Source organism: Ursus americanus, chromosome 31 (genome assembly GCF_024610735.1).
Source record: "Ursus americanus isolate L20-20 chromosome 31, mUrsAme1.1.p, whole genome shotgun sequence".
NCBI classification, from domain to species: domain Eukaryota; kingdom Metazoa; phylum Chordata; class Mammalia; order Carnivora; family Ursidae; genus Ursus; species Ursus americanus.
The window spans coordinates 35,792,483-36,042,230 of NC_142157.1; the positions used below are offsets into that span (position 1 = coordinate 35,792,483).

Sequence of the window (249,748 nt, forward strand, 5' to 3'; positions counted from 1 at the left end):
AGGGCGGTCCTGCTCAGCCCCGGCTGCTGGACCACAGCCAGCGCATCTCTCCCGAACGCACAAGGGGCTGGTGAGGCCCACCTCCACAGAGGGCTCGTGGACACGCACACAGATCCCCAAACCCCTTCTTCCCGGCTCCCCTGAGTGACTGGCAATTACTTTGATCATAAAATTAAAAGTGGGTCTTTCCATTTACACCCAGGACGGCATAGGGGAGATGGGTAAAGACCAGAGGCAGAGCCTCGTGCAGGGATGGGAGACGGTGAGCGGTCGGTCACCTGGATTTCAGAGGGCTGGTCCCGGAAGGTGCTGAGAGGTGCAGAGCCTCACGGAGCAGGAGGAAGGCTCAGGGCCATCGCACTCACGAGGGCCGACCTCCCACACAGCCCGTAGCAGGATGGACAGTGATTTTCAGTCTTCAGTCTAAAGGGTTAGGTCTAAACCATGAAACACGGGATGTATTTCACTCCCGACCTTCCTGTAGCATGAACGCTGACTGTTTATACTGAACACGCCTCCCTAACACAGAGAGGGAAGGAAGAGCTATCGCTGAGAGGACACGGCCCATCTAGAAATCACGGGAGCTGACCCCGAGTTACACCCACGTGGCCCCGAGGGGACCCAGCTGAGGAGTGGCAGCAGCCCGACCGGGGCCAGCCCTCCTGAGACGCCGGAGGCCCCTCCTCGGAGAGCAGGTGCCCAAGGAAACACACAAAACAGGGAGGGAGATGGCATCCCCATGGCATCCCCGCTGGACCGCGTGCCCCACCCACGGAGTGCAGGCGCTTCTGCATGCTCCTCTCCTCGCCAGCACATCATAAGCCGGCATTGAGCCGCCCAAGAGGTTTCCCTGGGGCAAGAACACCAAACACTGCCTTTTATCTCATCTTTAGTCTCTTAAACTACAGTCTTCTTTAAATGGAAACGCAACACTGAGCTTATTGGTGTTAGAAGGAAAAGGACACGCTACCCTCTGTGAGCCAGGGATTGTTTCTGGGGCTTAAACCCTGTTATCTCATCCACAAAGTAAAAACTCTCCTGTCCTCACTCACCATGGTCGTGGGCTTGCACACCAGGTTAGGAATGCTGGAGGCGGGGAGGGAAGAAGACGGGGGAGGAAAGGAAAGTTCTGGAAAGTCCTTGCACATCCCCTGTTAACAGGAGCGCTCCGTCACCTCCGATGGGCCCCCGGGGGGCGGTGGTATAACAAACGTGTTCTGAAGCACCTGGACTGACACTGAGCAAATGTGGGGCTGGTAAAGCCGATGGCCTTGAAGCACTCTGGGTTTTCAGATGCTTTCACCGTTTACGTTCCCGTCCAACCCAGCTGACCCGATGTTTAAGTTTTCCAGAATTAACCCGCCGCAGGAGGGAAGTGCTCTGTGGGACAGCGGGAGGAGCCACGGGGCTGCCCCTGAACAGCTCTGCACCAGGGTTGGGGGCACCCCAGGCTGGAAGACCCAGGGTCTCTCGCTGACACTCAGACCATGGTCCCCACATCACACCCTGGGCCTCACAAACATCACAACGGCGTCCCTCTTTCCCGCTGCAGGCTCCTGCCTCCTCCCGCCTGCCGGGAAGGAGGGCTCAGGATGCTGCGTAAGCCAGCGCCTGGGAAGGGGGCTGTCATCGGTGCCCCTGTGCTGTGGCAGTGACTCCGTGCTCCCCCGTCCCGCAGTCCTGGCAGAAGGCAAGGAAGGAAGGAAGCGGAGCTGGCGGAGTGGCGGCCCCACTGGAATCTGTTTATTCAATGTAACATTAGCACGGTCACGCCCAAGGAAACCCTCGCAGAGCTGCCCTTGGGGGACACAACCTCCTGAAAGCTAACCTGGTCTCCTTACGGCCCCCCACGCGTACCTCGCCCTACAGTGAATTCCGCGTATTTCCAAGCTGACCCCAGCAGGAACACCTCGAGGGCAGGAAGTAAGTAGATGATTGGCAGCATCTTAAGCACATCCCCGTCTCACTGGTGGCGCAGAACCAGCGGCTGGCCACACGGCTGCAGATGCACACCAGAGCCTGAGGGTCTCGGCTCCGGCCATTCTCCTAATTCCCCTCCTCCCACATCACACTCACTCCCGGCCCCTTTCAGGGCAGGGAGGAGGCGCATCCTACAGACTCACAGGTTCCTTCTCGACGGCAGAAGTAGGAGGGACAGACACACATGCATGCCGTGGGGTGGCCCCCAGAGACCCACAGGAGAGCCACCGGCTGAGTCTCTCCCCACACTAACCCAGCCTCGTCTGCAACCCCCGGGTTTGGGGAAGCTCAGTCCCCCCGCAGGAGAAGCATGTCACCTGACCCTAGTGTGGCCTCCGGGACAGTGGCCACTCAGGGCCCACCAGGGTTACATGTGAGCCTCTGTCTAGAACACCAGCCTGAATCATGTTTGGAAGGGGAAAGAATGACAGTATGAAAACAGCTCAGGCATTCCTTTTAGCGCTAGCCAAACCCAAGTCCTCCCTCCCATTTTGTCCCGTTCAGGCCTCGGAGCAGTGGACCCGCCCTCATGCCTCCCCACGGCTGCTGCCCAACCGGCTGATCCTTCACTGTCCAACAGCCGGGCGATCTGGGGCATCTCCATGGGAGGCTGCGGAAACCCTACTACTGGGGTCATGGCACTCAGTGGACGCAGCACTAGAAAACAGGGAGTCAGAACTCACCGCACCCTCGGGCAGTCGCACATGGGATAAACCCATAGTTCAGATATTTGTTTCTTGGACGCTGGGTGGTATATTTACCTATAGATTTACTCTTGGAAATTTTGTAATCAGAGGTTGCATTGTGAAAATTTCTGTTCAAAGGGTTTGAATGGGCTCAGATTTGCTCAGTACCAGTTAAATAAATAAAAGGACCTTCCCAAAGATTGCCTAAAGTTGGGGGTGGAGGTGCAAGAGGCCATCCAGGGAGACACGTTCACTCTTGCCCTGGAACTCTTCTCGACTATGTTTGCACACAGGGATCCGGTCCCAGTCTCCTCTGGGACCGAGTGAGGTGTGCTTGCTTGCAATGCATCACCAGGACAGTGTACTCCCGGAATTATTTTATGCATCTGAATTTAGCAATTTTTACTGCTTTGAGACTTTCAGTTATAATCAGAAAGCTCTTTTACTCACCAAACTTGCGAAGAGATTATCCCATGTTTTCCTCTAGTGCATTTACACCTTTTTCTTTTCATCAACCAAAGTCCACAATTTACGCTCTTGGTGTCGTACGTTCTCTGGGTTGGGACAGACGTACAAGGACGTGGACCCAGATTCCAGCGTCACAGAGTAGCTTCACAGCCGCGAGAACCTCTGTGCTCCGTCGCTCCACTGCCGCCCCTGCCCCTGGAAACCGCTCCTCTTTTCCCGTCTCCGTAGTCCCACCTTTCCCAGAATGCCGTGCAGCTGCCAGCCTGCAGCGTGGGGCCTTGTCTTGTTGGCCTCCTTCACTGAGTATGCATCCAAGCTCCCTCCATGTCTCTTTGTAGTTTGATGGCTCCGTGCTTTTTACCACTGAATAATATTCCATCATCTGGATGGACCACGGTTTGTTTATCCATCATCTGCGGGAGGACAGGCTTCCAAGTTTGGGTGATCATGAATAAAGCTGCAGCTCGTCATGCTTCTGCAGCTATTCTTTTGATCCACCTGTTACTTACCCTGGTGCATGGTGCACGGTGAAGACGCAGTTTTGTTTTTCAGAGGGCTCTTCAGTTCCTGGACAGCACTAATGGGATGGTGTCTCTAGTGTCTCCAACCCACAGGTCTGAGATGTCACCACCTCCATCCTGCACTAAATTCCTGTCTTCAGGTCAGTTTCTGGGCTCTCTGCTTTGTTCCCCTGCTGGGACTTCCTGCGTCAGAACCCTGGCAATTTGCTGTTGAGCCCTTCTAATGTGCTTGGCGTCTGCTGGGGTTTGTGTCCTACTATCAGTCTTCTCTCCAAGAACCTCCTGGGTTACCCACTAAAATCAGCTTGTGTACTTCAAAAATAAATAACAGAACAAAACTATACTTCTCAGCCAGGTTTTCTTGTCATAAACAAAGCCCTCATGCTGTTCCTACTGGAATCATGGTAACCTCATCAATCACTGTAGAGAAGGTTCCGGACATCAAATCTTCCCATCCGAGAAGGTGCGACATCCGTGTGTTCGAGTTCTGTTGGTGTCTTTCGGGGGGAGTAAATGTTTTATTCATTTCTCGTCTTGATCGTTTCCTGTTAAACTCATTCCCAGAACCTTGTTTGCTGCAGTAAACGGAGCTGTTTGTCCTTTAGAGTTTCTGGCTAGCTGCTGTGCGTACCTATGAAGGCTACTGATCTCTGGTTAGTAACTTGTACCCTATCGCCTTACCGACTCTCTTACCATCTCTAGCACTATTCCGATTGGATTCTCCGGAGATTTCCGCACATGCACCGTAGCGGGTTCTGCAGCAACACTGTTCCTTCTCCGTTCCAATTACTCTAGCTCCAACTCCCTTCTCTTGTTGTGTTGCCTGATGGCTTCAGCGAATGTCAAGCAATGGAGTTACCGTGGGCATTCTGGCCGTGTTCCCTCTACTGCTTCCCCAGCAAGCGTGCCGCTGGGGGAGGGTGCGTGTGTGCACCTGTCTGCAATGTGTGTGTACCTATCTCTACGTGTGTGCACACCTGTCTTACGTGTGTATTCCTCTCTATACATGTGTGTGCCCCTGTGTGTATACCCCTCTCTGTATATGTGTGTGTGCGTGTGTATAACACCACGTGGGAAAAATACATGTATTTCATTTACTGAGTTTCTGTCAAAAGTAGTTGTCGGATTTTGTCAGGTGCCTTCTTAGTGCCTGTAATTATAACCATATTTTTGTATTGTATTTTATTTGAATCGAATCCATTTTTGCATTTCCAGAATCAACCCCCCTTGTCGTGATTACTGTGTTGCTCTTCCCCCCAGTGCTTGGTGGTTAGTACTTGATTGAGAATTTCTGATGTCTTTAACTGAGGCTACCTGTTTTCCTTCTGCGCGGTCTCAGTCAGGCGGATAGATCAGTAACAGGCATTTCACGGTAAGAACAACTTGAGGCTCTCCTGGTCTTGGTCGGGACACTATAAATAGCCTTGAAATCAGCGGCTACTTCAAGGTTGGTAGTATTCTCCCACAGAACTAACTGGGCCTGGGGCTTTGCGGGACGAGGTCTCCGATCACATTTTCTATTCATTCTATAGAAGTCAGCAGGGCTGTTTCCTGCGACCGCTGCTCACGGGAAAGGAGGCACCCCGTGACCAGAGTCCCGCGATGGGTCTCATGTCACGGGGGCCCCTGCTGAACTGCTCCTGCAGCCCCGCCGGGGGAGCAGCTCAGCACCTGCCCCCAAGCACACGGCCTCTGTGGCACCTGCGTGTTCCAGCGCGTTCTATCAAATCAGCCTGAGGCTAGATGCGCAACACCCCCTCTTTGCCTGACCTCTTTCCTCATCCTCCCTGTCTCCCGCGAGAACTCCGTGAATCCAGGAACCCCTGGCTCCAGGAGCCCGCGCACGCAGTTCCCTCCCCCCCCCCATCCTAGTGACGCTCTGTGCACAGACTTCTATGGTCTTTCTCACACGATACCTTATTTTGTAGCCATTTCCGTCATCTCCCCAAACTCACGATAAATTCTCTGAAGAACAGGGTGCGCCACATGGCACGGCGCGGGCACACGGGAGGTGAGACTGACAAAGAGCGAACAAGCAAACAGCACATCTCCTGGGCCATGTCGCTGCGCTGAATACGGCAGAGCCCGGAGTCCAGAGGAGCTGAGGATTAACTAAGGGGGAGGGACAGCAGTCTCCGTGTCTGCAGCTCCGGAGAGGAGCATCAGACCGGCCCTCGGGAGAAGCGGGGACGACCTCACATACTCTCGGCTGCTAAGTTATCCTGCACATGCACAGACAACTGAATAGTGAAAAACTGTAAGAAAACAATCCTAAATGTTACTTCCCATTACTCTAAATACCTGCTTTAATTAAGCTGGAATCTGCAAAGCACAGAGCAGGGTACGAGCACCTCTTTACTCGTGCTGTTCAGGCCGCAGGTCACTAACTTCCCCTGGGCTGGACTCTGAGTGTTTACTGCACCAGGGGCTCCGGAACAGCCGGGGGGGAGCTTGGGGCAGGAATCCCGAGTTCCAGTCCCCGCCTCCACGCCCAGACTCCGGGTGTGAGCCAGCTGCAGTCATCACCCTCCTCACAGGACAAAGAATAAACGGAGATTGTGGTCTTCTAGGGTATCCCTAAACACAGGTGCCCCACCCACACTTTAAAGATATAAGTCTGGGGTTCCTTCTGAAGGTTTCTTTGGCTCTGTTTGTCTTCCATTCTTGCTCAGAATGTTGTTTTTGTTGATGAGATTTCCTGGACTGTGGTCAGAATGAGCATGAATCATCGGGCCTCCACTGTGTGAAGGCCCCATCAGCTCCCGGCCTCAGCGAGGATCCGCGGTGGGAAAGGGGAACTCGGAGGCCAAGAGAGGGTGGAAGGGGCGCGTCCAGGCAGCTGCAAACACAGCCCCACTCAATGGCTAGGAACCCGGCCACAGAGGAAGAGTCAGAAAACCACCCATTCATTTGTCTGACCTCAAAACTCTCTGCTCTTACATATATAAAGAGCATTAAAAATCACAATGACTCGGGGCACTCAATCTTTTCTGCAGGTCACATATGACGGCCACAAGCGAACAGAAGCCTGGCTTCATAGTTCTCCCCTCAGATCCCAGAAAACTGCTGTCCCTGGGGCTCCAGGGGTCTGGGAAACAGCTGCCGGGGCCCTGACGGGAGAGGAGGGAGGAGCCATGAGGGGTGGGACGGAGCATTACCACCTGCTACTTGGCTCCCATCTGTGCTGCCGCTCTTTAGGGAAAACGGAAAGCCTCATGGCGCTGAATCAGAAAGCACACGTTATTTTCACTGCCGTCTGTGACGTGCACTGTCGCGCACCAGTCTTAAGTTTCAGGATGCAGAATCCGCAGCCTAGATGTTGCTCCCGAAATGCAGTGGTGGAACCGAGGCCAGGGCCAGGGGGCTCCCACTTCTGTGCCGGGTCTGGGGAGCGGCAGCCCTACCAGATACCCCCAGCCCCCATCCGTGAGATGCGCTGCTGCCAAGGGACGCACCCTGGCCGGGGGCTCTGCTGCACGTGAGTGAGGGTGGTCCTGCCGCCTGGCCAGCTCGCCTCCGGGGCCCTCCGGCCTCGAGGCCCAGAATGCCAAGCTGTGACACAGGCGCCTACACGTCCTGAAGGCCCTGGGCCGTGACTTCCCCTGAGCTGGGGATGTGCTCCTGCTTCGCGGCAAAGGGGTAAAGGGTCCAGCGCTGGGGGACAGAGAGACGGGCCTGCTCAAAGGACCCAGACATCGGCTTAGATCCTGCCCGTGGTCCTGGTGGCCCTGAGAGACCACTGGCTCCGCGTGGGGAGGTGAAGCCGGCCCACTACCCATAGGTCCCAAGTTTACACAGGTGTCTTGTCTCAAGTCCCAAGTGGCGCCTCCGGGGTAAACGTGGATGGGTACAGGATTGGCCTGGGGCCTATTTTCACAGGAGTCCCTGCCTGGCTCAGGCCTCCACCCCCGGCCTGCACACAACATTCTCCCATCGACCAATCTTTCTATGGAGATGCAACTCTCATGGCACGGGATAAGTGGGAGATGGCGGCAGGATTTCTAGGGTTCATCCGGCGGTCACAGCACGGCCAGGCTCAGGGGGGCTCCCCCCTTTCAGAACCGCAGCCTGACCTCAGCAGCCCGCCAGGTCTGTCCCCCCAGCTGGGCGCCAGCGCTGGTCCCGCTGGCATATTTGGTGGTCGGCTGCACCTCTTGCCACGCTCAGCGGTGAACGTCGAGGCTCCCCGTGTGGGACGGCTCCACCGCGGGCTGGGGTCTCTGGCTCGGGAGAGGGGGAGAGCAGACTGGCTCCCACACAGGTGGTCTGATGCCTTCTCTGTCCCCCAGGCTTGGACGTGAGGCAGGCGCAGGTCATCGTCCTGTCCTCGGGGACCAAGTGCATCAGCGGCGAGCACATCAATGACCAGGGGCTGGTGGTCAACGACTGCCACGCGGAGATCGTAGCCCGGAGAGCGCTGGTCCACTTCCTGTACGCCCAGCTGGAGCTGCACCTGAGGTAAGCGGCGGACCCCCGTCCCCAACAGCCATGCTGCCCGCAGCACGACCTGACCCAGACGGTGCGCCCCTGGGGCACTGGCCACTGCCGCACACGTGCCCACACGTAGGAACACGCCTCCTCACAGCGGCGGGGCTGCTGTCTGGTGTCCTGTGTCCTCACTTGGGCGAGGGGCGAGGGGGGCTCCTGGGGGCTCTCTCACAAGGACGCTGATCCCTCACGGGGCCCCACCTCCTAACGCCGTCATGCCGGGGGCAGGACCCCCACATCTGAATTCGGGGCTCAAACACGCGGCCTCTGGCGAGGAGGTGCTGCTTCCCTGGGCCGGCGCACACAAATTCAGGCACGGGCGGCCGTGCAGGCTGTCCTGGGGAGGCTCAGGATGCCGTCCCGCCAGGGAAACCACAGAAACACGGAGGTCGGGCTCGCAGTGCCGGGTCACACACACCTACGCTCCCTCAGTGCTTCTCCAGCTACTATCAGGCCCCAAGACCAGGTGGGGAGGGAGCGGCGGGGCCCAGAGGGGCGGGCCTTCCAGCTCGCGCTTACACCACCCCCGTCCTGGGGTTAAACGAGGAGAAATTCTCCCCAGCACCAGCCTCCACTTGCTCGTCCCAGAACCAGCCTTATGTTTTTGAAAGAAGGACGGGCAGGGTCACCCTACCTCACTAGCTCACTGTGCGAGGGGTGAGCGTGAGCAGTGCTCCCTGCAGCCGGGGAGGAGGGGGGGTGCCCACAACATGGACACCGCTGCTTGATTCTGACAACGTGTGTCCCTTCCAAGGGGATGCACAACAAGCAGGAAAGTACAGGAATGTTAAGAGCCCCCCTTCACCCTGTCAGGCCCTCGTTCGGAGAACTCCCCAGATTTCATTGGCCTGCAGACATCTGCCACTTTCTTCCCTTCCCAGGGCCTCGTGCTGGGGCGCTGGGGCACCGGGGCCCAGTTGCCAGCAGACAGGCCCCAGGCCAGCAGCTACGAGCACTCCTGAGACCCAGGCCCCGCCCAAGTGTCCCTGCGCCCCACTGTCCCGAACAGGTTCCACTTTCCAGAGCTTGTCCCCCAGGATTGGGACCCAAGTGCAGTGATGGTCCGCTTCTTGCCTCCCCACTGCCAGTGTGTTTTAAGGGGGTCACAAGGAAGGGCCCCGCAGTCGGGACGGCCGTCGTCTGCGCTGGCATCTGTCTGCACAGCACACTGAATGTGCAGAACCGCAGGTGCTTGCAGGCAGCTGATGCTCCAGACAGCAGTGCCTGAGCTCCGCGGCCACAGCACCCTGACCGCCGCGAGGCTCTATGCCGGAAACGTCTCTGCATCCGGACCCCTGCTTCCCTTCCTCCTCCGCGGGACAGGCTCCTGCATCCACGGACAGCGGGTCTCGGGCTTCAGGGGGCACCTCCCGTGCATCACGGGCTCACACAGCGGGCCCAGCGGGGGAGAGGAGGGGGGCCCGGAGGCACACGGACAGACTCCCGCCTAAGTCACGCCTCAGCACCCTCAGCTAACCTCCCGTGAGCCCCGCGGCCAGCAGCAGCACAGTACATGGCCTCGCTCAGCTCCAGGCCTCCCGAGGGTGCTGTGGATGGGGTGTGGGTCTCCCCAAATGCGGGGAAGGGTTTCCTCTCTAAACACCCAACTCACAGCACCAGGCTGACATTCACCGGGGGCCATATGGAGCCCGGGGGCAGAGGCAGGGAGCAGACAGGCTGGTGGTTTCCTGGGGACAAGGTCTGCCCTGCTGCCTTCGCGACCTCAAGCCCGGCTGACAGAATCCACCAGCAACGGGGAAGAACAGGGGAAACAGCAAGAGCAGCAGAAAGCCTGTGCTCGGCGGACACGGCCTCCCTCGGGTTGGGGCTTCCAAGGGCAGAGGCCTGTGCCCATCACGGGCTGGGGGAGCGCGGGCACCACCCTGGGTCAGGGTGCATGCAGGAGGAAGCGGGTCCCTCCAGGGGCTGGAGGCCACGCACTCCCCACTTCTCAAGTGGCTCCTGACTCCTCCGCACACAGAGCCCCAGGACGAGGCTTTATCATGGAGAGATGGGTTAGCATCACCGAGGGAGCTGGCTCTGAAACAGGGGAGCCCGAGATGCAATGTTCCGGGGCATCGGGGGTCGGCCGGGTCTCCTTGCCCCGTGTCACTGCCACCTATGCCAGACGCGGTCCCTCAGAGATAAAGCACCATGCAGGGGGGGCAATAAGGGGGAAATGGGGAAATAAGACACAAAACCAGGCAAAGGTGTCAGCCCAGCGGGCGCTTTTCTGTTAGTTCATAAGAGGTGACCAGGACCCTCTCTCTGACCCTAGCAAGCGGCGGGAGGACTCGGAACACTCGATATTCGAGCGGTCCAAGGATGGCGGCTACCGGCTGAGGGACAACGTGCTGTTCCATCTCTACGTGAGCACGTCCCCCTGCGGAGACGCCAGGCTCCACTCGCCCTACGAGATCACCGCGGACCGTAAGGCACAACCCCACTCTCCTCCGCCAGGCCCCATGCCAGGCCATCTGTGCTGACTGCACTCGCGCGCATGGCCTGGCTGCCTCTGCTGTGGTCAGGAGGGTTCTCCCCCGAAGCCCTAGTGTGACTGCCCAGATCACGGAGAGTAGGGTCACTCCCCTTCATTTCAATGGGTTAGCAGCCCATGCCCCCGTCTGCAGAAGAGAGGGCAGGAGAACGGGATGGGAGTTACCTGGAGTGCGAGCAAGTCCAGGCGGCTTTGCTCACCTTTGTTGCAACTTTGCAGAGAGTAACACTGAGCTTGGTTATTTACGTATAATGGGGCAGGTGTTGCCCCAGGGCGACCAACTTCCATGGGGGGCACTAGGCAGGACCTGCCCTCTCGGGGGTTTGATCAGAGCAGGTGTAAGACAGCACCCACCCAACATATGGGTGTAATGACATCAGCATCTCCAGGAAGAAGAGTTCAGCTGCTCCAGAGTGCCCTGATATGATGTGTGCATACAACACACACCGTGCATGCATACATACCACACGGGCACACGCACGCACAAACGCACGCACACGTGCACTCACGCATGCACATACCTATGCACGCACGTGCACACAGGTGCACACGCACGCACAAACGCACGCACACGTGCACTCACGCACAAACGCACACCCGTGCGCACACGTGCACACGCACACGTGCGCAGACCAGTCCCAGAAGCAGCACCAGGCAAACTGAGCTGGCAGTGGAACAGCATGTATACGATGAGGGATGTGGTCCCAGTGAAGATGCTGACTCATCCCAGGAAACCTACAGCAGACAAGACACACGTAGGGAAGGCCTATTTTTGGCCTCTGATTCCCGCCCCCATGGAAGGCCGCATTTGTGTTCTAATTACCAGTAGAAGGAAAGAGAAGCACTTTCTGAACGCCTGCTGCTCCAGGCTCTGATGAGATAAAGAAGGCGCAGGGAAAACAGCCCTTTTAAAAATCCTACATGTATTTAACTTAACCTATTTCTCTAACACGGGTTGCAGCCTGGCCCAGAAAACCCACTCTCCTTCCTGCCAACTTTGCTCCAAGAGCACAGCTCTCCCCTCTGGAATAACGTTTTCCTTACTGTCTTCCCCGTGCTGCTGGGTGGGTTATAAGCAGCAGGCATTTCTTCCTCACGCTCTGGGGGCAACACGTCCAAGATCTGGGTGCTGGCAGGTCTAGTGTCTGGTCACAGCCGCATCCTGGTTCTTGGACGGCATCTTCTCCTGTGTCCGCACCGGGGAAAGGGGCAAGGGGGCTCCCCGGGTCTCTTCCACAAGGGCACAAGTCCCATCGTGGGGGCCCCACCTCCTGACACTGTCCCCTTCGGGACTGGGGCTTGAACACCAGAGTGTGTGAGGGGCACAAACGCTCAGTACGCAGCCACACCCTACGGAACGTCAGTGGCAGAATCAAATCGAGAGCCAAGGGAAGGGCACCCATTAACTACCAGGGGCCTTTCAGGGAGCTGCCCCAGGACAGAGGAAGGGCTGGGGCGGCCTGGCAGGTGACAGCAGGTGTGCCTGCCCTCAAGGGTCACGCAGGGCATTCCTTCCCTGCCACGTAGTCTCAGAAAGGGAAGGAAGGAGAAACAACATGGGAACGGATTCATTTTTCTTGGCGTGTTCACCAAGCTGAACCTACAAGAGACCGACTTCCCATATGAAATTGTGAAATGTGGTCCATTACACAGCTGCTTCGAACTGCCTTTCCATTTCCTCTCGGAAGAGTTGGCATCATGAAGACCTGGCCCAGGAGGCCTCAGGCTGGGAGGAAAGGTCTGGTGGAACACGTGGCGCCGGCGCTAATATACCTCATTTACCGGCTTCCTCCTGAGGACAGGATGGCTGAGTGAGGACGGCCTGAGCCCCGCCGAGTCTCCAGAGGGGCAGTTCTGGCTCATTGGGCCTGTGCCTCTGTGCAGCCGGCACCCACAGCGGCCTCGCTGGCCCCCGATTCCAACTTGCAAAGCCAGTGGTTTAGAGAAACACACAAACACGTCCTCGGATGCACCCTGGGGCTCACTTCCCAACACAGATGTCTTTTATCTCATGGTGCTTTTAAGAAGAGGCAGGTGCCACTCGGGGAACCAGAATAAAGCGTTTTCCTCACACTTTTACTGCACCTACGCCAGGCTAAGTGGGACCCTGCTCCTGAGTTATCTGGCCTGGTATCCCTGGCACTTCCTCTTGGGGACCCCCCAGGAGGGGCTCCCAGCGCATCGGTACTCGGACTCACCACCAGGAGCCACACATCACCTCCCCTCATTCACCCAGTAAGGGTGCGGACACCCACTGCCCTCTGCACGGAGGGCCTCCCAGAGAACTGCAGCATTCTTCACAGGCCCAGGAGGGCTCGGACACTCAGGAATGACTCCCGCTTCAGAGAGAAGGCGCTGCCACCAAGGGGGCTCTGTGTGTCACGCCCACCATGGTGCCCGTCTTTGCTTTGGAAGGATGGCACACGGGCGACTGGGACCTCTGCCCTCACAGGAAGCGCAGGCCTGTTGGCCCACCTGCTCCCAGAGGTCAGTGCATCTGCGTCCTCCCTGCCACAAGCCCAGCTCCACGCTTCTAAGTGGAGCCCCAGGAACACAGCCCCAAAGGTCCACAGATGCAGGTCCACCCCTGGGGCCAGCAGGGGCCCCAGAGGGGTATCCACAACCTCCCCGAGTCCTGCACAGCACCCAGCACGGCCCCTGCCCGGTGCCCATCACGTCAGCATCTCTGTTCTCAGCCTCCTCCAATGTGCACGGCCCGCGTGCGCCGCGGCCCTGCTCTCCACACACACACAGACCCCCGTGCGAAGACACAGACTACGCACACCTGTGACAGACTGCGTGCAGCACAGTAAGGAGAGCCCGTGCAGGGGCCCAGCCCATCCCGACAGCCCACGTCACACACTGCGAGCCCTTGCAGAGAACCGCGTCCAACCTGACATTTCTAAGAGCGAACGCCTGCCCTCCCACCAGCCGCAGAGAGACGGTGGCTGTCCACCGGGGACCACTGGCCCCAGCTGTCCCGGCGTGAAGCGTTCTCCCTACGGCCCAGTCCATGTCTGACGAGCACAGAGCACGGTGCTGTGAGAGGGCCTCACCTCCCTTGGATGCCTGAGGCTCAAGAGATTCTAAATTCCCCGGTTGTATTTGTTTCCTCGAAAATATTCATCTAGCTACATCGTAATTCTTCCTCCCTGCAGTCTTTAACAATGAAATCAAAACCAACTGGCCTGAGATGTTTTGGGGGGGGGGGTTGCTGCCTGCCAGCAGGTGAGCGCTCCATGGGGCTGTCTCCAAACCTGCCTTATCTATCAGGATCGGCCGGGAAGTTTCCGCAAGCGCAGCTTCCTCCTGCCTACTCTGCCCGAGATGCTGATGTATTTGGGGTACACTGGGGTACTCTTAAAACTTCCCCAGTGATTCTGAGAACCTGACATGTTTCCAGCTACCGGACTCAAAACCCCCCAGTCTCCTGCCCAGATGGGGTGTGTATCTCCTGGCTGGATAGCAGGAGTCTGCGTGCAGAAGTGTCCGGTCAGGTGTCTGCAGGCGCCAGGCAGGCATGGGCGGCAGGTGTACAAGGCTTTCGCCGCTGGGGACGAGCCTGCACTATGAAGATCCTTGGTCTTGCCGACCAGGAGTGACTCCATTCGTTCCGGGAGGCCGGACCCACGAGGACAATGCCATGTCCTGAGTGGCTCTGGGCAGCCTGAGCTGGCCCCAGACCCCTCTGAGGGGAACCTCCATGGAAGAGAGCCCTGACAAGATCCAGGGCTCGTCACTGGCTGAGCAACCACCGTCCTCCTTCTGACTCAGCAACATCCTTAGAGCAAATGCCACTTTCATGGCGTGGCTTTTAAATAACCTGCGATATTCAGTTCTTACTGCCATTTTCCAAGATTTAAGAGTGTAGTTAAAATTCTCCCCTCTACCTTCCCCCACGTGCCATGAGAAAGAGCATGATGATGTCGTATCTCACAAGCACATGCTAAATGCCTCGTATGTTCTAAGCCAACTCCATTCATTATGCATTAGGGAAGTTCAAGAGATTAGATCGAAATCACAAAGCCAGGACGTCTGAAGCACACGTCCCAAAAGCCCCATCTTCAGATGCTGGCAAGAGATAAGAATGTCTGCACTGGGGAGCAGGCATCCAGATGGCCTCCAAGCTCCCCACCACCACCACCGCATCCCACAAGACGCACGCAACGAATGCTGTAGATGTTATTACGGGAAACGGTGGAGCGCGTCACAGGCATACCTTCTGGGAGAACCACACCTTCTGAAGACGGTTTGGAAACTAAAAGTTTATCTGGTGCTTTGACATACTGTCTTCCGTCCCGAGACCCTCCCCTCCCATGGCCAGCTCTCTTTCCCCCACAGCTTCGCAGCAGCCGGCATCGCTCTGCAGACGAGCTGTGCTCCCTCAGTGGACGCCAGCAATTGCCATTTATCTCCACCTCCTTTTAATTCTGTCCTAGAAATAAAATATTCACCGGAACAGCCCTGCAAAGCAGACGGCCACCCTTCTGGATCTTCACATGCGTCGTCAAGGTCTCAGACTGACATACACTACGATGATGAGTCTGAGGACATGGAACCCCAGCAGCAGACTAGAATATTCTCGTGGATTTGGGAGTATTTATATGCACGTGGCAGATTTCAACGTCTCAGACCCATACAGCATGTGTAGCCTCAGTCCCCTGTGGCCTCTGGCTGGACGTAAGTGCCCACTGCAGCTGCCTCCACCTGTCGCGATTCGGCGAGGAAGAGCTGAGGACACGGGCTCTAGCAGATCACCGGCACTCGGCACCCTGCCCCCACCAGGACCAATCAAGCTCATCAGGGGGCATGCTAAGGAAGGCAGCCTGAGATGTAGCACCTCCAAAAATAAACAAGTTTCAGGAGCGCCTCGTGCACCTGGCTCTTCTGGCAAACTTTGAGTTTGAAAAGTTCTGAAAACTTTGAGTTAACTCCTACAGACCAGTTGTTCACTCAAGCCAGGACTCCCTGTTGTCACAGCATTAACCGACAGTAGAGTCTACTTCGTGGAAAGTTGCTTGTGCCGAAGCAGTGGGTAGGAATTTAGAAAAGCCTGACGAGGTAACAGGCAACTTTCAGGTCTGAAAAATGACACGATAGTTGAAGCACCAGGAGGACGATGAGGATGCCATAATTAATAGAAAGAGAGGGCAGAAAGTACCACATTCCCTGAGAAAATATCCCCCACATAGAACGCAAGTCCCTGACACTGTGGTAAACTGTGGAAACTGAGGTGCATTGGTCCTCCACTCTCCCAGTGCTGAGATTGATGAGACCAGAAAGACCCCACTTGGACAGTGTAAAAAGTCGGGTCCAAGCAAAGGTTTGTTCAAGGGTTTTTGAGTCATATGAACTATATTATGTTCATTTTATCATATTCACCATCATCATTATCATCATCACCATCATCACTACCATCATCATCATCATCACCATCACCATCATCACTACCATCACCGTCATCATCCTCATCACCATCACCATCAGCAGCACCTTCATCACCACCATCACCACCAGCATCACCATCATCACCAACATCATCATCACTACCATTATCATCATCACCATCACCATCATCACCATCACCATCATCACCACCAGCATCATCATCACCACCAGTATCATCATCCCCATCTTCATCATTATTGTCACCATTGTCCTCATGACCATCATCATCACCACCATCGTCATTGCCATCACCTGATTCCTGGTGCCATTTAAAGCTACAGAGATTTGCACTCTCACTGTCACCATGGGGCATCTCTGGCTGTGCATACCCAGGCTCAGTCTGTCATCGTGGTTCTTCCTTCTATGGATGACTCACAGATCAGTCAAAATTGGATCTCATCAAGCACCTGGTTGGTGAGGATCAAAAAGCAACCTGAAAACTTTTATTTTTTTTTATTTTATCATGTTATGTTAGTCACCATACAGTACATCATTAGTTTTTGATGTAGTGTTCCATGATTCACTGTTTGCGTATAACACCCAGTGCTCATTACAATACGTGCCCTCCTTAATACCCATCACCAGGCTAACACATCCCCTCACCCACCTCCCCTCTGACACCCTCAGTTTGTTTCCCTGGAGTCCATAGTCTCTCATGGTTCTTCTCCCCCTCTGATTTCCACCCCCTTCAGTTTTCCCTTCATTCTCCTAATGTCCTCCATGCTCTTCCTTATGTCGTCCCACGTATAAGTGAAACCATATGATAATTGCTTTCTCTTTTTGGCTTATTTCACTTAGCATAATCCCCTCCAGTTCCATCCATGTTGATGCAAATGGTAGGTATTCATCCTTTCTGATGGCTGAGTAATATTCCATTGTATATATGGACCACATCTTCTTAATCCATTCATCTGTTGAAGGGCATCTTGGCTCCTTCCACAGTTTGACTATTGTGGACATTGCTGCTATGAACATTGGGGTGCAGGTGCCCCTTCTCTTCGCTACATCTGTATCTTTGGGGTAAATACCCAGTAGTGCAATTGCTGGGTCATAGGGTAGCTCTATTTGTAACTTTTTGAGGAACATCCATACTGTTTTCTAGAGTGGCTGTACCAACCTGCTTTCCTACCAACAGTGTAAGAGGGTTCCCCCTTCTCCACATCCTCTCCAACATTTGTTGTTTCCTGCCTTGTTAATTTTTGCCATTCTAACTGGTGTAAGGTCGTATCTCAATGTGGTTTTGATTTGAATTTCCCTGATGGCTAATGACTTTGAACATTTTTTCATGCGTCTGTTAACCATTCATATGTCTTCTTTGGAGAAGTGTCTGTTCATGGCTTCTGCCCATTTTTTGACTTGATTACTTGTTTTTTGGGTGTTGAGTTTGAGAAGTTCTTTACAGATCTTGGATACCATCCCTTTATCTTTAGTGTCATTTGCAAATATCTTCTCCCATTCTGTGGGTCGCCCCTCTGTTTTGTTGACTGTCTCCTTTGCTGTGCAGAAGCTTTTTGGATAAAAAGCAACCTGAAACCTTTTAAAAGTTTACTTTCTGCAAGGAGAAGAGCAATCTTTCTCCCTACAACATGGACTTTAGGTACTATGGAAATGTAGCAAAAGAACTTCAGTTCCTAGAACCAAAAAAATATACTGTCAATTATTTTGAGATCTGTAAAAGAAGGTGCACATACAAATCCACATGCTATTTATTATCTGATGCCTTCAGTAAGGGTAAATAAGGCAGAAATCCCATTTTCACAACTTCAAAACTTAAATAGAAACTTTTTTAAAAAAGTATCTCTAGTATCTATCCAGGTCAGCATATGTATGTAAATGTTGGAATCACTATATTAAATATCATTTGTATGCAAAGCAGTTAACCATTTCCATATTCCAATATAATTCAGACTTAACGTGCAGAACTTTTTTAAAGAAAGAGAGGATAAAAACAATCTTCCCCTTGTTCATGCTGGTTCTCCAAATAAATGTGGGGTGTGGGGTGTGGGGTGCACAGTGTGCGTGTGTGTGCGGGTGGGTGTGCACACACGTGCTGAGTGGGCTCTGGGAAGGAAAACAGGAGCATAAGGGATGAAGGCACGAGGGGCCCCCAGGGACCAGTTCATAGGCTCCATCTCGTCATTCGTCCTATAGACCCTGGGTGAGAGGGGACGCCCTGCTGACTGTGCGTGTCCCACCTCATCCGTCCCCACAGCCCAAGAGACAAGCACCGTTATTAGCCCTAGTTTAGGAGGCGACAACCGCGTCACAGTGGTCATGAGGAACCTTTCCGAGGTTATGGAGCTAGAACACAATAGAGCCAGGATGAAAATCTCGACTGGGGTCTACAGACCACAGCCCTCAGGCCAGATCCCACTCACGGCCTTTCCAGATGGTCTGGGAACGATCTTTAGATGGCTGAGAGAGTCACAAAGAATACCTCACAACACGTGGAAGGATGGGACTCACATCTCAGCGTCCATGAATACCATGTTTGGAGCGCTGCCACACCCGCTCGCTGGGCTCTCTGTGCTGCCACGCTTGGGAGCTGAGTGGCTGTGACAGAGGCCACATGACCACAGAGCCTCAGACGCTGCCTGGCCCTTTAGGAAAGGCCGGGGGCCGGTCTAGAGGGGGCGCTCTGGAGCACAGCCTTGCACCAGCCCCTGCCCTCCACTGGGGCCAACCCAACATTGTCCATGGCGCCGGGGGGGCCCCTGGAGATGTTTCTGGGCACCTGCCCCACCTCCCGCATGGCTCCACGTGGGGACTCGCATGTCTCTGCACAAACAGGCTCATGGCCACCTCTTATCTCCTAGTGAACAGCAGCAAGCACATCGTCAGGAAGCTCCGCGGGCACTTGCGCACAAAGATCGAGTCTGGGGAAGGGACCGTCCCTGTCCGGGGCCCCAGTGCAGTACAGACGTGGGACGGCGTCCTGCTGGGTGAGCAGCTCGTCACCATGTCCTGCACGGACAAGATCGCCAGGTAACAGCCCCCTCTTCACCTCCACCCAGGTGACTGCGGGCCGGCGGGGCTGAGTGAGGGCGACACGGGGAAGGCATCCTGGGGGAGGAGGAGCCTCGTCCTAGGTCGGGGGCCACACTCTCAGCTTCACGTGCTCAAGTGAGCACAGGCCCGGCTGCTCCCAGCCGCTGCCGCCAGCAAGCTCTCGTACGGAAGAGCTGGCTTGGGTCACCTCGGGATGTCTGGCACCACCAGCCTGGCCCGCTGGTCCACTGGGAGGCAGACGGTGCTTTCCAGGCCCACTGTGGCTAAGCACCGCCCTGGGGGCCACCCCGCTCCCTTGGGCAGCTCTCCAGCAACCCTCACCTCTCAGAATGTGGGGTGCTCCTGTCATAGCTCTTCCTGTTCCCTAAAGACGGACCTTCCAGGAAACGTGTCCACCTGTGACGCCAGCCGGATGGAAGTCCTCCCCATGCCATATGAGATTCTCTTCTTAGAAGGAACTTCAAAAGCCCTCCCCTTGGTGGGAGCCCCTCCCCTCCCAGCAGGAGGACGAGGGGTTGCAAAAGGGCATGCAGGTGTCCCCAGAGGCACCTTCTCTTCAGGGCACGGCCCCCTGGCTTGTGACCCCACCACCACCCTCTCCTGTGCTCCCCAGATGTGCCAGCCCCACTGGGGAGCGCTCCTGCCACTTAGGTACGGAAACCATCCAGGGGCCCTAAGACTTTGCCCCAACACCGTCGTACACGTCTCCGTGTGGGGGACGATAATAAGCTGGTCATGGAAAGCCCTGTTGAGTGTGAATCAGAACTTCTTCTGGACCCTGAGATACACATATTAACCTGTCATCTATAAACTAAAAACAGTGTGTTCTCCAGGCAAGCCTCCACCCCACCCCTCTGCCTGGAAGGTCTTGGGGTTGGAACACGCAGGAGATGAGGAGACAGGAGGGCAAGGTTAAGGGTGGGGGGATGCTGAGGCTCAAGCCGAGCTGGAGTATGTGCAGGGGATGGACTTGGAGGCCAGGCAAGGGGGGGTCCCCATGGGGCCAGGTAGGGCGTGGTTCCCCGGCACGTGGACTCCCACGAGGCAGGACTGTCTGCGCACTTACTGGCACCTAACGCAAACGGCACCTAACGCGGGGCTTGGCGCACACTCACTGCTCCACAGGCATTTGCTGCCTGGCCGCCCTCACGAGTGAGATGCAGCGTTTCTCCCTGGGAGGCTGAGCTCGGGGCTGTCAGGGGCAGGTGAGGGTGACGCCACTGTGAGTGGGCTCGGGGCCCCAGGCCACAGCAGGCCCCACACGGGGTCCCTGCCTCCTCAGACTTGTCGGGCTCAGGGGCAACACCGAGTTCTCCCGGGACTCAGCAACGGCTGCAGGAGAAATGGGGCCATTTACTCCCCAGCTGCAATGCTCCGGGCCAGCAGAGGCAACAGGACGGCCTAATGACAATAAATCAAAGCACCGATTTCTGCATCAAAGGGAAAGGCCCAGCCTCGTCAAGCAGCTCATCTTTCAGAAGAAAATGTATTCCTCCTTTTTAATATTCTCATCTATTCATGAAGCAGGAAAAAAGGGGCAATTTTCCCCTAACGGAAATTCTCTTGATGCCCGAAGATCACATTGGGTTTCTAAATTAACTCTCTCAGTCCCTAGAAAAATGAAGTGAATTAATGTGGCAGCCCTGAGACAGCAAATCAACCACGGATACAGACCCCACACGACGCTTATAGGGGGCACGTGTGCTCCAACGGCAGGCTCTGCCCTTTCTCGTAAAATCTCCTGGAAGAACAAAAGCACACCTTGCCTCTCTCCAAGGGTTTCAAACAGCATCCTGCGTTGAGAAGGACTCTAGACAGCCTTCAAGGAAGACGGTGCATGTTTGGGGAGCGCCGTGGCTCTGGGCGGCCGGAAGGACAGCTCTCTCCCCTGAACTGACCCAGGAGGTGAAGGCCCCCAGCCCCACGGGCAGTCTCTCTCCATGCGCTGAGCTCCGGCCCCCACGTCTGGCGGCAAGGCCACCAAGGGGCACTCAGGGCCCCCCTCACCCACTCCCGTCCCGCTCCGGTCTCCGGGTCTCCATCTCTGCCTCCCCCACGCCCCCACGCCCTCATGGACTCTGCCGGTGACCGTGAGCACAGGGCCGAGGATGGCCGTGACAATGAAGACATGACAGCACCAGCCCAGCTGCAGTCCCGCCAGGGCGGCGGTGAGCATCCCACCACACGCGGTGGTGCGGGAGCGCCTGGGTGGCCACGGTGAGCGGACCCTGAGCTTGAGCCGCGGGTGTCAGCGTGGAGGCGTGGGTTCCCCAGCTCGCAGCCACAGCAGCCGTGTGTCCGGGTCTGCGGGTCCGCGTTAGCCTCTGCTAACGACGCGAGACCACCGGCCTCTGCAACGCCTCGTTGTTTGCACAGAGGCTTCGCGAGGGGACGGTCTGACAAGTGTGTGTTCGTCTGTTTTCTGTCGGGTACAGACCCAAACATCAAACCCAGGGCTTAAATAATGTTCAAAAGAAGGGCTCTTCCTACAGAAGCGCAGAGAAAACGTTGTAACCTGGGACCCGGTGCTGACGTCCTGGCACGCGAGGCTGCAGGTCTGAGCACAGGGCCGGGGGTGGTGGGGCCCTGGGCTCTCCAGTCCGCGCACGGCTGCTGCGGCCGACTCAGCCCGCGAGAGCCCACTGTCGTCAGGCAATTTTGAAAGCAGACTGTGCAACACAGCTGTTATTCAGAGTCAAATAACATAAACTTTACAACTAAATAAGTTATATTAAAAATACTCTATGGTGACTTGTGTAACACAATAAAAAAAAGTTTAGAAAAGGCAAAAAATACTCAAAACCCACCACTTCCTAACTATTTTACTATCATTTCTCCTCGTTTTACCCCTTGTGTCCGTATGCGGGAGGGACAAAGTGCTGAGCGACTGCAGTCCGCCCCCGGTCTGTGCTCAGGGCCTCACGCCAGCCACAGGAAACTGGCCACAGCATGGTATTTACACCACCGAAATCGGCAGACGCTACAAATCGGTGCCTTTTTTTTGAGAGCCGGCTGTTACCAGCACACATCAGAGTCATTCGTGTCAAGCCACAGAGACTAGAAATAACATGTGTGTCAGGTCACTCGGGACAAAGTGAGCACACAAGGGCAGGAGCCCAAACAGCCGTGTGTGTGGAGGCAGGAGGCGCACAGACAAGGCTCCGCCCACGCGGGAGGCCGCTCCCCACACTGCCCCTCGGGGCGGTGTCCCACCCCTCCTGTCCCCACCGCGACAGGGAGACACAGGGATGCAGCCTCTGCCCTCGGCTGCCAAAGCTAAGGGGTGTCTGTGCCGCCCGTGAACCATAGGGAGGTGTCTGGAGCCAATCCCACTACGGACTCTCTTCCCAAGGGACCACCCGAGGGTCTCACCGCAGATGCTGCTGGGACCCAGACGCCACGTCCATGTGGTAACTTAAACTTTCTCTGTGAAGTTTTATTTGAACACCTGACCTCACCACCTAGCACATGTGACTTTCATGTATTTAGATGAAAACAGATGAATAAACTTGTATCTTGAATTAAGATAGCGAAAGTGCATCCACAAGACAAATTTGTACGTGTCTCTGCAAATCCCACTCGATATCCGTGAACAACGAAGGGGAGTGGGTTGTATCGAAAGAGCTGAACAACCCACACAGCTCCATTATTTCCCTCCCTGAGATCAAAAGCAACACACAGGTGTCACTTCCTGGATCAACGACCCCTACCCAATATAAATTAGAGCATCACAGACGCGGTGAGCGCGAGTCCATGAATAACTACCGGTATCGCTTTACAACGTCAGTGGTGAGACGGTGCTAAGACAGGTTTACAGCAAAACACGTTACAGAAAGCTTGAAATTTTTACAGTGGTTTAAAATGAACCATAAGACACTGTGAACAAACTTCCTGAATTCCGGCCATTGGATAACTCCTCACATTTCCTGCCTATCCTTCCAGTTACTCTTCTCGGCCCTCCAGCCTCGGCCCGCAGCAGCAGCGGGCCCGTCCGTGGGGAGCCGGGAGCGGGGCGACAGACTGTGTCCCTGACTGCCCCAGTTCTCCATGGGAGACAAGAGCCTCACCACAGACAAGGTCAATCCCTTCAAAGCCAGTGGCACAAGTCTCTTCTACGAGACCTTTATGTTTCTCTGGGAATCATGTAACGAACGCAGTGCTCTCATCACAAGAGAGAGGCTCAGCCCTCATGCACAGGTGGGAGAGTCTCGTGTACTTCCCTCTATCCGCAGGCAACTTTCCTCCCCCATGAGGAGGATCCGGGGCTCCCACCCAGCCTGGCCCCCATCCACCTGAAACACCATCTTGGCGGCCCCCTCCGGGACCCGAGGCTCTGTGACAGGTGGACGTGCTCAGTGCCATCCTGCCCTCCATCACCTTGAGATTGCCCACCTGCCTCTGTGCACAAATCGTGGGCACTCCCTGGGCCCTCCCCGAGACTCAAACACTGCTGGGCTTGGCAGACGCCCACGGATGTGACACTCACATAGCCACTCTGAGACATGAAGGGGCATTTAGTGGGTACCAGGAGCAACGGACCTAAGTCCAGCCATGTGAGAGGACAATGGACTCAGGAGCACAAGAGGCTCTCCACCACCACCGGTCGATGGCCCTGCTTTGCAGAGGAGAGAATGGGAGCGGGAGGCTGGCCTGCAGGTGGCCTGTGCCCGGTGGAAGGACGGTGAGGCCCCACAGTCAGGAGGGTAAAGCTTTCGTGGCCTGGGGCAGTACAGGGTGGCACTAGGCACACTTGGAGAGAAACCCCACAGTCTGGGTGGCTGGCTAGGCGCCAGACCCAGGACACGGAGACCACAGACAGAGGCCCCAGCTATAGATGCAGACCTGGTTTCTCTAAGTTACGTCGAGACAACTGTCCAAGGTGAACAGGGCAGCTGCCAGCATGGTGATGTCATTGTCATTAAACTCCTGTCAAAGGCGTGGGACCTGTGGCTTGAGAAGCCTGTGCGCCAGGGAGGCGTGCCACCCGAGTTAGAACAACTAAGGAAGTGTGTGTTCTTGGAGGCTTCGTTCAGAACACGCGTGGCTCCCCCGACCGCCTGACTGAGGTCGCGCTCAGCTCCGTTTGGAAGGAATGCATGGGCGTCCTGTGCGTGGGCGTCAGAGGCACCCAAAGCTGGAAAGCCAAACACTGCAGACCAGAGCAGCCTGGGTCACAGGAGAGCTCTTCACTGCCCTGTGGGTGGGAAAAGACACCCCAGAGCCTCGGAGTGGGGACACGCAGGCCAAAACTTCCCCCCTAAAAACAACTTTGACATTAAACAAAGCACGAAACAAAATCTGGTTTCTTTCGTTAGGAACAGAGCCTCAATTACCAGGACAACTCTTGGGTCGTCAGAGTCTTTAGAAAGTGAAATCATTTCTCTGTAGCTTCTGTAGAAATGGCACAAATGCTGTCTTAAAGATAAAAGCCAGTCCCGATCCCCCAGCTGGGAGGAGTCAATCCCATGCGGGTGAGCTGGCCTCGCACCGAAAACCAAACCAAAACGCCAAGTTCCCCATGGTGGGCGACCCGCGATGCCCGATGCGGTGGGTCTGCTGCCTCCAGACGTAGGGGGCAACCGAGCAAGAATCAAGAGACCAACCAGTCCCGCCCCTACCGTCAAAGAAGAGCTCAGAGAGTGCAACTGTGCGTATGGACACTCCCCCGTTACAAAGGCAAACGCAATGAAAGAGATACGAGGAAAAGGTGAAAAGCAGAAAAGAAACAACTAGCGATACCCCAGCAGTGACAGGAAACAGCGGCCAGCGTCTGCTCCTCCCACACTCGGGCCTCACCGCTGCTGCGACGCACTTGCAACCCCTTCTTCACGCGGTGCGCGGTGCCCTCAGCGCCGGTGGAGCTCAGGTCTTGGAGCAAGCCACCAGCACGGTCCCCTGGTGCTGGGCATCCGGGATGTTCCCACCTAACAGCCACGGTGAATGATGTCCTCACAACAAAGCTTTGTACCCAGATGTACTCCCCTGCATGGCTCACAGAGCCCACCCACGGTAGAGGGAAAATGGTAGATTGTCCTAAATGAGACAGGGTGGGGTCTCCTGATGGGCCACGGCACGTGCACCAGGCTGAACAGTGGCCCCTGGAATGGTATGTCCGTGTCCTGCAAAAATGCCCTTACGTGTGGGTGCTCAGCTAAGCACAAAGGATGATTCCAGTTGGCCCCGAATGCAGCCACATGTATGCTTGTAAGACAGAAGCACAGGGGAACCAGGGACAAGGAGGTGACGTGTCTACACGCCAAGGAACATCAGGGACAGCCAGCTGCCACCCAAAGACCATAAAAAGGCCTGGTCCAGCTTTCCCGGAGCCTCCGGACAAAGCACAGCCCTGCCCTCATCTTGACTTCAGACTCCAGCCTCCGGGACCATGAGTAAATTCATGGCTATTGTTTGCAGCTCCCGGTGGCATGTGCCGTCGCGGCCCTGGGAGACCAGCACAACCAGGTAAGAGGTGTACTCGCTTAGCCCAACTCGCGTGGTCTTCGGAAAATTACAGAACCAGATAAAGTCATAGTGAAATCAATTGCCACAACGCAACCAGCAATCTCCCCATGGAAGACTGAGCGTCACGACAGAGAGGGAGCTGTGTCACGGGGTCCGTGACAGTCGCCCTTCAGCACCACAGACTGAGGTGGTAACAGCACACCAAAGAGCGCTCTGGTCTCTCTCCGAAAGATGAAACTGAGCAGACGCGGCAGCTCCGTGAGAGAAGAAAGTCATGCACACTTTCCCGAACGTGTGGTCCGCTTTCCCCACTGTGGGACACCCATCCACGCGCTCTCCCACGGGCGAACGCCAGTCTCCTGGAAGGAGGGGAAACCAAAGCAGTGCTCTCTGCCTTTGCCTCTAAGAATCAAATCTGAGTGGCACATAAAACTCTAAATCTCCTGGAACTAATGTTCCTTTAGATATGGTTTCTAATTTTAAGTACCTGAGCTCGATTATTGATCACAATGTGTCTTTAAATGAACAGATTAAAACTTTCTCCATAAAAATGAACTGTAAAAAATTATAGCTGTTCTCTGGGGAGTAAGACACTGTCTGACTTCTAAACTTGGATTTCAGACGGTGAAGAGTGACTTTCTCCTTCTGACTGCAGCTGTGGGCTGCGCCTCTCCCCTCCCCGCCACCAGCCCCCGATCTCCTGGTGGTCGTCCTGGGTTTGACTGTTACCAGCTCTCCGGAAATCAAGTGAAAGTGTTGCTCATTTTTCCATTCTCGATATGCAGGTCCTTCTAAAACAGGTCCTTCCTAAACACCCCAGCCCAGGATGCTCACAGCACGGTTTAATAATCCTGCTATGCTTCCTGCACCAAAGACTCCGTGGCAATCTCCCTGCAGCCAGTCTTACAGAATCTCTAGTGACAAATTCCGTAACACGTGTCCAGTACAAAAGGAGTCTCAACAAAGATACTCGGCATCCAGCGCCTCCTTGCTTGTACCTAAAGCAACACAGACCTGAATGGCACCCCGCCATCCAGCCCCGGACCCCACAAACAGCTGGGAAGCTCAGTTTCGGCAAAACCTTCTGGAGATCTGGTTGGCCCCACAGGAGACGATACCTTGGTCCAAGGAAAGCAAGGGGTCGGTGAATGGCCACGTGAAGCAAGACCACAGACATCTCATGAATGGTACAGTGTCAGCAGGACGTGGTGGGGGTCCTGAAGACAGGGCTGAGGGGAACGAGACAGTGTCTGGGGACTTGAAAAGAAACAGCCTCGAGCACAGGTCTGTGCAGAAAGAGCCCATGGCGCACACACAGTGGCCGAAGCTCTACCTTACGGTTTCCATCTTCACACAAGGAACAAAAGGCGTTCCCCAGAGTAACATGTGATGTTTGCCCCCAGGCACCAGGAGGCCAGATGCAGCCCCTCTCAGGAGAGCCACGGGGCCCAGAGCTCCGAGAGTCAGTCAGAGACCAGAGCTGGCGATGGGGGGACCTCCCCAGGCTGCTCGTCCAGCACTGGAAACCCCACGCATCCTAGAAACGGCGGCCCCCACCTGCAGGACGCGACTCGTCAGCACCGAGAATGGAGAGACACGATCGAAATAACCGAGTCACAGTGTTGCTACTGGCCCGGTGAGAATGCTTACACCGTAACAGTCTGTCGGGCAGATGCAGCCAGAAATGTCGGGTCAAGAGAGGACACTTTCCGGGTAGGTTTCAGAGAACAGAGATGAGACTGTGTTAAGTGGAGATAATTTCTTTCAGCTGAAAATAACCAGAAGCAGCACAACATCGCCCTGACCCCAACCCGACCGCCAGGGCCACTGTGCCGCCAACTTCTGTAGTCACCACCGACATCCAGGGGACTCTGATCGCTGTGACCTACACAGACTTCCTGAGGAGTTACCAGGAGCCAAAGGTCACCTGAGAGACGGCGGTAGACTCCACGACAGTTGTCCACTATAACAACCGTCCCAAGATGTAGTGGCCTGAAACAAACCACGTGTTCTGCGAGCGGGACTTGATCAGGCGTCTCATGTAAGCTCCACGCGGCATCCGCTCCTGGGGCCAGGGGCCACTTTCTGGACGGCATGCTCACACGGCTGGCCAGCTGGTGTCGACGGTCAGCTAGGAGCTCAGCCAAGCTGTGGGCCGAGACCGGGTTCCCCTTCATGGACTGCCTGGCTGGGATCCAAAAGGAGGTGGTAGGGTCAGCGAGGGCAGCGGGGCAGCACAGGTGGTTTCCACGGCAATGGTGAGCACCTTCACTCGACTGGCTCATGGCCTTGAGGGGAGCGAGCAGAGGGGACCAGCAGGGGAGCAGTCAGGAAAGAGAGCAGTGCAGACGGAAAAAGGCAACCATGCCCCAGCCGCCAGGCAGGCTGCGGGTGGTCAAATCCAAACTCTTCCGCAAACGGACCGTAATTTATTTAACCAACCCCTACGAGAGACTGTTAGATTATTCCAGGCCTTTTGTTTTGTTTCGTTTGCTTTGCAATAGCAAACAATTCTCTAATGACTCTGTCGGTACATACATCCTGCCATTTTACGGAGAGTATATCCAGGGGACGATTCCCTAGCAGAGACATTACTGAGTGACAGGGTTAATGGTCTGGTCCTTCTTTTTTGTTTGGAAAGACCCCATCAGCAGACTGGACAGGGGATGGGCCATTTGTGCAGGAATGTCTCTGACTTGGCATGATTACCCATCTTGGGCAAAAGGTAGAAGATTTGAGATTGGGGATAGGGGAGGCTATACAAGCGGGTTGGTATCAACCCCCAGACTGGTAGGAGATTAAATCCTCTCCTGCAGAGTTTGAAAGGACTACAGCAGCAGAGATCACTATTATGACCATACACTCAGCATGGAGACCCACCGTTCTACATTTAGCAGCATGAAAGTCACCGGGAAGGCTCGCTGAAATTCCCCCTGCCAGCCCTAAGTTTCTGACTCAGTAGGTCCGAGGTGGGGCCTGGAGTGTGCATTTCTATCAAGTCCCAGGTGATGCGGATACAGCCAGTCCAGGCACCACACTTTGAGGACCACCGCTGTAGACTGCTGTCCAGGGTAGCAGCAAAGTGGTCAAAGGGAACACAGCTAACTGGTGTCAGGATTGGGATTTGACCCGAGTTTTTGACTCCAGTATCTGTGCCGACTGCCTTGCTGCATAATGTTCTCACCCTGGCTCCCATCAGCATCAGTTGTGGCATTGGGAAGGCAGACGCCTGGGCTGCACCCCAGACCCAGACCATCAGAGTCTAGGGGGACCCGGCACCAAAAGATTCTTAGAGCCCCCACATGAGCTCAATGTGCACCACAGCTGGAAACCACTCCTGGGCTGCAGCGTTAGGTCTCTATCATGCCTACCCTGACTTCAGGTCTTACACTCAAGTCTTTAATCCATTTTGTGTTTATTTTTGTGTATGGTGTGTGACAGTCCAGTTTCATTCTTCTGCATGTGTCTGTCCAGTTTTCCCAACACACCATTTATTGAAGAGACTGACCTTGCCCCATTGTGTCTTCTTAGATCCTTTGTGGTAAATTAATTGACCATATAAGCATGGGTTTACTTCTGGGCTCTCTATTCTGTTCCGCTGATGTAGGTGTCTGTTTTTATGACAAATACCTATTTTGATGGTACCTGACGACTGTACCATAGACTTCACTGTAATTCAGAAGAGCTCCCTCACCTGCGGGGCCACATCAAGGTGGCACAAACAACAGGCAAGAACCCTAACTGTCCAAAATACATGAGGGAAATTGCTGTCCCCTGTCTTAGGTGCCAGGGGCACACTGGCAGTGCCCGTCTGAGGCAGGGCTCATCCCTGTGACTGTTTCCACTGATCCTCAGAGGCCAAGATGCAAACTGAGCGAGGAGACTGCATCCCTTGGCTAAAGAAAGGCAGCTTTTTTCCAAGATCTCTCCTCCACTTATCTTTGGTGTTTCCATGATTGACAAACAGAAATATACTTATTGAGGGATTATCTATATTGAAAACCAGACACGGGATTTTTTCTTCTCTGTCAATATTGCAGAAATATCAGCTGTTTGAACAAAAGGAGAGGTATTTTCATTCAATCCCAAATGCTGAAAATTCCCCAGTTTATATTCAGGGAGACATTTGGTTTTATTGATCATGTTAGCTGAATAAGTTTAAACTCCTATAGCCAGACAAGGAGAACGTTGATTTTCTCTTTATTATAAAGGTTATTAAGAGGAAGCCAGATATAGAAGTTATTTGTTTTTAGACAATCCCACAGAATCAGAACCACTCAAATATGTTCCAGAAGTTTTGTTCAAAGCCAACACCTAAATGGCCTAAAGGACAGCTCTGTCTCTTCTGAGAATACTAATTTTATGGTTCAAGATTTGGCGTATTTCAGGCGAGGGCTTTGTTATCGATGGGGGAAATGTCCATTCCCTGATTTTAATTCACACTTCACTAACGGTCAGAGACAAGACACACGTGGGCTGCCCGCACCGCAGAACCCCTGGCCGTTGACGGTAACTTAGCATCGTCCCTGCAGACTGACCGCGTTGGAGGCTTTCTCTACAAGAGCACCTGTGCTCGCCCGCACATGCAAACACAAGAACACCTACGTGTGGGTCAGGAATAACATGTACACTTAAAAACAAATGCCAAACACTTTCATAGTCAAAGAGACGTACTGCTGAACTGGCTCCTCCTCTTTTTTTGGCATACTTTCCCAGTTTCTTCAAATCCAAAAAGGAGGTAGCCAAAATACTAGATGAAGTGACTTTGTTGGATTTTTCCTCACTTTTTTGGTACTGCCTGGAAATACCGGCCTCAGATTTAAGGGAAGGAACGCAATCCCTCAATCACCACTCAAAAACATCCATGTTCCTTCCACAGAAAGCTCACAGAGCAAAAAACCCTCTCCAGGATTTTGTTGAAATTTCGTACTTGGTCAGTGAAAAGTGAGGGACAGGCAGCCTTCCAAGCACCCCAGTCGGCCAGTCAGCTGGAGCGAAAGTCCGGGCGGAGACGTATCGCCAAGTGACGAAGTCCGCTCCTTCAAACCCTTTTGATATTTACTTTGATAAAATCATATATATAAATATATATAAATCTCCAAAGGACAGCAGTTTCGGTCCTTTCTGAAAGAAATGAGGTGACTTACAGAAATGACCACAATTATTTTTTAAGGGAAGTTATGCAAATCTGATAGACTAAAGTAAATGTTTCATAAAACCAATGACTGTTTAAATTGTAGGACTAAATTGTTTGTATATAAATATTACCTTTTATATTCCATTTGAGTTTTATGTAGATGAACACATTACTTTAATGACCTGCGTTTGCGGAGAGTAGGAGACGCGCTCTCTTGGTTCTCGCCCGCCAGATGGCTGCCTTTTCTTGCATGAGATTAAAACATGTCTCTCATTCACCGCAATGCTTCTGAGGCAAATTAATATCGCCAGCTAAATTGCTTGTGTTTTCGGAATAAAATTTAAAGAGAACTTTTTAAAGCAATTGGTGTCACAGGTTCCCAGAGCAGATTGTTCTCCAGGTAGGGCATGATGGTTTTAAACACTCGGTAATTAATGGAAAGGATTCTGTGTTAATTGACTGCTTCAGGAAAGGGAAATATAATGACTCCTTATTAATCATGAGAAGAAATGTACGGCACGGAGGCACCACAATAATTGTTCTAACGGCGGAGAAATGTTAATTAATGAAAAGAACAATGATGTAAGAAATTAGCTGCATAATGTTTGCTGCTGATGGAGGCTGGGTTTTAAACACGTTATTTACAGTGGAAACCACGAAATGTTGCCTCTAACAGATGCATGTAACCTTGTACCACCCAAGTTTAGGGGAAAAAAATCTTAAAATGCTGCTGTCATCTTTGCTTGCAGAAGCAAAAACACTTGCCCAGGGCTACATTTATTTCAGAGAAGGACGGCCTTGTCCTTCATGTCTGATCTAGGCTTCTAAAATCAAAATCTTCCTCAGAGCAAAACAGGGTCGTTTGTTAATGTCATTTAATGACACAACAGGTCATTCTGACTGCTGAGGACAAAAGGAGAAGAAAGTACTTTTCCCTAAACTGAAATAAACAAACTCCATTTCTGATATTTCCCAACTAACATAAAGAAAAATTCAGATTCGCTTTGGGGACAGAGTGTCTTTTTTTTTTTTTTTTTAATTTCAAGTCCCTGAGAGAATATACAGCTTCCACTCCATCCAACGACTCATTTTCCAGAAAAGGAAGCCTCATTCATTAAAATGCAGAGCCCGTCAGCCGCGTGCACGGCAGTCAGGTGCTCAGAGCCGTGAGCCGCCCAAGCTGGTGGCCACTCCACCCGGTCAGACGCGGCCCAGAAAGCCCTTCCCTTCGGCCTGCTTGACGGGGCGACACGGGCACACGGAGGGGAGGAAGCACGGGGCTGCGCACAGCCGGCCCCCGGCGGGTGGGGAGGGAGGCTGCCAGGAACCTGAACGCTGCGCCCGCCCGGCCAGCCGAGCGCCGCACTCACGCCCTGTCCTTGCAGGTGGAACGTGCTGGGACTGCAGGGCGCGCTGCTCTGCCACTTCATCGAGCCCGTGTACCTGCACAGCATCATCGTGGGCAGCCTGCACCACACCGGCCACCTCTCCCGCGTCATGAGCCACCGGACCGAGGACGTCGGACAGCTGCCCACCTCATATCGGCACAACCGGCCCCTCCTCAGCGGTAAGAAAACGCCGTCCTCATATACACACGTGACTAATGCCCTCCCATCAGCTGGCCCCATGCCTCCTAAGATTTTACCCATTTTGGCCACTGGCTTAAATATTTCAGATTTAGCGAGCAAAATGACAATAATACAAAACTTTAAAAGAAAGGAGGAAGGTTACCGTGCATTCCGAATGTAGGAACGGGCAGCACTTTGAGGTGGATGCAGAACAGGACGCAGCACACGACCACGTCCCAGCATCACAGTGACTGAGGGGACCATCACGCACAGGTCCAAGAGGACCACCTACCTGTCCCGCTCTGCTCCGCGGGAGGCGTCTCTGATGGGAGGGCCAGGTGGGTCGGAAGCAGTCACACGGAGGGTGGACAGTGCAGGCCCCCAGGCCGCCCGAGTGGTTGCAGTGGTTGCAGGACTCGGGGTCCCTGTGCCCTCCTTGCACAAGGCATCCGGGAAGCACATGTCAGAGGCAACAAGGTAATCCAGCAGGCACTGAGCCTGCCTCTACTCCTAGCTTCCCACGCTGCCTGCGTCCATAGCACCAGACCTTCAGAGCCTCAGTGCCCCTCTGCAAAACGGGGACGGCCAATCCCTAGGCCGCACGGCACACAGCCAACAGTAATGATCAAGAGTCATACGGCCAGGAAGCGCTCTGGAATCCATCACAGACTGTACACCGCGAAGGACCGAGTCCTAGATGGCGGCATTTTGGAGGGGAATGCCTATGGTGACCACTGGTCTCCCGGTCACAGACCCTTTCCTGGTTCCTGACATGAGCCTCACCAGAGGCCTGGAGGAAACAGCGTGAGCAGAGGGGGACTCCGTTGCTTGGGCAGGACGGTGCCCTGAAGGAACTGCCCGAAGCCGCCCCACAACCCCAGGCAGGTGTCTTGAGGAAGCAGGAAAGCTGTTCCCGCTTCAGGGGAAGGAGCAGGGCTGGCTGGCTTCAGTCTTGGGCCATATGACCTGAGAGAGAAATAGGAAAACAAAGGAGGTGTTCAGTGTTGTGGCTCAGACTTGGGCCTAAGATTTATTCGCAGGATTCTCAAATTGTTCTAAAATACAAAATCAGGGTGTTAGTAGTGCCCCATGGGGGTGGGAGTGAGAACACCTGAGCAAGTGTTGAAGAAGACACCTCCACGTGCGTTCCGACTCTGAGACTCACCGACTCTCTGCTCTGAGCAGAACCTACGAGCTCGGACACGGCGGAGGACCCTCCCCCGCTGGGCTGGCCAACCACCCCAGTCCCCGCTTTGTTACACCGCAGGCCTTCCTTCATATGTGAGGTCCTGCTCCCCAAATCCTAGACCCCGTGCTGAGAGCCACCCCTCTGCTGCTGCAGAAGGACACGTGGCACTCAGGTAGTGGGCCCGAAATCAAGCTGTGCCAGCCCGTGCCACCTGTCCTCACATCCCTGGGACCACGTTAGAGTCCCGGGGCTTCATGTGTGCAGTGAGGGGACTTAGAGTCAAAGTCAGCGCACCTCAGCGAGGCCCTTTGAGACAGGGTCGCAGAGTCTGTCCAGAAATGCCAAACAGCGCCATCTTTTAGGATCTCACTTGCGCCTCTGTCCCCAGGGCTGCTCCATCGTGGAAGGGGTCAGTCACTTGCCACCATCCCAGGGGCTGGGACAACAAGATCAGCAAGGCAGGATTTCGTCACCACCATCCTTGCTCAAAAGGCTGCCTTTGGATGCAGCCCGAAACCTGCCCAGCATTGCAGGGCCCCGGACCCGAACCACAACCAACTCTGGGCGATGGCGGGCCTGCCGGTGGTCGTGCTGGGGGGGCGAGCACCCAAGGGGCCCGCGGTGGGCAGTGCACATGGCGCAGTGAGGACACAGCACCCGAGTCTCTTGCTGAGAGCGACCACTCAGCCACTGGTCCTTCTCAGTGTCACAAAGATGGCGTCACACCCCCCGACGACGTCCGTGTTACAGATGCGGGAAGAGACTCCCCAACACTCACTTGCTGTGGTGCTCCATCGCTCGACGCGGGGCAAGGACCTGAACTCAGCTCGGCGACACAGCTAAGCTCTCTCAACACACGCACTGCACCCCATGGCCTGAAGCACCATTGAACAGATGTCCATGTTTTTAATCCCATAAAAGTTAATAATGCATACAAGACTAGCTGAAGAGGTGACGGTATCTAACTCGTGATGGACGGTGTAGGAGAGGCAAACCGACCCAGCGGGGCCAGCTCCCTGAGTGTCACAGGAGAGGCGCAAACACTCACCTCAAATTCAGTCTATAAACTTACACTTATTTTTTAAATAGTTGGTAATTTCAGGAATTCTGATAAAATATCACTTTGGCTCAGTTTTAAGCTCTTTCTTTCATTTTTCCTTTTTTTCCTCAAAATGGGAAAGAATACTTTTTTTAAGATTTTATTTACTTATTTGACACAGAGAGAGAGTGTGTGCACAGGCCAGGGGGCGGGGGGAGGGAGAGGGAGAAGCAGGCTTCCCGCTGAGCAGGGAGCCTGACCCGGGACTTGATCCCAGGACTCTGGGATCCTGACCTGAGCTGAAGGCAGACGCTTCACCACCTGAGCCGCCCAGGCGCCCCAAGAATACTTACTTCTTACGGCTGAAGAGCCAACACAGCTCTGGAGCGGACCCCGAAGTCCTAGAGCTACTCGTTTGGCTGTAAATCGAGTGCTCCCGACTCGGGCGTCCCACAAACGTCAGTGAGGTTCTCCAGTCTCTACATTAAACTGAAGAGAATTCGCATCTGTTATCACCTTTCCCATAAGGGGGCTGGTTTCCATCCAGCCTTTGGGTACACGTTACTGCCTGGCCATCCATTCTTGCAAAGCTTTTTTAAAATTTTACGTTCAAATGGGAATACATAAACACAGATTAAAAATGGGAATTTTGAGTTATAAGTGTAAAAGCAGTGAATTTTAAAAAAAAAAACTTAATTAGAGAAACTCAGAACACCTGAAATCATCGAGTGGCAAAGCACCTGAGACTGTCACATGAACCCCCAGCCCCCTGACACTCACCCCTACTTACAACCAGGACAATCTGACCAGACACTTCAGTCCACACGGAAAACACAGCTTTTGTTACTGCAGAGATGCAAATAAGCCTAAACCTTGGCGTCTCACCTGCAAGCTCTGAGCCACGATAACCACTCTGCTTTTGATGGATATTTAAAAACCAATCATGCAAATTTCGAAAGGAAATCATCAGGATTTTCTGCCACAAAGGACAGACGGAGAGATCCTGTCTAAGGATAGCAATGAAAAGCACACTCAAACAAGCACATGAAATCTGCTTGAAGATTCCCGCAAGGTCGGTTTGCAAAACTGCCGAGAAGATGAAGCCCACGCACTCGCAGGAGTCGTCCCATGGCTCAGCTGGGGCTCAATCAGCTCTGGGTTAATAAGAAGCAGCCAAGCTGAAACAGACAGCCTATCGACACGGTTGTAGGGTGCATGTTAATGTCCTCCAAAGATACCTTGAGCCCTTCTGCACAGACCAGCCTGCAGCTCCGGGCAGAACCTGACGACGCACACCCACCCCGCGGCTGCCGTGTGCCCAAACCCTTTGGCGCGTCACATCACTGGATGAGAGCAGCTCCCGTAAAGGAACTTGCCTTCGGCCTTTCTCGACATATCCGATAAGACGAGAAAATGGTGATGATGATAATGAATAAAAATCTACACTCTGAATATTCGTCTTTTTAGAAAAACATTAAGTGAAGTAGGAACTAACTTTGAGGCTGTTCTGCTTGGCGGACGGTCTGGTTTGTCTGCCCTTCCAATCTCAAGGTAAGTTTTTATTTTTCTTCATCAGGAAAAAGAGAAATCTGGGTGGGATACACGAGTTCTTTGTTCCTACTCACGGCGTATTTAATGGATCTGGTGTTTAACGTTGAACATTCTTAGTCCACACTGAAGATGAAACTTCACAGCCCATGGCAAGGTCCTGGCAACGAACACAAAATCTCAGAGATGGGCCCAGGGAATCAGATGTTAGAGCCATGAGTCGTCTCGGACCCTGGTTTATGTTCGCGAGATGAGAATCTCAGGATTGTGATAAGCAGAGCATCAGCTGACTTCCTCCCCAGCCCGCATCTTGCTGCAGGAGTAAAAATGGGTCCCTGGTGGGTCAGAGCCCCCTCAGACTCCATGTTCTCAAGCAGCTGAGTTCACTGAGCTGTCCGCCAACAGCAGTCCGGAAATCCCGCCCAGCACCACCTACTGGCTGCGCTCTAGACCCCTCTCCTCAGGGAGGGGTAGTGGCTGGGATGGAGGAGGTCGGCTGCCATGCATATCCACGTTTTTGTGAGTTCCAACCCCCAAGGTATTGTCACACTAAGCTGTAGAGTTCGATATGGAGAGCCAACCCTCTTTAATTCAGGAGAAATTTCTGAAGTTAATGTTCATTAACAGCATCTTGCAAAACAACCCAGTGGGGTAGTAGCAAACATTGTTTTTATGCAGGTGGTAACTAATATGCAATATTATTTTTATATTAAAATAAGCACTGGGGTGCCTGGGAGGCTCAGTTGGTGAAGTGTCTGCCTTCGACTCAGGTCACAATATCAGGGTTCTGGGATCGAACCCCACATTGGACTCCCTGCCCATCGGGGAGCCTGCTTCTCCCTCTCTTTCTGCCCCCACCCCCTGCTCATGTTCTCTCTCACTATCTCTCCTTCTCTCAAATAAATAAAGTCTTTTAAAAAAAATAAAAATAAAATAAGCACAGGTTTATTATGGAATAACCTATACATTTTTCATAAATCTTTAGGATAAAACACATGAGCTTAAAAATATATCTGAGCAGCTCCTTTGCCTTGGAGTTGTTTGAAGTAGAAATTTATCTCTTGTGCCCTTGAAGGAATTTATGGTAGAAAAAAATTGTTATAAATCTTGCTGGAATAATCTAAAGGCAATCCTAATATCTTTTCATGAAAATCAAAATGTTAGATTCAACAAAGAAATATTTAATAAGACATTTCCATAGATCAGCACTGATTTCCCTATGCAAATTAAATGGCACACAGCTTATGATAAATTTAAAATTATAGAAAAACCTTGTTTTAGTTTTCTGAGAAGTTCTTTCAAAAACACTTGTTGTATATTAGTTAAGTTACACTTAATTTCTACCATGATTTTAACAACAGTACCTGAACACCAACCTTAATTGTATGACTCTTGAAATCTTTACCATTTAGGGAAAATACTTCCATTGTCAACAATTCCATTTACCCAAACACCAAGACATTGGTCAATATAATCCATACGCTCATTTAATCATTCAGCAAATGTGTATTGATTGGTGACGATGTGCCAGGGACAGTTACGCACTGGGAATAGAGCAGTAAACAAAACAGTTGAAACCCCATAGCCCAGGGAGACGACATTGCAGTGGGGAAGGCAGACAGACAGACAAAATGAAAACACTCTGTAGAAAAATAAAGCGCAGAAGGGACTACAGTGACCTTCAACCCTCAGTCAGAGGGTCAGACCCCACCGTGGTGGCATCAGAGCAAGGTCCTACAGGAAGAGGGAATGATGTGGGGGCGGGGAGCAGGGGAGGAGCAGAGGGGCCAGGACTGGGGGGAGAGTGTCCCGGGGTTCGGGACAGAGGCAGGCTGCAGCCACTGCTCATGGATTAAGTTAGGACCAAGACTGAACCCTGCGTAAGCAGGCTCTTGAGGGTTCACGGAGCAGCCTGAAACTATCTCCGTTCCCAAATTCACACTAAGATGACCCTACTAAGAGCGGGATCAAAATAATGCTACAAAAAATATGGAAATACAGCACTGGCACACGGCAAGAACCCAGCGGGCGCAGGAGGGGACAAGACCGTTTTAACAAACCCAGCAGGCACACAGTGGAGAAAACCCGTGACGTCGGACATCACCGCCCCGGACAGACTTTAGTATAACCACGCTCGCCAGGAAAAAAGAGATTTTAAAAAACAAGAGGGAAAATGCAGGGGGAGAGACAGAAGACAAAAAAAAGAAAAAGAAAAAGAGCCAAATAGAAATTGCAGAGGAAAATGAAACAATTTGTGCAGCAGAGGATAGGGTTAGCAGCAAATCAAACACGGCTGAGGACGGGGCACGTGGGGGGGCTCCGTCGGTGGAGCGTCTGCCTTTGGCTCAGGTCACGATCTCAGGGTCCTGGGATCGAGCCCCACATGGGGCTCCCTGCTTGGTGGGGAGCCTGCCTCTCCCTCTGCCTCCCCCCCACCCCCAGCTTGTGTGCTCTCTGTCAAAGAAATAAATAAAATTTTAAAAAATTAAAAAAAAATTAAAAAATAAACACAGCTGAGGAGAGAATTAGTAAATTGGAACACCTCCTGAAGAAAACATCCAGAATGCAGCACATAAACAGGAAGAAGGTGTACTAGTTGGGGTTCTCCAGAGAACAGCAGCAATTGGGTATATTCAACTTGCTCACAGAAAGGAGATGTAGCCAAAGCAACGGGCTCCCACGTGTGCAGGGGCTGGCAAGTCTGGTGTCGGCAGGCAGGCCAGCAGGTGGGAAACAGCAGCAGGCGGAAAGGCCAGCCGGAGACGATGCTGCAGCCATGTCCAAGGACAGTCTGGAGGCGGAACTCCCTCCTCTCGAGGGAGCTGTGGTCTTCACTTCTGAGAACGTCAACTGATTGTGTGAGGCCCCTGCACATGGAGGGCCGTCTCTTTCCTCCACGTGCACTGATTGAAACGTCAGTCACACCCAAAAGCACCCTCACAGGGACATCTGGCTCATGTTTGATGAAGCCGCCGGGCACCACAGACCAACCAGGCTAATACATGAAAGGAACCATCCCAGAGGGAAAACACAAGGGGGTCAGAGACGAAGTAGGACAGTCTGATACACCCAAGATATAACCCGCTCCCAATGTGGGGAGAAGAAACAGAGCAGGAGCGGTGCGTAAAGACGTAACAGAGTTACTAGTTACTAGCTCTAAGAAGCACAGCGTGGCCCAAGAAGAAGCTTCTTAAACCCTCCTCCAGGTGGAAAACGGCTACCAGACAAAGCAAAACAAAAAGAGGAAAGAAAATCGTTAAAGCATCATGACATAAAGCAGCAGCTCCAGAGGGGAAGAATCAGACTCGCCGCTGATTCCCGGAAGATAAGAAACAACCAAGCAGTATCTCTAAGATGCCGACAGAAAACTCATCTTGACCTCAAATCCTAGACCCGATAAAAATACCCTTTAAAAATGAGGGCAAGGGGCGCCAGGGGGGGCTCAGTCGGTGGTGCATCTGACTCTCGATCTCGGCTCAGGTCGTGATCTCAGGGCATGGCATCGGGCCCTGTGTCGGGCTAGAGCCTGCTTGGGGTTTTCTCTCCCCCTGCCTCTGCCCCTCCCCCACCTGTGTGCATGCACACGTACTCTCTCTCTAAAATAATAAAAAGATAAATCTTTTTAAAAAATAAATAAAAAGCAAAAAGCTAAAATGAGGGCAAGACAACAGTCCAGAGAGACAGACACAGAGCTAATGCAGCTTCAGCAGACTCGCACCAAAGGAGATATTAATTGTGCTATTTGGGCATAAGGAAAATAACCCCAAATGGATAAAGCACAATAAAGTGTGATGGAAATAATCCACATTTTCTCCAGTATAAAACTTCACTTATTACTACAGTTTGGATACTACAGCAGTGAAAAATGCATCATATGAAGAAAACATGACCATATTCTGCCAAAGTTCTCTTGTCCCATGTCTTTCGAAGTAATGACCATCCTTACAGGGACCAGGAACTATGTCACTATCAGGTTATAAAATGAAATACCTTTTTTCCTGCCACAGAGGAAAATTCACACCTTTCATAGCTGTCCCATGAGTCCATGCATTTTAAACTGTGAGGACCACACACCACAGTCATTTATGGTCACAGGTAAGACCACGTTCCTATTGACTCCGGGAAGGAAGTCCCCGGAAATCAGTGGGGAAAACCCTCATCACAAGAGGAGGCTCCAGCCTCCCAGGCAGGCGCCACCAGAGCCTTCCCTCACGTGGCACGCACACACGCCCTCGACGCCGGCTTTCAGCCACAGCAGCCACCACCTCACCAACCGGTCAGACGAAGTGAGGGGGGAGCTGCATCAGCCCAGTTTTTCCTACACTGCGCGTCCCCGACTGGTAGGAACCCACAGAACCCACACAAGCATCTCACAGCAGAGCTAAGCCCGTCCTCACTCACCACCTCGACTCTACTGCAGTCCACACACTTGCCCTGAAACGTGCTCTATTAAGACAAGACAGTAGCTATAAAATTACTGTCAATTATAATGGAGTCCGTGCTAATGAAAATGAATAAAAGGACATTAATGCAGCCTTGTTAACTACTCCAAATCTGTAAGTTCACATTAAAATAGTCCTGGCTCTGCTTCTGTCAGAGGTGTGTGTGGTGTGTGTGTGCACGCATGTGTGTGAGGGACGGCACAAGGGGTGTCTGGCAGAGTAGAGCACACAACAGCAGCCTCGTCCATACCCACCTGCCGCTTTACGACTTGGTGTTGAATCGTCCATTTCACAACATTGAACGCAGTGCTGCCTTGAGATACGGACTTGCCTCACTTCCTATAAAAATCGTATTTCTGAATGTCCCGTGTACACTTAACTTGGAGAAAGTGAATTAAATTTTAAATATATTAGACCCACTAGCTAAAGAAACACTACAATGTCTCTCTCATATACTGCTTTTTAAAAAGAGGTGTGTAAGGGTTTTCTCAAAATAAGGCATCTCTTCATAGCTAAATAAGCCGTGATGAAACTCACTTTCACAGATGAATAGTGGATTCACTCCCATTGCTCCTAGTCACAGTAGTTGTACCAGTCGCGGTGGCGGCCGGACTCATGGTGACGGGAGCTGTACGAAGATGTGACAGTCTGGCACAGAAGCACTGCTGGTGGAAGAGGTCCTAATAGCTGTGGCGGCCGTGGCCGTGGCGGCCGTGGTGGCAGTGGCAGCAGTGGTGAAGGCGGTGGCAGCAGTGGTGAAGGCGGCGGCAGCGGTAGTCAGTAGGTGCGTGAACTGATCAAAGGCCGCGCTGGCAGTAAGTGCTGTGATGTTTAGCGAGACCTAGTTCAGGTTCACCATATTCACACAGTCGTGTGAATCACTCAGTCACTAAATCAAACGTCGGCCTTCATGAATTTGTCATCGTGACAGAGTAAATGTGTCAAAAGCCGCTGGAGGGAGACTTGCTTGGTCTCCCACATGTCTGTTCTGAGATACAACACGTGTCTAGAATGTTCCACAAAGGATGAACGACCGTGTGTGATGTGGTACACAGACAGAGGACTTGCACAGATGGTTCTGTGCAGTACCAGCGATGGTTCTCATGGGGAAGGTGTTTGGGGAGATGAGGCTGAATCAGGCTTCCTTCCAAGATGGCTGGGATAATCACTAAGGAAGAACGGCCGTGGACCTGGTCCTCACTTGGACGTGCCACCTTTCAGGGACACCTTTTCTCTCAACCTGTCCTGGGCTTTCTCAGCAAGTTTCCAAACCGAGACCCTCCCTGACAGAGGTCAACCACATCATCCCCCAAATGAAACCTCACTGGCCTTCCCTCCCCAGCCTCGGCCAAAAAGAGACATCCGCGTACGTGGCTGAGGCCACTGGGAACCCGTCTCCCGCAAACCGTGGTGCCAGAGGGTCAGAGCATGGGATTCAGAGACCAGCACCAAAATTTAAAATTAATGCTGGTGTAGGCTGACTAATGGCTGCCCCAAGACACGAAATCTTGATCTATAAAATCTGCAAATTACCACATTTGGAAAAAAGGTCACTATCGATGTGATTAAGGATGTTGAGATGAAGAGGGTGCCCTGAACTATGTCTGTGGGTCCCACATGCCACCACATGCGTCCGTGGAAGAGAGAGGCTGAGAGAGGGAAAGACAGACTGACACAGAGTGGGGGAGAAGCCATGTGAAAATGGGCAGAGGTGGAAGTGACGCATTTCCAACACCCAGGGCCACCAAAAGCAGGAGGACCAAGGAGGGCGCACAGCCCTGCCGACATCTGCTGGCCCCCAGAACGAGGAGGGGGTCCGTTCTATGATTTTCTGTCAGCCAGTGAATTTGTCAGCACAGGACTGCAGCATCCCCGGGAGACTAACACTGGGCTGCCGTGTTACAGTACAACACGAGGACAGGTGGGAACCACACTGAGAAAGGCAACGCTGTGCCTCCGCCAGCCCACAGCGGAGGCCAACGGCCCCAGGAGCCACACTGGCCGGTGGTACTTTGACGCGTTCCGTTTTTGGATGTCAAGGGGCAGGTATGCAGACTCTTTGGCTCAGGTGCACTGGGTGAAAAATAGGAAGAGTCCAAGGTCCGTGCACACAAAGAGACCCTGTGACCTTGAACAAAGGTCACTGGTACATAGGGCTGAGCTTTCCGAGTGTTTGTTTTTTAAGAGGACCTTCTTCTCTTCCTGGAGCATAGCGGACACGGGCTCATGCTTTCAGCGTTCAGAACGTAAAGCTCTTGCCTACGTCGTGACTAGGACGGGGGCCGACTTTGTGTTTGCCTCTTCCTCTGGATGGAGATTTCTGACGCGCCCCAGGAGGCGTCCCCTGCTATGGACTTGGAGACAGAAGGTAACGCTGCATTTTCTGAGTGCCTGGATCTGCAGAATGTGCCAATGTGTTAGCATCTCAAGGATGACGGTGAAAGCAGGTGGTAGCAGGTGATGCCTAGGACTGTTACAGTACATTATGCACTTGAACCTGAACTTGAGACTTGGTTTTTATCTTCAGTCATTCGACATCTGCTTCCAGAGGGCCGATCCCGGGAGTCTCTTACTTTGACAATGTGCAGCCAATGGGAGGACAAATGAATGCAGGCCAGCATCTCCTTGCTGGGAGCGGGAGGCACGTCTCCCCACAATGCAGGACGTCTGGCAGCCGCACTCGGAAGCACGTCGGCCTCAGCCCAGAGGGGGTTGGCCGCACCAGCTCCTCATCCGGCCGCCAGTCCCTGCTTGGCTCCTGCAAAGCTGATTTCGAATTATGAAACCAGGACATGATGAATGAGATCCCTCAGATACGTGCGCGACGCTCCTTAGAAACAAGTGTTTCCCTTGGGCCAAAATGAGTGAGTAAAAGACAGACAGACCTGGAAGGAACCTAATGAAGTGTCCTCACACGCCCACTGAAGGCCCACCTGTGAGTGTGGTGCGGAACAGAGAGAGAGCACGAGCGCCATCCCGAACCGCGGGGAAACAGAACACAAGCAGCTGGAGCAGCACCTCCTGGCCATGGCCTCCCATCCGCCCACCTCACCCTCCTGGCCTGCTCACCCCTCCCTCCAAGGACAGACATCGTGACCAGCCCGTGACTGTGTGAATCACAGATGAGCTCCTCTTCTGCCTGCACTCCGTCTGGCCTGCAGGTTTGGACCGATGGGGACGGTCTATGAGATAACCATCTCTCCTTGCTCGCGGACCAATTTGCCCGGTCGAGTCAGCGTCCCTGGGTGTGCATACGACGGTCACTCGTTACGGTGCCGCCTGCGTGTACTACGGGCACAAAGATGTCACAGACACGAGCGTGAGGCCTCTCTAGGGTAGATTCAGGGACAGGAGCCGAGAGACAGAGCGAGGAGGGAGGGAAAGGGAAAACTGTCGTTCCTGCAGGTTGCTTTGGGAACATTTCTCCCAAGCAAAAGAACCCTTAAACCTGGAGCCCCAAGGACAAACGAGAATCCCGCAGACATATACACTCAACTGCACATACGTGACACACAGAAGGGACTCTGACCCCGATGTGTGGGCTGCTTCGTCCACTCCCATGACAGCGGGAGGTCAGCAAGCATCCCGCTTAGTGAACCTGGGAAAGGTCCGTGCCATCTCAGCGGGGCACTGTGATCCCCACGACGTGGGGGACCTGCACAAGCCAGACTTGGCCTTCACCCCTTCCCCTGACAAAGGCAGGCCTCCCACCAGACGCTGTCACTACCAAGAGCACAGGAAGGAACAGAACCGGCGGGTGAAACAGCAAACTGGGAGCAAACGCAGGACTGGGGCTGCTTCTGATTCCTGAGTCAACGCGGGTCTCGTCCCACGTTTTCCACTGGCCACAGAGGCTCGGTGACGTGGAAGATCGTTGCTGGACCTGAAATCTCATTTCACAGCGCACATGGCCGTTGAGAGGGCCATTACAGTCGGAACCTGACGGTTTTCGTGCTGTGATTTACGGAGTCGTGATTTCTAGCATAAACCACTTCCCTTCCCCACACACGTCTCTGCTCCAGCGCACACACCAACCAACTGGGACCCGAGCTAGAGAAGGTGGGTCAGGGGCTGGGGAGGCAGCAGCTGCCCGTCCACAGTTGCATGGCTGTGTGGCTGTCCGCCAGCCAGTGCCTTTCCTCTCTGCCTACGTCCGTGTGCGGAGCTGGAGGACCCGCGTGTGGACGCCCTGCTAGGGCCACGGCCGAGCCTCTCGAAGCAGGTGTCTGTGTGACGAGAGCCGGCAACAAAGCAGGGCACTTTCCACAGCAGGGACGACAGGCAGGGAGCCAGGGAGGTGTGACGTCGACACCCATGCATCCTCGGAGACTCTTCCCCATGTCCAGAGCTGTGGAGCACCGGATTGTATAGTCTCCCTCCCCTGTCCTGAGGAGGGAGGGAGCAGCGGAGGGAGGGGCAGGAGGGGGAGGGCGGGAGGGAGGAGGGCGGGAGGGCCTGGCTGCATGCGGCTCTGGAGCAGGCCTGCCTCTCTTTGTGGCTGGTCACTCCTGACCTTGGCCACTGCCTCCCTCCGCCCAGCAGGGCCACCTTGCGGCCAACGTGCCAGACTGTCCCCCTGTCCAGCTCTCCGCGTGGGCAGCTGCCGCAGGGAATGGCTTCAAGGAACGGGCACGAGCTGACCTGCTGGAATTAGCCTGGAACTCCCGGCACTGCCCATCGTGACCAGGAGAAGGTCGCCGGGTGATCCTTGTCGGGAGTCAGGCTGATGCAGCAGCAGGTGGCAGACCCAAGCCCCTGGATGGTGGGGACGCTGGGCGCTGTGGGAGGACCGGGATTTGTAGCTTTGCCAGTGGGAGTTGACGGGACAGCTGCCCTCAGGAGGGCCTGGGGTGCTGGGCTGCCCCTGGACACAGGGGTCACACCCTCACATCTGCTGCAGACCCGAGCTGCGTCCTTTGTGACACCACAGCGTCTCAACTCCGCGGTGACCCCCGCAGCCAGCGGTGGCATGAGCACAATGCACTAAAGCCCCACCCCACCCCACCCAGACACAGGGGCCGCTGGTGAGGACCCTCGGCACCCTCCCGCCAGGGCGCATGGGGGAGTCCCCGTGGGGAGGAGGAGCAGGCAGTGTGCGCCTGGAGGAGGGGCGCTCCAGTCGTGCTGGCTCCGGGAAGGGGTGGTGAGGAGGGGCAGTGGTGCTGGGAGAGATCCGGGGCTGGGAACTGAATATCCCACAACACCCAGGTGAACTGCAAGAGCTGGGGTCCCTCCTCTGCCCAGCTGGTGTGCTGGGCTGCACTCCATGCTGCTGTGCGCAGAGCTGCACCAGGAAGTCTGGGGCTCGACAGCATGTAGGGGCCTTTCCTCCCCCCCAACACGCCTCACATTCCTTCCCTGAGGTCACCTTGGGGTGGCGGGCGGAGCAGCGGCTGCAGGACGGCACAGTGGAAAGCCAGTGAGGGCCCCCCAGCAGACCCTGGGATCACGGGCCCTGACCCTGCCGCAGAGCAGGGACGCCGAGTGCCCACTTCTCTCATCTGCGCTAGGAACCTGGGACCACCGGGGCTGTGTCGTCAACGGAAACTAATGCACGAGCTGACAAGCAGGGACTGTGGCTGACAGGCTGCACTGAGTATTTTAGAGGCCTCGTGCACGGGACCAGCCTCGCGGCAGTGCCCGGTGTCCAGTGCAGTCCCAGGGACCACACTTAGAAAGACCGCCATCAACTTAAAGCTCCGTTGTCGTCCTGAAATCCTCAGTAACTACTGAACACGGGGCCTCATGTTTTAATTTCAGAACGGGCCTCAAAAATTCAGTAGCCGCTGCTGTTTCCGGATCACATCGCCTGATTCATTCGTCTAGGCTCTTAGCTCTCTCTTGTTTGCATTAGCTTTTTAAATCCCGTTAACCAAAATTATAAGCCTCAGGGCCTGTCTGGTACCATGAGCAACTTCCAAGTTAAAATTCACAAGTTCCACGTGAAAACGGGCAGTAGGTCATGAGCACCTCCCAGCAGTGCAAACCCAGGCTTGATCTCCCCCTAGCCAGTCTTCTCCCCCTGGGGAATCCTGACGCCTGGCTGTTGCGGTTTCTCTCTTGACAGGAGTGAGCCACGCCGAGGCGCGCCAGCCGGGGAAGTCTCCACACTTCAGCGTGAACTGGGTGATGGGCAACGCGGACGTGGAGATTATTGACGGCACCACTGGGAAGAGGAGCTGCGGGGGCTCATCGCGGCTCTGCAAGCACGTGTTCTCGGCCCGGTGGGCGAGGCTTTACGGAAAGGTACGGCTCTGCTCTGGGGGAGGCCGGCCCAGCTGCGCTCAGCTCCCCATGGACACAGGAAGGGGCCCCCAGAAAGCCAACACTGGTCTGAGCAAGGGTGACACACGGCACAAAAACACGTCCACTCTGTTTCCTTCTCCCCGGCCCCTGCAGACTTGTGACGCAGCCACTCCACCCAGGCCCCTGGCCAGCAGCCGAGGACTCTGAGCCGTGGCCCTAGAAGGCTCGCAAACTACCTGCACATAGGGCATCGTAAGGAAAGTTCAGAGAACGCTCCTGTGGTTGGTATTACTCCCAGCTGAGATACAAGGAAAGGGAGTGCCTTCCCCCGAATGACACAAGGAGCAAGGGCCAGGCAGAAGGTCTGAGCTCTTCTCCTGATCCCAAAGGCTGCGCATTTCTACTACAGTTCTGAGCTTCCTCCCCGATAAACAGGGATGGTAACTCCGTTTCCAGATTTTAACTTGAGATATAGATTTCCACATGTTTCCAAAGCATAACAGACTGCGGCAGAACCAAACAAACAAAAACACAGGCATCAGGAAAACATAAACACCTAAAAGCCCCTATGTGCTCGCTGCTCCCGTTGTCTTTATCCGGCAACAACTCCAAACAGGAATGGGAGTGTTGGGGCACATGTGTCAACCAGTAGAACAGGACAGACACACAGACCCTTAAGATAAACAGTTCCTTCAACTCAGAGACCTGGACGTTGTGCGTGTCACCCTTTAAGTGCCACAACTTCTGAGGCTGCCACGGGCGCCGACGGGACCTGGGTCTGTCCTGTGCCCCTGGCCTCAGCTGCCTCCCTGCCCACTCAGGGCACCGTCCACGCTTCCCTCGTCTGCACACTGTCAGAGAACACACTGACTCTGTCTTCCTAGACAAAAGGGCCCGCTGCACCTGCTCAGGATGGGGCGGTCAGCACGTGGGCAGACTGGTCCCCAGACTCCCTGCAGAGCCCAGTGGGGGTTCGGGCCTCCCGCCCCTGCTCACCGCACCCCAGGCCTCTCCACGGTGCGATCTCTGCCTACACTGGCCACAGGGCCTTGCCTGGTACTGGCCCAGAAACCCGATGGAGGAGACGGCCAGTTCCACTGGGTTCCTGACTGGTGGGCAGGAGAGCTCTAACTCGCCCATCTCCCACCTGCACGATGCTGCTTGAGTGCCCACGAACGTCCCCGCCACCCCCTAACCCCACCCCAACATCAGCCCCGGACCCTCCCCCAAAAGGGAAAACACACACAGTGTATCTGTTTAATAGCAGGCAGTCGTACGTGTTCTGTTTGCTGCGCACTCTCACGTCTCGCCAAGCAGCCCTGGTACGTCCACGGCGTCTCAGAGCTGCCACGTAGGGCGTGCTGACCGGTGCAGTCACCCCTTCACTGGGTAGGACTGACACATAACCGACACTGGACAGACTCAGGGCAGAGGACGTGACGTTCTGACGCATGCACACTGTGAAGTGTGACCACCACCAAGCTAGTCGCGCACCCATCAGCGCAGTCGCTGTGCGTGGTGAGAACGCTTAATCAAAGAAGCTCCTTCTGGGCAAATTTCACGCATGTTACTCTCTGCCACATCGCTTTTCCGTTTCACGGCAAGAGCAAAGGGAAGGCGGCCAGGAGCCGATGTTTCTCGCGGATGCCCCGGCATTTCTGTCCGTCCGGCTTACTTGTCTTGTTCCTGCCCCACAGCTGAGCACGCGGATCCCGAGCCACGGAGACACGCCGTCCATGTACTGTGAGGCCAAGCGGGGGGCGTGCACCTACCAGTCTGTCAAACAGCAGCTGTTCAAGGCGTTCCAGAAGGCCGGGCTGGGCACCTGGGTGAGGAAGCCACCTGAGCAAGACCAGTTTCTACTGACTCTCTGAGCCACCGGACTCCCGCGCTCCCGGAGCAGAGCAAGCACCCGGACAGGGCAGGGCGTGCGTGCGTGTGCGTGGGGCGGCAGGCAGTGCTCCTGGCTCCCCACGCTCATTTCCCTCTCGTGTTCCAGAAGCTCGCGCGTGGTCAGTGTTCCGTGGGCAAGTGGACTCAAGGTAGGAGCTGCTTCTCGGGCGGCTGCTCCCACGTTGTCAGAACCCAGACGCCCCCAGTCCTGAAGGCACAGGTGCGGCCGAACGTCTCCTCCCGGTGTGTGCGAGGGACAGTCTCCGTTCAGGCTGAAGGGTCTTAGGTGCAGCCCTGCCACGCGGTGCCTCGGCACCGTTCCCACGCCCCCGACCCCCCGGCCACACGCCTCCAGCACTGCGTCTGGTTCTCACTAGCACAAGCTGGCACGGTACTTCAGGATAAGCCACAATGAAGAGAAAAGCCATGGGCTCCTCCCCAAAGAAGCCACAGGACGCTCTACCACCCTCATCACTCACTCCAGTTTTTACCCCACCTCCGTCGAAGCGGATTTGAGATGCACAAACTGAAGAGCCCCTAAACTAGGACCAGAGAAATGAAGGCCTTCTTGCAGCAAGCCGGTGAGCTGAGACGTAGGACACGCGGGACCCGGGCCCAGGACTGAGTGCCACAGACCGCAGCACCCATCCCAGGCCCAGCACAGGCTCCGCGGCAGGTGCCGACGGCCGCTGACCACGTGTGCGGCAGCCGTGTGCGGGTTAGTGACTACCCACAGCCTCCTCACCAGGTAACAAGGAAACCAAGTCCCAGACCACGCTCTTTAAGTTGCGTCAGAGAAGAAGCACAAAGAACACTCACAACAACCTTTCCTTGGGGCTGGAGGAGCTACCAGCTCTCCATCACTTTAGGTTCCCGATCACCATCTTGCATGATGGAAACAAACCACTTACAGCAGCTACTGAGATGCAAGAGGCAGGGTTCTGTCCCCTTGAGGACAGGCGTCAGACACCCAGACCATTTGGGATGTGGCCCCTGGCACCCTTTCTCAGAGCAGGGTGGGGCCGCGTGGCTGTGCAGGCAGGAGGCAGGCATCCTCTCACACTCCTTCAGTCCATCCAGGTACCCTGAACTGTCCATTTCGACGACCAAGAACTCATCTCTAACATCCATCATCCTACTGACAGGCCTCTAATTTCTCCCGCAAAAGACCCACATCTGAAACGCACTATGCCACACAGCCAAGCCTCGGAGTAGCCCGCTCCGGCTTCTGGTGAGACGTGCAGCCGGCCCGCCACAGGGGCACACCCTGACGAGAACACAGGCCTGCCACTCACCCCAAGACGCGGGAGCGTAACGCCGTGCCGCACATCTCCAAGTCGAGACTGCGGATATGATAAGGGGGCAGAAAGGAGACAACACGAGGTTTAGATATCTGTTGTGGGACAAGAAGTAGAGGTGTTACTATGGAAACCAACTCTTCCCAGGACTTCATATAGGGTCAGATTTCTCACTCATGTTCTCTTAGGAAAGAAAATGGGCACAGAGCACATAATTTCTTCAAGATAAACTTTTAAAAGACATGAAAATGTTTTTGCAAACAAATGATGCACACTAATCTTTCCTAACACTTGAAGAAATACGATGAAATGTTAATTCGGGATGAACGCTGTAACCAAACAGCGGTTTACGTTAGTTTCTGGTAGTCTGACACGTCACCAGGACGAAACTTGGACAGAACTGATGACTTGGACTCTGACTCGCCCTTCTCGGACAGTATGGACGCGCGGCCGTTCCCGCTAGAACCTCGAGCTGCTCCCGCTCTGAGCCCTCGCTTCTATCCCTGCGCTCCAAATGATGCCCCTTCCAGAGCGAGGAGACGGCATTAGCAGCGGCCGCCCTGGGACCGAGTCGGATGGGCCACCCACACACCGCACCACGGGCCACCGGACGGCGGGACCCCAGGGACTTGGACACACCCACTACCCGATATCGGACATGCCCACGACACCTTGACTGCAGATACTTGGTCACCATTCATCTCGTCTGAGGCACTGGCCCTCCAGAAACACCTACACTCCACCAAAACATCTACTTCTGGAGAAAACCACACCGATCAGCACCAGGGTAGGGCCTCGTTGTTAGGTCGGCCGGGACATCCCGGAAGGAGAGATGAAGGCTCGGTGCAGGAGCTTCGTCGCGAGGCGTTTCCAAGGCAGCAGGAAGCACGTTTGAGAGGCTGAGCTTGGCCAGGAGCTGCCTGACCAGGAGCAGGGATGGAGAGGCACAAGGGGCCGCGTCACCAACCAGCCGGAGGCCAGCCCACAGGGCTCTGATGTGGCACCTGCTGTGGCTGGAGGGACAGGTGGCGCCAGCCCAGAGACGAGGTTGCCGGGACGCCTGAGGATCTCACTCTGTGCTTCAAAGCCCAAAAGAACACCAAACACTGCTGGAGGCCAGGCCAAGCCTGCATTTGCAGGGGGGTCAGAGTCCTGAGAGGAGCCCACAGACACCTCACCCCTGTTCCAAAGGAGAGCAAAGCTCGGGCATGGGACCTTGGGGCCACCTCCTGACGCCCCGAGGCCACAAAGGCAAGACCCACAGAGCAGCAGCAGGGGCCTGCCGGCATCTAGGCTGTCCTAACCACCGCACTGCCCATCTGAACGTGCGGCACACCTGGTGGCTCAGAGTCCTTTGTTTTCCCACGTCATGTGCCGTGTCTGCACGTCTACCCAGCCCTGCTTCTCAAGTCCAGACAGGTCGACTGCATCGGTATCTGCCTCGAAGCACACACCGCTTTCCCAGCCAGGGGATCAGCCGCGGAAGGCTTTCCGCCTGGCTCTGGCCACAAGGTCCGCGTCCGCGAGCCTTTCCACGGCGCACAGCCCGAAGGGGGAGGTCACGGGTCATGGAACTCCGCCTGCCCATTCCTAGCACGCGGTTTCACTGCAAGGGGCTGGATCGAGGGTTTCTTTGGTTTCGGTTTCTGCCAAGGAAAGGATGTGCAGGTCTCTAACTATTGTTCTGCTTATACCTGTGGGTCTCTCAAGTCTGTATATACCTACACGTCACTACTGATTCCGTGAGTCTTGCTGTTCTTCAGAAACGTCCAGTTGAGTTTTTCCCTCATAATTTCTCATATAATTTCCTTTTCACAGGAAGCTGTTCTTATCAATAAAGTTAATGGTTGTTTTGCGGGGTTTTTTGGTATAGTGTTTACCAGGTCTGGAGAGCCATAAACAGTAAATACACGGTATATCGATGCCAGAATAGTTAGGGTATTTTGATGAAATGCTATTTTTAGATTATAAATTTCAAGATGTGTCTATAGTACCTTGTTTTAAAAATTTAAAAAGACATTTGAAACTTAGACATTTTTAATTTAGGGAAACTTCTACAACCATTTTTTAAGAAGCCATTCTAATGAAATCATCTAATTGGCCCAAAACACAATAAATATTCCTTCCTAATAAAGACCAAAGGGAAGTCAGGACTACCGCCTCTGTTGACAGAAGTATCAGCTAACACTCAGCAAACCAGCGTCCCTTTGCTGGCTCGTCCACCACCTTCCCTGTGGGGTTTGCAGAGCTGTAACCCAACCAGGGTCAGGAAGGTCCACTGTCCGACACACTTGGAAAGCCTGTCCCAGCTTCAAGGTCTTGAGGAGCTCATGGACAGAGTGAAAGACTTAAAGCTCTATGTTTCAGGAATGGCAGTACCACCATCCGACGGCACTTAGCAGGGACAGACCTGCCTGTCTGGGGTCCCGCCGGGGTTCTATGGCCTCCCAGGCACAGGACCTCCTGTGTCTAGCGAGGCCCCAGCAGGGGGCATGCGCGCCGCTGTCCGTGGTTCTGCCCAAAGCGCTGTGCTGGCAACGCGGGGACCTTGCTGGCTCCTGTCAAACGTCTCCCACAAATTCTGAATCAGAGAAAGGATTGGGGGGGGATGAAGAAGGAGAGACAGATGCAAAACCTGCAGGTTACTGGGGAGGTGGCCTGGAGCAGAGGAGCACCTCTCAGTTCTGGGGAACCAGAAGATACGCGACCCATCACCACCATTGCTCACCCCCTCCCAATAGGGCTGCCTCTGGGTTTCTCCCTCATCTTCCTCTCTCTCCCCTTCCTCTTCCCTGTTTGAGTGCCTGTTCCTCCCTACCCTACACTTGTGATTCCCCGGTGCAGCTGAGAATCGGTCTCAGGCCTGTGTAACCCTGAGCTCTGCCGCACTGCCCTCCTGCATTCTTGTGACTTCTGGTCCAGGGGAACTTACTGGAGTCCTTTGTTGGACTCCTGGAACATGTCCATTAGTCTGAGCTCCCACAAAAGGGACACTGATGGCCAGGTCCCCAGAAAGTTAGAACAACCAACAGCACTCCCGCAGGGGGCTGCAGACAGTGTCAGCCCCCAGAGAAAGAAATACCTTATTTCCCAGCTCATCGTTACAAAATCAGACTTGCAGAGATGATAAAGGTACAAGGATCAGGATTCCACGGCCTCGCTTCATGCCGGCGCTGGGTTTCTACCACTCTGCAGTATACGCATCAATGAAAACAAACAAAAACACACTTTTCCAGCAGTGCCCAGTTAGTTTTCAGCTAATTTTCAGCATTTTTTTAAGCAAATGAACTTAATATATAGTAATTCTTAAGCAAAGGTATGTACATAAAAAGCATGAATGAATGGCAATATTGGATGTACATTTGTAATATTTGTAAAAAAAAATCCAAAACCTTTAAGTATTAATTTACATGTTAATTTGCCTCTAAGTTCTGTAAATCGCACTTCAGTGATATCTGATAAGTGAATGTTTCTGTTAAGTGAATAAAAACATGGAGTAAAATTGTGCTTCCCTGACTTGTTGGTTGTCTTTCACCAAGCAGAGCCCGGCAGCGGGGCGGGGGGGGGGGATCTCCGAATGCCGCGTGTGGGTGTAGGGAGCGTTCCCGTCCGCTGCAAAGAAATGGCAGGTCCACTGTGAAACCTTCCTCCTCCTCCGACTCCGTGTGTCAGCGGCCTCAGCGGGGTGAACAGCTACCCTTGCGGCTCTCACATCAACCAACAACCTGACTGTCGAGGGTGGGGACAACCGTCAGCCCCTGCCTCTGGGGCACTAGCGAACTCCATGCACTCGGAGGGTCACGGTGCTTTGAAAGGTTAATGCACTGCAGATATTGGAGATGTTCTGGGTCACCTGCCCACACTTGCCCTAGCATGTATGTAGGCATGGCTGACACTTTCCTCCTGGGCTTCTAAGCTGGATGGGTACGGACCTAAACATCATTCAGGCTGTTTATGCCTCGGCCCTACAGGCCTGCGTGGGCTCAACATTGCAGGGTCCGTGTGAGCATTCCGACCCCTTCCGGAGGCTGCCCATTCCACCTGCCCCTCCAGGCATGGAGCAGAACTACCAGGAGGCTGGACAGAGGGCCCGCAGGCTACGGTCTGAGTGACCACAGATGACACTGCTTGTTTGAAAGTGTTCCTCTCATCCACCAGGGCCTGAAATTCTACCATACCTGCCCTTGGGCTGGGGGGCTGCGGCGGGAGGTGCTTCTTATATCCTGTTCAGTCTGCCCTCACTTCCCACGAACCACAGGGAGGCTCCAATCCAGGGAGGGCACAGCAGACCTCAGGTCCGAGATCTCCCAGGGCTGTCCCGACACATTCCTCACCCTTGGGTCAGGGCTGGGGAGTCTACATTAAGTTACCCCCAACAGAGACGAGAGTTGGGGCCACAGTCACCAGGAAGGAGGTCACCACTGGTGCCTCCCAGTGGGCTGCACACCCCGCCACAGAGCAGGCCTGAACATAAGGAAGGTTCAAGACAAGTCACGAACGCATCACTGAGTAAGGTGTCCCACATGTTCTGAGTTTGCGAGTCTGGGTGTCTGGTGGCAGACACAGCTGAGGCACAGGGCAGGGCGCCATCATCCAAGAAAGAGTGGACCTCGAAGCCAGTGGCCACTGCATGCGGGTGTCCCCACCTGACAGAAGACGTGCTTCTGGAACCAAGCAGGGCAGGGGTGGGCCCACTCCCACAGTCCCGTTAGACTCTCAGAGATTTGTGCTTCTCAACCTGCAGCTCAGGGGGACGCCCACGGGGGGACGCGGGTCTCACAGCGGCTGTGGCTGCCAGGTCTGCCCACGGGCCAGCAGGAAACGGAGCGATTGCACTGGTGAGGGAAAGGACCCTGACCATCACGAGGGCTGTGGCGGGCACAGGACAGATTATCTGTGGCTCTGGGGGTCCACTGGGCCTCTCTTGGTGAAAGCATGACTTGTGCGACCATAATGGACACACACAGCAACCGTAGCTTCATAAGAGCACGGGGAGTAGGGGCTCAGACCCCACAGGGATGAGCTCCAGATCACTCCCCCAGGCGAGTCCTCCTGGTATCCGCAGTGGGTCCCCATTTGTGGGCACCAACAGCGCAGGCAGAGCTGGCCAAGGCGGAGGGAGGCTGGAGTGATGGGGGCAGAGAGAAGCCGTGAGAACCCGCCATCGCTGCCAGCAGGAGCCGCAGGGCACAGTCCCCTTAGGACCCTAGAAGCTGTGCCCAGCGCGATCCATGAGAAGCCGTGCCTATGCAGGGGGAATTTATGTGAGGGCCGGCGGCTGGGCCTGGCGGTGGGACTGTCTGGGGCGCCTTCCGGAGGGCGCCTCCCAGTGGGCTGCACACCCCGCCACAGACGAAAGAGGTGGCGGGAATTCGTGACACCAAGGAGCCCCCAGCTGTGGGATACGGGAAAACTCTGAAGGGGCCACACTTCCCAAATGGGTGTGTGGAAGCAGGAGCCAAAGAATAAAGCCCATCATTGTCAACGAGACCACACTTCGGCTCCCGGACAGGCCAACCTCCCACCACCTTTGTGTGACTGGAATCTGCTGTTTGCATCTCCTTCTCCTCACGAAGATCCAAACAGTCCCTTGTTTCTGGCTTGAGTCTCTATTTCAAGGAGAGCAGCCTGGCTCCTCGTCCATGAATTTCCTACAGCTCTTGCCCCACCAGCCACGAAGCCGCTTCACAGAAATGCCAAAGACTGGAGTCTGGGAATTCCTGCTCCTCATGAAGGACCGTGCTTGCATTTCAAAGAGAAAAGTCCTAGGCACACCAAGAGCTCACTAGAAGAACAAGGCTGCGTTGTGGGGGGCAGGCCTCTTGTAAGCTCCTCGCCGCCATGCCACCCACGAAGGGAGGAGAACTCCCAGGTGAGACCCGGGTCTGTGCCCTGTCCTGCTCTGGGTCCCGTGCAGATCCCCGCCAGCCCCGGACGTGGGACGGAGCTGGCTTTCTCCCAGGGAGTGGGGGCTGTTGTCACACAGACCCACCCTCACTGCAGCCCCGGGCAGGTGACCTTAATGCCTGCGAGCCCCAACCCTTCATTTGCTAGTAACAGACTGACCAAGCCTAAATGGAGGGGCTGCTGGGAGGACTGAAGGGGGAGGAAAGGGGAAGTTAGTATCAGAGTCAGTATCACAGGCAGGCTAGCGTGGCTCCCTTTTGTCATTCGACCTGGAGTCGCCCTCTTCCCAACACCACTGGGGTTCCGCTGGGCACTGAGAGAGGCAGTCAAGGAGCCACTGCAGGGACCCCCGACTTCCCAAGTTCTATAATAAATAGTATGTCTTGAGCCTTGCTATGGACAAGTCACCATGCTCGGTCCTGAGAGATAATAAAAAATATGTGGATCTCTGGTCCCAAGGAGGTGACAGATTCGTTGGTGAAACAGAACATCATAAAGTTCCAAGTTACAGTAACGCCAAAGCCGAAGATTCCGTCAGCACAGAACTCATCCTGAGCAGCAGTCCCGCACCTGCTGAGTAAGCCCACACCAGCGGCTGTGCCTCTCCTGCCCGGCAGGCGGTACGGCGGAGGCCCTTTTCCACTTTCTGAGGAATGCAAAACTACCCCCTTCGCTGCCATCAGAGAATTTTTAGTGAGCTCTGGAGTAGAGAGCTGTGCCAGGAGGACGATAAAATAGAGGCTTCCTACCGGCCTGGACCCCATAATGTTCAACAGTCAAGGCTGCAGGCCTCAGTAGGAAATACAGCATTTCTCATGACTCACAGCAGTTAAATCCAAAGCGAGTGCTGTAGGAATCCCCAGTGAACGCCTTCTGGGTGCTTCCAGAGATGCAGGAAACAAGAAGTCCCGGCGCATGCAAGGAACTCAAGACCTGTGTTACAGCAAATGCAGTCTCTCCCTTCGAGAAATCCAGTCCCATCAGGAAAACAAAGCAGCTGCTCTGCTCTCCCTTTCTCCCAGTTCTGGATCTATAGTTCATCATCCTTAACTTCTAGCCCCCAAACTCAAAACCTCAGGGTTCAGTGCAAGCACCACGCGTAACAGTCGTACAGCCGTCCTGTGTCCCTTCCAGACCCTGATCACCCAGAAGGAAACGCTGTGCCGTCAGCCGTCGCCCCGCCGCCAGCCCCTGTCGGCTCCTGGACGACCTCGCATGTCTACTCATGACTACCGCAGACCCCCACCCCATGTAGATGTAGTCACACACTGCGTGGCCCTCTGTGCCTGCCCACGCTCACTTAGCATAGCGTTGTCAAGGTTCACCCACGTCGTAGGACGTAACAGGATTTCATTTCTTGGTTCTCAGTACGGCTCCACTGGATGGACGGGACACATTTTGTTATCCATCCACTAGTTGATGGATACTCAGGTTGTCTCCACTTTGTTACAATTATGAATTATGCAGCCATAAACATTCGTGTACAGGTGTTTCTCCGGGAAGAGTTTTTAAATTCTCTTGGGTATATACTTAGCAGTGGAATTGCTAGGTCAGCCAACAATCCCATATTTAACATTTTGAAGAACTGTAAACCGTTTTCCAGAGTGGCTGCATCTCTTTACACTCCCACCAGCAAAGCGTGAGCAACCCAATTTCCTCTACACCCTCACCAGGACGGCAGTCCTTTCAACAAGACAACAGCTGTCTGTCTTTGCTATGACGGCCACCTAGTGCGTGTCAGGTGTGATCCCACTGCGGGTCGAGCTGCATTTCCCTAATCACTAATGATGGTGAGCTTTTCATATGCTCATTGGTCATGAGTATGTCTCCTTTTGAAAACTATCAGATCCATTGCCCACTTTGAATTTGGGTAATTTGCCTTTTTATTGTTGAGTTACGCGATTTCTTTATATATTGTGGATACTAGTCCCGTCTCAGATAAATTACGAAAATATTTTAAAGGTTTTCCCCTCCCACTGTGTACACTATTGTTTCACTTTCTTGATGTCCTTTGAAGCACAAAAGTGTTTAACTGTGATGAAATCTAATTTATCTATTTTTCCCCCTTGTTACTTATGCTTTCACGTCTGAGAGAGATTCCTGTCTAACCCAAAGCCAACAAGATTCAAACCCGGTTTCCTTCTAAGAGTTGTACAGTTTAAGCTCTCACATTTAGGTAATTGATCTGCTTTGGGTTAATTTTTACACATGGAGTGAGGTAGGGGTCAGCTTCGCTCCTTGGCATGTGGGAATCCAGGTGGCCTATCACTTGCTGAAGAGTGCTCATCCTCCACTGAATGGTCTTGGCGCCCTTGTCAAAAACCAGCTGACTGTAAACAAGAGGAACCGCTTAGGAGCTCTTGTGGTTCTGTGGGTTCTTCAGGACTTTCTATACACAAGATCACATCTTATACACAGAGACCATCTTATTTCTTCCTTTCCACGATTTATCTCTTCCACTTACTTTTCTTGCTTAATTTCTTGGCTAGAACTTTCAGTAAGATGTTGGAAAGAGTGGTGAGAACAGGCATTTTGTCTTGTTTTAAATCTTAGGGAGAAAGATTTCAGTCTTTCACCACAGAGTGTGAGGTTAGCTGCAGGTTGTTCACAGATGCCCCTTACTGGGTTGGGATATTGCCTTCCACTCTTAGTTTGCTGAGTGTCTTTATCATGAAAGAGTGTCGGATTTTGCCCAGTGTTTTCCCTCCATCTACTGAGAGTGCCATTTGAGTTACTATCTAGTGTCCTTTCATTTCAGCCTGAAGGACTGACATGTTTCTTGCAAGGCAGGTGAGAAATCTGGTGGTGACAAATCCTCAGTCTTTGTTTATCTGGGGCTATCTAATGTTCTCCTTCATTTCTGAAGGATAGTTGGCCTTTCTGTCTGGCTTCTTGGCTGACCCCTTCTTCCAGCACTTTGAGCATGTCACCCTGATGCCTTCTGACCTCGACAGTTTCCAATCAGTTATCAGCTATTAATGTTATTGAGGATCCCTTGGATGGAATGAGACATTTCTCTCTTGCTATGCTCAAGATTCTTTGTCTTTGTTTTTTGACAGTTTAACTAAGATGTGTCTAGGTACAGATCTCTTTATGTTTATCCTACTTAAGAGTCCATTGAGACTAACCTTTTTCATGATATTTGGCAAGTTTGGTCATACTTTTTCAAATATTCCTTCTGCTCTCCAGTGGGACTCCCATTATAGGTATATTGGTCACCTGATGGTCACGGATGCTCTCTTTATTTCACTTCATTCTATTCTTCAGTTGGGATCATCTCAATTGACCTATCTTCAAATTCACTGATTATTTGTTCTGCCAACTCAAATCTGTTGTTAAGTCCTTTGTATAGTCTGGATAGTGCCTTCTTCCTCCTAAAGATGTCCACAACCTAATCCCAGGAACCTGCCTTACCCTAAAGAGCAAAGAGACTTTGCATGTGTGATTAAATTAAGGATCTCGAGATAGAGAGAATATCCTGGATTATCTGAATTGGCCCCAGTGCAGTCACAAGGGTTCTTACAAAAGAATCAGAGGATCAGAGTGGCTAACAGAAGATGTCAGGATAGACTCAAGGGACACAGGTGATGTGAAGAACAGACCACCAGCCCAAGAACGCAGGCAGACTGCAACACTGCAAAAATCAAGGGGAAGGGCTTTCCCCTGAGGTCTCCAGAAAGAACACAGCCCTACAAGGACCTCAATTTTAGATTTCTGACTTCAGGACTGCAAGTAAATAAGTTTGTGTTGTTTGAAGCCACTATGTTTACATGCATTTGGTGCAACAATAGGAAACTAGTAAAAGCCCTCTTTCAAAGTGAAGCTTTATTTCAGTGATTGTAGTTTTTAACTCCACAATTTCTATTGGGGTCCTTTTATAATATCTATCTTTTTACTTATATTCTCTGTTTGGTGAGACATTTACATTACTGTATTTTACATCTTTAGGCAGGGCTTCCCACAGTCTGATGTACTTAAAATAGCTCATTTAAAGTCCCTGTCTGGTAAATCAGCATCTGGGCTTCCTCGGGGACACAATCTATTCTCTCCCTGTGAATGGGCCATACTTCTCTGTTTCTTTGCATGCCTCATAACATTTTGCAGAAAACTAGACATTTTTAGGAATATAATGGGACTTTATGGTCAACTAATCTTTGACAAAGCAGGAAAAAACATCCAGTGGAAAAAAGACAGTCTCCTCAATAAAAGGCGCTGGGAAAATTGGACAGCTACATGCAAAAGAGTGAAACTTGACCACTCTCTCACACCATACACAAAGATAAACTCCAAATGGATGAAAGACCTCGATGTGAGACAGGAATCTATCAAAATCATAGAGGAGAACATAGGCTGCAACCTCTTTGACATCGGCCACAGCAACTTCTTTCACGACACATCTCCAAAGGCAAGGGAAACAAAAGAAAACATGAACTTTTGGGACTTTGTCAAGATAAAAAGTTTCTGCATAGCCAAGGAAACAGTCAAAAAAAACAAAGAGGCAGCCCATGGAATGGGAGAATATATTTGCAAATGACACTACAGATAAAAGACTGGTATTCAAGATCTACAAAGAACTTCTCAAGCTCAATACACAAGAAACAAATAATCAAATCAAAAAATGGGCAGAAGATATGAACAGACACTTTTCCAGTGAAGACATACAAATGGCTAACAGACACATGAAAAAAACGTTCAAAATCATTAGCCATCAGGGAAATTCAAATCAAAACCACACTAAGATACCACCTTACGCCAGTTAGAATGGCAAAAATTGACAAGGCAAGAAACAACAAACGTTGGAGAGGATGTGGAGAAAGGGGATCCCTCCTACATTGTTGGTGGGAATGCAAGTTGGTACAGCCACTCTGGAAAACAGTGTGGAGGTCCCTCAAAAAGTTACAAATAGAGCTACCCTATGACCCAGCCATTGCACTACTGCGTATATATCCCAAAGATACAGATATAGTGAAGAGAAGGGCCATATGCACTCCAATGTTCATAGCAGCTTTGTCCACAATAGCTAAATTGTGGAAGGAGCTGAGATGCCCTTCAACGGATGACTGGATAAAGAAGATGTGGTCCATATATACAATGGAATATTACTCAGCCATCAGAAAGAACGATTACCCAGCATTTGCAGCAACACGGATGGGACTGGAGGAGGTTATGCTAAGTGAAATAAGTCAAGCAGAGAAAGACAATTATCATATGGTTTCACTCATTTGTGGAACATAAGGAATAGCAGGGAGATCAGTAGGAGAAGGAAGGGAAGAATGAAGGGGGGGTAAACAGAAGGGGGAATGAACCAAGAGAGTCTATGGACTCTGGGAAACAAACCGAGGGTTTCAGAGGGGAGGGGTGTGGGAGGATGGGCTAGCCCGGTGATGGGTATTAAGGAGGGCACATACTGCATGGTGCACTGGGTGTTATACTTAAATAATGAATCATGGAACACGACATCAAAAACTAAGGATGTACTGTATGGTGACCAACGTAACATACTAAAAATTTTTTTTAAAAAAAAGAAGATAATGGAACAAGTCAGTAAACCAGATCCCCCCATCAGGCCTTACTGTTGTTGCTGTTTGTTAGCTTAATGACCTTCCTGAACTAACTCCATGAAGTCTGTATTCTTTGTCACAAGTGGCCACCAAAGTCTCTGTTCAGTCATCTTGGTAGTCGCTAACAGGGCCTTAAACAATCACCTTCAATGCCTTGAACAAGTGAGGGGTGCCTGGGTGATTCAGTCAGTTGACTGGTTTCAGCCCAGGTTGTGATCTCAGGGTCGTGAGATCAAGCCCTGCGTCGGGCTCTGTGCTCATCATTCTGCTTGAGATTCTCTCTCTCCCTCTGCCCCTTCTCCCATTCGCTCGCTCTCTCTAAAATAATAAATGAATCTTTAAAAAGAGAAAATGCCTTGAACAAGTGAGATCCCCAGCATTTGCAGAGGGGCTCTGGGAGCCAGTAGAGCATTCCTTTAATGGTCTGCCAGGCACTGTATATAACTCTGTCTTAGCCATCACCTTCCACCAGTGCAGAGCCTCGAGGTCAGACGCAAGTGAAAGATCAGGACCGACTCTGGTCTTCCCTGGGCATGGAGTTGTGCAGAGTCCTACGGATGTGTGTGTTCTTCTAGATTCCCAGGGCTATACCGGAGCCTTCCCAAAGCCCTCTCTGCCCCTTCCAGTGGCTGCCTGGCTGCAGTGTTTCGTGCTACTGTCACGGTGAGGCCACCACAGAGTTGGGGAATGGGGTATGTCAAGCTGAACTACCACCAAACTATTTTCACCAAGATTCATGTTTAAGGCACTTTTCCTTGAATTGTTGCAGTCTTTGGGTATTTTCCAGAGTTCTGAAAAGGCTGATTTTGACCACTGCTCTCAGTGCTCTCATTGGTTTCATACAGGAGCAGGTCCACTCCAAAGGTGCCCATAGCAAAGCCGCCTGCTTCTATGGCCAGCGCTCTGGTTGCACAGAGACAAGGGAGAAGGAAAAGTCTAAGCTTCAACTTCTGTTACACAAGTTTCACTGCACATGATTAAACATCTGAGTGAACCCCTTGGTTCTCCCATGAAGCTTCCCAATCTTTGTTACCTGCTCCAAAGATCAATTTTTCTTACAGATGAAGAGGTTCTGTCCCTTGTTGAGCATATTTTGATGAACAGAGATAACTTTTCCTGTCCATTTAGCCATAATAACTCCAGAACATCTGAGAGCTTGAAAATGGTTAATGGAAAGCCATGTGCAATATGTCACTGAAAATGATTCGCTAGAAATACAGTTCTTCAAGAGCCCAAATACAATAAGCATCAGAACTATGTGTGATGACCTTATAGGACACCAGGCAATGAAACTTCAAGAAAAAGAAGCAAAATGCATAAGGAGTTAAAAATAAGAAACAAAGCTGTCATTATTTATAAATGAAAACATTTTGTATATAGCAAGTTCAAGATAATTTACACATAAATTATCAGAATTAAAAGGAGAGTGTGTAAGACATAAGTAAATGGAGAGAGAGGATACATTTTGTTACTTCTCTTGATGTGACATTGTGGGAAAGTCAAAGTCATCAGGACAGAACACAGAGCAGGGGCTGCCAGAGGATGGAGGGGTAGTAGCTGCCTGAAAAGGGGGTACACACGGGAATTTTTAGGGTGATGGGGTTGTTCTGTATGGTCCTGGGGTGGTGGATACATGACTGTGCCTTTGCCAAAGCCAACACAACCATACATCACGAAGAGTGAACTTTCCCATGCAAACGTAAAATAAAATCTGAGAATGGAATATGACAAATAAATCTAAATAATCTGTAAATGAATGAATTACAAGTATAGCACATAACTTCACTCTAGAGAATAGATTTAAAAAGTAGAGACTGACCAAAGTAACCGTTATTGTGACAGAAACTAAAGACAAGAAGAACCGTACATAAACACTGAACTCGACTCTATACATTTGTTTGTCACAAGGGTGTGAGTTACCAATTCTGAATATATTCTGCTTCTGTCCTAGGGATGAACAGATCAAGAAACGATGGACATGGGAGCCAGAAGATGATGCAAATAAGGAAGGATGTGGGGTGGTTAGAATATACCCTTTCATGGGGCACCTGGGTGGTGCAGTCGGTTGAGCATTCGACTCTTGATTTCAGCTCAGGTCATGATCTCAGGGTCCTGGGATCGAGCCCCATGTCGGGCTCTATGCTCAGCGCACAGTCTACTCGAGATTCTCTCCCTCTGCCCCTCCCCCCACTCACACACTCTCTCTCTGTTTCTCTCTCTCTAAAATAAATAAATATATCTTTTTTAAAAAAAAAAAAAAAAGAATACACCCTTTCATGAGAAGCATCAGTGTAAGTTCATGTTTCAGTAGGAGATAAGTGATATGGAGATAGATAACAGATGATAGAGAAACGTGACATAGACCCACGTTCACACACAAGAGTCCACACACCTTTCCTCGCTCTATCAGCTGAGTGGGCCTAGAAGCCATGACACCCCAGTAGCAACAAGCACACCCAATGCTGGGGCCGGGGTTTCCAAACATCGTCCTCCAATGAAAGGAGGATGGTTTTTCTCCATGATTCTTTGGAGAACTGGCTGATTCTAGGGGTGGGGCAGAGAAACATGATCCAAGAACATCTTTCTGTAACAGAAAGAAAAAAAACGTTGAACAAAAAGAAACCCATCCTGATGGGGTTATGTCACAGGGACCAAAGAGTCAACTTGAAAGGGCCCCAAATGAAAAACAAATAACGTAGTATTGGCCCCTAACCCCAAGTATAATATAAATATCTGTGGGTCCATGCTGGTACAAATGGCTGAAAAACTGAAGGGTGGAGAGTAGAAGAGACGAGAGCCCTTACAAAAGATTTGCAGGAGAATAAGGAGACACCCCCTATCCCAACCTGACCGTGGGTGAGACTTAGTGACTCACGGCAAGGAACAGACTATGGAAGGGAAAACTGGTCACGTCACAGAATGGGCTGGTGCACCTCCAGCAAGCGCTACCGGGGAGAAGTCATGCTGCTCTGACACGTCCCTGATATCATGAGACGAGGACGTGTGTTCTCCCCAGAAACCTACACCTCAAGTCTAAACATGAGGAAGACATCAGACAACCCGAAACAGACCGACAATCTTCAAAACCATCAAGGCCAGAAAAAGCAAGCAGAGACTGAAGACTGAGGAGACCAGCGGCCACCCGCAACGGGGGATCCCGGATGGCCCTCGGACAGAGAAAGACACAGCGGGAAAGCCTGTGGGACCCACGTAAAGTCTGGAGTGTACTCACACTGGTGTGTCTTGGCTCGTCTCCTAGCGTGGACACATGGGCCACAGTCGTGTAAGATGTACAAACTCAAGGGGTTCAGGTGAAAAGTACACAGCAACTCTTTTTACTACATTTCAACTTTCCTGTGGATCTGAAATTATTCCAAAATAAGCAACACATGAAAAAGAAACTCAAATTCCAGCCAATCTTCAAACTTAAGAGCAACACAAAAAAAATCTGCATTTCCTTTAATGAACAACAAATAGTCAAAAAATAAACTTTTGAAACACCATTTACAAAACCATTACAATTATGAAGTACCTAGTAAAAACTAACCACAGATGTTTAAGACCTTTATGGAGAAAATTATAAAATTTTACTGAGAATTATTAAAAAGTCCTGAAGACATGAAGTGTCATCCCATGTTCACACACTGGAACACACGTTACTTTAAAATACCAATTTTCCCAAACTGATCTCCAGATTCAGTGGAATGCCAATCAAAAATCCCAACACTCTTCTGTTTTAAATCCTCGGTTTGCCTCACTAGGTGCAGATTACAAAGCTCAGTTAACTAAGATTGACATGGGGACTGACGAATAGTGGCGCAGAACACAACGGGATGCAGGCTGGGGACGGGGTGAGGGGCAGAGCGGACTGTACGGACCACCAGCGCTGGGGCCGCGGGCTACGCATGTGGAAGACACACAAGGGCATATTCCAATGTCCCGCTACATGTGAAGGAAGTCCAGTTGTACGAACGCCAAGGGTGGAATCTTTTGCAAGATTTCATAGAAAACTACCTTTGTGACCTTGGGACACGGAAAATTTCAGTAAGATACAAAAAACAAAACTTACAAAGGAAAAGGTTGATAAACTTGACTCCATTAAAACTCTTTAAACCCGTACAGTAGGAAGACACAACATCTAAAATGGACAAGGGATCCCACCCAACAGAGGAAACAGGAAGCGGCTAACAAAGACACAGAAAGAGCTCTGTAATGAAGGAAACACAAATTAAAACAACGCGTCATCGTGGCACAGCCACAGGCCGGGGAAACATTCACCACCACATTCACATACAGCTCAAAAGGGGAAAGGTGAACTGGTCAGCCACTCTGAAAACAGTGTGTCCTAATGAGCAGGACCAACCAGCGAAACTTCCCAGCGCAAGTGAAAGCATAGGACCCTTACTGAGAAAATACCAAAGCCCTGGAGAGTCATGAGCAGAGCACAAACCAAGCGTGGGACCTGCTGTGGGTGGAGCCCCGTGGGACCGGCCGGGCCCCCCATCCCCATGAAGCCAGCTATGCTTGTTAAGATAGTTGAACAAGTGAAATCGGACAAGACAGCAGTTCAACTGCAGGGAATATACCCACAAGAAATTCTGTGCCTGCCCACCAGAGACGGGAGAGCTTACAGCACCCGGCGAGCCACGCTGCAGGTGATGTCCCCTCCCCGTGACCCGGCCGGGCCTGTGACTGGCAGACCGTGTAAACCCAGACCCTGTGAATGCCAGGTTAGGGCCCACAGAGCTGGCCACTTCTTCCAAGTCTCCCAGGTGGCTCCACCTACAAGGGTCCTTCCCGTAACCAGGGGTCAGGCCATGAGATCCTGGACAGTCTTGTCCGTGACGCAGGTGAGCTCTGCCCACGGCCAGACCCCTCCGTGGCCGTGACACAGGCATCCTTGTCTTCAGCCCAGTAGGGGACAGACACTGCAGGGTAAAGCCAGTGGGCAAGCCCAGCTGAGCTGGTACCCACAGAGCAGAGTGGGTACGCCTCCAGGGCTTGGGCCCCTGAGTGGGGAAGAGACAGCCCCTCGTGCGGCCCATCGCGCGTGGCCAGAGCTGCAACGTGTCGTGGACAGCGAGCCTGTGATGTGATGGGGAAGACAGACACACGCAGCATGAACCATTCATACGACGTTCAAACAGAGGCGTGTCTGAGCAATCGCGACCCAAGGAGCATATTTACATTAAAGCTACAAATAATAGTCACAGACCTCAAGACAATGGTCGCCCGTACGAGGAAGGAAATAAGGACACGCAGGTCTAGGTTACAGGCAACGTTCTGCTTTCACTCCAGCAGCTTTCCCCCCTAAATGTTCTGTTCTAACTCGTCTTTAAATCATACACACACATTTAAGGCAGTTTTGAAGATGTGGTCTATTTCAGCTGAAAAGCAGCTAAAGGTTTTTGTAGACAAACACCATTTCTAGGGGCTCTGTGTTCCTTTAGTGTTATCCTATTAACAAATGGAAACTAACGGGAGTTCCTACACGCAGTGACTCCTGGAACGGTGGCCGTCTGGGATCCTGAGTTTGCGTGCAATCCGTGACCTGACTAGGAGTCCACCCCTCTGTGCCTCAGCGTCTCCTGCGTGAAGGAATGCGGGAGGCCGCCTACTCACAGAGGCGCGGAAAGTGCCACAGACATTAGTACTCAGCTGGGAAGTGGTGGCGTGAACTCTGTTTGGCACACTCTGACCGAGCAGAGTCCTCTGAGCATGCTGATTTGCCCTTGGGCACACAGCTCCGCATGTGACCAAGGTGGACTGAGGCACAGAGCCCCCCAGGGTGCCGGCATGTGGGAGCCATTGTGTTCGGCACTGGGACCATTGCTCCCTGCCCCCAGAACCAGCTCAGACCCATGGGGCGGCTCTCTGGCCCCCTGCCCCTCCTTCAGGGCCTGGGGACACCGCGGTCCCAGCACGGCCTTGCAACTGCCCCGCCCTGCCATTCCTGAGCGCCACACGCAAAACCACCAGGCCGTGCTGGGCAGCTGGCACCGTGCTGCGTCATTTTTCCAAACAAAGCCAAGTGTCAGGCTGGGTTGCAGAAATTCCACCACAGGCCTGGCCCAATATGACCCCGGGGCTCCCGCAGGTGTGGGAGGTGTGGACAACTCCAGAACGCTCTGAAGGGGGAAATTAATCACCAGCTGGCCGTCCCTGGAAGCTCATTCTCCTCTCTCCACCGACACAAGTGGACCTCTTCACAGGTTACTTGTTCTTTAACTCCTCATGCAATGTCATGAAGCCAAAAACCAGCCACCCGACGTGTGCTGGAAGAAGTTTCACGGAGTTTCTAAAGCACCTACTTCCTACCAGGGCCTGCTTCGGGGACGGACAGAGGAGGTCAGTGTGTCCTTGGGCAGCACACGCCCCGGGAGAAATCACACGACTCACTGGGGTGTCGGGAGGAAAGGGCACCCCATGCCCAGAGCGGCCAGACCCCACCCTGGGCCTGATGAGGGGCTCCTCCGTCCGTGGCTCTGTGTGCCACTAGAAGGAAGAGGGGGCTCTGAGGACTGTCACCCCACGGTCAGGTCAGACAAACCCGGCGTCCCAGGGGCTGGGGCGGGGCTTCATCGCGCACGTACACACCAGCCGCACAGACCCAAGACATCACGGAGTAACAAGAGCTTTGCCTGCAGAGGTGCAAAAGCCCAGAAATTCAGAAGTCTTTCTTTAACGTTAACCTTCTAAAAGAGCCAAATTCCCGTATGTTCTGTAGTCCATGTGTGGACTCTCCCACGTCCTTGATCTAGCCCGTGTGCACGCACGGTTCCTACCACACAGCGGCAGTTACTCCAGACTGTTAATTTCTAGTGCTCCCTCTTAAAATCATTCTGACGAGTTTTACTCACTGCCCACGATTAGATTAATTCGTCTAGAATCCTATTGGGATTTTTGTTGGGATTACATTAAATTTATGGACTAACTTTAGGGGAATTGATGGCTTTTTGATATTGAACCTCCTTGCCAAAAATGTGGAATGCCTTCCCATATGTTCCAATTAAAAAAAAAATTTTACCCCTTTTCTTTCACCCCCACCCCTACCCTGGCAACCATCAATCTGTTCTGCATGTATAAGTCTATTTGGGGGGGGGGGGTTGGCTTTAGATTTCACATATGAGTAACATCATTCAGTGTTTGTCTTCATCTGACCTATTTCACTTAGCAGAATGCCCTAGAAATTCATCCATGTTGTCACAAATGGCAAGATTTCATTCTTTTTTGTGGCTGAATAATATTCCATTAGATACAGATACAGATATAGATACAGATACAGATATAGATACAGATACAGATATAGATACAGATATAGATATAGATACAGATACAGATACAGATACAGATATAGATATAGAGATATCTCCACATCTTCTTTATCCACTCACCAGTCAATGGACACTTGGGCTGCTTTCATATCTCGGCTACTGTGAATAATGCTGCTATGAACAAAGACAGCATATATCTTCTTGATTTAGTGTTTTCATTTTCTTTGGATAAATACCCAAAAGCTGGACTGTTGGATAATTCTATTTTTAACTTCTTGAGGACCCTCCATACTGTTCTCCAGAGTGGCTGCACCAGCTTGCATTCCCACCAACAGTGCAGGAATCCCACCATCCTCACAAACACCTGTTGTTTCTCATGTTGTTGATTTTAGCCATTCTGACTGGTGTGAGGTGGTATCTCATTGTAGGTTTGATTTGTATTTCCCTGATGAAAAGTGATCTTTTCATGTGTCTGTTGGCCATTGGTATGTCTTCTTTAGAAGGATGTCTCTTCACATCTTCTGCCCGTATTTTAATCAGATTGTCTTTTGTTGTTGAGCTGTATGAGTTCTTTATATATTTTGCATATTGCACTCTCATAACACATGATTTGCATATATCTTCTTCCCTTCCATAGGCTGCCTTTCACTCTGTTGATGGTTTCCTTCACTGCACAGAAGCTTTCTAGTTTGATGTCTCATGTGTTTATCATTGTTTTTGTTGTCTTTGCTTTTGATGTCAAATCCAAAATATCATCGCCAAGACTCATGTCAAGGAGTTTAACACCTGTTTTCTTCTAGGAGTTTGTTTCAGGTCTTACATTCAAGCTTTTCATCCATTTCAAGTTTATTTTTGTGTACGGGGTAAGAAAATGGTCCAGTTTCATTCTTCTACATGTGGCTGTCCAGTTTTCCTAACACCGTTTGTTGAAGAGACTGTCTTTTTTCCATTGGATATTCTTTCCTGCTTTGTTGAAGATTGGTTGACCATAGAGTTGAGGGTCCATTTCTGGGTTCTCTGCTCTGTTCCGTTGATCTATATGTCTGTTTTTATGCCAGTACCATACTGTTCTGATTACTATAACTTTGTAATACGGTTGAAAACCAAGGAGCATGATGCCTCCAGCTTTGTTCTTTCTCAAGATTGCTTTCAATTTGCAGGGCTTTTTGTGGTCCCATATAATTTTTAGGATTTGTTCTAGTTCTGTGAACAAATGCCATTGGAATTTTGATAGGGATGGCATGGAATCTGCACATTGCTTTGAGTAGGATGGACATTTTAACAATATCGGCTCTTTCAGTCTTTAAGAATCTTCTTGAAGATGTGTGTCCTCCTATACTAGACCCCAGTTTAATTTTCCCACTTCTAAATATGACAACTTTTTTAAAAACAGGATCGAGTACTCAATGGCACAGAATCCCTGAGGAGATTTACAGGCCACAAACCCTGTCTCCTTGAGACTTATATTTTACAAACCAAACAGGACATCAGGGATTTGCAAAAAAACAGAAAGGGACAGAGATCACAGCACATGGGCCATGAGATGATAAGTACCAGAACTGGCTGTGGGAACAGGGGCTCATTATTCTCTTCTGCTTTTGTGCATGTTGTGTGTTTCTAAAGCAGTTTAGAAAGAAGAAGAAAAGGTAAAAGAAAACAGTCAATACTGCTGTCCACACAACAGAAAATTAAGTATTTCTCACCTTCCTTTCTTCCTTGCATGACAACAGCCCAGGAGAAGATGGTGGGTCTCAAGGAGTGAGGGTAGGCTCCAGGGCCCTCCATCAGAGAAGGAAGGGCCAGGAGAGTGCTGAGAGGGGCCCCCGAGGAGCAGGGGCAGGCTGACAAGTCAGGCATGGGGGGACGCACTGCATCTGCCCAGGAGCAGAGCTCGGGGAACAGGGCTTCTCCGTTTCCTCATCTACGAGGGTGCGGTCATTCCCTCCGCGTCCCCTAGAAAGCCCCATCCTGACTCCTGCTACGCCTCAGGGTGTCTCATCAGGTCAGCGCGTGGTGCACGTGTGCATGAGTGTGCACAGGTGACGTGAGCACTGCACGTGTGCCTCTATGTGCTGCGTACATGTGCCCCATGACTGCATGCATGTGGTATATGCACATGTATGCACTGGTGTGTGCATTGTGCGGCTGCACGCGTGTGTGTACGTGTGGTGAGTAGATATGTGTGCACACGTGTGCTCTGGTGTGTGCACTGTGCGGCTGCACGCGTGTGCACGTGTGGTGCAGTGTGAACTGTGTGGTATGTGTGGTGTATGTGCACGTGTGCTCTGGTGTGTGCACTGTGCGGCTGCACGCGTGTGTGCACGTGTGGTGAGTCGATGTGTGTGCACACGTGTGCTCTGGTGTGTGCATGTGCGGCTGCACACGTGTGCACGTGTGGTGCAGTGTGAGCTGTGTGGTGAGTATGTGTGGTGTATGTGCACGTGTGCTCTGGTGTGTGCACTGTGCGGCTGCACGCGTGTGTGCACATGTGGTGAGTCGATGTGTGTGCACACGTGTGCTCTGGTGTGTGCATGTGCGGCTGCACGTGTGTGCACATGTGGTGCAGTGTGAGCTGTGTGGTGAGTACGTGTGGTGTACGTGAACGTGCATTCATACGGTGTGCTCACGCAAGCCGGCAGGTGTCCTGTGTGATGGATGTGCACAAGTGTGCGTGCACGCGTGTGCACTGAACAGAGAGCCGGGCAGCCGTGCCATCACGTGTGGTTCCCAGCTCCCCCATTCCTGGCTGTGTGGCAGTCACTCTGTAGGTCTGGGCACTGCGCTCTCCAGGTCCACGCAGCCCTCCTTCGTCAGTTTCACACACCGTGAGCGGCACTGTGACTGGACTCCCTTCGACTGCCCACAGGTTCCTCTGCGACCTTCATTGACCTGACTCCACGTGCCATTCTGCCAAGGGCTGCCCCGTTCCCTCTTCCCCAAGCTCTCCCTCCCACACCACAGCCCCATGCCCAAGACGTCCCACCCAACACAGACGTGCACCACATGGCGCTGCCCAGGGCCCACACCAAATCCTGTGTGAGACTCTCATGCGAGGTGTCCATCTTCACACGCACGAGAGGCCTCCCGTGCACCTGCCAGGGCACCTGCCATGCCAGAATCACATCCTCACTCCACCACATGCCAACCCTGTCCTCTCTCAAGTTACTGACCTCCCTAAGCTTGTTTTGTGAATTCGGATGAGGCCCATCTCCTGGATGCAGGGTGTGCGAGCAGTGAGTGTTCACCCCGGACACATGTGCCACACAGAGAGGCCTGCCGCTTCACACGTGTGCACTGGGTGTCTTAGTGCAGGGCAGCATAAAATGCAACGACCTGAGCGCTGTGTCCACATCCTAATTCTGACTTTGGCCAGAGCGGTTACCTGTGAGGCTCCACTTCCTCATCTTTAAAATGAGGTTAATGGCGGGATCGATGAACTGCCGTGTGAGGAGCTGCGTTATAAACCGTAATGAGCTCCACAAGCAGTCGCTGGAGTAGGTGTTCCACTGAATGGATTTACTGTCACATTACGCAGCTGACACCCAGCACGAGCATGAGAGAGAGAATGTTTGAGGGGAGCCGTTTATATAGCGGTAACGCTGCCCCTCGCACGAGCTGTGGGGTCACAGGGCCTTCTTGGCCTTTACAAGCCCTGGTTCCTCCTCCATAAAGAGGGGGGAGGGTCCATAAAGTGTCACGGCGGCCAGAATTAAAACACTGAGTGTGAACCCGGATACCAATGTTCTGGGTCACCCGGGGCACAACGATGACCAGGGCAGGCAGGTTTCAGGAGGAAGCGACCGGTTCACCGCTCAGCTTGCAGGGCCGAGGAGAGTGGTATCGTCAGTGCTGGCGGTACAATGCAAGGCCCACCATGGCCGGACTCCCGGGGAAGCCGCTTCAACATCATGACCCGACTGCAGGTCTAAGCAGACAATGACGCCTCCACAGCGGGGCCGGATGCCTCCGAGAAGCGTCGTCGCCAAGGTTATCGTGCTTCTGCCTGAGATAGCAGGACAACGGGGGCTCAAATAGAAGAGTGATCTGTCACTCTTCCACGGACCAGCCCAGAGCAGGGATGACATGTCGGTCTCCTGTCTCGGGAAGGGGAAGGGCTGGAAAGTGTTCACATTCCCACAGCAGTGTCGCCGGCTCCCACAGCCTCAGAAAACTGAAAGGGGGTGTCTGCCCAGCTAAAACACGGCAGTTTGGAAGAAGGACAGGAGATGGGCATCAGGGACGACCAGCAGACTCCCAGAGCGGGGCCTCGCCCAGGGGCCGGGGGGCCGCCCGGCTCCTACTGCCGGGTGCAGAGACAGTCCTCCGATAGCCCCCATGCCGAGTCGCTCAGGCTGCAGCGAACACCCTGTCCTGCCTGGCCTTTCCGACACAGGACAGCACGTCCTGATGCACCTAGAACAAGTAAGCTCTCCAAGTCCATGTTCGTTAATACAACTCGTATATGTGAAAGCTGCACGACACGGTGACTCGACGTATGCGTAGTGAAATGATGGCTACGGTCAAGCTAAGTGACACCCCGTCTCCTCACACAGTTACCGCCCTGTGTGCGGTGTTCCGTACGGGACTACGGGCTGCTGTCCTCGCCACGCGTGGGCTCTCTGGGCTCGCGTGCCCTGCAGGGCTGCCGCTGCGCGCCCGCCTCCCCGCCCCTGGAACCGGCCTCTCCTCTCTGCCTCCGGGGTTCGCCTGTTTCGATTCCACAGTTACGTGAGGAAGTGAGTGCCTTTCCTTGTTTCACTCGGCATATGCAACAGGGAAAACTGCAAGCGTGGACGTCAGGGAGAAGGTCAGGGTGCCGCGCTCACCACCGTTCTCCGCACGGTGCTGGGAGTCCCAGCCAGAGAATTGGGCAAGAAAAGGAAATAAAAGACATCTGAATTAGCAAGGAAGGAGTAGACTTATCTCTGTTTGCAGATGACATCATTCTACATGTAGAAAATCCTAAAAAGGACTCCACACACACAAAAACAAACAGAACTAATAAATGAATTCGGCAGTTACAGGATACAAAACCAACACACAGACATCAGTCCCATTGCTTTACACCCACGACGATCACGTGAAACGCAAATTTAAAGCCCCGTTCATGACAGCATCACAAAGAACAAATGTATGTCCTACGTGCAGGCGGGCGCGAACGGAGCGCCCCACAGCTTCTGTGGCCCACCCGCCGGGCGTGCACAGGCGTGTAACCCCATCCAAGATGACACATCAAAGGGAACCCCAAGGGACCAAGCGCCTGAAGACACGAAGTTGAATACCTGACCCTAGTCCAGCCCAGCCCCGTCCTCACCGTAGCAACGGGGTGGGTGTCTTCTTTACCACAGGAAAGCTTTCCTCCACGGTCTCCGCGCCATGTATTGTTGGGATGCGCAAACACACCGAAGACAGCACTGCACCCCACACTGGCAAACACCGACCTTCTGTAATCACCTGGGGCGTGAAGCGCGAGCCACCTGGACTCTCGAGCCCAGTGACCGTCGGGGAAACCCTAAGGCAGCAGTGAAACCGAACACACTGGGGGGAAAGCCTCTCACAGACAGAGGCACGCGTGCGCGGGGGAAGCGCTCAGTAACGCAGAAACAAACACTGAGATGCGACGGATCGCGACGGGCCTCAGACGGAGCACCATCGTGCGCTTTCTCGGAACACCTCACGACACAAGGACACGTTCCCTTCACGCTGCTGAGGGCAAAGCAGGGGAACACGCGTACAACTGTACGTCCAGCTTTATCTGAAGACACGAACCGTTATCGAGGACTCTCGGAGTTGGGACCCATGAATGATGTTTCTATAATTAACACGTTTTACACTGGTGATGAGGAAAAATCATTAATTTCAAAATACCAACGCCAGTGTTATGAAGCCGAGGGACTGACACTGTAGTCACTCCTTAAGATGAAGCAATTTCTCAGAAAACGTTTTTCTCTCACCTTCAGGTAACCTCAAGCCCCTTTTACTTGAAAATACAATTAAAATGGAGGAAACCACCAAGACGTCCATGAAAATGACCTTGCCCCTCACCATGCTGCTACCCCTGTGTGTCCGAGGAGTCAGGAGCGTCAGGGGCTGCATGGAGCAGAGCGTGCTTCTGGGTCCTCAAAGTGCAGACAAACCAGAACCGCTCTGACCGGACACTCATTAGAGACGGAACTGCAAGACAAATCAGCCTGAGATGGGGTCGGGACCCAGGCAGTCAACAAATCCCAACGCCCAGCTCTAGATGGAAAGGGGAGGCTGATGAGGTTAGGGCTGGGGTTCCCTTCCCAGCGCTGGCCCCAAGCACAGAACCTGGCCCTCCTGGTGGGATGGCTGGCTGGCATGGCCGAAGGCTTCTGGTCACCCAAGCCCAACCACCAAGGGCTGGCCTCCACTCTTCTCCGTCTGCACGGTGTATGTTTGCTGGGGAGCTCTCAGGAGCTGACCTTGAGGCCTTGGGTCTGGGGGGCAAGGTGTGGCCCATGAAGATGTCTGAAGCTCCAGCCCAGCAGCTCTGCCTCCCACACCCAGAACCCAACCGAGTGCTATCCAGGCACAACCACCTCTTCCCATGGCCAAGGGCTCGGGCGCGGGTTAAGATCAGGGCAGAGGCCAGGAGAGCCCTGCCCGAGTGCAGCAGTGAGGAGGTGGCATTCAGTACCAGGTGACTCCACGCCCCTGGGGACTGAGGGCTAACAGGAGGCCAGGAGGAGGCAGAGCCCCTCCAGACGGGCTGCCGCCCCTGCACAAAGGTCTCAGTCCAGGAACGTGATGGGGCTTGAGCTCTTCAGAGCTCCCTGGACCTTCCCAGACCCAAGCCTAGGGTACGCGCTTGCTTCTCCAGAGCCACCGCACCCCAGGCCAGAATGTCAGGATGCAGGGCACCATACAACCGACTACCTGATCTTAGCGGATAATCTTCACTGAGGTGAGGTCTGTGTGTCCTCAGGCAAGGCGTCGCCTTCCCGGGCTTCCGTTCACTCGTCTGCAAACAGCACGAATGACTGCACGACTTCTTGCTCGTAATTCTAAAATTCCACAATCCTGCGGCTTAGCCCCGTCCCACCTGGCCTCAGTTTCCACTCACCTGTTACTAATGACACCTAACCCAGTGCTTCCTGCGTGAATGGTTTTCAGGACTTGGTTGTTAGTAGGAATGGAAATGAAGTTCATGCTTGAGTGACACTGATCTTAAACCCTGAATGGGTAACTGCTTCACTGTGTGGTCGGCCACACACGTTCGCTACCCTTCTAAACCCCCACAGCTTGAGGAGGTAGGTGCATCTGTCCTCGGCAACAAATAAGGAAACTGGTCCCCAGAGACCTTAACCTGCCTGCAATGTGCCCACCTCAAAGTCTGAGCTCCTCCTTCCACCCACACGTCCTCCAGCTGCCCTCCCGAGCTCACACCGTGGTTCCTCCGGCATGATACTCTTCCATTTATCCAGGGAGAACCCATGGTTCACCCACACAGGGATCTGAAAATTTTCTTGGACCCAAAGATACTGTAACCAGAGCTTCATAGTTCCTGGGAACCTAAGATCGGGGAGTCAAAGAAGGAGATGGTATTGGGGGCCTCTGGTCAACAACAAGGGATCAAGTGTGTGTGAGATATCATTACGGCCACGTGCTGATGGACCATGGCAGCCACCTGCCCCAAGCAAGCCGCTCTGCTTCGTACACCAAAGAGTCCACTGGAGGCCCAAGCAGGCACTGAAGAGTGGTGTGTCTAGAACACATTACACGCACACACGTAGACACAGAACTTACATGTAAAGAGCATAGGACTGTCACAAGACCTGTCAGCTTGAGACGCACAGTCAACAATGACCCCAGTCCCCAAAAGGGTTATTAGTGAAATTACATGTCCGTTAGCACCACCACACGTCACTCCTTGGATGGTCTTGGAAAAATCACACGTACCTGTGACTTTATCACGGGTACAAGAGAGTTTGTGGAACCCAACCAACAAGTGAATTTATTAGAATGTGGAGACAGTGTGTGAACCAGGGGTCATGAACTGAAAACCCGTGGGGACCCACCAGCCGGACTTCACACTCATGTTGCCGTCCTCTGCTGGTGACTAAGAGACAAAGCGTCAGCTCTTGAAACAACACACAGCACACCTTGCAAGGATGCACTTTCCCCAGGTCACTTGGCGGAGTCAGGACTGATACCCAGCCCTGATCCTGAGCAGCCGATCTCCTTGGAGACCACCTTTCCTTGGTCATCTATGGGCCTGGTGGGACCATTTCGCACCACAGAAGCCCGGAGGTCTCCACAGACCCTCCCTCTCCCCAGCTCAGTGAGGAGGAGGTGGGCAGGCGAGTTAATCCTGACCTATCCACACTCACTTCCAAAACTCAGGCTGGAGCTAAGGACACAGGAAACACCCTGACCAAACCGCCTCTGCCACACGATACCGGCGTAGGCTCCTCATGTGTGAACAAGTGTTCGCGCTTTCCTATCCGCCAAGGTGGGGGCGATCCAGGAGCCCCAGTGCCCGCCAGCGCAATCCCTGCACCATGCCCGCCAGCTCCCATCTAGAAATCACAGTGTGTGGAAGAAGGAACACTGTTCCAGAAATGTATGTTACCCAGCAAGATACTTCTGGGCTCACACGTTACCGTTCTTAATCCAGAAAGAGCCTCAGCATCGGTGGCAGGTTTCCCCAGCGCAAGCTGTACTGTATTTGTTAGGTCCTTGTGGGCTCGTCAAAGGGGAGGATGACAGCCGCCACAAGGCTTCCACGGGCAGTATGAACACACAGCAGCCACAGAATCGTGAGGTGTTTCCCTTCTAGAAAAACCGGAAGGAAACTCACTCTAGAACAAGACCTCACCCGTACACACAGCACTCGGACAGGCTGCATGCCCGGGAAGCAAACCCAAGACGTCCTGCACCCTACCCTCTCCTTTCCATCAGGACTTTGCAAATCGTTAGAGAATGTGGCTTCTGACCCACTCAAAGCACTTGGCTCCAGCACAAAGCCAGGCGCGAGGCTCATCTTGCTCACACCTCGTCTCCCGAGCGTGACGTTCTGCCATCAACGGCCCGGGGAAAGCACATCTCCTCCCCCACGTGTGTGTCTTCCATGACGCTCTCCTGCCCACCAGGCGACGGACGGCGTGCGAGACACTCCGCCCACCACGCCGCCAAGCACCTGCCCCGCGCACAACCCAAACCGCTCAGGGGAAGCGGACCCCAAGGCTCAAAATGCAGCTCCGGATGATGGGTCTCAGACACACCCGTGTCGAATGAAGACACTAACTCCCGACTTCAGAAATCACGAGGAGACACCACTTCCGTAGATGAAAATCCTGTTTTCCAGGCCGCAAACACAGAAAGCGTGCTCCGAATGTTCTGCTCTACCTCAAAGCCACCAAATGCTTTTTCTTACTTCCTTTTTTTTTTTTTTTGGTAACAAGCCAACCAACTGAAATAACAAATTGCTTTCCATCTGAGCAACTCCAATAGCATATCGCCTGAACTCCAGCAACTCCCATGGGTGGAGCGTCCAACTCTTCGCCTTGAAAGATGAGGTTGGGGGGTGGAAGGCCATCGCTCACCAGCCATCTCAGCGGACTGAACTGCACTGGAAGCAAGTGGCCCAAACAGACAAGGCCCTGTGGAGAGGTGACCTCAGGCACAGAAGCGGCCCTAAGGGAGGCTCCTGGTGCACGCTACTTGCCTTCAGGGTGGTCCCCTTCCCCTGCTGACGCACTGATGAGGGCTGTGGTCCACCGTCTGCCTGGGCCCGGGAAACAGACCCAGATCCCACGACTCAGGTGCAAACGATTTATGAAGGACCTGTGCTCAGGAGAAAAGGGCCAGGCACCAGGGAAGGGCAGGGTAGAAGCTGAAATGGGGAGGGTTTCAGGGGGAGACGCAGGTGCCCTGGCCACATGCCAACGGGATGTCAGAGCAGGAAGCAACTTCTGGGAAATGTCCTTCCAGGGAACAGAGTTCCCAGGAGGGCTCCTCCGTCAGACGTTCCCGAGGGCACACAGAGAACAGCCATGCCTCGCGGCCGCCCCAGTTTCCCTGATGGATGGAGGGCATGGTGGGCCCAGCGGCCACCGCTGTGCAGCCAGCTCCTGTGCAGAAACTCGGCCTCCCTGGGGACTCAAACCTGGAAGCTGGGCGGCCCAGCTGCGGGAGGCACCTGCTCCCCAAGGTCAGGAAGGCTCAAGTCCCAGTGTCCTCCGAGGCTAGAGCTGCTTAGGCAGTGAGCAGGCCGATCTCTCTCAAGTTGTAAATGTGTGTTCTGAGCCCAAACAAAGAACGTTCTGGACATCTGCTTGCCTGTATGGAGAACAGGGAGGTCTCCCCCAAGTTTACTTTGGCATAGGCTGACTTTCTATAAAACGGTTTTACTTCTAAACACCCTTGACTTGGACTACTTCAATCCACACATCACTCTGTTTTATGATGGATTATGACTGAAATGTTTACTTTCATGACTGGGCGCTGCAACTCCAAGCCCCTCTTTCCCTGGTGAACGCCAACACAGGAGCTCCTGGGAGTCTGCAGGTGTGCGTGGGACTGCTCTCACTTTGGCAAATCTTCCAACAAACAGCCCTCGGAGCCGTGAAGGACAAGGGGCATGGAGCCCAGCGCCACGGGCATCATCCCCCACGCCTGAGGTCTAGGGTGTGGGAACAGTGCACCGCCCTCCCCCACACGGCCCGCCCTCCTCCATGCAGCTGCTGTCCCACCTCTTCCCTTGGGTGTCTATTCTCAGAGTCCAGGCATCATCGCCGATCTGGCTCTCCTGAGGCCGGCTTCACCTCCACCGGGCATCCCAACTCCTAGATGGCGCCAGGAGCCTTTGTCCAGGCTCTGAGTCACTGGGGCTTCTCCCCGGCACCCCCTGGGGTGATCTGATTCCCCCCAGAATCACGGGGTCCTTTCAAGAGCCCAGGGCATCACAGAGCTGCACCTGGTTCTTGCTAACTCAATTTTTGCTCAAGTTCCAATTACCTGTTTTTCCCCCCGTGGTTATCTGCACCACTTCTCAAATAGAAAAATATTGATTGTGCACCTACGAAATGCTAAACAAACAAAAATCTCCAAAGGAGCGTACCAGGAGCTGGGAGAGATTAAACAAAAGCTAACCATCAGGTACCAAATAAATGTCCTCTCTTAGAGCGTCTTTTCCAGTCCTGTCCTGTGCCTACAGTGGCAGGCGGCTCCCCAAGCCCCTGACATCTATCCCTCGGCACCCGCTGCCCCAGCCCGCCAGGCTCAGATGTCCCTCCCCGCCTGTCCGTCTCTGTCCCTGTCTCTCCGTCTCTTGTCCTCTGTCTGTCTGTCTCACCTCTCACACACATTTCCTTTGAACACACTCTCGGGCCTCAAACATCAGGTGACGGCACCGCCTGTCTCTTCCTCTCGAGACCACGGCTGCCCTTCACTACCTTCCCTTTGGGACTCACCTGTGCTCCCGTCCTTATGAGGAAAGTCAGAAGACGGGAAAATGGGTCAAGAAAAGGACAGTCTCTCAGGATCTCTGCTGCAGGCACAGTGCTGTCCACTCCAATATACAAGCTGACAGACAACAGAAGGGGGTTTCTTCCCCAGAAGGCATCACATATGGGCAGCCAGTCTGGATGCAGACACGGCGCTCTGCCCCTCGCAGGACGAGAACACACATCCGCTCACAGAAATCAGCAAGGACACAGGTGCACCCCGTGGAAGGACACCCCTTTCCCTGCCTGGGACAGCCGCTCGTCACACATCACATCATAAAAATGATGTCAGGCTGACTGAAGAAAATCACCAGCTGCAAAGGCAAAAGGAACCCCATTGCTGTGACGAGTTCATTCTGTGCTTGTGAGTACCAGGGGGCAAGGTGGAGGACCGAGGCCCAGGTGAGCCTGAGGGGGCTCACTCCCGGCCGTTTTAGGACAGGCTTGCGGGCATACTTCAAAGCAAACGGCAGCACTGCCCTGACAGGCCAATTATGCTCCCTCTCAGTGCCTCCAGGCACATAAATCACACGCGGGCTCCGTTCTAGTGGCTCGGCGCTCCTCGGGGCCCCAGACTTAAGACGCGAGCAGCACGAGCTGGGGAAGGGATGGGGTGCAGTCTCGGGGACAAGGAACGGTCACTCAGGCAAACGCGCCCGGTGGGACCAGGGAGATTGTAAGGGGTTCATTCAACCTCAGACAGCAAAATGAGAGAACACACTCATCTGACCATAAACCAGACAGACGGAAGTGCTAAGGACCCAGCGACATTGTTTCTTTGTAGGATTTTTCAACTACACACGAGGAGCTGTTTGCTTCTCTTACCTGGGCTTTCTCCCCCAGCAGGCAGGCTGACTGGACCCAAACGCCACCAGGACCGGGTGAGGCCGGGGACTGACACAGGCCTCAGGAAGAATCAGAAAACCATGAAATTTTCAATGAGCAGTCGCTGCTCTGTCCCACCCGCACGGCTGAGCACACGGTGCACAGTCACCGCCAGCACTCCACGTGCCCTCCCGCGATCCCAACGCACCACCCAGTGCTCAGGCACTTCCTACGGGGATTGGGGGGGGTCCTTCACTCAGACTACGGTTTTCAGGTAAATTCCTTGTTACCACAGGCACTGCACTCCCTTGAAACCTGGTATTTCGGGATTTCACCATTTGGAGAGCTCCTTTACCTCCCCCACCCATACCGTAAATCTCCTTAGAACAAAGACCGTATCTTGTGACTCTAATGGCCGCACTAAACTGGCAGGAAATCCAGAAAGCTCACTTTACAGATATGGAAATGGAGACCCACACAATGACTTGCTCGTGTGAAACGACGTTCGTTCGTCTGACTTGTAGAGAAAAAGAGGGCTAATACAGGCTAGTAAAACCATTTCCAGAGAATCGTGAAAAATGCAAGACTGTAAAACAGAAGCTTAGGAGGAAGACCGCAGGCTGTAGACAACAGGACAGCTTAGAACCACGCTGATGTTCTAACATTGTGTGATTAACCGTGGTCCCACTGTGGTCATGGAAAGGAGATTCTTTAAGGAGAGACCTAAAATGGACAGCGGCTCAGACGGGCAGAACCATGGCCCCAAAACGTCCGCAGCTTAATCCCTAGATTCTGGGAATGTGTGGCAGCCATCCAGGGCCAGTGGTTTAGGCAGGTCAGCGGCTGTGGGAGACGGCCCCTCTCCCTCACCTCTCCTCCCCCCGCAGACACTGTAGGAGTCACTCCATCCAGCAACAGACGGCTCTCCCGGCCAGGCGCTCACCTACAGGAGGGGCTGGTGCTCCGATTAGGCGGGGACACTGCCGAGGAGGCAGTCTCCACCAGTGGTGCCTGCGAACACTGGGACCTGCCATGGTGACCCACCCGCGGCCAGGAACGGGGGACATTCTGTGGAAAGCCAACGCCCTCACATTTCAAGTCAAGTCAACTTATGAGATGCTAATGACCATTTAGAAACTGAACGATGCTAGTTGCTGTTTTCACACATTAAAAAAAATATTTTTGATATAGAGCCATTTACTGAGGAGATGAACTAGCCCCTAACATAGTAAGCAAAAGCTGGGGGCGATGGGGAGCCTCGGCGGGACATTGCAGGGTCCGCGGGGCCAACCGCAAGGGGCGCAGACCATGTGAGGGACACAGGGTGGGGCACAGCGGGCACAAAGCACTAGTCATGCCAGGCTTCACATTCCCACCGCTCCCCACCCTCCGACCTCCCAGCAAGCGTTTCCTGGCGGCCACCACGAGGCAGGCCTAACGCTGCGGCTCCTGGTGGATCTCAGAGTCTGTCACACTGAACAGTCACACTGACGTATTACCAATATCGCAATAGAGGTTTGCAGGGAATGCCAATGTTGCAGACTCCAGAGACATGGAAGGATAACAAGGGAATGACAGGGACACCTTTATGCCGATAAATCCAACAGCTCTGATGAAGTGCACAGTCTTGAAAAAGAAACAACGGGGGCGCCTGGGGGGCTCGCTGGGTTAAGCGTCTGCCTTCAGCTCAGGTCATGATCCCAGGGTCCTGGGATCAAGTCCCGCATCGGGCTCCCTGCTCAGCAGGGAGCCTCAATCTCCCCCTGCTCTGTCTGCTGCTCCCCATGCTTGTGCTCTCGCTCTCAAATAAACCAAAGAAAGGAAGGAAGGAAGAAAACAAACTATGAAAGCTTACTCAGGCAGAAACTGATAACAAGAGAAACCTTATACCTATATAACTTAATTTATAGTGAAAAGCCTTCCCACACACACACACCCAAAAAGCCACAAAATACTCCAGGCCATGACTTCCCTAGTAAATTCATTTAAGAGAGAAATAATAGCAACTCTAGAAAAAATCTTCAGAAAATTGAAAAAGAAGGCTTCCAAACTCCTTTTATGAGGCCTGCATTACATTAGTGCCAAAACCAGGCAATGGTACAGGAATACAAAGTACAGACCAATATCTCTTATAAACATAGACACCAAAATCCTCAACAAAGTAATAGCAAATCAAGCCCAGCTATATAAATAGTGCGTTATGACAAAATAGTAGGTTTATTCCAAAAATGCAAGGTTGGTTTAACATTCGTATGAATCCACCAATATAAAGCATCATATCAGCAAACTACAAAACAAAAATCATAAATTATCTCAATAAATACCCAAAAATAGCACTTAGAGAAGAACTCCACATCCATTCCTGATAAAAACCCTTCAACGATCGGTGAGGAGTCCTCCAATGCAGCGAGCGCGTGTGCAAGCACTGCTAACGCGGTAGCTCACGGCAAAGCACGGGGTCTTCTCATCAGAAACAAGACGGGGTGCGGGGCGCGCCAGCTCTTTCAGCACCGCGCAGGGCTCCAGCCAATGCAGCAAGGCCAGGTAAGGAAGCGACAGGATCCCCTCTGCAGACAATCCAACGGAATCTATTTAAAAACCTGTTAGAACAAACGGGAATTCGGAAAAGCCTTCGGGCTACAGGATGAATGTACAAATCCCTCCGTTTTTATTGGTCGGAGAAAAGCTGTCTTTCTCCCGCACTCCCACAGGGTAGTTTCTCCGGATACGAAATTCGAGACTGAGGCTCTGCCTTTTTCAGACCTCCACCCCGCTCTCCTGCGGCGTGCACCATTTCTGATCGCTGCTCCTCTGTAGGTGAGGTGTGCTCTCTTTGGCTCCTTTCAACATTTGCTCTTTGTCTTTAGTGTCCTCCAGTACTTTCTGTCTGCTTGCTTTTTTTTTTAATTCACTTAGCCCACATATAGTACATCAATAGTTTTGGATGCAGTATTCAATAATTCATCAGATGCGTATATCACCCAGTGTGTCTGCTTGCTTTTTAAAGATTTTATTTTTAAGTAATGTCTACACCCAGCGTGGGGCTGGAACTCTCACCCCTGAGATCCACCGCCAGAGCCAGCCAGGCGCCATGTCCTACAGTTTTCACTTGATGTGCCCAAGTGTTGGGCTTTTGGGCACTTATTCACCTGGTATTCCCTGAGCTTCCTTGATTTGTGGCTTGGTTTGTATCATTAATTTTGGAAAATTCTCAATTATTATTTCAAATCTTTGTCCTGCTCCCTCTCCTCTTCGCCCACTGTTCCCCATGCACATGTGCGTGTCACACCTTTTTGTGATTGCCCCACATTGCCGGGGCATTATGTTCTGCTTTTTTCACTCTTCTCTTTGCTTTTCTGTTTGGCAAGTTTCTACTGACTCACCGTAAGGCTGTCTTGAGGGTTTCGTTCCTCAGCCAGGTCAGATCTCTCGAAGGCATCCATTCCTGTTAGTGTATCTCACTTCCAGGGTTTCTCTAGATGCTCTGCTCACGTTCCCCGTCTGTCCTTCCACGGCGTCCACCTTTTCCACAGAGCCTTTGGCATATTACCCACAGCTGCCTCCTGCCACGTCCCAGTCTGCTGCGATTTCACATGGGCCATCAGTCTTTAGGGAGCCGTGCCCTGGGCCGTGACCTCGAGCACTTCTCGGTGCCCCTCCCCTTGCATGGGGCAGGGCGCGGCCCTGGTGAGGCCTTTCACTTGGTGAGGAGGTGTCTGTGATGCAAGCCTGGGGTTTCCTGTGATCTTCATCATGAGAACCCAGGAGAGCCCACTGCCTGGGCTTCAGGGGCTTCAGCCCTCCAGCCTGTCCATCCTCGGGCCCTTGATTGGCTCCTGCTCCGGGCGCTTCTGCTTCTCGCGCTGGGACTGCCCACCTCTGCCTGTGTCTCTGGCCCTCAACTCTCTAGTGCATCTAAGAAGAGTCACTGACCTCAGTCCATCCACCTTTTTTCTCGTTACGAAGGAAGAAGAGAGATCTTCCGAGCTCTTTACGTGTCAGAGCAGAAACCAGAAGTCTCCAGTAGAACCCTTTGGAAACTGCACAGCAGTCTCTTAAAAAGAAAAACATTCCCTCCACATGGCCGAGGGATTTCACTCCTAGATGTCTGCCGAATGGAAACGACAGTGCACGTGAATACAGGACTGACACGCAAATGTCCACACCAGCTTTATTTGTGACAGCCCAAAACTGAAAACAAGCAAGTCTCCATCAACAGGGATGTGGCTAAACAAATGTGATGCATCTGGACGCTGAAACAGTCAGCAATAAGGAATGAATGAGACGTGCAAGAACACGACTTAACCTCAAACAGCTTTTGTGGAAGAAGACAAAAATCCGTACCTACTACAGAAGTGAATTTCTATAAAATGTTAGAAAATGCAAATTAACCTTGAGCGACAGAAAGCGGACCGGTGGTCCTCAGGGCTGGGGTCCACGGGGGCGGCAGGGAGGAAATGCAGACAGGCATGAGCGAATGGGTGACAGCTGCATTATCTGGATTGTGGTGAAGACTTCATGGGTGAGTATGTCAAAAGTCATCACACTTCACACTATATACGTTTGGTGTAGATTACGTCAATTATACCACAATAAAGTTTTTTTAAAAAAGAGAAGATGGGGCGCCTGGGTGGCACAGTCGTTAAGCGTCTGCCTTCGGCTCAGGGCGTGATCCTAGCGTTCTGGGATCGAGCCCCACATCAGGCTCTTCCACTGGGAGCCTGCTTCTTCCTCTCCCACTCCCCCTGCTTGTGTTCCCTCTCTCGCTGGCTGTCTCTATCTTGTCGAATAAATAAATAAAATCTTTTAAAATAAATAAATAAATAAAGATAAATTAGCTTCATGTAACACTTAGGGATTGATTAAATAATATATACAATTACTTTTGTCACTGCAAAAGAAAAATTATAAAGTTTGCAGCAGGACATTTTATTATTTTTTAAAATTTTTTATTTATTTATTTATTTATTTAGGGGGTGGGGAGCCTAAGCTGAGCGTGGAGACTGACACGGTGCTCGATCTCACAACCCCAACATCATGACCTGAGCTGAAACCAAGAGTAGGATGCTCAACTGACTAAGCCACCCAGGTGCCCCGATTTTATTATTTACTAAAAATTAATTCAGAGCTAGAAGACATCTGTAATGCACAGGCACTGTAAAAAATGATTATATTTTTAAGCAAATATACCAAAACTTAGCCACCTAGCCAAATAAATGCTGCTTTCCCCAAAACAAAGACTGTGAGAATAACCGTTCTTATTCTGGTATGTGGCCATTATGCAACATGATTTTTGGACCGTCTCCTGGATCTGAAATTACTCCAGTCCCAGTTTATGAGCAACATAAGAAAGCTACTTTTATTGTTTTATGATCACACCTGGTAAATGAAATCCTTATTACATTTCCCACTTTAAAGCTAGGATTTCCAGAATGTATTTGAAAACAACACAATTCTGACACAGTGTAACACGGTCTTTTTACAATTTCCTTAGCGAGTATTTTTTTCAAGAACATTATCTTGGAACAAAATTGGCTTTGTCTTTCCTCCCATGGAACATACCCACTGAAAAATCAGTCATTGCAGAATAATAAAACTACATGTTTGTAAGTGGAAGAAGAGCTAATATCTGCAGGGAGTATGAAGCCTGACCTTGATACAGGCAAAGGTCTTAAGTCCTCTCTGTTGTCATCATGCCATCGTCCACCTTGGCACCAGAACGCCTTCTCCATAGTGTATTTGTACTATTACTTTAACTGTATAACAGGAGGCACATTAACGAAACAGCTGTAAAGATACCTAAGTTATGAAGTGTGAACGCTGGCACTGACTTTGGCATCCACCATCCCAATCAGGAGCTGGACACCACGCAGTCTGGGCTCTTCCCAGCCCCGCCCTCACCTCCCGCCACGCACGCCACGCCTGGCCCACAGAACGCCGTGCAGAATCTGGAGTTTTCACTCCCATGTTCCAGAATACATGACCCTAACTGCGTATGGAGATGCTTGCTCTTACTTTGTAAAAATGGTGTTTCACTCAACACCATGTTCCCAAGACCAGCAATCACACACATCCCTGTGTGGCCCGTTCATTTTCCCTGGTGTATTTCACGGCACAGACGTGCCACCAGTTGGGCTGCAGCCCCTGTTGATGGTGCTCAGTGGTTTCTCGCGTGCCCCAGGGCACACGTCCTGAAGCCCCGCGGCTCTCAACCTGGATGGCAGAACCACACACAGGGCCTTGCTCTACGTGCAGACTCATGCGTCCCACCCCCACCTTCAGTCAGTGGCTCTGCACTGCAACACACATGCATGGTCTCCACACATCACACTTAAAAAACCATGTTCTAGGGACACCTGGGTGGCTCAGTCAGTGACGCGTCTGCCTTTGGCTCAGGTCATGATCTCACGGTCCTGGGATCAAGCCCTGTGTCCAACTTCCTGCTCCACAGGGAGCCTGCCTCTGCTGCTCCCCCTGCTTGTGCTTTCTCTGTCAAATATATAAATAAAATTTCCTGTGGAAATTTTGTTTTTACTATCCTGGACATTAGTGCTTTGTGGATTAAAGACGCTGCAACTGTCATCTGTGGTTTATCATTTCACCTCCTCTAAGCCGTCCCATAGGGCTACAAATCTTTACCTTTAACGTGGTTGAATGTATCAATCTTTTCTAGTATGGTTAATGCATTTTTGGAGAGTTGTTTTAATACATACAAAATCACAGAAATATTCTCTTAATTTTTAAAAAAGTTGGTGTTTTTCCTTTCACATATGAGGCCTGAACTGTCTTTGGTGTGAGGTAGGGATCAGATTCATTTCTTGTTCTGTATGGGTAACCAGTAACACTAGAACCATTAATTACACAGGCCACTTTCTTGCCACTGACCTGTGGCTCTATGAGTGGAACTACTTCACGTTTTCATAGACGCTTGAATCAATCTGATCTCCTTCTAACCTCACGGGTCAACTCCTCCATCCCAGTACCAATCCCACATTCTACCTGCTACAGCCCTGCCAGGCTTAAAGGAAACCCTGCTTTCTTCTCCCTTCCCTCCTCCTGTTTTCAGGATCTCATCAACCTCCACCTTTGCCTCAAATAAATTTAGGAATCAGATGTCCAATTCCACAAAAAAACAACTCTGGGTGATCTGCATTGGAATAGCATCAAATCTACTCGTCAATATGGAGAAAACTGACATTTTTACAATACTGCCTTTCCTATTAATGCACGACGGTCTTTCATTTTGTCTTTTTTAATGTCTTTGTTCAAGTTTTTAAGTATTTCCATGGATGATTTCAAGTCCCTTCATTTTTGTCAGATTTTCCCCCACTAGGTGCCTTTTATTTTTCGTTGTGCGCATAGAGTGGGAACTTTTCAAATACTGGGTGATCTACTTTGATGGTCCTAAAATTTTAAACCTACAAAACACACTAAAAAATTACTTTTGCTCCAGTTCTTACTTACCACACTTCCCAACCCCCTTCCAGTAACCACTTTTAATCATTTCATCTATCTTTTCAAAGTCTTTTATTCCTTTGTGGTTACCCTTGAAATTCTACTATATGTATTTAATAAAGACACAAGGTTAAATTGTAATTCCCCAGCCAAACAAAAATAGAAATTTAAACCACTACCTCCAGACATTGCTGTACATAGGCGTGTCAGCATTTTGCCCATTTCAAAAGCACTCCTGTGACTTTTTCTTCCTACAACATCTCAAGAAGGTGCATCAGAGAAGGAGTACTGGTGAAAACCATCCTTGTTTATAAGACTCATTCTTGAGAGACAGCTTCGCTGAGCTCACCAATCTGGCTTCTTCCTCTCAGCACTGTGGAGCTCAAAGTGATTGGAGAGACATAGACTTTTGGTTCTCGTTCCAAAACTTTCAAGGGAGGGTTTGGTGGAGCACAGAAAGACCACTCGGAGTGAGGGGACTCAGGCCAAGTGTTAGAGAGGTGTTCTCTTTGTTTCCTGACACCTCCGTCCACCGTCCATCCTGACTAAGCCTCCCCTCGTCGGAGGAAGCCTCCTGAGCCCACAGAGCCCACAGGCATCACCTGTGCCTCACAGAGCTCTCAGAGCTTGAGATCTGCCTAATCTGGTTTCATGTCGACCCAAAGCTGCTTTTAAAATGTCTTCAAAAGATTAGTTTTAAATTACTCAACACTTTCATAGGATTTCGTTCTCAGCTTCTTGCACCATCATATGGACTATATATCACACATTGCATGTAACAATTGAGGTGTTCCCAATTTCCGAAGTAATCTATTAATTTAAGGGAAAGCAGAAAACGTATGCATACTAAGCAAGATACGTTTCAGTGGCATTCTGATGAAATTATAGCAGTAAAATTTTCCCTTTGTGATTCCTTTTTTTAAAATATTTATTTAAGTAATCTCTACATCCAACGTGGGCTTGAACTCATGACCCCGAGATCAAAAGTCGCATGCTCTTCCAACTGAGCCAGCCAGAAGCTCCGCCTTCACGATTCTTTAGACTAATAGATGAACTTTTAAACATAACTGAAGATGTAATTGTGAAATCTGGACAATAATCACGTTTCTAAAGACTAAGGTAAGAAAGATAAGTAATCAGTGAATTTCTCCCCTCTGGGGACTGAGTAAAGGCAGTGAGCCCGACCAGTCTGAAGAGGGCGCTCTGGCAGGTCGTGGATGAACATCTCCTGAGGTTCCCGCACCCGCCACAACGCTCCGCTCTCGGGCTACCAAGGATGGTGAACAAGCAGCCACCGCCAGTCCAGATGCATATTCTCCCACAGGGGATGAACGGGGCCTACTTTCTGCAATTGCAATTTTTTAAAACTTTCAAACAAGCTTAACTGTAATAAGAACAGGACAAGCGTCTTATGAAACTGAGGAACTTTGACAAGCACCTGCATTATATCAAATTGTGAACTCCCTCCAGAAATTGTCGGGGCAGTGATGCTGGAATGAAGAAGCATAATTACGTGTCACTTAACGTTAGCCTAACAGACAGGAAATAGAACACAACCGATCTCCGAAGTCTAAAGTTAAAATTTTTCAAGTGGGCAGTAGTATTATTTGATTTCTACATCACTGTGGTGTTTAGTAGCCATTAACAATATTTCTTCAAAGTAAAACATTTCCAAAAAATAAGTAAAAAAAAAAAGAGAGTCCTAATAAAATAAAACGTTTACAATAGTGATTACAGAATGTGGATTTTTAATGAATTTCATATTGCAATGAGACAGTCAACACTTAAAAACAATTACATCAATACAATAAAAACACTTGCTTCTACACAACACTTATAAATGCATACTTTCCCCCCAAAGAAACTCGTTTTTCACAGATTTAAGCAACAAAGGATTTACATACGTTCTTCAAATTCCAAAATATGTACAGAATTTTTGTCTCTCCAGAAACTGATGTGCAGTGGTTGAGAAAGAGTGCTGTTTTGTCCAACAACATAGTTCTTATGAAATTCTCTATCAATACACATTTTCCAGTAACCACACATTTTTCCTTCCATTATTAAATGAAATTCTGGACATGTGAGCACAAAGGACAAAACCACTCTCATTTCCAAACACTATTTCAGATGAGATCACGTGTGGCTGATGACACGACTTAATTTCAGCCACACAGGTACATACATGCACACAGACTCACGCACATTCACACACACACACGCACGCACTCATGCACACACATGCACTCCCTATCCCAAGTCTCCATGACTCCTGAAAACACCACCACTAAGGCCACAACAGCAGCTGAATGGAACCACGTCCGAGGATGACGTGGCGGTTAGCAGTAGGGTGTCCTGCTCCTGAGAACTCATGCAAACGGCATGAGGCCCGTGCCCCTGCGGAGACGAGGGAGGAGGGAGGAGGCTGGCCCCTCCCACTAGCGAGAAGGTGAGCAGCTGCCAGACGCAGAGTGCATTAGTCTGCAGAGAACTGAATAGCCATCAGAAATGGTGAGTTAAAAGCTTCAAACTTTTTTAATCTGGCAGAGATCTGGTTCTTAAGTTTGATTTCACTGTGTTCGTATACATTTTTCAATGTTCCTAACAATGATTCTAAGACACCCAGACATTCAAATTAAAATACAACAGGAGCTCAAGAGTGCGGACGTGCAGCTTAGGGTCCCGAGTCGCCAGCACTCTGCCACTGGGAGGCGTGGCGCACTCGGGTCGGCAGGGGCTGGACGCTGACGTTCTGGCCCACGTTCTCAAGTGTGGTGCGGGGAGATGCCAGGCTTTGGGAAGAGAGCTGCTCTGAAGCATTTGTTTTTGTCCTTTAGTCAGCAACCTCCACTCTAACTACGTCATGACGGTTTTTTCCTGGCCCTCCTTCCCGTCCAGACTATAAGTCATTTCAGAATCATTCCAGATAATTCAGGGCTGAAGCTAAGATGAGCCACCACACACAGGACCTGAGCAAAAGGAGCCTCAAGAAAGGTGCATTCACACAGGACCAAGGGCAGCCCGCACGCTCAGCCGGCACCACACCTCGCAAACGGCACTCCACCAGCGGCGACCACTGGGAGGTGGGGGCACCCATGACCATTGTCACTGTTACCCTCTGTGCCTCTCCAAGTGGACACATTCAAAGTATTAAAAAGAAGAGGGCAGTACACGGAAATGGCTCTTTATCAAAACTGTAACTGAGTAAGAAACATGAACTCACAAACACCAGACAACAGTAATTCCTAAGAAGGCAAGAGCGCCAGGCTCGCCCAGGCAGTGGGAGGACTGGCGCTGAGAGGTGTCCCCGCTGCCAAAACAGGAGCATCTCGTACCCTGCGAAGCACGGTTTCTGCTACCACCTCGCCAGCTAATGGGAGAGCTTTCGTCCTCAGGATACATTTGCTATGATTGTCTTTCTTGCCTCCTAAACTGAATCCGGCATTCCAGCTGAAGTCAAAAGTGCTCTAGCTAGGCAACAGTGAGACTCCCACGTTTTCCAAATACATGGATTTTTGAGGTAGTACTCATTTATTTGCATCGTTGGCTCTCAAACACCACCAAGGAAGTGAACCCATTTAGAAATACGCAAACCAAAGTGTAGAAAATAAATAAGGTTTTGTTTTCAGGTAGCAGGCAGGGCCTTCTTAAAAGCTCAAGTCACATTCACTGGATAAGTCATTTGAAACTTCTAAAAACTGTTTATAACCATAGCTATAAACTAAAGTGCTTTAAATTTTGCTTAATATCTGAAATCAGTGATTAGAACCATCATATTTTTGAATTTGCTAATATAAGACCTCGGGAGATTGAAATGATTTTCCATAAAAAGAGCAGAAACTTTTTTTTCAAAAAAACAACTTTCCAAATGTTGCAAAGTCGGCATTCTGTTTTTGTTAACTTCTCAATTCCAGATAAATTGTACACAACTATACCAGAATACAGAGTTGAAGCGGAGTTAAGCCACAGCACATGCTAAACCCTCAGACAGAAGTAAACATGAACTCTCCCATCACACCTGCCAATCATCAGCCAATGCAGACACAGCTCCGTGACCTTCCCGGTACAAGGTAGGTAGGTATGATGATTCCAGAAACGCCACAGACTGTTTATGCCTCACAGTAAGTACACGGGTTCACATCGAACTCACGCTAACATAATGCCCTCCTGTCATCTGTCAAACGCGAGGAACTCACAACACACGACGTGCTACGGGGAAGGGGGCTTCATGTCCACCGACCAGAGGGTGCCAACACACACACAAGACGAAAATAAGACATGTGACCATACATTTTGCTGTACATTTCATGCAAGCTCAGTACAATGAGAAAAGAACATACAAACCACCCTTTTCAGGGTGCAACTCTCACAAAAAGGGCTTGACGGGAATGAGAAAAGCGGCACCAGTCCACAGGTCCATGGTGAACTACGCAGCTAAGGACGCCGGCGACCTTATTTCTCTTGTAACAACGCAGGGATGTTGATGTTCCAGCCAATGGCTTGCCTGTCAAACCCGCAGGTGAACAGATTGCACATGGGGTGGTCCTCACTCCACGCCGAGCAGCACACCATTCTTCTGTGGCCCTATTTCCAATCACACAAACCAGAATTAGTGTATTATTCCCAAAGCATACGTGCTATAAAACCTCAGCCAAATTAACAACTACACCACTCAACGCGACTGAATTGAAAGAAAAAAACTTCACAGGCAGCATTAGTCAGAGTGAGCCAAGAACAGTGCGCATGTGCCGTGGGGGAGCGGAGCTGGAGACAGTGACGTCAGAACACAGAATGAAGTCAGTGAGATTCACACCTAAAGCATTCTGGGATTCTTTAAAAATGAAAGATTACAGTCAGAAAAAAAGAATAAGTGATGAATTTGAAGTTTCCTAATGAGGCTAGATAATATTTGGGAATATATTAAAAGAAACTCATTTAAAGACCTCAAAGACCATTTTAACAAATAACTGACTCAGGTAATAAAGGACCCAGAAAAATACATTTGGTACCAAATAAAACAAGCATAAAATAAATGGCCAAGTAAATTCCTGCCACCTTCAGAATTCCAGCTAAATATCAGAATGTTGGAAAAAATTACTGCAAAATACCAACGAAGTTTATAATGTGATATCCCTAGTGCATACGTACAGAGACAAGCAGCACCCTCGGACGTGTGCATACGTTCCAGATTAACATGGTCAGTCGAAGACGCTGCTGTTACTATAGCAACACACAGTAAAGTACAAGAAGCAGAATTAAGAAAAGCTGACAGAAATTGAGTAAGTAAAGGAAAACACTCAAAAGCATGACACAAAAGTTCCCTCTGGAAAACCTTCGCATGTGAACAGTGCTATCCACACGAGAGGGACAACAACAGGCCAGAGAACAAAGATACCGCAAACGCAAGCACACATCCCAAAGGGCTCCAAGAGCAGCCTCCACCACTTGTTACAAACCGAAGGTAAGAGTGAACAACACATCCGTTAACTGGTAGTAAATTCAAGAGTCTGCACAGGAACCAGTTAAGATGATCAATCAGCTCATGGCACTCAGGGTAGAAAGCCTGAGACCAGGTGTTTCTGAGCAAGTGGGTGTGGGGAAGAGACCCCGTGGCACCCGGAACACTGGTCTGCACGAGCAGCTTGCCCAGGACGGAGCTGAAAGCCAACTCGGATTTGGAGTCCAGCCTCCCGTCCCCCGTGGAACGCCTGAACGCACAAGGACATGCGTGTGGGGCACGCATCCAAAGAGGTTCGGTGGGCACATGTGTTCTGAAAATGCCTCGCGCCCATGCAGGGTCCCAGCGTGCAAACTGAACGGGGTGCTGCACCCCCACCACGGGACCCTGTGTCCTCGCCATGAACCTGCCACACACGGCACGCACAGCCTCCCTGCTCCGTCGCTCCGAGCACTTTACAGAGCTCGCCTCGCGTGAAACACACTCAGGAAAGGCCACACGCACTCTCCCCAGCTGTTAGACAACTTTACGCTGTCAGCCACCTTCACTCTCACTACCAGGCTCAAGAAAGGGTTGTCGTTTTCTTAAAATCCGTCAGCTGAAGGAAGCTGGGGCAATACAAGCCGGGGGTGTCCAGCCGGGGTTCTGAGACACTGAAAACCGTATTTGTATCTGAAGAGGCGTTATAAGCTCAGAACCAAGTGAGATATTGTTCACTCATCTTTATAAAAACAACTCTATTTAACACACCACTTTAAAAGGGAATAAATCCAAGCACAACGAATTCTACAGTTTCGACAAGGCTGAATGTTTACAGATAACTAAAAATGAAAGCACCTCCACAGGATTAGTACCACCGAGAACCTCTCAGAACTCTGCATTCTCTTGCCGAAAGTCTTGTCAAAGTAGTGAAGTTACACACTCACTGTGCTGTGTTTCGGAGCAGACCTCAGGTGCCGCACAGCAACGTCAGGGACACACGGGCGCATTGGGAAGGGAAGCCCACCGGGTGAGCCATGCAGCGCGGGCGGCACACCAGTGGCTCTCAGCAGGAACCCAGCATGAAACACTCCCTTTGTTAGCGGCTGTGAAGCTTTTACTAGGTACTCTAATTTCACGAATGGTTTTCGATGATACGTACTCAAATAAAAGTTCAATAATCCACTTCCAACAATACACGGACCAGCCCTAACAGGGAAGAAGAGATGGAACAATCCTGTCTTAAGGGCAGAGGCTTTTCACAGGAAGTTGGTGCCACTTAAAGAAAAGGGCTGCCCCACTGGGCAGAACCCTCCACAATCGACCTCTGAAACCACCCTCAGTCGAGGCGTTCCTGAAGCCACACCCCACGCAGGGCCAGCCTGAGGGTCACAAACTGTGCTGTGAGGCTGTGCACGAAGAGGAGACAGGGCGTCTCCATGAAGGTGGCAGAGCCGGGGCCATCGGGCGGCAAGGGTGGCGGGCACCAGGGGGCACAGACACGCTGACCGCACGGTTAGGGGCCGCACGAGGGTCCTGGCTCGCCCGCACAGCCATGTGTCACACTGACACACAGAAGACACCAAAGGAAGCAAAGGAGAGGAGCCCTGGGGCGGGGCTCAATTAAGCACTGAGTCTGCAGAGACGCTGCTTGGCAAGAGGGGGGGGTGACCTCCACTCCCCACAGGAGGAGCCGGTCATGTCACACTCTCAGCCTCTCCCCACTTTCCCAACTGCCCAGGAACTATCTATGCTCAGGGGCCCAGGGGCCCTCAGCGATACTGCATCCGCCGGTGGGAGCTGGTGCCTCGAGCACCGAGCAGCTGACGGAGCACGTGCAGACCCCGTGGCGGGCGGTCCAGCCAGCGCAGCGGGTGCTGGCCGCTCCCGCGGCATCATCTGAGCTGCATCTACATGGGGCTCTCGTCCTGGACCTGCCGTGGAAAGGTATCTTTTGGTTGTGGGTGGAGGCGGATCCACACACCACGTTCAACACTCTTCGTCTAACACCTTTCCGGCTGTATACTTTCACTGGCCAAGATCCAAGTCTGCTTTCCAATGTGGAAACCACAACCACACACGCAAACAGCTCCGCAAATCAGAGAGGGAGGAACTGAGCATGCAATCTCATTGACGTCTGTGAAAACCCTGACACTCTCAGTTCAGGTATTGGGAAACAGTTTCAACTTTAAACTTTATGAGCTCTAAATACAGATCAAGGACTTCCAATGAAAATGTAGTATCCAAAGACAACAGGAAAACAAGCACGCAAAATCTCTGATCTCATTGTGCTGATTATAGTTGAAATTCTATTACCTCCAGCATGTCTGCATAAATTAAATATACTATTACATGAGCTTCTCTGTTTTTTTTTTTAAGAAAACGTAAAACGATGTGGGGCCCACAGCCTAGTTCTACTAGTGGTGACCCAGGACGCAGACTGCAAGCTGTCCCTAAGGCTCCCTGTCAACACGTGGACCAAGAGCACAGTTACCTGCCGGCTGCTTCGGGGAAGCCGCGCTAGCCTCACACCTGACATGTCGAACAACCTCACTTGTCGGTTGTCATGTGGGAGGGCAATGATTTTTTGGCCAACGCATACATTGATCCTGCAAAGAAGAGATAAAAGTGGGTTACGTACAAAGTGGTGACAGCATGCATGCCTGAGTTTACAGAGCGTCATGCAGTCGGAGACTCCACACCATTCACATTTCCAAGCAAAACACATGAGCAAACCGCAGGTATCCTCCGTCGGCAGCATCAGAACCCAGAGACCACATCACTCAGTGTAACGTGCGCACACTACACAGTGACTCAAACACAGCCCTACAGGTGGCCCACTCTTAGCCCACGAAGCTCACTGCACCAGCCTGATTTTATACTTACGTTTCAGCATACAGGAGATATTCAATTTGCATCAGAGGATCAATAAAACATATTATCCCCCCCAAAACATACTTCCCCAGAATTCTAAACTGCTTTTCCAAAGATCTATTAAACACTGACTTCAATGAACAAGAGGTCACATTATAATCCACCCTTTCAAGGCACAACAAACAGCTCTCTTCACCTGTTGATGGCAGAGTCTGTGCGAATCGTCGCAATGGGGGACCTCATGTTCCTTAGATCCCAGACCTTCACGGTGCGGTCATCACTGCCCGAAACGACATTATCTCCCACGGTGAACACGGCAGAGGTCACAGTGCTGCAAGTAAAGCGCACAGGTTCAGAAGATCATCAGGAAGTTCCAGGATAGACACAAGTCCTCTCCACCCGTGGAATGATCACATGGTCCCACTGCCAGAGACCCTGGCAAGGCAGGCAGGGAGGACACTGGAGACGCGGAAGCCGCCAGTCGTCTCTGCTAACTGCTCCTCCTGCTTAAACCTCTCTGTAAGTTACACGTAAGCACGCTGAACTTCTCAGCAGACTAGAAAATCAGTGCATTCTGTCCTGTTCCACCTCCTCAGGCAATGGAGTGAAGAGACGCTACCAGAAGACGTGGGTTACACAGAACCTGCCAAACGTCTACATAGTCACGTCTGATACCAGAAAATGAAGAGAAAAAAAAATCCACGCCAACTTTCAGTTTAAGCAGAACACTGGAGAAAAATTTATTCCTTTAACTCAATCACCACTACCAGCAGCTTAAAAATGTGCAAAGAGGGGTGCCTGAGTAGCTTAGTTGGTCAAGCATCCAACACTTGGTTTCAGCACAGGTCGTGATCTCAAGGTCGCGGGATCGAGCCCATATTCGGCTCTGCGCTCAGCGGGGAGTCTGCTTGAGATTCTCTCTCTCCCTCTCCCTCTGCTCCTCCCCCACTTGCTCACATACACGTGCCCTCTCTCCCTCCCACCGCTAAAATAAGTAAATCTTAAAAAAAAAAAAAAAAAGGTGCATTTAATACCTTAAATAGACCTTTCTCCAAGAAAGATTTATGAATGGCCAAAAAGCCCATGAAAAAACACTCAACATTATTGATCATCAGGGAAATGCAAACCAAAACCATAGGATCCCACCTCACACCCACCAGAAGGCATATTATCAAAGAAACAGAACTCAAGCATTAGTGAGGATGCCGAGAAAGGTTAACCCTCTTACATTGTTGGCAGGAATGCAAACTGGTTCAGCCACTCTGGAAGACAGTATGGAGGTTCCTCAAAAAGTTCCCTACGACCCAGCAATCCCACTAGTGGGCATACATCCCAGGGAAATAATCAGGATCTTGAAGAGCTATCCGTGCTCCCGTGTTCACGGCAGCACCAATCACAGCAGCCAAGACAAAGGAACAACCTAAGCGGCTGTCTGCAGATGAACGGATAAGGACGACGTGATGTGTGTATGAACCACGGGATCTTACTCAGCCATAAAAGAGAAGGAAATCCTGCTGTTTGTCACAACACGGACAAATGTGGAGGACACTGAGACCGGAGAGGGACCCACATGTGACACAAAGAGAGCAGGGAGAGGAGGTTAAACCTGGAACTTCAACGTGACGACCGACCCAAACTCCCTATTCCAAACACAAAGAGCAACGTCAGGGCTGGCCTGGAAACGAGGTTGCTGTGCGCAGGTGCAGAGGCCACCACAAGCCCTGAGGACTCAACCACAGACAGGGCTGTGGAGACGCCCGGGACTTCTCCGTCGACTCTCGTTCTCAGGGGGTTGTGAACATTCTGCTAAATTAATGAAAAAAATCTCCACAAAAGACTGCCTCACCTTATGTTAATGAAATGCTGAAAGACATTAGGTTTTTAATAAATCACAGTCCTGACAGGTATTGTAGGGCATCAAAGGGAAAAGCTGGCGAGGGGGCGATCGTTCTGAAGGCACCCTCAGACTCAGGTCCCACGGGGAAGCGGCTGCACCACGACTGCTCACTGGAAAAGCTCAGACTCTGCCCAACTCCAGCCAACTCATTTATCTTGTCACCGAGAGCAGCCGAGCATGCGCTTCCAGCTGACAGTGCGGTACCTTCTCGCCGCACACCACTGCCCGATCTGGAACATTCCGCTCCCTCCGTGGGTCTCAATCAACGCAAAGACTGTAATGCTAGCACTCCTCATTAGGACGAACAGCTGTCTTCCCAGTCACACAGAGACACAAAACTGTTTTGCATAACAATCTGCCGGAATTTCACAGCTCAGAAAAAAAACACAGGATGTGGAAAATGCTGGCCTGTGAAATGCTGAAACAGTGCGCTTTCCCGGCCCCGTGTCAGAAACGGACTGCAGAGCTCCCCGTTCCTTAGTTTTCAGATGTCGCTTCCACAAACGAGTCCTACTTTTACACCAGAAGAACAGACCAGAGGAGCAAGCACTCGGGACACAGAGATGACCGGGGAGCAGGGGGGCCCTCCCTCTCCGCACACACACCACAGCCCCCTTGGAAAAGCACACCCAGGGAGAGGTCAGCGTGGCTTTCTCACTCCGGGAAGTCTCTTGGCAAGTACACAGCCAAGTTCACAGAAAAGCCCACGTTCATCACATCCGTGGCCCACTGATGCAGGCATGACACACAGACCAGGGCTCTCGGACCAGCTGACCAGACTCGCTCACACGCCTGCACGGAGACACGGGTGGTGACTGCACGTCTGGGTACGACATCATCACATGGCCACACTCCTCTCCAAACACCACTTCCCAGCGTGCTTCATCAGCTGTACTTGTAACCAACAAGCTGAGTCTCCAGGCGGCCACACAAACACAGAGGGTCCCGGAGAGCGTGCTCGCTTCGGCCCTTCCCACCCTGTGTGCCTTTCAGAGCGCAGACAATGCACGTGAGCCTGTGTCTTCACATCTCAGACGCCTAAATGAGAAAACAAAAACCCTTCTCCAAACGAAACACGTTTCTGAATATTGCTCATTGGCTGGCTCTCGCAAAAGCAGGCCCTAAGATAAAAAACATTCAAAGAAAAAGTCACACTCGTGTCACACGTGATTCTTTTTCAGGATTTTAAACTGAAGTGCTCCCTGGAAAAAGAAGTGACAGCAGCAGGAGCTCAATATTCCAGCCTGGTTACACTGCTCTCTGAACCTCCCCCTGTGGCGTAACGGACAGATGCCCCATCTGCGTTACCCACAGGACCAAACAACAGAACCCCTCACTCATCAGGGTTCTGGTCCCCATGATGGGCCAGGGTCTGCTTCGTCTGAGAGCACACGCCACCACAAAGAAGGTACGAGGCGGCCATCTCAGCGGGGCAGTGACGGTCCTCACTCTAATGGCACACGTGCAGTTCTCGGGCAGCACTGAGCATGACAGCGCCACTGAAACGTACTGCGGCAAAGACCTGTCCCAAGGCTTCAGAGAAGCTTCCGCCACACCCCCGAGACGGCTCCGGAGTGGCTTCAGGAATGTGTCAAACAGCACTCAGTTAACCTGGCTCAATCCTCCTCCTTGGCATTTAATTAACTGAATTAAGAAGAACTTTTCCACAGATCATTCAAAGAGGATAATTCCACACAACCTGATTTAAAAGGGAGACAGAAAAAGTTAAATTTAGTAAGATTTACAGAGTAATTTCATGCTTGTAATATCAAGGGTCAAGGCTCTAGTTTCCTTTCTGTGAAGTCCAGTCACTGTTTCACTCTTCCTCTTCTTTTTTCCCCTCTCCTTCAAAGATTTTATTCATTCATTTGACAGAGAGAGAGAGAGAGCACACAAGCAGGGGAGCAGCAGACAGAGGGAGAAGCAGGCTTCCCCACTGAGCAGGGAGCCAGACTCGGGGCTTGATCCCAGGACCCTGGAACGATGACCTGAGCCAAAGGCAGGAACTTAACCGACTGAGCCACCCAGGCGCCCCTGTTTCATTCTTCTTAAACAGTGTTAACAGCCAGCCATAAGTTTTGAATATTTATAATTACATCAATTGTGGCAAAATCAGAAGAAATGCATTCCATTTAAATTAGGTAAAGAATGACCTCCCTCAGGTTTTAATAAGCTAACTGTTCATTCCCTTGGTTTCTGAATGTAACTTTGCTGGTTACATGCTAACCAATTCACAGCCAATGTCCCAATATCACCATTATGTGATTCTGTGTATAAAAACTGGGAAGTGAAGAATTTAAAAGGATTCATTTCAATCTTCCAAAAGGAAAACTTTTACAACAGCTTTGAAAGTAACAGGATATAGACAAGCCGTATTCATCAGAATAATCAGGAAAACTAAGTCGGAAATGTATCAGGAGCTGTAAGATTTTTACTCTCAAATGCATTATGAAATTAGCCAAAAACTGCAACATCAAAGAAAGATCACTGGTACTTTCCTGGAGACACCCCAGACGGCAGCAAGCCCAACCCTGGGTCTGCAGTGACCTGTCACACGCGTGGGAAGGCCCCTCTTCTTCACTGGTTAAAGGAGAGGTTGCCCTGGATGTCCCTCTTGCCAGAATGGTGGTGACTGCCCCTAAACACTGGACTGCAGGTGCCCGAGGGCCCTCACTGCTCAAGGACCGCGTACAAGTGTGCCTCAGAACTGGGAGTGTGAGCACGCCCAGCCAAAGGGGCACAGGCTACATGGAAGATGAGGTGTGTGACATGCAGATACATGCACACGGATGTGCACACGCATGTGCCAGCATGCCCACAGAAGGGACGCTGGCTGCACGGAACATGTGTGCACGTGTGCATAAACAGGCCAGAACCAAGCTCACACTGACACAGAAGGGGCTGCTACCTCAGGCACTCTGACGAACAAGTGTGCTTTAACCAGGCTTTTGATTTCCTCACCAAAGGAGCCGGAAGGGGAAGAAACACCTGCACCAGGGAGCACCCCTGGCTCCCACACCCAAGCAGGGACAGCGACGGGAAACCCAAGGTCACACTGAAAGGCCAGAGTCAGCTATCACCTGTCTTCTGACCCCCTGCATTTCCTTATCCGTGTGGGGGAGGGACAGTGACCCAAGCGACGGGTACTGTCTGTGCCTGACCATCTGAGGACTAACTCTCCGGGGTCCCGGTGCTCGTGGGCCCAAAGGGACAGGCACTGCCCTGAAATGGGACCCACAGCCGCCTCTACCAGACACGTTGCAGGATGTGAGCTGTTACAGCCACAGGGGTAGGTGACTGCCACGTGCACTAGGAGAAAGCACTTTTATTCCTTCAGTTTACTAAGCCTTAACCAGACTGTACTCCCTTAAGCAAAAGTTCAGACCTTGTGGGACATGGCTAAAGCTAGCAGCTCTCCAAGACGGCAAGTCCCAGTGCCCCGTCCTGTGTGTTAGGCAAGGAGCCCAGGAGACCAACAATTGGGGGGTAGGGGGAGGACTGCCACCATGGGCGTCATTTCCACAGCGCTAAGTCTCACAGCCAGCCTGCCCCCACACAAGGAATTCCACGGACGATCGTCACAATTACACCCTGGATGGTATTCGATTATATCCAAGTCTGTGCACTCCACGCTGGCCCCTGGACAGCTGACCACAGCCACAGACGGACAACCTGTTCCCCACGTGGCCCATGTGTCATGCCCACTGGTCCAAGAAGCTCACACGTGCTGCTCCCCAGCCTTCTCCGCAGGGACACTTCATCAGACTGGGTGGTAACAGCACGGAGTCTATATTCTCTGGGTTAGGTACCAGCACTCAACTCCACGGACTCTGCAATGAGTACTAACACTCAGCCCTATAGTCTCCGGACTAAGTGCCAACACCTGGCTTGGTGTGGGGCCCCAACAGCACGTAGGAGGCTGCTGAAAGCATCCAAAGTCCCTCTCTGTACACACACACACACACACACACACACACACACACACACACGTCTTTTTTAAAAAGCTCTGGTCCTTGAGAGATTTTGGAGAAACCAGCTGGTGGAGCATCTGAGGACCGAAGGGAAATGGAGTGTCCTCCGCTCCATCAGCAGCATCTGCACCCTGCGGGCCCATGGCAAGGCGGACTGCAAGCCAGTGCAGATGCTGAGCGGGTGATCAGAGCCCCACCGGGGCCCAGCGTGGGCAGGCAGGGGCTAGGCGCACAGACCACGAGCACCGCCATCTTCCAAGAGCCAGCTCTATCTTCAGGAGGCCGCTCCCTCCCCGCCCTGCTCGCCACACGCCTCGCTCCGTGCTTTCTGCCCACACGGGCAGGCTGGTCCACACACATCAGGTCCGTCCTAGTGAGTTTGTAACCAGGAAGTGTTCAGTCTGTGGTAACAGCCTGGTGATTCTTCTTCAGGTCACCTCAGTGGAAAGTGAAGCAGCTGACAGCTCACTACAAAGCTGTCCAACAGAGTGATTTAAACGCACTAACTTCCTTAAAGTCCTTACTTTTATTAGTTACCTATTAGCCCTTCGTAAATGAGGAATTTTCAGAGTAAATATTAAATCTCCTCTTACTTTTAAAAAGTGTACTCTGAATTGGAAACATTTAAATGTATCAAGAGGAGACTGCTGAGTAAATTTCCGAGCCCCCGAACTACAGGCTCAAAGCCGGAGGTGAAGGGGAAATGCAGGTGCTGACACAGGATAACCCTTGAGATCTCTCCGCGAAATCCAAGGACACCTGAAAAACAGCTGCATTTGCAGAAAAACCACAGCCTTGTCTGTGAACGTGAAATGCGGAGCTGCCCCCAGCAGGTCCAGCTGCTCACTGTATTCACTAACCTCTCCGTGCTCACTTCCACGACGCCACGATGAAACGTGAGCTAAAATACAAATGACACGTCCAAAAACACACCTTAACACGACCACTGGGGCAGAGGACTGGGGGTGTCCTTAGTCTCTTCCGACCTTGGTTTTATAATAACTTTACTTATCAACCAACTATTGCCAGGTATTACATGACTTGCTAAATCGTCTCCAAATTCTTTTCAAACCATCTAATTAAAAAGAAGACAATCCCAGGCTCTCAGGCACCTGGGCAGGGAGTGTGAAAGTGACAGAGTTTAGGCTCAGCGAGCACTCAGCCGCTGTGATGCTACAGGCCCCCTTCTTCCTCAACTGTCACTCCCACCCCAGCGGCCCTTCCGGAGTTGTCCTCTGGTCCCCAGAAGAAAGCACACAGTACAACACGTCTCTCCGCCTCCTCCTCACAGACAAGGGCTCACAAGTAATCACCAAGAGTAACGGACTTACAATCCAAATGCACTCTACCAAAATCTCGGCCTCCAAGGTGAGCCGGCACCAGACAGCCCCGACCCACCCCCACCACGGGTCTGCACACAGCCTGAGTCATTGACCAAGCACAGAATTCAACACTTAAAATCCACCAGCACCCAGTTAACAATGTCATGCTGTCAAAATGCTTTTTCTCTTCAAAAGCATAAAGAAAACTGTTAATTGCATTACACAAAATTCAAAGCTATTTTCACCTCATACATATATGACCTAGAATTTGGTATTTAGTACTAAATATCTTCCCTGGGTATGTGGGAATAAAAGCATATGAAAATGTTTTAGCTTTAAAGCAATCATTATCATTTTTCATCTGATTTTTTTTTTAATTTTGTTTTGTTAAATGTGGTGTTTTGTTTTCTTTAGAAGAAAACACCAAAGTTCACATTTGGAGGATAAAGTTATAATCATATGGGAAGAATTAAAGCTCAAAGCAAAACAGGGGGAAAAAAACCTTTGCATTCTCAGATATTCTCCCCATACTGAGCTAATTTCAGAGTTTCTTCAATGCCAGAGTTTATTCACACTTATGAATACTGTCAGCTGGGTACAGACTGGAGTCATTGGCCACCCACAGAGGAAGCTTAATGACCAGTGACTGCCTCAACTGTCAGTCCCTTTTTATAGCAACTGAAACAAAACAAAACAGAAACTAAGAAGGGGGGCCTGCATCAAGAACAGAGAAGCGGCGGTGCCGGGAGGGAGGGGTCTGGGACCTCCTGTTAGAGGACAATCCTAATGGGCAGCTCTCATGCTCCTCTCAAAGGACAGTTAGTGGACTGAAGCTTAGGATGAGTTTTATTACCACCGAAGCCTCTTGCAGAACGTCTCCATATGCACAGCCCAGAAGGCCAGAGTCCGGCTGGGATCAGCGGGACGCTGCGCCCCACCCCACCGAGCACGCACCAACATACACGGAGGGAAGGGCAAGCTGTCATTCACAGCACAAGACTTCCTGAAGCAGCTCAGTACTGAATTTTATTGTCGGGGGGCAAACACACGAACACGGAAGGGTTTAGCTTATTTCAGATGAAAAGCACTGGACTTCAGTTTCAGCTCCTGACGATGAAGATAGAAATATATGAAAACAAACTGCCAGCGGTTAAAATTCCTGACATTGCAAAATACTTCAATTAAACATTTCTATTCTTTCCAAGAACAGTACATGCAACAATTTCTCATTGCTGCTATTAGGAGAACAACCTGTGACATAAAGTATCTAAAATGCACCTCGGGCTCCCCCGGCAGCTAGTCCAACAGTCACAGCCGCACGAAGGAAATCCTATTACGGTAACATTCCCATTACAATGAAGCGCTTCCACAATACAGAGTGAAAACAGAAAGAGAACACATCAAGAAGGAAAAAAACATTGTTTGTCCTTCTGAACATTTACAATGAGAACCTTAAACAGAGCTTCTGTCCAGCAGAAATCACAGGAGCACAAACTTCGAGGGGACCCACGTGGCAACAGATTCTATCCCTTCGGTGAGGCGATACATCTCAAACTCTTCTTTCACAAAAAAGGCACAGAATCCACATAGCAGCGCAAGGGTAACAGACACAATGAAAAGGAAAAAATCTCTCTCCCAGATCCCAGAGAAATCAAATTATACAACTAGGCCAATAATCTTGAAACCTATACAGTTACATCTTGCCTTAAGAAAACCCAAAGGTGGCTCAGTCGGTTAAGCGTCTACTTTGGCTCAGGTCATGATCCCAGAGTCCTGGGACTGAGCCTGGTGTGGGGCTCCCTGCTCCATGGGGAGCCTCTTCTTGCTCTGCCCCTCCCCACCGCTTGTGCTCTCTTCTTTCAAATAAATAAAATCTTTAAAAAAAATTTAAAAAAAAAACAAGAAAACCCAACATAACAGAAATTCAAAATAACTGGATAACTAAGTGAATTACTCACATTATAAAACATCAGATTCTAACATAACTTTGCTTAATAACATGTGATGAGTTCCTATAGACAAAAACATGCCCTAAGACAATAAGTTTTGCATAGTGTGTCCCACATCATGTCAAAATGAAATATGTGGTCATGTATTTTTAAGAAACACTGCTGCCTTGGTGACTAACATAATATAATAAAAAAAAATTAAAAAAAAAAAAAAAACCACTGCTGCTTAAGCAATGATCCACTAAAAGAACCCTCCACCTAAAACTTTCCAGGCGACACCAACAAGTAAGAAATAGAAAAGCTCTCGTTGGAGCTGTGGTTTTCATGTTCAGAAAAGAAACGGGTTAAAAGAACTCAAGAAAATCACGGTAGAAAACCAAGAGTTACCTCCCAGACTAGGAGACAGCTCGAGAGAGAACAGTGTGACTTATTTCCTACGGAAGGCAGGCACTGCTGGATGCCGGAAAGGCAGCCTCGGATCCGTGACGGAAGCCGTGGCCAGTGGGAAGGGACAGGTGCAGCAGGGGCATCTGTCAGAGGGACCAAAGGTGTGAGGGGAGGCAGGAGACCTGATGTGTTTGAGAGGCCGCACTCAGAACAGCACAGGTGAGTGATTAAACTGACCACACCGTCAAAATCAGCCGCTCCTGTGCACTTAGTTGGGACTTGGGCTCCTGTGTTCTAATAAAAGCACGCCCTTGTGCGGGCACATGCTCACATCACTTGCACAGGTACCATATTCTGTAGGATTTATTTGTCTTGTGGGCTCAAACCTAGAGAAACCATGCCAGAGACAAGAAAGCGACAGTTACTAAGAAGAGGCTCACCTAAACACCCTATCCATGTCTCACCTCCTGCTTTTCCGAACTGCAGCGATGTGCAGAGGCTTACGGCGAACGGAACGCAGGAAGGTTGTTTAGTAGGGATCACGCAGGCTGCAGCCCCACCTGCTGACCACGCTGTGTGGGGTCTCACCAGGCAGGGGCCTCTCCACACTGTGGGAGCAGAGGCTCCCACCCGCACGCAGTCATGCCTGAGGGAACAGAGGACAGACTCGGGTCTATAGGCACGGCAAATAAACCCCCAGCCGACCCTGCCAATTCCCAAAGGCTTAAAAAAAGGTAAAGCCTTCCCTTCTCTGACCCTTATCATAGGAAATTAGCACCAAAGGGAGAACTTCTTATCTTTGTAACTACAGGCCAACGAACATACTCGTCCATCCCAACTCAATTAAGAGAAAATGCACATGGTCTGAATAAGAGTTTTGCTTGTATCTATCTTCTACGTTTGCTCAAAAGCCCACAGATCCTCAGCTACAGTGAATGGAAGCATCAACTGCTACCTTGGGGGATGCAGATGCAAGAGGCCCAGGGACAGACACAGGTCCATGCCTGCTCTTCGTGAGAATAAGAAGCCTTCGTAATCAATTACGTTCCTCATATGTATACCTCTCCAAAAACAGCCATTATTTCATATATCCACCAGCTGCAAAACTACACCCCAAATCAGACATGCGAACACAATACCACCTGTCCTACTCTCTCCAATTTCATTTATGCCTAAAACTCTTCAAAACAGAACACCTGGGAGAAGAGAAGCGCTGGCTCAGAGTAGGGCTGTGTGTGCCAGGGTCCCTGGCTCACCTTGAGTGCCAGTGACAGCACAGGGCTCTCGTCCTCTGGGCCCAGAGCAACCTCGCCCTAAATGCAGATGCAGGGAAGCTGTTCCTGACACCCCCAGCCCCACCGCTGCCCCCTCCGCATCGTCCGGGTGAGGCTGACTAGAAGCTGTCCCCGCCATGGCCGAGAGCAGAGCCCACAAGACCGAGACCTATGAAAGCAGGAGCATGGAAAGAGCCGCCCTATGCACAGGCAGCAACACTGCCCTTGATAAACCACGGAGAACCAGACATCTTCTGTTCCAGGGCTATGGTTACTCTAGCTGGTAGCAAAACACCACAATTCAATAACCGTGGACGCTCTCAGAACACACTGAGATTTCAGCCACCAACACTGCAGCGCACCTCAGATCAAGACACCACTTTTTTCCAACCTCAAGCTTACAAATCTCTGTCCCAGTTTCCCTGTGAACATTTTATTAATCCCAAACATTACATCTTAGTATTCTAATGTTCACACACACAAGAGACTTATTTACTGCATCATCTGAAAGAATGAAGAACACCCGTATTTTCAAGCAGCCAAATAAGCAAGAATTCATTCATTAAAAAGTGCTTACTGAGCATGCGGGAACTTTTCTGGACATGCAGAAGCTCAAGCAGGACACACATGGCCAGAGAGAAACAGGCACAATCCAGTCCAGAGGGGCAGCATGCAGGGGCAGTGGCGGCATGGGGGGCAGGTGTCAAGACATAGTCAGGAGGTATGACGGGACAGAGTCCTGCTCGTGGAGTGGATGGGGCACAGCAGGGAACTGGGGACGTCTGTGAGACGAGTAACTGGAAAGAGGCTCACGTAATTTATCAGGAATGGTCAGACCAGGAGAAAAGTTTTTGGAAGGAAATAAGAGCTCTGTTAAGACATGGTGATGCCTGAGCTGCCCAACAGATGGCGAAGCAGAGGGAGGCACTACAAGATAAGAGCCAGGGTGTGTGCGTGTGTGAGAGAGATAGTGTGTGAGTGTGTGTGCATGTGAAAGCCAGTGAGATTGAGAGTGCGTGAGTGTGCGAGAGCATATGCATGTGTGTGTGAGCATGTGTGTGTGAGAGAGCGTGTGCATGTGTGTGTGTGAGTGTGCACGCACACGTGTGTGTGTGTGTGCGTATGAGCTGCAGGCGGGCGCGTGCATGTCTCTTCCCCAGCTCTGACCGGAGCCTCTCAGCTGAGGATGTGAGTGCCACCAACCCTAGAGTATTTCCTGATCTCCCCCAATGCCCCATTCTGCCCCCATTCACTTCCTTGTGGGAACTTCAGTGACTTCATCTTCTAAATTCTTGCAAATATACAAATGGAGCTAAATGTTTAGGAAAAGAGTAGCCATTTTGGAAGACAGTGGAGCTGGAAATTAAGATAAGAATTAAGTTTTAATATCCACCAGCAAAACCTTTTTCATGAATAGTTAAAGAAAGATCTCTAAATAACTGTGACTCACTCCGTATGGCCCTGGAAGACATTCACGGAGTGGATGGAAGGGTCCCTGAAATCCCAAAGACGGAAAGTCGTGTCCCGGGAGGAGGTCACCACAAGCCGCTGGGTGGGGTGTGTGCAACAGTGCGTTAGCTCCTGGTCATGCCCTACAACCAAAGACGACAAAAACGCAAGATCATCCACCTGCAGGTACAGTTAGAGTGATGCTTTCTTAAGAACACAAGAATCAAACAAGTCTTTATGGTCTCTACTACTAATACTGTAAAAGTGAATAAAGGCAGGAAAAAGTAAGAAATCACTGAAAAATAGCATGTGAGCTCACGGTGGGACTGGTTTTTCCCTCAGGAACTGAAAGTCCTTTCATTCATGCGTTGAAAGGCATCAGGAAAAGGAGTGTGAGTGTAACCCACTCCCTGACCCTGATAGTTAGAAGGTCTGGCAAATGTCCTTAACAGGCTAAATGTGTGAACAGATTAAGTCTTAATTCTTCACTTCCAGAGTAACTTCTAACAATATGATATGTGGAGCCCTCAGTAAAATACAATCTTTAACACTCAATGAGGAAATTCACTTACTAAAAATTTGCAAAAACATCTGAGGTGGGCATAATTCTAAGATGTCCCGGTGACCCCCATCCCTGGTATACACACCCTGGATGATACCCTCCCTTGAGTTTGGGCAGAACCTGTAAATGTGACGAGACATCACTCCGGTAAGCTCGGTGCATTAAAAGGCAAAACAGATTTTGCAGATGTAACTAAGACCTCCAAATCAGATGGCTTTACACTCATCAAAAGAAACGGTCCTGGGTAGCCTGACCTCATCAGGTGGGCCCTTTAGGAGACATGTTCTCCAGTAAGCTGGAGAGACAGCAAAGAGCTGTGTGGGGAAACACCTCTAGAGGGGGCCACAAGGGACCTGAGAGCACCCTCCAGATGCTAAGAGCGGTCCCCAGCTGACAGTTAGCAGGTAAATAAGGACCTCAGCCATACGGGGACCTCGGCCATGGACCACAACAAAATGAATCCCTCCAACACTAAGAGGACAGACCCTGACCCTCAGATGAGATCACAGACCCAGGCAACACACACCACTTCAACCCATGAGGGCCAGCGAGCATACGCCCAGAAGTCCTGACATAAGGAAACCATGAAGTTATAAATTCCTGTTATTTTAAGACACTATTTTTCTGGAAATTTGCTACAAAACAATAGGGAGATAACAGACCGATATTTTTCAAATATCTAGATATGATGTGCTACAATTAAATCCCCTAAAGATAAGATAAATTTAGCTAACAAACAGTTCTATAATTCAGAAAGGATCCTTGAAAAATCACAACCTGAGTACCAAGAGAACTAAAAATCATTCTGGACAAGAAGTAATTTGCAAGGTAAGATATAAACACATGCACATCAATCAAAAATACACAACTGGAAAACACAAGTGTTTAAAGTACCTGTCAGGGAGTGAACAAGTTCTGCCGTCTCCACGTCGAACAGATTCGCCGTTCTGTCCCAGGAGGCCGTCACCGCCTGCTTCCCCCCAACCAGCCAGTCAGCGGCTATGACCACTCCTTGGTGGCTCTTAAGAGATGTCAGTGGCACCCGGATGGTAGGACAGTCACTGGACACATCCGCGTCTACATCAGGCTCATCTTTATCAGAGCACTCTACTTCATCTTCGCCACAGACCTGCTGCTGATGGTGAGAGCAGAGAAGAAATTCCCTGGGAATCTTGAGTCTTTTCTGACATGGCTACACAATCAGACTGTTGTCATTTGTCTTTCTAGCACTCAATCCTGATTATGACCAGTACCAGCACAGTATCTGGTACGTCACTGGAGTTACGATCACCTACTTGACTAAAACCCATGACCAAATATAAGAAGAAAAAAAACTAAGGCCACTATGACATCAAATGAGCTACAGTCCATTTCCACTAACCAATAAAATTGCAAATAAAATGATTTTAAGTTTTCACCATGTATTAGTAGAAATGTAATAAAATGTAACTGAAAGTCAATAATTTATCACAATAAGAAAAGAAACATTTCAATTCTCGGGAGCTACTTAGAATTCTGTTGCCACAGGAATAGATACAAGAGTTCAGTTTATTTTCCTATAGTATCAGTAAGGTCTTTTGTGAAAAGCTAAAACGAAAGCATAAAAGGCTTCAGCTCTTTAAGAAAATGTTTATCTATTCATTTAAAGAATATTTACCCGGCCTTTACAGGCTGCCAGGCCACATGCTGGTCTCACAGCAGAGGAGAGGACCACTGCCTGACACGGACATCCAGAACAATGGACAGGCCGGGTGAGGAGAGCATTGGAGCCAGAGAGACCGGCAATGTCCTCATGTCACGAGCTTACACGCTAGCAAGGAAGACAGACCACACACATGGGTATGCACACGCATACACACACACACACACACACACACACACACACACACACACTAGTATGGAAATATGTACCATGTAATCACACACACAGGTGAGGTCACGTATGTCACGTTAAAGACACACAGAGTACAGGGAACTATGTCCCATGTACACGCACACGGTACAGAGATCCAGGTCACATGTACACATCACAGGAACACAGGTCACGTGTATGTACACACAGTATAAGGATATATGTCACACACACACACACAGTAGGGGATATAGGTCACACAGACAGACGCAGTATAAAGATATGTCACACGTACACACAAATTCAGGCAGTAATAAGCGTTAAGGAAAATAAAACAGATGAGGGGATGGACAATCACAAAGGCTGCTATTTTATACAAAATTATCAGGAAAAGACTCTGTTAAAGTAACATCTGAGTTGAGACATGAAGAAAGCAAGGGAGTAAGGCATGCAGACATTGAGGAGAACAGCATTCCCAGATGAGGGAACAGCAGCTGCAAAGGCTCTAAGAAGGGAGCAGACTGGGAGCTATACAAACAACAAGGTCATGGTGGCAAAGGGGAGAGGTGAAATCCAGATGAACGCAGAGGTCACATGGCCTTGGAGGTGACCCAGCCAACAGGACTCAAGAGAATGGAAGTGGGAGAAACATAAGATGTTGACAGAGGGTCACAGGATCAAATGTGAATAAGGAGGAGTCCAAGGACTGAGCGAGCATGGAGGGGATCCCGATGAGCACGGCCTCACAGCTACAGGGACACACAGCTGAGCCAACAGGAGTGTGCTGAGAGCATGAAGCGTCCGAGGTCTGTGTAGGGAAACCAAGGGGTAAGAATGGATGCCACTGAGCCAGGTCTGAGGACTGCCTGGAAGGATCTGGACAAGAGGCAGGCAGGGAGTGAAAATCCCTGAGTGTGGCAGTGGCCAACTGAGGCAGCATGCTGGGAGTGCACAGCTCAGGGCTCTCGCAGGTCAGGTGCAGGGAGCTCAGGCAAAGCCTGGTGGAGCCACAGGTGGGATTTCTCCAGGAAGACAGGACCCCCAGTCTCGCAGTGAAGTCAGACACACGTCATTATGCAGAGTTCCAGACTTCACAGCACACTACAGACTACGCAGCAAGCACAGGGGCTCCGACTCAGGCAGGAGGTCGCAGCGGGGCGGGGTCTGCAGGGAGAGAGCGTAAGGGAGGTGAGGAGACAGCACCCAGGAAAAGGGCCGAGCGGACCCGTGGAGAGGGAGGCACAGCAAGAGCATCCAGTCTGGGCCGGAGCCACGGAGAGTCACAAACTAAGGCCAGGGACTGGCGAAGGGCTCATCAAGGTGACAAGTGCAACTAAAGAGAGCCCACTCCTGACATTGTGCAGAGAATACAACGTGAGCAGCCAGGCCTGAGACAGGGAGACTAGTCAGGGATAGGGACCAGAGATGAAGACAGCTAGGGGTTAACACGGCAGCCACTCCGCAGCCTGAAAACAGGTCCCAGGAGTGTAACCTGTTCAAGGTGAAAGGACCCGGCAGGCGCAGCAACACACTCACTACAAATCCAGCACGGGGATGCCCCAGTTTGGGGCTTTCCTCCAGGCGACACCAGTTCCTGGGCCACGGGTCTTCTCAGCTCCCACGGCCCTTCTCAGCTCCCACGGCCGCTCCTGAGGAGCTTCCCGACCCTCACTGCCCGCAGCAGGAAGGGGTGGTCTGGGCGGTACTTCGGGCAGGTGCAGAAGAGGAGTGCTAGGTGCTGGGTGAGGCCGAGACTCAACAGACATCTCTGGGTGGGTGTTACAGAAGGAGTATCCCGGGGACAGAGGGAAGTGCATCCAAGAATTATAGAAGAACCAGAAGCAGTAAGATGTCACACATTAGTGGAAACGGTGGAAAGAGAAGACGGGAAGGGAAAGAAGAGATGCGTCGAAGATAATCCCACAAGTCCTGAGAGTTTTGTTCAGTTACCCAGACCTGCAGCACTGCACCTACGGGGCTATTCCCCGAGTATTTGAAAGGAAAAGTGACAAGTAAGCATGAACGCAGGGATGTCCTCAGCGCGGGTCCAGGGGAGAGACCTCGGGTCTCAGAAGAGTGGCCTGGAACTTCAGAAAGCTCTAGCTAGCAGGATCCACGTTGGAAAGGTCACAGTCAGAAGCTTCACAGAAGTCATTTTTCCAAACTATACAAGGAACTAAGAGATATTTTAAAATGCAAATGTGCTATATCCTATTCACAAATAATTATAAGATCTTTTAACATGAATGTGGCAAAAGGCAGGGGATGGAGGGTACGAACTGTATGTGTGCTTTCTGCCCGTCTCTTAAGGGTGATCTGTTTAACTGGAGCCACTTTCACAGCTAGCAGCACTGGAACAGAACGTCCAGCACTGTCCATTTCACACTGGGTATCTCCTGAGCACCAGTAGCCCCAGAACCGAGGAAGCCCTGACTCAATGACTCAGGGCTCCGAGCAAGCACGAAGGGCCCCTGGAAGCCACTGGTAACTTGCTTCAATTTTCATTTTCCAAAGAAGAAAATTAATCCACTCACTAGGTTAGTCAGTCAACATCATACAAGTGGTGTCACATAGTGACTTAACAAGTAATCTAAAAATGTATCCACTACACCACCCAAATATTTCTTTATCAATGTGGTGGATGCCAAGTGAAACCCACTAGTCCAAATTAAAAAGAGAAAACATACAGGGTGCCAGGTGGCTCAGTCAGTAAAGCATCTGCCTTCAGTTTGGGTCATGATCTCAGGATCCTGGGATCGAGCCCCACATCAGGCTCTGCACTCAGCAGGGAGTCTGCTTCTCCCTCTCTCCCTGCCTCCCCCCTGCCCGGCTCTCATGCACTCTCTTCCCCTCTCTCTCAAATGAATATATAAACTCTTTAAAAAAGAGAGAAAACACCTGTCTAAAAGGTGTACTGCTGAAAATGAACGAAATCCTAGCAGATGAGAGTTTGTTCTAACACATGGGAGAACACTTAAGTAAGCCTGAGCCAAGACTAGCCAGGAAAAGCTTAGACGACCGGCGGCTGCGTCTGTGCTGGGTGGGGCTACAGAGGGCGGGGCACGCCAACCCCGCCAACCCCTCTGTGGCTGGGCTGCTGGGGCGGCTCTGGTCACTGATGGGCACAGGCTCAGCTTCACTCTGAAGGGGCTCCTCCGGGCTACCCCCAAAGCCTGAGGCAGCCCAAGGCAAGCAAAATCATAAAGAAGAAAAGAAAGTCAATTTGACACTGTAATCTATTCAGTTTTTATGACATAAATACTGGACATAATTCTCTCCCTCTGCCAAGACTGGCATGTTTCTTACTTCGTTTTAAAACAAATCCATACAACATTAACTCCTCCTCTGAACTTTCTGAGCATGAACCCTCCCCTCCCCTCCCCTCCCCTCCGCCCTGTCCTCTGTCAGCACTATTTCCTGAGTGAACGCCCACAGTTAGCAACAGTCTGCTATTCCACAAGGGGAAAAACATGTTAAGATAGAAGATACAATGCGCTCAATTAAAAATGAACTGTTCAGGGGCACCTGGGTGGCTCAGTCAGCTAAATGTCTGCCTTCAGCTCAGGTCATGATCCTGGGGTCCTGGGATAGAGCCTCGTGTCCTGGGTGGGGGGGGGGGTAGCCCCACTTTCATCATCTACCCCAGGTTCAGCAAAATCTGGCCCACAGGCCAAAGCCAGATCTCCAGAGGCTGTCCCTAATCAGTGGGGAGCCTGCTTCTCCCTCTCCCTCTGCTCCTGCTCTCGCATGCATGCACGCGCACGCTCTGACATGAATAAACAAACTCTTTAAAAAAAATAAAGAACCGTTCAGACCTCTTCACTAAAGAGAACTCTTACTCATCACTGCAATTTATTAATTACTTAGTACATCTTCAAAGAGAATGATGTTTAAACTTCTTTAAAAAAAGAAACAGGGGCGCATGGCTGTCTCAGTCAGTTGAGCGTCCAACTCTTGATTTCTACTCAGGTCGTGATCTCATGAGTCCTGGGATCGAGCCCCACGTCAGGATCCTTGCTCAGCGGGGAGTCTGCTTGAGATTCTCTCTCTCTCTGCTCCCCCCACCCCGCTCCTGCTCTCTCTCAAATAAATAAATATATCTTTTTTAAAAATTAAAATAAGAAAAAACCAGTGGGATGTTCCCAGGTGGGAGCACCCCAAGCGCAGGGTGACTGCCATCCTCCCTACGGCTACAGCCAGAACGCACACCAGGCTCCACCTGCACTCGGCTGCTGGGCCCGTCTCCACCCGTGTGCACAGCACAGGGACAGGCTAGCGACTCATGGAGGCCGAACGGCAGAACACTGTCCTGCAGAGGACACGCACGAGGTGGTCTCTGCGAGACGCTACACACAGGGTGCTGGGCTGAGGGAACAGCTACATCTGACAGGACAAAGGGCATCCAAGGCTTTATGGCTTAAACCCATCCATCATTCCTCTCCATACGTAACCTCTCGTTACCTGCGTTAAAACTTCACCCACGTCATAATGACACACACTGTTTACCTTATGTGAAAGACAAGATGTCTAAAATACACAAAATATTTAGAAATAGGACGTAATCATACAATTTTTAAACATTAATGGCCGATGGAAAGGGGGCTGAGAACAAACAATGCACACATAAAGGCAGGCACTTCATGTTCGACACTGTCTTGGTCTGTTCCGGCTGCCACGACAACACCAAGACTGGGTGGCCGTGATCAAGGCGCAGCTGACCAGGTTTCTGGAGAGGCCTCCCTGGCTTGTCATGACATCCCCCCATGGCCTCTCCTGGGCACGTGCAGGGAGAGGAAACACACACGAGCTCTCTGATGTCTGTATGGACGCTAATCCTATGGGATCAGGGCACTAGCCTCCGGACCTTATTACTTCTGTAGAGGCCCACCTCCAAACAGAGCCACACTGGGGGATTAGGGCTTCAAACTACATGGGGGGGAAGGGGTCGTCACATACATCCAGTCTATAAGACATTATAAATTTATCCTAAACTTTGCAAACGTCCAGAACCCTACCAACATACCCCATGTCGCGCTTTCAGGGTAAGTAAAGGTGCTGCTTACAGTAGTGTCGGCAATGGGCTGGGCTGTCGGCAGCTGAACAGCATAACTCCAAATGTGGGCAGTCTGATCTCCAGAGGCTGAGGACAGAAATTAGGGGACAATTACCCAAAGTGCACACCGTGTGTAAAATGTGCTTTCTGCTAGGTTCTGTAACTCAGTGATCATGAGCTGCTTTGGAGACTGCACGAGGCTCCTGACAACAGGCTAAATGTACAAAATTAAGACAGTGGTTAAAAACACTCGCCCCCTGCCTTTCATTTTAGGGCAAAAAGCTGTGAAGGTTCAGGCAAGATTTACTAACAGATTTTATTCTCCATCTAGCTAACCTAAGTAAACTGGAACCCAACTGCACTTCAGCTTATGACCGCAGTAGTTCCGAGTTCTAAAAAAGCAAGTCCCATGAGTATGTGTGCTCCCCTCCACTCCATACCAATGGGCTCAAAACCTGCCAGACCCCCGTGAGTACTGAGATCTTACTTTCACCAGCCAAGTGTGCAAGATGCTGCTCAGACTGGGGACCAGAAAGAGAAAGGACAGTGAAGGGCACACAAAGGCCCACAGACGTGCCAGACAGGCGTCTGCACTCAGCCTCACAGAGTACCTGCCTGAATCCCACTTCTCTCTGTGGCTGCAGAAGTTCCCCTGGAGCGGCCACGTGTGGATGGTGGCACATTTCTCTCGGTGTCAAACGAGCTCACTGCCTCTTAGAATCAGCCCGCGTGCCCCTCTCTAGCCCACTACATGCCCTGCTTCAGCTTCCAACGGCCCTCCCGAGAATGTCCTGATTCCTCCCCACCTCACCTCTGGTTGTCACTGGTCTCCCTCCACCCTCCCTCTTCACAGTCATACACCAAACCATTTCATAAGGTGGAAAGTTCTCCAATTGTTTATTCAGTCATCAACTAGCTACTGTGGACAAGGCCTGCTGACACAGAGGGCCCTCAAACTGACTTTCCCACCATATTCTGCTCACATAGAAAAGCACCTGATTAGCCCCACTTTCATCATCTACCCCAGGGTCAGCAAAATCTGGCCCACAGGCCAAAGCCAGGCAGCAACCCACTGTGAGAATAAGGCTTACTGCCCACAGCCATGGCCGTTCACCTGGGCATCCCCTCTGCTGTTTTCACACTAACACAGAGCTGAGAATTGTGACATGGACCATGGGGCCCTCAAAGATGAGAGCATTTACTTCTGGTCCTTTACAAAAAGCTTGCTGACCTCTACTCACCAAACATTTATCCTTCAAGATTACTGTCAGGGTCCCCAAAAATCACAGGAGTCTATGGGTGTCAGACAATTTTACAGGAAGACTCCTCAGTTCAACATAAAATTATGGCAAACCCATGCTACCAGGGCCCAGGAATGCTACCCAGAAAGGAGTAAAAACACTGGCCCTGCAGAGCGCATGACCTGGGGCTACTATTTCCCCCGTCTGTTTCAGGTGCGTGTAGGATTAGGAACTCGGCAGCAGTGACAGGGATGGAGAGAAGCAAGGTCGGTCTGCTGAGAAACACCACAGTGTGAGCGGGAAGGCCAGGAACCACTATATGCTCCGCAAGGCGACCTCATGGTGGGTCACCTGCAATCTCACAGGAGAGTCAAGCTCGTCTGACAATCCACTATGGTTTAAAAAGGTTCTACTCGACGTGTTTTCCCTTCCCCATTCCTCGAGTACTGCATAAAATGGCTAGCAGTGACCATCTGGCTTTTGTACAAGGCACGGATGAGAAAGGGATGAGTACAGCTGTTTCAAGATTATCAATAACTATGATCAACAAAGAAAAAAAATCAACATACCAGTAAGAGCCAACTGCTCTGATGGATGAAACTTTATAGAATTTACTGCAAAATAAAAATATAACAAAAACAGGTTTAAAACAAAAACATATGAACAATATTTATCGCAGCTACAGCACGTATTGTAAGGTAACTTTAAAAATTAAAAGAACTATAATAGCTCAATATTAGCTCCTTCCATTTAATTAAGCTATGAATAAGTGCATAAAAAACTAGAGATACTTGAAAACACAACTGAGTACCAACTATCACATTGCCAAAGCACAGGACACACAGAAAAAGAATACAAATAATCTACTTCTTTTTATAGATAAGGAAGCCACGTAGAGTTAAAAATAAATCGAGGTGAAAATGGAAACACTTATGACGACAGAGACAGAACATAGTGGAAATATGGCTGACTGCCCACCCAGTCGGGCACAAGGCCACCCTCCCTCCTGTGCCATTCCAGGAGATCCCAGGAAGAGAGAAGGAGGCCCCTGACAGCTTGGGAAGAGCCAGGATCAGTGTGGACAGCCTCTTTCTCCAGTTGTGGGAATCCTTTGCCAGACGGCATGAGGGAGTAAGAGGGAAGTGCAGCCCTCTCCTCCTCCCGACAGTGTGGTGAGCAGACGGCAGCCGGAGCGCGAGGAGGCTGGAGCCTGGTTGCTGGGACCTCCCTGCCGCCACCGAGCCCTCCCGGGGAGAATGCCAGCAGCAGCTCCCAGGCACCCTGACACGGAGCTGACCTGGGTAAGGGCACACAGGGTAGCCAGCCCTCACACCCACACAGGGTAGACATGCACGGTGCGCACAGAACACACAGGAAGTTTCAGCAAACTTCAGCAAGTGCCTTCAGGATGATTCTGTCAGCTACGCCACTGGAATTCTGCTTTTCTGAGGAACTGGAAAATGCTAGAAGATGCTTTCACTATTAACCCTAGATAACAGAAAAATGTGGGAAGAGCTCTAACACCCTCTTAACTTTTAGAGCTCGTGGAAACTGACCTCCTTAAAACAGCAAACCATCAACAATGCCTACAATAAACATAACGCTCCCAGTGTCAAGGAGCAACTGGTAAGACCAGTGGCCACTTTGCACCCTGATGTCTGTGTGACCTTGAGCACCTTCCTAGTGACGCAGGGAGCATGGACACCACTTCTCTCAGAGGCCCCGTGAGGCGTGTGTGAAAGAAAGCACTCCAAGTGCTCATCTGAGAACCTGGCATACAGTGGGCACTTCATGACTGTTCACAGCTGCAACGTGTCAGCAGTGTTCACACAGGCATGATAAAGTGAAAACTGAGCACTGATCTTACCAAAGGGACAGTGCCACCGAGTGGGGGCAGGACCGGAGGTGAGCTCAGGTGCCTCCGGCCCAGGGAGGGTTGCAGCTACACCGTCCCCGTGCCAGAGTCAGCAGATGGTGACCAACGCAGAAAAGGACGGTGAGCCCCGCAAGCACCCTAAAGACACGCAGCAGCCCCCAACACACAGCTAACTCAACTCACGGTGGCCACAGCAGGATCAGAAAGGGAGAGGACACCAGAGACAAACATTCTTCACGACGAGCCTCGAAGACACCTGATCTGTCGATCGTGTGTGTGCCTAACTTTAACATAAATGTGAAACAGAACACCACACAGGAAAAAGCACCACCTCTTGCACAGGCCTGACTGGGGGGGTGGAGGGGGGGGGGCTCCAGCAGGGGCAGCTGTGAAGCTCAGCGTGGGACCCTTGAGGCAGAGGGGCTGACGCACAGGGGGGTGCTTGGTCCAGGTGATGCGAGAGGAACGAGCCAGGACAGACAAATGTCAAACCATCTGTAGTGAGTCACACGGATGAGAAAGCTGGTGGGGGGGGGGGGGGCGGAACCCCACCCTTTAGGTTAAAGGGACCTTCACCATGTAATCAGAGCACCGCCTAGTGGGAAAAGCAAGAAGCCAGGACACAAGCACTACACAGATGGCGCCCAGGAAGACAGTGCCCTCGGGAGAAGGGAAGGCCAGACACGCCACCACTCCAACTCCCGTCAACCCACCTCACCACGCCCAAGGCAGCGCCACACCCCACGTGCTGGCTGCAGGACGCAGAAGGAACACGCACAGGGCAGCCGCAAAGAGCAGGGCACCAAAGCTGTCCAGCAGGAGTGGAGGCTTCGGGGAAGGGACGAGAGTGATGACAACGGAACAGAGATTCTGCGCCGAGTTTGGCCATGGGAGAGGACGGTCACACAAGGGGCGGAGCGCGGGGATGGGTTTGAAACAGACACAGAAACCGGGCCAAAAAAGGTAAGGCAACTGCAAGGAGAGCACGTATAAGGGCAGCTGTGAACAATACGCATGCTGCCATACTTCGATTCGAATCAGAATCACACCGTAGCTACTTGGCAAGGACAAGAGTGGAGAGTAACAGTGTGCGGCAAGAGAGTGGGTCCTCACTGCCTCAGGAAGAATCACTTGTCTAAAACTCAAATCTCAGAAATAATAAAATAGGCTATTTAGAAAAATGGAAGAAAAAAGCAGAATACGTAAAGCTGTTAAAAGTGGTTCCTCTTTTAGGGACATGAAATGGAGTAAGAAGGGGAGGCAGGAGACTGTGGTAATATTTTACACAGGCTGGCTAACACCCTCTTAACTTTTAGGTGATACGGACGTGTCTCACTGTATAAATGTTTTTCAAGGAATAAATGCGTGGTGAGGAAACAAAGGCTACAGCAGGTGTTCACTTGCGAATGTCTGCGAAGCCCTGAGCACCGCCTCCGCCTACCCAGGCACCATCCTGTGGACACAGAAGATGCACGCTGCAGGGAAGACGCGCACAAGCAGAGGGGCAGGAAGAGGCAACAGGGACACCCGAGGGAGTGAGACCCCAAGAGAGGCAAGAGCGTGGGTCACAGCCCAGACAGGACAACACATACGCCCCCACTGGGCGGAAGGCTCTTACCCAAGTCCGCCGGTGGGGCACACCTGGCCGCGGACGCAGAGGCAGGCACCACCTGAGCATGTCTACGAAGGGGAGGGCTATGGCGGCGGCTGGCGAGGGGAGAGTGAGCAGGGAGGCAGCCTGACACAGACTGGAGTGCAGGGCAGGCCAGGAGGAAGGAACCACAAAGGGCACCAGGAGGGAAGTGGACGAGATGCGGTCAGAACACAAGGGGTAAGCACAGGGACAGCTCAGGGGGCAGGGCAGAGCTGCTGCAGCCGCCGTGGCATGACCTGCAGGCAGGAAGCCCAGACAGACGGCAGCCCTCACTGGGCCCTACTACATGCAAAGCAGCTTCAAATGGAAAGGTAACCCCTGAAATGAATACACGGTCTTCGACAAATGTACACATTTCAGTTCCGAATTTGTCAATGTGGCTTTTGAGGCAACAGTAAAGGAAACACAGACAATTCCTACGCACAGGCTGTTCCCCAACGAGGCTCCCACTGCTGCAGGCAGCATCGCTCTGACCGCCACGAGTGCCCACGAGCCCGGCAGCCAGATCAGCACACCTCCCATCAGAAGACACCGCCCACCCTGTGTTGCTCACCTGACCCCACGTGGCCTGAGTACTTGACGAGGCACCTCCCTGTCTCTATACTCCACAGCAGAGCCGTGTGATCTGCAAGATCCAAAAAACAAGAGTAACTGACCCATCACCAATTTTATGGTCTTTTTAATCAAAGTGAGAAGTTACATTATCCCTAGTGTCTCTTGCAGCTCTACACTAGTCTATAATTCAACTGATCAAAGAAAACATTCCCAAGAAGACAGAAGTTGTGACCTGTCCGAGGTCAGGGAAGTGGAAAACAGAAATCCAGGGACTTGGGACCCCCAGCATGCTGTCACACGGACTGCATCTCGCCTGAGTCCTTACATGACAGGTCCACTGTTTTGTTGAATTAACACTTTGCAGAGCATCATGCAGCACTGAAATGCAAATCCAAATCCAGTTACAAGTAACTGAGATACAAATATTCCTTTGGACCTTTCCTCTTCCATAACAGGAAAATCTGGAAAATAAATGCCAATGATCCAAACAAGATTTCTGAGACCAGAAAAGGACCCTTTCTTTCTAATTGTAATTTCCAGAACACGGTGGGGTGCTCACGTGTGAACATAATTTTAAACAAGAAAGAGAACTTTCTCCATGGATCTAACTTCTGCAGAACCTAGTAAGTTCTCACAAGCTGGTGAAGTCATTTTCAACAAGCGAGCACCATTTTTAACTTTAGCAATTTTTATCTGAAAGGGTATTAGATTATACACCTTGGACAGCTTTCAAAAAGCTATCTTTTCTTTAATGAGAAAAAAGGGCTCTCTGATGCCTGCCCCAGGAGTCCCACAGGCAAACAGGGCTGCCAGTGGTCCAGCTTCCGCCTAAACCTAGAACAATGAGCCCCTTTCAGAGACCACAAAGCCCCTCCCTCGGCTGTACCTCACAATTCAAGCAGATAGGCACTCAACTGTGAGTAACAAGAAAGCCAATCAAAAAAATACCTAGTCTGGGGGGCGCCTGGGTGGCGCAGTCGTTAAGCATCTGCCTTCGGCTCAGGGCGTGATCCCGGAGTTATGGGATCGAGCCCCACGTCAGGCTCCTCCGCTATGAGCCTGCTTCTTCCTCTCCCACTCCCCCTGCTTGTGTTCCCTCTCTCGCTGGCTGTCTCTCTCCCCATCAAATAAATAAATAAATAAATAAATAATCTTAAAAAAAAAATAAGTCTGGATAAAAGACATCCTACCTTACGTTGCCGTGAACAGTGATCCCTAACACAGCTGCCTAATCCCAGAGCCAGTGGCCGCTTATCCAGACACCTGACATCACCCCAGCAGACATCACATCACAGCAGCAAGGCCCAACGGGACACGGCAGGGCCAAGTGCTTTGTGTCAATGATTGCTTGGCCTCCTGTCCGCTTCCAGGGCCAACTCTGCTACCAACACCGGCAGGTCAGTCATCTGCACCAGCAGCCACACCCGGCAAGTAGAGGGACTTGCTGTGGACTCACCAGCAGACGCGGTGCCCAGCACCACAGGCTGTGTCCTCGCCACACTGACATCCCAGATGCCGTCCCTGTGGCCAATGTATTCCTTCACGAGCTGGCACACGGCCCTCGATGTGGTGGTCTTGAAGCTGGAGACGATCTAAAACCATGACGGGAAGGGGTATTATAGACAATTTACTGACTGAATGTTTTTAAGTTAAAAAAGGTACAACAGAAAAAGAGGTCTTGAACTGCCCAAGTCCCTGAACAGGATATTTAAAGCATTAAGGGAACACAACATAAGCGCAAATAGCAGCATCCCTCCAGCTGGGTGTCACAAAGAACAAAGGCCGTCCTAAGGCCTCGCAAGACCCCCGACACTCCCGCAAAGCATGTGTGTCCTCCCACGGAGAAGAGAAGAGTCTGTTTACATGCTGCAAGTCTCTTCCACAAATCCAAACCATCAGCCAAATTTCCAAATTCTTTAAAAAAAAAAACAAAAAAAAAACAGTAAGAGCTACCAGGACACGAGAGTCAGGAAAGTATACCCACACCCTTAAAACCACTTTTATTACTGGGGAACCTCACTGTTTTTCCCATTTTTGGTAATTCACACCAACCACATATTATCAGGAGGCAAAGAGCCCACGGCAGGAGGAATCCAAAGACGACACTTCTAGCAGATGAGGTTTGTCCAGCACTGTTTATTGAGCGCGTGCCTGGGGCCGGCGCTGCGCTAGGACACACAGAGCGCCAGCAGGCCCGGGCGGCTCACAGTCTGACAGGAACAGACAGGAGACCCACAGAGGTGCACACGAGGGTGAGGCATCGTCCCGTACGACACACACAGCAAACAAATCCCACTTTCTCGTACAAGGAAAAACAGAAAGTGCATGAGAAAGAAACTAATTAAACAACTCTTCAGAGTTTGGTTTTTAAACTGTTCTCAGTTAGAATGGCTTCTCAGCTTTTAAGCAAATCGGAAAAATGGAGAGTAATCAGAATAATGAATCTATAAAATCAAGTGAAAAAGAAAACTTGGTATTAAACAGCTATTTTGAACACTGATTTTTAGCAAAGCCCTGAAAATAAACCTAAGTTCTTTCTTAGAATAAAGACATTACAACACAATCCACTGTTACATCAATTTGGGTGTGAACATTCAAACTGTCCTCTGATGCCGAGAACGACTAAAACAACGTGCTTAACGAATATGGACTCTTTCGGCAGAAATACATCTGACTCAGTTTGAATTTTACAAAAGGACTTGCTCAAATGCAAACCCATCATCTTCTTTTTCCTTCTGAAAGCTCCTATCCCACCCAAACTAGCGAAACCATCCCTCCACGACACAGAAAAGTGCTTTGGCTGGCGAAAGGTGCCAATCGGATGTTCAGTAACGTTAACACGTAGGAGAGGATGGAGCTGGAGAACGTGCAAAGCCTGCCCCACAGTAAGTCTGAAGCCTCCTGCTGTTTCTTACACAGATGCTGCTGTCCGGAGACATGAGCTACTGGAGCCACACCCCTCGCCAACCCCGACCACACAGAAAAACAGAAGGTCACTGCGCAAGATTCACACCAACCCCGATGCCGGTGGGATTGTGGAAGCGGACAATATGCAACTTATGAATATTGTAACAAATCATTTTCTTCCAAACGCCCACTACACTTTGAATGCCTATTAACTTTGTTCTTAAAAATCCTGACTCCATAATGACAGCGAAGAGGCCCCACAAAGACTGAATCACAGAGTGAACATTCGTAACAGAAAAGCAGAATGAAGTGACAAAGTGATGCTTATACCTGTCATCCTAATTATCATTTTAATTAAGATACAATCTAACGTACTTCAACAAAATCGGAAAGGGGTTTTTCACAGTGACAGATAGTTGTCTTTACATAAACACGTATGAACATTTCACAAGTTTCTCTACAGTGACTGCAGTTAGACGGGCACGCCCCCCCCCCCCCAACAGACATGAGTGGTCCGTCGTCAGGCAGCCAGGAAGAGAAGAGCTCTCCCGGTCTGCTGAGTGCACGTGGGTGCACCAAGCACCAGGCGCACTACGTGCCGTCAGGGCTCAGTGAGGAGGCAAGAAATGCCACGTTCAAGCTCACCACCTCCTTGCTGAGCACACACTTAGTGCTACCACCAAAAACACATGCTGCAGCATGGATCAGAACGTACTCTGGTATCGGAGTCTTTCTTCAATTTTCAGATAACATCTTACAATATTATTCTTTGATGCGCACAAGAAAGATCATTAATTACATGCCTCTTATACATGGAGATGATCTGAAGGATCTAAAACGACTGAGGCTTTAAATATAGTTAAACACTTTTTTTTTTTAAGCAGAGTATTATAGTACATATCCTTCCCTTGGCCCAAATCTTGTTTTTCACTATTGCCAGTAAGGGATAACTTTATACACTCCCTTCATCTTCAACTTCAGAAATGCTCTGAAGGTTTCCCAATTGTAAGACTATACGTTGTATACAAGCTGTACCCACTGGAATAAACAATATAAGTCAAGATAATATAACAAGAAGTTAGATGAGGAAGAACATAATCTTACAACACATTTTGAAAAGGAGTTTAATGTTAATTTGTTTAAAAACTTAAAAACTAATTAAGTATAAACTAGATAATACAAATAAAAAAATTTTTAATTAACCAATTATAGAGTTATCATCAAAGGAAACCAAAGAAAATGTAATCAATATTCATATTTTTTTAATAACAAGGAAGTACTAAAAATTTTCAAATGAGCAGAAGTAGCCATAAGACTGAATCTGCTCTATTAATCGTAGTTAATCTCGCTGTGGATGTCATGCTCAGGAACTTCAAGCTCAATGGAACAAACTGGAAACACAGAAAGTTAACAAGAACTCTTTATGCTGTCACAGCACACCACAAATTTCAGCTTTTCCCTCAGGTTTAGCAAAAGGAATGCCCATTTATTACAGTAAGGTAATTAATTTACCTTTTGTATATCCAAAATACTCCAAAGGAAAGATGCATACAAAATTACTTCAAAATATTACCTACAGCAGTCCTCCCTCCCAGATAAACTTACTCCCAAATGATTAAACCCTTGCCACTTTAAGAAGGTCAGAACAAGATAACTTTTAAAAAAGCACAATACCACAACTGTCCCTACATGCCTTGGAGACAAACCTTCACTTCTCGATGATCCTTAGAAAATGAGAGAGAAGCAGCAGCTAAATGGGAAAACGTGACTGTGGCTCAGAAGAGCATCTTCACGGCTTTCTACCAGTACCGTTCTGCAAATTCAGAGCCTCTGCATCAAGCCACAGAACAATTACAAAATGTCTCCTCCCTCGAAAAAGACAATCTATTTACTCACGCACATTTGACTCTCAGGAAGGACCCGGGCAGAGCAGTGTCTAGGTGTCCATAGGCTGTGGCCACTTAACATACCTATGATATTCCCTGCAAAAATCAAATTTCTCTAAACAGCAGAAGTTCCTCTTTGTCTGCTACACATTTCTAACTGGAAAATATGCAGCTTCAAGTACACATCTGCACACCTCAAATACCACAGGAGCGGCCCGAGAGCCAGCCCCCTGCATACCTTGCTGGTGGAGGCCTTGTAAGTGGTCTTCAGTTTCTGTGAAAGCTGGCTGGTGCTGTGGCTGGCTGCAGAGACAGAGAAGCGATAGTCAGGGATAATCAGACAACCACAGGGCCACAGAATTTCAGAGCGGGGACAGACTGGGGACAGCAAACTCCATCTGTCATTCCACATAGGAAGACAGTGACACCCAAGGGTCCATCCGTCCACACTGGCGTGGGGGCCAGGCCAGGCCACAGCGACAAGAAGCCAAGCTTCCCAGCACTTCCTTCTCTCCTCTATGCCCATGCTGATTACATGCCCCGAGTACTGCCCACTGCACAAAGCCAATCAATCCACGTCCTTCATTAAAGTCCACATTTCCCCCACATGAAATGTGCAGAGCCATCCTTTCATGAGTGTTCACCCTTACCTTTTGTTTTGAGCTGGCCCTTACTCAGTTCCGCCCCATCAATCGCTTGTCCTTCAGCAGCTAAGCGTTCATTAAGAGTCTCGATTTCCCTACGCACTGGAAATAAAAAAAGTTTTTTTCGAAAAGGTAAGACATACACTTCCAAAACTTGAGCACATAAAAACGTTAATACAGAAGTACTGTCTAAACACGGCTATGAATAGTACCCTAAGAACAAGATTACAGCTCGGAGAGTTCTCAAAAACCTCAAGACACCTTTCAAAGAATACAAACTCCATTGCTCTTCCTGCACTGGGGAGAGACTGAGTGGTCAGGGCTCTCAGGCAGTCATCTCCTTTGTACTTTATTCTGTACATTTAAAAACATTTTTTCGGGGGCGCCTGGGTGGCACAGCGGTTAAGCGTCTGCCTTCGGCTCAGGGCGTGATCCCGGCGATCTGGGATCGAGCCCCACATCAGGCTCCTCTGCTATGAGCCTGCTTCTTCCTCTCCCACTCCCCCTGCTTGTGTTCCCTCTCTCGCTGGCTGTCTCTATCTCTGTCAAATAAATAAATAAAATCTTTAAAAAAAAAAAAAAAAAAAAAAAAACATTTTTTCGGCGCCTGGGTGGCACAGCGGTTAAGCATCTGCCTTCGGCTCAGGGCGTGATCCCGGCGTTGTGGGATCGAGCCCCACATCAGGCTCCTCCACTATGAGCCTGCTTCTTCCTCTCCCGCTCCCCCTGCTTGTGTTCCCTCTCTCGCTGGCTGTCTCTATCTCTGTCAAATAAATAAATAAAATCTTTAAAAAAAAAATTTTTTTTCTGATACTGTCCAAAATTCAGTGAAATTTTTACAGTCTAGCTGAGAACAGTGAAATCGGAGGGAAACACACACCATAACAAAATGCAACTACTGCTGTGTGCCACCACCGAGCGCCAGATAAGGACTATACAGAACAGAGACTAACAACAATTCAGGGAGTCATGAAACAGGACGAGGAAGTACAGAACCGCGGGGAAGGAAGGAAGGGGAAGGACGTGAGTCATCAAGAAGAGAATCAGCAGACACACTCGTGCCGGTCATCTTCTCAGCCGGAGCCCTCTGGAACAGGCCTGCGAGACCACAGGATGAGGAGCGACACCTGGGGAGGGACTCGGCCAAGGACACAGACCACTGTAGCAATGCAGCAGGACCACGACCTGGCCACACATGCCCCCCCGCCAGGGCTGCGCACCTGCCACTGTGCTGTGCCACCTCGCAGCACCATGCACCCTCTACTTGGGCTCCAGTGAGACGAAGGGACTGCGTCAGGCGACAGGGAGGCTGAGGGCAAAGGCTCTGAGCAGATCCACTTAACGCCTGTGACTGTCCCTCACAGACCGCAGGGAGCCACCAAAACCAGTCAGCATGAGAGGGGTGCTGCTTCATTCTTTAAGCAAAGGAAAGCATTCCTTTGAAAATAAATTTAGAAAGAGAAACTAAAGCTAAGCTAATTTAAAAAGTCTTTTGATTTACCTTTAGTAAATCAAACAGATAACACATTTTAGAAAATTCTCAAAATACAGCATGTTTAAAAGAGAAACACAAATCAACATTTTCTCAATTTACAATGTACTTTACGTAGGAGTGGTTATAAGATGCATTTATTTTTCATAAAATCACAATTTGAATGGGCAAGTGTAGTCAGAATACTACCCAACCCAAAAGTAACCTGAGGGCACGTGGCCTCCATGGCAAAAGGGCCCTTGCAGGTGTGACTAAGGTAAGGGACCTCCGATGGGGAGGTCACCCTGCAATGACCCGATGACCCATCCTTCCCTCACATCCTCAGGAATGGTTCAGGGATGCGCTAGGAGGACTCTACCCACTGCTGATGGCTTTGGAGGTGGGGGTGGAAGGGCTTCAAGGTGACGAGCAAGGCAGGCTCCACACACCAGGAACACCAACAGGAAAATGAGGACCTCTGTCCTCACACTGCAGAGAACGGAAATCTGCCACAATGCAAACAAGCAGAAGACAGACTGCCCGCTCACACCTCCAGAGGAGCACAGCCCTGCCGACACCTTGATTTGAGTCTGGTGACGGCCACACCAGACTTCTGACTAGAGACCTGTATCGTAATAAATTTGGTTATTCTGAGTCACTACGCATTATAGAGAAGAACAGAAAATGGATACAGTGGTGAATGTCTACCCAAAAATTTTATAGAAGTTTCTGAAGACAGGGAAGATACTCACATTCTAAGTTTTCAATATAAAGGTTTTCAAACTCTCTCTCTATTTGACCAAACAGTTCCAGAAGTGTACTGCGAACCGAGGAAGGCAGCTTAGAATCCTGAAAAAAGGAAGACTCTGCTTAAAATGATTAAGAAACTCTTTTCCAAAGTGAATGATGTCTTAAATTCTTATTTCTTACACATAAAATGCTTAAAGAACTTAGTTTCGTATCTATACAGAACAAATTACAATCCAATGATATAAATGGTCACCCAGCGTAATATGGGATTCAAAACAAGCATTTCTTCAAACTAACATTTTTCCTTTAACAAGGAAGGGAATAAGACTACCTTATTCAAAACTTCCAAATCTGTAGAGAAGGAAGACAGTTCCCACAAACGAAGTTTTATTATACGTAGTCTCGAAGTTCTACCATACGATATTATAATTTGAATAACCTATATACTAATAGAAGTGCTTCATAGAGTTCTCCCATCCATTGTGCTTCAAGCAAAGTACTGGCTATTTCTTGTGACTAAACACCTACGAGACTATGAGGAGGGAAACACAAGAAATCTAACCTGTAAGAGCAAAACATGTCAGCTGAACGAAAACACTACTGCGTTCAGTGCCCAGGAGCACTACGCTCTCCGCGTGCCTGCCTCTCCATGGGTTCTGCACACCTGCAGCCCCATCCACAGCTTGCGAAGCCCATGAGCCGAAGCAACCCGTCTGCTGAACATTTAGGTACAAAGGTGTGGGTGGCGTCCTCGGCACCACCTGCGCTTACAAGCACATACTTCCTGGCCACCTGCGGAGTCCGCACTACACTCTCATCTCCAGAGAGCACGGCCTACGGCCTACTTTGTGTGCCTTCTGCACTGAAAGCATATGCGAGCAGAATTCTTCAAGGGGATTTTTAAAATAATGTTTCAATATTTAGTGGCTGCCAATGTAACTTTCCACGTGACACTTCAAATTTACATGCAGCACCAACTTTCTGACATTTACTGAACTGCAAATAAAAAAAGATATACACTTTATTAAGCTTCTCAAATTAAGTTCTTAGATGAAAATTTTAAGCAAAATGATCTCTAAAGACATAAACATTTCAGCAATATGTTTTGAAATCACGTAACGTTCAAGTAAATTTAACAAGCTTTAAAACTCTATATACGAAGCCACATGTTCAAAAACTGAAACCTGACAGAGTGGGTAACACAGCCTCCCTCAACACCCCTCTAGAGCACCAATGAAAAACATGAAGAAAAAAAAAAAGAAATGAGAACTTGAAATAACAATGTAAAGTAAAATAAACCATCACGATGAACATTTAACACACTCTCGACTTTGCCTCGTGGCCTTTGCATATCCTCTTTCCTCTCTGCACCACATTCTTCCTGTACCCTGGTCCAGCCAGTCCCCCTCGCATGGGCCACTTGGTGAGAAGCTTTTCTGCGTCCTACAGTGAGGCCAAATCTCCTCTTACTGTATCAGTTCCTACTCACCTACACCCACAGTGTTTTCAGATCCTTATTATCCAATAACTGAAATATTACATTGACCTCAGCAGTAAATGCAGAATGTCATTGTAACTGGAGACACAACTGGGACGTCAGCAACAACCTCACCTGACAATCAGGAAGCTAAACGTGCAACGAAACGAGACCTTTTCCACTAGGCAGGTGAAGCCACTTGACAGCGCTCCAGGCCGGGCTCCTGGTGGTGTCCCATTTCACAGACCCTGATGGAGCGGTGCGCCCTGGGCACCACTTCAGAAAACTCAGGACAGAAGAGCCAGTGAGTCGGCAAAGCTTTCAAAGGCAGGTGCACTTGATCATATCAGCACATCACGGACACAGGAGGCCCATTGGCACTAGGTGCGCTCGCACTCGAGAGTGCTCCGCAAGCACAGGCCTCACATTCCTGCGCTGAGCACTGCGCTTCCTAAATGCTGCAGTCAGCAATCTTAAGACGTGTAAAATTACCACCAACGCTCATTCACACTACCTTCACGTGGTAGGACACTGCTCCTCAACAAATCACTGTAACCTTGTCTGGAAAGCGACGGCCCGTTGTTCAACTCGAATCCCCTGGTAACTGGCCTTGAGGATTCTCAGACCCCTCCACCTCCACCTACCATGCCAGCTGCTTGCAACAAACACCACTGCTACTGTCTTCCTGCTGCTGAACCAGACACAGCACCTCACACCAGCCATCCAGGAAACTCATCAACAAGAGGGCACCGTCCAGAGAACGCTGAAGACACGAAGACGAGGGCCCTAGGAGCAGCGTGGCAGCCAGGCTGTTCAGCTTGCAGGCCTCTGAATGACCTTCAGGAAGGGTTACCCTGAGATGCAATCACCTACTAGTCCTACATCACAATGGAGGAGGGGCATTCAGAAGGCCAAGCAAAGAACACAGTTACCTCAAATGGGAGTTAACTCCAGAAGATGCTAGCAAAGGAGGGTGTGGGATTTTCACTAGAAATGTAAATAAATCTAATAAAAAAAACGTATCTTAGACTGTTTACCTGCACTGTCCAATATCGTAGCCAGATGTAGCTATTTAAATTTAAACATAAATTAATTAAATTTTAAAGATTCCGTAGTCACACTAGGCACCACATGTCTCTCTGTAGGCGCTATATTCAATCGTTGTTTTCATCAGTTATTACGAGAAGAGGGGCTTGTTTTGTTCTGTTTTGGTAACCCACTCTTTTTCTCTACTTTGGAGACCTATATGTATTTGGCTATTTCTAGAACATCATAAACACAATCAGCACTAACTCACCTGTCCTTCTAACATTTCTCTTGGCAGACCCGTCCTCTCTTGTTCTGAGCTGTTAGTTCTTCTTATAGAAAGGCTATGAGATTTGCGTTTCTGTTTTGCTTGGCGAGCAGTGGAGCAACTCCCGCTTTCTGTGGGCATTACTTCTAGAAGGTGATGTCCCAGTCGCTCCTGCAATAAGCTAAACAAAAGCAGGAAAGACAAGTACTTAATTTCTGATATGGCAAACTGAAATGAAGGAAAAATAAACAACAATAATTACTTTCAATTCCAATCTTCTTCACTATGGCAGTATTTACTATTTAATTTAGAAAGTGACAAATTAACCTTTTTTAAGATAGAGATCCCCGCCTTTTTTTTTTTTTTTTTTTTTTTAAGATTTTATGTATTTACTGGACAGAGAAAGACACAGCGAGAGAGGGAACACCAGCAGGGGGAATGGGAGAGGGAGAAGCAGGCTTCCCGCTGAGCAGGGAGCCCGATGTTTGCGGGGGGGGGGGGGGGGGAGGCTCGGGGGCCTCGATCCCAGGACCCTGGGATCATGACCTGAGCCAAAGGCAGACGCTTAACGACTGAGCCACCCAGGTGCCCCAAATACCCCAGCCTTTGTCAAAGAAGTTAACTTTTTATCAAATTTGATTAACAAGTTCTGAAAAATCAAATAGCAAAGAAGCACTTAAAGAACAATTCTCCCTTAACCAACTTTACCCAGCCTCACCCTACTCCCCAAAGAGAATCAATTCTAACCACACATTTTAGATCACAGATCCTAGAGCAACGCTGTCCAAGAGAAATGCAATGCAAGCCACACATATAAAGGCAAATTTCCTAGTAGCCACATTAAAAAAAGTAAAAACAGGTGAAATCACTTTTAATGATTTATTTAGCCCACTGTGTCTAAAATACTATCACTTTAGGCAACATGAAAAATAGGAACCGCCAAACTGTTCTCCAAAGCAGCTACATATAACCTCTTCTATTCCCATCAGCGACGTTAGGAGATTCTGCTCTCCATAGCCTCATTTGGTATGTTCACTACGTTTAACTTTGGCAGCTCTGCTAGGAGTGCGGTATCTTGTCGCGGTCTTCACGCACACTTCCCTGGTGGCTGGTGATACATCTTCCCGTGTACTGATATGCAGTCTAAATACCCTTCTCAGTAAAATGTCTCCTCCCATCTTTTGCCCATCTTCCAATAGGACTTCGGGTTTTTACTGTTGAGATCTGAGAGTTCTCCATATATCCTTCATGAGTTACATGTCAGGTGTGTGGGTTACCAAGTTTCCCCCAGTCTTTTAACCTAACAGGGTTTCTCACAGAGCAAAACTTTTAAATTTTGATGAAATCCCACCGATTCATTATCTTTCTTTCTCCTATGGATCATACTTCTAGAGTCATATCTAAACTTTTTATCAATCCTAGCTTCTAAAAATTTTGTGTTTTCTTTAAAATTTTAGTCTTATGCATTATATTTAAATTTACAAGCTACTTTGGGTTGATATTTGTATTAAGGTATGAAGTTTAGATCCAGGGATATTTTTGTTTTGGGTTTTCTTCCTGGTTTCACTCTTCACTGAGGCTATCCAATTATTCCAGCACCATATGTTGAAAACTACCCATCCTACCTTGACTACAGGAAGTTTGGCATCTTGGTCAAAAATCAATTGGCTACCCTTCAACAGATGACTGGATTAAGAAGCTGTGGTCCATATATACAATGGAATATTACTCAGCTATCAGAAAGAACGAGTTCTCAACATTTGCTGCAACATGGACAGCACTGGAGGAGATAATGCTAAGTGAAATAAGTCAAGCAGAGAAAGAATTATCATATGGTTTCTCTCATCTATGGAACATAAGAACTAGGAAGATCGGTAGGGGAAGAAAGGGATAAAGAAAGGGGGGGAAATCAGAAGGGGGAATGAACCATGAGAGACTATGGACTCTGAGAAACTAACTGAGGGCTTCAGAGGGGAGGGGAGTGGGGGAATGGGATGGACTGGTGATGGGTAGTGAGGAGGGCACGTGTTGCATGGTGCACTGGATGTTATACGCAACTAATGAAGCATCGAGCTTTACGTCAGAAACCAGGGATGTACTGTATGGTGACTAACATAATAAAAAAACATTAAAATAAAAAAATCAATTGGCTATACTTAGGTGAGATTATTTCTTTCTATTCTGTTCACCTGATCTATGCATCTATCTCTCTACAAATAACACAGTACTTCTTGAAGTTTTATTTATTTAAGTAATCTCTACTCTCAACGTGGGGCTTAAACTCATGGCCCCAAGATCAAGAGTAGGATGCTCTTCTGACTGAGCCAGCCAGGTGCCCCTGCCAATAACAGTCTTGATTACTGTGCTGTCTTGAAATCATTAGTGATTCCTATCACTTAAATCTTTTTCAAAATTGTCTTAGCTATTCTAGTTCCTTTGCCTTTCCATATACATTTGGAATAATCTTTCCCGTACCTACAAAAATCTTCATGGAATTTTAACAGGAATTCTGTTTAATCTGTTCATCAATTTGGAGAGAAGTGGCAGCTTTATCATGCTGAGCCTTCCAATATATGAATACAATATATGTCTCAGTTTATTTAGATAGATAATCTTTTCTTCCCTCAGTTTTGTAGATTTCCACAAAGTCCTATGTATGTCTTTTCAAATTTACACTGAAGTCAGTGTTTTCATTTTTTAGTAATTTTAAATAACACGGTATTTTTATTTCCATTTCGTGTTAATTGCTACTATCCTACATTGTTGTTGAAGTCATTTATCAGTTCTAAATTTTTTATAGATTCTTTGGCATTTTTTATGTAGACTATTACATCATCTGAAAAAAAAGGACAGTTTTATTTCTTCCTTTCTGATCTGTAGGCCTTTGTTTCCTTTTCCTATTGATCTGGCTAGAAATTCCAGTACTATGCTGTAAACAGTGACAACAGACATCCTTGTTTTGTTTTGATCTCAAGGTAAAAAAAAAAAAAAAAAAAAAAAAACTCCGTTTCTGACCATTAAGTATGACTCTAGCTGTCGGTCAATTATAGATTTTGTCTACTGAGATGGGAAGGCCCCCCCCTCCTGGGAGTCTCACAAATCGTGCTGAATTTTGTCATCTGTTTTTTCTGCATCACCTAATGGTGTTTTCTTTAGCCTGTTAACAGATCGATTACACCGATGATTTTCAAATGCTAATCCAAATTTGCAAGCACAAATAAACACCACTTGTTCCTAGTATACGGACCAATCTCTGTTCTTTCATTTTGTTTTTGTTTTTTTTCCTGCCTTCTTGTGGGTTACTTGAACATATTTTAAAATTTCATTTTGATTTATGGTATAGTTTCTGAGTTTACCTCTTTTGTATAACTTTCTTTAGTGATTGCTCTAGGTATTATGTTTTCACAACTATCACAGTTTAATTATCAACATTTTACCAGTTCATGGTACTGTACAGAAATCTTACCTTCCTGTCTCCTCATACTCCCCCACTTGTAACAGTCAAGTGAAATACTCCCTCTACATACACTGAGAACATCGAGAGCTATGCTTCAACTCTCAAACATGAGGAGGAACTATTGAATTTACCAGTATGTTTGCTCTTTCCACTGTTGGTACTTCCTTCCTTTGCTTTACATCATTTCCGTTCTGTTGAGAAATCTTCCTCTACCTATTATCTTAGGGTAGGTCTGCTGGTGACAGATCACGTGAAGGATGTTTTCACTTGATACAGAATTCTGAGCTGACAGTTCTTTCCCTTCAGCACTTGAAAAATATGCCACTTCCTTATGGCCTCTATGGTCGCTGATGAGAAATCCATCAAATTGCTTTTCCACTACTGGTAAAGTGACCTTTCTCTCTTACTGCTTTTTGTCTTCAGTTCTCAGAAGTTTAACTATGATGTGTCTTAGCGTGGATTTCTTTGAGTTTATCTTGTCTGGGTTTCACTAAGCTTCTTGATTCTGTAGGTTTATGGCTTCCGAAATTTAGGAAATATTCAGCCAGTATTTCTTCAAATACGTTTTCAGCCGCACTGTCTTTCTCCTCTTTCTGGGATTATAACAAGAACAAGAGGTCTTTTGTCAAAGTTCCACAGATCCCTGACATTCTGTTCACTTTCTTTCAGTTTATTCTCTCTCTTGTTCAAGTTGGGTAATTTCTATTTCTTCAATCTTTCCTCTGTCCTCCTCATTCTGCTGTTCAGCCATCCACTGGGTTTTTCGTTTCAATTATACCTTTGAGTTCTAAATTTCCATTTGTTTCTTTCTATCCTGTGTTTTCTTCCTGAGATTTTGTTTTTTCATTTGTTTCAAACATCAATAATTGCTCAGTGACACATAATCATTTTGGCTGCCTTAAAATCCCTGTCAAATCATTCTAACATCTGCAACATCTCTGTACTGCTGTCAGTTGTCTTTTCTCATTCAAGTTGAGATTTTCCCAGTTCTTCATATGACATGTAATTTTAAACTGAAGCCTCAACATTTTGAGTTTCATGTTATCAGACCCAGGATCTGATTCAAGTCTTCTATTACAGCAGGCCCCTAATGACAATGTCCCAGCAATTTCTTGTTTCCACCAAGAGGAATGAGAGGTGGAGTTGAAGTCAGGGTTCTCTGCTCAGCCTCCGCTGAGGTGCAGGTACTCCTCATTGCTGAGTATGGTCAGAGTTCAAACTCTCCCTTGGCCTCCACTCACACCACCCTGGCTGCACCAGAGGTCCTTGTTACTACATCCAACATGTGGCCTCATTACCACAGAGTGGTGGTGAAATTCCTAAATCTCTACTAGGTTTCCTCTAATGCCACCCCAGCAGGAAGAGCATGTCTTCATCACCCAACACAGAAGAAAATCCCACCTGCTCACCCAGCCTTCTCTGATACCACCCAGCAGAGAAAGTCACCTCAACACAGCTTGTCAAGGGTAAAGTCTAGATTCTCCAACCAGCCTTAGACAAGAAGAATGAGGGAAGGCGCTGCAGTGTTTTTGAAAAGTGTTCTGTCTCCGGGCTGTCCCTTTTCTGGTCTTTTGACTCGAGAGCAGACTTTTCTTGGGGCTCCTGAGGTGAGCCCTTTGGTGTTGCCGGGTTGCTAGTTCTTCAGGCCCAAGTCTGGGATATATAAGGCAAAAAAGAAAACCCAGGGAACTCAGTTCTGTGTCATTTCTGAGGTCCCAATATACCAGTATCACTATACTTCCTTCTCTCCACCTTTCAGTCTTGTATGTGTTTTATATATATTGCCCAGTGTTTTTAGATATACTTAGTGGAATAGGGAAATACCTCTACTCATCTTTCCAGAGATCTCTTGCATCTCAAATTATCTGTGTGTAGACCTTGTATTAAAATGGCAACAAGAAAGTAAACCATGTTTTACAATACACTAAAAACTTTCAAATTGATTAACTAATTCTGTATTTTTAGATTTAAAATTCTGAAATCTGTAAATTTATTAAAATTATCACCTATTTTGTATAGCATTATATAAACCGAACTCAACTATCAAATCTAAAAAAGGGGGAACAGGAGTAAATTAACTGTTTTTCTTTTATCTCTAAAATTCTCATTTGGTTTTCTTTTTAATCTTCTATTTCTCTCAGTTTTTGGATATTCTATTTGTCAAAGCAAGTCACAAGGCCAACCCAGATTCAAGTACAGGGCAAACAGACTTAACCTCCTGGGGAAAAAAAGAGAAAGAATTTGTAGCCATCTTTAATCCATCACACCTTACTCCATTAACAAATTCTGGCTATACAATGAATAACATTTTGCTTCCCTAAAAATGTCAGTGAATGGAACTAGTTTTGCCACTTCAAATACTTAGTGGAGTAAATGGGATATAAATAATCCAGTTAAGTTAAACACCTACTTGGAATAAATCCAAAGAAGATCACGGACAGTTAAGAATGTGAGTTTCAGAGCCACACAACCCCCACCCCCAACTCTTGAACATTGGCTTGGCTTCATCGTGAAGCCTCGGTTTAAATGTTACCTCCTCTGAACAGGTTCCTTTGAGCACTGCTAGTCACAGCACTGCATGACCCTCACCTCCTCCACACCCAGATCTTATGTGTGGTTTACTCACTCAATGAATGTTTCCCCCACAACACCACCAATGTCCCACGTGGGACATTATTTGGGCTCACTATTGTACTTGTAGAGCTGACCATGTGATCTAACATAAATACATCCCACAATACTTGATGAATGTATAAGTCAACTAACTGTGTAACCCGGTCAAGTTACTTAACCACCTTCCTAAGGCTTAATTTTGTCATCTTTAAAGCAGAGATAACAACAGCATTTATTTCTTTAAGTCATGCACCAAATATTCTTCAGTTCATAAATGCATTAGCTACTAGGAATATAGCAGTGAACTAAACAGGCTTGGTCCCTACTTTCAGGTTATTTAGAGTTGTGAGACAGACCTTAAACAAAATCTCAGAATTTATTACAGAAATTATAAGTTGGGGGGCGCCTGGGTGGCACAGTCGTTAAGCGTCTGCCTTCGGCTCAGGGCATGATCCCAGCGTTCTGGGATCTAGCCCCACATCAGGCTCCTCCGCTGGGAGCCTGCTTCTTCCTCTCCCACTCCCCCTGCTTGTGTTCCCTCTTTTGCTGGCTGTCTCTGTCAAATAAATAAAATAAAATCTTTAAAAAAAAAAAAAAGAAATTATAAGTTGGGGTGACTGCTCTGAAAGACATACAAATATTATGAGAAGACAAGATACAAGCCAAAGAATTAAGCAACATTTTTCTGAGAAACTGACATTTAAACTGAGACTGAAGAACTAGTAAGTGTTAACCATGTGGAAACACAGAGAGGGACTGGATATTCCAAGAAGAGGAACAGCATGTGCACATGCCCTGAGCTAGGAATGAAACCAGTTTATCAGAGATACTGAAAAAGAGATAATGTGGCTAAAGCATAGCAAACAATGGAGAGAATAGTACAAGTGAGAGAGGGAGGCTTAGAGTCTGTCTTTTATGTTTAGATTTTATCCTAAAACAAAAAGGAAGCCACTTCAAGGTGTTTAGGTAAGTAAGTGATACTAGATTTGCATGAAAAATCACTCTTGTTGCTGCGTAGAAAACACATGAAAAAAATCAGACGACTAGGAATGGGGAAGCCAGTTGGGAAGTTACCAAAGTAGTCTAGGCAATTAATGATTATCCTTAAAATTAGAGGGGTACACAAATGGATTTGGGGTGGGGAGGGCAGGTGGGGCAGAAGAGGGGTATCAAGAACAGCCCTCATTTCTGAGGTAAGAAGTAGGTGAAAAAGCTAGACAAGGGGAAGCACAGTTAGAAATACTGCAGAGACAAGGGTAACATGGACAGGTCTACCTGAGACAGGAGAACTACTACAAAGGTGTGGTATGAGGCTCACGTGGATCAGTAAAAACAGCCACTATTGCTCCAACATCCCTGTGAGGCACAGTTCCCAAATGTTCAACAGGCCAAACACTTTAGTAAACTGATCATAGAACTGTAAAAGAGAGGGGCCCCTGGGTGGCTCAGTAGGTGAAGCGTCCGCCTTCGGCTCAAGTCAAGATACCAGGGTCCTGGGATTGAGCCCAGAGTCAGGCTCCCTGCTCAGCAAGAAGCCTGCTTCTCCCCCTCCCTCTGCCTGCCGCTCTCCCCACTTGTGCGTGCTCTCTCTCTATCAAATAAACAAATAAAATCTTAAAAAAAAAAAAAAAAACTGAAAAGGGGAAAAGGAAAAAAAAAGGGGCCCTGAAGGTGCAGGGAGAAGGGAAAAAAAGAACTGTAAAGGGGAGAAATATGTCTTTACTCTAAAAATAATCTACTGTAACCAATGTTAAAAGCTGTGCCATTTTGGGGCGCCTGGGTAGCACAGTCGTTAAGCGTCTGCCTTCGGCTCAGGACGTGATCCTGGCGTTCTGGGATCGAGTCCCACATCAGGCTCCTCCGCTGGGAGCCTGCTTCTTCCTCTCCTGCTCCCCCTGCTCGTGTTCCCTCTCTCGCTGGCTGTCTCTATCTCTGTCGAATAAATAAATAAAATCTTAAAAAAAAAAAAAAAAAGCTGTGCCATTTTACCTAAATATAATCAAAAACAAATACCTGAAATTCCAAAAGATAATTACATTTTTTCAAAATATTCATACTAACCCACTATTATAGGGCAGATCACATTAAACAGGTTTATGGGGGGGGGAAATCCTACTGGTTTTTTAAAAACTTTATTTTCAAGAAATTATAGTTCCCTCCAAAAACCCAACCTCCCTATTCCACCATTCAAATAAATTGGTTTAATATAAAGTCTCCTGCACAACTCATGGGCCACACACATGACCCCATATACAAAACATTACTCACAATTTCATACCCAGTGGGACTTTTAAACATTTTCTTTTAGCAAGAAAAAAACATTTAAGTACTTTTCATTTCAATTTCATGAACGTTAATCAAATGCAAAAGAATGATTAAACAATGTAATCTATACATAGCATTTAACAGTATCAAACGTGAATTCCCACAGGCCATTCAGTACAGCTCTTCCTAACACGTTCTTGTCACAGCGCAGTGGCTGTGCTGTGAACTCCTGGAGGGCTGGAACAGCAAACTCAACTGCTCCGCAGCATCTATGGAGAGGGGCTCTGGCAGAAAGATGTCATCAGTCTTAACCTGAGGACAGTGTTTTCTCACTCATCTACACACTGAACTGGGGGACCCCACTACTCGGAAAATGACCGCCAAGATTTTTCAGGTGCAAGTGCAAAGCAAGTGACAGCCCAACAGAGCCACCCAAAGGCAGGTGCCAAGAGGCTGAGACAAGAGGAAGGAAACGCTCTCACGAAAGCTCTCCCGTGTCACGACTTTGCCAGAACGCATGGCACACACATCATAACATGACCTTCTCAACATCAAAACGCGGCTCGGAAAGGTCGCGCAGCTGCTGTGCAGTGCGGCCGGGGTCCGCTGCTCTCCTGGCTGGTGGGGCCCAGCGCAAGGAGGACCGCGCCCCTGGGCCAGGCCGCGCAAGCCATGGGGAGCCCAAGCCGGCGAGCGGAGCGTGCAGAGCGGGGCGGCCGGCCGCGGAGAAGACACTCCGGAGGCATGGGGCCAGCTCGGAGGCACACAATTCCGGGGACACTAAGGTCACACCTTAGAGGCCACCATCCTGGATTTACGGGGCGCTCGGTGGAACGGAAACTGATGGAACTTCCCGACTCGCCGCGCCCTCCCAGGGCAGGCTCAGCTTCGGCGGGCCGGGCACGGGAGCCTGCTGCAGCGAGGCTGGGCCACCGGACCTCTCAGCTCTTGCCCACCACGTAACCTGGGGCTCTGAGCGAGGCGCCGTCCCTCCCCGCCCCGGACCGACCCGAGCCCTCCACCGGCAGCAAGCACCAGGGCACGCGGGGTCGGGCGTGGGGCGGGGGCGCGAGGCAGCCACAAGCCCAGCAGGCACGCCCCCAGCCCCGCTCGGAGGCCGCGGGCCCCTGCACCCGGGCTACCCCTCCGAGGTGGAAGATGACCGCCCGTCACTCACCTGTCCTGCCGCCGCCGTGCCCGCCGACCCCCAATGCCAACCGGGCCCTGCGCTGCAGCCCGCCCGTTCCGAACCACGCGGCGCCCGCAACGGACCGGGAGACGCAGGACACCGAATCTCCGCCCTGACGCGGCCCCGCGACCCGGCAGCCCGACGCCCCGCACTTCCGGCGCCGCCGGAAGCTCCTGCCTCGCCTCGCGCCCAGGCCGCCGGAAGTCCCCGGCACGACCTCCGCCCCGCGCCGGAAGTCCCGCCCGCGGCCTCCGTTTCAGCCTCGACCGTCGGAAGTCCCGCCCCTGCCCTGCACGCGCACCGGAAGTCCCGCGTCCGCCCGCGTTGGCGGGGCTGGCCGCGCGGGGAACCCGGGGCAGTGGGGGTGCGGTGGCCGTTTTTTGCGCCGGTGACTGCCCGCCCCCACCCCGCGGAGGCGCTCGCCCCAAGGTGAGCCCGGAAGGGCCGAACCGCGGACTGGGAGTCGCGGGCGCTCACAGGGAGCCCACTAGTGCGGCCCCCAGTACTCACTGCGGCGGGCTCCCGCGGGGGTCCTCGACCCCCACAGGTTCGCGTCCATCGGCTCGGGTCGGGGGGACCGCTGATGGGCGTCCAGCCCTACGTGCTCCCCGCGGCCGCAGGGCTGCTGGCCGCGATTCTTCCTCGCGGGGCTGTGGCAGAGGCTTTCTGTCCGCACGGGCGCCCGATGGAGGTAGAACTATTAATATTTCAGCTTATCTGCAGAGGATGACTCATCCACTTTCCTTTCTGAAATATTTGTTCGCCATTGGCTAAAAAGAAAAAACAAAATCAGCTGCTCACTGCAAAAGGTGGGACTTTCTCGTGTTTGATCTAGGTTGCAAAGAGGACGTAATGGACTGGAAACCTTACATGAGCGACCACCCTCTGTTTTACAAGCAACTCTAGGCGTTTAAAACTGACCTACAGTAAATGAAAAGCAAGAAAACATTTTCCTGATATGTGGGTCAACATTCTCGCTCCTTCCTTTAAAAACGAAAGCTCGGCATTCAAATTCAAGAAGCCCTAATAAGATGATTGCACAAGAAACAAATTTAACGTATTTTGGGATCCAAATAATCACAAAGTATGTAGAATAAATCCTGAAGTTATTTACACATTTAGTAAAAGCTGAGCACTAAGAAACCATTCTGTAAGAGAGAGTAAGGGTTTCAGACTTTTGGAGATTGTGGCAAACATTTCACCAGGAGGAGAATTTTTCTCTACCCTTCAGAATTCTTCTGGCTGATGGAAAAGTTACAGTGACATGAGACAGATTAGCAGGAGAATATCAAATTTAATTATAATTATGCATGTATGGGAATCCAGGTAAACGAGAGATTCCAAAGACAGGCAAAATAAGGTTCATAGGTCACCCAGAGCCTAGGAGAAGGGGGTCTGGGACTTCAAAAGGAAGAAGAATGACTCATAAGAGGGTGGAACAAACTGTTTCTTAAACAAATGTTTGCTAAGCTGCCCAGAAACAATGGGACACAGAGAAGACTTTGATGACCTAGACCTAGCTAGTTCCCTCCCTGTCCACCTAGGGTTTGTTGGCTTCCCAATGCTTAAAGACTTTTTTTTTAAAGATTATTTATGTATTTATTTATTTGACAGCCGGAGCATGTGCGCACACAAGCAGGGGGATCGGCAGGGAGAGGGAGAAACAGGCTCCCAGCTGAACAGGGATCCCCAGGCAGGGCCCTATCCCAGGACCCTGGGATCATGACCAGAGCTGAAGGCAGATGCTTAACCAAATGAGCCACCCAGGTGCCCTAGGACTTTTCTGATGCAATTAGTGGTGATATTAACAAAGGTGATTGGTATTGAGTACTGAAATGTGTTAACATTTGTAAGATCTGCTTAATTCAGTGAAGTAATACTTTCCAAGGGACCTAATGTTACAAAATCATGGGTGAGAAAATATGCAAAGTTTCGGTCCAAAGCAATGAATGTTAATGTAACAATATTAAATGTTCATATCTGTAGAAAAGATGTTAGGCTTTGAAGCTGACAGCCAGGAAAGAGTTGAGACATCTTTGGGCAAAAAAGGTGGTTTTATTAAAACACTGGGACAGGACTCATGGGCAGAAAGAGCTGCACCCGCACCATGAGGAGTGGCCCATGATATACTTTCAAGTTGGGAAGGGGTTAGAGATAGCATGTCTCTAAGGAATTTTGGAAGCAAGGTTTCCAGGACCTTGAGGGCGCTAGCTATTATTGGGAAAAGGTCATTTATTACTGTCTAATAAAACCTTAGTTATGCAACCCTTCAGATGTACGTCAGTGGGCCATATGCTTGGGGTGTGGGTGACTGCCAACATGTATCTTGGGAAGTTTAGAGATAAAGGAAATTTCTAAAGGAATTTTTATATGTTAAAGTAGACTTAACAGGATCCTGGGAGCTGGGCTAAGTTGCCTTTTGCCCTTAGCAAAGTATTAACATCGAGGCAGTGGAGTCCCTAGAGGAAGGTCATTCTGCCTGTTTCAAGGACTTGTCAATGTGCTGTGGATAGTAAAGAAATTTAATAATTTATCTTTTGCCTTTGTTTCCCACATCAGTGTCAGATTCCAAATAGCAAATATCTTTTTTAAAAAACCACTACCTGTAGTTATTATCAAAAAAGAATAACCATGATAATCTGAAAAGGCTAATAAAATACTTGCCAATTTTCTGGCATATTTGTGTGAAGAAAGATTTTCTTCATAGACTTTAGCCAATGCAACGTGTAACAGCTGTCTTCTCTTGTCAGATGTAAGAGAAATTTGCAAAAAATGTAAATAACATCTCCCAGACACCTCTTCTTTTTTTTTTTTTTTCCAAGATTTTATTCATTTATTTAACAGAGAGAGAGACAGCCAGCGAGAAGGAGAACACAAGCAGGGAGAGTGGGAGAGGAAGAAGCAGCCTCCTACCAAAGGAGCCTGATGCAGGGCGCTATCCCAGGACTCCGGGATCACTCCCTGAGCTGAAGGCAGACGCTTAATGACTGAGCCACCCAGGCGCCCCTCCCAGAAACCTCTTCTGATTTGTTCACAAAACAATTATTTATTAAAATGTTATTTGTCAATATGTAGTGCATTTATCATCTTTAAGTGAATTAACAAATATCTTAATATACTAGTCTTAATATTTTTAATATAGTAAATACAGATAGATACCAACAGTAAGCAAAAGCTCTTTAAGTTCTCGGTAAATTCTAAGACTGTAAAGGTGTCCTGAGACCAAAAAGTTTGAGGACCCCTGCACGTCACTTTGCTAAGCAGTAATAATTCAGTATTTTAAATTTCACAGGCACAAGAGGAAGGAACTTGAGCTATGTAGGCATTTTATAATTACTTAAATTGAGAAATAATTTCACATGTAGCCTGAATTAATATACTCTTGATATATAACCACACTTTATTCAATTTATTTGAATAAATGAATGATTGTTACCTGACGGCAAATTTAGTAATTTTAATAATTTAAAATTTTTAACAGATAAATGAATTTTTTTAAATTAAGTTAAATTTTAATACTTAATACTTTAATATTGAGTGGGTGTAATGTGTTGGGTCTGTGGAGATGTGATGTGGGGGGGCATGTTGAGTGTAGGGTGGGGGGTCTGTGAGGGTTGTGGGTGTGATGTGTAAGGTGTGATGTGTTGGGTGTGTGGGTGATGTGAGAGGCATGATGTGGGGTCTGCATGGGGTGTGGGTGTGATGTGAGGGGTGGGATGTTAGGGTCTGCATGGGGTGCGGGTGTGATGTGTAGGGTCTGCATGGGGTGTGGGTGTGATATGTAGGGTCTGCGTGGGGTGTGGGTGTGATGTGAGGGTGGGATGTTAGGGTCTGTGTGGTGTGTGGGTGTGATGTGAGGGGTGTGATGTTAGGGTCTTGGTGGGGTGTGGGTGTGATGTGTAGGGTCTGCGTGGGGTGCGGGTGTGATGTGAGGGTGGGATGTTAGGGTCTGCGTGGGGTGTGGGTGTGATGTGAGGGGTGTGATGTTAGGGTCTTGGTGGGGTGCGGGTGTGATGTGTAGGGTCTGCGTGGGGTGTGGGTGTGATGTGAGGGTGGGATGTTAGGGTCTGCGTGGGGTGTGGGTGTGATGTGAGGGGTGTGATGTTAGGGTCTTGGTGGGGTGCGGGTGTGATGTGTAGGGTCTGCGTGGGGTGTGGGTGTGATGTGAGGGTGGGATGTTAGGGTCTGTGTGGGGTGTGGGTGTGATGTGAGGGGTGTGATGTTAGGGTCTTGGTGGGGTGCGGGTGTGATGTGTAGGGTCTGCGTGGGGTGTGGGTGTGATGTGAGGGTGGGATGTTAGGGTCTGTGTGGGGTGTGGGTGTGATGTGAGGGGTGTGATGTTAGGGTCTTGGTGGGGTGCGGGTGTGATGTGTAGGGTCTGTGTGGGGTGTGGGTGTGATGTGAGGGGTGTGATGTTAGGGTCTTGGTGGGGTGCGGGTGTGATGTGTAGGGTCTGCGTGGGGTGCGGGTGTGATGTGAGGGTGGGATGTTAGGGTCTGCGTGGGGTGTGGGTGTGATGTGAGGGGTGTGATGTTAGGGTCTTGGTGGGGTGCGGGTGTGATGTGAGGGTGGGATGTTAGGGTCTGCGTGGGGTGTGGGTGTGATGTGAGGGGTGTGATGTTAGGGTCTGCGTGGGGTGCGGGTGTGATGTGTAGGGTCTGTGTGGGGTGTGGGTGTGATGTGAGGGGTGTGATGTTAGGGTCTTGGTGGGGTGCGGGTGTGATGTGTAGGGTCTGCGTGGGGTGCGGGTGTGATGTGAGGGTGGGATGTTAGGGTCTGCGTGGGGTGTGGGTGTGATGTGAGGGGTGTGATGTTAGGGTCTGCGTGGGGTGCGGGTGTGATGTGTAGGGTCTGCGTGGGGTGCGGGTGTGATGTGAGAGGCGTGATGTGGGGTCTGTGTGGGGAGGCCGCAGGGTGTGAGGTGTTGGGTTGAGTGTGGCCGGTACGGCGGGCGTGACGTGGGGGCCAGCTGTGGGTGTACGGTCGGGTCAAGAGGGCGTTCCCGAGGGCGGTCATGTGGATGGTCTGCGTGTGGGGCGAACGGCGCGTGCGTGCGTCCGCGACCTTCCGAACCAGGGCACGCACGGCGCCGCCCCGCTCGGCCCTCGTCCGGCCCACCGCCCGGAGGGAATCCGAGCTCAGCCTCCCCGTCGCCTAACTGCGCGGACGACCCCGCGCACACACGTCTCGACGCCTCAGACCCCGCCGCCCAGGGACCTGCCTCCGGCGCGCAGACGGGCGTGTTATGGGCGAGGCCAATCGCCCGGCCCTCCGTCTCCGGACCCCCTCCTTAACACGGCTCCGCAGAGACCTGAGTCCGTACAGCGGTGTTCACAAGACACCGGTAACAGCTGAACCTAGCCTCCGAGACCGAGGCCCTGCACACGCCCTCGCGCGACCGTGACGCCAGGCGCGGCCGGCGCGCGATTGGCCGGGGACGATGTGGCGCGCTCTGGCGCGGGCGCTGACGATTGGGCGCACGGCCCCGAGGAGCGGGCCCCAGACCTGGGGGCGGGGCCTGCGGGAGCATCGCGCGGCGCAGGAGGCGCGCGCGGCGGAGCAGACGTACCCGGAGCGCGGCCACCTGTGGTAGGCTGGCGGGAGTCGGGAGGGTCCCCGCGGGTGCGGGTCCGGGGCGCGGAGAGGCCCGGAGGTGGAGCGCCCGGGACGGGGGACCGAGTGTGGCCGCGCCGCCCGCTTGCGCTGCGTCCGGGGCGCCAAGCCGCCCCGCGCCCTCCCGGGGGACTTTCGGGGACAGGTGGGAGTTGGGGGAGGTCCCCGGGGCCCGGGTGGTGGTGGTGGGGAGCTTCTCCCAGGGACGCGGGGCCACGGGCCCCGGTCCTGTGTCAGCGTCAGGGTCACGGACAGGGTCCGGCGGACTGCCAGCATGCCGGAGATTGACACGGACAAGCTGGACGCACAGCAGGTGCAACTGCTGGCGGAGATGTGCATCCTCATAGATGAAGAGGACCGTCGCGTCGGGGCGGAGACCAAACGGAACTGCCATCTGAACGAGAACATAGACAGAGGTGCGGGGGCCGGGGCAGGTGCGGGGGCCGGGCGGCCCATGTGCCCGCTGAACAGCACACCGTGGCAGCAAGTTCCAGGGGCTCTGGACCGTCGGTGGAGAATGGGGCAAGTAACTGCTGTTTTACAGTAAAGTAATTGCCCCTCTTTGGCTCGCAGGGTTATTGCATCGAGCTTTCAGCGTCTTCTTATTCAACACGGAAAATAAGCTCCTGCTGCAGCAGAGGTCGGATGCTAAAATCACCTTTCCAGGTGAGTGTGCTTCTGGCTGAAGTATTTTGTGGGGAGCCGGATCCAGCGAGACTCGGTCGGGGGCATTCTTGGTAGCCAGGGTCAGAAGGGAAATCCTGTGGATGGCATCATTTCATATTCCGCATAAAGAAGTGTGTGCATTGAGTGCAACTTAATAAAATGGCAATGAAAACTGCCCACATCACTTATATTTCTAATGTACATTTTTTCTGTGTTGTAGGTTTGTCTTTATACTCTTTGATCTTTCTGGTTAAGAAGGCGTCAATAAAGAACTTATCCACACGTGTCTATTATTGATAGGTTATTGTAACTGATTTAGAAATCTCCATTTTTCTGTTACTTTTAAAACTTTACGTTTTTTTTTTATCTTTTAGGCCTGTTTGGAAGAAAAATTAATCTACATGTATATTAAAATGTTCCAGGTTGTTTTACCAACACTTGCTGTAGTCATCCGTTAAGTAATCCCCAAGAGCTCGAAGAAAAAGAGGCCATTGGAGTAAGAAGAGCAGCACAGAGGCGTTTAAAGGCTGAATTAGGAATTCCCATGGAAGAGGTAACCAGTTTACTGCACAACCGTACAAGCTGAAATCTTGTTTAGAAATCCAAACATAAAAACATTTTAATTAAAATTTTAAATTTAAGGTAGGTCTCTGCTTTGTAACCTTGTGAGTTATTGGCCCCAGAAAGCACCTCCATTAAAGATTATTTAAATGTCGATTTCTTCATATTACTTGTGAGAATTTAGCTCAGTGCTGAAATGGATTGATCTGTTAACCAGTATATTAAATTGATTATTTTTATAATTGACCTGATCAAAATGATAGTTTTCTTGTAGAAATCCTTACAAATATGAAGTACAAATCTGATTGGGTAAATTGAAATAATCTTTTTTTTCCTGGAATTGTTCCCTTTAAATAAGACCTGAGTAAATAAAGTATATCTCATCTAGTTTAAATGGTAAATACTTTTCCCCCCGAAAAGTACTATCAAGACGTGAAGGAGAATGTCATACATCTAGCTTGAGTGCGTGCTTTTTTTTTTAATACAATTATTTCAATAAAATCAATTTAAATTTTTGGTCCTACGGGGAAAAAAATTTAAGCACTTGAAACTATAATAATATTTTCATATATCATCGATAGATTAATATTTTAAGAGTTCTAAATCTAAAACTGTGGTTCTGTTGTTCAGGATCTTACTGAAATGTGGTGGGCTGATTTACATTACTTGTGTTATTGATGTTTTTGCTGTTGTTTTATTTTCATCCTAGGTTCCTCCAGAAGAAATTGATTACCTAACACGAATTCACTATAAGGCTCAGTCAGATGGTATCTGGGGGGAACATGAAATTGATTATATTCTGTTTGTGAGGAAGAATGTAACTTTGAATCCAGATCCCAATGAGATTAAGAGCTACTGTTACGTGACAAAGGAAGAGCTAAAAGAACTTCTGGAAAAGGCAGCCTGTGGTGAAATTAAGTTAACTCCATGGTTTCAGATTATTGCCGATTCTTTCCTCTTTAAATGGTGGGATAACTTAAATCATTTGAATCAGTTTGTTGACCATGAGAAAATACATAGAATGTGAATGTGAAAATGAATGGTTAGCAAAATACTGAAAAATTTTTCCATTTAGTAAACTGAACATAATTTTTTAAAAATTTGGTTCCCCGTAAGAACTCGTCACTTGAAATATTGATACTTTACAACCAGTATTTGTGTGGAAAATACAACCAAGTAGCTAATTTTGTATCACACACCCCATATGTGTGCATTGCTATTTGTACATGACATTTGCGAGAGGTTATTGTAAAAACAGAGGGCACATTAACGTTATCTGCCTAATCACGTGGTCCTAACAAACTCTCACAAATAAGTGAAGCTCTTCATTTTCGGTATGTTGTGATGAATACTGTCAGCACGCTTGTAGAGTACTTTGCTCTTTGCCAATGCTTTATAAATCGTTCCATTTTTATCATAGTGTAGAAGAACCTGCAGGGGGAACTATTTGCTTACTTGAACATGGTCCAAATTAACTTTCCATATGAGCAGACTGGTAGAGCAGGTTCAAGGGAAGGTAAATGGTATGTATCCTGATTTCTGTTATTCTAAGTTGATTTTATGGTTTAATCATTCTGGAAGTATTTTGATACCAAAAGTCAAACATTGCTTTTGGTAATGATATCGGTCGGGTTAAATCTTTAAATAGTCTTTGCCAGTTAGCAACGTGTTCTTTCCAAACGACATGGACAGGCAGGCTGTTTGTAAAATGGAAATTGGGTCAGTTGGGTCATGCGCTACAACGGGGTTTCTTGACCTTGACACTGCTGACATTTGGGTTGGAGAATTCTTTGCGGGAATTCGTCTGTATGTCCTACGATGTTTAGCAGCATCCCCGGGTTCCACCCACTCAAAGCCATTCTCACCCCTCCCCCCGTGAGTCACTGTGACACCAGATGCCAAATAACTCCTGGAGGGCACAGGCGCCCCCAGTTGAAAACCACTGTTCTACTGAGTCAGGCTATATCGTAGGGGGAAAAAATTCACAGAAAGATTATAGTCCATGTTATGGATTTGGGTTATGGGATGTGTGTATATTCATATTTAAATTGTACCTCGACTAATGCACTTTCTAAAAGTCTTGCCATAGATTTCTCAGATCTGAACTCTTAAGACAGCTGTATTATCCTCTAATGTTGTATAATAACTAATGAAGAAAAAAATGAGAGATTATTTAACAAAGCTAAATGTTTTGTAAATTCAGTAGCAAAATCCATTTCTTGTTAACCTCGAACAGTTGACTTAAAACTTCAGGCAAGACTGTGTGGCAAGTATTAGTTTTACTGAAAAACAGAAACAATAAAAAGAATTACCACATTTTAACATTGTTGTCTGGTTTGTTAAAACTTTAATCCCATCATTTAATCCTTTAATAAAATTATGGGATCCATAACCAGGAGCACCAGTGGACAGCGCACGTCAGTCCACTCAGTAAATGCTCAGTGAGCGTTAGATGTTACTGCTATTGTTTTATTAGAAGGCCTGTCTGGAACATGGAAGGATGAATACTCTTTGACCTGATGAACCCCTTAGAACTCTTTCATCTTTTTAAAGATGAAATGAAACTTAAATTTTTATCTTAACTGCTTAAAATTCATGGTCTCCAAAGTCTATAACTGTCTGACAGCTCCTTTAAGGGTCAGAAGTAGTCTTCTACAAAATTTATTATTCCGGGGGTGCCTGGGTGGCTCTGTCGGTTAAGCGTCTGCCTGGTCATGATCCTGGGGTCCGAGATGGAGTTCCACTCCCCGCTTAGCGGGGAGTCTGCTTCTCCCTCAGCCCCTCCCCCTTCCCTCCTGCTTGTGAGCATTGTCTCTGGTAGACCGGTGATGGGTAGTAAGGAGTGCATGGTGCACTGGGTGTTATACACAACTAATGAATCATCGAACTTTACATCGGAAACCGGGGATGTACTGTATGATGACTAACATAATATAATAAAAAAACATTAAAATAAAAAAAATTTTAATATAAATAAAATTGATTATTCCGTCTTCAACCCTATACCGTCCAGAGAACAAGAGTGAAAACCAAGACACTGTAGGGAGGGGGCAGGTGCTACTCCCCTGCGTGGCCCCAGCCCCCAGCAGAGGGGCACAGGCACAGAACTCTGAGGCATGTGAGTGGGTCCCTGGGCTGCACGCCACGTAATTCTCAGGTGGAGGTGGTACTTCCATCTGCTCTCCAGGGCACACCTGCTTGATGGTTTCACCCCCCCACATGGGTGGGCCTGTTCAGTGGGCATTCCCAGGAATGGGGGACCGCACTTCCTGCATAAGTCTGGATGCCCACCCGGATCCCCCCTCTGCACATATGGGGTGTCTAGTCTTTCACTATAGCCCTTCCCCACCTCAACTGGGTCCTTGTCAGCCTAAGCCTGGACTTCTCACTCAGGTCTCACAGAGTGAACTTGTGCACATTTAATAGCCTGACAGAACTTTGTACCTCACAGTTTCACACACACAACCTCTCATCTACAGGACTTACACTCCCACATTTATTTTTAAGATTCTATTTATTTGAGAGAGAGAGACAGCACGAGCAGGGGAGAGGGGCGGGGAGAAGCAGACTCCCAGCTGAGCAGGGAGCCCAACACAGGACTCGATCCCAGGACCCTGAGATCATGACCTGAGCTGAAGGCGGACGCTTCACCGAGTGATCCAGTCAGGCACCCCTGCTTGTGTGTGTGTGTGTGTGTGTGTGTGTGTGTGTGTGTGTGTGTGTGTGTATTTAAAGATTTTATTTATTTATTTGACAAAGAGGCAGCCAGTGAGAAAGGGAACACAAGCAAGGGAGAGAGGGAGAGGAAGAAGCAGGCTCCCAGTGCAGGAGCCCGATGCGGGGCTCGATCCCAGGACTCTGGGATCACGCCCTGAGCCGAAGGCAGATGCTTAACGACTGAGCCACCAGGTGCCCTGCTGCTTGTATATTTAAACAGGATCTCATGCTTCTGTTCAGACCAAATCCTGAGATGCACCACCCTGCCTCCTCTCAGGAAATGGCAACTTCACTCCTCCCATCACTCAGGCTAAATACTTGGCAGTCACTTTTAATTCCTTTCCCCCCACACCCTGTATCCAATTAGTTAGTAAACCCTTTGAATTAACCCAGATTTGAACTTTGATTCACTTTTCCTACTGCTTTGAATCCAGACAATCCCTGGGCAGCCTCCTGACTGCATCTGCTCTTGCCTCTTGATGTCTATTCCCAACACAGCAGCTAGCGAGTGTGTCCTCTCCCTCCTGCTCAGAAAACACCAGAGGAAGCCCCCAGCGGGCCCCCTCCCCACACTGTGCCCGGCACCGTGCGCCTCATGACTGCCCTGGGAGCCGGCTCTGGGCAGTGCCTGAGTGCACCACGCAGGCTCCCCTTAGATCTTTAAACTATTTCTTCCTAGAGAAATTTTTTTCCAGATATATCCATGACAGGCTCTCACTTTTTTCAAACCTACTCAATTTTGGCCACCTCCGTGTTGCCCACTGTGGCCATTCTGTGACCCATTTCTCCCACACTTTCCCCTCCTTTTCTATCACTTAACGCCTGGTAATATAGCAGGTAACGCACTTACTGTCTGTCCACCCGGATGCGAGCTCTCTGAGGGCAGGGATTTCCCACTTCTTCCGACTAGTCTGAAAAATTTTAAACGTACAGAAAAATTATAAGGATAGTATAACAAGTCCCCATGTACCCTCGACATAGATTTGTCAATTGTGAAGTTTGCCACACGCATATGTGCTCTTGAGATATTTACAATTTATTCCAGATTTCATGACATCTTTAGCATATAACCAAGAGGCACAGAAAGGAAATTTCACACACACAGTACTTTCATCTGAAATACAGCACCTGGGTGGCGCCTGGGTGGCTCAGTTGGTGGAGTGTCCGACTCTTGGTATTAGCGCAGGTCTTGATCTTGGGGTCATGAGTTCGAGCCCCGCGTTCAGCTCCATGCTGGGCATGGAGCCTACATAAAAAGTAAATAGATGGGCGCCGCCTCGGTGGCTCAGTCGGTGAAGCGTCTGCCTTCAGCTCAGGTCACGATCCCAGTGGATGGGGAGCCGGCTTTCCCCTCTGCGTCTCCCCTGGCTTGTGCACTCTTTCTCTCTCTCTCAAATAAATAAAATATTTTTTAAAAAATGAAAAAATAAAATACAGTTATCAGGGAAGGAGAATTCTTCCTTATCTTCAAGGTATTCCACTGGACTAAGAATTCAACTGACAGGACACAGATTAACAGGAGAAAACCCAGTTTCCTTGCATGTGCACAGGAGGCCCAGTACGGACCCCGGAGGCCCAGTAAGGACCCCGGCGTGTGCAGGAGACGATGGGCTCCCGAGGAACTCACGGGACTTACAGGGTAAGGAGCACGGGGCTTTGGGAGCTTGCGTTAGTGAGGAATTCTAAGTAAAAATGCGGGCTGAGGTAGAAGACCAGAAAAACAACAAGGCTTATTTCTGCCTCTTGCTTGGCGTCACAGGCCCTGCCTCTGGTGACAGGACATCTTTTACTTCTTAGTCTGGGGCGGTGTTTTCCTGACGGGAGATGCGTGTCCTGGATCTGGGGACAGAGGAGGGCCTGAGGCGCTCGCAGCGCCTGTGTCCCCAGTAGCTTTGCTTCAAAGGGACCGGTGCGCCATTGTGGCCCATTCGGGGGTCCGCCGGGGCCCTCCAGTCCGCGTTCGAATCCTCCCCGGGAGCCCCGGTGCTAAAAGCTGAGCTGAGGAGGGAGACACCGACGGAGTAGCGGGCCGTGAGAGAGCTGCGCAGAGAACACGGACGGGAAGGAGGACGAAGCCGCAGAAAGCAAGGAACCGAGCCCGTTTCCGCACGTCGCGCTGGGCCGGTCCCCCAACCCCGAGAGACTGCGCCTCGCTTCTCCGGGGAAACGGATTCGTTCTCTCCGGCTCAAGTTCCATGCTGCTTGCCCCCTCGGCTTCCACAGAACCACCTTGTCGGAGAAGCTCCTCCCGGCCACGAGGCGAGGCGGGGAGCCCAGGGCTGTGCGCGTCTGCGCGGGGCTCTTGAACTTGCGCTCCGTGACCGCCCAGACCGAGGATCGCCTCTTCGAACTCATCACCTCCGAAATTTGGGACTAAGACCTTGGTGCTGAATAGAAGCTTTGGGGCTCTGCCGGTGGATTTCCTACGGCTTCTCGATGGGCCTGCCGAGGGCGCCACGCTTGTGAGTCGCGGCCACGTGGCGAGGGGAGCTGCGCGACGGCAGCGGCCAGCGGTGCGAGCCCACCGTCCTGAGCGGTGAGGCGGGAACCCTGTACGTGCCTTTGCTGCCCCCCAGAATAGATGCACCGGACCCACGGTTTACAGACGCGGTTGGCTTGGCGTCTGTGAAGTCTCACAGTCGTCAAGGACACACTTTCGTGGGGTCCCGTCGGCGTGTGAGGGCAGAACGGGTAGGGACAGAGCTGACCTACGAGACCTGCGGTTGGTTCTTGCAGCGAGAGAGCTTAGCTCTGTCACCCCAGCAAGTCAGGCCAGGTGTTTGGTCCACCCCAATACAGTGTGCGGTTTGGGGACACGCAGCCGAGGCAGGGAGCTGGGGCACTCCCCGGTGCACAGGGCTGACCCGTAACACACTCCATGACTTGGCCAGCGTCTACGCTCCACTCACCTACTCTCCTGAGGAGGCCACGTTTGAAGGTGCTGTTTTCAGCCGCAAACCACGGGGTCTGCACGCAGGATCAGTCCGGGTATGTCTCCCAGGAGAAGTCCGGCGGCCAGTCTGTTTTCAACACGGGGGAGAAGGTTTTCAGCCGTAGTCCTTGAGCTTCTCTGCAGTTTCCCGGGGCCCAAGTAACTCCCCGGGGCAAGGGCGGAGCGATGTTCTTCTGGTCCTGACGCCACGCCTTGCGGTCCATTCATCTCCGCTGCTCAGTGCACCGGCCGCTCCCGTCAGCAAGAATCAAGACCAGGTCAAGTTCTCTCGCGTTATCTAGAGGTCGACAGGGACACGGTCAGAAAATACTAAAGAGAAAGCTGCTGTGTTTTATTTTGTTTTTAATATGAAGAAGTCTTTAAAAAAAAAAAAAAAAGAGGGGTAGATGAAGGAGAAACTTCCTGATCTGTGCTCTTGGAAGAAGTTGCCCAAGTCGTGGTGCCGCCGCTTTGGGGTCTGGGACTTGGCGCTGGAAATCCTTCTTTTTGGGTCTTGTGTCAGAGTCGTCTCCTGGTGGTCTGGAGAGCGGGGATCTGGGTCTGTTTGGGCCACCTCTCTTTCACGGTGATGGTCCTGCAGGTGGTCAGCAGGACCCCACGGGGCCCTCCCCAACATGGTGACAGCACGCACTGTCTTCTACAGACCCTGCTGGAGCTGGGCCTCTGTTACCTGTTGACAGTAGGCTTCAGACTTCTTCCCGGTCCACAGTCAGTCACAGCATCCCATTGCTAAACTGAGGCCCTGGCGGAAAGGCTTAGAAACCCCACGGGAACCGCATGACTGAACATTATTTCCAGGGGATGATCCACACCTCCTACTTGAACTTTCTGGATCTTAATAGGGGCCAAGGGCAATGCTTCTGGTCACTTATTTTCAGTTTGACAGATCTTTCCTAAGATCCTTTTTATGTCTAGACCTTGGGCAAGGTCCCCTTTGCCCTGATGACTAAGGCTTACATGGGGTATTGAAGAGCTCCATGGTCAGGCTCAGTCCATGAAAGAATGTGAAAGCTAGGAATGACCTCGGGTACTGATTTCCTCACCCCCGTGGTGTGAGGTGACATTAGCCCATCCACCCACCGTGCAGAAAACAACCCCACATGGGAAAATCCATCTGGAGTGACTCAAAGGGCCTGGGGGACTCTCGAGGTAAACAATGTCCTTCAGACACTTGATAAGATATACGAGTAGGGCCCTGGGAAAGAATTTAGTCCAAAGTTTTGTGGAAGCCTGGGCAGAACCAACTCCTTCAGTTCCGTAATTACCTTCATCTGCACACAGGTCCCATCTGGTGGGAGATCAGTGCAAGCAGAAAGGTTAGAAGCAAGGGGCTAAAGGGGGCCCACTCGGCCCCACATATGATCCATCTGATAACTGCTGGGCACCATTTTGAATCCAAGCGTCCTTTCAGATTGCGGGGCACTTGTCAGATAACGAATAATATGAGTCAGGGATAAAGATAGGGTTGAAAACTGGGTGGAGAGAGGATGGGGGTCCGATTTGGGCTGCATACTGAGCGGTTCTGTCCGTTTCCCTAGCATGGCCGAGCCGCAAACACTGGTGATTTGAGAAGACAGGGGAATAGCTTGTAATAGGTCAGCAGTTATTCACCTGTTAAAACCCGGCAAAAGTTAAGAAATCCTGGGATTTCCAAAGTGTGCCAAACAGCCCAGCTGGCCCCAGAGGCGTATTTGGAGCCTGTGTCGATAGTTGACAATCTTCCCTTCTGCCAATATGCAGGCTTGGGTAAGAGCTAGGAGCTCAGCCACCTGGGCTGAATTTATTCTGGTGGGCAAAGAATGTGCCCCCAGTGTTTCATGCAGGGAAACCGTGGCAAATAACCCAGTTATTGTTTCCTGGAAACTTTGTTTACAGGAGCCATCACAAAATAGAAGAGTCTGGACTGTCCACGGGGGTGACAAGGAGGTCCCGCGTGGCTTTGGGACCATGTCTGTGGCTCCAAGGCTGTTGTGGGGAAGAGAGTGGGCTCTCCATCATGGAAGGTGGTGAGGTAGCTGGATTTGAAGTGTTACACCAATTAAGATGATGGGTTAGTGGAAAGACCTTGTTTGTACGCGTTCTGCTGCCATGTCGAGGTGCTGTGTCCAATGAACTAGTAAGACAGCAAACCCCCAGGGGAACATACAGGTGAGTGGGGGAGCCTGACGTCAGAACACCTGAACATGGGGCCATACCCAAAGCCTCAAGGTCTAACTGGCATGAGAAACATACTATTGGCCACATCCAAGAGGCCAAAGGCCATCCTAGGACGCCTACAGCAACACCACTCTTTTCATGAAAGGGCTTGTCAAAATTAGGCAAGCCAAGAGCCGGGGGTGTGGATAGGGCTAGTTTGAGGCTTCAAAGGAGGTTCATGTCTCCAAGGGCAGGAAGTAGGTTCAGAGCTGACATGTGACAGAAGAGCATATCAAGATTTGGCGAAAACTGCAGAAGTAGGAATCCATTGGTGGCAGCAACCAGGGGCCCCTAAAAATTCACATAACTGTTTCTTCACTTTGGGGAGAGGGGTGGGAAAAACTGACTCTAGGCGTTGTGGAGTGAGCTTTTGAAAACCCCGAAACATCCCATGTCCTAAATAGATAGGGTTTGCACCCACTGAAGTTTATTTTTTTATTTTTATAGATTTTATTTTTAAGTCCTTGCTACACCCAAGGTGGGCTCGAACTCACCACTCCAAGATCAAGAGTTGCATTCTCCACTGACTGAGCCAGTCAGGCACCCCCTACCCACTCAAGTTCAGATGTGGGGGCTTCCTGGCCTCGCCCAGCCGGTGCCGTTAGGAGAATGAAGGGTCTACAAGAGCTCCTTGCATAGTGTGATCACAGAGCAAAAGGTCATCGCCACATTGCCCCAGGATGGAGCCTTGGGTAAAGGTTACGGAGTCAAGGTCAGCTTTAAGCACAGACTCACAGTATCCTTGGGCTCTGTGAGTCCAGGTTAATTGTCTCCTTGTGAGTGTGAGTGCAGACAGAAACTGGGAGTCGGGCTGCAGTGGGATTGAGCAGAAAGCTGAACAGAAGTCACTTGCCTTCACCAGGCTGCATGGGCTGCAGTAATGTAAGGCCATCAGCTGGGGTTGGGGACGAGGGTGCTGAGGAATTACAAAGGCATCTGGCCCTCAGGTCCTGGACGGTCCCATACATCTGGTTCCCCTCTGAGTCAAATTTGCCTTCTTCCTTTCCCGGCAGGATGGGGGTGATACTGGGGGAGGCAGTAAAGACAAGGACCCCCTGTCTCGAGATTGAGTCGTTACAGGCTCAGTTCCTTGCTTTGCGTCCCTGGAGGAGGGTGTCAGGCCACTGATGGAAACGGCTTACTTTTCCAAGAAATGCACACAGGTTCCACACTCAGCAACAACACAGCCACATCTGCATGTGTGGCCCCAAGACAGACCAACCAGGACACCTTTTTTTTTTTTTTAAAGATTTTTTATTTATTTATTCGACAGAGACAGCCAGCGAGAGAGGGAACACAAGCAGGGGAGTGGGAGAGGAAGAAGCAGGCTCATAGCGGAGGAGCCTGATGTGGGGCTCGATCCCAGAACGCCGGAATCACGCCGAGCCGAAGGCAGACGCCTAACCGCTGTGCCACCCAGGCGCCCCAACCAGGACATCTTTTAAAGACTCATCGCCTTCAGAGGAATTTAGATCAGAATGAGTTTCCAGTAAAGACAGATGCCGTTTATGGTGGCACGAAATTTACGGGACAAATCTCTCCCAGGAGGTTTGCTGGGGTCCTGCTGGGCATGGGCAGATTGGTGCGCGTGCGGGCGCTGCTGTTCACCCGCTGACACGCCAGCGCCTGTGTCCATGAACAAAATCCAGGCCCCAGTCTCTGAGTTTGAAGGTGGGCTCTGGGCATGGCCGGGGCTGGCCCCATCATTTCGGGGGGGGAGGGTCCCATGGTGGAGGGAAGGAATTTTCCGACAGTGATGGCATTTCGGGGAATTGTTTAAAACTTTCCTTCTTCTGCAGTGCAGGACAGTTTCTCTTCCAATGTCCTGGTTTCTGCAGTTTTCTGGAGGCAAATAGGAAGCTCTGAGTGGGCTGTGAGTTATCCTGTGTCATGCTTTGGCCCCTTGGAGAGTCAAGTTGCAAAGCGAGAATCATTGCTTTTAGCTCCTTTCCCCTGCTTTCTGGCAAGCTACTTTTATTTATTTTTTTATTTTTTAAAGATTTTATTTATTTATTTGACAGAGACAGAGACAGCCAGCGAGAGAGGGAACACAAGCAGGGGGAGTGGGAGAGGAAGAAGCAGGCTCGTAGCGGAGGAGCCTGACGTGGGGCTCCATCCCAGAACTCTGGAATCACGCCCTGAGCCGAAGGCAGACGCTTAACCGCTGTGCCATCCAGGCGCCCCCATGGGTGTTTCCCCTTCTTTCTGAGTGCACAGTTCAGCCTTGGACCAATTAACTTTGGGGGGAAAGGCTTCCTCGATTGAGCACCTCTATTAACCCTTGAATAGTAGGCTCCAGGGGAGCCATCTCCGGGTCACTCACAGGAGGGCCAGGAGAGGCTATGGCTCAGTTTCCCCTGTGAAGGCGTTTCTCCAGGGGCCTGGGGGACCTGCCCAATAACCACCCTACAACCGTGGGCTGGAAGGACTCCCCTTAGCAGCAGTCAAGGCCTCCGGGAGTGAGGCTGTGAGTAGCTATTCATCTTTCTAACCCCCCTCTAAATTTGACAGGATCCTCTGAGAGTGGAGGTAAGAGGGCTTTATAATTTGAAAGGTCTGCTTCTGGGGGCACCTGGGTGGCTCCGTCAGTGAAGTGTCTGCCTTCAGCTCAGGTCATGATCCTAGGGTCCTGGGATCGAGCCCTGCATCCGGCTCCCTCCTCAGCAGGGAGTCTGCTTTTCCCCTCTGCCTCCCCACCCCCCGCTTGTGCTTTCTCTCTCTCTCTCTCAAATAAACAAAATCTTTAAAAAAATTAATAAAAAATAAAAATAAAAGGTCTGCTTCTGGGGATGCGTGGGTGGCTCAGTTGGTAAGCATCTGACTCTTGATCTTCGCTCAGATCTTCATCTCATGGTCATGAGTTCAAGCCCCGAGTTGGGCTCTACACTGGGCATGGAGCCTGCTTAAAAAAAGAAAACAAAACAAAACAGCCTCTGCTTCTGTCCAGGGGACAGGAATTCTCTGCGGTGGGGGTCCAGGTTGTGCCCGCAAAGGCCACTGTGTACGAGTATCTGAAACTGGCTGATCGCAGTAAGGAAAACGGAGCTTTAGGGCCCTTCCTGGAAGCTCTCACTAGGCTTGCCAGCTGATGGTCGGCATTTACACAAGAAACCTGTCTTTCCCGGGACCTGGAGGTCAGGCTGAAGTGCTCCCTGTAAGTCTTGCAAAGAAAAGGAAGTTAAAATAGCCAGCTGGTTCTTTGAAGATTCTTCCGACGAAGTTGGAGTTTTAGGGTTTAAGGAAATTGGCTGAGGAGCTGGGGCTGGGTTTAAAGTGGACAGTCCAGACCAGGGGCCCAGATGCCCAGATGCCCAGACGCCCAAAAGACCTTCTGGAGGGTCAGGGGCAGGCAGCTGGGGATAAAAGATTGCATAAGAAGGGCGTTCATGTCTCACTTGAGTTTTAATTCTTGTTCGAAGTCTGACCTCTGTGCCTTCACGTTGTTATGGGATTCCCTAAGGCTCGTTGGTACTCGCTTTTCTGTTTTTAGTTTGATCTTCCCATAAATACCAATAAGGCAGCTGCTTAGAATGAGAGCTCTCAAAATAACTTCAAATATAGAGAACTCTCTAATTCAAAAGATGGTCTGGCCATTAACAAGTGGGGTTGTCACTGGTGTATTTACTCCAACAGCCACTGGATCCGATAAGCCCGTTTACGGAAAGACCCAGAGGTAACTTTCCGGGCTTAGAGCTAAGTCTTGACCACGGACACAAGAGGCACTGAGAGGGTGTAGATGACGCAGCTCCCACGGCCCAAAGCTCACTCCCGAGAAAGTCTCTGGAAGCCAAGACCTCTGCAGCAGAGGCGTCCCCGCTTTTCCACAAACGTGAGACCCCTCCAGTCAATGGCCTGCTCACCTGTGACACGGGGCAGGCACTACTGCAATGGGACACTCCTGGACTGACACATAATTAGGGTCAAGATGACAAAGGCCCTTAGGGACCCCTGAGGACAAACCCCCCAAGAAGCCAGCTTGTCTGGACAGAGGAAGTGCCGATGGCGACTTCCTGTCTCGGATCCCAGTCTATGCAACTGGCCACCAGGGTCCCCCTGCTAAGTGCACCCTCCACATGGGAGGGACCCGAGGGAACATTCTCCCTGGTCATGGAGCCAAGCTCTCAGACACAGAACACAAGGAAAACGTCATCCGGTCTTTACGGAAATTTTGTCTAAACAGATACCCGTCTGGTGAGAACTGTGAACTCCCCACTCTGGGGGCCCGGCTCCAACAGCAGGCTAATGGGCTGAGCCTGCATTCTGCCCTGTGGTTTCCTTCCTCGTGACGGATGACACAAGACAAAGGAGCGCTGTGGCCATCTTGGGGAGGATGGAGCCAATAACCAGAGAGGGCTCTACCTTATTTTTACTAAGAGTTGATAAGCCCAGGGGACGAGTTCTACAATAGTTTCTCCTGATCATCTAAATTTAGAGACAGAACAAAAGATTCTCACCACCTTGCTCCGCTGGGCCCCGCAGATGGATTCTGGGTGGCTGGCGTGGTAACAAATCCCACCTTTGGCCGGCGGGCCAGCTGTCCCAGGTCCCGGGACCTCCGGGACCAGCGGCCGCTGAGATTGTGGACCCCACCGGCCATGCCTACTGCTGGGGAGGGACAAAGTTCCTTCTTTCCCTCCAGGGTCCTTCCAGCTGGGTTAGGAATTCAATTGACATGACACAGATTAACAGGAGAAAAAAACCAGTTTCCTTGCATGTGCACAGGAGGCCCAGTAAGGACCCCGGAGGCCCAGTAAGGACCCTGGCGTGTGCAGGAGACGATGGGCTCCTGAGGAACTCACAGGACTTACAGAGTAAGGAACACAGGGCTTTGGGAGCTTTTGTTAGTAAGGAATTCTAAGTAAAAATGTGGGCTGAGGTAGAAAATCAGAAAAACAACAAGGCTTATTTCTACCTCTTTCTTGGCTTCACAGGCCCTGCCTCTGGTGACAGGCTGTCTTTTACTTCTTAGTCTGGGGCGGTGTTTTTCTGACGGGAGATGCGTGTCCTGGACCAGGGGACAGAGGAGGGCCTGAGCCACTCACAGCGGCTGTTTCTTTGTGGCACATTCGGGGGGCCCGTTGGGGCCCTACAACAGGTCACATCTCCCCAGTGTTCTCTATCATGACTTCTCCGTCCTCCTGCCCCCCAAAACCCTGCAGCCACTCACACCCATCTCTCCATCTCCATCAGGTCCCCAGCCCGTTTGTCTGTCATGACTCTGACTTTTTAAAGATCCCACAACAATTATTTTCCAAAACGTACTTGATTGTGATATACCATATTGTTTCCCATGACCAGATTCAGACTAAACATTTTTGGGAAGAGCATTATGTAATATTGTGAACGTGGGGCTGTGGATATCTTTTCCATGTCCTTTGGACACATACCCAGCAGTGGAATTACTGGGTCACAAGGTAGCTCTATTTATAACTTTTTGGAAGAACCTCCATACTGGTTTCCAGAGTGGCTGCACGAGTTTGCACTCCCACCAACAGTGCCCGAGGGTTCCTCTTTCTCCGCGTCCTCGCCAACACCTGTTGTTTCTGGCTTGTTGATTCTAGCCATTTTGACCGGTGTGAGGTGACCTCTCACGGTTTTGATTTGTATCTCCCTGATGCTCAGTGATGTTGAGCATCTTTTCATGGGTCTGTTGCTGACCTGGATGTCATCTTTGGAGAAATGTGTTTAAATGCTCTGTCCATTTTTAATCAGATTGTTTTTTGCTATTGAGTTGTTGGCTGTCATTGCTTTCTGACTCAAACTGAGCTGTATTTGTCAATGCTTCTTGGATTTTTACAACACTATGTCTTTTCGTCATTGTATAAAAGCATATAATCAGTCAAACATGTTGTTACTCAAATTCTCAGTAGTCTTTTTTATCCTCTTGATTTCCACAACTCTGGAAGAAATGAATTAGACCTCCCAGTACAAGTATGAACCTGTTAGCGGTTTCTCACCCATGTCCAGCTCAGGGTCATTTCCCACGTTCACCAGGAGGTGCGTGCAAGGTTGGGGCTGAGACATGTGCTCACTTTTGCTATTAAATCTCTAATGCTTTTGCATGATGGTGGAATGTGTGACTAATACGGTGACTGTTTTCAGAATTTACCGAAATTTTCTTTAGAAAAGATCCAAGGCAGGGAACAGCATGAGACTCTTGGGTTATAAGCTCAAGCCCTATACTCCAGGTATTAAATATACGTCATCCAGCATTCAAATCCAAGCCTGTCACTTCTGGTCTAATTTTATGCCAAGCTGTGAGGCAACTGTGCATTTCACCACTGTCCTTGGTGGATTAGGTCAGGTTGTATGGTTTTCATAACCAGCATTTCAGGGTTTGGAAGCGTTCTTGGAGAAAGAGGGCCAGCAGGTGGAGGCAGGTCTGCACACCCACACTGAAGCCACGGTGCACGGGGGAGCTCTGGGAGCTGCTCGTCTCATCCCCCAGGCTGCAGAGAGGATGCGGGTGCTTCTGTGTGTGTCCCAGGACCCTCACTTTGAGGATGGTGCTTCATGCCTTTCCTATCCCTGCTTTAGTGGTCTCCCAGCCTCCTCCTTCAGACAAATGCTTCGGGAAGGAGCTGAGGGGGATGTTTCATTCAGTAATTTCCACATATTTTCTAAAATCCTTTCTGGAATAAGGCAAGCTTAAAATCAAAGGGAACAGAACAAAAGGAGACCCAGACAGCGGTCATGATTCCTGAAGCCTGTTTCATGTTCACGCTTCCCTTCTGCAGAGGTGACGCTACCAGGGGTTGCCAAAGCCCCGAGGAACAACGAAAATCAGAAACGCCGGCACGCTCTGCGTTTTCCATGACAGCTAAGTGCCCAACTGGAACACATCCAGCCCTCTCCACACCCACACTTGGGCAGTTGATACAGGAGTACGTGCTGTGCAGACAGCCACTCCTCGAGGCTCAGGCTGAGGGCCGGTCAGCTCGCACACAAGAACGAAGGGAAGGATCGGAGGGAACAGTGCCTACGTCCCCACGGACCCCGAAGAGCACCTCCACCCAGTAGCCAGAAAGGAAAGCCTAGTGGTTCCCAGCAATGGGCAGACACTCACAAGTGTCCTGTCTCGGTGGGAGAGTTAGCCTAGATTTAGGACTGCTTGGTCTCACCGAACACATCCCGAAACCTAGACCCGAAACGATCAAGCTTCCAAACAGTTTAGCGACCTGTCAAGGGATAAGCGCACTCGATGCGGCATCCAGACCCAGTCCTGCCCTTCCTCGTCTTCGCTGATGCCAATCCATGAGGTAAACATAAACTTCACCGCTGTCCTTGACTTCAGAAATCAGTATGTGCTTTCGCTCACCCCGCCGACATCTGAGAATATGCTCACTCAAGGGGAATGCGCACAACCGGTGACCGTGCCTCGTGCTGCTGCACGCACTCTCGGAAATGGCAGGCTTTACATGCAGGTCAGCACGCGGACGCAGACACACACACACACACACACACACACACACACACACGCACAAGAGGGCGAGAAGACTGAAACCCCGAGAGGTGGTTCTCCCGGGACAGCATCAACCACAGAGATGACCTCCAGGGTGTGCGTTGCTCTGTTTGAGTTGTTGAATGAATTAATGAGATTACATTTCTTCTTGACACCTTGGGAGAGGACGAAGGAGAGGCTGGAACAAGGGAGGGAAGTAAAGCGAAAGTCAAGCTAACTTCAGGTTTCCAGGAGACGGCAGTGTTCCGGAGCAGGCAGGCTGCCACCCCCGCAGAGCCGGCTCCCAGGGCCCGGGACAGGAGCGCTGTCACCCAGACCGTGAGACTCAGGGGCCTGCAGCAGCCGGGTGAGTCTGGCCCAAGGCAGACCTCGGTGCTCAGGCTTCTGCCAGCACTGCGGGGGCTCGGGGGACCGCTGAGCCCTTCACTGAGGCTGCAGGGCCCAGATCTGACAGCCAGCTCCTCACCCCGGGACAAGGTCTTTGACAATTGCTGCCACGGTGAACGACCCCTCTCCTTGGGCTGCCCCCAGACTGGGTGCCACTACCATCATTTATTCATGATCTCCATTCCCACCCTCCTGCTCCAGAGGTGCAGCTGCCTTTAGAACCCTCGTTCCACACGGAGGAGGCTCCTGGGGCAGCAGGTCCACGGTCGTAAGTCGGCCAGGGCCATCCTGCCACACCGGGGCCTCCAATGGGCTCCACGCCAGCCACGTACCCCCGGATTGCTGCACTTTGAAGCACGTTCTGAAATCAAAAGTGTGAGTCCCCCACTTGATTCTTTTTCAGACTATTTCAGCTACTCCTCAAAGCTTCCACGTGAACTTTAGGATGGATTTATTTCTGCAGGTGGCACGGACATCTGGGCGATATCACGTCGGCTGGTGGACGGACGCCGGTCTCGGCATGTGTTCATCTCTGCATTTCTTTCAGCAACGTTTTACGTTTTTCAGTGTACACATCTTCCACCTTGGTTAGTTCCCAAATATTTTCTCCTTTTTCATCCTACTATAAAGGGAATGATCTTAATGTAGTTCTTGGGTTGCTCACTGTTAGTGTATAGCGACGTAAGTGATTTTTGTAGCTTGATTTTATATCCTGCAAACTTGGCTGAGTTCACTTCTTTGGCTATGAAATATTTAAAGTTCACTGAATATATAAAATCATGTGATCTGTGAACAGAGATGATTTAATCTTTTCCTTCCCAATTGACATGCCCACTCCTTCCTCGTCTCGTCTCGTGCTCTGGCTAGGCTGCAGTGCCGTTGAGCAGGAGTGGCCACGCGGGCCTGCTGGCCTTGTCCCTGATCTCCGAGGAGGCGTTCAGTCTGGCCACCGAGTGGGAGGGTGGCCATGCGCTTTCCAGACATGGCATTTATTCTGAAGCAGTTTCCGTCTCAGGTTTTTGAGTGCTTTTATCAGCAAAGGGTATTGCATTTGATCAAATGCTCTTTCTGCATCACTGAGGGTCACGTGGTTCTTGTCCTTCACCGTGTTAATGGGATGCGTCACATCTGCATGCAGGCCGTCCATGACTCCCAGGAACCTCCCAGGCTCATGCCGGCCATCCTTCCAACGTGCTCACAGCAGTATGCTAGCTTTTTCTTGAGGACTTCTGTGTTGATATTCACGAGGGACCTTGGTCTCCTGTTTTCCTACAGTGTCTCTGTCTGGCCTCGGTATCCACACCATGCTGGCCTCACGGGATGTTAGGAAGCATACATACCCTTCTCTTCATTTCTGGGGAACAGTTAAAGGATTTGTGGTGTTTTTTAAATGTTGGGTAGAATTCACCAGTGAAGCCACCTGGGCCAGGGCGGTTCTTTGCTGGGAGTTTTGTCTAATAGTAAGAAACAAACATTAAGTTTACCACCTTAACCCATTTTTAAGTGTACAATCCGGTATTGTTAAGTACACTCACGTGGCTGTACAACAGATCTTTAGAACTTCACATCTTGCAAAACAAACTCCGTCCCCATGAAACACTAACCCCTCATCCCCTGGCTTCCGCCTCTCAACTCCGTTTCTGAATTTCGACGAACGCAGACACCTCAGGGCGAACTATGGGGTGCTGGTCCTTTGTGAATGGCTTATCTCCCACAGCAGCGTCCCCGCAGTCCGTCCACACTCACACAGGTCAGGGCTTCCTTTCTCCTTAAGGCTGCACTGACACTCCTGTGCGCCTTTCTCTGTACCCATCCGCCCATCGCCCCCGGAATGCTGGGTTGCTTCCTCCTAGTGGCCATTGTAATTCTGCACCAAACGTGAGGTGCACACGCGTCTCTTAGAGATCCTACTTAGAATTCTTTTGGGCTTCCACCTGGAAGTAGGATTGCTGGCTCACGAGAACTCTGTTCTTGAGGAAACCCCGTACTGTTTTCTACAGGGGCTGCACCAGTTTGCATTCCTACCAACAGCACACGAGGTTCCATTTTCTCCACATTCTCACCAACACCTGTTTCTTGAGCGTCCATGCTGGTGGGAGTGAGCTCACGGGGGTTCCGTCGTTTCTCTGTATTAATGATTTCCAGCATCTTTTCATGTGCTGATTGGTTATTTGTGCATCTTCTTTGAAGAATTGTCTGTTCCAGTTTCCTGCCCATTTTTTAATCAGGTTGTTGTAGCTGAGTTGTAGGAGTCCCTTATGTGTACTGGATATTACCTTCACAAAAGATGTATGTTTGCAAATATTTCCTCTCATTTCATAAGCTGTCTTTCACTGTTATTTCCTTTGAAGCACAGAGATTTGCTTGGTATCATCCCATCTATCTTTTCGGTGTTGCTACCCGTACTTTCCAGCTCTGGAATTTTGGGGGCACCTTTTCGTTTTTTGCTATTTCTTTTGTTCACACCTCATTTTCCTGACTCAGACCTTCTTCCTTCAGCTCTGTCTTTAGGATGGTTATTTTAAACTGTCTGGGCAGTTCACCATCTCATCCTCCCAAGGCAGCATTTTGTCCTTTACTGGGCCGTACTTTCCTACTTTTTTGTATGCCTTGTGATTTTGTTGAAAACTGGACAGCTGAAATCTCACAATGCGGGAATTCTGGAGATCAGATACTCCCCCTTCACCAGAATGGATGGATTTTGTTTTTTATCACCATGCCAACGAGGAGACACTGAAGGTCTCCATAGCTCTTCTCTGAGTATGTGTCCTTCCCGGGGCATGTGTGTGGTCTTCCCAAATTTCCTTCACATGCAGTTGCTTTTCAAAGTCCTAATCCTTGAGTGTCTGGCCCCTAAAAGAGATAAAGCACGGAAAAGAAAGGAAAAAGAAACAGGCCTGGCTCTTTAAACTGCCTGCATCCGATTCAGCTGAAGGGAATTGCAAGAATGGGGTCCATCTCTGTGTCTACACGTCCGCCATCAGAAGCTGCAATCAGCAATCTAAACCTAGAATCCTGATCTTTGGGAGACAGGGCCTTAGCACCCCCTCTAACTCACAGAAGCAGCCACAGGAACACATGCACAGTGACTGCCTGGGGTGGGGGTGGGGTGGGGGAAACGTGAACACCAAAGCCACAAGGGCTAAAATTGACCAAAATTCATGGATTTGCCAGCCAAGCCCTTCCGTGCAAGATACAATCCTCCAGAGAGACCCGAGGTCCAGAACGATTCCGCAACTATGATCCCCAGGAAGAGATGGCCTCCTGGCTCCCCAGCACCACTTGCGTTTCAGGTTCTCTTAATGAATCTTTTTCAGCACACATAACACGAAAATCTTACTGTGTATCCCCAAAACGCAGCACTCGTTAGACATACCTGTAAGAAAACTACATTACAGGACGAAACGCCGCGGACGGTTGCACGGCACGTGCTCAGGAAGAGCCTCGCTGGGAACTGCACACGCATGAGCGGTAACACTGGTGCTGCTGGGAAGTCGGGAGGTGAGGCCTCCGGTGCTCCGTCCTGGCGCTACGGCCTCAGAGGCCATGTGTACGTCACAATGACCTCCATTCAGAACTGGAAATGGGCGCCAGCAGGGGATTCTGCGGGAGTGCTGGGGGTGTGTTTCGCTGGACCCGCCAAGCAGCAGAGGCCACACTTGGAGCTGCACAGCCTGAGGTAACATTTTACCCACAAAGAAGTACTTTTTGTTTTGAAAACAGAAGAGTTGGTTTATTTTTTTCCCTTTCCATTTGGCTTAACTACAGTGATTTGTAACTAAGCCAAAAACACCTAAATAAGTCAACCTAAACCACTTTCTTTCAGAAGTTTATTCTGGATAAACTAGATGGAGAGAGGTTACCAGGGCACACACATCACACAGAAAGACGAGAAAATCATCTAGCGCTGGCACTCGTTCTTAGCAGGCAGGGCTGGCAGCCTTCTGCCCTTGCTCACAAGCAGAGGAGTTCTCTTTGCAAAAACAGACCAGACACACATGAACCAAAGTTCCCTCTTGCAGAACAGAGTAAGACTTTTCTCCATCAAAACACACATTCACGTCAATCAATCTTCCCTTTTCTGCAGATCTGAAGCAATCAAAACTCCATCAAACACAGAATGCACCGTCCACTCAGAAGGCCTGTGCCATGCGGCGGCGCGAACACTTTCCCGCACTCGTGCACCCGCCGAGACCAAGCAGCCAGAGCGTCCGGCTTCCTCGTTGTCTGCAGTTTACAGGCCGGAACCCCGACCCCGGGACCCCACACCACACTAGGCCAGGCCGGGCGCCACCCCGTCCAGCCAGACCACTGCAGCTGCAGAGGCCACTACCGCCTGTCCTTTTTACCAGCTTTCCTCTTTCCGGAGAGCAAGTGCTTGGGCTTCATGTCGAACACATGTCTGTCCGCTTCTCCCTTCTTCCCCAGGCGGTTCATCTTCCTCTGAGCCTTCTTCATCATAGTCTTGGCTTTCTTCACCATCTGTGCAACACAAGAACACACAACACACGTTAGCTACCGAGTTTCCACGGGCCTTGCCTGTCTTCACGGTCCAGATCTCTTCTGCGAGGTCAGTCATTGCAGTTTGCCCTGGGGCCCAGGGGCTGCAGAACTCAAGCCTGTGCACGGGAGGATGGGAAGAACATTCTGTCTAGACAAGTCCTGTGCCTAGCAGGAGCTGGAAGATTAGGCCCATCGGCTGTAACTCTCTCTTAGATAAACAAGAAAACACAGCCCATGAAACCATACTGCTCCTATCTGGCAACACTGGTACTAAAATCCAGATTTCTAGGAGATGGAAATCTCAGGCTTCCATCAAGTAAATGGTTTGCCAGTTTATATACAGACTTTCTCCTGTACCTGAGCTTTCAAAATGCTGAAACTAACCATTTCTGTATTTACTTAATAAAAAAAGTTTCAATGAAAGAGACTGTATATATCCAAAGTGTCTTTCCCAAAGACTGACCAGAACCGCTCCCTGCAGGGACTCTGGCCCCAGGCTGTGAGCAGGGTGCCCTAGGACATCATGCCTCCACCCACCTGTGGGAGGACACCGCTAGGGCAAGGGTGCAGAACACTGAGCTCGCCTCTCAGAGGGCCCCAGCCCCACCTGTGGTCCCTGCCCTCTGAACCACAGCTGCGGGGTGTGTCCTGAGCCCATGAGTCACCAGCAGAGGCCACTGTTTTTTACCACACATCACAGGGACTAAAAGGGACTAACCTTGACATCCCGAAGGCCAGAGACATCCCGCGGAGTCCGAGAGCAGCTGCGGCTGCGGGCTGCAGACGTGGGTGGAACAGACCCCTCCCGTTTCCTCTTCCTAGTAACGCTCCGGGACCTTCTGGCCTGGATGGCATAATGGGCCTGAAAAGCACGAATGGCAAATTCAGGGCTGTGGTCACACACACGAAATTACACCGACAGGAGATAAGACACTGAAGAGTTTTGAAAGACATTACTGAATAAGCTAAAGCTCTTTAAACGCACATTAGTTACTGGTTAAATATTCTTTTTCAGTTAACACACTGCTTTATGTTACATATAGGATTTTAACTCCATTAGAAAGTATCTACTTAAAGCTGGCCATTCCACAATGTTGTCCCTTACCCTTGATCATGAGACTGACACCCGTTTCTATTTCACATGTACAGTGTCCTCTCCTTGCAACTCTGGGGTTATGTACCTGAACACAGGGGACAGCCCTCAGAAAGCTCCGAGCTGAGGATAAGCAGACACACCGACTGTCCCCTGGGCGGCTACCTCTGCTCCCACTGGCGGGCGCCCTGCTCACCCGTTCCCTGTCTGTGCCCTCGACAGGCGCACAGGCACTCAGCCTGCACGCGATAAGCAATCACATGTTCGATAAGATAACGCGCCATGTGAGCAGGGCGCCTTCACACGTTGCTAGTTAAAAATCCGAATCAGTCTAACCCAGAACTTTAACATGATGCTGTCTTTTGATTTTGGTTATTCTAATTCTGGGAATCTGTTTCAATAAAATAATCCAGAATATGAAAAGATTATTTTATATAAAAATGTATATGCTCCAAAGGGGCCTGGGTGACTCAGTCAGCTGAGCATCCAACTCTTGATTTCAGCTCAGGCCATGATCTCAGGGTCCTGGGATCAAGCTTGGTATTGGGCTCCGTGCTCAGTGGAGAGTCTTTCAGATTCTCTCTCCCTCTGCCCTTCCTCCCACTCACATACAACCACTCCAAAATGAATAAATAAAATCTTTAAAAAATGCATATGCTGCAACATAATTCATCAAAGAAAAAAATCAGAATTCCAACAGTTATCTGAAATACCTTTTAATCGTTGGGCCCCCAGGAAAACTGTTCTGAACTATTTACAGCCCAAGCTCCTCTCATGCTGACTCAACGCACCCTCACAGATCTGTGTGGTCACTAAAGTAAAACGCTACCTGAAGACTTCAGTCACCAAAATCAAAGTTCAAGTTAAAAATTTTAAAAATAAGTTTATGTTTTGTTCTGACGTTCTATTCCAACTTGTATTCTTCCCAACACAAATTACTTTTACTTCATTGTATATTTCTTACACATCACCTTATATTCTGAGTTAACAGCAAATGAATTTTTACACAATGACCAGCCCAAGAAGCCAAGAATAAACTAAGACTTTTTACTCAAAACTTATCCTGAAAATGCTATGCCACAGTGAGAAACAGGCATGATATACAGAATGCAGTTATAAATACATTTTAAAGAAAAAAAGGATTAAAGCCCTCTGCATAAAAAGCCAAATAAAAACGTATAAACGGCATGTCAACCTAGATTATTTCTGTGTGCTGTAAACACAAGTGATTTTTTTCCTTTCCTGTTTTTGGTATTTTTCGTATTTTCCATTAACCTGAAATGGAAAATGATGTAGGCATAAACAGGATAAAAAACTGACAAAAAGGGGGAAAAAAAACCCAAAACCAAAAAAACCAAACCCCACAAAGAAAGTGCACTGAGGCCGCCCCATGCTCAGGGCCACACGGAGTGAGTAAGGCGTCCCTCAACTCTTCTCGCGGGAACAAGACTGGAGGCTGAAAATGGCCCCTGCACCACCAGCAGGGTCCCTGGATCTGAGTGCCCTGAACTATCCCAAGGGGCCCACGCACGGTGGTGGGACGAGCACGTTCAGCTCTCAGCCAGCACTTCCAATGCCGCTCGACACACACGCTCCAAGTTCTCCTCTCTTCCGTAAGCAGCTCTGCCAGCCCCGGGTTTCTAAGAGCCTGGTGTCCTAAGGCAGACCCGTACGTGTCCCAGGGCCATCTCCACGCACTTACGTTGTCTTTGTCATCCATGTCAACACCCAGACTGCGCATCTCCTCCTCCAAGACTTTCCGCTGAACCTGAACACGGGGGGAAGGGATTTAAGCAAAATTACTTTGATGAAATGCTTTAAAAAAAGAAAACTCAAAGGACAATGCACCTTTTACAATGATCTAGGATACGTTTCTTCTAGGAATTAAATCTTTTAATCGAGCTCACGTTTGTATTTTTGGGCACTCATTAAAGCCGTCAAAACCAACATCTCCTAGGCAGTGGCCACATGTAAGATGACGTACACATCACGTCCTTGGATTCTGCACAACTCTGCAGGGGAGTCTCGGCGTGCAGGGTCCCTGACGCTGAGGTCACATGATGTGCCCCAAGACGCAAACTCCAGCTGCGGCGTCTCCTCCCAAACCCACAGAGCACCACTGGGGACACAGATGTCCAGTCTACCAAGAACCACTTGTTTCCCATCTCAGGAAAACAGTATTTCTTTTTTTTTTTTAAGATTTTATTTATTTATTAGAGAGACAGCCAGCGAGAGAGGGAACACAAGCAGGGGGAGTGGGAGAGGAAGAAGCAGGCTCCCAGCAGAGGAGCCTGATGTGGGGCTCGATCCCATAACGCTGGGATCATGCCTTGAGCGGAAGGCAGATGCTTAACGACTGAGCCACCCAGGCGCCCCAGGAAAACAGTATTTCAGACACACTAACATCCACTGAGGTGTCTGGACCGTCACTTACCGTTCCTCTCCTGTCACATTTTAGCTGACCCTCATGCCATCCTTCTACCACATCCCTCAGTTTGAGGGCTCGCCCACAGGACCTGGGCTCACCTGCCGCCCTGACGAGCACAGAGCAGGAGAGAAATAGCCTATAAAGATGGGGCTGAGACTGGAAAGAATTGTCATATCACTTGAATAATTTGTGCCTAAAGTGTGACTCTCACTATCCTAACCAGTCACAGGAGCCAAGAAATTGCCCGAGGATTTAAATTGGACTGGCTTAGGTTTCTGTAAATGGCAAAAGATGAGTCCTGACTCGCAGAGAAATTAAAGAACAGGCACATGGTAACTAACGGCTTTTGTCACAAATCCCAATCACAACCTTACTCTGTTCAGCTGCAGAGAGTCTGACTTCAACAGTGTGAACCCGAAATTCACCAGGAAAAGGGGCCATCAGCAGAATCCAGCAGACCAGGGCTCAACCCACCGCAAACGCCAGTATGTATCAACAAAACAAAGTATGTGCAATCCCACGGCCACGGCCACATTTGGGTTCAAATGTTGCATTTAGCAATGACTGTATGAGAATCCAGTACCGCACAAGCCGGTCCTGGCACTCTGGAAACACAGAACTTGCCTTCTTAGCAGTCCGAGGCATCCTGGGGCCCTGTGTGTTCTTCTCCTTGGACTGCAGAATTTTCAGCTTCTTTTTTTCCCGAATTTGCTTTGCCAGTTGGCGGATCTCCCCCATCTCTTCGTCCTCACTGTCAGACTCGCTGTCGTACTCGCCTGCTGCTGTCCTTAGCTCTTCTTCTTTTTCTAACTCTTCCAATTTCTTAAAAAAGAATTATCATTAAGCACAATGAAAAACTCTTAAGTGTAGCGATGTTCCTGCAGGAACTTGGTTCTCCTCGGCCTCTCGGGGGGCGATGAGCACCTGTGCCCAGTTCTTCGCAGGGACGCCCCGTGAGCTGTCCTGTGCCGTTTCTTTTTCTTTACTAACAATTACTGCAGACATTAAGGTGAAATGTGCAGACGTCACCTCCCTCATTCCGAACCACCTGCCCTGCCACCACACACACACCCACACCCACACCCACACCCACACACACACGTGCATGCGCGAGACCACCTCCTACTGGAAAAACTAGGAACTTACCAATGTGAGCTGACATGGACCTACAACATCCCCTTTGCCCATTCTAAGGCCATCCCCAAACACAGACGCCACTGCTGGCTACAGTTAATAAACAAGTTATGGGAGCACCTGGCTGGTTCAGTCTGTGGAGCGTGCGACTCTTGATGTCGGGATCCTGAGTTCAGGCCCCACACTGGGTGCAGAGATTACTTAAAGGAGCCCACGACAGGGTTCCTGGGGCTGGGAGTGTGGGCCTCAGCGTGCAAATGGAGGGGCCTGCCCAGCAGAGCAGCCTGCAGACTGAAAATGTAAAGGAAGGGCAGCATTTGGGAAGGAGCAGGAAATGAGGGAGCACTGACAGGAAATACTCTGTATTTTTTCAAAAACCTTGACTGAGGAGAGAGGAGCAGGAGAACAAGTAAAGGAGAACACAGGGTTTAAGAAAGGTTCTGTTTTTTAAAGAAGAGGAACCTGCTAAGAGATAGCCACGGAGGAAGCCGCCGCCAAGGAGCAAAGCTCCAGGAGGCAAGAACGAGTCAAGCCGGAGGACAGGGAGCTCGAGGCCCACAGAGTACACGTGCCCCACAAAGGAGGCTGTGGCTCCGACCAGAGCCCTGGGGTCTCCAGGACACTCGGCGGGAGTAGATTGTTGGTGACAGGGTGGGGAGGCTTGCGCTGTAGACAGAACACAGGCAACATGTCCAGGTAGGCCAACAGTCACGCTGGTACCTTCACAGTCACATAAAGAATAAAAATCACATAATTCAGCAAGCGACACAGACCTGCATGATGTCGGGATCAATATAATCAGCTACATTATGGCCTTCCCAAATCTCTGGTATCTTATCGTATTTCTCAGAGGAGTTCATCAGATCCCAGTACTCTGAAAAAGAAAAGAAACGTTATGTTTACTAGAGTTTTTAATACCCTCAACCACAGTGTGCCCCAAATCACTTCTTACACACGGCTCTCCAGGAAGACAACAGAGCACATGCACCCAACACCCCAGCGAAGAAACACACGCCCAGGGTCACGCAGCACCTCCGGACCACAGGCCCAGAGTGGGAGACGAAGGCAGCGGTGGCAGGCCAGCAGCAGCAGCGGCCTGCGCTGGCACCCACGCACCACACAAGCTGACCACCACCCTCCTCCTGAAGCCCCCGAAACCGCCCACAAGAAGCCTCAGAAGCCATCCGCACACAACCTCATCTCTAAGAAAGGGATTAAGACGCAGCTGCGGGGCGCATGGGCACTGAGGCCCTCCCGCAGCTTCCTGACCCAGACGTCAGCCCTTACTCTGAAGGTCCAAAATGTAATCGTCTCCCAGCTCCACTTCAAGGTCTCGTTCCTGCAACACAGGGGCAGGGCACTCCCATCAGCTCTCGCTGGCCTTCCAGGTGCGTATGTGTTGAGCCCCTCCTCGCCCCTGGGAGATGACCTCTTCTCCAACCCACCAGCCCACTCCTCTAACGCCTGTGTGGCCCAGATCCCATGTCCGGGAAGCCCCACCACTCACATCCGTGCTTGCAGAACCTGACAGGACGGGCCCGACCACCCCCAGTGTTATTCTCTGTGCCCGCCCTGTGTACACGTGGCCTTCTGCACCCCTGAAGCAGACCTACCTGCTTTCTCCTGGGCTCCCCAATGTCCATTCTCTTCCTGCGTGCCACCACTCCCTCGGGGATGAAAGGGGGCCTCTCCTGAGGAGACATCACCAGAAAGAGTTACATGAAATACCTTGCTGAATGCAAAAGGAACACAAGAGTGAAAAACCAGAGGCATGCTCCCCCTCTGCAAAGCCAGACCAATTACAAACCAGCAGATGACTGGGCGGGGGCACAGGGCCAGCTGGGCAAGAAAACAGGAAAACTCCATTGCTGATCCAATGTTTATTTATTTATTTATTTTTAAGATTTTATTTATTTATTTAACAGAGAGAGAGCAAGAGAGCATAAGCAGGGGGAGCGGCAGGCAGAGAGAGCAGCAGACTCCCCGCTGTGCAGGGAGCCCAATGCACGGACTCTATCCCAGGACCCTGAGATCATGACTTGGGCCGAAGGTAGATGCCCAACTGACAGAGCCACCCAGGTGCCCCTGCCAAAGTTTACCTGGAAAAAATAAACACTAAGATTCTCAAGAAAAATTATGAACAAAAAAGCAACACAGGAGAAACAAAGCAGATGAAAGCAATCTAGACAGAAACCCAGTACACAGAATTTAATGGAAAGATACAGGATTCGATCATTAGTTCTGAGATAAATGACTAGCCCGGCAAAAACACAGCTGGGAAGCTGCCTCCTTCCCAAGAACAAAAGAAATGCAAGACTGAGCAAAACCTTCTGTTCAAAACAGGTAAAATTAAAAACATGAAACCATTCAAGTATAGAAGAAAAATACTTTTAAAGAATATTTTTGGAATGAATGATAGGTCTTTCTGTGCATGACACAAAACCCAATAGCCGCAAAAAAGTATTAATATTAGTTAATGGTATGTATTTGAAAAATGTATAATCTAAAGGGTGCCTGGGTGGCTCAGTCGTTAAGTGTCTGCCTTTGGCTCAGGTTATGATCCCAGGGTCTGGGATAGAGCCCCGTGTGGGGCTCCAGGGAGCCCGCTTCTCCCTCTCCCACACTGCTGCTGTTCCCTCTCGCTGTATCTCTCTCTGTCAAATAAATAAAATCTTAAAAAAAAAAAGTATAATCTGAGACTGAAAGAGGAAACCCAAATCAAAAAGCAAACGACCTGGGGTGCCTGGGTGGCTCAGTCAGTTAGACGACTGCCTTTGGCTCAGGTCATGATCCCAGGGTCCTGGGTTCGAGTCCCACATCAGGCTCTCCGCTAGGTGGCGAGTCTGCTTCTCCCTCTCGCTCTGGGATCTCTCTCCCTCGCTTTTACTCTCCCAAATAAATAAAAGCTTAAAACAAACAAAAAATGACCAAAGAAGAAAAACAAAAAAAGCCCTACAGAACATATCAAAATCTAATTTCCCTTACATAAAAACTATAAATTAAATGAGTATAAATTATATGAGTATAAATTATAAATTAAATGAGATAAATGACCTGAAGAACTAACAGGCCAATAAGCTCATGAAAAAAGCTTGCCTGACAGGGCACCTGGCCGGCACAGTTGGTGGAGCACGTGACTCCTGATCTTAGGATTGTGAGTTCAAGCCCCATGTTGGGTGTAGAGACTACTTAAAAATAAAATCTTCATGAATAAAAAAATGCTCGCCGGCATGAATCATGAAGGAAATCCCAGCAATGGGACCACCTTTAATGGATCAGACCGACGTGAGTGAACACTCAGCGTCAAAGATCCGGGAAACGTACAGCATGACCCAGGAGGACATGTCTGGAGGACACTGACCGTCTCAACTCCCTACCATAAAACTCACTCTACGTATACGTCTGCAACGAAAAGCAAAGACTTAAGGATAAAGGTGTGCAACGGAGCACTGTAACAGCAAGAAAACCAAGAAAAAACATTTTTCTTGAAGACTGACTGACTTATTTTAGAGAGCACTGTGGGAGGGACAGGGAGGGAGAATCTCAGACTCCGGCTGAGTGCTGACTGCCCCCCAACCCTCGACACGGGGCTCGATCCCACAACCCTGAGGATCACGACAAGAGCTGAAACCAAGAGTCAGACGCTTAACCGACTGCACCACCCAGGTGCCCCAGAAAACAAAACATTTTAAGGAATGTGATACACTTCTAGCTTCAATATGCCTGCACACCAGGAAGATCAATGGGAGGATGAACGAGACATAACTGCCTCTAGGGGAGTGAGACGCAGGTTCTGCCCCCGCACTTCGTACGTCAGGACACACGACGTCATTCCTACTCCACTGAGTGTGCACAGTGCCCACGAGCCCTGCCTGAGGCGGGTGGGGCTCGCAGCCTCTTGGGAAGGCCGACCTCACCTTGTCGTCTCTCTTGTTCGGCATGGCCAGATGCAGCCTGTTCAGCACCTCGTTCACTTTATTTCCTTTCATTTTGGTTTCAACTCGATGAGCCAGGAGCCTGTCACAAGCCTGAGATAAGGAAACAAGGGCTGGACTCACAAGGCATCCCACCTTTGGGGCCAGAGGCCGGGGTGCAGGGCAGAAACCAGGGCCCCCCGCTCACCAGCACACCATGTTCCAAAGCTTTGGACCCCGCTACACCCTTTTCTTCAGGAGTCACAGTGGCTGGTGCCGTCTTGGGGATCACCCTGAGGTTCATGTAACCCCCCCAGGGCAGACGCCACACTCAAGAGGGAGCAGGGCCCCCTTCCCAGGCCAGCCCAGGCTGGGACAGTACCGAGACAACACCCAACGGCCCTTCCAGGCCTGGCTCCCACCACCAGCGACCCTGGTGCTGTGGCCCCAGCAGGTTCACGGCCCCCCTTGGACTCTGACTGGAGCACCAGAGCTGAGCCAACCGCATCGGACCCGCCCTTCCCTTCTATTTCACATAAAAACAACAACGTAAGTGATCAGAATCGCACTGAAACCTCACAGGAAACGTCTCTCTCTGTGCTCCTTTTGCTCCTTCAACTTCTGCACAAGTTCGGCGACCGTACAGCTCCCACAGCCCTCCTGACAGGTCAGGAAGGACAGCAGGCAGTGGACGAAGTGAAGTCACCCGTGCGGAGGTCGGAGCGTCCCCTCAAGCCCCACGTTCAAGTGGGCGGGTGGGGACCAGGGTCAGTGCGGCACGCACGCTCTCCCGCGTGGCCGCCTTGAGGACTCCCTGCCCACGACACCTGCAGAGAACGCTCCCTTCCCAACAACTGGCTCCTCTGACGACAAAGGTGGCAGAGGGATGGACGAAGCACTGACCTCCGTTTTCACTTGAATAACCCCTTCCTCCGTCAGGGTGCTAGTCTCAACCACGGGAAACCCTGCAGCCTGCAGATCTACAAATATTTTCTGGGAAGACAAAAGAAAAACGAGAGAGCCGTTATTTATCTCCACTTCCCCACGAACAATTCTTACTGCTTCACACAGGTACCATAAATGCTAGTTAGCATGTCCGTGGTTCATTTCTAAATTCTTCTAAAGGACTTTTCCCCCAAATGCTGATCTTTCCCTATATTCTTCTGAGATTAATACCCATTACTGGGAAGATCAAACCAGACTACAGAAGCAAACCAGAGGCTCCCTGGAACATTCTTCTGTAAGACATCATCTTCTAAAAAGGAACCCGGCAACATCAAGCTACAGAATTTTTTAAAGAATGTTTTCAGTTCTATTTTTACATACTTTTGGCCTCTACAACCTAAGAGAATTCCTTACAAAACAACACAGAAATGTATAAATCAGTCAGCTTTGGAACGAGGGGCTTCCCCTGTACACCCCTCCACCAGCACCCCCTTGTCCAGACGCAGGTCAACCCTGACGGGAAAGCTTGTCACGAGCAAGGCCACCACCCTCGCTACAGGGTCCGACTTCCCAGGGAGACTTCTTCCTCCCCGGGAAAGACCAGTGGTCTTAAGGACACCAGGGTCTGACTAGCCTGTGGTCCAGACACTCTGCCCGCCCCTACCTGGGCTCACAGTGACCGCACTCATCTCACAGGAGACGAGTGACAAGCCAGAGCACCGTGCACACGGCACAGGCCGAGCCATCAGGCGAACCCAACAGTACCACCACGACGGCATCTGCCGCCCACCTGCTTTCCGATCTCATTCAATCTGCCTGACAGCATTGCCGACAACCCCCCCAGGGATGCAGTTGGTAGTACCAGCAGCTCCAGAACGGAGACGACGCCCCCGTCATGGCTCGCAGACCACAGAGCTGGGACCTGGGCACGCCCACCCTCAAAACCTGAGCACCTGGCAGGACGCACACCCTGACCTCTGTGCTCCACAACTCTACCCTCTTCTCCACCCTCCAGTGCAGGCGCCTAAAAACCAGAGATCACTTATAGGGACTTGGCTCCTCCCCAACCCAAGCAACTTCTCTGATGTTCGTGTGTACCTAGTTAGTAATAGAATGAACACGCTGCAGTGCCCGAAAAACCAGCATGGCTGTCTAAAAAGCCTTACTCTTAGCAAGTATTAGATGTCCAACTAGTACAAGACAGAGGTGCTGGGAAGGGACAGCACACCACCCCTGGAGACCCTCCACGTTGAGCTGGTCGGTGACACCCGCTCCAGGAGATGGGGCCACAGTGAGGTTATTCTACTGCCCTTTTTCTCCAAGCTCCAGGGTGACCCACCCCACGAGGCACCTTCTAGGCTCTGACCCTGCAGGCCTAGGTGTACCCACGAGTCTAAAAACCTCTGTGCTAGTGCAAACCTTCTCCGCGGCTGCAGCGTGAGCTGTGTGGACAATGAGGGCTAGCCACCTTACCTGCCCCTAGAAAATACAGCGAACACTTAATACTCACAGTTCCGGCAAGTTCACAGATGTTCTTCCCTCTTCACTCACTCACTCGACTCTGTTCCCAAACTCATTTTCCCACCAGTCTGTGCAGCAGGCACGTGACACCCATAGAACCCTCCTACTTACACCCCCACTCTGCAGGTGCTGCTCAGTGCACCGGGCCGTCCGAGGCCCAAAGAGGCAAGGCCTATGTGAAGGTGCTTCGTGGGCTCGAAGGCAGCAAGGTAGGACCTTCCCTAGGTTAGATGCACCATCCTGCGGGACACACGGGTATTCCCACAGCCTTGAAGGCAGAGCAGAGGTCAGGAAAGGCCAGGTTTAGTCTGCCACCAATAAACCACTGAGGATACCGGCTCAACTGTAAAATAACCTGGACTAGTATTGCTAAAATCCCTCCTAAACTTCGGTGCTCTGAAGTGAGGTGTGCAGTCAGTCGGAAGTACTCAGAGCAGTACGGTGACGTACCTGGTCGTCTTCGGAGAGCTCAGCCAACCTCTTCACATCGCACTTGTTTGCGACAACTATAAGGGGCTGGAACAGGGAAGACAAGGAATGCCATTACCGTCCTCGTAGCGCGGGTTATAAACGAAAGCCCTGGCTCCCACGGTAGGCACCTTATTGATAAAGAGCGGTCTGATGTTCTGGAAGAGCTCCAGCTGCTCCTTCAGCCCGTGCCCACACTGCTCAGACAGATCCATCACGTACAGAACCGCGGCGCGCAGGTGAGCCAGGGCCGTGATGGCCTGCATCTCAATGGTGTTCCGATCCTCCAAAGGGTGGTCCAAAATCCCTGGGGTATCCACGACCTAATGGTCAGATGTGTTACTCCAGAGCACAGATAACCGCAAACCTCCTGCCCAGCACATCCCAGAAGGCACACAACACCCAAACCAGCCCTCACAGAACCACTACATAAAACGTAGGTCTCCCAACTGACCATCATCAAATAAGCTTTAAATATGAAGAAAAAAGGGGGGATGAGTGGACACCGCGGAGCTCACTAAAGAACTAGCCAATGACCTGGACAAAAGGACTTTTTTTTTTTTTTTTTTTTAAAGAAAACATAAGCTCTATGCCAAACACGGGGCTTGAGCTCCCGAGCCGGACACTGAAAGCCACATGCCCTACTGACGAAGCCAGCCAGGGGCCCCGATTGAGCAGAACGGAAGAACTGGCAAACACTCCCACGTGTTAGGGATGACTTTATCGTTTATAAAATGGAAATTCTCTGGAAACTGCTCCATGCTTTTAAACGGCTAATAAATGTTATTTGTAATGACAGGGTCAGAAACGACTTCTTTGGAAGCACCCCTGTTAATGTAATGCAGACATCCACACAGGCCACCGGCTGCTTCGCTGAGAACCACCCCCACGCCGCTGTGAAGCTCAGGGGAGTTTCCTCTACAGGGCCATTTCTGGTGACCCCGAGCATCTCTCCCACCTCCTCAGAGTCTTCCCCTAAGCGCACTGGGAATTAGGGAGACACTCTAGTTACTCAGGGATCCCCAAAATCAAACCCTGTTAACAGCCACCCGGATGTGTGCTCTCTGTTTAAAGGTGAGAGTGCTCACCTGCCAACGCAAGTACTTATAATCCATGTGCCCCACAAACAGAGACTTGGTTGTAAACGCATAGGGCTGGACATCCACATCGGCTCTCGTCACCTAAAACAGAACAATCAAAACTTCAAGTCATGCAAGTTCCTTCTTTTCTCTCAGAGAAGGTAAATGTGGCACCTACATGTTCCTGAAATGAATGATTCTGGCATTAAAAAAAGACCAAACAAGGAGAGAGACCTGGCATGATTACACTGCTAAGGACAGAAGCTCCTGCTCTCTGACAGACGGACAAGCTCCATCCACGTCCCCCTGCCACTGGGCCAGGGCAGGAACAGTCCTCATCAGGTATTAGGGGTGTGGGGGGCCAATACTTGCAGGACGTCCGTCAGCTTCTGCTCTGATCCACCCCAGCCCCAGGAGCACCCAACAAATTCGCTGTGAAGACAGAAATGCTCTATACCTGCTGATACCGGGCCCACCAGCCACACGTCCCCACCAAGTCTCGAAATGTGGTCAGTGCAACGAGGAACTCGACTGTATTGTTTCATTGTAAGGGATTAAGTGGCCACCGGCTCGCAAGCATTTGAGCCATCAGCTCAGACACTGCAAAGCTTCAGCCTGTCGTGTCAGCACCACTTGGGGACGAAAGAAAAACCTGCACATGGGCTCCAAGCGGAAGTGCTCCTGGCAGCAGCCGTAGCACATACGTAACTGCTGTTGTGTGGCACCTGAGGTCTCACTGGCTGTGAACTGACATCTTATTTTATTTTATTTATGAACTGACATTTTATTTTTTTTAAGATTTATTCATTTTAGGAGAATGTATACACAAGGGGAGGAGTGGAGAAAGACAGAGAACCTCAAGCAAACCCCGAACAGGAGCCTGATGTGAGGCTCTATCTCACGACCATGACATCATGACCTGAGCAGAAATCAAGAGTCAGATCCTTAACCAACTGAGCCACTCGGTGCCCCTTACACACTGTTTCTACTCTGTCCGGGTCCCTGAAGCTCAGCAAAGTTGTCTTGAAGGACCAAGTAAACAGTGTCCTCGAGTCCCAATTAATAAAGTAGCTCAAGTAAAGAGCAACTCAGCCCCATGACGTGGACCAAATTCTTTATGTGAGAGGTGACCCAGCAAGCAAAGTGACACCCACGAAATACCTCAGGAAGCCCAATTCAGCAAGTGCAGCCAGTCAGTCCTCACCAGCTCCCCTGGTGCCACCGCTCCCACACTAGGCTCTCCACAAACCCATACTTGAATGTCTCGAATCCCAAAAAAACTCATGGAACATGTACCAGAATACTACGATATTTTCCATAACAGCAGTATAAATGTGGATTCAGACAGACTCGATCCTCCCATCGAGTAAAGGGCTGTGTACGCTGAGAGCAGTACTGACTCAAAGACTCACCGGCCGGCCAGCCTCCAACCCACAGGGACAGGACACAGCAGCCCTTGGGCCTCAGGTCTTTAGTCACTTGCGTTATCACCAGATATAGACTAACCTTATTTATTTTTAAAGATTTTATTTACTTATTGGACAGAAAGAGAGCGAGTGAGCACAAGCAGGGGGAGAGGAAGAGGGAGAAGCAGGGTCCCCGCGGAGCAAGGAGTCCGAACTGGGACTCAATCCCAGGACTCTGGGATCATGACTTCAGCCAAAGGCAGACACGTCACCAAGTGAGCCACCCAGGCACCCCCAAACTAACCTTATTGATGAAGCTGGACTTGCCAACATTCGGGTATCCACACAGGAGCAGGGTCCTCGTATTTGGGTCAATAGTTGGCAGACGGGACAGATGCTGACGCACTGTGAGAAGTTCATATTACATGTACTTAAATTTCATAAGAACAATGGAGAAAGTCAAACTTTACGATCTGCTTCACTTAGTTGTACTCCTGGCCCATGGTTTTATTAACCCCATTCCAACACTTATGACACGAGTTGACAAAAAAAATATGAATAGAAAAAGGATTAGCTGCAGATGCACCACAGTACAAGACTGTTTCCCAAATCAGGCTGTACCCAGAATCCTAGTCAAGAGGTCAAATGTGGAGCCAGAAACATGTCTAAGTGCCCAGACCACTCTTACTAAGTGAGACGGTATCTGGAAAGCGATTGTGAAGCAAGCGCGCGCACCACCGCTTCCTGCCTAGGCAGTGGGCTAGTTCCACGCAAGGACCAGGTGTGTCTACAAGGCACAGTGACGCCACTGGCCTACCCTCAGACGGATCCTTGGAAGCACTGTCAAAGCAGTCAAGTAGGACAACTTGTTACAAATTACTTGCAAGATGCTCAGGAAGAGGGAACAATGACTTAAAAACATCTGTAGCCTAAAAATATAAGTAAAAAGGCTCGTAACTGTTTCTTTGGAGGTACTACGCCAATTCAGAACTATGCTCTTAAATAAAACTATCATGTAACGAAACTGGAGCAGCAATTTTGTGCTAACACCTACTGCAAAGCTTTTTTTAAAGATTTATTTATCTGAGAGAGTATACGTGCACACGCCGAGCTGGGGAAAGGCAGAGGGAGAGAATCTCAAGCAGACTCCCCACTGAGCATGGAGCCCGAACAGGGCTTGATTGCACGACCCTGAGATCATAACCTGAGCTAAAACCAAAAGTCAGATGCTTAACTGACTGAGCCACCCAGGCGCCCCATATTGCATTTTTTGGCAACATTTAAAAAAAAAAAAAGTATAACATCAATAGGTTAAAACTATGGGTCATTTTATTTTTGACACATTTTCTTGGTATTTTCCTGTGATTTATAATGTATGTGCCCTATGTATTAAATATGAAAAAAAAAGTCTCTTAATAATACTAGTAATTTGGAAGCATTTTAACTACCAGCTACTTTTTCAATAATAGTTAGCCTGTCAGAATTTCTCATACGCTAGATAGGGAAACTAATTTGACCCTGTTAGATCTAAAATAAAACAAAAACAAATACTCCAAAGAGGAGTTCTTGATGAGAATCAAGGAGCGTAGCTGCACACACTAGACAGCGTTCTTGCGGACGCATCCCGGGTACCTTGCTCCAAGTACTCCAGGCTCTGCTTCTGTCTCCGGATGATGGTGCACATGCGCCCCAGGGCCGCGCGCTTCAGCTGCTTGCAGCGGTACAGGGAGTCTCCGTACTTCATGAGCCGCACGTAATCTTTGGCCACACTTACAGAAGTACAAACAACTGTGAGATGGTTTTTGCTTTAGACAGTAATTTGAAAGATACTGTATTAAGAAAATACCTTACTTGTCCACTAAACTTTTGGCAGTATTTATCTGTCCTAGAGCCAACTTGTAATGATCCTTGTCGTAGAGGATGTTCATCAAATCAGCATAAAATGGATGGATATCCTAGAATAGAAGCAAAGTGGTCTTTTGGCAAGGGTTTCTCATCCCATGCGTCAATAACACTTGCAGGATAATTTCCCAGGGAAGTACATCCCACCTTTCCTTTCTCCTCAAGCCCCCGGCATCTTTTTCCCAGCCCTCTCTCCAACTGAGGACTCTTTAGTTAACATCTAAGTGAACTCAGGGGTCACTCTACCTGCCCGCCTGGCCTGGGCCCAAGACGTGCCCCTTCACCCCATGTACACACCCAGCCAACTCTCCATCTGTGCACCAGACTCCTCCCCCACTTCTCAAGACCTGAATCCAGGCCTGCAAACATGCTGTCACCGCCCCCCCCAAATCTAAAAGTCTGCAAGCCCCCTTGAACCTGCAATCCTTCTACTCCTTTGTTCCCCTCTTGTCAACCATCATGAAGAAAGGCTCTTTTCTTCCCTTAAACACAGGGTAGTCAGGATTGTCTCCACCAGTCCATCAAAACAGCTCATCAGATCAGCCCCTCCCCAAACTCCTTTCCTCTGCAGCGCTCTGCACAGCACACAGCTGGCCACTCACGCTTCTTGATGCTTTCTACTCAACTGGCCTCCGGGAATGACTCTGGTTCTTGCAGGCTCCTGCTCCCACCCAACACCCAACAGTAGAGCTCCCGGGACCACTGTTCTCTCCACACTCACGTCCTGGGTGACCTTGCGTGTATCTAAGGGCACGGACATCTCCAGACTAGACCTCTCGTAAGGCTCCAGACCACATACACTTCTGTGTGATGTCTTACCAACACTTTGATCAATGCATACAAACCGCCCTCCTCCTCCTCAAACCTCCCCCCCCAACCTGGTTCCCACGTGGATGGATGGCCACTCTACTGTCCAAGGTGCTTCGGGCCACACCTGTGCTGTGATCAAACCCATTAGCTCTTCCTCCCAAGCACTCAACTCTTCACCACCACCAGCTGCTTAATGCAGTGCATCAACCTTCCAGTGGTCTCCCACCCCATGGGCTGCTCATCCTGCAAAAGGTAAGTAAAGCTCAGCATGTCCCAGGCTCAACTTGGAAGTCTTAAGCCAGAACTCAAGTCCTGCACCAGCCGGCTGGCCAACACATCTGCTTGCTCTCTGAGCCATCTCCAGTACTCTCCCTCTCACACACCCTGCCCCACCGCCTGGGTCTTCCTGTTCCTCAAAGACATCACGCCCTGTTCCTCAGGGGCCTCTGCACTTGCTGTTTGTGCCTCCAGTGCTGTTCTCGAGCAGCCCCACGGCTCACTGCCTCACCGCCCTCAGGCCTCTGCTACAAACTCCCCTCTTACTCATCTGACACGCTGCAGATTTCCATGTTTACCATCTTTCCCCTCACTCGAAAATCACAGGGACTCTATGACTGCCGTGCTCCCAGGGCCTGAACAGAACCCGAGACACATCAATCATGCTGCAAACGCAGTTGCTCTAACCTCCTACTCTAAAATTCTTCTCACATGGCTACCTCTACTTTAAAAAAAAGCAGGGGGCAGGCACCTGGGTGGCTCAGTCGGTTAAACATCTGACTCTTGATTTCAGCTTAAGTCGTGATCTCAGGGTTGTGAGATCGAGCCCCAAGTCCACCCTGAGTGTGGAGTCTGCTTCAGATGCTCTCTCGATCTCTCCCCCACAAAAAAGGAATAGAATGTTCTCAAATTTAAACTTCTATTTGTATAACAAAATACCAAGGATGAAGAAAGATAAAACTTCTTACAAAGAACTACAAAAATCTGGTACTAACTAGTCCACAGCATTTTGTTTGCTCAAAGCAGGTGTTTCCGAATATCACACCAGGTTCCAGTAATCTCATTCTTGTTTCCTTCCAGGTAATTTCCACGGTACCCATCCTTTCCCCAGAAACTATTCACTCGTTCAACTAGCCTCTACTGAGCATCTGTAGCATGCCTCGGAGACACATAGAAAGTGCATGCCTGTCTGCTAGCAGAAATCTCTACTCTTATTTTAAGCACATCTGCAATTGTTTAAACAAATATTGTCACCTTAAATATAAAAGAAACTCCTGTCATTTAAACCAACTTTCCCCCTACGCCTTAACCTACCTTTACAGACTACTGTGAGACAGTAGCAAATCTAGGCTCTCACCCTGTATTGCTGACCCCACCCTACATCCTTCACCACCTCATCACCTTGCAGCTGTGTGACCCTACACAGCGACCTCATAAGCAGTGTCTGCTCTTGCTTTCTACAGCTTCCTCAACAGGCAAACTCGACTATGCTTTGGAGTGAAGATTTCAACTGTTTTAGCTTACTGCACAAATCACAGCTCCCCCACACAATTTCTTCTCACCAGTCCACAAAGAGATCAGTGCTGAACTGACCATCACTGGCTGATGAAGCGACAGGATCACAAACAGTGATGGACCTCAGGCCACTGCCGTAACTTGAGGCCACAGGAAAAGAAGTCTTGGAAAGAGGAAGGAGAGGAAGCCCACGTAAGCTGCTGAGCTGCCAGATTCACAGTGCACAGCTCTGAGAGAGCTTGGGTTGGTACCTGCAAGCCTTGAAGTGACAGAGAAAGCCTGAGGAGACAGCTTTGGGCCCTGTCACATGGGGCTTGGCAGGGGGAAAGGAAGAATACTAAGGAATCAAAAAACCTGTGCTTTATTCCCAGCTTTGCCACTAACTCACAAAGTCTGACAAGTGAATCATTTTGTTTCCTTCCTTATTTGTCAGATAAGTACACCAAGTAGCTATAAATACCAATTATCTGATGGCTCAAATTTACATTACTACACGTGTCGTGGAGTCACTTACATCCAATTTGGGGAAATCCGTTAGAATCTGTGAGAGTCTGTCATGGTAATTCTGTTGAGTAAATTTGACTTTCCTCATGTAAAAATGTCTAATGCGATGAATTTGGTAATGTTTATGGATAACTGTTGGAGTCTTCCGTTGAGTCTTTGATAACGTCAGGTCAATAAAGTCCTGCAAATAAACAAAATAAGACACAGTACACCAAAAATGTCTACTTTTTATCCACTTACCTGAAACCCTCTCAAAAGACTAACAACAGTACCGCATGTTTTCAACTACACTTTTCCAACTAATCGTTAATCTTTTATATTCAACTTTGATCACGTTCATAGTTTCGGCCTTTAAAAAACACTTAGCAGATTACTACCAAAATAAATTTTATCCCATACTTTCTTGATGTTACCTTAACTTCCAAATACCCTCTGAAACTTTAGGTAACTCAAGCATAAATCAGAAAAAACATTAAAGAAGAAAATTCCTGCAATTTCAATTTGCAAATCTTTGACTTTGAAAGCACATAAAACAATAAGTAAAACTAAAATCCACTGCTTATAATTTCCTAATACGTGGAAAGTCACTGAGAATATAAATAACTCTTGCTTGAACTGCCCAGTGCAGAGACAAGTGGACAGGCATCCACAACACTGTCAGTAACAGGAGGGACACAGACATCAAGCCTGGGGACCTGTACCCCACTCTCCATCTAGTGAATTGTATGAATCCTTAAGATGCTCGTTCAAAAGTCACCTACTTCATAAAGGTTTCCCCGACTCTCCCCCTCCTTTTGGGGAGGATCCTAAGGTCGCAGAAGATCTCTAACGCCGGAGGAAAGGACCCCAACACCAGGGGGAAGGACCCTAACCTCTGAGGAAGGACCCCAACAAAGGAGGGAAGGACCCCAACGCCAGGGGGAAGGACCCTAACCTCTGAGGAACGACCCCAATGCCAGGGGGAAGGACCCTAACCTCTGAGAAAGGACCCCAACGCCAGGGGGAAGGACCCCAACGCCAGGGGGAAGGACCCTAACTTCTGAGGAACGACTCCAATGCCAGGGGGAAGGACCCTAACCTCTGAGGAAGGACCCCAACGCCGGAGGGAAGGACCTAACCTCTGAGGAAAGACCCCAACGCGGGAGGGAAGGACCCCAACGACAGGGGGAAGGACCCTAACCTCTGAGGAACGACTCCAATGCCAGGGGGAAGGACCCTAACCTCTGAGGAAGGACCCCAACAACGGAGGGAAGGACCTAACCTCTGAGGAAGGACCCCAACGCCGGGGGAAGGACCCTAACCTCTGAGGAACGACCCCAACGCCGGAGGAAGGACCCTAACCTCTGAGGAACGACCCCAACGCCAGGGGGAAGGACCCTAACCTCTGAGGAAGGACCCCAACGCCAGGGGGAAGGACCCTAACCTCTGAGGAAGGACCCCAAAGCCGGAGGGAAGGACCCCAACGCCGGAGGAAGGACCCTAATGTCTGAGGAACGACCCCAACGCCAGAGGGAAGGACCCTAACCTCTGAGGAAGGACCCCAACGCCGGAGGGAGGGACCCCAACGCCGGAGGGAAGGGCCCTGACGCCTGAAGACTGCCCTTCTGTGTCCGCGGGGACCCGCTAACCCCGGAAGGCTCTAATCTAGAGAGGACGCGGCTTAAGAAGGGGGGCCCGCCGGAGAAGGCGACCCTGTCCCGTCCCAGAATTACAGGCTCGGGCTTTCCTGGCGACCCGGCAGGGGAGAGGCGAGAGCGGACGAGCCCTCGCGGCCGCCTACCTTCGCGGACGGCACCACCGTGATCTTCTTGAAGTTGTAGTGCGCCATGCCGGCGATCAGCCACGAGGGACAGCGGACTGGCGGGCGGGACTTCCGCCGGGGCAGGCGGGACTTCCGTGGACGGCGCGTCACTTCCGGGTGCTCCCTGCGTCCCCAGGCACGGCTTCCGTGTCGCACGGCGCCCCCGCCCGGCCGAAGTTCCGTCGGGGAGGAGGTCTCTGGGATCCGCGGGGGAGGCGGGCGAGGGGCAGGTCCGGACAGGACGACCCGGCTCGGGGGCTTGGGGTCCCGGGGGCTTGGGGTCCCGGGGGCTTGGGGTCCCGGGGGCTTGGGGTCCCGGGGACTTCGGGGGCCCGGATGACTCCGGGGGTCTTGGGGACTCGGGGGATCGCGGGGGCCTGAGGGACTCGAGGGTCTTGGGGGGGTCTCAGGAGCCCGGGGGACTCGGGGCACCGGGGTCGTGGCCCACTGGCATCGGCTCCCCAAGAACTGACGCCCTGGCTCTACGTTTTCTGGGGCACACACCGACGCTGGACGTGTGAATGCGACGAAACCTTAACGAGCGAGTAAGGCGGTAGCGGATCTCGGCGGCGGGGTGCGAGGGGGAGGCTCAAGCTCCGCCCCTCCTGCTCCCCGCAGTCTGCGCGGCGAGGCCAGGCCTGCGTCCCCAAGCCCGTTGAGGCCTCGCGCCCACCCAGAGGCTCCGAAGGTGTCTGATTCCTGCCTGCTGGGCTCCTCCTCCCAGCCGGCCTCAACTGCCAGCCTCTCCGACCCCATCCGTCCCTCTCTCCGTAAGCAGTAGGGCCATTCCTTGGCCATCACTTTTCGTCTTCTCTTCTGCTTGAAAGCCTCCCCTCTCCATTCCCAGGACCATCTCCTATTCCCGGCTCTTTGTTAACTCCCCGACACCCGGCCCTCCCTGGAGCTTGCCCGCCACCCCTTGCTCTTCCTCCCTGGAGTCTCTTTTAGGGTCGCCTAGCTTGTTGCCTTGCATGGATTTCCAATCAATTGTGAAATGTCCACCTGCATGATTCCAGATGTGTCAAACTCAGCATGTCCAAAAATCAGAAACTCTCCTCATCTTCTCTCTGTAAGTACATCCATCCTCACTGTGCTGTGCCAGAGGGCAGCCTGCACCCTGACTCCCCCCAGACTCCAGAAACGGGAGAGCTGGGCTGACCTGTTGCTTTGGAGTGTGAAACAGCACAAGGGGCAAACGTGAGGTCAAACCCAAGAGATGGTCAAAGGACTTGCTAAATCCCAGGAACACAGGGCAGAGAAGAAAAAGCCTAAGGTGAGGCAGAGGGTTGCACCAGTGCGTTAGGAGCGTCAAGGGGCAGGTGGAGACAAGCCCTCTGGCATCTGACTGAGGAGCAGGTTGATAAGGGTGGCGCAAGTGGATGCTTACCACTATAATTTCTGTTAACAGCGTGGCCACTCCCTCAGGTAACACAGGACCGTGCGTCGTGGTAAACCTTTGTAGGTGTGACCACGTGCCACTGTTCGAAGCACTTGACCACATATGAACTCACTTAATTCCTACAACCCATGAGGTAGGTGGGGAAACCAAGGCACAGCAAGGCTGCTCACTAGCATGTGGTCAAACAGCCAATCAGTGGCAGACTTGGGTTAGAACCTAGATGGCCTGGCCCAGCATCGCTGTTCTGGACCATTAGCTATTCTGCTCCTCAGTCGTCTTCTCAGATACTTTTAACAAGTCTTACCATTTTTACATAAACTTGCAAATGTTGCAGTGTTGAAAACAATTTTGATTCACGAGTCTCAATTATGAACTGTAAGGCCCATCTTTGTGTCATCAGCGAGTCAGTGAGTTAGATAAGCAGGCCTCCCATGTCTTGGCGGCTCTTCGACAGGAAGCCTCTGGGATAATTAGGACTCTCCGGCTCCAGTCATCTGCTGAACCACAGGACAGCTCTGCAAAGCTTTGCTCGCGCTCTCCCTTCCCCCGGATGCCCGTGCATTCCCTCAGCCTCTCCATCACCCTCTTACGTGGCTGGCTCCTTTTTAAAAATGCACTATTTTGAAGTCCAACCGATCCTTTGTTTCAGGCAGACAACTATCCTTTCTTTAGTTCTTCACTCTAGGCAATCATGAAGCAACTTCTTACATCTGTAGAGGTCGTTAACATTTACCAAGTGCTTTACTTTTTAGTATCAACGATATTCCCAACAATTTTGTGATGTGGTGCTAGTGTGAGATTACAGGCTTGCTTCTCCCCGAAGTCACATGGCTCTGAGGGGCAAACGGGACGGAATCCTACTGCCCTGTAAACACAATCCTTATATATAGACAGTATGTGGAGGACACAGAATTCTTCAAAATGTGGATATTATAAAATGTCAATATATGTGATGTTGGTTTTACGCAGAACAATTGAAGTCTATTTGTTCACATAAAAGAGAAGAGGAACCATTTATTGAAAGAAATAAAAAACAGGACGCTGGACGAAGAGCGGGTATATTAACGTTTGCATCAGAGAATAAATGTGAGAGAATTTTATAAATCCTGTCAGTGCAAGATGGACAGGTCTTTGACATTTTTACTATTCTCTCATGAGTTTGGAATCTCACTTCCCTAAAACAATAAACACTCGTGATGGTGAAGAGTCCGAGGCCCCAATCCACATCCTGGCTCTGCCCCCTGCAAGTTATGTGAACTCTGGCAGGAGACTCAGCTCTTAGCCCTGGCCCCTCTTCTCCAAATGGGGACATAATGCCCACCTCTGAAGCATCGTTCATGGTGACTAATGAAGACACGTGCGCAAAAGCATAAGGCATAAAGTAAGAGGTGCTAATATGATGATGATCACTAATAAATTTTTATATGAAAACCTTATTGGGTCAGCGCAGTCTATGAAATGCCAGATTTAGCAGAGATGCTCAGGTCCCACATGTGGTAATGAAATCGTCGCTCAGGGGGGGTCATGTGGATCCGAGTTATTTGCTACTTGCAAGGGGAGAGGACTAGCACATGAATAGAAGAGACACGTGGACCAGCCTCTGCTCCTAGTCATTGGTGCATGTGACACTGGGAAGGGGCTAAGGGAACACCAGGCCACGTGCCAGGAGCTGCTCAGCCACCAGGCGGGTCTGAACGCCCAAGCTTCGGGGCCCAGAGCCGCACTCCCGTGAGGAGTTACCTCGCATCCACAGCGCCTGTGTGTTGAGAATCAACGTCCTTCCCATCCTACCTGCACTTTGCCCGGCTGAGCGTGGCTTCCTGGGGGCAGGTGTGTGTCCCAGGCCACTAAGAGCGAGCCACTCGTCCAAGAACAGGCTGCTGGTCTCTGGGGGCCTCTCCTCACTGCCACCTGCAGTGCGGGCAGCTCACCAATTCTTGAGCTGATTTCGACCATGTCTGGAGGTGTCTGGTTACTGGACTCCTCAGAGGGGGAGGCTTGTGGTGGACGACACCCAAGGGTGCCCTGCGGGGCTTCCTGGCGACCTCAGCCCAGCTTGTTTTCCAGGCTCCATTTTGTGGAATGGGGCTCCTTGGTTGGACTTTCCCGTTACTATAATCCTGACGTGCAAAGTACATCTTGCAGCAGGATCTGTGCCGGGGAAGTGTGACCAGGCTTCTTGCCTAAGAGGAGACTTTGTGTGAGATTAGTTACTTAGCCGTAGGTCGCTGTCCGGTATGGAAGCGTTAGGACAGCTCCAGCGCACGTGTGGTCACTCCCAGAAACCGTTCTGGCCCACACATCTGACATGGATCTGTGCTGCTCTGGGCAGTTGTCTGGATGTTCCCTGGGTCCATCGAATTTCCCAAAGAGGTCACCTCTTGGAGAGCAGGGAGGGCGTCACGGCCTTCCACCATTCCTCACAGTAAGCAGCAGCGCCCCGAGCGTTCCAGAATGGTTGGAACCGGGCAGATGGAAAGCCGCAGTGGGGGCCCTGACATTGGGAATCTGGCCTAGTACTGCTCAGGTTGTCCCACTGAGCCATACCGCAGGTGAGGGAGCCGCATGGACCTCGCTCATGACAGCCAGGGTGGATGCCTTGGCCGGAGTGACGAGGGACACGGAAGGTCTTGTGTTCTGAGGCTGCAGGCCTGGACCCGAGTAGCCCGCTGCTGATCCAGCTCGCTCGTGTAGGAAGGCCAGCTGCAGCCGAGGACCCCACGGAGCAGGCAAGAGAACACTTCACTACGCTGCGGCTACGCCCATCCCACAGGCAAGTTCTGCCCATCAGTACGGCTCCCCAGGCTTAGGCCCTGGTTTCTCCACCTACAGCCTGACCCATAGCCTCCCATCCCACGGCCTTCCAACCCTCAATCTCCCGCCCCATAATCTGCTGACCCACGGGCTCCTGACCCAGTGCCTTGGCCCATGGCCTCTTGGCCCACGGTCTCCCGACATGAATCAATGGTGCCTCAACTGCTGGACCAGGGGACAAAAGCGGAGTCCACACAAGAGGTCTGTATGTGTGTGTCTTTTAGTTGTTGGTGTGATTGGTTATGAAGGGAAGTCGCTGAAGGATAAAGAGGAGAAAGGTTTACTTGCTACGGTTTTCCTTTAATATGACACTAAAAACTCAAGGGGAATGTCACTCTAATGACATTACTTGGTCAGTCCACTGGGACTGCTGTAACAAAGAACCACAGATTGGGAGGCTACAAAAGGACAGGTGTTTATTTCCACCGTTCTGGAGCCTGGAAGTCAAGATCAGGGCGCTGGCATGGTTGCATTCTGGACCTTCTTCCTGGTTCCTAGAAGTCACCTTCGTGCTGTGTGCCTTCCTTGCCGTGGAAGGGGCATGGGAGCTCCCTGGGGATAAGGACACCATCCCATCACATGAGCTGTACCTCCTCATACCATCATACTGGGGATTGGGTCTTCAACATATGAATTCTGGGGAGACACATTCAGTCCATAGTACCTAGCAAGTGGATTTTGTTAATGGAACCACTTATTCGCACAGTGTCTGTCAACCCGATGCTGTGAGTCCTGTTGGATCTGAAATGCAGCAACAGGACAGACGTCACCTTAACCTGGCAGAGGCGTGACTCCATCAGCGGTACGCCCTCATTCCATGGAGGCGGTGATAGCATTAGAACGACCCTCAGAGGGGGCCCTATAACATGCTCCTCGGAACTACACAGTGGTTTAAGACTGTGGGCTCTGCTTTTGAGACTGTCGCCACCCCACATGATCTTGGGCAAGGCATTAAGCGTCAGTTTCTTCACTTATAAAGTGGGGGTAGTAATAACCCTACAGAATACGGTTGTGTGAGGATAAGTTGGAAAGTGTAAAGCGTTGGTCGCAGTGCCTGGTACGTAGCAGGTATTAAGGAAACTACGTTAGTGTTATCTGTACGCTTCTTGATGCTTGGTTACGATAATATTCCCTGAATTTTTATTCTATTTATATTCTCGTCTAACCTTATATAATAATTGCGATGCAGGGAAGCTCTACTACGTGCCAAGTAACTTTTACTTCTCACAGCCGCTCAGGGAGGTGGACGTCTAGTCTCTGTTTTACAGATAAGAACATTGATTTCGGAGAGGTCAAGTGGTCTGTTTGCTTGTCACCCAGCTCCTGAGTGGCACGGGTGGAAATGAATCCAAAGCCACTTTTCCTCCTGCACTGCATTTGAGGAGTAACTTTGTTCTTGACCTCTTTAGAGTTACTACTTTGTTTGGTATTCAAATGGAGATGCGTGATGGAATGCACTTGGGGTCACATGCTGCAAACGACCCCGGGACACTGTGTTCGCTAAAGCACTGACTGTGTGTGTGCACGGTGGGGTACGGGAAGGATGGGCGGGCAGGACCGTGCTGCCTCCGCTGGGGGAGAAACACCCTTGCTCCTGCTGGCAGCTGTCAATGGGGAGGTTTCGGTGCATTAACTACAACACGGTATGTGCGTCCTTCTATTACAGGAACTCACTGTTGAGGCTGTCTCCGTTTTACAGTTCCCTAAAGGACCTTCGGTTTTGATGAAATCTTTCGCCCCTTTTCTAAAAGAAAAGAAAATGCGATAACCAAAGGTTTGTAATCTGTGCACTTTGGCTTGCGTGACTAATTCCCCAGTGATTCTAAACTAGCTGCAGGCAGAATTTCTTAAAATTGACATTCTGGGGGCGCCTGGGGGCTCCATCAGTTAAGTGTCTGCTTTCAGCTCAGGTCATGATCCCGGGGTCCTGGGATGGAGTCCTGTATTGGGCTCCCTGCTCAGGGGGGAGTCTGCTTCTCCTTCTCCCTCTGCCCCCTCCACTTGTTCTCTCTCTCTTTCTCACCCTTTCTCTCAAATAAATGAAATCTTAAAAAAAAAGTTGACATTCCGTGTGACACCCAAAAAGACCAGGATAAGCACTGACACTTTCATGTTGCAACAAACATATGAATTCTTAGTGCTCGTGGTTGTACTGTCCACCCTCAGGGGAAAACCAGCAAGAATATCCACTTGGATGAGAAAATGTCATTGTCACAGCTTAGTTATTGACCGTGACGTTCTGCACGATGAAAGCAAGATGTTCTAGCAATCTCCCTTTCCCACCCCAGCCCTGCCACCAACTTTTGGAGTAGCAACCAGCTAAGTGCCTTCCCCACTATTTGTTCCGCAAAGAAACATACCCGCCTATCAGGATGTATTGGTCTGCGTCGTCTGAGTTACAGGTGGTAACAAACAGCATCTCGTTCTTTGTTTTGCGTGGCCCAGGCCCATCGTCAGCCTGGATGGCCACCTAGGGGACAGACTGCCGGAGCAGCTGCCGATTGCTGCGCTGGGGAAAGAGAGGGTTTGATAGTCGAGTATTTCTCCCTGGACTCCTCAGCCAGCCACAGCCACATGGGACAGGATACAGGATGAAGGGCAAGAATCAGTTATTTGCAAGCAATGCTAATTCCTCCATGCTGGCCTTTCAAAAGGTCACTCCATAAGGGTAGGCTCAATCGATAGTTCAAGTATTATACAAATGTAAGATAATATCAAAACACACTGTTGAACTGGAAAATTTGAATTTATAACCAAACTGATGAAAGGCAGGCAATAACCCTCTTCTGTTCACCACAGAGCATTAAATACAAGAACAATATATCAAGAGCAACCGGAAGGGAAAACCTGACAGCCTTGAATAGAGAGAGGCGACATGAGGTAAAAGAGTAGACAAGATTCCTCCCTTTTTTAAACAAAAATGTCCAGATTTAGAATGAGATAGCTAAGAGCTACATTCAATCAATCTCTGAAGTAGAATCACTTTCCCCAAATGTTTACCAGCTGCTATGGTCTGGATGTTTGTGACCTCCACCAACTCCCAAAACTCTTGTGTTGAAACCTGACCCCCAAGGTGATGGTGTCAGGAGATGGAGACTTCGGGGGGGTGCGACGAGGCCAAGAGGTGGGGACCCCATGATGGGATTACTGTCCTTATGAGAGACCCCAGGGAGCCCCGTCGCCCCTTCCCCAGGTGAGGACACAGGAGAAGACGCCACGTGTGGACCAGAAAGTGGGCTCTCACCGGACAGCAGATCTGCTCCCGCAGTGATCTCAGACGTCCGGCCTCCAAAGATGTCAGGAAGAAATGCCTGTGGTTATAAGGCACTCCGTCTGTGGTGTTTCGTTACAGCAGCCCGAACTGAGTAAGACACCAGGCCTACAAGGTGAAACAACTTCGGTTACTGATAGATCCCAATTCAAAGACTGATGGATCTGCTTCTTTCAGCTCTGGTCTGAAACATAATTGCCTTATTCGCAGTAATGAGCTTGATATTGCTTATTTCTCTTTTTTTCCTTTGTAGACAAGTTATTAACCTCCCTGGCCTCCTTTCCTTCATCTGTAAAATGCCAGCGACAATGCCGAGTCATCTACACGTCCTATGTAACTGAGACACAAAAGGCAGGTGGTGGTGTGTGCTTGTGAAGACAGGCGCCCTGGGGGCGTGGACACCGGGAGGGGACCCTTCCACCACTGCCAGCTGCACACCCCGAGCACAGGGCAGCTCAGTGGGGGCCCGCAACTCTGGAGACTAGCTCAGCTCATCTACTTCTCGTAACTTCTGAAAGCACCATAGCTAAGTAAGCAATGCGAGGTGTCCGGAAACCAGTCTGCTCACCATAAAGATGCTTTGCTTCTTCCAAATTCCAGGTCAAGGTATGTGTGGGCAGGGTTCCTTCTAACACTGAAAGGGCTGAGATTTGTATCATTTCTATTAAGACGAAAATCCTGTTTGGGCTCTGAGACTACAGAGCTTCCTCAACTTATGATGGGGTTACGTCCGGATCAACCCGTTTTTAAGCTGAAAGTACCAAGCTGAGAATGCACTTAATACACCTATCTACCAGACATGACAGCCTAGCCCTGCTTGAAACACGCTCAGAACACTTCCGCCAGCCCACAGGTGGGCAAAATCACCTGACCCAAGGCCTACGTCATGGTGAAGTGCTGAATATCTCACGAGATGTATTGAATACCGTACTGGGAGTGGCGGAATGGCCGTATGGGTGCAGGACGGTTGTCCGTAGATCCGCTGTTACTCCCGTGATGCGGGGCCGTCTGGGAGCCGCTGTCCCGCGTCGCAGTGGAGGGTCATGCCGCTCTCCCGGGACAGGATCAGAGAATTCAAATTTCCAAGTGTGTTATCTACAGAATGTGGATTGCTTTCACACCATTATGAACTCAAAAAATTGTAAGTTGAAACATCATAAGTCGGGGACCATCTGCAGTGAAAATAATTAAAAGGAACTTGAAGCTAACACATTATGAGTCAGATAGCATGCTCTGTATTTGATAGTTTCATAATGCTGCTTTTTTTAAAAGAACTTTTTCTTTTTTAAAAAAGACTTATCTATCCATTTTAGAGAGAGAGAAAGGGAAAACATGCGAGCATGGGGAGGAGCAGAGGGAGAAAGAATCCCAAGCAGACTCTCCCTGCTGAGCGTGGAGCCCAATGTGGGCCTCGATCTCATGACCCTGAGATCATGGCCGAGCTGAAATCAAGAGTCAGATGCTCACCTAAGCCACCCAGGTGCCCCACATAACGCTGCTTTTGACGAAAGAAAGCAAGTTGAAACAGCGTTGGCATCTGTCCCATCACTGCAGGGTACTGGCTCCGGGCAGGGATGGTGTGGATTGCTGCAGAGAACAAGAGTGTCGTGTAGCACGAAACAGCCAGGATCCCCCTTAGAGCTCACAGCCCTCCCGCAGCATCAGCCTCTGGGAACACGCTGAGCCCTGCAGTAGCTCAGCATCTTCTGTATCTAGCTGTGCGAGAGACTGAGTTGAAGCAGACTTTTACTTCCTTGTGTATGAAATTCCCAGGGTGCCTGGGTGGCTCGGTCGTTGAGCACCTGTCTTTGGCTCAGGTCATGGTCCCAAGGTCCTGGGCTCGAGTCCCACATCAGGCTCCCTGCTCAGCAGGGAGTCTGCTTCTCCCTCTGCCTCTGCCTGCTCCCCCTGCTTGTGCTCCCTGTCAAATAAATAAAAATAAAATCTTTAAAAAAAAAAAAGAAAGAAATTTCCAAGGAATTATCTTTGTTTATGTCAAGACAAAACATACCTGATACCACTGGCCATACTTTCAAATGCCTTAATATATTATTTAATAATGACATTAAATCTACTTTTAATACAATGACCTAAGAATTTTAAAAGTCAATGTAAATAAAAGTTATTATTTTCTACCACATCAATATTTACTAGCTTTATTGTATCAGCTTAAGGATGACTGCAATTATTCTCGGAGGTTAAAGGGGTTAGGAATACACGTGGTGCCACCACACACCCCAGGGCTGTCACACATGAGCTCCAGGTGCTGATGTCCCACCTGCTGTCTCGGGGGGAGGCAGCAAAAATTAACTCGAAATGGATTAAGTACTTAGATGAAACATGTGGAACCATAAAAATCCTTGACATGAGTCTTGGCAAGGATTTTATGGCTATGACACCAAAGCCCAAAGTAACAAAAGCAAAAAGTGACAAGATTGCATGAAACTAAAAAGCTTCTCTACAGTAAAGGAGAAGCTAACAGAGTCAACAGTGACCTTGCGGAAAGGGAGAGAATATTTGCCAACTAGACCTCTGATAAGGGGCTGACATCCAGAAACATACCGCTCAACAGCAAAAAAAAAAAAAAAAAAAAAAAAATCTGATTTTTTTAAGATGAGCAGAGGACTTAAACAGACATTTCTGCAAAGACATCCAGATGCCAACAGACACATGAAAACATGCTCAGCACCACTCGTCATCAGGGAAACACAGACCGAAACCATGGTGAGGTGTCCCTCACACCTGTCAGAGCGGCCAAAATCAACAACACAGGAAACGACAGGAGCTGGCGAGGACGCAGAGAGAGGGGATCCCTGTGCACTGTTGGTGGGAACGCAAACTGGTGCAGCCACTGTGGAAACCAGTATGGAGCTTCCTCAGAAAGTGACCAAGAGAGCTACGCTGTGACCCAGTAATTCCACTGCTGGGTATGTGTCCAAAGGAAATGAAACGAGGACACGGAAAAGATAATGGGCACCCCACGTTCACCCCGCATATTCACCAGAGCCCACAACCGGAGCGTCCGTCGGCGGATGAGTGGACAAAGATACAGCCTATACATGCACACAGCGGAGAAAGAAGGAACCCTGCCACTTGTGGCAACGTGGGTGAGCCAAGCCAGGCAGACAAATACTGCCTGGTATCAGTTATCTGTGGAGTCTGAAGACATCAGACTCAAAGAGACAGGCAGTAGGATGGTGGTTGCCGGGGCTGGGGGTGGGGGAAACGGGGAGGTGTTGCTTGAAGGGTACAGACTTTCGGTTATCAGATGAGTAAGTTCGGGGACCTGACAGACGGCGCGATGATTACAGTGAAGGATGCTGTGGCACATACTTGAACGCTGTACGGGAGTCGGCCTTCAGTGTCCTCAGCACAAGGAAGAAATGGTAGTGACGAGAGGGAGGGAGGGTCAGCTGGCGCTGCTGTGGTGAGCATTTCAGGGCACACGTGTTCGAGACCATCCCTCGAGACTGTACCCTTACATGCGGGCGTATGTAATTCTGTCTCAGGAAAGCTGGAAAACAGAGAAGGAAGCTCCGTGTTCTTCAAATACACCACCGCTGGTTGATCACCGCACAGGGGATGCAGTGAGTCCTGCTGCAGGATCCGCTGTGTGGTGACGGAGGACCCCACTCACCGCGGGCAGCACTGACCAAGGCGGACAGTTGCATTAGACCTGAAACCAACAGAACGCTGCATGTCAACTGCACTCCAGTTTAAAAAATGGGAAACAATCAAGAGGCAAGGAGTTAAAAAAAAAAAAAATCAAGTTTACGAGGCCAGTTCCGACTGACTAAACGTCAATGGGAGGCCAAGTTCCTGTGTCCGTTGTCTGTCCTTCGAGAACCTCATTGTGCAGCTGAGAAAGGGAGCTCTGCAAACACCCAGAGACAGGCGGGACCTCAGCTCACTGCAGACCGCACCTCCGGGGCCCCTTCCACTGTCTGTTGCGTACTGCACCGGGCTGGCCTTGATTTTGTTACTTCTGCCCCCACGGGCTGTGATCTGGTGATGAGAGGTGGGCAAACGCCTCACCATCTGACGGGATCCTTCCTAGTTATTCCTGTGTTATGTATGAGAAAACAGCGTTTCCTTCACGTGCTCAAATCCAAAGTTTTCGTATTTGAAAATGTAGGTAAGGCTGTGCCCCCATGACAAGAGAAGGAACAACATATGTGGAACTCTAGGCTCTTAGGAAATTTAGCACGTTATCACTTCAATTCGACAAATATTTATAACATGCCGACTGTGTGGCCGACACGGCGCTAAGCACTGGGAAGACATCCACGTCCGTAAGACAAGTGGCAGCCGCCGGAGGAGGCTAATAACTCGAGGAAGGCAGGAGATTTACGTAAATACACAAACCATCACCAACTAACAAACTTGCTGTGTTTTCCTTGACTGCTGGGAACCTGTAAAAATCATTTGCATGTGTTTCCAGTTTCAATGTCAGTCCCAGGTCTAGCGCCCCGCCCCCACCCTGCTACGTTCCCACTTGTTACGACAATGTCACAGCTTTCCCAAGCGCCGTGATGACGGGTGGGAGAACCACGCACTTGCTCACGACATGCGGGCACCGCAGACGTGTACGGACCCTGCCAGGCTGCGTTGCAAGCGCTTCTCGTACATAACTCCTCTAATCCTTAACAACCCCTGTTGCCCATCTCATCTAGGTATCCACCAATGTGATATTTTACAGTTGAGTCACACTGTATCTTTTTGGGCCTTTGTAAACAGAAAACATGGTCGTGGCCTCCGTGCAGCTGGCTGGAGGACTAAGTGACAGTGGCCGCCTACAGACAGCATGCGTGCCGGGCACTGAGCTTTACGTAGCTTATTTCTATTTTATTTTTTTTAAATATTTTATTTATTAATCTGACAGAGAGAGACAGCAGTGAGAGAGGGAACACAAGCAGGGGGAGTGGGGAGGGGAAGAAGCAGGCTCATAGCGGAGGAGCCCGACGTGGGGCTAGATCCCAGGACGCCGGGATCATGCCCTGAGCCGAAGACAGACGCTTAACGACTGCGCCACCCAGGCGCCCCTACGTAGCTTATTTCTAATAATTTATCACAATAATAATTACAAGTACCCCCCGAGACAGGTTTGGTTACTCCCCACGTAAGGACAAGGAAGCCGAGCGGAACTTCCCCATTCCGCTGCTGGCAAGGGAGGCGCAGTGGCGGAACCTGGTGACGTCTGCAGGAGTGGCTGGTGGGGGAGGAGGCCAACTCTGGGGGACAAACCCGTCCCACGAGCACTTCTGATCCACGCTCGCTTGCACAGGAGGGCTGGTGGTTTGGCGCAAGCACGCGGCGTGGTTTCCAAGGGTTCGCTGAGTCATCGTCGCAGGACCTCCACCAGCTGCCCCTCCCGTGCACCTTGTTGCAGTGTTTGGAGATGGAGTCGTGTTTGCTGTTCCCAACCAGCTCGGCCACACCTTCACACAGGACGTGTCGTGTTTGTCGTGTTTGACTGACCGTGTGGAACCACCTCATTCCTCCTGTGCTCCAGCCCTGCTACCCATCTTGTTTGCCCTACAGGTTAGTTCTTGGAGACGTTGGGCGTTCACGGGAAGTTGTGCCCAGTTAGCTTTGACTTTTGGAGTCTGAGGCTGTGATGGCACCAGTGGCAACCAGAAGCCTGGCTTAGCCCGACGACGCAAGGATCCGAAGCAACCATTCACCCTTCCTAGTCATCCTGAGAACCCCTGGATCCAGGCTAGAATCTCCCAGCTGAAATCCCTTGTTTGCACATTTCAGATTTGAAGCTTAAAAACCAAGACACATATTAGGATGTGCTACGGTCACACTGGTGGTGGCCCATTGTGTCAAAGTCTGGTAAACGGCCACAGGATATGTTCTGGGGACACCCAGGAGCCCCCATCCTGTGTGGGAGCAGCATTCGCAGACTCCCGGGGAACCTCAGCCTTTCTGATGGAAGCCTTGGGATTTGCTGCCCAGGAAGCAACGGTGTCCCAGCCATAACGGAACACAAATTCAGGATGTGGCCAGCGATACAACCTGGTATTAGAAGCGCTCCTTTTGCCAACAGCATCAACCACACACATCAGTGTACCCCACACACCACTAACACGGCCTTGCAGTGAGCGACATACTGGGATCTGTCATCCTGGTTTTGGCCACAATCCGCGTCCCTTATAAGTTTTAGAATTAAAGAAACGATGTGCTGTATGAGAATATGAACAACCAAAAAGTGGCCCTCCCCCAACTCCAAGCCATGGATCAGATTTAGAGCTCGGCTGGAAACACTTCGGTATGTCTCAGTATGAGTAATAGGGCACAAGTCACGGAGGGTTGTGCTTTTTCGATCTGCACGGTGCCACTGCTTGCTCGAGATAACAGGAGATAGCGTGTTACTCATGAGCACTCAGCCGTTACACGCCGGTCCGTGTAACTTCCGGAGGCTCTTCACCACAGTATGCAAACGACAACACCTACGAGAAAGATGGGAGCTGTGGCCAGAGCGCAGGGACAGGTGTCACAGGCCAACCCAAGGCAGACACGTCCGAATCTCTCAGCAAGAGCTAAGAGAGCAAGCAAGGCCCCAGGCGAAGCAGGCCTCCTAAGACCCAGACGGTGGGGGGGGGGGGGTGTTTGTCCCCGCCCCGCACTCCCCAGCGCAGCCCGCAGGTCAGCCTGGGCCCCTGCATCTGACCCCTTGCAGTCGGGAACCTCCTTGCAAGCACCAGGGTGTTGGCCCTTTCTGCTTTGGCCCAGGAGGGTCTCCCACAGCCAGGCTTAGAGCGTCCTCCTCTCAACAGCAGAAGCGCCGCGGATGGCAGCGGCTCACCCGCTGCTGAGACCCGCGCTCGCTCACCGGGAAGAAACGCGGCGTGTGCTCGCGAGGGCAGCGACTGGTCTCTGCAGACAGCACACATACCAGATGCCCCGTGGCTCAGCCTCAGAAAGAGAAAGGCGAGTGCTCTCCCCGACTCTTGGACCGTGGGGCGTGCGCAGAGCAAGACCAAGAGTGTGGCCACCGGCTCTCCTCCCATTTCTTCTCTTTCCTTCCGTCATCCACTTGCTGCCGCCAGGTCTGGGTGTAGACTGTGTGATGTTCCCAACAGCTTCATGCCAGCCAAGGGCACACGTGCTTGCGCAGAGCCCCTGAGCAAACCGTGGGAGTGCCCCTCTCCGATCTACTACCGCTCAGCACCAGCCTCACCCCTCGGGCCCCCCAGGCTTCTAAGCAGGTGGACCTCCTGTCTTTAGAGTCACGGGCCCTTTGAGAATACAGTTGAGCTGTGGACTCTGAGAACAATGAATAGATGCTTCTCACTATATATTTTTGCGAACAATCTCGGAAGGTTCATGGACTCCACCCTCCCGACTCATCCCCTCCCCCAAACAAACAAAGCCCCATCTTCATACACCCAAGGTCCTGGGCTTTTTGGGACCTCTTTGGACCGTGACTAGGAGTAAGGCAAACACTGTTTTCTGGCCCCCTTCGAATGTTAATGCAGCCCCCAAATTCCCACACTTGGCCATAAGCGATATGAGCCTGAATTTCTAAGTCCAAGGAAGCGGATGAAGGGATTTTGTTGAGATTTGTCATAAAGCAAGTGCCAGCCCTTCTGAGGATGACACGAGGCTGATGGGGCGACAGAGCTTTTGTGCAGTGAGCAGCGATGGCAGATGTGCTCACCTCACTGATGGGATCGGGGATGAGAAAGGAGCAGGACAGGGCGGGTGGTCAGGGAACAGCTCCATGTTGGTGACGTGACACTCATAGCAGCACAGCCCCTTCCACACAGCCTCGGCCAGTTCCTGCCTTCTTCCTGCTCTTCTTACAGAGATGTGAACATGTGGACACGCGGGGGAAACACACTGTGCGCCCCTGTACCCACTGCCCAGCAGGGGTGCCCGGAATGGCAGGGCACCTCCAGACTGAGAAACCAGTGGCTTGTGGGACGCCCTCCTCTGGGCACGTCTGAATGACAGGAAGGAGGAGAAGCCCCTCCCCAGGCAGAGGCAGAGAGGCCAGCCAGGGGCGGAGCGCAGGAATGGGGGCCCCAGGGGTGGGAGGGCAGGTGCACAGGCCGGGGCGCCATCCTGAGGGCAGACCTCCACTGCTGGTCAGAAACTGCTGAAGACACATGGAAGTGTGAGGCACAGACCATAAAAGGGTCTGCGTGTGCAGGAGACCTGCCAGCAGGGCGCGAACAGTGCAGAGGCCGTGGGGGAGGGGGGGGACCATAGCAGGGGGAGCGTGAGAGCAGGGGTGTTGCACATGCAGGAGGGCTGGGTTCAGACCCTGGTTAAGAAGCACGAGGGCCCCGTTGCACAGGGCAGCGGGGTCTAACATTCTGATGTGGAACATCTCGGACAGGAAGCCGTAGGCAGCCCCAACTCTGTTCAGGGTGAAACTCAGCCTGCCGGCTGGGGAGGCGGATTCGAGAGAGCATCTGGGGGGAGAGGAGTGGGTGGGACAGAGACCCCCGGAAGCTGGAAGCGTGGAAGGGGTCAGGGGACAGCAGCAGAGGAGGGCCGGGCAAGGAGGCCATGATTCCCGTTCCTGCTCTTGCCTCTCCATCGGGTGGAAAGGATTCACAGTGACCAGCCCTCTCTCATGACCACACACAACAGGGGACGTTTCTGGCAGTTTTTCTGGAGGCTCCCCTCCTGGTATTACAGAAAGTCTTCTTCGGTGTGAACTGAATCCCAGCCGTGAGTGAATCTGCAACGGGCACGGGACAGGTGTGTGCGTCCGGGCAGCAGTGCCCACAGTCAAGGGCCTGGCCTGGGCAGTGCCCACCTGGGGGACTCCTGAATGCACTCTGTAGGGAACTCTGCCTGTCCCCCATGTGGTCGTAAACACCACCGCTGGCTCTTTCACGCGGGATTGCTGAAGAGAGATCAGGGAGGGCTGCTGGGCCCGCTCAGAGCAGCTTGCGACCGCGCGGCCCACGAGACACAGTCATGGCCCCAGGCGGCGTCCCGGGCCTCCCCGACCCCAGCCTCCTCACCTCCTGCAGCAACCACAGGGCTGCATGAGGCCCCGCGCAGCTCAGGGACACGGACAACGCTCCATGAGCGTCAGCGCAAGCACACCATCCGTCCACTGTGCTTCCCCCTCATTTCCCTGGGCTGGCGCACCACACAGCCCCAGCGCGCACTGCGAAGTACCCGCCTTCAATGCCTTCCCACCAAACGACGCTTAAAAAACCTTGAGCAGGGGCGCCTGGGTGGCACAGAGGTTAAGCATCTGCCTTCGGCTCAGGGCGTGATCCCGGCGTTCTGGGATCGAGCCCCACATCAGGCTCCTCTGCTATGAGCCTGCTTCTTCCTCTCCCACTCCCCCTGCTTGTGTTCCCTCTCTCACTGGCTGTCTCTCTCTCTGTCGAATAAATAAATAAAATCTTTAAAAAAAAAAAAAAAAACCTTGAGCAGACGCCAGATGTTCTGCTCTAACGGCGCCTTGGGGCCACACGGTGCATGTTCCAGCTCTCTCTGCGGCACCCGGAGGCGCGTCTGGGTCCGTGTTCTCCGGGAGAGGAGCAACTTTCCAGACAGGATCCAAAGGGAAAGCTGGTCTCCCAGCCCGACCCCGGCACTGACGTGGTACTGCTGTGTCTCCAAAAGGCACCATTCCGTTTAACCGTCTAGGGCTCCACGACCTCTCTGATCAAGCGGGGAACAGGCTGCGCACTGGTCAGCATAAGAGGAGTGGTCGGGAGCCCCAGCACCTCTCATCAGCTAGCACCTTGGCGGGAGTCCGCCTCCTGCTCTGTGAGCCACCAGGTCAAGACCTACTGCGCGCCGCTCTGTCGCTCTGCCCGCCGCCGCAGAGCGTGCACACGCGAGCCCGCTGCACAGGGAGCGGTGTGTCTGCAGACCTGCATGCCTCCACCATGCCTGGTGTTTTGGTGGGTGTGCTCAGCGGAATAGTGGCCCCAAAGCGTTCCCGTCCTAATCCCCAGGGCTGTGAGTGCATTACCAAACCCGGGCAAGGGGAGCTACGTTGAAGTTGGAATGAAGGTTGCTAACCAGCTGACCTGGAGGCATCTGTGGGGCGGGCCCAGGTGACTGCGAGGTGCTTGCAAGGGAACGAGGGTGGCAGCAGGGTGGGCGTCAGACGCAGGCCATGGAGAGCTTGCCCGCCGCTGCTGGCTGTGAAGACAGAAGGCACGCGGGCGGCCCGCAGAGGCTGCAAAAGGCAAGGAAGTTGCTTCTTCCCTCCACCCTCTGGAGGAGCACAGCCCTGCTGGCGTCTGGGTCTGAGTCCGGGGAGGCCCCTTCCAGATGTCCAGCCTGAAGAACTGTAAGGTCACAAGCCCGTGTTGCTTTCAACCTCGTCAGCAGCCACTTGTCACAGCAGCAACAGAAAACTAACGCACCAGTGTGCTCATCCATTGAGTCCAACCGCCGTCTTGCTAAGAAAGAAACAGATCCGACCTGGCTCTGGACCTGGAGACACAAACGTGTGGGCGTTGTCACGCTTACACACGCATGTACTCGTCTCTGTACAGGGTTACATATGTTGTCGGAGCAGAAGGGAAGGAGCAAAAGCAGGACCGTCTGTCCCTTCTGTGTGACGGTTGAGGGCAGGTCCCCGAAGATGGAGCCGTGGGAGCTGCCCTCAGCCGGACGCTGGGGCTGGCATCCCCTCCACTGTCTGGAGGCGAGGGGGTGGCCGCACCCATTCCTCTTCCCACACTCTACGGAGGGTCAGCATGGGCGGGGGGGTCACGTGCACTCCGAGTGTCAGTGTGGCTCACTTGTGCAGGGAACTGGGTGCCCTCGGCCGCCCTGTGAGTGGGGACTCTCCCCGGGATTGGCTGTGGCCACGGCCGCGCTAGGATCCCAGCCCACAGTTTTAATGGCTTTGAATTCCTTGCTGGGGCTTTGTGGAAAACATCAAAGATGTCCTTGGGAAATGTGCCCATTACACTTCCAATTTTATGTATTTTTTCTTTATAATATATATATTTTTAAATTTAAATTCAATTAATTAACATATAATGTATTATTTGTTTCAGAGGTACAGGTTCATGATTCATCAGTCTTATATGACACCCAGTGCTCATGACATCACGTAACCTCCTTAATGTCCATCCCCCAGTTACTCCAACCCCCACCCCCTCCCCTCCAGCAACCCTCAGTTTGTTTCCTATGATTAAGAGTCTCTTATGGTTTGTCTCCCTCTCTGGTTTCGTCCTGTTTCATTTTTTCCTTTCTTCCCCTATGATCCTCTGTTTTGTTTCTCAAATTCCACATATCAGTGAGATCGTATGATAATTGTCCTTCTCTGATTGACTTCTTTCACTTAGCATAATACCCTCTAGTTCCATCCACATCATTGCAAATGGCAAGGTTTCAATTTTTGATGGCTGCGTAATATTCCCGTGTCTGTACACCACATCTTCCTTATCCCTTCATCTGTCGATGGGCATCTGGGCTCTTTCCATAGTTTGGCTATTGTGGACATTTCTGTTATAAACGTTAGGATGCAGGTGCCCCTTCAGATCACTACATCTGTATCTTTGGGGTAAATTCCCAGTAGTGCAATTGCTGGGTCGTAGGGTCTCTCTATTTCCAACTTTTTGAGGAAGCTCCATACTGTTCTCCAGAGTGGCTGTACCAGTTTGCATTCCCACCAAGAGTGTAAGGGGTTCCCCTTTTTCTGCATCCTCACCAACATCTGTCATTTCCCGAGTTGTTGATTTTAGCCATTCTGACGGGTGTGGGGTGGGATCTCATCGTGGTTTGGTCTGTATTTCCCTGATGCCCAGGGATGTGGAGAATCTTTTCATGTGGCTGTTGGCCATACACTTCCTGTTTTCAAATCTAATTTGGAATGTGAGCAAACGTGGACTTGACCAGGGCTCTGAGGCGACAGGCCTGTCTTCCTGTAGCCCGGTGCCAAACCGGTCAGCAGCACTTCCAAAGCCCCCCTGTGGCTCGTTCCTTGGACTCTTGTCAGCACCCCCCAACTCTGCTAACAAGGTTTCCGGCTATCGTTGGACTGTTCTAGAACATTCCATGTGGGAAATGCTGGCAAGCCTGCTGGCACTGAGCAAGACACCGCTGCTCAGTACGTGTGTCAGCCCCTACTTCGCATCTGGAGAACCTACTTATTATGGGGTCCGTCACCCTAAAAACCTCCCAGACCCTTGTCCTGCTGCCACCCAAGTCTCTGAGTCCACTCAGTGCTCGCTGCTCAGAAGTCAGACTCTGAGCCCGCCAGGCTGCTGAGTCTGGATGGCATCTGTGGAGAGGGGTCCGGTCAGGGTTTCCATTCTGCGGGGTCGCCCCGAAGACGCTGGGGTGCTCCGCACTCACGGTCCTGGCGTGGAGGAGGACACGGTGACCGCACCCAGGCGGCCGCCCCCGGGAGGCGGCAGAAGCACGCTGCCACCCGCGCAGGTACCCCCTCCCGAGGTGGAAGGGCCGGGCCGCGCAGGAGATGGAAACTTCCGCCTGGGCCGTGTACTTAACCTTTCCTGCTTGTTGACGCAGGAGCAGAGCCAGTCAGCACTGAGCAAGCACGGGCGACGCTCACCTCAGGATCCCGCACTGCTTAAAACGTCCCCCCAGCCGCATGTTTGGGCCACACAGCGCAGGCCCTTCGCCACGGGACTTGGAATTCTCCACACCTCACACCTGCCAATATTGTAAAAATAATAGACTTTTGAAGAGAAAACGACAACGTGTCGCAGGGTAAGGTGGGACCTTCATCCAAGGACGCTAGAGCAAACGCGGTGAGCGAAATAGAGAAGTGGCAGGCGAAACACGACGGGCAGGGCGGTTTCCAGAAGACGAGGCTCAGGCCGGGTGGGGGCTGGGTCCGGGGCGCGAGCCAACTCCCCAGGACTGCTGCTGGCAAGAGAGTGCGATGCAGAGGCTCTCCTGCACCGTGTTTTCATCCTGAGGCCCAGGCCGCCGCCCCACACAGCCGGACCAGAGTTTCTTGTATGCAGCACCGTGGGGGGCCCGAGGCGTCTCAGGCTTGGGGTTTGGGTAAGTGCCGCGGTTGCGGTTTGCACACAGCGAAGGCTGACCCATCTCCAGGCCCCACCACCTACACAGACGTCCGCGTGCCAGCCAGGACTCACGCATGGGGGTCAGGTCACCGCCCTGCCATCGCCCTCTGAGCCCACCCTATTCGTCACACAGTAGGTGCGAATGGGGCCCCGTAGGCTCCGTCCTGGTCTGGAACACCGGCCCCGGGTCTAGACACACGGGGTGTCCGAACCACGGTGTGCTGGGAGCGCAGAGTTGGTGTAAAGAGTGTAAAATCTCATTCGTCAGTTACACACGACCACACGGATAAAATCTTAGTTATGTCGGGTTACACACATGTGTTATTAAGAACACTTCACGCTGGTTTCTTTATACTTCTTAGAAAAGTAGTGACCAGCTCACTGGCAATTAGCGACATGGCTCGCGTTACATCCCCGTGGGCCGGCGCTGGCCCAGACGCTCACTCCTGACCCGGACTCCAGGTCCAGCGGGCTTCTGCCGCCCTCCCTGCCCCACCCTTGCCTGGGCTCCTCCTGCTCGCCAGCACGGGTGAGCGCCCTGCCCATGCCCTGTCCCCGGGCGTGGGGCTGCATCCACCCGCCCTCCTTGCATGGACAATACACAGTACTGCGACCGTTCGGCACCATCTTCCTGACGCACGTTTGCTCCGCAAAGGAGGGACAGTAGCTGAGTCACAGGCCCAGCTCTGGGTTTGTGTCCATCAAGAAACCTTCATGACGGAAGGAGCGAGGTATCAAGGATGCGTCTGGGAAGACGCATGAAAAGGAGCTGGAGGTCCTAGCAGCTCTGCCAGAGATGAGGGGCAGGGCCAAGGGGACAGAGGGGCGTCTGCCATCTTGTAACCCTGCAACCTGCCGCACAGCTGAGGGTGTGGGTCACGCAGACCCCCTGCCTTCCCCCTCGCCCACCTGCAACTATGGAGGCTAAAAGGTTCAGGGGAAGTACACCTTTGATATGCAAACTAACAAATCTGAAGCCAGACCTCCCTTATTTGGTCTCCGTACCCCAGGAGGCAGTATTCCTCTGTCTTCATTTCAGAGCCAGGGGACCTTCCCTATACCTCAGGGCCTGATAGAATTATTCAAACTAGCCAGTCCTAACCCGTTTGCCCTGTCCATCTTGCCTTTCTTTCCCACAGAAATCCTAGTAAAGGTCTTGATTTTGGCTTTTCCCTGGGTCCTGACCACCTGGTGCTTCCCCAAGTGGCTCTGCATGGCATTGTGCCTCCCATTTCTGGGACTCATGAGCCCTATAAACTCTGTTCTGTCCAGAGTCTCTCCTGCATGTCCTCTTGTGACTGCATCTCACCATAAAAGAGCAGAGAACACCCTTAGTCCTGAAACGTGATTCAGCAGGGGGTGCCCCTTCTGGGAAAACCACAGGGTCTATCAAGCCCTTCTGACTTAATGGAACTTGAACTCCAAACCATCTCCAGCACTGGGCAGCCCAGTGCCTCCTCAGCTACTCAGATTTTCCAGCGGCTGATTTGGGGAAGGAGGGGCAGGGCAGGGAGGGGAGGGTCCTGACTATACATGTATGTGCAGTTAGGAGCCAGCCAAGACTATGAAACATGTTTTTGCACAAGCTCAGGAGATGTGCATCCCTTCCTTCTTGGATTTTCTCTGCAGTTTCCAAGCACTCTGGCGGCGTCAACATCCAAACTCTGTCTGTTCATCTCGGTGAAATTGCTACTTTCTGCTTGAGTCTCAAGTGCCCTGAGGGACCTGGGAAGTGTCGTCAGGGGCAAGGTCAGATGAATGTGGCTAAAGGACATTCGCTAGTTTGCTTTCCTCATTTCAAGGGGTGTCTCCTTCCAGCCTCGGTCTGCTTCTGCTCGCTGCTGTCGCCTTCAAACCATCCCTCTCAATATTTAACACAGAGTTTACCATTGTTATTAGCAGGAAAGTTAGTCCAATTAAAGCAACTCTGTCATGGCCCAAAACAGATTTTCTAAAATATTTTCCTGATGTGCTATTGAGACCAGAAATCTTTACAGATTGAGAAAACAGTATTTCCCCAGTTGTTACAATATAATTTTTGTCACTTCTACTTCCCAGTATCCCTAAATTATGTAACACAAATAGTTGTAATTGAGTCGACACATTCTGTACTTAGAGAGCAGCGGAGCAGAGTGATTGGCTTCTCTGCCCAGCTTCCCTCCCTGTGTTTAACGGGTGGGGCATCAGGCAGAGCTTGCTAGCAGTTCAATTAGGAGTGACGAAAATAATTTTCATAAGCGTATCAAAAACAGGAAAGAGAAGTTACTTTTCCACACTTCGATATTGGAACCAATATTTAAACGGATGGGATTCTTTAAGTTTTCAATAAAATGAAAGATAACTAAAATTAAAGAACTAACTTCTGCTCCAAAAGCTTGCTCAAATAACGTTTTCGGCAGCAACGGGTGGGTTGGGCAGCGGCCCGAGAACTGGGCACGAGTGCTGCGTGGGCAGCGGAGGGCGTGTGTGCACTCAAATGTCACCGCAGTGGTTTCTGCAAACCCCAAGTTCATCTGACCCCAGAGCAGAGGGTTACCGGAGGACAGTCGAGCCAAACCCAACACTGGAGCTCAGACACATCCTGTCGTAAAACTCATAGCTTGGCTTGGGAATGACTCTCACAGTGTTTCCACTCTCTCCTCTCAATCTGGGTCTTTCGTCTCCTTTGCCTCTAATTCTTCAGGGTTACTTCCAGTTTTTACATAAAGTTTCTTCTTGTTATGGTTAAAAACAACAACAACGACGAAGGAAAGGAAAACACATTCCTCAGACATCAAGGAAGAAACAACATACGCAGCAAGTTTGAGAACAGTCAAAGCTGACACAGCCATCCTTTCCTCTGAGAATGGGCTCTGTCACCTGCTACGGTGCTAGGATACCAAGTCCAGCCACTGCTTCCCAAGGACTCCGGGGTAAATACTATTTACAAGCTACTCAGAATCTCCACCCTGCTCCCACTCTGAGGCAGGGACTCCACTGATGGACAGAATCGCAAAACCCCAGATTGGAAGGGATGGAAGAGATTACTTAATCAGATTTGTATCAACCATCACGAGAGTCTCCTTCAAAATACCCTTGAAGGACAGCTGTCAAGTCCCCCGCTGTGACCGGAGTTCATGGTTTCTGCTATCACTGGGTCCATGCTATCACTGGGCAGCGTCAGTGCTGAGAAACTGCTCCCTTGCTTTCACTAGCACCCTCCTTTTGGAGCCTTGTACTCACTGGACCTTGCTCGGTCCCTGAGCTCTACAAATGTATCGTTACCTGATCCGTAAATACAGACGCGGAAGAAATTGCAAATTTCCTTCTTTAAGGCAACTTACATTCACATCCGAGCCTCCCTCCAGGGCGGTCAGTGTCCATACTCAAAGTCAGGGCTATAAAGTTCCCAGCCAGCACCAGACAACCGCCGGGCAATGAAAAGTTCCGGGGTCTATGCAGAGCCAAGTAGTCAGGGATGTCCCTGTTCCAGTCAGTTCACTCATGCTCGTGACATTGGAATGCTCGGGGTCCTGTGGGCACTGTTGTAGGGGCGGCCGCTCAGCCACCCCCAGGCCCTCCCACCTTCCAGGGCACCTTCTTGAAGGGCGTCAGGTCATCCACGTGGGGCAAGTCACTACGTCCATCCCTTTCCTCTCAGAATATCTTTGTCTCTTAATTCTTAAAAATACCACTCCTCTCTCTACCCCACCACTTGAAACTGTTTAATTTCTTAGAAGCTTTTTTAAAAGTCAGGGAAGGCCCTTGTCCTCGAGCCTCCTGGAAGGGCCCCCAGGCAGTGGAACCCCTTGAGCATGGACCTGACTGTGGTGGGGTGGTGGGAAGACAGAAAGGAAGGCAAACACGGGAGGACCAAACACAAGTTTTATCTGCCACACCAAGTAAAAATGAATCATTTTTTTAAAAATTTCCTTCCAAATATTTGAAACTATCAGTCACATTGGCCTCAAATGCGATCCAATTCAGAAACCATTCCTGTTTCCTTCAATGACTCCCCCGGTTTCCAGGTTTTCCATCCCTGTCTCAACCCGACACCGTTTGTCCCAGTCTTTCTTAAAATATGGTGCCAAGACCTAAACACAGAGCCCCAGCGTGGTCCGACCGGGCCGCGACCCGCAAAGGCCGGCCGGTGCGTGCTCTGGGGAGCATGAGTCAGCGTCCGCTCGCCCAGGCCCCTCACGCAGACACTGGTCCTCCCTCTGCAGCCACAACGCGGCTGCACGCTCTCCTTCCAGCGCTTTCCCCAGCAAGCGTTCCTCGGAGCAGCCCGCGTGGGCAGGAGCTCTCCTCCGTGGCCACCACACTAGGGAGAGAAGCTGCCTCCAGCCACGTTCTTCCTTGGGTTCGGAGGAGTTTCAGCTTTTTGAGAAGTCACCAACACCGCAAGTGGGGCTGTCAGATGCCGGGCTTTCAGGTCAGGCTGACAGCGGTGGGGCAGGAAGCGGCCTCTCCGTCCTCCCTGAGTCCTCTTCACGTTCCTTGGATTAGCAGAGACTCGTTCAGATTTTCTTTCTGCATCTACCGTTAGCATGCCCACATGGAGCAAAACGCCATCAATTTAGGCTAATTGGAGGAAAGTCAAGTACATTTAGAACCAAAATATGCTAATAAAAGGTTGCTAAGGAGAACAAAATTCTTTGGAAACTTTCTAAGAATTATTTAAATTAGCATACAAACTGCTCGCCTGGAACAGCCTCATCTTGCTCTCAAGTACCATTACTTGCTTTAGAAAGCCTTTTTATTAGCTCAAAGGTCTGGCACCGCCTGAGCCCAGGATGATTGCTGCAAATCACCAGCTTCTGTCTTAATGAGGTTTTCATGCCCTCAGGATTACAGAGGCTTGGAGACAGAGAAAATCTCAGAGCATATTGAATCTAAATTTCTACCCATTGCTAAAAGCCTCCGCTCGAACATTTTTCCTGAGCAAGGACCATGTAATACATTATGTGGGTCTCTATCTTACATGGCGTACGAGAGAAGCGGAGACAGAAGCGGAGAGGGAGAAATGTATTTACTTTAGTTGAGTCGCAATCTTTCTTGGGGTGATTTCCACCTCCCTGCCTCAGAGGAAACAACGCACAAGGCTGTGGCCCACTCTTCGGACAACTTTTCCGCACAGACTAGGGGAGCGCCAGGTCCCTGGGCCAGGGAGCGGGTCCCAGGCCTGCACAGCTGCCCACTCTCGCTAACCACCCCGCGGCCCCTGCCCTTCCTGGGAGGCACCCTGTCCTCCCCGGTGCTCAGGGGTCAGGGCGCACCAGGTCCCACTGCTGGCCTGGACCCAGTGTCTCCGCACCCCATCCCCGCATCTCCTACAAGGAGTACTGTGTGCGGAACATGAAACATGGTGCTCGGCCGGGCAGGTGATCAGTAACTACTGATTATCTCTGCCCCCTCTCTTCCCAATCAACTCGAGGGACTGGGGTGCCCCTTCCAAGACCCAGACATTCTTCTTCCCCGTGAAGGTGAGTCAGAGAGAAACACAGGCCTCCCTGAAAGGTGCCTATGGGTGGACTAGGGGGTCTTCTCAGCCTCACCAGCCCACTGGAAATCTCTGCTCTCAACTGGGTTGTCCTTCTTCTTCTTCTTCTTCTTCTTTCTCTTCCTCTTCCCCTTCTTCTTCTTCTTCTTCTTCTTCTTCTTCTTCTTCTTCTTCTTCTTCTTCTTCTTCTTTTAAGATTTTATTTATTTAAGAGAGAGAGAACAAGCGGGGGGGGGGGAAGGCAGAGGGAGAAGCAGGCTCCCCGCTGAGCAGGAAGCTGGATGTGGGGCTCGATCCCAGGACCCTGAGATCACGACCTGAGCTGAAGGCAGACACTTCACCGACTGAGCCACCCAGGCACTCCTCAACTGGATTCTTAATCTTCGCTGCACATCAGATCACTTGGGAGCTTTAAACAGGGTGATGTCCAGGCCACACCGGGACCAAAAGGCCAACTCACCTGATTTGACTCTGAAAACATGTTTATAGTGCTACTTCCTGCTTCTTTTGTTTCAGGCGCTTTCCACCAACTTTTGGTTTGTGTGTTGGGGTTTTGGCTGTTCACTGCTGCCTGCTGCTCACCAGTGCATGCACACACATGCACAGGCTCACACATGCACAGGTGCACACACGCACACATGTATACACATGCACGCATGCACACACGCACAGGTGCACACACAGAGGTGCACGCATGCACGCATGCACACACGTGCGTACAGGCACACACGCGTACGGGCTCACACATGCACACAGGCTCACACACGCACACACATGCATACGGACACACATGCACGCACGCATGCACACACGTATACACATGCACAGGTGCACACACACAGAGGTGCACGCATGCACACATGTGCGTATAGGCACACACGTGCACGGGCTCACACATGCACACACGCACACACACGTGCACACACGCACACACATGCATACGGACACGCATGCACACTTGCACATATAGGCACACACGTGTGCAGGCATGCAAACACAGGTGCACACACGTGCACAGGCACAAACATGCACACACGCACAGGTGCACACATGCATGCACACACACAGCATGCTCCATCCTAAATATGTGGTTATTTGACTTGTAACTATGTAAACACCACTCACACAGAAAATTATGATTCCGTTTCCTTTCTTCTACATTTTTTTCTCCCTAAAGTGAATAACTGCGTTGGTCTTTCAGTTGTTTAACTCTCCATGCACTTACTATGAATCCTCCCCAAACTCTCCGCCATGAGTGTAGCGGTCTCCTAATGGACACAGACGCACCTGGCTGTCTGCTGTCCTGCCGTCTGAGTGCTGACCTCCTGCCTCAGCCTGCGTGCTTTTGCTCAGGACTCGCCCCAGGAATCCAGCGTTTCCCCCTCTGTCCTGTGATGAACTTTTCTTCCCTGGTTCAGGTGTCTGGGCTTGATTGCTCTCTCATCCCCCCATGGGCTTCCCGAGAGAGTACAAGAGAGGTCAGTGCTGGAAGACCCTCCCTCGCTTGTTGAGGGGTCTGGGTAAGGAACCCTGGATGCACAGTGCTGTGTCCGCAGAGGGTCTGGGCTTGGTCGTGATCCAGGGCTGCTTTTGAGTGGCCGGTGACCTCATTCCCAATTCTGCACTCAGGACAGCGGCGCTCAGGACCACCCCTGCCTGAGCTCCGGGATGCCTGGTGGCGCTCCTCCTGCTGGGTGTGGTTCACCATTCTGGCTGGAGCTCCTGTTTCCTCGGAAGCTTCACTGTTTGCAGAAGCACCCGTCTATCTTATTTCATCTGTTTTTCATCTCTTTCCTTTTTGAATTTTGAGAGTTTAAAAAAAATTCATCTTCTAACCATTCTGCTGAGTTTGGCATTTATACGATTGCAGTTGGGTGGTTTTTTGGGGTTTTTTTTTGGTTTTGTGTTTTTACAAAAGCTTTCCCTGCCTTTAGTGTTTTCCTTTTTAAGGCATTCAGCTCTGGGGCACCTGGGTGGCTTCGTCGACGAAGTGTCCGACTCTGGATTTCAGCTCAGGTCATGAGCCCAGGGTCCTGATCTCAAGGTCCGTGCTGAGTACAGAGTCGGCCTGAGACTCTCTCCCTCCCTCTCCCCTGCCCCCCTCCCCACTCACGTGCATGCGTGCTCTCTCTAAAAATGAATAAATCTTCAAAAAAATTCTCTCCCTCTCCATCTGCTCCTGCTGCCCTCTTGCACACATGCCCTGACTCTTCCTCTAAAAATAAATAAATAAATAAATAAATAAATAAATAAATAAATAAGCGGGCCTCAGTTTTTTTTTTTCAAGGCATTCTGCGCTGTTTCGCAGGTACACTGTCTACCCTTCTCTCTCTGAGGATGCCAATTCCAGCGTTTTCGTTTCTCGAGGTTGCCTTCCCCCCACATTGCGTCTACTTCCTCTGGATGCGTGTTTCCTTCTCCTCTTTGTTCCAGTGTCTGAATGCGAGAGTGGGTGCTGCCCTCCAGAGTGTGAGGGTTCCAGTCTAACCACACACACACCGAGTGTGCCACTGGGAAGGCGCCACGGGGCTCCTCACTTAGAATCTGGGTGTTTCCCCGGGACTGGCGCGTCTCTTCACAGGGGGGCATCTCACGCCTTGTCTGGACGCCACAGTCCTGAGGCCGCTCACTGAGCCCACTCCAGGAGAGAGCCCGTCCGAGACCTCATCCAGACAGCCAGCCTTCCCCAGCTCCCAGCGGCCTCACCGTGAGAGGGGGAGGGGAGGGGCTTCGAGCTTCCCGGGGGCCTCTTTTTTTTAAAGATTTTTTTTTTTATTTGAAAGAGAGAAAGATAGTGACAGAGAGCACGAGCAGGGGGAACAGCAGAGGGAGAAGCAGGCTCTCCGCTGAGCAGGGAGCCCGATGCGGGACTCGATTCCAGGACCCCGGGATCATGACCTGAGCCCAAAGCAGGCACTTCACTGACTGAGCCCCCCAGGCGCCCCTCCGAGGAGCCCTTGATCTTCAGGCTGAGCTTCTCCCGCTTTCCCGGCCCTGCCTGTCCACTCTGTGCCGTGCTGCAGTGCTGCACGCTTGCCTGCCGGCCTGCCTCGCGCTCCGCGTTGCTGGGCCTGAGGACCCGGTCGTCGCTCCTCCGTCTGCTTGCCAGCCCCCGTGCTGTCCTTGCTCCTGCCTCCTGTCCCCTGAGTCCGCGACGCGCTGCACCACATTCTTCTTTCCCCTCTTCCTTCTCGTCCCTCTCCGCCTCCACCGTCATCTTAAAGAGACTCGGACAGGAACAAGAAAGCTCCTGGGCCCCCTTCCACTCTTGAAGCAACGCTGTGCTCCAAACTCAGGGTCAATCACACGGTGAGTGGATCCCTTCCGCCGCCGGGGAGAGGGCAGGAGCTGCGTGTGCCGCCAGCTCCTTCCCTTGGTTATCGGACAGGGACAGGCAAGTGGTTCTGTCCTCGTAGCCCCCACGGCGCTGTGTTCCCGTCACAGAGGATGACGGTCGGCCCCTAGGGCAGCAACGCCACCACATCCCTTCTGATCCTCAGGGTCCAGCAGCTAGCAGGTCCTTCACAGGGACCTCACCCATTACCTCATTCCTCAACAACCGGCTAGTGCAGAAATGACTCAAAACAAGTCTAATTTTTCTTCTTCGGTTTTCTTTTGCTTACATACAAATATCTGATTTCCTAATCCCTCATACCTTCTGCTGCATTTTTGGTCTCTGAATACATTATAAGCTGTCTTAGAATCATGGGATCACAAACAGATGTCCTGGGATCATCAACGAGTCCCAAGTGGCATGAGTTGCAAGACGATAATGGACTGTGGCTGCAGATGGGGTCAAAGAGGAGCCCTGATCATGTTGGGGCTTAGAGTCGGGACGAGAACATGGTCTCTGAACTGCCCCAGAAATAAGCCGGCTCCACTGTCTCCTGTCCTCCAGACACTCCTGCTGAGTCAGCCAGACAGCGAGGGACCAGGGGCCACGCCTGTTCTCACGCCCTCCCTCCATCACGGACTTCTGTGCTGCTCAGGGCACCGCCACCAAGACAAGACTGAGGAAGGACTGGTTCTCCACCAGAAGCTGGTGCGGTACAGAACAAGTTCTGCTCGCCGTGCTCGGCACCCTCCTCCCCTGCTGACCCACCCCACAGGGGCCACCTCTGGGCTCAGCCTGGAAGGCCGGGGACAAGGGTGGAGGGGCCTACTGCATATCAGTGTGCCCCTCCCCGTTCCACCCTTTCCATGCCCAGCATCCTTTCCGTGCCCAGCAGTTCAGCCCCGGTCACCCCCACCCTGCTGCTGTGCCCCGTGCTGCCCGCACACCGGGAGTCCCTCTGGCCGTGGCCTGACTGGGCTTTGACTCCTGTCTCGTCTGTGGAGCCAGGGCTCTGGTTGACTTCAGCGATGGCCAGTTTCTATTTAGCCCAAATTGATTATTTGCTGCAACAATATTTGACATGCTGGTTTCAGGTTATTGCACCTGTCCTTGGCCCTAGTGCACAGATTTCTGGAGCCTGTGCCCTAGCCTCTGACGAAAACAGTCTGTGATCAAGGTTACTGAAATTGTATTTTCTTTATTTTTTAAAGAGATTTATTTATCTTAGAGAGAGAGAGAAAGAGCCCAAGCAGGAGGAGAGGCAGAGGCAGAGACAGAAGCAGACTCCCCACTGAGCAGGGAGCCCGATGCAGGACTCAATCCCAGGACCCTGAGATCATGACCCGAGCTGAAGGCAGACACCCAACCGACTGAGCCACCCAGGCGCCCCCGAAATTGTATTTTAAAACACTAAGCAGATCTTGGCTTGTGGACGAGTTTATAAATATGGGCATCTACACTTCCGTTCCTGTAGAGCTCTTCAACGGGACTTACCAACAGTCTCCCCTCTGCTGTCGTTCTGTGAATCTTTTCTTCTTAGGTGAACTCATGAACTCCTGGAGGATGGGGACCACGATACTTCGATCTTTATGTTTCCTAAACTTCTTTCCAGATGCCAGAGGAATTACATTTTCATACATCCAGGAGTTACCTGGAGAGCCCATAACACGTGCAGACCCCCAGCCCCTTGCAGGTGATTCGGATTCTCTCCGTCGGAGGCAGGGCCTAGCGACGTGCACGTTGTCAAGCTCCCTAAGCAGGGTGGCACAGGGTCCTCAGAACACGCTGAGGAGGAAAATGGGACACACTAGGGATCCAGGACCTCTCTGGAAATCACCTCCATGGAGTTGGCCGGCTTCCGCCTCCTGCCCCGTTTAGAACACGCGTGAGCATTTCCCTTCACAAGATTGAACTGGCGCCTCGAGAAAGACCTCTGGACAGCAAAGCTCAGGTTAGTCTTGCAGGAGAGGAAAAACTTTCCTGGAGGCGTATGACAGATTAGCAAAAGAAAAGAAGAGTTTCTTTATTCCCTCAACCTGCAGCCCCCGGGGGGGCTTCAGTGTTGATCCACTCGAAGGGGCAGTTAGAACTTGTGTACCCAACTTCGGAGCGGAAAGGGTGGGGGAGAAAAGCTTCCAAGGGAAAGACAAATAGGTTTCTGCAGGAAAGACAAATGTGTTTTTAGGAAAACAAACAGGAGGTAAGAAACTTTGGGATAATGTTCGTTTAAGCAGGTGTGAGTGGTCTTTCTGTCTTCTTCATGGCCCCAGCCTCTCCCAGCGGGGGGTTTAAGGTGGATTTACTCTTGACCTCTCTGCTGGGATCTTGATCTCCCTGCTCACCTCTGAGAGGGAAATCATGGCATTTTCCCAGAAGATGCTGCTTTTAGTCAGGCAAGGCAAGCTCTGAGAAGGCTTCTTTCTACGTCTGTTGGATCAAATGTCTTGAGTTTAAAATAATCTTTAGACTAATTCTGGGGTTCTGAGTGGGTCCCCAGCAGCCTCAAACTCTTTCCTGCTTTTAAAAAGAAAGTGAAAAAGTGCGCGCCTGTCGAGAGTGTAATTATCTTCCAATGGCAGCGCAGTGGCTGGCGGGCAAGGCACTGTAAGTGTATTCCTTCCACGCTCCCCAGAAAGAGACGCCCTTTTATTTCAAGGCAGCTCTGAAGCTACCAGAGCACGGCTCTCTCGCAGCACATATGATTGTTGGCAAAAGTGAACTGAATCCTGAAGAGCACAGTTAGAATAGAACAACTGAAAGTAGGCGAGAAAGTGAGCTCACCCATGTAAGCAAAGACATTCATTTCTTTCTTAAAAAAAAAAATATATATATATATATATATGGATATATGTACTTTAAAGATTTGATGTATTTATTTGAGAGAGAGAGAAAACGAGTAGGGGTGAGGGGCAGAGAGAGAGAGGGAGAAGCAGACTCCCCGCTGAGCAGGGAGCCCGATGCGGGACTTGATCCCGGGACCCCAGGACCCCAGGATCATGACCTGGGCCGAAGGCAGATGCTTAACGACTGAGCCACCCAGGCACCCCAAGGATATTCATTTCCTGACAGGGAAACTGTTATGCCTTTTGAGCCGATAATTAGTTATTTAAAATGTCAGTTTTCTGCCTCAAAGAGGGGAATTTTCCTTGAGGTTGTCCCTGGGTGGGGTCAGTTTCCCCACCTACCTTATCTAGTATCTTCCTAAATTCCGTGCATGCTGAATACAGCACAAGGCTTTCCGATAAATATGTATCAATACAGCCTAGAGACGCCCTGTTGGGCAGGCACGGCTTATTTCCATGGGGGGAGGCTAAAAAAATGGGACATAAACTTCCTTTTATTTTCAGTGAAGAAAAGGCCCCAGTCCTGCTCCAGCATTCAGTCTATCTGTGGTTCTCAAAATTCTGTTATTTTAGGGCTGCGTCTTTGGCCAGCGGCAGCCAGGACAGTCATGTGACTACTGCGGCTGTAAGTCCTGTAAGTCGCGTGTTCTAATACTGGCAAAGCCACAGGGTGCCGGGAAAGCACAGCGGTGAGAGTCGCACGCGAGGGAGGAGACCTGCCCTCTTGCGCTGCTGAGGACAGAGGGAGAGGTCCACCCAGGCTGTGTGCCACACCTCCCTCACGACACACCCCGCAGATATGGTCGCAGAGGGAACGACACACAGCACCCCTCACTCTTCAAAGTCCGCCTTCTTCCCCATTAGCAATCAGACTGTTCAGCATAGGATCGCCAACCCTATCCAACCCATTTTCTATCGGCACCGCGGCCCAACACAGATGGGGCGGACGCTGGGGAGCAGCCGCTGCTCTTGATGAGGGAGCAGAAGGCAAGCTGAGGGCTGACACCACATCCCCCACCCCCACTCCCGGACGGACAAGTGTGAAGTTCTTCCAGGAGTCTCCCAACGATATGCATGTTAATGTCTTGCTGGAGGGGTAAACCACCTTAACTTGCCCATGAATGACGAGGCCTTGGTATCTTGCAGGTCCTCTTTAGCATATGAAAGTTCTTTCGAAACCTCCCTTTTCCTGACCTCCCCAGCCCCATAGTATTTGATCAGCCACCCTCACGACCTGGGGCAGCCACTTTTTCTGCCCACGGGTCCTGTCCCTGTGCTTTCATAAACCACTGTTTTGCACCGGAGACATCTCAAGATTTCTTTCTTGGTCATCGGCTCCGGACTCCACCCCACCAAACCTCACCTGCATTCCAAAACTGCATCACTCTGTTTCCCCTCGGGCTCCAGGAGCCAGGCTGCACAGGCCCTCACTTCGCGAGTGGCCCCCAGGGAGCAACTTGCAGTGTGCATGTCCAGAGGAGCGAGGAGCAAAGCACTCCCACCTTCTCCATCATGGAACGGTAGAAACAATTAAGGATGAAAAAAATCAGAGAAAACAAACGCTAATACAGCTGTGGAGATGCCGTAGTAACACCTTCAGAAGTTGGGAAAACAAAAGTGTTTTAAAAGAGGGTAATTTAGCTCATGGGGAGCATATTTATGCCCCACAAATAAAGTAAGTGCAGATGAGAACCAAACGTCTTCCTAACCCTCTTCAGTACCCAAGTTCTACCCCTTGAGGACAGAACTTGGTTTTCTAGGTTTCGATCTTTTTTCTTTTCTTTTCTTTTCTTTTCTTTTCTTTTCTTTTCTTTTCTTTTCTTTTCTTTTCTTTTTTCTTTTCTTTTCTTTTTAAGAGAGAGCTGGTGAACAGGGGGTAGGCGGAGACGGAGAGAGAGAATCTCAGGCAGACTCCCCGCTGAGAAGGGAGCCCAACACAGGGCTTGTTCCCACCACCCTGAGATCATGATCTGAGTTGAAATCAAGAGTTGGACACTTCACTGACTGAGCCCCCAGGCACCCCAAGGCTTTGATCTTATTATGGCTTTGATACTTTGAGTCCTTCCTCTCTTCTCGACTTACGATCAGATCTTTACAAAATGGTGCTGTATAATACGCCCCTTTTTCTTTTGTTTGTTTTTTTACTCTGAAGCATAACTACGTATGAGTATCAGCAACGATGAGCACCCATGTCCTAACCTCTCAGAGAAAGAAACGCAACACCAGCAACAAATCCCAGGCACCTCCTCTTACACAGTCCGTCTTCTATGTTCGTCTTCGCCGTGCGTCTGGGGGCAGTGGCGCTGGTGGGCGCGGGACCTCGGCCCACAGCCCAGAGACTGCAGCTGCGTCACTCTGGGCAGCTTCATGCTGTGGACACTTGGTCTCCTCATGTGGACCACGGAGAAGGGCCACCTGCCTCCCCGGCGTGTTTGCTGACTGAGCACGCGGGACCCTGCCTCTGAGCGGCACGGGCAGCTGGAAGTAGGATGTCGAAGCCCACGAGGTTAGACTTCTGCACTACTATCTCTTCTCCATCCCCTTACTCACTATCAGGATTGAACATACAGACACATATTCCAGTGATGTTCAACAACGTTTTGTCCGAGGGAAAAGGGGATTTTGGTTGTCAGAAGAGCTGGGAAGCAGTACTGACTTCAGTGGAAGGAGAGGGCTGCTAAACATCATGGAAAGTGAACGCAAACCACACCGGGAAACGTGGCCTCATCCAGAAGGCCGTTAACACCCTCTTTGAGAAACAAAGCCATGTCTGAGGATCCAGAAGGAAGGAAAAAAGGATCAAACAAGTACATCACATATATGCTTCAACACGCATATCAGTGCTTATAGTCCATAATTACATAGTCTCCCAGTGTCTAAATTATGTAATCTTTCTTACACTTTAAACCCATAATTTTTTATTCTGTTTAAAGAAGGAAAGAGAACATCTGATCATCTGTTTTTGTGTCCGTGGAAAATACAAGTACATAGAAAGTAAGTTAGCTTAGTGAAAACTGGAGAGGTCCATATACAGAGTATGGGTTTAATAAATTGGGGTACTCATTCTTAAATAGTACATTCTACAGCCATATAAAATCACATCACAGAAGATTCTTTCACTGACATGGGAAAATATTGTTACATACCTAAATGAAAAAATAAAGAAGGATAAAAACAGACAAATGTAAATCACAATTAAAACACATGCAAAGGAAAATATGGCCCAAACACCAAAAAAAAAAAAAAAAAAAGAAAAGAAAGAAAAAGAAAAAGAAAGAAAGAAAAGAATCAAAAAGAAAAGCAAGCAACAGAAATTGCCCATGAGAGTGACAAGACCAGATGTTAACTAAGACTCCAAATAGCCATTAACAATATGTTCGCAGGACTACATGGAGCCATAATTTACAAAGTAAAGGATGGTATGATTACAATGCCATCAAAAAGAAAATATCAATAAAAAGCCAGAAATTATTTTTTAAAATGGCAATTTTGAAGTTGAAACTACAACACCTAAAATGACACATTGGCTGGATGGTAAACTTGAACTGGCAGAAAAAAGTGAGCACACTTCAAGGTAAGTCAGTAGTGATCACGCAATCGACAGACAGAAAGAAAAGTGGAGAGATATGCATACAGTCTTGCATAATTTGTAGGACAATAGTAAGGGCACTGACATATATGTAACAGAAGTAGAAGGAGAAAAGAGAAAGGAGCAAAGGAATAGTCCAAGAAATAACGGCTGAAAACGTCCCAAAGTTATTAAAAAACAATCCAGGAAGCTCAATAAACTCCAAAGGAAATAAATACAAAGACTTCGACAACAGACGCATCCTAGTAAAAATGCTAAAGGCTAAGGATAAGGAGAAAATCCTGAAAGCACAAAAACAACTCATCACTTACAAAGGAACCCCAATAAGATTGACAACGGACTTCTCACCAGAAGCAATGGAAGCCGGAAGGAGTACATTTTCAAAGTGCTCCAAGAAAAAACGTGCCAGCCAGGATTCCCCTATCTAGTGAAGCTATCTTTCGTAGATTAAGGTGAAATAAAGACTTTCCCAAATGAACAAAAGCTGAGAGAATTTGTTGCCTGTGGACCTTACAAGAAATACTAAAGGAAGTCTTGAAAGCTGGTCATCCCAGATGGCAATTCAAATCCACATACACACAAAAACCCAAAGAGCGTAGTGAAGATATTCATGTAATTACAATAGTATAAATGCATATTTACTTTTTTCTTAATTATTTAAAAAGCAAGTATATAAAAATATGTATATGATATATTGTTAGGCCTGCAACATACAGAAATGTAACATATTTGCCAACAACAGCACAAAAGAGATGAGTTGCAGCAAAGCTGTGTTGTGCTCTGGAAATGTTTCCACATGGTAACCTCAATTTATTCAGAAAAAAATGAAGATCATCAGAAATGATAAATAAGAGCCTGATGTAACAGAAGCTGTAAGTTTATGATCACCCTCTCTTCTTATTTAGGCTTTAAAATACATAAAATATTATAAAGTGATAATAATAACAAGGTGTTGTTGGGTCTGTAAGGTTTACACAAATAACATGCATATAACTTATACCACAAACAGGAAGGATAGGGGATAGAACTATACAGGAGGAACATTTTATATCTCACTGGAATTAAGAATATAAATCTGGGGGCGCCTGGGTGGCACAGCGGTTAAGCGTCTGCCTTCAGCTCAGGGCATGATCCCGGCGTTATGGGATCAAGCCCCACATGAGGCTCCTCCGCTGTGAGCCTGCTTCTTCCTCTCCCACTCCCCCTGCTTGTATTCCCTCTCTCGCTGGCTGTCTGTCTCTGTCAAATAAATAAATAAAATCTTAAAAAAAAAAAAGATTCTGTCTCTCCCTCTGCCCCTTCCCCCACCTCTCTCTCTCTAAAAAAAAAAAAAAAAAATATATATATATATATATATATAAATCTGATGCTGATTCTGATAAGATGCATATGGTAAGCCCTAGAACAACCATTAAGGAAATAATTCAAAAATAGATAGTGAAAATCATGTAAAGAAATTAAGTGCTGCCTTAGAAAACATTTACTCAATGCAAAAGAAAACATTAAAAGAGTAACAGTGTAACAAAGAAGATATGAGACACATATAAAACAAAAAGCACAATGGTAGATATAAACCCAACTATATCAATAGTAATGTTAAATGCGCATGGATCACGCAATAAACATCTTGTCAAATTAGATGTTAAGAAGCAAGATCCAATTTTATGCTGTCACAAGAGACTCATTTTAGAGTCAAAGATAGAAATAGACTGAAAGTAAAATAACGGAAAAAGATATGTCATGCAAATAGTAACCATAGAAAGCTGGAGTGGCTACAATAACATTAGACAAAATGAACTTCATTTCTTAAAGGTTTTTATTTTAATTCCAGCGTAGTTAACAGGCAGTGTTATATTAGTTCCTGGTGTACAATGTAGTGATTCAACACTTCTATACGTCACCCAGTGCTCATCACAGCAAGTGCGCTCCTTCACGCCCATCACCTGTGTCCCCCACCCCCCACCCACCTCCCCCTCGGTGACCAGCAGTGTGTTCTCTAGAGTGACGAGTCCATTTCTTGGTTTGCCTCTCTTTCTTTCTCTCTCTTTTCCCCTTGCTCATCTGTTTCTTTTCTTCAATTCCACGTATGAGTGGAATCATATGGTATTTGCCTTTCTCTGACTGACACTTCACTCAGCATAAAACTCTCTAGCTTCATCCACATCATTACAAATGGCAAGATCTCATTCTTTTTTACGTCTGAGTAATATTCCATTGTATACACACACCACATCTTCTTTACCCATTCATCAGTCTATGGACACTTGGGTGTTTCCATAATTTGGCTATTGTAAATAATGCTGGTATAAACAGTGGGGTGCATTTATCCCCTTGAATTAATATTTTTGTAGTCTTTGGGTAAATTCCTACTGGTGCAATTGCTGGATCATAAGGTAGTTCCAGTTTTAACTTTTTGAGGAACCTCCATACAGTTCTCCAGAGTGGCTGCACCAGTTTGCATTCCCACCAATAGTACAAGAGGGGTGTGTGGGGTCTTTTGTGGTTCCATACAAATTTTAGGATCATTTGCTTTAGCTCTGTGAAAAATGCTATTGGTATTTTGATAGAGATTGCATAAAACATGTAGACGCTTTGGGTAGTATAGACATTTTAACAATATTTGTTCTTCCAATCTATGAGCATGAAATGTCTGACAAAATAGACTCTAAAACAAAAATGTTACTGGGGATGGAGATATTTGTTTATTTACTTACTTACTTATTTATTTTTAAAAATGTTTTATTTATTTATTTATTTATTTATTTGAGAGAGAGAGAAAGAGAGAGCACGAGTCAGGGGTGGGGAAGAGGGAGAGGAAGAAGCAGACTCCCGGCTGAGCCCAGAGCCCAACATGGGGCTTCATCCCAGGACCCTGAGATCATGACTTGAGCCAAAGTCAGAGCCTCAGCTGACTGAGCCACTCAGGTGCCCCTGGAGATAGAGACATTTAAAGATTTATTTATTTATATCAGAGAGAGAGAGAATAATAAGGGAGAGCAGCAGAGGGAGAGAGAGAGAGAGAATCTTAAGAAGACATTTCTCTGAGCAAGGAGACTGATGCAGGGCTTGATCTCACAACCCTGAGATCATAACCTGAGCTGAAATCAAGAGTCAGATGCTTAACTGACTGAGCCATCCAGGCGCCCCTGGAGACAGAGATATTTAAGGTGATAAAAGAGTCAATCCATTAGGAAGAAACAATTATAAGCATATATATACCTAACAACAGCGCACCAAAATACATAAAGCAGAAATTGACAGAAATAGAGAAATAGACAATTCAACAATGATAATTGGAAACTTCAGTACTCATTTCCAACAATGAATAGAAAAACTAGGCAAAGATAAACAAGGAAATGGTGCTAGGACAATAGGACAGCCACATGCAAAAGAGTACATTTGCAACCTTATCTCCCACCTTACACAAAAGTTAACTCAAAATGGACCAAAGACATAAATATAAGTGCTGAAACTATAAAACTCTTAGAGGAAAACACAGGACTAAATCCTCATGGCCTTGACTAAAAAAGACAGATAATGATGAGTGTTGACAAGGATGTAGAAGAATTAGAACCCTCATACACTGTTGATGAGAATGGAACATGGTGCATCTGTTTTGGAAAACAGTCTGGCTATTCCTCAAATGATCAAACATAGAGTTACCATATGACTCAGCACTTCCACTCCTGGTACACATCCAAGAGAGATGAAAGCATGTCCATGCAAAACCTTGCCCACGAAAGTTCACAGAAGCAGTATTCATAATAGCCAAAAAGTCAAAACAACGTAAATGTCCATCAACTGACATATGGGTAGACAAAATGTGGTATCTTCATACAATGAAATCTTATTTCACCATAAAAAGGAACGAAGTATGGACATACGTATCAACATGGATGAACTTGAAACACAAGCGAAGCTACAACAGACCACATATGATATGATTCCATGCATATGGAATGTCCAGAACAGGGAAATCTAGATAGAGAGTCGACTAGTGGCTGCTTAGGGGTAGGGGAAGAGGAGTACTGGGAGGATAGCTAAATCGTACCGCTTGGGGCGCCTGGGTGGCACAGCGGTTGGGTGTCTGCCTTCGGCTCAGGGCGTGGTCCCGGCGTTATGGGATTGAGCCCCACATCGGGCTCCTCCGCTGTGAGCCTGCTTCTTCCTCTCCCGCTCCCCCTGCTTGTGTTCCCTCTCTCGCTGGCTGTCTCTGTCTCTGTCAAAATAAATAAATAAAATCTTTAAAAAAATAAAAATAAAAAAATAAATCGTACTGCTTTTCCTCTTGAGGTGTTGAAAATGTTCTAAAACTGACTGTGGAGATGCTTGAACGCATCTGTGAATATGCTAAAAACCACTCAATTTTATACTTCAAATGGATGAATTATATTGATATGTGAATTATACCTCAATAAAGCTATTATTTTTTAAAAACAGTATAAATGATGTAATACTATTTTGTTTAAAATGATAACAGTGTGTAGCTAGAAGTCTGGAAAGACGTGTAACAAAATTTTACTGTGTCTCTTGCCTCTCTCTTGGCGGTGTAATTATAGATTACTTTTATTGATTACTCCTATGTGTGTTTTGTTTTGTTTTTCAAGTTTTATTATTTTGCACTAAGAACAATAGTATTTGGAACATAAAAGAAAATAAACATATTGTAGGACAGCTTCTAAATTAGTTTTCTTCTTTTCAGGCTAATTAACCCCAAATTCTTCAACACATCACAGAGAGAATTTTCCCACCATGAACTTTTTTTCCCTCATTTATTTTATTTGCCATCAGGCCACAGATCAATCAGCAAGCACATCAAGAACTTCCTGGTTGCTACGTGCGGAGGACATTTTCTGCCCGTCTTCCTTGCTTACTCACCTTGAACACTGCTGACCGTTCCCTCCTCTGATCTCAGCAGGCAGGTGTTGGACACATTGCACGTGCTCCGAAAGCTCTTGCTGAATCACTGAAGTTTGAGCGCCCGCTGGTTTGGGATTTAAAACGAAGGCATGCGGAAGAGTTGGGGGACAAAGTATGTAATTTAGTGCTGTATTTCCGGGTTGGGAGCACAAGTGCTCTTTCACGGGTGAGAAAGGTGAACATGGAGAAAAGCCATCAGCATCATTAATGCCAAATGCACTTCACAGATAAGGAGATGCCGTGGAGGCCGGTTCAAGAGGAAGGAGGACTTTCTTGCCAGATACTCTCTGTACTTCCTGGAAGGAGTCTGGGTCTGGCCAGAGTGATCCAGCAGGTTCCCCAGTAGAGTTTTTGCATTCTTGCACCCATGCCAACCCCTCCTCTCTATGTCCCTGCTGATCAATGAAATGCCCTTCTTTCTTTTTTCTTTTTCCTTTTTCTTTTTTTTTTTAAAGAAGATTCTATTTATCTACTTGAGAGAGAAAGTGAGCAGGAGGGAGAGGGAGAGAGAATCTGAAGCAGACTCCACTCTGAGCTCAGAGCTGGACGCATGACTGCAAAATCATGACTTGAGCCGAAACCAAGAGTCAGACGCTTAACCAACTGAGCCACCCCGGTGCCCCTGAAATGCCCTTCTTTGTAGCATCCACCTGTCAAGACCCGATTCTTAGTATTGGTGGCATCATCTGACCTGTTCCACGATGTTGTTCTTGTTCTTCTTGGAGCAGACATCTTCCTTCCCTGAAGACCTTGGCTCTGTCCCTGATGGTTCTCTCCTCTCCGCCCCACCCATTGATTGGCCCTTGTTGGCTCCCATCTGTGCTCCAGGTAGAGAAAGGTGGTATTGGTGAAGGAACAGCATTTGTGTATGACGGAAGTGGAGCTGTAACATGACTGCTTGAGAAATGCAAAGGGTCCACTGTGGGTGGAATAGGAAGTGGAAAGAGGTGAGTGTGAAGAAGGAAAAGGAGTCACATCAGGAAGGGCTCTGGTTTCCCCCCCTTTGATAGGACTGGTGTCATTGTAGAAGAGGAAGGGATGCCAGAGAGCTGTCTCTCTCTTCACGCATACACAGGAAACACCATGTAAGGACACAGTGAGAAGGAGCCTCTTCAGAAACCAACCCCGGCACCTTATCACCGACTTCCTGCCTCCAGAACTGTGAGAACAAACATGCTGGCTGTCCAAGCTGCACTGGATAAGGCAGCCGAGCAGAGCTGCACAACCCCATCGCCTCGCTGGGAACCCGACTAGATACCTCGTGCTTACCCAGCCTGTGCAGAGTCTTGGCTCCTACTGCAAATCCATTTCTCACCCGCTTCTCCGCTTTTCAGTAAGTACTGTGATAGCCAATCCGTTCCTTGAGCCCAAATTCCCAGATTCACTCTCAATTCTCTTTCCTCACTCGCCACAACTAGTTCATATCAGCAAGTTCAGGGGCCTCTCTCTTGAGGATATATTCCAAACCCATTCTCATTTCCCAAGAGTACGACCCTAATCAATTTTCTTTAACCCATTACTGCAGCTCCCTCCTGCTGGTTCACTCTCCTTATTTACTCTGCTGCCCTCTACAAGCCATGGTCTACACGGCAACAAAGTGACCTTTACATTGCACACTACATGACATCACACTGCCATTCAAAACCTCTGATTGGTTCCACTTCACAGAGAGGAGATCCAAGCCCAGGGGCCCCTGTGCACCTCTCACCTCACCTTGGACGCTTCCTGCACCCACGAGGCCCCACTCTGTTCCCCACACGGCAGGGTCTCTGTGCAGCCTCAGAGCATCTGGTGTACCTGGTTGAATTCCGGGAGGCCTCCTTGGAGAGGCCTCCCTTCACCTGAAGGACACCCCGTATGTCCAGGTCCATCACCACACACCCATGGCAGGCAGAATAAAGCCCACCAAGATAGCTCCTCTTAATTCCTGGAACCGTGGAACCCTTGTGTGTCGCGAAGGGAGATTTCGATAGCGGGTGGATTAACGGCTGCTAATCAGCTGACCTTAAAATGGAGAGATTACTCGGGATGACCTGGGTAAGGCCCGTGTAATCACAGGGTCCTTCAAAGCGGGAGAGGCGGGATGGTCAGTGTCTGGTGGATGGGGCATCAGAAAGACTCAACCTACCACTGCTAGCGTTGGAGGTGCAGGAAGGAGCCTAAGCCAACAGTGTGGGTGGCCTGCATGATATGGAAGAGGCAAGAACAGGTTCTCCCTCAGGGCCTCCAGAAAGGGCACCCTGATTTTAACCCCGTGAGGTCCATGTCCGACGTCTGACCTTCAGAATCGCAAGGTGATAAATGTGGGTTGTTTAAGCCACTACGTTTGTGGTAATTTGATGCAGCAGGAAAAGGAAAATAATACCCCCCGCATTTTGGTTACTTCACAGTACTCATTACCGCGCAGAACGATCTCATCTATTCACTTTTGCTGCGTCTCCCTGCTCTGCAGGCTAACTCCGCACGGACCAGCACTTGGGCTGTCTTGCTTACGCCGGTTTCCCCCAGGCCCTGACCAGCAGTGAACAAAAGTGGGTGCTAAATAAAGATCTTAGGTAAGGAAGAGAAGAGGTAAACAGAAATGTGAGGGGTTAAGGCGGCTATTCCTGTGTGTTTGACAGCAAGTATAGCAGGTAACAGGGTTGGGTTGGGAGTGAGTGAGAAATGCAACATAGAGCATTTTCTCTCCTGGGGAAGCAGGGAGGTGGGCGTCCTGGCCGCTGGTGCCGCTGCGCCAGGGAATCCTCACGGACCCAGGTTCCCTCGAGGTCCCTCCATCCTTATGGGGTGGTTCATCCTCCGGGTCCCAAGTGGACTTCCGAGGAAAACTTCCAGAAACTGCCCCACAACCCACCCCACTTGCAAAGCCCTGGGAATCACAGTCAGTGAAAAGGCCATTTTGCAAGCATCGTACGTCCAGGACACCAAACACACAGGTCGTTGGAAGGGCTGTATCCACAACGGAAAAATGTTTGTTTCTTTGCCGTAGATACAGGAAGTTTTTATTTTCTGCTCTCGGCTTTTCTGTGTTTTCCTTATGAACGGTGATCACCATGTCCCGCTCTTGTAATTAGGAAAATCCATTAAAAGCATTTCAGGGTAAGGGAGGAGGTGTCATGGCCAAGGGCGTGCTGTAGCGATTTATGCGGGAAGTCAGGCGGTGAGGAGAGCAGTAGGCAGCGGTGGGAGAAGAGGTATTTCCAGATTCACCACAAAGACCAGCTGCACTCTCCCATTGTCAAGAATGTTTACAAACAGTCTGAAGGCTCGGGAGCTCAGGCTTCGTTGTATTTTGATTTGGAGTTTATTCTCTTCCGCAAATGACAGTGTCTAAGGGAACGACACGTGCAGCACAGCTCGGGCTACGGATGATTCCAGAGATGAGATTCCAGGGTCTCGGCGATGCTGGCCTGCAGCCCACAGCCCACCACCCGCAGGGAAGCGGTCCAGTTGGAACCTGCTTCGTTCTTGTCGTTCTAGGCTGAGCGAAACCACAAGTGAACGACTCTTTAGGCGACGCTCCTTCGTGCGCGGGGCCTGCCGACGGGGCTCTGCGAGGACTCTGGCAACGTAACGACATAGTTTGTAGTTTGTGGTGTGAATCTAGCCCCAAGCCGCCATCACCCTGAGCTTGAGGGCTTGGTGTATATATCATCTCATTCACTCTGTCAGGGTTCATGGGGTCAGCAGTTTGGGCGCGGAACGTTGGTCTGAGTCAGCTCCCAGGGCAGCGGCACAAAGAAGGCGCTGGCTTCGTGGCCAGACCAGAAATCCGGCCTGGAGCCTCTTCTGCAGAGTGGTGTGTGCATCCCTTCTCTGCAGGGCCGTGGGGCAGGCATGGGGCAGGCGTGGTGCGGACGTGGGCTGGGAGAGGCGCACTGTGGGGACCCGAGTGGGGAGGGAGCCCCTCTCGCCAGCCAGGAGAGTCCGCGTCAGGCAGGATTAAGACGGAAATTAAGATCTGAGGTTCCAACACCCTTACTCGTTTCCCTTCTTGCCAGGGTTTTCAAAGGATTATATTTTTTAAAAATGAACAGTGCAGTTTCAAGTTATTGCAGGGATTCCGTAGTGTTTACTTTGCTTGTTTCCTGCCACAGCGTCAAGCACCGGCAGTGTTAAGCTCCTCAGGTTTTCCACTGAGTCAGGCAGTTTCGAGAAGCTCACCCACGGAGGGAGAGGGCATCAGCTACACATCCTGGGCACCAGGTAGAGACTCACGTCGCCTCGGCAGTAGAATATTTTTCTGGAAAGCAATACCCTGGGTCAAAGCGCTTCTTTAACACAAAGAGAGGTAACAGCATCGGAGAGTAAAACCGCAGAGGCTTACACCTGCTGGTACCGTTCAGTCCACACCAACACCAAAGACGGGAGTCCCTTCGGGACACGCACAAGAGGAGAGATGCTCATCCCATCTCATGACATGTTGAGGCCCGGGGAGAAGAATCCGGCGGCATCTCTAGGGGCCTGCCCAGCACCTGTGCTGTGGGACTCCCCCACCGGCTACGGTCCTGGCGGGTTATGGAAGAGAGCAGTGCAAGTGACGACAGCAAGATGGGGTCTCCGACCCCAAAACAACGACGTAACGACTATCCTCGGGTGAGAACACCTCTCGGAGAGCTCTGGAGCACAGCCAAGAAACCGAAGCAACCCGGTGCATTAGAAAACCACGGATGGCCATGTGAAAAAGGCGTGGAAGCACTTTATGTGCATCACCCCGTGCCCCAGACTGGCACGTCTCAGTGCCGAAAGGACTGCCCCTCACATAAATGGAAGGACAGGAAGACCCTGAGACCCTTAAGCCCTCGTCACTGCCAAAGACCCCACAGTGTTGGCTAAGACAGACTCCCATTGCCAGAGACAACCAGAACCCACACCATGTGCCCTCAGAGCCGGACCCCTGGGCAACCCTCAGAGGCGGTACCGTTGTGCCTTCCCACCCACGCAGGGCTGCCACCACACACGTGCCCGGCCGTCTGGCTGTCTTGCTGCTGCGCACCTGCCTTGGACCCTGGATCCCCACGTGCCTACTGGACCCAGTGGCCCTGCACGCCCACCAGACCCGGCACACCTCCCCCCATCCAGTCCCAGGGCTGCCGTGCACCTGCCCCACAAATGGCCTCACTGAAGCCAGCCTGTCAGTTTGGAAGTGGTGATTTCTACTTCAAGTGTGCAGACACCCACAGCAACAAGGCTACAAGGACACAAAGAGTCAGGAAGACAAACTACCACCCAATACATTCCCAGTAACTGAGCCCAAAGAAATGGAGATCTATGAATTAAATGACAAAGAATTCAAAATAATAGGTATTTTAAAAGATTTTAAAAGAAATAAATTATAAAACTCAAGGAGAGCTCTGTGATGCAGTTGGTCCTTGAATTTTATAATTTATTTCTTTTAAAAATCGTATTTTAAGTTCCTTCCAGCTCTCGCTTGCCCTAGTGTTCCTACTGGCAGTTTCTTCTTGCCTGATGGATGCAATATTGTCCCGCCTGTTTCTGAAGGATCTATTGGGTTCACTTTTTTTTCAGTTTCTGCCTATTTCTGAATTAGCAGCATTCCACCTGGGGCTGACTATTCCAGTCCTGCCATCGGGGCTTGCACCTGACACGCGTGGGGTGCCTCGGAGGCCAGAGGGTCTCTGTCTCTGTGGCCGACATGGAATTTCTCTGCAGCCCAGTGGCCCTGCTCTCTGCCATCTTCCTTCTCCTCGCTGCGGTCGGCAGGGCAGTCTGAGCTTCTGCTCTGAGGGGTCTCTCTGGGTCCTGCAGAGCCACTTCGGGCAGAGATGAAACTGGACAGATGAGAAAAGCCCACAGATAAAATGAGAGTTCAGTGTGTTAATGAGGGAAGCGTTTCTGTGTCATGACGGCGTCAGTGCTTATGTTTTAATTCTGTACTGTTTTTCTCTCCGGGCTGAATCTTTCTCCCTTCAGGCGGGATTCTAGGAAACAGTCCTGGCGACGTTTCCCACAGCCCCCAGCAGGTGCGCAGCCTCCGCATGCGTGTGTGTCCTGCACAGAGGGGCGCGTGCTAACTGAAATGCACGGCGGAGGAGAGACAGAAGGGCATCCCGGCACAGCCGACTCCAGGGTTCCACGCAGTGCTGTCCGCCTGCAGCTCCCGAGCCCGGCACGCAAATACCCGTCTTCTCTTGGAGCATTTCCCACCGACGCAGAAGATGACGCATCTGCCCAGTGTGACTTGTGCTGAATGTGATGGTGCTGGTACCCACAACTAATGGAGGAAGGGAGTTAGTTGGAATAGCTGTCACAATATCCAAAGTCACAACATTTCGGCTCTGGGTAAGTCCCTGTCCTCCGCGAATAAACAGCCCAAGGTAGAAGTCTGCACAAGGGTTTCACCTAGAACTGTTTTCCCTGGTGTTGAACGCAGGCTTCCAGAAACAGGAAGGACCTAGGTTATTCTCTGAGGCTTTCTACGTCTGACAGCAGCGTTTCCTGACACACCGCTCGGGGGTTCTCAAGGTACAACTCAGGCCCAGTCCCAAAGCTAATGTAGGAATGAGATTTGTAGTAATGCCACCAAAGCCGCTGGCAGACTCACCAAACCCAACTGAGGGCGAGCCCTGGGTCTTTTCAAAGTGTCTTTGTATGCATAAGCCCACCGAGAGCCTAACAAACGGTAATGAGGAGTTTTGGCGGTTGAATACAGTAATAATAGTGGCTTATCTGGGGTGCCTGACCAGCCCCTTGAGGCAGACGTTAGGATCCCCGTTTTGCAGACGGGCACACTGAGGTTGGGAAAGCGTCAGCGACTCTGTCGCCTTTGCCGTCGTGGTGAGTAGCCAGGGCAGGGCAGTGTGACCCCAGCCAGGCCCCCATTCCTGCAAGGCTGCATGCAGAATTCTGAAGCTGTTCCTGGCCCAAAGCTGGGTCCTGTGGGCAGGTGCTCTGGGAAGAGGGGGCCGTGGGAGAGACGTTCCTGGGCCTGCCTCACGCAGAGCTGGGCGCGGTACGGAGCTCCGACCCCCGCCCTCCTCCTGTGCACATCTTCCTCTCATGTGACACATCACAGCCGCTGCGCCCAAGACCCCCTCCCACACTGCCACGCCTGTCCTCTCCCCAAAGGGCTCTCTTTCCCTCTCACCAGCTGTCTCCTTCCCCCAGCACCTACTGCCTCAACAGGAGTGGACTGAGCTCCTTGGAAGGGTGGCCATGTGCTCACGGGGCATCCGTGAAGCTTCGCGGCCGCAGCGGGTGCGCCCCGCGGAGCCACGCGGGTGCCGACGGAGGGCTGTGGGGAAGCCGAGGTCTTGGAGGCATTCTGTGGGTGTTCAGTCTGAGCCACAGCTTCTGTCTCGTGCTACACGTGCCCACCGTGGCCGCCTGATCTGAGGCCGCGTAGGCCCCTCCTCTAAGTCGGCTGGTGAGCCAGGGGGCCACGCAGGCCGCCTCGGAGGGACGTGGGCTTCTTTCACAGTCCGCGGGATGCTTCTCAGAATAGAGACCCCAGTCTGTAGGGGAGGTTGTATGACGTGGTTCTGGAGAGCATTCTAGCTGGAAGTAAAGGTCCCCACTTCCTGCGGAGGGTGCCTCTGCCCTTCTTCGCAGCGCGGCCCGACTCTCCAAGTGTGGCAGGGGCCTCATGAGAACGCGTGCTTGTCTCTTCAGATGCGTCTGCGTTTCAGGCGGGAAAGCGTGCTGAAGGGGGCCCTTGCTCTGTGACCATGAAACCCTGTACTTCAGTCACAGATAAATTCCCATCACAAACCCTTCAGGTCTAAGGTCCCACAGCTACTCCCTCTCTAGTCACACCAGTGAACCCACTCAATCAGTACCGGAACTCCAGGGACGCTTGCTCACGTGTGGGGCTCTGTCCGTGCCGCCTGAAGGTTCAAGTCTGTGAAGGAAGCAAGGAATCTTGGGGTAACTACCATGGGAAGGGACAGAGCGGGGCTGTGTCCATGACGTTCACGGCAGCTCAGAGGAATGGCTCTGCTCTATCCAAACCCTTGTTGGCTCGGTTTCTCCACCTGCGGGGGCCAGAGTCGCGGGCCCCGGGGAGCTGAGGACGAGGAGGAGACCAGCGCCTGGGAGGAGAGGCTCGGCCGCAGTGTGCAGTGTGCAGCGTTCAGAGCTGACCGAGGTGGAAACTCGCCCCCCGGAAGAGCGCAGCGAGAAGATGGGTCAGGGCAGCAAACCCAAACAGCGGTGCTGCTCAGAGGCGCAGGGAGGCCCCCGCATGGCTAAGTTCCGAGAACAGCGGAAGGGACAAGAAGGACGGGGAGTGAGACTGGCAACGGGAGTCACGGCTGTAGCCAAATAGGCCAGGTTTCTGGGCAAGACTGATTGCAGCAGGAAGTGGAGACAGAGGCTGGGGCCAAGGCTGCGGCCAAGCCAGTCTCAGATGGCCGAGCGTCCCCTCACCCCCCTGGCCACCGTGCCAGGTCTGGGCCCAGCCCCAGGATGGCTTGTACAAGTGCCTTCGTCTGTGCTGCTTGGATTGAAAAGGAATCGTGTACGTAAGGCAAAATAAATCGTCTATACTAGACACAGGGGAACACGGGGCGGGGGTGTGGGGGCCACGGATGCCATGCCTTAGGTGTCGCAGTACCTGTGAAGTTGTTCCTGGGGGGAGGGAATCCGTCAAGCCCCCCCGCCCCTCCCCCCGCCAAGCCCCAGCTCACCTTCCATCCTCCCTCCCACTGGGGTCAGTCATCACTCAGCACGACCCATCCTTGCTCCCTGACACCGCTTTGCCCTTTGCCCTTGTTAGGAATCAGTTCTGAGACTGAACGTCAAGGCGTCCAGCATTCTGTGAAGCGTCTCTACAACTACCAACTACTTTCTCCTCACTGAACCATCCTGTGATCTCAGATCCCTGGCCGGGCAGCAGAGGCTGGGGCGAGGGTGGACTGTGTGTGGAGGACCAGAACGTTCTCTTCCTGGCCGCCTCCAGCCACCCGCTCTGCGTAGTAGACAAGGCAAGATGCCACAGTCCCGGTGCAGTTAACCTTCCTCCTGGGGGCTGCTTCCTGGGGAGCAGAAGGAGCCAGACCGTTTGTCTCTTAAAAGCGACACGTGAACAAATTAAGACCACAGTACAAACCCGTGTCCCTAAGGGTGTTTCTGCTCCTGGGCTCAGACATCGCCCAGGATGCCTGTCCCCACAGGTAGAAGCAAGAAGTCCTCTGCGGACTCACATTCACTCCTCCTTGTGTTCTCCTGTCTTTCCCGGGAGAGCTTAGTGTTTAACTCGTTTAACACAACGTCACACCACCCACTGCGAAACAAAATGCCTTTGCTCCTTCCTGCCTTACTAAGTGAGCATGGGTGAGTCATTCAACCTTTGAGCCTGTTTCTTGAACTGAAATACAATTAAAAGGTGAGGTTAATCCCGCCCTACTGATTTCACAACATCGCTATGATGGTCAAGTGAAATGTGTGTGCAGGAACACGACCTCACTGTAGGAAATTCAGAGACTAAGTAAACCTTCAGCAAGGGCATCTGCACCACCCCGAATGACCCGTTTGTGTGTCGGTCACCGCCACACCATCGGGCCGTACGTGGAAAGCAAGCACTGTGCCCCAAAGGTGACATCTCCAGCCCAGACATTTTCACTGACCCCTTCTACCGACCATTTAATGAAGTGATTGCAATTCTGCATAATCTCTGCCAGGACACAGGAAAGGAAGGAACACCTCTCAGTTCATGTCATGAAAGTAATATTTCGTGGGCTAGTATCATCCTGATACCAAAATCAGACAAAGACAGTACAAACAAAACAAAACGATACGAAAACCCCCAAAGCCCTGTAGATCTCATAAATACAAATGCAAAAATTCATAGCAAAATAGCACGTAGAGGGGCGCCTGAGTGGCACAGTGGTTAAGCCTCTGCCTTCTGCTCAGGGCGTGATATGGGATCGAGCCCCACATGAGGCTCCTCCGCTATGAGCCTGCTTCTCCCTCTCCCACTCCCCCTGCTTGTGTTCCCTCTCTCGCTGGCTGTCTCTATCTTTGTCGAATAAATAAATCTTAAAAAAAAAAGAAAGAAAAAATAGCACGTAGAATTTGGCATATATAAGAAAAATTCTATAGCATGACCAGGTTTCTTTCCTGACCTTCTCTCTACCTCCTAGTATTTATACCACTTATTTTTGACACATTTTCTCTTCTGATTATTTGTCATTTTGTTACACATTGTCTTGTTCATAACCGTCTCATCTCCCCCCAAATACTGCAGTATCTTCAAGAACACAGCCCAAATCATATGTAGGTTTTCCTTTGTATACATACAAAAAAAAAAATAAGCATTTTGTTGTATACCCTTTAACAAATAACATCATGGTCACGATCAAAACAGGGACTTCACGGTGTTCAGTGAGCGGTCCGGCGTTCTGGGGGGAGGAAGGGGGGGCACATCAAGAAGAGCCACATTCGCCCGCCTGTGAGCAAACACGCTAGGATATGGGGATCTCAGGACCGAAGGAATCCTCGTTTCAAGCAGGTCTGAAATAACCTGTATCTTCATTCACTGAAGGTTATATAACCAGAGCCGGACCTGCAGGACACGCTGTCATCTTCTGGGAGAAGCGACGTATTCTTCTCCTAGCAAAGACCTCGCAGCCTCACTGGATTTTATCAGAGGGCAATAGATAAGTCTGGTGAATTCTTTATGTAGAAAGCTCCTTGTCTTGCAGTTTGCCATGGGAAACCAGGGGTAGCAAGCACATTCCCGGGAGTGCAATGTGACGGTTCCATGATGGGATTTCCCCTGTGCTGACAGCACACGGAGCACAGCACGGGGTCCTGGGAAATGCACAGACGCTGGACTTCTAGCCCGGGGTCTACTCACGAGCACCAGCTCCTGGGGCAGATTATTGTCATCTCTGGGGTGCACTTTCCCTCTCAGTAAAATAGAAGTGGTTGTAGCTTACGTTCCAACGTCATTGTGGGGAGAGGAGATTCCACGTGTGAAAACACCGTGGAGATTCAAAGTGGTAAAGATACACTATCTATAAGTATAAATGTTATTACATGAGAGCACCTTGGATGGCTGGACGGCCCTCTGTAATGCAATGTTCCTCTGGCAGGAACGACAGATGATAGCCTGAGAGCAGGGTTGCCCGGCTTGCGCACGGCGGCAGCGCACCCACGCTCCCGGCCGCACACTCTTGTCTTCCCCGTCTGAGAAACCTCTCCTCTCTCCCTGCCCTCACTCCGTGATGCTGCTGTTTCTTCTCCCGTTGTGGCCTTCGCAGCCAAAGTTCTTGAAAAGGCTGTCTGTAGTGGAGACCTCCAGCTCTGGCCGTGGACACAGCTGCTGGGTGCTTGTCTGTCTGGAGTAGAGCCCATCCAGCCAGTTCACACACTTGCAGTAACTGCATGAACGATAAAACTGGTAACCGACAGAATCACATACTTAGAAATTTCAAATTGAGGAAGGAAAGATGTGCAAATGAAGATATAATTTACAGGCATACAATTAAGCCATATTTCTTGTCTTTTTAAAAAAGATTTTATTATTTGATTTTTTTTTAAGATTTTATTTATTTGACAGAGAGAGATACACCGAGAGAGAAGGAACACAAGTAGGCGGAGTGGGAGAGGGAGAAGCAGGCTTCCTACTGAGCAGGGAGCCTGATGCAGGGCTCCATCCTGGGACCCTGGAATCATGACCTGAGCCGCAGGCAGATGCTTAACGACTGAGCCACCCAGGCGCCCCTATTTATTTACTATTTGAGAGAGAGAAAGAGAGAACGTGAGAGAGCACAAGTGGTGGAGAGGGAGAAGCAGATGCCCCACTGAGCAGGGAGCCGGATGCGGGACTCGATCCCAGGACCCTGAGATCATGACCGGAGCTGAAGGCAGACACTTCACTGACCGAGCCACCCAAGAGCCCCTAAGACATATTTTCTAAACATGTTCCAAACTGAGCCTTTAAACAGCGAATTCTGTGTGCATATTTAGGGAGTTATTAGCTTGTTTTACTGTTTTTAATTATGCTGCTTTGAATGCTTTGGAAAAGCAAAGGGCCCCAAGAGCTGTGTGAAAATCGAGGAATAAGCCTCATCCTCACTCCGCTCAGCGTTCACGGGTGAATGGGAGCTACCATCATGGTGAGTCATAAATTGATTTAAATGTTGCACTGAGCATGAACAAAAATAAACCAGGACAGAGGACATCAGAGAAAACTGTACAGACTGGGGGAAATATTATTTCACAAAACTTTAAAAAAATTGTGGCAGGATATACATAACATAAAATTTACCATTCTAACCATTTTGAAGTGGCATTACGGACATTGGCAACGTTGTGCTGCCGTCACCAATACTTCACGAAACTCTCACCGCGTGCGTGTGTGGGCGAGTCGTGGGCTCTCATACAAAATGTATCTCTCACTGCGGGTCACGGTTTTTCAAAAAGCATGAAAACCCTGCACTAGCCCACTCTTCACATATGTAAAATGATAGAAATTTCACCAACTCTGAGACCCCAGTGGGGCCTGAGCAAGACAGAAACCTCCTGAAGGTGAGATGAAAAGGGTACATTCAGGGAGTCGACATAATGAGAAACGTGAAATGCGTCTTTGTCTTTGTGTGTGTTCCACGTTTGTTCATATAACGAAAGCACAGGGTCGTCCTCTGGTGGAGAGAGACCCCCAGAGTTGGGGGAAGGTCGGGAAGCGTTGTCCTGTGACGCCGAGGGGGGACACTGGGCAGAAAGTGGCTGAGCGGCCTTCCGCGGTGGCCGCAACCGTGGCGCCTGTCTTTGCGTCACGAGGAGACTCCGGCGGATTAAGGAAACAGTGTTTCCTACGTCTAACCAGAGTGACTAAAATACATCCGGAGGAAAACACCGTTGTGATAACGCCAATGTATGGAAAATTCTAATTCTCTCACTCTGGTATGTGGTATCTAAGGTTATAAAGTTATCAAAACAAACAAAGAAACAGAAATAGGCATCGCCATGGAATGCAGGAAAAAAGCACAAATGGTAAGAACTCCAAGTCTACTGGACTCAGTGTGGTGAACAGTGCCTTAAACATAAAGACAGCTCCCTGAGAACTGGCAGAAAGCTGTAGGAGGCTGGTGCGTGAGTTAGCAAAGTCGGGATGACTGCCGTTCAGCCAACATTCACTAATGCCAGTCACTGCGGACAACGATGAGGATACAAACTGTAAGATCTAGTTCCTGCCTTTGCGAATTGTATAATGAGCAGAAGAGAAAGAGCACCAGGTAGCCGGGGTTTCTACGCCTTGCAGTGAGAGCTGAGCTCCAGGTGCACTCTGCAGGGGGCTGGAGCTTGGAGGACCACCTGCTCCAGCGGGCAGTGGGTTGGAGGCCGGTGTTCTGGGAAGGCTTCCCGGAGGAGGTCCAAGGGCCCGTGTTCCATCTTGGAAAGAACGGATGACTGCTCGCTGGAAGGAAGAGGGAGACACAGAAGGGGAACCACGCAGAGGTGCGGGCAGCTTCATGAGCTCGGGGAACTCTGGCTGCTCTATGATCAGGGAGGGGAGATTTCAAGCCCCATCAGGTGGTTGTGGTTAATGCTTAAAAATGGAGCCTGTTGTTTTTCGGGCTCTCCCTTCTTTGCAAGCTCCTCACTGCTGTGAGCAATAGAAGACACACATCTTTGAAGACTGGGTGGCGGTGTCCATTTCACAAAATACTGAGGCAGGGAGTCTTCATTGGAGAAGCTCTGGGGGGAGAAGCCCGCGTCTCAGGAGACTTGTGTGAGTGCAGCCTGGGGCACCCAGCCCCGCTCCTGCTCAGTCTTCCGGGAGGGGCTGGGGCCACACTCCAGCTGGGGCAGGGGATTGTGGAAGCAGGGGGTGACTGCCTGGGAGAAACAGGAGGGAAGCTGGTGGTCACCAGGCACACTCTAGGCTCAGGACACAGGCAGCGCTGTCTCGACAGCGGCTTTCTCTCCCATTGCGGGGATGCCTCTTATTTCTTAAGTTGAGTGTCCACAGATGTTGGCTTAAAAAGAAATGTCCAGTGTGCCAGGTCTCCAAGATTAAAATGTTCCCAAGTTAATTTTTTTTTAAAGATTTTATTTATTTATTCGACAGATAGAGACAGCCAGCGAGAGAGGGAACACAAGCAGGGGGAGTGGGAGAGGAAGAAGCAGGCTCACAGCAGAGGAGCCTGATGGGGGGCTCGATCCCATAACGCCGGGATCACGCCCTGAGCCGAAGGCAGACGCTTAACCGCTGTGCCACCCAGGTGCCCCTCCCAAGTTAATTTTTAAAAATGCTTATTAAGTCCAGTTCTCTGCCTGAAACATCCAAGCTGGGAAGTGTCTCCAGAACGTCTGTTGCATCAACTCCTCCTTCTTTCTAGGACAGCTACAGTCAGGCAGGCAATCATGGCGGAAACGCAATCTTTGCCCAGGCCTGGAGGCAGCTAGGCACTGTGTAGGTCAACGATCGCAGAAGATGCCTGCTGGAAATAGTGAGAATGGAAGCTGCAGTTCCAGGCAGTATCCTCCACCCTGAGGAGTTCCTTTCCAAGGAAACACAGATCCAACCACGGAAGCCCCGGAGGACCAGCCTGGGTCTCCACGGTGGGTTTTCACAGAGAAGCTAGCCTAGGGCGTTACAGGGCACACCGCACAGAAGTTTCTCAGAAACTTTCTTGAGCTATGGCCCCTCTTTCCAGAATTCCATGCTCCTGGAAACCCTGCACCTCCCTTGCAGGTCCCTTCTCCGGCTCCCTGCCCTGAGGCCTCCTACCCTGGGCTGGCAACTGCCAACACCCCCACCCGCTCTCCTAGCCTTTGCAGCTTGGAGACCTGGGGGTCTCGCCCAGGACCCCTGTTCCTCTAGCCAGAAGGCTGTGGCAGAGCCTGGGGAGCAGTCGTCTCTCGCTGCTCTCCAGCAGAACGTGCTCATGGGACATGGAAGATGACTTGAAACCCTGCATCTCATCACCATATGTTTTTATCTTGGGGGAATTTATTGTTTTAAAGATTTTACTTATTTATTTGTCAGAGAGAGAGAGCACAAGCAGGGGGAGCAGCAGGCAGAGGGAGCAGCAGGCTCCCTGCTGAGCTAGGAGCTCGATGTGGGATTCGATCCCAGGACCCTGAGATCCCGACCCAAGCCAAAGGCAGGCCCTTAAACGACTGAGCGTCCCATCTTGGGGGAATTTAAAACACATCCAGAAGTGGGGAGGAGTCTTAGGAGCCCCCGTGTGAGGTGTCCATTCTGCAGCTTGAGCAGTTGTGAACTCACTAGCCTGTCCCATTATTTTTTACATATTCCTACTGACCACCTTCCCATTCTATCATTTGGAAGGAAATCCTAGACATAATATCATGTCATTCATCAATACTTCAGTGTGTATCTCTAAAAATAGATCTCCATTTTCAAGAGTTCCAGATTCACAGACAAGTTGTAACCACTCACACTTTCTACACCTCGACTCACCAAGTAAGATTTTGTCATATTCTTTTTCTGTGTAGTGTGTGTGTGTGCCTTTCACTAAACCGCCTGAGAGAAACTCGCAGATATCTTCACCTGTCACCCCTAAATACTTCAGTTTACATCTCCTGGGACCAAAGAGATTCTCTCTTTTTTCTTTTTTTAGAGAGAGCGCGCACACAGGCATGCGAGAGCAGGGGAGGGGGAGGGGGTGCAGAGGGAGAGAATCCCAAGCAGACTCCATTGCTCAGTGCAGAGCCCCAACACAGGGCTTGATCTCACAACCCTGAGATCATGACCTGAGCCGAAATCAAGAGTGGGGTGCTTAACTGACTGAGCCACCCAGGTGCCCACAGAGAGATTCTCTTCCACAGCCATAAAACAAGTTTATGAATAAATCCAATTCAGGAGACTTAACCTCGCTGATAAGACTGGGATGGAGTCCACACTGGAGTCCCTACAGTGTCCATCACAGCAAATGTCGCTCTGATCCAATACCTGGTGTGGGTCACACACAGCACTCACTTGCCATATCTCCTCTGTTGCCTTTAATTTGGAAAAGTTCCTCAACCTTTCCCTGTGGTTTAGGACCTTGATATTTTTGAGGATTATGGGCCCATTGTTCTCTATGTCTTCACTTTAAATCTGTCATTGTTCCCTCTTTTTTTTTTTTTTTTTAAAGATTTTATTTATGTGACAGAGAGACAGCCAGCGAGAGAGGGAACACAGCAGGCGAGTGAGAGAGGAAGAAGCAGGCTCCCAGCGGAGGAGCCCGATGTGGGACTCGATCCCGGCACGTCGTGATCACGCCCTGAGCCAAAGGCAGACGCTTTAACGACTGCGCTACCCAGGCGCCCCCCTCTTTTTTTTTTTTTTAAAGATTTTATTTATTTATTCGGCAGAGAGAGAGACAGCCAGTGAGAGAGGGAACACAAGCAGGGGGAGTGGGAGAGGAAGAAGCAGGCTCATAGCGGAGGAGCCTGATGTGGGGCTCGATCCCACAACGCCGGGATCACGCCCTGAGCCGAAGGCAGACGCTTAACCGCTGCGCCACCCAGGCGCCCCAGTAGGCCACCATTACTGGGGATGTCACCTTTGAACCCTTGATTCAGATGGGGTCCACATATGTATCCACTGTAGAAACACCCTGTCCCCCCTCGAAATTACTTAAGCATAAGCAATTAATGAGCTGTGAAATGGCAACATAACCTGTTCCTCAACGACCTTCCCCCAGTGCCTTTAGCCTTCATTGATGACTCCGCCAGGATCCCATGACAGCTGCAACATAGTAATGCATTAAATAATTCCTTTTCAAATTATTAGTCAGCATTCTGTAAAGAAAAGCTTTCCCTTTTCCTTCCTCGTCTCTAGTATTTTTTTACTTACCCGTTTATTTGTATTTCTTGTATGAACTCATGTGTTCTTTTTTCTCCCAATGTATTCTAACGTATTCCTGTCATTATTCCTTTAGATACTTCCACCTAATTTGACTAAGCTAGTTCCTTATTGTATTTCTATTTGGGTGGCTTTTTGGGGACAGAGATCCTCCAAAGCTTAACACCTTTTTTGAGTCCCCTCTTGCCTCATGATAAAATCTCGACTCACTGTCCAATCCAAATACCCTAAGTGGCTCACAAGACCCCTGGGGTTCTTCCTTGCTTGCCCCTCTAGGCTCCTGTGCCTTCCGCGCACCTCCCCAACTTGCCTTTTTGCTTTGTCAGGCTCAAACACTTCTGTTTTGACCTGGACTGGCTTCGCCCTCTCTGCCGGGATGCGTACCCGTACCTGTAGCCTCTCCAGTCTTGTCTCCTTGGCCTTGGCTTACTTACCCCTTCCTGGGATCCCTCTGCAAGCTGGCTCTGGCCCCTCCTGGGCTTGCTCCCCCTGCAGTTCCGTGCACACACCGTAGGAGCCTTATCCTGTAGGAGCCTTACTGTCTGTCCACTTGCTTCCCAGGCTGCTCCTCTGTGTGTCTCCCCAGCACTCAGCACAGCCCCGGAGGGGGAGCACGTATCTGGTGAGGACTTGTTTAATAAATAAGTGAGTAGTTCTAAATCATTAGGAATAGAGTTTGAGCAGTGTGGCTAAGCCACAAACGAGCTTGCTAACATAGAGGTAATTTTCAATGATGATATACACAATGTCTAGAAAAAGTGTTCATTTTTCACAGAAAATGCTGGGAGAATAAAAGAAAATGTTCTCAGATACTTGCTGAAATTTAGGCCTTTACGAAGAGAAAAATAGGTTGGTTTTCTCATTGGGCAATTCAACAGACATTTATTAAGGACATACTATGCGCCCCCCTCCCACCCCACGTACACACACACCTGGTGTAGATACTACAGTTGGTTTCTGCCCTGTGCAACTGACCGCAGGCAGGGCTGACCGGCAGGCCCACAGCAAGTTCTAGCAGCGTTGTAGAGCTATGAAGAGAGCACCAGGACGACCCAGAAAGGAAACCAACCGTCGAAAAGGAGAAGATTTAAATGGTTGACATTTGAGTGGCACCTTGAAAATGAAGCCTGATTTTACCAGAAGCGGAAGAGAGAAAGGACAGTCCAGGCAGAGGGAAGAGAACAGATGGAGGGCACTGAAGAGCCAAAGTGCTCCAAAGGGAAAAGAGGCTCCAGGCTCAACTTTGCAAGCAGCAGACATCTGAACCCATGCCCCTCCTTCTGCTCTGTTCTTTTAAAGGACTGTCAGGGGTGCCTGAGAGGCTCAGTCAGTGAAGAATCTGCTTTTGATTCGGGTCCTGGTCCCGGGGTCATGGGATGGAGCCCCGCATGGAGCCCCCCAGTGAGCTCCTTGCTCAGTGGGGAGCCTGCTTCTCCCTCTGTCTACTGCTCCCCCTGCTTGGGCTCTGACAAATAAATAAAACCCTTTTAAAGGACTGTCACTAAAGGGTACCATCCTGCAGTGTAAAGCCTGTGCTTTATTCATGACTACACCCAGTGACTCCCCCAGGGTCGGAAGAAATGTCTGTGAAGTGGATGTGATGAAGGTCAGGTGTCTAACCCTAGTGCAGGAAGAGATGTAAGGGAACAGTTGCATCGAGGACCAATTTGTGAAGGGCCTTCTGGTTCATAAAACACAGCATGGACTTCACCCTCCAGGGCCAACAATCAGAGGGGGACAGTGAGGAGGCTTTTTAAGGAAATGCCTGTTGGTACAATGGGTGGTGGGGTGAACAGATGTGAAACAGAGACCAGCCATGCTATTAAAATCAGGAGAGAGGAAACACCCAGCAAAACCATCCTAAGGGGGGGGGGAACAATTTTTTAGGTAAGGTAGGTAGAACTTCTCACTGCATGACATGGGAAGTGAAGGGAACTGTGGGTTGAGAAATTTATGCTACAATGTTTAAAATTGATCTTATCTAAGCAGAAATGCCATAAAAATGTGTTTTATGTA

General features: G+C 50.4%; 3 protein-coding genes and 1 long non-coding RNA gene across 12 annotated transcripts; 2 read left to right on the forward strand and 2 right to left on the reverse strand.

Annotated features, from left to right (window-relative positions):
• Positions 1-32,554: 32,554 nt before the first annotated feature.
• On the reverse strand, positions 32,555-142,396 carry WDR37 (WD repeat domain 37). 8 transcript variants are annotated; one of them, XM_087857769.1, is made up of 15 exons: positions 142,226-142,396; positions 132,195-132,372; positions 129,423-129,519; positions 127,206-127,301; positions 126,794-126,858; positions 123,219-123,354; positions 121,761-121,832; positions 118,247-118,291; positions 116,447-116,523; positions 110,426-110,663; positions 108,971-109,112; positions 96,917-97,051; positions 96,341-96,455; positions 95,009-95,055; positions 90,144-92,993 (listed from the first exon to the last, which is right to left on the reverse strand). In XM_087857769.1, the coding sequence occupies exons 2-15, from the start codon at positions 132,330-132,332 to the stop codon at positions 92,762-92,764; spliced, it is 1,635 nt and encodes a 544-aa protein (XP_087713895.1). In that variant the 5' UTR covers positions 132,333-132,372; positions 142,226-142,396; the 3' UTR covers positions 90,144-92,761. The 8 variants fall into 8 exon arrangements, with proteins under 8 accessions (XP_087713897.1, XP_087713895.1, XP_087713893.1 ...); XM_087857767.1 differs by having other exon boundaries at positions 110,426-110,666; XM_087857770.1 differs by lacking the exon at positions 142,226-142,396 and adding an exon at positions 141,704-141,855 and having other exon boundaries at positions 110,426-110,666.
• Positions 142,397-146,764: 4,368 nt separating this feature from the next.
• Positions 146,765-150,877, forward strand: LOC123802317 (isopentenyl-diphosphate Delta-isomerase 1). Of its 2 annotated transcripts, none has more exons than XM_087857773.1 (5): positions 146,765-147,304; positions 147,566-147,744; positions 147,902-147,994; positions 148,417-148,547; positions 149,265-150,877. In XM_087857773.1, exons 1-5 carry the CDS (start codon positions 147,156-147,158, stop codon positions 149,580-149,582), a joined length of 870 nt encoding a protein of 289 aa, XP_087713899.1. In that variant the 5' UTR covers positions 146,765-147,155; the 3' UTR covers positions 149,583-150,877. The 2 variants fall into 2 exon arrangements, with proteins under 2 accessions (XP_087713899.1, XP_045668884.2); XM_045812928.2 differs by having other exon boundaries at positions 146,766-147,304; positions 147,584-147,744.
• An 18,209-nt stretch (positions 150,878-169,086) lies between these two features.
• On the reverse strand, positions 169,087-190,370 carry GTPBP4 (GTP binding protein 4). Its single transcript, XM_045812921.2, has 17 exons — positions 190,270-190,370; positions 188,500-188,670; positions 185,613-185,716; positions 185,394-185,530; positions 184,066-184,166; positions 182,365-182,457; positions 181,408-181,599; positions 181,259-181,324; positions 179,246-179,335; positions 178,346-178,456; positions 176,042-176,119; positions 175,716-175,767; positions 175,202-175,302; positions 173,919-174,116; positions 172,569-172,634; positions 170,492-170,635; positions 169,087-169,752 (listed from the first exon to the last, which is right to left on the reverse strand). Exons 1-17 carry the CDS (start codon positions 190,315-190,317, stop codon positions 169,600-169,602), a joined length of 1,905 nt encoding a protein of 634 aa, XP_045668877.2. The 5' UTR covers positions 190,318-190,370; the 3' UTR covers positions 169,087-169,599.
• Positions 190,371-190,675: 305 nt separating this feature from the next.
• On the forward strand, positions 190,676-193,125 carry LOC123802320 (uncharacterized). Its single transcript, XR_006782499.2, has 2 exons — positions 190,676-191,359; positions 191,699-193,125. It is a non-coding gene; the product is annotated as an uncharacterized LOC123802320 (long non-coding RNA).
• The last annotated feature ends 56,623 nt before the right edge of the window (positions 193,126-249,748 follow it).

Bases quoted from the DNA above. Each gene is read 5' to 3' on its own strand.
- LOC123802317 (XM_087857773.1), top strand. From the start codon at position 147,156: ATGTGGCGCGCTCTGGCGCGGGCGCTGACGATTGGGCGCACGGCCCCG. The intron at 147,745-147,901 runs GTGCGGGGGCCG...TTTGGCTCGCAG, and splicing joins GAACGAGAACATAGACAGAG to GGTTATTGCATCGAGCTTTC. The intron at 147,995-148,416 runs GTGAGTGTGCTT...AAAATGTTCCAG, and splicing joins TGCTAAAATCACCTTTCCAG to GTTGTTTTACCAACACTTGC.
- GTPBP4 (XM_045812921.2), bottom strand. From the start codon at position 190,317: ATGGCGCACTACAACTTCAAGAAGATCACGGTGGTGCCGTCCGCGAAG. The intron at 188,671-190,269 runs GTAGGCGGCCGC...GTTTATTTGCAG, and splicing joins CGGTGGTGCCGTCCGCGAAG to GACTTTATTGACCTGACGTT. The intron at 178,457-179,245 runs GTCAGTGCTTCG...TCCTTATCTCAG, and splicing joins TTATTCAAGTGAAAACGGAG to GCTTGTGACAGGCTCCTGGC.
- WDR37 (XM_087857767.1), bottom strand. From the start codon at position 132,332: ATGCCCACAGAAAGCGGGAGTTGCTCCACTGCTCGCCAAGCAAAACAG. The intron at 116,524-118,246 runs GTATGTTGATTT...TTCTGTCCTCAG, and splicing joins AGAGCAGTTGGCTCTTACTG to CCTCTGGAGATCAGACTGCC. The intron at 97,052-108,970 runs GTGAGTCACAGT...CTTTACTTGCAG, and splicing joins GTCTTCCAGGGCCATACGGA to CACTGTGACCTCTGCCGTGT.